We start from the raw sequence: 281,111 nt of genomic DNA, 5'->3' as shown, positions 1-281,111 counted from the left end.
TAATTAGACATATTAATAAATATTGCTTGAAAGGGACTGGAAGGACGCGAATTTATATAATCCCACCCCGTTATACTGTAACCATTTTATGACATGGTTTATCAATATCCGGTCCCTAGCTTTTATCAGACAGGATTAAGAATCTTGAAGTATCAATAAAGCACATGACAAATAAAATTACTTCAATTATTTTGTAAAAAATAACTTTTAAAAATCAACATGGCAATGAAGTATCCAAAATATATGCAAATTATGTTACTTATAAAAGTCATTGTTATGATGACAAAATAATACTATATCAGTAAAATAGACATAACACTGTTTCAGAAATTTCCATAGCAAAATTTGATCAAGTATCAAAAGTTAAAAATATGTGCAAAATTATGTTGCATTAGGAAAAATCATAACTCAACTTATCAATTTTTTTGGAGCAAGTTAAGTAGTATCATTAAAAGGAATCTGGAAGCAGTAAAGAGGGACAGTACATGAATCACTGCACCAAACAGAGGCATGAAGAACTAAATGATCAAGAACAGAGAAGAGAAGGAGGGTAGAAGTAGATGAGAAAAGAGGACAGAACCCCAGTGCACCATAGTTACCCCAGTTTCAACTTCTAGCAGCCTACTAAAAACAAATAGTTTTTGTTATTAAGTTTAATTTAAACACATTAAGTTAAATAATCTCTGAATACTAACTAGTCTGACAATAATCCTGTCCACAGAGGAATGTTTTCAGTCTAACTTTGAATGTAGAAACTGAGTCGGCCTCTCTTCCATGAGCTGGGAGTTTATTCCATAAAACAGGGGCTTGGTGGCTAAACGCTCTACCTCAAACCGTACTTTTACTAATTCTAGGAACCACAAGCAGTCCTGCATTTAGTGAGTGAAGTGTTCTCATTGGATGGTAAGGGACTATGAGGTCCTTAATATAGGACGGGGCCATTCCATGTAAGGCCTTATAGGTTAACAGGAGGATCTTGAACTTGATTCTAGAATCAACTGGGAGCCAATGGAGTGAAACCAACACAGGAGTGATGTGATCTCTTCTGCTGGTTCCTGCTAACAATCTAGCAGCTGCGTTCTGAACAAGCTGGAGACTTATTAAGGAACTCTTAGGACACGCTAACAAGGAGTTACAGTAATCCAGCCTCGATGTAACAAATGCATGGATGAGTTTTTCAACATCACTCTTAGAAAGTATATTTCTGATATTAGCAATATTCCGCAGGTGAAAAAAGGCAGTTCACCTGCGGAATATTGCTAAGATCAGAAATATACTTTATAAGAGTTTCCACTGAAGTTCAAGTAAAAAGACACAGCAAATTCCTACATTTTTTAATGTAATATATTCAAAATAAATTCTACCATGGCTACTATTATCATGCTTTTAATGCCAATAAGAGCAATTTTACACTGTGAGAAAAGGTTGCTTATTTTGCTGGTCAATTTTTTTAAACAAAAGGTTCTTTTTACTTTAAGATTCAGTTTTTACAGTTGATTGAAGGAAGAGCCGACAGATGGAATCGCCAAGTGAAGGTGTTTGTTTTAAAAGCGTGGAGCTTTGAATAAACTCTTTGCTATCACATCAATGTTCTGGGCAACATCAGAACATTCTCATGCAATTTCAAACCCAATGTTTGTGATCCAGATGCATTTATTCTAAAGATCAGTGCGCCATGTAGAGACTTTTTTTTTTGGAGTTGCATTCCACATCACTTGTTTGCTCCCCTTTTGCCCTTATTAAAGATTATATCAAGTATTTGCCCCCCTGGCATTTTGTCCCCCTAAAATCCCTCTCAGTTAGCAAACATCTCTCTGGCTGCATTAACCAACTGAGAGAGCTGAGCTTCTGACATCTCCAGGAGGCCTTAACATCCAGCCGAGCGGGATCAACTCATCATTCCCACAGGAGACTTCAGCGGTCACGTCATCCTCTTAGCAAATGTGGGCAAAAGCAAGTATGTTTTCTCCTTAAACATGACGTTTTTTGTATTTAAAGGACATTTAATCTATTTATATTGTGCTTTTTGAGCTCTTTATCTTGCTATAATATTAAGAATTTACAATCACTACAGCCTAAAGCTCCATCCAAACCTGCTTAATCCTCTTAGGGGGACACTATTATCCCAACTACTGCTGGATGAAGATGGGTACACCCTGGACAGGTTGCCAGTGTGTTACAGGGCAACACAATCACAAATTCAGACCTGAGGACAATTCAGATTCATCAGTTATCTAATGAAGCATGTTTTTGCACTGAGGGTGGAAAAAGGAGTGTCCAGAGAAAACCCATGTCTGCATGAGGAGAGCTTCCAAAGTCCACACAGAAAAGACTGGGATTTGAACCAGGGCATCTCTCTGTGAGGCAGGCGTGCTAACCACTACACTATTGTTCAGTCCCAGACTAAAATTGAGGTTTCTTTATTTTAACCCATGAAAAACTTGAGTCATTTTTGCAAAAGGGATGTAAAAGATACAGATGTGTTTTGAAAAAAATCAATCGAACACAGGAAGTAACAGTGATGTCGGATGAAAACCACCTTTACGAATGATGTTATGTTGGTATAGAGGTATAAAATTGAACGGGAAGTAAATAACTCTACTCTCTTTACCTTTTTATGTACATGTAGTGTAAACAGAAATTTAATAATGTGACCAGTATTCACTAAACATTTGATAAACAGCACTGCAAACAGTACCTGGATAAATTAAAATGACAATCGTTTTTAACCACAAAGAACAAAACAGTCTAAAAGACCAAAAACAGCAGGTTGAAATGTTTGAAGCTGTTGTTTCAGACATTTGGTTTTTGTTTCTTAAAATCAAAAGTGCCAGGAAGAAAAATAAGAGAGCACTTTTAATAGTCAAATGGATAATAAATTCCTAGATTGCATCAATTTAGGTACAATAATTGGACTGTATCGTGTCGCCACAGGTAAATCGCTTATGTATCGATTGGTGGACCGTCTATGGAAATACGCATCGAATCATGTGAGAAGGAAAGATTCAGTCTTACATGATGAAAACAAAGCAGAGCATTGAAACAGATGAGCGGGGGTGTGGTTGCTTGTTGTTGCAGGATTTTTCAATGACTGCAAAGGTATGTCCAAACCGAATCTGGCTCGTAGGCAGACCTGTAGTCATCTGAAAGGTATGTTTTTGCAGCTGAGATTCCAGCCCGATTTGGAGGGTCAAACTCCCGAACGCTTAACCAGACACCCGCTGTGCACACATCCACACACACGCACGCACGTTGACACACACAGGCTCAAACCCCCTTAGTGCGGACTGCATATTTTCATATCCAGGATTCCAAAGGGGGCATGTTGTAGCCTTGTTGTCTGGACATTCCTGACTTTTTCCAGTTTTCCAGGGGCTAAAGGATAATTTGTTCATTTTTAAATATTTTGAACCACAGGTACTTAAGTAGGCTTTTGTTGGCCTAACTGCATGTCCAAAGTAATATTTTCTTCCATTAGAGGTGACCGGCGCTTCTAGAGCTGCTCTGCCAGTGTACTCATTTTAAGTGTTTTTCCAAAGTTCAATATCTTCAAAACCTTTAGTCTAATCAGGTGTGATGGGTTTAATAAAATATATTGTGAGGCAAATTTATGTACTTGACTACAAAGGGGCCATACTGGGCGGATTTGCACATTTTTGCAAAGCTCTGCAAGAGCTTCTCAATTCCCGAAAAGTAGTAGAAGTGCCTCATGGAAACGCATCGAAGAGGCGTTTTTATGTGAAATTAAATGGAAAAACTGCATCAAAATGAACGTATTCCCCAAACTGCACCTTCTCTACACAGAACTAAACACAGAAATGTTTTTCTCAGCAGAAATTTGGCCAATCTAAGACAAAACTAACTTTATGATGAGTTTTGTTAATAACGATGTTCTCCATGTTAACAAATAAGTACGTTTTATTTACACAACTAGCAAACCTCCACAGCAGTGTCCTGTCTGGAGAAAACTAAACTGCATCCACTGCTGCTGACTACAAATACCCCAAAATCCCCAAAATTTCAGATTTATGTCTCGTAAAAATCACAGCAGTCACAACAATTACACAATTTCTGCCTGCTGCTTTACTGCCCCCTGTGGTCGACTGGGCAAATCACAGTTAGAGATTTCCAAAAATCAGAGGATCAATACGTCCTCGGAAGAAAAGTACTTCAACAAAAGGTTTGTCGGTGGGAGTGTAGAGCGACTGTTGCAGGGTCACTCAGAAAATGTAATCAGGAAAGCATTTGTTGTAAATTCATTACAAATATAGCAAAAAATGTAGTCCAAAGAAAAGGATGATTGATATTTTCTAATATCATGGCCAACATTCCTCTGTCCATTTTCTTTGTAAACATTTTCCTCCTGATAAAAAGCCTCACAGACGCAAAACCTTTTTGCGTCTGTGAGGCTTGGACTTTGATTGTTGGTATCAGTCCAACAGAAAAATATGAGGGAGGAAGAAAACACAAAATGTTGCTTCATCACTCTTGTTTGATAAATTTGAAATACAGCTGCTTGAAATCCTAAATCCTCATTAATCCCAACCAGCTGCTCAGATCTGCTCTGAAGTTTTTTCAACTTAAAATCACAACCTTTTTTTAATTACTTAAATGCTTCACATTTATGCTTATCTTTGAAATAATTCCTTAGAACTATTGTGAATAAACCAAAGAAATGGAGTTAAGTGGCACAATATCTAATTAGATTTGTTATTATTTTTGTTCAACTGCCGTTAAGTAACTTTTATTCCTGTTATCTTTCAAAAAGAGTCAAATTCTTCCAAGCACTTTGGTAAAACAAATGTTTTCCTGAAACAGTGGAGCTAAGTTGTTCTTAAGAGTAATTCTCTATTAAAAAGAAATCTCTGATGCCTTCTGGTGTCGACGTGTCGCGTTACTGTAAATGGACTGACAAAAAAGTATTTTTTACATGACAAAAGGTCAATAATTATCCAGAAACACACAACAGTAACATTTTTGACATGTATTCTAATAAGACTACTGAATCAATTAGGAGTCTGAATTTGACATTTGGTCAGTTAAAATGATGCTGGACTGAGTCAGATGGAGAGTAACTGGTGTTTTTTATTAGGTTTTTCATTTCAATTTTAATTTTTATTCTCTTACGATTAAATCATGACTGTCACCGACTGTCTCCCAAACACTGCATACTACTGAATTAACTCCTTGTGGTCTCTACAGATGACTTTTTAGACTTTTCGGTGATGTCAAATGTGAAGAGATGAACAAATTTCTGGTTTTAATACATTTAAATGGCTTTTATTTTGATCTAAAGACAAAGAAAAGCTGCTTTAAATCTTACTTTGGCCGTGTTTTCGAACATCTAAGACACTTGCTTAGCCAAAAATGTCACTTTTGCTTGGAGACTTTATAGCAGAAGCCTGGATTAGGAGCAAAAAAACAAGAACAAAAAGTCCAGCCTGGTAAACAAGAGACCAAAGAATGACTTTTTTTCACCAAAGAATATGAGGTTTGACAGCAACATTTGTCATTCTTTGACCAGAAAGTAATATTAAATCTGTCATTATCCAAAAATGCAATTCCTCATGTGTAAAACCACAGGTGGACTCTGCACACGCTCATTTGTAGCCTGCTAAAAACAGATTTGTTGTGCGTTTCTGCAGTCTACTTTGTATGCAGGGTTCTTACCAGGCAGGCACACTCTGATGCTCACACTCCAGCATAAATTTGGGTTGTGTGTGTGCAGAGTGGCATATGGTGGACTCTGCATTATATAATTAAGCGGGCTCTGGAAACTCTCCTGCTCCATCTGCTCCGCGGTTTTCCGTCTTAACATTAGTAGGTGCAGCACGAGGTGTCTGCTTCCACCTGAGCTGTTACCAGACACAAACAATCCTGGACATTCTCCAGAAAATATAAAGGGAGCAGGAAAGATGAAGCTCGGAGCGGTGCTGGTGAGCTGCTCAACTCTTAGGGGCTGCGTCACACAGCCACTACGTACATTTTGCACATATTGCACGGATGAAAATTGGTCATACGTGATTGTGCGTGGAAAAAGTGAGAAAAGTTGTGGTCTTCACGTGAAGTTTTCACAAATGCATGAGGAATGAACCATGTTAAAACCGCGGAAGAAGTACGAAATAAACCAAGTAAAGAACCCGTTGTCGTAGAGCATGAACCGTGCAATTCATTTGTGATTAGTGCATCCATTACATACTTTAAACATGATATTTGCTCCGTAAATGTGATATAAAAGTTATACATTGGTGCTTCATGCGTGTAAAGTCTGTTAAACGTACGTGGAACGGTCGTGGAAAGCCACAAATTTGTGTATGCATCTGACAAAAATGATGCACAACTGGGAAAGATTTAGGTAATAATTGCGTATAAACTATGTAACATACAGGTAAAGTGCGTAATCCTAAACCGAACAAAAATTCACAAAAGACCCGTCGGCCGAAACGCTCGACGCACATCTGCTTACAACGGCAAATGACAAACGCAAGAAATGCTTAAGAAGTACATATAGCACACATGTACCATGAAAGACCAAAATTTCATCCGTGGAAAATGTGCAAAAATGTAAGTAGTGCTTGTGTGACACAGCCTTAACTACATGTGCAGTAAAATCCAATACGGATAAGTGGAAGTTAACAAGTCCCCGCGGATCCAAGCAGAGGGAAGATGGTTTCATAAAGCGGGCCAGGGCGGCCCGTTCCCCCTGCTACGATTAATACGATACCGTATCAATAAGGATATGCTAAAAGTCTAGATTTTCTATTATTATTGTTATTCTTAGTAAAATTCACTGTATTTACCATGGTGCATACAACTTAATATTAACATGTTTGAATAAAATATTGAAAACAATAGAAATTAGTTATTAGGCTGCTAGAAGTTAGAAGCTGTGGAAAGTATGGTGCACTGGGGTTCTGCCCTCCATTCTACTTGTCCTCTATTCTACTTGTCCTCTATTCTTGATCATTTATTTATCATTTAGTTCTCCATGCCTCTGTTTGGTGCACTGTCCCTCTTCCCCACTGCCCTCCGGTGATTCCAGTTGGCTCGTCTCTGCTCTGTACCTGGCCGTGTACCTCACCTCTACTCCTCCACCTGGCTGTGGATCCTGTCTCTGGCTCGCCTGGCGCCCCCAGCTGCCCCCCGACTTCATCTGGATGAAGATCGTCTGCTGGATTTTAAATATGTAGTTGTAGAGTTAGATAAGCTAATCATTCTCTAAGAGTTCTAGTACATCGCCTGTCCGCCCTGGGGGAGGATCCCTCCTTCATATGGACACCCCTGAGGTTTCTTCTTTTTTTCTGGACTGCGTTTTTTTTTTAGGAGTTTTTCATCACTGAGAAGGAGGGTCTATAGGGGCAGGGATGACCAGCTTAGTTTAGTCTGTTTAGTTAGTTCAGGAATCAGCTATTGTATTTTATGACTGTATTTTATTTTCTGTATAATTTGTGAATCCAGTTGAAGCAACTATTGTTGTAATATTGGGCTATATAGATCAAACTGAATTGAATTAAATTGACTGGAACTGAATGAAACATTCTGAAACATACTGTACATACAATACAACATTTTCAGCTGCTGGCTTTCAGTCTGTGTTTTTAGCTACCACCAGTCATTTATTAATAAACGTCTCATCTTTTGATCTATTTTGAAAACGTTCCCAGAGGTCTTTTAAATATGACGATGCTGTTTCTTTCAGCCAAAATAAAAAGAAAACCTGTGTCGTTTTCTAGAGCATAAGTTCTGCAGGAAGGTTTAATAGAAACTCATTATTGAGGTTTGGGCGGGACTGTTGGCACAGAGTAAGCCTGCCTTCATTTCCCATCATTCTTTTGTTTACATCCTCTCCCGCTGGCTTACAGCCTCTCACATCTCCAACCTAAAATTACCGGTGCAACATAAACTGCAGCAATATCAGATCCATCCAGCCGTCCAGTTTAGATCCAGATTCCAGCTCAGACCAGGAAAACAAAGACGTTCGTGGATCCATTTGTCTGCAGGTGGATGCATCAGAATGGAGCGGAGCAGGAAGCTTGTGGCGCCCGCCGACTGTGGCACCTACAGCACTGCTACAGGCTTTTTTAAACTGCATGTTTTCATCTGCTCCAGATTCACGATACAAAAATACACAGATACGCAGTTTTATGTTTAATTTTCTTTATATATGTCCTACATCATCAGAAAAATGCTACAAGAACATGTTAAAAGCACCATTTTCATTGGTGTGGGTCTTTCTATTCATTTACATGAGGATAACTCAAAACGAATGTTTGTACCAAACAGCGCACAAAAGAAGCAGTACGAGAGATTTAAAAGTGGTTTTGAGGCTTGTCCCTTTTTCTGGTAAAATATGGAGCAGTCTTTTTTTCAAACAGTAGATGGTTTTTATGTTGTGCTAAATGCCAACTTTAAATGAATCTTCACGTTAAAATACACCGTTATTTTGTGTCCAACAACATTGAGACATTTCTTTGGCGTGCATGAGCGATGACCTGGATTTAAAGTTATTTAAAACCTATTCAAGGTGCATGAAATCATAAAACAGATTTAGTTTCAGCACCAATTAGCTGGACCAGTCTCAGGAATTTGTGCAAAAGCTTCAGAGAGATTACTTTTTCGGGGGAAATGCACAAGACGAAGTAGGAGGAATTCAAAGCCTCAAATAAAACAAATGGAGCTTGGCATCCCGAGTGAGGAAGACGAGAAGTGAGATAAAGATGTAAAAAAAAAAATACCAGAGGGAATGAGAGAGAGTGGGGTGTGATCATGGCAAAAGATGCAAAAACGGAGGGTGGGAGGGAAAGACGGTAAGACAGAAAAAAAAGAGGTGGTGAAAGTGAGACATAGGCAGGGAGGTATGAAGAGAGGGAGGGAGTAATATAAGAGAGCCAGGCACAGAGGGAGAGGTGACAGTGAAGATTATCCTCTCTTCTCTGCCACTCTCACCATGTTGGTCCTGCAGATGTTGACTGTTCTCTCCTTCACTGTTGTCTTCCTGGCATCTGTGGAAGGTAGGATGGAGCCACACGCTGACTGTGTGTTTGTTTTTTTGCAATCCCGGCATGCGCCCAGCAGCTGGACAGTGCAGCAGAGGAGGCGATGGCGAGGACAGAAAGAAAAAAAAGAGTGATGGGAGCAGCAGCGAGGATGTAAACAGAGGAGCAGAGCAGCAGGAAGAGCATCGCGCAGGCTCATGCCGAGGCATGGCAACTGCCAAGCCTGCGTTCGGTCCATTTTTAAATTTTGGTTGAGATGCTCTGCTTCCCAGCCCCGCTACCTCACACCTCACTTTCATTTGTTTGTGGGTTTTTGCTTTAAAACGAGGCGACATCATGGGAAAGCGTCTGCATGAAAACAACACTCCTCCTCTCCCCTCACTTCCTCTCATTTCACTGGCAGGGTCTATCAGCACAATAGGATGCCATTGTAAGCCCTAGATGTGCGTCCAGAGGGTCTTCCAGCCAGATAACGCTCCCCAACCATGAGAGCAAACCCCACCATGTTGCAAATCCAACCACTCCCACATTACTTCTGATTTTCTCTGAACTTTTGCCGTGAACGGATGAAACGACAACTTTCTTGAGACTCTATCTCTCCGCAGTGCTCTGACTCTCCCTGTGGTTCTGCCCTCCAGCCAAAGGCGTGCAGATGCAGAGGGATGTCCAGTGCTGCATGCTGTACTCCCAAGGCAAGGTGCGTACCAAAGATGTGCTGCGGTTTGAGGTGCAGACGGAGGGGCCCGACTGCAGTATACAAGCTATCATGCAAGTATTCCAACTATCCACTCAGTGGGCTTAAGAGCACGGAGCAATTTGCAGGCATGGAAAATATGCTTTTTCGTGAGAGGACGGGCAGAGAGCAGGCCTGAGAGGCATTGTCAGCTTTCCAGGTCAAGTTGTTATGGCTGCGTCTGGAGCCGTAATTGCCAAGGAAGTAAGAAAGGAAACATGTGGGAATAACGGGCCATAAGAAAGTACCTCGTTTCAGCTGCAGGCAGCCAGCCAACAGCCAAATGAGTCAGTCAGTCAGTCAGTTGTTAGAGCGAGGTTCAGCTATGAAAACTGGATTGTGAAATCTATTGTTTCCATCAGGCCAGGGAGATCTGATGTAGCCATGGAATGAGGAGCTCGCTTTCTCACATGGTCCAGTTAACACAAACATGGAATTTTTACCCTCCAGAAACAAGACGCCCTTTCAGTGTGGTGGGGTTTTTTTTTAGGGATTATCAACAATTACTACAAACTTTACCCATTTTTGATCCCTTTATGTCTTTACATTTACTCTTTAATCTCACAGTGCCTCTGAAGGGCCTCTTTCTTTGCGTCAATTTTCTGTTTGTGTGCAGCAGGCAGCTGTGCGTTCATATTTCATGTAAAATATTTCACAGTTTTTACACAAAGAAGGCGGTGAAATGTGCCGACCCCAGAGATCGCAAGGTGAAAAGGTTGTTGAGGAAACTCCAGCAGAGGCAAAGAACCAAAGCTCACCGAACCCCGTGGTTCTTCCGCCATGACAACCTGCCCGTCATGTCAGAGGTCAGATTTCAATCTTTTCATAAATACTTCTTCTGTACCTGTTCTTCTGAATGTTCAACGTGTGCAGATTTGTTTGCCCTAGAAAACATATGAGCCATGTTGGGTCACTCCTCCTTTATTTTCCCACTCTGATCATCTTATCTTTTTTTTTAAATTGTTCCCAGTGGTCTTTTCATTAGGAGTATGCAGTCTTTAGCCAAAATCAGGAAACCTGTATCGTATCCCAGCTTCTGCAGAGTGGCAGGGGTTCATTAGAAATTTGTATCCGAGCTGTTGGTGCAGAGCAGCCCCGCCCCCCTTCCCCTCTCTGTTGCTGACAGCTCGAAGCAGGGAGTTTGTGACCCTCCCAGCGTATTTCTGTCACAGATATGCTTTTTTTCAAATAGCATTTTTTCATCTGCTTCTGACTCACAGCAATTTGAATAAAAAAATACTCAGACAGGATATTTTATGCTTATTTTTTCTTTTTATACCTTCTCCATTATCAGAAAAAGCCCACAAGAACACGTTAAAAACACTGGAGTGGGCCTTTAAGGTCATGTGATTCCCCTGATATGAGTCTATCTTATGAAAGTTCAAACTCACTTTTAAATCTTTTGGAAAATTCCTTCCCATTCTCAGAATTATACAGTGAATCTCACAGTTCCTGATGAACTCTTGAATGGTTGAGCCTAAAACTCTTTTCTTCAAGCAACAATCTTTACATTGAAGTGTTCAGTCTGTAACTGCTTCCCTCAATTCTCCTATTTCCTGTTGGTTTTCATTTTTTTATGTTGTTTTGTATAGAAATGATCCTTAATTTTGCAGACCATATTTTACTTTGGGTTTTCTATTTGGTGCTCTTTCGCCTGAAGAACATGTATAACAAGTAACACTTAAACTGTTTTTACATTTCATTATACAATGCATAAAGTCTTTATTGTCAGACTTTCTGTTCTACTCTATTCTATTCCTAAATGGTCAATAATTGAAGTCATTTTCTTCTTTTGCAGAACTTGATTTTTTTGTATGTTTTTTTGTGGTATTGTCACTTTAAGATTTAAATAAAATATGTATTTAATAGGGCCAGTTGCTTAAAAAAATGAGAATTAAAAAAGTAGCAGCCACACGTGTCAGCCAGAACATGGAGAACCAGGGTCTCGTTCTTAAAGACATTGTCTCCTTCCCTTTGGATGATCAGGACAAGAAGGATAACTGGGCCATCCTGAACGTGGAGTGATGAGGCACGAGGTCCGCAGGAAAACCCGTAGTCATACGTAAGCGTCTGGAGAATAATGTGTTCCTCACATTGACTGTACATGAGAACTGGACTGAGTGACTCCTCCCCCCTGGCGTCCCAAACAGGAAGTACCTGCAGCCAAAAAGACAGAAAAAAACAGCGCTTACTCAGTCATTCTTATTTACTGAATAACCATTCTTGCGCTGATACTTTTTTTTTTTGTATTAAACTGACCAATCAGATGCTGATGCCTCTATAAAAGTAGGCGGGGCCTGCTGGCCCCCATGTCCAATGTACGAACCGTTTGATTGACAGATTTAAGTTGCCTTGCTTACAAGTGGCTGGGTGTGGCCTTCCAACAAGCTCACTCCTGATTTCTGACTCGGTCCAGTTCTCAGATCAACCTCTTATCCGAATCTGTGAAGGAAATGCTCATGTAAGGGTTAATGGCCCACGAAGTGTGCATTATCAGAAATGAATGCACGCCGTGGAAGCCTGAACCGTCCGGCACGAAGCGGAGTTTATACCATGGTCACTTACAAAAGAAATAAATATTCAACCAGTTTTTTGGCCTTTATTGTTGTTATTTTTCAGGTATGGATAGCATTTTTCACAAAAAACAGACTGTTTGTGCGTGGTGCGGCGATGTCATGGTAACGTGACAATGTGATGCACCTCTGCTGCAGTCAAGGTCCGGCTATATAAAGCAATATTTGTGCTGATGGTCACGATGTGTGAAACAAAGCATCGGGTCAGAGAGAAAGTTCTCCTCTTACCGCTTGTTTTTGTCCAGATGATGACGATAAAGTGTGTTTTAAAGAAGCCAGCGCAGTAATACAAAACATTTCAGCTATGTGACCGGAACTACTTTTTGAGGTGTGCGGTTATCACTGTGGATCATCATTTTTCAATGCACACCCAGCAGCCAATCAGAATCGAGTATTCAACCGGACCATGGTATAAAATATCTTAACAAGTTGGCAAATTTTATATTGAAAGTCTTTGCATTGTTTACCTTTTTTTTCCTGCAGGCCAAGTGAATGTTCAGCAGCTGGTTGTCTTGATTTGGAAACACTTGCTGACTCTCCAGTCGTCTTGTGTCTCTCTTTCCACTCCGTCTGTCCCTCTGGAACAAGACCTGGGCAGCAATACATCCTCGGCTTTATATCCTCCACCACGACCTGCGCTGAAAACATCCTGGAAATGTGTTGGAAACACTCATCGGGGTGTTGTTTGTCAGACTGATCCTTCCAAAAAATGGCTTATACTGTTATTTGTTATCGTCTGCCTGAAAGCGTCGCCTTCCTCGACAGTGTTACCATGGTGATTGATAGGAAATCGGTGAATTTGGTGTCCTGAAAAAAAGCAAAAAAAGAAAGCGTTGACATTCACGTAGTAGATCAGCAAGACTTTCTGTGCTTAATTGTGGCTTATATACCTTAACTATGTAATAAAACTTCACAGTACACTAAAGTACATTTGTCACACCTAGTTTGCAGAGCTTCTGGGGGAACCTCACACCTATTAAGCAGTTTTTCCCTTTTGATAGTGGTGTCAAGATTTTAAAAGTCTCGTTCGGGCTATATCTAACTGTATAATGGACCAGATCGAAGGTTTTTATTTGGGTTCACTCTAGCTTTTAAAACAGCAAACAAAGGTTTCTTATATATTATGTGTGTTGTCCGTACTAACTGTCTATACAACATTTTGATCTTTTTGAAATTTGACCGTTCAACGTGAATGCTTGATCTAAAAATCCATTTGCCGTTTGGATTTAACGCTTGTCCGTCACCAAACTATGCCAAAGTATTCATGAGTCCATCCTTCACATGACAAGGCTGTTATTCTTAGAGGGCTCTGGTGTGTTTCACGCACACGCATTGTATTGTAGAAGAATGCAATGTATTTCAAGTGAAATATTTTATAAATTTATCTAAAATATTGTTTTCTCTGTGTTTTTCTTTGGGTTCCTCCTAAAGACGATGTCCAAAAGCCACTACGTACGTTCTGCGCATGTTGCACACATGAAAATTGGTCATACGTGAATATACAAGGAAAAAGTGAGAAAAGTTGAGTTCGTTACATGAAATTTTACATACGCCATATAAAAGTTATACATCGGCATGCATGAAAAGTCTGTTAGACATACGTGGAACGGTCGCGGAAACCCACAAATTTGAGTATGTATGTGGCAAAAATCATGCAATCTTCTTACATAAGATTTGCGTAATAATTGCATATATAAACTATATAAAATACGCATTAACTGCATAATTCTCAACCGACAAAAAAATGTGAACAGCTCAAAGCCAAGTTTATGTGAAGACCCGTCGGCCGAAACCCTCAACTGACTTCTACACAACCGCAAAGAAGGACTTGTTAATTGCCGGTACTTATATCACGCCTGTATTACGAAATAACTAAATTTCATATGTAGACTATACGCAAAATATATGTGGTGACTGTATGACACTGCCTTAAAAGATAGCACAGCACAATCTAAACAAAAAATGTAGAAGCTAACATGTTTGCATTTCTTTATGCAGGACAATTACCATTTTAATAAGTTCATGAAAGAGTAACTAACAGAAAAAAACAGAAACCTAAGTTTGTGTTGTTTTATTACAAAATGCAGGAAATGCAGGTAAACATTATTTTAAAATCATTAAGAATTGTCAAAATAAGAGTCGGTGCTCCTTGTGTGTTTAAAACGCACATTCACAGAATTAAAACAAAAAGTTCATAAAACATGTATTTTTTGCAGATTAAATGCAAAGTTTTAGCTGCTCTGTCAAGATAAAAAAGCTGAAAAGCCCTGACAACAGGATTCAATCAGATAAAATGTCACATACTTCCAAATCTTCAAGTAAGCTACTAAATAAAACATCATTACATCACATTTCTCAAAACATTTTCTGACCTTCAATGCACTTCTTAAACACAACCATAAAAACTTTATGCCTCACGATAAATATTTAGAATTGGAAAATTACAAAGTAATCTGCTGAATAATATTAGGAATATGGAATATAACTGTGGCAAAAAAGTTGAATCAAACAAGTAAAATATATAAATTTAACTTGTTTGAGATTTTGGAAACTTGCCTGTTAATTAACATACTGTTTAAACACAACACCATCAAATGTATATTAAATCACAACAATGTAGAAAGCACAATGTAAAATTAAGTTGTCTTTTTTTTTAAGATTTCCTGCATTTAACACTCAAGTACATTCAATGTTAAACGATACATTCAGTAAGAAAACCTGACCAGCACATAGCAAAAAACAAAACATTATTTATTTACATTCTGATTTATTTGTTACTATGGAAACTCAAAAACCCAGAAGAGAATAGAAATAGTGGTTTGTAAGGTAAATATGAAATGCAAAAAATTGATTTGAAGAGTCACCAGATACTGATGACTTGGATTGGTATCTTATTTTGAAATAATGTTTCTCTGTTGCTAATAAGAAAATGTTGTAAAAATGATTCTGTAAAGTTGACTGATTAAGTTTATCTTTTATAAACGATGTTTTGCGCCTTAAAGAAGAGAAATTCCACCTGACAACCACAAACCACAACTTTTCTGTAAACCTGTGTCCCATAAGACAAACCCGCGTGACTCAGAAAATAGATGATAAGCTCTTCATTTCTTGCTATTTTCGTGTCTCAGGTCACGTTTTAAAATGTTGTCAGCCAGCCAGATCAGACACAGTACTTGGGATAAAGCCTTAGTCACATTCACCTGTATGGGGGGGTTAACCCCAATGAATGTTGCAGGTTTTTGGGTTGTCTAGGCCCGTAGACAGTCGTAGACAGGTGCGACTGCATCGTTAACGGAGCGCAGGTGTGCCACCTCAAGGGACGTCATGAAAATGGAACGTACCATTGTTGAGCGTGTGGTAAGTGTATCATTGTCTCATGATGTATTTGTATGTGCATGTGAGAACCGTGAACTCATCATGTTAACAGCACTAACGGGCTTTCTTGCACAGTGTGCTGGATTTGGGAGGGGTTTCAAAAATGAAAAATCCATACGACATGCCTGCATCTTACCTAGTTCACCTTTATGTCTTGAATAAGTGTTCACTCCTCTGTCTCAGCAAGCGGTTTTCAAATTGTACGTCCCCTGAACAGGATTGTACAGGGCGTCACCCATAAACGCAGCTATGCCTAACGATACGTACACACCAGGCACGTGTTCTTCGCGTTCTTGTGTGTATTTTTAGCCAATGGTGTTTACACTAGACTCCTGTTATCCAATACTAGTGCATGTCCACCACCTACAGTTGAAAGAGGCGTGGTGTGAAATGTCAAAGCGGTGCAAATCTCAAAAATTTTGCTCCAGGTTTTGTCTTTCACCGATTTATTTTGATATATATGAAAGACTTGGTGTCATAGAATTCTGGCCGGGCACAAACTACAATTATTAATTTCTCCTCCATGATCACGTCCGTGAATTAAAATGTCACTACCAAATCCAGGTCCCTGAGTGATCAAAGTTCAACTGGTTTAACTTTTGAAGCGTTTTTTTTATGTACCTATCTGAAAACAGGCATTTACATAGACTTTTCACAGGAAGTGGTCACTTGAATGCGCATTTCCGAGCCCGGTGTACATTAGCCTTAAGTAGGGTGCGTTGGTTGGTTGTATGAAATCCCATTGGAGATTTAGAGATTCTCACACCGCCATTCACAAGCCTTTTGGGTGAGATTGCGATCATGCAGCCCACATGCTGCATTTTATTTTGAAAATCTTGTGGATTCTATTGCGATCTCTGCCCTCAACTTAAAGATTTCCCTTCTGTTTGTTCATATTTATACACGTGATTCTGCTGTGCTAGAGCCCTATTTACAGATATTTGAGCCACACTCTCCATCACATCTGTGTCTGGTATGTCTTTAAATAAAATAAAAAAAGACAACATAAAATAAGATGCCCATGAGTTTTCCTCTAAGACCCTGATGTTTTTGCGAGGATTTTCCAACACATGGTCTTTAGGTTTACATAGTGGTTTCACTGTTGATGTGGTTGATCGTGTCGTTTTCCTGGCATATCAGCTGGTAGGGCTTCTCGCTCGCCTCAAGTACTGAGTCGTGCATTTCAGCATCTTGATTTTGCAGCTCTTCACGAGACAGGTGCTCCACGATGCCAGCCCCCAGCGAGTCGCCCAGCACGTTGGTGGTTGTGCGCAAACGATCTCTGAAGCCATGAGGGGAAAAATAAGATAAAGAAAGACTTAGAGAGAGAAAATACACCTTTTTTTGAGAGACTTCCTGTCTTAGTTACACCATCAACCTGTGTTGCTGTCCGACCTCTGACCTGACTGAAGACATGTAAACCAGCTCCATCCCAAACCAATCCCCATCAAGATGACATTTAACTCACAGGAACCAATCCACAGCGATTATCAGCGTTATGTCCTCGGTGGGCAGTCCTACTGATGTCAACACGATCACCATGGTAACCAGGCCAGCCTGAGGGATGCCTGCTGCTCCGATGCTGGCAGCAGTTGCTGTGATACTGAGTAGGCGGTGAAAAGGATGGAGAGGAATATGAAGACATTTAATAAAAGGAAACAAACAAACAGCATATGGGCCTCATAGTGGGAATAGTGGAGTAATGAAACTATGCAAGAAACCATCACTTTTACTTCAGTGCAGAAAGCCTACTGTTGCTGTTTCACAAATCAGAGACATACAATAATTTTATTTTAAAATACAAAGTTACTGAATTATGATTTCCAATGCTCAAAAATGAAGTTTTGGATTACCTGATAGTGAGAATCTGCCCAAAGTTAAGATCCATGTCATTGACTTGAGCAATAAAAATGGCCGCCACAGCCTCGTAGAGGGCGGTGCCATCCATGTTGATGGTGGCGCCCACAGGAAGGACAAAACGTGTCACTCGTTTGTCCACATGGTTGTTCTCCTCAAGACAGCGGAAAGTGATTGGCAGGGTAGCAGAACTAGACGACAATGGGACAAACAAGCACGCCTTCAAGCAAAGTTTTGTTTCATGGAAAAACAGAAGAATAAATCTGTGAGGAAAAACTGATGTTTGGGTGTGAAATTGCATTGGAATTAAATTAAGGCCCATGACATAGAATTAGGTCACCCCTGAGGGATCATCCTGAGCAGTTCTGTGTCTCGACACCAATGTTTTGGGAAGATGTTACAGTCTATAGACCCCAATAGAGCCCTGCACTGTCAAACACAAACTGAACATATATCTCTCCCCATTTTCTGGCCCCAAGGCACCAGTAAACACCACACAATACAATGATGGAAGGATTGGAATCGACCTCTAAGTTGCTAATTCTTATCCAGCCACTCTTCAGAGAGGCCAATGGGTGAGTGGCAAATGTGTTTCAAGAAAGACCAGAAGTCAAGATGCTATGACTCAACTTCAAGCCAGCGTCATCAACCATCCAGCTTGCACGAGCATTACAGCTGCCGTCCCTGTTAGGTATTTCCATTCTGTAACTTTGACCCTTCGGTGGTAGAAATGCGTTTCGTTGGAGTGGAAACAAGCTTCATTTGCTTATTTTAGCTTGGTATACTGGGTGTTTGTTCTGTTGTGCCACTGGTCCCTGGAGGACGCCTTATAGAAAGGGCTCAAAGAGTTACTTGTTCAGGCACGACCCAGTCCATGAACAAGAACAGGTGAAGCTAAATTGGCCGTCGTGAAACTGTGAAATTAACCGTACATCTGTACAGTTGTTAAAAGGGAATAAAAAGATATTACTGACCTAGAAGAAGTCCCCAGAGCAGTGATGAGAGCTTGCAGCAACCCCCCAATGAAGCTGTAGGGGTTCTTCCGGGTCACCAGGAAGAAGAGTAGAGGCAGGACAAAGAGACCGTGGATGAACAGACCCACAATGACCGAAACCGTGTACATTCCCAACTGGCCACCCACTTCTGCCAGATCCTTCATCTCTACTATCTTCCCTGCAATCAGGAACATTATACCCACTGGAGCGTACCTGTCAAGTAAGGTGATTCATGAAAAATATGACCGCGCCACAAGACAAGCACTTAACTTCTTTTTTAATTTATCTTTGTTTGAGGAAAACATGTTAGGGTGTTTTTCTTACCATATGATGATGGCCACCAACCTCATGATGGCTTCATTCAAGCAGTCAAAGAAGTTCCTCAGAGCCTGGCCCTGCTGTTTCATGTTACCAATGACCAGACCGAAGCACATGGAGAAGACTACCAGACCCAGAGCGTTCACTCCACCTGAGGAGCCAGCCACAGGAACGGTCTCCTCCACCGTCTCCTTTGCAGAAAATCAAAGCAGTACACAAGTACCCATGAGTTTAAGTGTTGAGCTCAGAGCTGAGCAATCAGCCAAACAAGCCATCAGTTTACCTGCATGGTGTGCAACACCCTGCTGAAGTTCGCCCGCAGGTCATACTCCGTCACATTGAGAGAGTCGGTGAAATTCAGAGTCACTGTCACGTTTCTGGTGTAGACAGTCTTCTTATACACAGTTTTATACTACAAAAAACACAGTTAAATCAACACATGATTCAGGTTTGGAGTAAAGAAAAACGAGGGGAAAACTGAATCTGTTTCAATCAAAAAATTAATCAAACTTTTACCTGCTTAAAGCAAGCTTCTACCAGATTGGGAGGAAACATGTTCCTGGATGTGAAAAAAACAATTAAATGACGAACCACGGCAGGTTAGGAATTTTCCAACACGTATGATAACAATTTTATCTTTTAAAAGTTACCAGTCTTTCTAAAACAGATCAATAATTCAATTTGCAAATGTTACTAAAGCCTTAGTCACATGCACCTGTATGGGGGGGGGCGACCCATACAGGTGATGCAGGTTTTTGGGTTGTGCAGGTCCACTGAGGGTTGTAGAGAAGAGCGGCTGCATCTTAAGGGGAGGGCAGGTGTGGCTTGAGACTCGTACAGCCATCTCAAGGGAGGTCATGAAAATTGAACGTACCATTGTGGTAAATGTTGTAAGTGTATCGTGAAGTATTTGTAGCAATAATGGAAGTTGCATGCATGCGGGTGATGTGTCCTCACGCCGTACTCTGGTTGTTGGTGAGGTGCGAGTACCGCGCACGGTACGTTGGATGGCAACATAAAATACACTCTGGCTGATTTCCTCATTTCTAACAGTCAGGCTGTGCGCATTTATCACGTCAACAGTGGTAACAGGTTCTTTGCACAGTCCGCAGGATAATTCCCCTTGAGTGTTGTGAAAGTGTTCATTTGGACATGTCGCCCGCAGAAAACGTTTAAGAACATTTTCTTTTCACAGGCTTACAGAGTGGTCTATAACCTCGATATCTTGTACGAGCCACTTGCATGCCCTGCACACCCGTCCCCATTTTTCACCCGTAGACAGCGCGTATCCACCCTTTTGGGCAGTTGTTACTGAGGTGTTTGTTTGATGAAAGTTATTGGGTTTTTACCTAATGAGATCCAGAAAAGCATCAGCAGCCTGAACTGGTTCAATGTGTCCGCTTTTAGTCACGGGACTGTCCCTGCTGCCTTTCCCAGGCCGAATGATCACAACGATCACGATCCCAATGAACACGGCAACCAGCGTGGTGACCATGTAGTAGGCCACGGCTCGCGCGCCCATCTTACCCGACGCCTTGCTGTCCAAAGAGGAGATACCTGAGCCAGAGAGCCATGTCTTAGTGTTGGCATCAAGTCTGTTGTTTGTTTGATCACACTTTTCTATCCGTGCTGGTGAGGAGCAAACCTGTAACCAAACTTGAGACGATGAGAGGGAGGACGAGCATCTGCAGCATTCTCATCAGGAGCTCTCCAGGAAAAGCAAAGTATTTGATCTCCTTCAGGGAAAGATCGTGAGGACGAAGAGAAAAACCAAGGATCGCACCTGCAAACGGAGACAAACACACAAAAATCAAAGAAGAGACACGAGAGAAAACCATCACACTTCCTGTCACACTCACCTAAAGCGACGGCAGCAACAGTGAACAGAACAAACAGGTTCCTCTGGAAGAAGCCTCTCAGGCTGCTCCTGCTGAAGGAGGTGACCCGGTCCCTCACGCTGCTGGCTCTCTTCTCCATGACCCTGCGTAGACACCTCCTCAGATCTCCTCTGTTGGGCAGTGGAAGCTTCTCTGCATCCTCGTTCAGGATGAGACTTGCACTGTTGGGAGGCTTCTCGCTTATAATAAGCTCCAGAGCCTGGTCGAGAAGGCAGGTCTCATGGGAAACTACAGAGAAAATACAGAATTGGGCCTTTGGATTTGTTTATTTTAGCTCAGAAAGTTGTGAACTCAAGTAAAAGTAAAAGCAAAAGATTTAAAAGTCAAGCTCACTTTGACACTGATCATTGCTTTCATGGTTTTCTTTATGGTCTTTAAAGCATAAATTAGGGGTACAACGATTAATCTACTTAATTGATTAAATGATTTTTATTTCAACAATCCAACCAGATCAAGCTGTCTGATGACAAAATGATAGTTATGTTGGAAAATACCATGTGGAATGATACACGGTAGGTATCTTAACGTAGAGACGACCAAGTGCTTCAGTGGAAAGCACACATGTGATGTCATCAAAACAGATCAGTCCATCATTCCAGTCCAATGTGTGGACAGACTTTGAATAAAGTCATGTGACCATCCAGTGTCTAGACCAGGGGTCGGGAACCTTTTTGGCCAAGAGAGCCATAAACGTCACATATTTTGAAATGCAATTTCGAAAGAGCCATACAATAATGTAGTGTCTCTTTCCCACACTGAGGCACGGAGACTTAACCTCTTTTAAGGTTCTTAATTCTGGTTACTGCAGACCGCAACAAACGCCGTTCAATTAATTCAGCAACTCCTTAATCTCTCCCGCTGAGACAAGAGCGCTTCTCCCAACTTTATATTCCCCTGCTCCCGCTGCAGCCCTCCCATTTCCCTTATTTGGCCCATGGCTGAACACCATTGGTCCAAATTATCTAACAACAGGCTGAGCGACAGAACTGAGGGCCAATCAGATGCGTTAGTCACATGCACCTTCATGTTAAACTGAAAGTGTCCTTCATCCAGCTTTCCAAGATGGCTGAAAAAAGATCCTATAGTGTATTAAAGCAACAAGACGCTGCATTTCTGAAGCACAGCAGCAAACAGTTTTTCTAAGTTTCAATAGAAGCTAAACTCCAGAGCTTTTCTCCTCTTACCGCATGTATGGGAGCACGTTGGAATGCACAAATATGCGATCCAATCAGCAATGATCAAAAACACGCATGTCTGTGTCACGTTTCATCTGAAAGAGTAAGAGTCAATCTGTGTTCAGGCTCCATCAAAAAACAGAAATAAAGTGAAGCTTCTGGGAGTAAATTTGCCTAAATACTGTCAAATTGTCATGAATCGCGCCTTGGTTTTGTTTTGTTCTGCTTTTCTTGTACTTTGTTCTTGCAGATTAGCTGTGACTTCTTCCTGGGTCGGTCACAGCTGCCTGTAATCACTGATGAGGGTGTCTGTGTCGTTCTGCTGTGAACATTCAGCGTTTGGGAACTATTCCCTATTTCCTGCATCTGGGTTTGACTCTATTTACCTAACCTTAACAAAGAGGTTTTTTGTTTTTAATGACTTAGCTGTATGTTGATAAAAATCACTATAAATTGGATCAAGTTTGTGTTTTCAAGTTCCTATTTGTTTAGCGGGATTCTCCACAATGCTGTAATTCAGATGGCAGCTCCATCAGTCATTTTTACTCTAAATTGTAAATACATTTATAGTTTAAATATATTCATCACATAATGACATTTCTGAAAAATCCCTTCTCCGATCAGGCGTGCCCACCATCTGTATGGGTTTCACCTGTTATTACTTAATTCCATATGATCATTGCTGGGAATAAAATACTTCGATGATCGCAAACATGTCAACAGAATTTAACAAAACGCGGAAAAACTAGGAGAAGCTGCATTTCCAGAAGAAAATGCAGGGTTCAATGCTACATTGCGTTATGAAAAAGTAACTTAAAGGGTAAGAATTGGCACAAAAAAATAAATAAAGAAAGAAATGATCAAATTTGACAGTAAAAAAAAGGAAAACAGCACAATAACAAAAAAATATGTTTCTGAAAAATGCCAGAGCCAGCAAGCTTCTGCACCAAGGATTCAGATGTATTTCAATGGAGGCAAACATCCTGGAATATCTTGAAAAGTTCCAGGATTTAAAGGACTAAAAGTCATAGCTGGAAAAAGCTGAAAGAGCTGAACATTTGAATAGTTGAACGGTTAAAATAGATGAAACATTGTAGAAGGAGTTAAGTGCAAAAAGTGGATGAAGATACAATAATAAAGAAAGAGAAACAGGAAAACAATGGGTTAAAGGCTTCAACCAATTAAAGCACAAAGTCAGAAACAAAACAGTAGGAGGAAAGCAGAGTTTCTGTCTGTTATAATGACACCTCAGACATCCAGAAAGGCTTCATTACTTCTGTGTTGCTTCATATCAAACAAATCACACACATCATTAGCTCTGATGCACGCATTCCAGTCCCCATAGATTTATAAGAACTGCTACACAAAACCCAGAACAGTTGTGTTTCTTACTCACCACTCATGTTGGTCAGTCTGTGTCAAACAGCTCAGGTAACACCACCTGTGCACTCTGGAGCTTTGGGACGCTGTGTGCATGAGCCCTCTGAGCTGAGTGACATGAAAAGGTCTCTCCTGGGGTCTGACCTTCTCACACCACAAACACACTCATCGACTCGCCCTCGCTCCACAACATGCAGCAGCTTTTGCTCCACAGTCACAGTTTGGTGGTTAAAAAACAAAAAAAAAGGCTCGCAGAATGTTTGGGCTCCAAAACCTGTACTAGTTCAAAGCTTTAACGGACTTTGCACCAAACATTTACATTGATTTAACACAAGGATCCATCATCAGATTTCAGTTTACTGTCTCAACAGTCACTCGGTGAAATCTCTAAGTGTGCCTGCTGTGCCGCTTTGAAAGAGCAGCACAATGGCTTTTAAGCTCAAAAGGTTTCCATTTTGCTGTAAAAGACTGCAAAGTTGTTTTCAAATAGTAATAACAGCAGAAAGCAGTGGATGCAGTTTATTTTTTCTCCAGGACAGATCGTTACAGTGCTGAGTGATGCAGGAAAGACGTTGGATACTTCAGATTGTATAAACAAAATTTTTGGTGCAAGTTTTTGTTTTACAAAAATTCTGAACATTTTTAGGAATAATTCTAAAGGAAGAAAATAATTGTTCCTTTAATACTTTAATTCATCCAAAAGTGTTTATTTTTTTCAAAACTGAAAATCTTTGGTGTCATCAAAGCAAATGAAATCCTCCAAATCTAATTTAGCTTTATTCTTGGCAAACCACTCAAGAAAAAAACAACAAATCAATATTTATTAAAACTGAATAGAAGCAAAATGTCGTTCAGCATCGTCTTTACATCCGTTATTCAAGTTGCAGCAATTATTAACTTTTGGTTGCAATTATGCTAATTCAATTATGTACATTTTGTGCATTTTCCACGCATGAAATGTCGGTCTTTCGTGATACATGCGTGATATACATGATTAATACATTTATCTTGCATTCATCATTCGTCGATGTGCGCAGATGTCCGTCCAGCGTTTCGGCTGACGGGGGTTTTACATGAATTCGAATAAAGTTCAATAAAAACTTTTGGTCGGTTGAGAATTACGCCATTTTGTTTGTATTTTACGTCGTTTATACGCAATTGTTACTTAACCATACGCAGTTGTGGTTGATTTTTGCAAATGGATACACAAATTTGTGTCTTTCCACGACCGTTCCACGTTTGTCTAACAGATTTTTCACGCATGAACCACCGATGTATAACTTTTGTGTGGCGTATTCGGCGCACATGTCACGTTAAAAGTACGTAATTGACGTACGAATCACTGATAAATTGCATATAAACAGCACAATAATCACGCACGATTCATGCATGATTGGCATGTTGTGTGGCTTTTGCGTTGATTTATGCGTTCTGTGGGTGTTTATTCATACTTCTTCCGTGGTTTTAACGTGGTTCATTCGTGATACATCTGTGAACATTTCACGTAAAAGGCCACAACTTTTCTCCCTTTTTCCACGTAAATTCACAAATGACCAATTTTCATCCGTGCAATAAGCGCAAAATGTACGTAGTGGCTGTGAGAGACGACCTCAACAACAGAATAAAGTGACAGGAGAACGTTGAGCAATGAAGACTTTCTGTTTTTATTACAACTGATGACTTTCAGCACACTAATAACAACCAATCCTGTTTCATCCACTTCTAGCTGGATTCTGGGGCAGATTTTCTTCTCTGCTCAACAAAAAAAATACCTTTATCCTGCATTTTGCTGCCAACTGTGAAATAATTGATGGAAGAAACATCCTGAACTGACACAGGCGACCAAAAGAGCAGCTACAGTTCTTGAACAGACACAAAGAAAAAGTACACAAAAGTGTCATAAACCGGTTTGAAGGAAGGAGGGTGAAGGAATCAGTTACCCTGGTTTGGTCTCCACAGAGGATTCTTCTGTTCCAACCTGTTGTTCTTCTGGAATCAGCTGCAAAACACAGAAGGACACGTCACCAACACATCTCCACAACTTCCTCATCCATCACACCTGAGGAAAACCCTGAGTTCAGACACAGAAGGACAACGCTCTCCGCCTTACGCTCTGTCCATTCTTTCTTCACCACTGTCCTTCAGGATCTCCGATCATCCTCATCCCGCTTTACGAGGCGCGATGAGCTTCGCTTCCTGTGAGGAGGAGCTCCTGGGAGCTGAGCGTGGGAGGAGGAGAGGTTAAGGATGCTTGGGGAGAGAGAATGATTATCAAGACAGCCCACCTGCTGCCCGTCTGCAGGAAAACTGGAGTAGAAAAACACGGATGACAGGATTTAATAACCAGGTAAACTATTGAATGACATCTATATTATTTTTTTAAAAAAACTCAATTTGACTGAACACGGTAAAGACTGATGTGATTCGGCTTAGATGAAAGCTGTGATACAAACCCAGAGCACTGATTGCTATGACAACGTGCTTCTGCTTGTTGTGGAGCGGTGGGAAGCTGGTAAATCTGTGACCCCGCTGGCATCCAGCTGCCCAGCTTCCACTCCGACGCCCACAAACGTGACGTTAACGTGCACGAACACGCGCATGAGTGAAGGTCCAACAGACCACGAGCTTACGAGCCAGCAGATCCTCAGTAAAAAAAAAGAAAAGAAACTTCTGCCAAACAAAGCAAATTCCAGGTTTCTCACATCAACCCAGAAAGGATCAAACAGATTTATTGAAGTTATGTTGGAAATTTGGTGATGTTTTTATGACAATAAACCTGAATGGCAGTCTCTGTTCTCTGAAGATTGAATTATTGTGTCATTTTTTTGTGTGTGGTTGCTTTCAAGACAATCTGTCAGGTGTCGGGGTCGCCCACCTGCCTGAGGATCGGGTCTCACGTACCTGTTCTGCATCCAAGCAGACAGCCTTCGTTAGTCCATCACGCCCTCCTGCCTTTGTCTGCTTCTCTTTGGAGGAATTCACCGATCGCTGCTGAAGCCAAGCCAAGCCAAGCCAAGCCAAGCCAAGCCAAGCCAAGCCTCATCAAGACACTTAACGCCAAGTCACTTCTGGCTACGCTAAACCATCTCTAGTCTCATCAAGCCAAGTCACATCAGATCTTCTGGCTTCTTCCCCTCTACGCCATCAAAGGACTTCTCTGGACCTTCTGCCCATCTCTTCACCGGATCTGCCATCCACATTTCTACGTTCAATAAACTGCTCTACTTCTAACTGAATCCCTGTCTGCTTTTGGGTCCAGCTAATTACAAACTTGACACAAAATCCCCCTTAATTTTATAACAATAAAAAGACACAGACTAAAGAAATTGCCACGACCATAAATCCGTTACGTTTTGCCGCTGCTTTCAGGAATCAATAAACTTTGCTGTTCCAGCTTCAGACCTGAACTGCTGAGGAAGTTGGAAAGCTCAACTCTTATTTCGTTGTTTTTTTCATGAAGCAAAGGATCTGTAGATTCAACACAGGATTCGTGTTGTGTTAAATTCAGCTCAAAACTGCATTTCTGAGTAGTTCTTTCTTCTAGTCGGTTTGAATCAGGAGCAGATGAAAAAATGCTGTTTGTAAAAGATCGTATTTGTGACATAAAAAATACGCTGGGCGGGGCCACCTTCTCCCTGCTCCGCTCCATTCTGATGCATCCACCGTCAGACAAGCGGATCCGTGAATGTCTTTGTTCACGGACGGCTGGATGGATCTGATATTGATCGTCATTTTTGTTGCACTGATAGCGATGTTGGGTTGGGGGTGTGAGGGGCTGTCAACTAGCGGGAGAGTTTGTGAACAGAGACCTCTCAGCCACGGGGAGGGGAAGAGGGGGCTGGATTGCTCTGTGCCAATGGTCAACAACCCAGAGTGGACTTTTTAATGAACTCCCGCCGCTCTGCAGAGAGTATGTCCTAGAAAACAACCGTTTTTTGAGGGGATTTGGGCTAAAAACGGCCTTGAAAAGAGATCAAAAGGTGATGGGAGTGGGACTTTTGCGTTTCCGTGTCTGTTTATGTTAGATGTCAGCCCTGTTGGACCTCCCTGACTGTCACGCTCTTCATTAGGAGGGACTTAAACGCAGCACAGAGGGCACAGCAGGTTCTTTGTGTTGACCATGGACTGGATGTGAGGCAAAGCTCCATCCTTTGGTTCCAGAGTCTGGTGTAGGACCAGAGTGCTGGGAACAGATTGCATCACCATGGAAACCCTGCCATAACGTGGGAGGCATGGATCATGTATGAAGAACACAGAACGTGCAATTATTCACCCGCCTCGGGAGGAAAGAACGTTTCTGTTGCTCTTTCGTGTGAAGAAATTGTGTTTGGGTTTTTTTTCCTCTCAGCAAACAGTTCTGGTGTGAGCCCCCACCCCACGTAAACGTATCACTGTATGCATAAATAAGCACCTATTAAACCGTTTTCATCATGTTCATGGCACTTTAGGGGTTCGGAGACCAACTTTAAGTTAACCAAACGGCCACACGCGGCGCATCTCCGTCCATTAGTCACCCAGCAACCTGCATGGTGGAGGTGATGCGGCATTGTTAAACGCAAACTCAAGTTTTGTTTGTGCAACCGCATTTTTGTCCAACAACATCATACTACAGAGTGCGGTTAAGTGGAATGGAGCGTGCTTCCCCTGTGCCACACGCACACACATGCACACACAAAGACGCACACATGCACACACAAAGACACACACATGCACACACCAAGACACACTCACACTCATCAATTATTCCTCAAAGGGGGGATTTTAGCTCAGCGTCGCTCTAAGTCAAGCCTCTCCCATGATGTGATTATTAAATGTTCGAAAGTGGATTTGGAGCTGCGGGTTTGGAGGCAGAAAGTGACTCTAAAGGACGTCGCCTTTTCTCAGAGCTCATCGAAATTAAACAAACCTGCAACATTATATTTGAAATCAATTAATTGGATCTTCCAGGCGTTTCATACGGTGTACAGCTTCTTCAGAGTTTGCGTTGAGGATGCGTGTTCAGAAGATGAAGGGATTTCCAAATCCCAGAAGGTCATGGAATAGATTATTCCCCTTTAAATGTCAGCTGATCATTTCATAACCGCCAGCATGAAGCAGAGAGGGAGAACCTGCAGAAATGACTCCACGGAATCACTTCTGCGGGAAGGAGCAGCTTTTTGGTGAGTTCGGTTCTCTGGAGGCACAAACATGAGACCCGACCCCTCCACCGCAGGTCGACGCGCTGCCCCCGAACACAACCCAACGACCTCTGAACCCAGCAAAAGGTCCAGAAACGAGTCTTGATTTTCAGCTCGGTTTATTTGAATAAATCCATATGACAAAGAAGAACAAGAATTGCAGAAAACAAATCAACCATTTGATTGTTTTTCTTGAAGCTTTTTTTACATTCAGATTTTATAGAAGTTTTCAAACAAAAAAAAAAATCGGATTTTTTTTTTAACAAAGTAGAACAGCAATGGCCACTCCTGAGACCTCACAGAACAAACAGAATATAACAACAGTTTTGTTTAAAGCTAAAAAATATGATTGATACAAAATTAGAAACATTATTTAGTAGTTTTACCCATAAAAAAGTAGTAAATATTGATGCCTTGAAGTAAAGTTTAACAGGAAAACACAGAAATGTTGTTCAGCCTTTGGTCAAATGTTTCAGATTCCTTCTCCGTTGCATTTTATTGCCAGCTTCTGCAATAAAACACTACATTATTATTATTACAGTGTTGATGAACCTGAAAAGTTTTCTTTGAAGTGTTTATCAAAAATTAGTGTTTCATAAACGGTTGATGTAGAAGATTATTCTGAAAAGGTTTGTTGGAGTTTGTTAGTTGAAGGTCATCTTTCTTTCATCCCATTTTTCCCCCGTTGAACAGAACTGAAAGAGCGTCTGATCTGACTGCGGTTTGGCTCCGTCACCACCAAGCGGCCGCAGCGCAGTCGTGTCTGCCGTACCAAACGGGCTCGGTGCTGGGCTCGGTCCGGGTCTGCTCATGGACTGCTTCACCGCCTCCTCCAGGGTCTTCCTGGTGACCAGCAGCCGGACCACGTGCTCGTTCTTCTTGGTCAGTTTTTTCCGAGCCTGGTCATGAGTCACGACGGTCATATCCCAACCGTTCACCTGCCAAAACAAAACCAGCCCTTCATCATCATCATCATCATCGGGGCCTGCTTGGCAGGACGGTGGTACACAGCGCCATCCTGTGGAAACAAACTGCAGACCTGCATGATTTTGTCGCCTATCTTTAAGCCCGCCACATCTGCCGGTCCTCCTGGTGAGACCCGGGTCACATAGATGCCCTGTGAACAACACAAAGAAAAACACTTTTAGTATTTTCTATCATTGAAGCTGAACGACAGACGTTTTCAGGACAACAACATGGTTTGTGTTCATCGTTTAGATCATCTCCTGTGGCTTTTATTTTTGAAAAGATGCTCCTGAAACCAGTGTAGAGAAGCGGCCGCCGTGCCGCTTAATGATCTTCCAAATCATATTCAGAGTTTTATTTCAACTTTCCTTTAACCAGATAACTCAATTGAAAATGGATTTGCATTTATTAAGACCTGAACATCATTAAAAAAAAAAATCTGTTATTTTCATTTCCTGCAGTGATGCTGCAGATTGTCGACTATAGCAGTGTTTTCAACCTGTGTGCTGCAGCACACTAGTGTGAGTGGGACATTGCCCTCATTCACTAATCTAAAAACATTTCCATCTCCAGGATATCAGTTCTGTGTTCATCCACACAGGCCCTGATAAAACACTGAGAAGTTAGGAATATGAAAGATCATAAAATACTTTTTCTGTTTATTTGATTCTATTAAAGACATTTTGATAAGAATGACGGTGCCGTGATTTAGCTGCAGCTAAAGCTCTGTTTTCTGAAAAGTCCCGCCCCTTTAACTGTCTCCACCAATCATTCTTGGAGGCTTAATCACATGTCATCAGTCTGACCAATCAGAAGTGGTTAAAGTCTTCACTTCCTTGTTCTGATTCTGCTCATAAAGTCTCTCAGTTCCAACAAAAATACCAGCTAAAGCTCGTCTTTAGCGGTGTAGCTTTCCACAGAATCCAGTGTCAGACCGTGGAACAAGTGAACAAAACAATGAAGCTCAGAGAAGAGAGTCTGTCTGCGTTCGGCGGCTGTTTGCACTACATCTCCCATGATGCATTGGGTTAAAGTGACAGCGTCTCAGCGCTACAATGAGTCTTCCTTTGACGTCCTGAAACCACAACAAACACACATCAAACAGTTTTTAAATCTTCTAACTTAACTTTTACTACATCTTTTAGAAAAAACAGCTGCAACTTCCAGCTTTTTCTGCCACAATTATCACAAAAATGCATGTGAGATTGTGAAGGAGCTGTAGATCAATACAGACTATGAGTTCATTTCTGGATGCTGGTGTGCCGCGGTATTTTTGTAAAAGTTGTTTTTTTTTTTTTTTTTTTTAACTTGTCCTGTCCAACAGCTGGGCAGACAGATGAGAGCTGAGGGCCTCTTGTGTTGGACATATTTTACTTTAACAAGAGGGGTTATTAATCTTCTTAATCTTTTGTAATTGAGGCCAAACTTTATTAATTTCAATCATGTCTGAAAATCTTTGGTGTTGGACCGGACGGAAAAGGAAAGAGGGGAAGAAGAGAGAGGGACGTTAGAGAGAGGGGGGGAGGGGGGTGGGTAAGAGGGTGATATTAGGAGGGGAAGGGGGGTAAGACCATGAAGCAGCATAAAGCAACAAGTTTACTGGTTGTTAATCATTATGGTAAGATTCAAATGCAGTAAAAAAAGGGCGGGGCCCGTCCACACACACACTCAAATGTTATAAACACACCTGCTAGCTGCAAAAATGTCCACCTGTCGACATGTACACAAAACAGATAGTGTTCACACACGCATACTTATGCCTTAAAACCAACTAGTGTTAAATATTTCAGTCATTCAATCATGCAAACTGTTAGTGCAAAGGTGAGCTAACACCAGTGCTCAGGTGAGTGTTTATGTTCTTCTAAAATGGATGGTGGAACGTGAAAAGAAGGAGGGAGAGTGCCCAGCCATCCCCACCCCAATACCCCCACCGCAGCAGCAGCGGCAGCCGGAATCCCCCCAACGCCACACGGGAACCGGCAGGGAACAACCGCCGCCCGGGCGACCAAGCCCGCCACCCAGGCCAGGGCCAGCAGGGCCGCCGCAAGGCCCCCAGAGCCAGAGAGCAGGGAGGCACGGAGGGAAAGAGAGCGCCGCCCCAGCCCAACCAGGAGAGCAGCCCCCCCGCCGCGCCGGGAGAACCCAACGCAGGGCCCCACCGGAGAAGGAGATTTTTGTAAAGGTTAGTGTGCCGTGGCTCAAAAAAGGTTTGAGAACACTGGACTAAAGTGACGATCAAATTTTTGGAGAAACAAAAAAAACTTGTAACTGTCCAAAAGTTACTTTAACACCTAAAGTGACGTTTTCTTCCAAAATAAGAGCACCTGCCATAAATAAGACCATCATTAGGGACTAAACTGTACTTTTTCTAAAGTTTTGCCTGTAAGACGATAACATCATTACATTTTTTAAACCAGTGAGGTCATAGTGGGATTATATTAGAATTAAGGAGTGTTGAAATATTTGGGATTACCTGTGCAGGCAGCCTGAGAGTTTGATCAGTTACAACAATTCCAGGCCTCGAGGGCCGGTGTGTCTGCATGATTTCCAGACAGTCTTGCTCTACTCATGGCTGATTACCTGGTTCAGGTGTGTCCAGCCAATCAGAACACGCCAGAGCAGGGTGTGTTGGGAAACATGCGACCCTCAGTGCCCACCTCTGAGTTACAACATGAGCGCGGCGACGAGCCGAGGCCCGTCTGTCATCGACGGCTCGCCACAGAAACATTCCTCTGGAAACTCCTCAGGAATTACATCAACTTTTTCACATCACGCCTGAATCTGCTATCAAGGATTCTTTTCATTCTACAGCAACAGAAGTCGGAAAAGGTCCCTTTTCCTGTAGATCCACTTTTCTTACTTTATCTGCTTTGTCATCAGAAAACGGGTTCTGTCCCGGATCCTGGTCGATTCCTCCTCCGATGCAGAAGCCAAGAACCAGGTTTGGTCCTTGAGACAACTTCTGGATCTCGATTCTTTCCTGTTTAAAGGAAACCGGGAATAGTTGGAAACTCATTCATCTCCATTTGGGTGAATGACTGACATTTAGAGCCAAAAGTTAAAGAAAAAAAAAAAAAAAAGATCTGTTTCCAGATTCAGAAAACAAAAACATCAACATATGTCACTAAAAAGCCTCTATCTTTAAAAATATTAATGAAACAAATAAAGGTTAAAAAATATTCTAAACTGAGTATTCAACAAAATTAGAATTCAAGAAACTTTATTTTATTTTTCTTCAACACACTTTCAAAATCAGAAATATATGAATCCTTGATTAAAACTTCGTTTTGGTTTTTAATTAAAATTGTGATTATATTTTTCAATAAAATCCACTGAGTTTCAAGGATCTTCCACCATTTTTCATCTGAATACCTGAAACTTTTTGTCCGTCTAGTAAAACAATAAATAGATTTTTATTTTATTTTATTAAATAATATTCCATATTTGGTCAGAAACAGACTGAAGATGATGATGAACAGACACTCGCCCTTTTTGCATTGTAATAAAATCTGCCCTGTTTTTTTTCGTATTAGAATTAATAGATTTCTGCTAAAGATAAAAGAAAAGAAAAAAAGGGTTTTTTTGCTGCTCTTTTCTAGTAAAATCTTCATCACGGCCCTGATGATGTCATTTTACCCAGTGGTGAATTTATATTTTTAAATCCTTGATAAAACGTTTTTCTTTGTTCTTTATTATTACTTTTGTTTCTTCACAAGATTGTAAACTCTGAATTTGATACTTAGACTAAAAGGTCGTCTTATTTTACAAACTAAGTGGACAATAAAGTTTTCCATATTTTGAAATCTGTCCCCGTAAAATCCACCGTGTCGTGAAACGTTCACGTACATCCAGGACATTCGCCTCTCCACCCCTTCATGACAGCTGGGACGTGATTTACAATAAATAAAAATAAAAATAAATCCTACGCACAGATGAAACTTCGGCTCAGTTCCCGCTTCCGCGAATTTTCCTGTTTTTGATGCGTTTTGGGAAAATGTATTTTTCACAAAACAAACAAAACAAACTTTTAGAATCCCCCATGAGGCATTTGCGGACCGGGAACACTGATTCACATTCCGTCCAGGTTAACGCCCTTTCTAAAGAAAATCAATCCGACTTCATATTTAAACTTATTTAGTTACTTTGGTAACTTACTTTTTATATATAAAATAAGAATCCATTAAATATTAGTTTTACTGTGCGCCACGTAATTTAAAAGTGACTAATTATTGAAACATAAACACCAGATTTCTTGGTCCAATTCTACTAGAAGGTCATATTTAGATGACTAAAACGGTTCTACGTGACATGACATTAGCTTAATGTACGCATCGGTATCCACTTTAGCGAAAGTCCCAAACAATAGAGAGGCGTTCAATGAATCAGTCCGTCTTCTCACCACAACAGCGGTCACAGGTTGTCCCGGGACGAACGACATCGTCAGTCTGTTGTTCACCAAAAGCAAAGGATGAAGCAGCAAATGCGGACGAAGAATCAAAAAAAAAAGCCGGTTTTCCTCCGCGGGACAACTTTTCTTGAAAGCTCCCTGCGTGAGTTTCTCGCAGGCCTCGACACGAAAACTAACGGCCTCCGTGATGAGGTCACTCCCACCACGAGCTGCCGGGGTTGTTCGTTTCTTTTACTTGGGGCTGCCAAGACGGGCGGGGTTTGATGGGCTGACCGTCGCGCTTTTGAATTTCCAATTTTTATTTATTTATTTATTAGTCTGTCCATTCTTTTCTATTGTGTTTATTTTTATTTATTTATTTTTTCAATAAACTTTATTGAAAATATACAGGATCATAACACAAATGAGTCAACTTTAAAATACACCGATAGAAAAATAAGTAACAAAAACAAAATAGGCCAGGGGAACATAAAGGCAAAAAAAAGAACAACAAAAAAACAAAAAAAACATTTTTTGTATTTTTGTATAAACAAGAGTAGTAAAAGCAGTAAGTTGCTATTCTGTACATTTAAAAAAATATCACAAGTTCTTCCAACTTTGGTGTTAAGAAGATTTTATAATTATTGGTTTAACCCAATCATAAAAAGCTTGAATAAGGACCTTTTGTAGAAAATTTTCACTTATAAATATGACATTTGACTAGAATTATTAAAATATTAATTAAGTAGTTTTCCTTTTCTAGTGAATTTTTAACCAAACAAAATATCTTTGTATACCAGATCACATTTTTTATACATTTAACATCGTATAAAGGAGGTGAAGTCTTTCCAAAAAGCTGCTGTTTGGGGGCATTTCCAGAATAGATGTATGATTGTTTCAGCGTCTAATTTACAAAAGGAGCCGCTTCTATCAATGTCTATGTGTAGTTAGGATTTGGCTGCAGCATCTGTGAAGAAGATTAAAGCAAAAGTCCCAAAGGTTTATTTGAAATAAAATATTTGGAGGACAAAGTCCAAACTTTCTTCCACTCAATGTCTGAGGCAAATTTTCTCCAATAGTGGGTCACATGTGGTGCAGTTGTAATATCCTTCTGAAACCGGGATCTTATTTTTTTATTTGTTGAAGGTCTCGTAGTAAAGCAGGAATTACAAAAATTGGTTTCAAACAAAGAAACTTAACGTGAGGGTAATACATGGGTGTACAAGACCTTTAAATAACATTTTAAGTCCTTCAGGAATAGCATCCATGACTCTTGCTAATTCTTTGGAGGTAACTGGAATATTATGAGCAGTTAAAAATTGATTGTAGGATATTAAACACCCTCTTGAGTCAAATAGTTGATTTACATATTGTTTATTATTTTTTAAACCAGTAAGGGAAGAATAAAGATGTATTTTTGTATAAAATATTAGTGTTATTCCAGAAATGAAAGCTGTGAGGAGAAAAGGCATGTTTATAGATTAGAGACCAGGCCAGAAGCATTTGCTTCAGAAAATGTGCTAATTTAATGGGAAACTTTTGAATGTTATAATTAGACTGGAGGAGAACAGGGAGGCCACCGAGTTTAGAAAAGAAATAGTTTGGAATAAAATTCCACAAGGAATCTGGGTTAGTAAGGAATTTTTGGATGCAGTTGATCTTAAAGGTGTCATCTAAGGTGGTGAGATCTAAGACGTCAAGCCTTGTTGTGTTCAAAACCACTTTATCTTTGATGTGGTGACTTTTATTTTCCCAGGTGAATTTGTGTTGACATTGAGAGCAAGTGCTGGATCTGTCAACCTGGAGATTCCTTCCGCTCTGGATAATAAAGTTCTTCCTCTTAAAGTGATGTGAAGAAGTGAACAATTTAACTTCATAAGCGTCGACTGAATCAGAAGAGGAGCATTTTCTGGGCCTGAGACGACATTACAACAAATTCATTTGACTTTCAGGCTTTTATTTTGACAGTTTTACACCCGGTATGCAAAAGGATGTCGGCCAGATGGATGATGTTAGAATAGTTTGTGTTTTCGTTTTGTAATTATTGTAGTATTTAGGTAAATGACAGAGTCTTGCGACAAGCTGGCAACCTGTTCAGGGTGTACCCCCCCCCCCCCCCCTTGCCCAGGTCAGACTCTGCGACCCCGTGACCCCGAAGGGGATACAGTAAGTAAACGGTTGGATGGATACGATTTGGGTTTCATACACATCTTGATAGTAATTGTATAGTTTTTCCCTCAATAAGCTAAAATTTTGCTGCCTTTTAAACATGTTTTGTGTTATAGTATTATGTAGTATTATATAGTGTTATGTTAGTAGTATTGTGTTTTATTATTGTTGTTTTTATTAACACACTATTGTTCTTTATAATTTTGCTTCCTGTTACAAACAAATTTAATTCAAAAAAGTCAAATCATGATTCACCCACCTCCGTGTTTGAAAGTTTGGGATTTTTTGCCATCAGGGATAAAAAAAAGCATCTATTCTTCTATCCTTCCCATAAATCTTTACCGTGCTTCATTGTTTTCTCTTGTACAGTCATGAACTTTAACTTTTAACAACCGAAATCCTCTTTGATGTGGTTCATTCTCTCTGATGAGGGCAAAGGTCAACATTTATGGGTGTATTGCATGTGTTTGATGGTGCAGAACTCCACTAATTCAACAATTAATAACCAAAATATTGAAAAGGAAAATACTTGAATACCAAGAGATGAAACTTTGGCAAAAATCAATTGACGTGTCAAGATTTAAATACATTTCACAGACACTTAACAGAGAATGCTTCCGTCAAAACAAGTCTGAGCAGACATCTGTCTGTTAGGATCACGGTTTGAGTATTATGGGATCAATCAGATTTCTAAACATGGGAACAGCTTTTTGACTTTTTAAAATAAAGTCACATAGTAGACATACACTTCCAGTACATGTGGGATAACATCAGTGAGCACATTTTCCCTTTAGAAATAGAAAAACAGTGTTTTACTTTGAGTCTCATGTCAGCTTTACTCAGTCATGATCCATTCAGCGCTTTCCCAAACCCCTACATTCACAACATATCTATGGTTTACTGCTGAACACACAGGGTTGGGGAAGAGCACCGAAAGGAAGGGAGCTTTGTGACAACATTCATTGGCTATAAATCTTTGTTTACCCGTTTCACCAGTTCCAGATTTGCACAGAGCATGCAGGGCTGAGTGTGAGGGATGCGTGAAGCAGCTGCTGCATGGACTTCTATTGTTAGCTTCTACGTGCCATTTGATGGCCGGTTTAGACGACAGCGGCCCAGAAAACTAAACGGGAGGCTTCCAGCTTGCTTTTCAGAGAAAAATGGACACAATCTGTGTTGGGGGGCATCTGGACCCCCAAGGATCAGAAACCTGGGGCAAAAGGTGGCGGTGAATTATATTCTGGAGGCAGCTCATCCTCTAATAAAGTCACTTCTGAGTAGAGATGTGCGTCTGCAATCTCCTGATACTCATGCGCGGCGTCCGGGTTTGCCTCTGCAGCCGGATTCCTCATTTTTTGGAATTTCTTCTTCAGGTTCTTCAGGTTGGTGACCACAGACAGCCTCACTTCGTGGTTCCTCCCAGAGTGGACGTTGGCGTGCGCTTGCTCCCAGGCCGGCGGCGTGCAGGAACTCTGAGGTGCAGAGACCGTCCGGACGCAGGGCTGGTTTTGAACGGGGGGGGGCTTCGCTGGAGGGGCATCGGCTACGAATCTCTTCCTGGTCTTTGGTCACAGAACATTTATGGGAACATGTTAAATGTCATTTCTGCAGCAAACCACATAGTGATCGTCACATCAGGAACAGCACAGGTTTATATAGAAAAGGAGTGTCACCTCATATTTAATGAGCATAACACAACATATACAACTTCCTTTTAAGAAAAGCCACAAAATCGACCAGGCTGTGTCCAAATTCCTGCCCTAACCCCTAACTACTAAAAAACTACATAGTGCAGCACAAAGTAGTGCCCTGAATTATAAAAGCAACACCACGCTCACTACGTCATCGATTTTACAAAGTTAAAATCTAATTGATATGAATGTTATGAGACGATTATTTATGAGTCCACTGTCTTCTGAAGATAAAAAAGTTGATGGTTTATTTTTAAAAAATACATTTAAATCCTTTTTTTGTTTTCCGACTATTGTGGTCTATATTTGCCAATCTAGTGAGCATCCATGCACACTGGATTTTCGCAGAGGCTTCTGGGAAATTTCTAGGTCACTGGTTTTTGGAAATTGCAGTCCCGGACGGCACTGCAACACAGCGAACGCCAGATATAGTGAGTAGTGAAGGAATTCGGACACAGCCCAGATCTCCAAAAATAAAACCTCAAAAGTTAGTTGGAGATTAAAAAAAGTTGATTTTAAAACCACAGCCAAAGTTTTATTGACCTCTGACCTCGGGTCTCCTTTAGTAAACTCCTCCTAAAAGTTTCCATCGGTCACCTCCTAACTCCCTGAGCATCAATGGGAAGATGCTGGGGTTTCAAAGTGTGTCAGAGTTTAGCTCACTAAAGTTGCGTTCCGCTTTTGCTCGAATATTTTTTCCGGAATATTGTGGAACTTTAATATGTCACATACAGCATGAACATATTAGGAATGGGGGGCGGGGTTAACAAAAAACCTCTGTTGCCAAGGAAATTCGAAAAGTTTACTTTTGCTGATTCTTCTAAAAATTACATAGATCTGTTTGTCACCCCCAGACGAAAAAAAAACATAATGGTTGCTATGGAGATACAACAACACATAAGCCGTCTTTTTTGAAAAACATTTTTTTTATATGTCACATGCAGCCCGAACCAGGGAGGCTGGGGTAGGCGGGGAGAGTGAGGGGTGTGTAGCAGCCTCTCAGCCAGTGAGGGCGGGTAAAAAGAGGGCGGTACGGGCAGATGAGGGTAGCGCCTGGGGGGCCATAACATGCCACTTGTGGCTTTAATTTTTGACATAGCAGTGGTTACATCCATGTCCCCAATGAAGGGCTCTACCATGAATCCTAAAACCGACAAATTATGATGCTGTAATAAAACAAATTAACAGAATTAGATCAAGTAGAAATTTTATCTCTTTAAATCAATAGAAACAGCTCCATGTTTGGGTTTCACAGCGTCAGTCTTTTGATAATTCCAAAAACAAACATAAAATATGATTATATTAAAATTCACAATAGAAATAATAGTGAATTTTACCGTTGTTGATGGTGGAGAGTGGACATCGGGAAGGCTCGTTTCCAGATTCGGGTAAAGCTTGTTGCCTGGGGCCACTGGGGGCCCAGAGCTGCTGGGAGTTTGAGTTCGATAAGGAAGAGCAGGGGGCCCCTCTTTCTTTAAATCCGGGGGACTCTGGGTGAAAAGGGGGTCACTCTTCTGGGGCACGGTGGGTTCAGGAACTCGGCCTTTCTGGGGAAACAGCAGTTCTGCGTAGTCTGTAGAGCTAGCTGAGGACTTGAGGAAGACAGAAAAGAAGGAGAATAACAGAAAAAAAAGAGTTGAAGTATTTGTTGTGGGTGTATGATCATCATCATCATCATCATCATCAATTATTTATGAATAAAGCACCTTCCAACACCAGCCAAGGAGACCCAAAGGGCTGTACACACGGAGAACAAAACATACAAGAATTTAAAGCATAAAACCAAATTAAACATCATAGAGACATAAACAGAAAAGAATAAAAACCATGAAACCAATTTAAAATAGATTAAAGCCAGGACAAAGAAGATGCTAAAGCGCTGAAATGGAGGAACAATTCTATTTAAAACTCTCCTTGTGCGTTATCCCTCTGATTGCCGGTGGCAACTGATTCCATAGGTTTGGAGCCGTCACAGCAAACGTACGTGCCCCCCCCCCCCCCCAACCTGCCAGGGACTTAAAAGAATTATTCAAAATTTTGGAAATATGAGACATTAAAATGGATGTTTTCCATTGACTGTAAATGAGAACTGGACAGAGTTCCTCGTGTTCCAACCAGGAAGTGAAAAACAAAATCCCATGACTTCTTTACAGAAATAAAGAGCTATTACTCAGTCCTTCTCCTTGTCAGAAAATCCATTCTTGCTCTGCTGCCATTTTTTTTAACATGTTCCAGATAATCCTTTGTTTTTATAAAGTTATTCTAGTTATAAACCAACCAGGTAGGTGCCTCCACAAAGGTAGGTGGTCTCACATTCAGAACATTTGACAGATTTGTGGAGCCCGCTTTCATTTGTGGTGGGTGGCCTTCCAACAAGCTCGCTCCTGGTTGCCATGGGAACTGGCCCAAATCCTCAGATATAGTCAGTGATGTTCTCATAAATGTGCTGGGACCATTTTGAAGGACAACCAGCTCAGCTCCTCACCTGTGCACAGGGAACAGTGAGGACCTGATCGAACGGCATGATGGGATGCCTACGATGGTAGTCCACGAGGTCCTGCAGGAGCCGATGACTCCTGTTCTCCCCCAAGATGATGTACTGTCCGTCCTCCAGCACGTCGATCATGAAATGACTGCAGCGGTCCACGACGCTGAGAAGCCGACACTGGAATGAGGCAGGCGGGCGGGACGTGGGGCCCGCCGCCCCGAAAGGAAGCGCACTCACCGAATAGACAGCGTGTAGCCGATCCTGCTCTCACTGACTCTGATGAGGAAGTAGCCCGCCGGCTTGGAGCTCAGCAGTTCCTCTGCCTTCCTGCACAAATCCCCACAGACAAAGGCCTCGGGTCACACATTGACCTTAACGAGCAAACGCCGGTTACTGCATCCGTTTTCTGTCACCGTAATCACACGGAAGCCAGACTTTGGAACTCAAAGAGACGAAATAGGAACAAGTCTGGACCATTTGGACTGACATTAACAATGACGACCCAGAAGTACATGAGCAATAAATACATAAACTAAGCACTTCATCTGACTAAAACTACAAATGTTTTGTTCACAAAACCAGGATGGAATCAAAAACTTTGAACGCGGAGGAGAGAAAAACAGTGTCAATGACTTGTTCTGCAAGGAATTGTGGGAGATATGTTAAAATTAGGAGCTACGGCAAACTTGAAGTTTAGCTGTTGTTCACTTAATAGCATCAGATGGGCAGAACTAATGTTCTGTTCCTTTAATCGCACAGAACTATGGGTAATAATTAAACTAAGGTTTTAATTCAGACATTATGCATGGATGTTTGTGTGTGGACGAGTAAAGACAAAAGTTGGGATTCAAAACTTTTTATACCATGGTCCGGGTGAATAGTCGATTCTGATTGGCTGCTGGGTGTGCGTTAAAAAGTGATAACGCACAGTGATAACCGCATGTCTAAAAAAGAAGTTCCGGTCACATAGCTTAAAATTTCTGTATCACTGCACCGGCTTCTTTAAAACAACCTTTACCTTCATCATCTGGACAAAAACAAGCGGTAAGAGGGAAACTGTCTCTCTGAACTGATGCTTTATTAAATACATCGTGATCATCGGCATAGATGTGTCGCTTTCCTTTGCCGCTGCACTCGAGGGCCGCACCACCGGACAAATACGTAGTCTGATTTGGTGAAAAAAGCGACCCAAACCGAAGAAATAACAAGAATAAAGGACGGAAAACTAGTTAAATATTTATTTCTTTTGTAAGTGACCGTGGTGTGAGCGGGTTCATGGCCGAGGAAGTGTGCATTATCAGAAATTAACTCAAAGCACGTTAATCTCTGATAATGCACACTTCCACAGCCATTAACCCTGACGTATACTTACTTCCTGGAAATGATCCCATGGAACCACTCCGGGACGACGCCGTCCCTGATCACACTCTGGAGCTGGTTCTTCATGAACCAGTTTGAAGCATCGTGCTGCTGGTTCCCCTCCATCGCCGTGGGAACGGCTCATTTGATCCTGGTTCAGAAGGACAAAAAAAAGATGCATGACGGACACCTGGGCGACTCACAGTCACGTTCAGCGTGGACTGTTCCTCTTCCAGGTGAGGTCCTCTTGCTGTGAAGTCTGGAGCTCACTCTTCCTCTGTTCCTTTTTTTTTGTTTCTTTTCTAGAAGCTTCTCAACAAAAGGTTTCACGTCTGAACCACAAAACTGTTGATTTCACATAAACCTTTTTTTGCAAAGACTCAACGTTTGACCTTATTTCTGCTACAGTTCTGTTTCACAGACGGACAGAAATTCCATCGGTTCAAATCCAGTTTTCTTAACTTTCATGGTCTGAACACCTGAATTCAATATCAGCGACAGTTTATGCTAAATTCATGTTTAAATCCAAACAGGCAAGAAGCAGAAGTTACTCACCTCGTCGGGCAGCTTGCTGATAAAATGACCCCACAGAGCACATTTACCTGACAACACCTGCCTGGAGGCGGAGCCTAAACTCTAAACTAAATTAAAGCAGGGACTGTAAAGTGACATATTATCACTTGAGGAAAACACATAAAGGTCAAGTGTTTTTCCACTTTATCAGCGCTTAGATAACGAAGCGGGGAAGTTTCATTTTTAACTTAGGAAAATCTCAGTGCTGGTATTGGATCCATTACAATCCAACAATGAAAATTCAGTCGTGACTCAAGAAAGATCCAATTTAAACCACTTAAAGGCTAAATTATTTGCTCAAGACAGATTTAAAAACTCCATTCTTACGTTTTTATATTTGTCCAGACATCCAATCCCGTTTGTTTTTTCCGCCTTTTGAAAGTTTAGTTTGGTTTTCTGAGAAAACGGAAGAAAAATCTAGTTGGTTGGACTGAATCCCTGCAAGTTTAGAGGAAGCCAAAGCTATTCATGCTGCATTTTTACCTGGAGTGACATCGGATAAATGCAGCACAGACTGTGTGAACGTCGTCAGTTCATTTGCAGAAGAGCGACTGATCCAAAACACATCCTCTTCCTCCGCTACATGCATTCTTAATATGGTTAGTTTTTCTGTATTTGTTGCATGTTTTATAAAATCAGGCGTAGGAAGTTTTTGCCTTTTGGATGAGGCCTAAAACTTGCACAAGAGTTCCCCAGAAACAAGAGCTTCGGCTGAGGGAAGTTCTCAGTCATTCTACTGCCAGGATGACATTTGCATTTCACAAAGCAGAACTGAAAGCACTCTGCAGAGCTGCACACTCCTTTGTAACTCAAAACTGCAGGAAATGCAGCAGGACGGATGAATCACATGCATTTAAGAAAAAAACAGCTGGACAATTTTGAATTTTTATTGATGTTTGCCACCAGTTAAAGACAAACCATGTGATCTATGATTGTGTTATAAAACTGGAAGGAAAAAAGCTCAGCATCCTTTTCCCACAGTTGAGCAAATTGATTATATGTCAATATATGTGGAAAAAAGTGAGAAAACTTTACTTGATGTAAAAAATTTCACAGATGTGTCAAAAATAAACCCCGTTAAAACCACAGAAATAGAATAAACTGCGTAAAGAACACGTAAATCAACGTAGAACATGAACCGTGATTTCTATGTAATTTATTACGATTATGCGTCAGTGACGTCATTTTACCATCTGTGCGCCGTATATGTGATCGGAAAGTTATACATCGGTGGTTCATGCGTGAAAAGTCCGTTAGTCATTCGTGGAAAGACACAAATGTGCGGATGCATCTCACAAAAACCAAGTGTCTAAGATTTATGCAATAATTGCGTATGAACTACATAAAACTGACCCAAAATTTTGAACAGCTCACAACTGAATTCCCATCAACGGACATCTGCGCTGATACGAACATAAGAAACACTTAATATAACACGCATGGATCACGAAAGACTGGAATTTCATCCGTGGAAAATGCACACAATGTACAAAGTGGCTGTGTGAGCTTTGTGTTCTGATCCACAAACAAGCTAAACCAGCTTCCTTCATGCAAATGAAACAAGGTTTCCTGGAGGTTAACAGAGCTAAAACGCTTCGTAAATGTGCCGTTTTCCACCAGCGAGGATGTAAACTAAAGTAGATTTTCATAAAAAGTCAAACCGACGACGATCCTGAAAACTGTAGCTCTGACTGGTAAAAAAAGAAACGGAGAAAAACAATCAGTAAGAATCTTTAATAAATCATCACTCATACATATCTACAAAAAGTGTAGATGTATAGATTTCAGAGGTTACAGTACAATATTTGTAGATCTTATTTACAATTGAAGCATTTCTTCCATCTGAAGTCCACTGCCTGAATACAAATCAAACGGTTTGGCTGAATAGACACCAAAGCTGCGAGTTAAGCAGAAAGAAGTTTGCTGGGATGTTTCTCTGCGGAAATCTGAGTCCAAGGGACAAAAATATTTCACCAGATTTAGAAAATGTCATTTAAGACTCTCTCCTCTTCAACCTGAGAGATGATTGGCTCCCAAAGAAACCAACGCGAGTTGTTTGAACCCCATTTCTTCTCCTCCTTTCCCTCTGAGCTGAGCTCAAGTCGCTCGTTTGGTCACATGTGCAAAAGCCTTTTTACCCAGAATGCATAGTTGGAGACAATCAGCTGCTGCAGTGCATCAAAACCATGGAAAAAATCTGGAAGGAGGCGACTGGGAGTCAATCTGTGACGGGGAATGTTGTGGAAGGATTTTGGGATGTTCACCAGAAGTCTCAGCGTTCCGATGTTTCCTGCAGGTCCATCAGTAATCTTTGAAACAAACCGTCAATAAATCAAAAGTAAACGAAAGAAGAAAAAGTGCATCAACAACGAGAACACAAAGGGCACTTTAAGCACAGCTCCGTCCTAAACGGTTGAGAACCTCATCTTCATCGCTGATTCCTTTATAGCGGACCCGTCCCCCCGGTTCTGGAGAACTGCTGCGTCCCGAATCGCTCTTCTCCTTCATCCTGATTTTTATGTCAAATCTTTGAAGCTTTTCAGTCCCACGCGGTTCTGCAAAAGCATGAATACTTGCAGAGAAAGGAAGAGACAAACCGCTTCAGCACCAGGAGAGAGAGGGAACATGTAAACCGTGGAAAGACGGGAACCACTGTTCATACGATGGTTTCACGCCACGCGAAAAACAAACCGTCAGTGCAAACCAGGTGGAAGATTGTTGATGAAAATAGAAATAAAGCCTCACCGAGTAGGAAAAGACAAGACAAACAAAGGCCTGAGGGTGCAGGTAGAAAACGTTTGATCGCTCTCCGCTCGCCACCAGAATAAAAACATCAAGATTCAAGTCGAGGCCGCGGGTCCGAAACCGAACCCACAGCGGGTAAAAATCCACAGGTGCTGAAGGACGAGAGGGAAAACACTGCTTTTTTCCTAAATAAGATCGGCGGGAGGAAGACGAGAAGTCAGAGAGCAATCAGAGCGTGCTCTGTCCAGTTCTGTCCAGCGGGGGGCGGAGTTAAGGCGGCGGTGGATGCTGGCGCTCCGGTCCGCTTACAGGAGGACGCAGCGAAAGAAACTGCTCTTCTTGGGCTGTTCTGTTATCTTCACCCCCTGGTTGCTGCCCTGCGGGTTGTTTCCCTCCTGTAAGACGTAGAAAGCCGGTTAACCCAGAAACCTTCATGTCAGTCCGCACACGCGTGTAGAAAAACTAGGGCCGTGTTCCAATTCCTTCTCTACTCACTATATGTTCACCATTTTCTAGTGCTGTCTGAATCCACAATTACAGAATCCAGAGCCCTAGAAGTTTCCCCCTGTGCATCGATGCTCGGCGAATATAGACCACAATGCATTGCGTCTGAACATTTTTTTTACCCAAAAAAATGTATTGAAATGCATTTTTTTAATAAACCATCAACGTTTTTCTCTTCAGAAGACAGTGGACTCATACAAAATCGTCGCAAAACATTCATATTAATTAGATTTTAATTTTGTGAAATTGATGTCATAAAAAAATATATGAAGTAGTGAGCGTGGCGTCTGAACTGCTTTTAAAATCCAGGGCTCTACATAGAGCTGCACAATATAGTTTTTTTGTATTTAGGGCGGGAATTCGGACACTGCCTGGGATTGTTCCCACAATCTGATTCTTTGAGTTTGACTATCTGCCAATACAGAAATGAACAACTTTGAGAAAAACAGATCCATGGTTTCCCCTATTTTTACTTTATTCACCTTATTTTATTATTTTAAGACCCACTGTGATGAAAATGGTGTTTCTAACGTTTCTCTCGTGATGGAGGACACAGATGAGACTAATGAAGATGCAAATGGCATTTCTGACTTTTTCTTTATTCAAATTGTGAATCGGGAGCAGACCAAAAATGTAAAAAAAAATGCTGTTTTCCTGACAGAAAATATGCTGGGCGGGGCTACAAGGTCCCTGCCCCGCCCCATTCTGATGCATCCACTGTCAGATAAACAGATCGAAGCTGTAGCTATGATATTGATGCCATTTTTGTTGTCCTGTAACGTTGGCTTGGGGGTGTGAGGGGCTGTGAGCTCGTGGGAGAGAGTGTAAACACAAATCTCTCAGCAATAGAGAGGGGAAAGGGGGGCGGGGTTGCTCCGCGCAAACACTTTGCCCACAACTCAGAGGTGAGTTTCTAACAAACTCCTGCTGCTCTGCAGAAACTATGTCCTAAATGAAGACATGTTTCTTTTAGGTTTTGACTAAAAACGGCACGAAAACAGAGGAAAAGTTTCCAACACTTGAGTGTGTGTGTGGACAGGCCCCGCCCCTTTCCTTTTGACTAACATCTACACCTGACAGCAATGATGACAAACTTCCAGCTTCCTGCTGTTTTGCGATTCTTCTGCCCAGTAAAACAAAACGAACACACAAAAAAATCAATACAAATGAAATTTAGCTTCAAATCCAAAAGGGGTTTATTCAAATATACACCTCGTGTGTCCTAAGAATCATAACCCCCCCTGTTGTAACGCTAAAATACGTCCAACACAAGAGGCCTTCAGCTCTGATCTGTTTGATCAGACAGGAGAAGTTCAAAAAGAAAAAGAAAACGGATCAGAAGATGATTGATGTGACACTTTAACAGACTTCTGTCAAGTAGCTGGAAAAAAAATAGAGTAAAAATAGTTTAACTATTAACCCGTAAACATGTGATAGTAAGTCGTGAGAAAATTTGGAGACTGAAGCTTTAGAATCATTTTATCTCCGTAAAAACTTTCCTGTCACAATGTTCATTGTAGCATGAATCGGATGACGCAGATTCATGACCAACTTGTATCTATGTGAACATTTGGGTTGAGAAATTACGGATGTCTTCTTTTGCACTTTGCAGACGGTCCCTTGGCAGCCGCCTCACTGTCGTCTCTCTGTTTAACTCTCATTAAAAAGAATTAAACATGTTTATTTTTGAAATACCTTTGCAGGTTGTTGTTTGCACCAAGACAAACCAACAGAGACAAATCTTGGACTTGTACTCTTTTGTGTGCCTCCTGCCGTGTTCTGCGGCGCTTCAGAGCGCTAAGACGTTGTGATCCCTTCATGGTGTAATAGGCTTGCTGATAATATTGTGGAGAGCAGAATAAATTTCCAATCCCTACATACAGCACTGGTTTTGGATCGAGTGGGAAACTGTGCCTGATTTCAGATCCGGACATCCCGAATACACTTATTTAGTCATCGTGTGTGATCGGGCTTCTTTTTCCTTACCAGTTTCTTGTCCATCTTTGCTTTGATGTCTCTGGCGAGGGTTAAGAACGCCTGCGGAGCAAAACGTAGAAATGCTTAGCGACAGCCAAGCTTCTCGGTTTCTCCACGAGACGTCTGTCCGTGACAAACAAAAGCACCGAAACCACAAGATCTTATTATTCTGCTGAGGAATGACGAGGCCAAAGAATCCGCCGTGGCTCTCCAAACCCAACCGTTTGGCCTCTCGGGTCGTCCTTAACTTTGTCTTGTCATTAAGAATGTGGTTATGAGTTTTAACGCTCAGTATTCTTGCAGCTCAACTAGTTTTTTTATTTCTCTGACCAGAAACTGCGCCTTCCCGTTTGAAGAAACATCTCTTCAAGTCATTATTTTTTTTAAAAAGCGCTGCTGTTTCTGTCTGTGGCTTTACGTAACTAGAAGAAAGAGGGAAAATGGAATTACGTGGATTTATTTGGGGATGACTTATAGGTATAAATAAACTGCAGCTCTAGAACACCGGCAGATCAAAAGTCAGATAAATATGAAAAACTGAAAAATAAAAAGCAATAAAACAAACAGAAAGACTCACGTTCTCCACGTTGATGTTGGCCTTTGCGCTCGTCTCCATGAATTTGATGCCGTACTCCAGCGCCAGCTGACGGCGTAAAAACACCGTAATGATTAGCGATCATGAAACACGCGACACCAGCTGCGTCTGCATCACACGTCTGCAGCGCTAAACTTTACTCTCCAAACGTTGGAAATACACAATTTGCCATCTGAGGACTGGAACTGTAATGATCCCGTTTTCACCTGCTCTCCTCTTTCTTTGGACACCTGTCTCCTGTCATTGACGTCACATTTGTTACCGAGGACCATTCTCTCCACGTCCGCTGAGGCGTGCTGCAGAAAAATACATGCTTGGATCAACAGGAAGTCACGATTTGTCGTCAACTTTTTCAATAATAAAAAAATAAAATAAAAAAAACACGAAAGGTGCTTCACCTCTTCTATATTCCGTATCCAGTTTTTGATATTCTCGAAGGACTTCTCGTTTGTTATGTCGTACACCAACATGATGCCCTGTGGATTTAGGCAGAAGCCGTTAGACCGGCAAAGCCGTTTCTCGCTAAAATACGGCACAATAACAGATTTGATTTGCAACTAGGAGGAGCTGCATTTCTGCTGTGTTGCTGAATGAAAATGACACTTCAAGGGTAATAATTGGGGGAAAAAGAGAGAAAGAAAGGATCAAAGTTGACCATCAATAAAGTGAAAACAGCACAACAACAAATAGCTGAAAACTTGTAGGAGTCAAGCAGCAAAAAATGGCGGAAGATCCTATAAAAAAGAAAGAAAACAGGAAAACAATGGTTGGATGCTTCATAGTCTTCAACCAATAACTTCTTTGGTCCGTCCTTCCCCATCAGTATTTTCAGAATAAGACACCTGGGGTGTGCTCGGCATTAACATCCTCAACAATGTGGGGTGGGGCTCAGGCAGGAATTCAGGCTTAGCTCCTCACAGCTGAGATGAAGGTGGACACTGAGTGTTTTTGGTTACCATGGCTCCTCTGTAGTAGGCTGTTGTGATGGTCCTGAAGCGCTCCTGTCCCGCCGTGTCCCTGTGGGACACAGATCCACACATAACATTTATTACAGCTCTTTCCACAGCTTTGCTTTGGTGTTGGGAGTGTTTTCACTAAAACAAATCAAATGTGAAGCTGTTTTTGCAGTGTAAATATAAAAATATATATATCAAAATATTGCTTGAACGAGTTTGCTGAGATTATAAACATTTTTTAATCAATTATCTGTCTATTGGTATCAGTGATTGATTGATTGATTGATTGATTGATTGATTGATTGATTCTGCAGGGGGCATCTCACCATATCTGTAGTTTGATCTTCTTGCCGTTTAAATCTATTGTTCTGATTTTGAAGTCTATGCCTGGGAGGGGAAAAAGAGTAAGCAAACAAAAACAAGTCATTTCTTGAAGATTATAAATATCTGAGAGGTTTTCAGACAAACTGAGGAGCTTTTTTAACACAACAGGATGGCAACTTTTGGGCTGTTTTAACTTATATCACGAATAATTCACACAACACATCGATTTGGAAACTTTTAAAGTGTTTAAGTTGCTTAATATGTCAGTTGTAGCGCTTCTAAGCCTCACTGTCCCCACCCGGCAGTTCATTTCCTGATCAGTCTCTAATTAGAATGAATGCTAGCCGTCAAAGTTAGCCACAACTTAGCCTGACAGGAACGTCTGCCTCCGCTTTTCAGGAAGAAAATAGTCCCTCGAACGCAAATTTCACCCACCTATAGTGGAAATAAACGTTGAGTTAAAGGCGTCATCAGCAAATCTGAAAAGCACGCAGGTCTTCCCGACGCCCGAGTCGCCGATTAGAAGTAGTTTAAACAGGTAATCGTAAGTCTTCGCCATGTTATTAAGCGACCAACTACCGCGGAAATCCCGCCTGTGGCGGATGCGCTGACGTCACCGATCCCGAGCCGCCGATTGGCTGACGCAACTGCCAATGTCCTCTGTCGTCGTGGCTGCGGAAGTCCAGCGCTCCCTCCGGGGTGTGTTCTTTTTGTACACCCGGGTCGCCCGACAGGAACTCCTAAAAGATTCGTTCATTTCAGAACCAACCCAGCTTGCTTTTGTTCAAACAACACGGTGGTGGCACTATCGTTATGTGGCTAAAAAAAAAGATTTTGACTACACAGCACGTTAATTACTCTTCCTCAGAGTCCCACCGGTGATTACCTCCCCTACTTTCATTAAATAAACGTTATACACCTGAATAAATTTAGGTGATGTGGAAAAAAATAATTACCACAATATGTTTTTCTATTTATTTCAACATTACAAACAAGCTAAAGCCACTTTTTTAACGTTAACTTTTTTTAAACAAAACTTAATTACAAAACTTACTATCTGCAGCTTTAGAAGAACAACCACATTGAGTAAATAGACCTTGTTGTTGTCAATTTCTGCAACAACAACAAAAAAGTCCCCAAATAATATGTTTATAGCAAAAAGAAAAATGGAAAATATGTTTTCCCAGCTAATTTAATTTAGTCCAAAACTGTGTGGTCTATAAACAAGTTCAAAATAAATGTGTAATGGTTTCCGGATGATTATTGTAACCTAAAATAAAGGTAAATTAACATAAATAAAGACAGTGTTTCCACAACATAAGAAAAACACATTTAAAACAACCTACTATTGTTGTATTTTAGTAATTAATTGTATCTCCTTTTTGCTGTATTAGTCAAGCAAAACATCTAATACAGCTATATTTAATAGACCTGGAGCTCCTGCACTATTTTATTGTAGGTCGAATAGTCCTGAGGATGCTTTTATAAAAACTTTGCGATTGATTTGTGATAATTTTTTAAACTAAATACAGGAATTCAACACGTTTAGTTTTTTAAATGACTGTGTTCAGCATTTAAAAGACTTTTTTTTGGTTAAGAATCCTATTTTTTCTAGATGAAGTTTCACATTTTATCCTGTTACATGTTTGGATTTGTTGATTTCCTTATTTCATTTCATCTGTTGCTCCTCCTTCAAACACAAAGACCTCCTCCTCATCCTCCTCCTCCTCCTCCTCCATCCTTGGTGCAGAACTTATTTGAGGAGAACTAGCAGGTGACTGGAGAAATCCTAATTTCACTTTTGCTTCACTTCAACTCATAAAAAGTCGTTGATGATCCGCGTAACTATGTCTGTAAGTACATTTATTTGTTTTCTGTATTTTTTAATGATGGACATGATGGTGTGACTTCTGACAGACAATTTTAGATAATGGAGATAAAATATTAGTTGTAAAAATAATGTTTTCTTTGGACATTAAATAAAATTTGAAATATTTGTTTAGCATAAAAGAAGCCAAAAGTAAAAACGTTTATACTGACTGAAGAAAGGCTTCTCCGACTTGTCTGGGCATGTTTGTGTTATCATTTTAACTGCAACCGCCAGGGGGCGCTCGAGTATTAATGTACCCAGCAACTTCAGTCAGAAATGGATTCTTTTTAACCCCAGCTGGCCAAAGATCTGATGCATCCCAGTCTAGCAGAGGAGATGAGGAGACACAAGAAGAAGAGGCTGGTGCAGAGTCCCAATTCCTTCTTCATGGATGTCAAATGTTTAGGTAGCTATAGAAGCACAGACGCCCCCCCCCCCCCCCCCCGTTTTAATTTTTTTTATCTTATAATCCTCACTTATTGTGGCTTCATCTTAGGCTGCTACAGGATCACCACCGTCTTCAGCCACGCTCAGACGGCGGTGGTTTGTCCCGGCTGCTCCGTCGTCCTCTGCAGCCCCAGTGGAGGCAAATGCAGAGTAACGTCAGGTACAGAAAAAAAGCTGCGTTTAACGTGTGTTTGCATTAAAATTACATCTATTTATGTCCTTTCAGGCTGCGCCTTCAGGAAGAAATGTGCCTAACATCTACAGGAAGGAGCAGGATACACGAGTTTTAAAGCACTTCTTTTCCATTTAAATCAATTAAACTTTAATCAGAATATAGTGGCACATCCAAACTTAAAAAAACAAAAATCAAACCAGTCCAGACTTCTGCAAAACATTTATTAAATCGACATGAAGGGGGAGTTGAATGAAACGTTTCATAGTCAGAATGACCATCACCAACAAAAATAAAATCTTTGAAGAGTCGTCCGTTTCTGTTCTTTGGTCTTTAGAGCTTCCCTGGCAGAAGGAAGTGTCTTTAAAATAAAAATTGAAAAAACCTCCACTTTCTAACATGGTTTTCTATTATGTACAATATTTATTGTGACTGATAAAAACTAGAGTGAGTCTTCTGGCGGGTCGGGGTTCTACTAGAATGACGGACGGAGGGGTGCGGGGTCCGTCTCACATGGCGGGTCGATGTAAACGTGCAGAGTCCCCTTCAAACGGACGGGACGTCTCACTCACGCCGCAGACGCCGTGCGACCCAGACGCTTCCGTCAGGACCGCCGAGCGTCTGACCCACCAGGGTTTGAGCTGATTTCAGGGGTTTTCCTGCTGCACCTTCGCTCAGAAATCCCCCAAAAACATCTCAGAGCGGAACAACGTGTGTGAATCAAAGCCATCGGTCGGGGCGATGATGACGTAGACGTAAAAAATGGAGCTGATTGGGGGGGGGGGGGGGGGGGGGGGGGTCTTTGGGCCGATTTATTGCTTTAGTCCCCTCCGGGTGACAAAGTGGAAAGAATCTAATCACAGCTGGATGTTAAAACAAAAAACAAACATGCCCCCATACTCTTAAAAACAAAAAGACATTAAGGGACGAGCATTAAGTTAAAAACCCCGCTTTCCGTGGGGAGCTTTACATATGTGGAATGGAGTCGAACATTTAAGGGAATGATGGCGACTGGCTCCTCCTCCTCCTCCTCGGGGGGTTTATAAGCTGTTCAGTTCCTGCAGGGTCTGGTCCAGGACTTTGTGCATGCTCACGTTTTCCTCTTTGGCGTGCGACAATTTCTCTGCAGAGACGAGAGAGAAACGTTAAGACGGCGAGCGTGGCGGCACAGACGTTTGCAGAAGCACGGGGGGGGGGGGGGGGTGTTGTACAGGAAACTGTGCCTTCCATGCATGAAGTGATGGTTAGAAAATCACCGGAACATCCTTCAGTTATTAGGAAAATAAAGTTTTTAAAAGGATCATCTGGATTTAGTAAAAAAAAACGCCTTAAACTTTAAATTCAGATGATCCTTTTTAAAACCTTTTGTGCTTTAGAATTATCCTAGATATTTAGTTAGAGGGTTTGTTGTATTCATCAACAGACGAGCTCACCTGGTCAAACTGATCTTCAGAAAATGTACACAGAAGGCCTCGTTTCATGTCAAACCACAACAATAAGTCTGCATTTATGTAAAGTAGGAAACAAACGTTTTATTCAAGTCCTTTCATACAGCCGGGTGGGCAGAAGGCGCATAAGCCACAGAGTGAATGACAGAGCGGCGCAGAGCGGCGAGGACCAGAGCAGGTCTACAGAGAGGTCATGTCATTGAGAGCATGGTCCAGCTCCTCACTAATGGCCTTGTACTTCAGCTTTTGAGCGTACAGCTCGTCTGGCGGCGTTCAAGGACGGCAGCGACAGACACGAGCCGAAAGCAGGATGAGGGACAGACGGAGGGCAGAGAGCGGCAAAGGAAAGAAAAGACAAAAAAAAGGAAATTAGGTCAGAGATGCTTGAAGGAAGAGTTCTGACGGTGTAGCTGTGTGCTGGAGGTGTCATAAAGCTGCAGCCATAACTCCATAAACTCCAGCTCCCCGTGCTTCATCAGCTGAATGACGCTGAAAACACGGGAGCACATCCTGTCCTCTGCAGAGGAGCCTTTCCAGATGCAACATGGAATTTAGAGTTTAGGAATTATGCTGCCCAGACACCACAAGCCTCACAGAAATGTAGTGAAGTCTGTCTTCACGTAGAAAGTTACAGAACAAAGGAGAAACTGGGTTTGTGTAGAAGGAAATGCACAGTTTCAGTTCTCGTACCTTCCAGATCATCGATGGACTTTTCCAGTTTGGTCACCGTCCGCTCGGCAAACTCTGCACGGGTTTCAGCCTGTCAGCAGTTCAGACGCACAATCAGAGCTCTACTACACAAGTTAGCTCAGACGCACAATCAGAGCTCTACTACACAAGTTAGCTCAGACGCACAATCAGAGCTCTACTACACAAATATAGCTCAGACGCACAAGCAGTGCTCTACTACACAAATATAGCACAGACGCACAATGAGAACTCTACTACACAGGTTAGCTCAGACGCACAATGAGAGCTCTACTACACAAGTATAGTTCAGACGTGGTTGTGTCCAAATTCTCCCTCCACTCACTCTTTGGTGCACTATATTTCTCAGAACAAAGCGGATTTATAAATCATCTTTGTAAAATGTTCGTTTTATAAAGTTATTAATTCTGCAAATGCATGACGAAATATTTAGCGTTTAAAAAAAGGATAGTTTCTGAATTGGATTGAAGTCCCACCTTGATTTTCTTTTGACCTTTTTTTAATGCGTTCCAAGTCGTCTTTTAAGAACCATTACGCCGTTTCCGGGCAAAATGAAACAATAGTTTCTTCAGAGTGGCAGAAGTCCCTTCAAAATTCACCTGTGAGTTGTGGGCGAGGCCGTTTTAAGTTTAATTTTCTTCATGAATGTCCTCCCTCTTAAGAATAAAAGCCACAGGAACGTGTTAAAAACACCATTTTCATTGGAGTATATCCAGGGAGCTGAATGCAGTATGTGGTTTCTGGGGAGGTTTGGAAGTACTGAGTGGATTTGGACACAGCCATAGATTCACATCTGAACCTGGGTTATTCACGCTAAAACTGCGAGGAAGACAAATAAAACACGAAGCTACTGTATTGCTACTTTGTAGTGTTTTTTAGAAACACAAATCATGACATCAGAATCTCACCTCCTTCAGTTTGTCAGTCAAAACTTTGATCTCCTCCTCGTACTTGTCCTCTTTTTCTGAGTACTGTTGACAGAAAAATAACGCCATCAGTTGCAGCAACAGACACATTTTCACATCTCCATCCACCAAACCAGTTTGGAAAAAAAAAGAAGCCGAATTGGCAACCATGTTTAAAAGTGAAACCACTGGAGGAAACGGAGCAGGCGTTGGCCCGTCCTGGGAACGGGTTCTGCTCCGATTGCCACCCAGGTCCCGTCAGGCCGAACAAAGGAGAAAGCATCATCACAGAGAAGGGAAAGTCCTGCTGCGATCACGCTGGCATGCTGCCGCGCTGCATGTCTGTGCCTGGAAAGAATGACGCAGCCCCAGAAGAATGCACCTCCTCTGCACTCCTCAAAGGAGGAGGACACACCTCACACAGCCATTAACCCAGCATGCAACGTCAGCTAGTCGTCCATGCAGAGGATTTAACGGACACCGCTCAGGAGGTTGGCGGTGGGACCCCCCCCCCACCTGTTTACACGTACACAACCTGCACAGTAACCCAAGGATCCCTGAGGAGCAACAGCAGCAAAGGTGACAGGAAGGTGGACGACGGCTAGAAGGCGATTCCTCATTCAAGCTGAGGCCCAAAGGCCGTAGGATCACATTTCTGCCTCGTCTCGCTGGTTAACAGGTTCATACGTGACGGTTAAAGCGGTTACCCATGTAGAATATGAGATATAAGCTGCTCATTTTGAGCCAAACCACTTGTGCAGCAAACTTGTCCAAAGTGTGTTCATTAACTCGATGTCCCCACCGTGTGTGGGAGGAGCTACCATCAAAAGTTTTTAGCTGTATGGAAGGAACGGTTGATGTTGAGAAATCAGGATGATTTATTTTGAAAGGTTACACAAAAGCGTTAGTTATCTCGTCTCCAAGTACTTTTATTACTTTTATTCTTTTGATTCCGTTTTTAGTGAGTGCGATTGGCACTTTTCTGATGTTTTTATGACCATTAATGACTTTTAAATATTTTTTATCCTTTTATGATCCTCATATTTTAATTTGTTGCGCATTTTTGGAGCAATTACGTAAATTCCCTCTGGATTAATAAAGTACTCCATCCATCCATCTATGTCTGGGTTCATGACATCATTGAGAGACTCTCCTGTTACGGCGAGCTTCACTCCTGCTGCAGGAGCTGCGTCTGAATGTTGGCGCTTTCGGCGGTACTTCCGTGTCTCTGTGACACAGTTTGACGACTTGCTGTCCCGCTTTAGTCCGAGGAAGGAAAAATTAAAATTAGAGGGACCTTTCTGACCAGATTCTCCTCAATGTTTGTTTTAGACTCCACCCCCTGATGACATCATCACGGGCCAAAGCTAACTTACAGTTTGGTTGATGTGATGCAAATCTTTTCTAAATTCTGATATTTGTACTGCAGAACCGCTCGAAAAATGCCGCCACCAAAGAATTGCGCAGCGCCCGCCGTTGACCTCAGATCACGTCTGTACACTGACTAAACACTGAACCCAGTTTACAAAACTACAAGAAAAAGTTGTATTAGGAACATTTTGCCCTGGCTTCCTGTTTCACCTTTTCAGCTTGGGCCTCTAAGGACTTGAGGTTGTTGGTCACGTTCTTGAGCTCCTCCTCCAGGTCGCTGGCTTTACTGCACACAAGCACAAAGGCAGGATTTACCTCACAAACAGCAGGCGGGAGCTGTGGTGCAGTTTTGCGTTCTTGTTTTGATGAATTTGTGCGCTTACCTTTCTGAGACCTCGGCCCGTTCCTCGGCCCTCTCCAAATCGCCCTCCAAAATCACCAGCTTACGGGCCACCTGAGGCAAAGAGCATCGCCGTTACAGCAGGTGAAGCGGGTGCAACCTGGCGCTCGCCAACGAAGGCTCACCTCCTCGTATTTTCGGTCGGCCTCCTCTGCGATGTGTTTGGCCTCCTTCAGCTGCATTTCCTGGATCTCCATCTTCTCCTCATCCTTCATGGCTCTGTTCTCTATCACCTTCATCCCTCTGCACAGTCAGAAGGAGCCGCATATCGATTTCAAAGCCTTCCACTTTCATTAATAACCGCGCTGAGAAGAAATGCTGACCTCTCGCTCTCGTCTGCAGCCTTCTCCGCCTCCTCCAGCTTCTGCAGCGCTGTGGCCAGCCTCTCCTGGGCGCGGTCCAACTCCTCTTCCACCAGCTGGATCCTACGGTTCAGAGCCGCTACATCCCCCTCAGCCTGGGAGGCAAAATGGAGGAAAGGAAGCAGACTTTAGTCAGTTTGCCTCTTCCCAGCAGTGAAACAGGACGGAAAAGACCCTAAAATGTTCAGGGGAGAGCAGGAAAGACTTAATGTGTCACTGAACGTCTCTCATATTTACCCGTTTGGAGTAAACCCTGCTAGCAGGTGTAAAAACTGGAAAGGCGACAAACTAAACGCACAATTAGAGAGCTCAAAGTGAACTTTGCAAAGCTTTCCACACTCATGACTAAACAAGTTTCCACAAACCGACCTCTGACCTTTCACAGCTTCAGTTAGGAAGTTAAAAAAAAAAAACATGATAATACAAACTAGTTAAGATTTGAATGCAGGGTCTTAAAGAATGGCACAGGTTTTCGTTTTGTGTCATCCTCTGATCTATTTTCAAAGAATCCACAGTGGTCTTTTACATTATAATTATGCTGTTTTTAGCCAAAATCAAAATACCCGTCTTGTTTTCTATGACATAGTTTCTGCAGAGTGCAGGACGTAGTCAGAAATTGGAGTAAGCCTGCCCTGACTTCCTGACATCCATCTGTTTACATGCTCTCCTGCTAGCTTACAGCCTCTCATCCAATACTGATCCATATTGGAGTTCTCCAGACGTACAGTTCAGATTCCAGCTCAGACGAGGAAAACTAGAGATGAACATGAATCCATTTGTCTACAAGTGGATGCGTTGGAATAGAGCGGAGCTGAGAGCTTGTGGCCTAATTCTAGCACCCACGTCACTGCTACGGGCTTTTTCCAACAGCATTTTTTCATCTGCTCCTGATTCACGACCACATAAATGAAAAAATACTCAGAAATGCAATTTTTGACTCGATTTTCTTAATACTAGTCCCCCATCATCCAAACAAACGCTGCAGGAACGTGTTCAAAAACACCCTTAACATTGGAGTGGGTCTATTAAAACTAAAGTTTCACATTACTTATTCAATCAACTTATCTTTGATAAATATGGGGGAAAAGAAACAGTTTTTCAAACACTTTACAGGGCTCTTATTCTGAAAATCTAAAAAAAAAAAAGTTTTTTTTTATATACAAGCACATTAACCTGTGGTGCTTTAGTTAAATGAAAATATTCTACTTTATCAGTTTTCTAATGAAACGTGAATTTACACATTAATAATCATAAATATCAGGAAGTGAAGTTTGAACGCCCATTCTCGTTCTCCAGGTGAGCAACAAATGAAAAGACGGCTGTAGGTCTCTGTGGAGACCTTCATATAAACGCAGAGCCCACCTGCATGAGACACATAAAACGCTGGCAAAGGTCATTTCCTGCAACGACCAAGCCGGCCCGCTCAGCGAGGACAAACGGAGGAAGATGAATCCAAACAGACAACAAGACAAGAATGTCCTCTGTTGGATGGAGACTTTGTTCAGGCTTCAAAACCATCCGCGACCGTCTAGCAGAGGGACTCTCAGGGAGAAATGAGGATTCTCAGACACACTACTCTGACGTCAGACAGTCAAGAGGTCAACCAACAAAAAGTAGGTCACTCAACTCAAGACATCGTTCTGCCAAGCTTTCTGCTGATGACGGACAAGCTTTTATTCTGATAAGCTGATCAGCTATCTTTTCTCCTGCAGTTTCCTCTTTTAGGAAATGTCTGACTATCCCTAGCACGTCCTACAGTGACTAATGCTAAGGGGGGGGGGGTGTATAAGTGTCCTTAAAACATGCTGGATTGTCATCAGCGCCACCGTCCACGGGTCAGCCCGTCGACGGTACATCTGCTCCATGAGAGGCGTCACGCAGGAATACAGGGGAGGCTGAAATAGCAGATACTGCCACATCCTGCGTCCTGAATGTTTGTGCTGCGGAGAATCCGGTCTGCACCCAAACAAGCGTGCTGCTCATGGGCTTCAGGGCAGCAGGCGGACCCACAAACACTTGGTAAAACAAGCCAACCTGTCCATCACAACGTCCCACAGGACTACCACCACCAGGTCACTTCTGTCCGCCAGGAGTTTACCGTCAAATGAAAGGAAAAGGAAAAGCTGTGCAGACAACGTGTGCGATCTTATCGCTCACCATCCTTGAGCACAGAGGGAGATCTCTTAAGCACTAACTTGTGTTAAAAAGCTGGAGGGTACAGAGAGCCTGTTCTCATGCCTGCAGCTTCCTGAGGCGTGACCAAAGAAGAGAGGAGCCCCGGAGTCCTGGGGGGGAGGGGGGGGGGCTGGATGTGCAGACTCTGCTGCTTCTCTTGATTATTTAACCAGATAGTGGGACAGGAGCGGCTCAGTTTCTTAAAAACAGTTCTGGAGTTGACGGGTAACAAGAATGAAAGTGTACTGCAAACCTGCAGTGCGGGGCGCCTAACTTTACAAATGGGGATCTTGAAATTGGTGACAGGAAGTCAGCCGACCAACGTCCTTTCATTTCCTCCCTGTGATTGTTCTCTTGCCTTCAAAGTGAGTATTCTCTCTTCAGGACATACCCTTCCTGTAGCACCCACTTCACATTCTCCAGCTGCCAGGGACACAAATGACCTTATATGGTGAAGCAACTATGGAAAATGTTTGCGTTGGAGGCAGAGTCTGACATTGAGCACAGATGTGTACAGACACGCACCCACGAGGCTCTTCTGTTATCATCACAACATGATCTGAATACCATTTCTCCCTTTTTAAAGAGGATTTTCCTTTGACGGCGTTTTACTCTCTGGACTGAAGATGCTTTAAGGGTTAAAGAGTCTATAAAATAGTTGGTCAAAGTTCATGTCAGAGGTTTGGCAGTCCTTATGCCTTTGAGCTAGACACCAAAACTTTCATTGCTCTGGGGTCTCAAAAGCAAATCCTTATGTCTGTCCATCTATTGGAAATATCTGCTTTGAACTAGTGGGGGTTGCTCGTTTTTGGGCAACACGCTGCCATTGAACACCCATTGAACGTTAAACCAGGTGAACTTAACCTGTCGGGGACTTCGATTTGTTAGCGTCATATGGGTGGCGTCCTTTTTGGTTTAACGGATGTGCCGACCATTTAAAAACTGACCATGAAGGAGAAATTAACGACTGTAGTTTGTGCGCAGCTGGAATTATGACATCATGTCTTTCTTACATCGGAATAGAAAAACCTTGAACCAAGATTTGCACTCTTGCGACATTTCACACAAAGCCTATTCGTGTATATGTATATACTACTAGTACATGCGCTAGTATCAGGTAGCAACAGTGTTCAAGCCCCTGCGTTCAGCATCACATGCCTGGTGTGTAAATACCATAAGGATGCAAGAAGAGGCCAAGGGCGAACAGAAAACCAATGCATGCTCATAAAGATCATCCAGAGCTTTCTACCAAAACAGATTTCAGTGCTGCCTTGGAACCAGACCCAAACTTGGTTCTTGATCTTTTTGAAGCTAAAGCACTCACTAACATCATGCAATGTTTTTTTAACTGGCAACAACTCCTTACTGGGTCATAAGAATAAGACTCCTTTTATGGTGGGCACATGGGGGGGCTTTGCACTTGGTCCACTCATACGCACAGCTTACTTTCTTGAGTGCATAAGCACAAAGGTTGGGTGCCCCCTCATTTACAACAACATTGCATGTAACTGCACAATTTTACACTGTCAATTTTCCCCCCTCCAAATTCTGTCCATGTGATACCGAGTCACTCAGCCAGTACATTCAACACCCCATGGGGTGTTTCATAGATAAAATTAACTTTCTCAGTGTTTGAAATGTTCGAGTACCAGTCACTAATGTACTGTCTTTACAATAAACAGTAGGTTATAATATGGGCTTTACCGTTTCTGAGCTGGGTAACCGGTTGAACCACTGTTGCAGCAGAGGCCGTTTAACCCCCCCCCCCAGCCCCACAATGCTTCCACATAGTTTACTAAATTACCAGCATAAAGTTATTTTGGTTTCATCATCAGCCTCACAATGACACCCCCCCCCCCCGGTCTTCTCCCTTTACTCTCTGAAATTCACATGAACACAAGCAGCTGAGCGTGTTTACATTGCTGTCAGATAAGGCAAATTCAGTATTTAAAACATCATAAACTAGACTTTTTCGAGCCTCAAACTGCATCCTCGGCCGCTTGATTCTCTTCTCTTTTTACGTTAACATCCTCTCTTTGTACTGCCAACAGCAGAAATGTCATCAATGTTGTACTGCTGTGCATTCACTGAGTGTTCTGTTATGAAAAGCTGTAGTCCTTCTCACCTGAACCCGTTTCTGTTTTTTTAAGAAGTAAAGAATATTCATTGGAGCAGAAAAACAGGTTTGTCCTGAAAAGGATTTAAATCCACTAACGACCACATTTACATAATAAAAGCCTCACCTTGACCTCACAAGGATTGAAGCAAATATTTCAATACGGGTGGCAGAGGTAGAGCGGTCAACCGCTGATTGGAAGATCTCACGTTCGTGCGCCGAAGTGTCATGTTTGGAACTTGCTGTGACCACTTCAATCTGTGTTTTAGAAGGATTAGCGGATGGAAAAAGGAATCAGAAGGGTTTGTTCAAGAGTTGGGTGTCTCTGAGTGGTGCCACAAGAGTCAGTGGTCTGCTCTGATTGCAGTAGTTTCTAATTGAAGCGTCCCAGAGTCTATGCAGTTAAGTAATTGGAGTGAAAACGTGCTCAAGTCTTCATATGTTCATGCTAGCTTGTGGAAACTAAAAAAAAAGTAACAATTTTTATTTTTATCTGCTGTCGTTACCCATTGGACACAGATATCTACTCAACTTACTCGACCACATTTGCAAGTATTGCACACAAACAGGAATATCTGGACCCGGCCAATAAGAAGTGGGTTTGCGCCTTCGACCATCTCTGGTTTAAACCAAGGTTTTTCCACAATGGTCTTCCAAAGCCCACTGTCTTTCATGTTTTCCACATTACCTTGCTTAAAAACAGCTGATTCGGCTCATTATCCAGCACTTCAGAGAAAACATCCAGGATAGTTTGCTCTGAGAACCCGGTTTGGGAAACACATGGTTAGACCATCATATGGGCTTTATGTGTGTCAGTAGTGGCACAGAAAGACTTTTTTCAGAGCTTCCAACAACTGAGCCTGCTGGCAAGAATTTATTTGTATTTCTTGTTCAATCGGTCGAACAATTGAGAATTTTGCCGCACTGGTAGCTCTAGAATACCGACCAGGCAGGTGGTTGATATCAAAGACCCTAAATAATGAGTAGACACTCCATCATGTTTACAGTTCAATCATATGATGGCGGTGTACTGACATGGCTCCATTTCTGTGCAAAACAGGTAGGTTGTGGAGAAGCAACCACGAACATACAAAGAACAAAGAACCAGCTAAGCAAAGACACCAACACATGCACTGGTTTTTTTTGGGGAGGAACCAATCCCACCCAGAATTTAAACCAACTATCCTCAACACCATCATGCAGCCCTTTCTGACTAATCTATATGTATGTGACTGTGTCAAAGCGGACCTCCAGGACAGATCCTACTCATAGCAGACAACTGGACCAGTACCATATGGGGTTGATTGCACACTGTTACTGGCTCCACTCAAACTCTACAGTGTCCAGGCATGGCCAGGACATATGTTTATATCGTAGGTCGGAATTTTGCGTAAAGGTTAAGTTATCTGCCAGAGCTTAAGGTCAAGGCATCACTATTACGTTCGTGTCCAGGGGGTGGGTGCCGTGGCAGACCTCTGCAAGGCGGGTCAGAAGCCATTGCCTGGGAACGGCATTCCCAGCTACCAATATATATCTACTTTGGAGTTAGAGATAACTCCAACTTGTGTGCGGTGAGTGCGTACAGTACAAAATATTCATAAAGCAAAGAAATTTAAACTCTACTGAGAGTAAAAGTTATAAATGTACAGTATGGAACTGTACTTCTCAAGAACTGTCTTTCCTATGGGCTGCGTGGTAGCTTAAGCAATAGATATAATTTTCACAAAGTTTCTGATGTCCTTTGATGGTAACGTGATGTTTGCTGGCACAAACGTAGAAGAAGAATATGTTACATTTTTTGATGAGACTGAGTTAGGGCTATACGATATGAGGAAAACTTGCGATATGCGATGTTAGAGATTAATATTGCAATAACTATATGATTTGCAGTATATAAACAAATAGAAAAATAACCAAAAACATCATTCCCATTTCATTGCAACAGTTTAAAAATTATACTCCAAATGACCCTCATCGACATAGGTGACAAACATCTAACTTATGAGGCCTCCATCTGATTGGTCAAAGCATAAAGGGATTTAGATAGATAGATAACTTTATTAATCCCACAATAGGGAAATTTCATTTATCTGTGGCAGCAACACGACATTCAGAAATAATCTATATAATATAACATCAATAAAGGACATCACAAATTACATTTATATTAGATAATTAAAAATATTAATAAAATTATTATCAAAAATTATTATCAAAAATGAGATTCTTATTAAATAAAGAAATAGCAAAAGTGTAAAAAAAAATAATAACATATATGTAATATATATATATATAATATTATATATATATATATATATATATATATATATATAATATTATATATATATATAATATATATATATTATATGATTCGTTAAATGCTTCAAGCTGCCATAAGATTGTTTTAACACATTTTGAATTTACGATTTATTGCGATATTCGCCGTCTTTTGTGATATGCATATTGCAGAGCTGGATATTGCGATAACGATAAATTTGCAGTATATTGTGCAGGCCTAGACATTTTACTGGTATAAAGCTCATTGAGACGACTACTGTTGTAATATTGGGCTATATAAATACAAATTGAATTGACATTATCAGATAAAAATAATGTAAGATATTATTATCACCAACATTTAGAATATTACATCCATGAAGACCCACATAAGAAAGCTCTCATAATAACCTTTTTACTTGAATACGATATAAGAATCGTCTTTTTGTTGTTGTTGTTGTAAACTCTGTACAGCCTCACTTTCAGATACAGCACAGTTCTGCTGGGAAGAATTCAGAAATACCAGAATGTACTACATGCACTATAGACATAATGGAGGACAAGTGAAGGAGGAATCTAATTATTGGCAGATTCCAGGGCAGTGGGCTAATGAGCTGCACAACGCTGTTGAGGGGTACATTATTCCTGACACAGATGGTACTTAGCATTAATGTAAATGCATGTGTTTAATCTAGTCCTATCTGTCTGTCATGAGGGATGATATGCAAAAGAAGGCAGTTGAACATCCAGGAAGACATTACATTGCCAACAGTTTTGATGGTAATTGTTAGCAATAGGACACCAGGTCCTTTTCTGACTACTATTGCATGTTTTTCCAGGCTAAATTATAAATAAATTCTTCTTACATCAAGGATTGTTGGCAGAACTCAAAGAAAAACCTGCAGGTCTATTTTTTACCACTATTACATCTGCTGTAAATGCTTTAAATAGGTTACAGTTTGTGATGCAAATACTGTAATCTCCAAAGCCCGTTTGGCTAAATTCAAATTAATGCCACACATCCTACAGCGACATATTCCTCTCTTTGCTGAGCCCACAACCTTGGCCTATATAATCAGCTAAGCCACGAACGTCAGGGTGTTCCTCAGATCACCACAAAAAGCCAGAAAGTATCCGCATGTGGCAGTTAAATTTGGAAAGTTGGGCTATTCCCCGGGAGATGGTCCAAAGAAAACGGTTAGACCAGGAAGTCATTCTTTCCAAAGATTTGTAGGAGACCGTTAGAGGCACAGCAGAAAACGCTCACACATTCTAAAAAGCGAAGGGGTTGCAGATGATTAAACAATACGGACGATAAGCAATTTAAATGTATTGTGACAGAATTTAAAGTAAAAAGTTTTTTGTGCGAAAAAACAAAACATTTCTATCCTAGAAACTGTGAGTAAAAGGGTTTTGATACAAGGGTTTTGGGAAGTGATAACTCAGAGGGACAAAACACAAGTTCATCAAAAATCAGACCAACTGATAGAAAAAAAAAAAACACGCTTCTCTTTCTGACTGGACCTGGTCCAAACGGTTCTGACAGGAAATCCACGGGTTTGGCACCACAACGTCAGGAAAGACGACTACAGCGAGCACGACGGAGAGCCTCACTTGCTGAAAGCGCTGCAGTACCTTGGAATTTGAATTTCCCAGAATACATCTGTTTATTTTGAGGAGGCGGTTCATGTTTTTCTACAGAAAGCCTGGGAAGCGTAGCTCCAGAATGAAGACTAAGGGTATAATAAGGTCAAGGCCAGCATCAGATAACTTCAGCTGAACATTGATAGTCCCTGATTCAATAAGTGCAGAACTACTTAATCCTGGCAGCTGAACGCGGTGGTGAAAAACCGCCGTCAGACAAAACGGTCTTTCTAGAGGGAAATTTGAATCAAACGCTGTTTTACTTATTTGGACCCAAAATGGAGCAAATCTTTACTGTTCCAAAAAAATAAAAAAAAGTAAGTACAGGTAAAAAGAAAACTGGCACACAACCACCGACTGGAATCCACACCCCAAAACACACCTCTTCCTGTTTATCAGGGCTGGAGCTCAGGGACAGGAAGTGCTGGGGGTAGAAGCGTAGGAAATACTGGAGAAGGAATTGCAAGGCAACATCCTTGGAGGGGCAGTCAGGGCGGGGTAAATACTAGTGAATGCTCAGAGCCCCACTTCCTTCTTGTTTTAAATACAATGTTGGAAAAAGAGACGATCCATGTCAAACTCGATTTCTGTACGGTGTTGTGTTCAAGCATTAACAGTCTATGACAACCGCATGCTATTTGCTGACAATAAAACCACAATAAACAAAGCAGACAAAAAAAAAAAGAGGAATTGCCCTTTTTAAACTCTTTGGAAGGGTGAAGAGGGATAAAATTAGAACTGTTTTAATTTGGATCCGCTGATCTCTTTAGACTAGAACGGTGCTCAAAGCAGAATAATGACCAGCTAGAAAAACCAAACAGCTCAATGAGAATAAAGCCGCTAATATACGTGTTTAATGAGCAAAACAAGACAATATCAGGCTTTTGTGATTCAGGAAAGCCCTCAAGTGCCTTATAGCGGTTAAGTAACATCATTAAAAGTGTCAAAACCACACAAGGAAAACCATGAAGCGGTTAGTTTTATCGTTCTGTGACAGATGTGGCTCAAGCGCTCATAGTTCCTTCACATTTTCACATTCATTGTACACAGCAAGGTTCCTGTTTTGATCCTCCTGTGCTGCAAAGAAAGCCTTCTTGTGCTCAGGAATGACTCCAGGTTGTCCTAATTATTCACATATGGAGGGAGCACAAGCGCAGAGCTGCATGTGGAGGGAAATGCAAGCAGCTCCCAATGACTTCTGCCTCCCAAACTCTATGCGAAAGGAACATGTTCAAAACAAACCAAAAATGAAACAAGCCAACAATCATGCTGAGGAAAAGTATGCATTTCCATGTAAGGCTGGGGGGGGGGGGGGGGGGGGTTGACACTATATTTCAAAATAAAATTGCTTTTAGCTACTCATTTCCTACATTTTCAGATTTACCAAACCCCGTCGAGCGTGGGGCAAACCCCTCAATATGATTGAAACTTCCCCCCTATGATAATCTTTTGATCTGTTTTCAAAGCGTTCCCAACTATTATACTGCTTTTAGCTAAAATAAAAAACCTGTTTTCCAGTGACAGACTGGCGACCTGTCCATGGTGCCCCCTGCCTTCGTCCTTAAGTGGCTGGGATAGGCTCCAGCAGCCCCGTGACCCCAAAGGGGATAAACTGAGGAAGATGAATGAATGAAAAAAACTGTTTTCTGGGACGTAGTTCCTGCAGTGCAACGGGAATTCATTAGAAATTCACCCTTAAGTTGTGGCCGGGATAGCTCCCCTCCCCAGTGCTGAGAGCTCTTTGTCTCCATTCTTTCCTGCTAGCTTACAGCCCCCATCTTCCCCAACCTAACATCATTAGTGCAACTAAAAAATATCGTAGCTATCCAGCCGTACGGTTCTGATCCAGATTCCAGCTCAGACGAGGAAAACAAAGAGGTTCCTGGATCCATTTCTCTGACAGTGGATGCATCAGAATGGAGCAGAGCAGAGAGACTGTGGTCCCCCCCAGTGTATTTTCTACGTCACAATTAAGCTTTTAGAAACCACTTTTTTGTCTGCTCCTGATTTAAAACCATTTGACTAAAAGATAAACCCAGAAATGCAATTTTAAGCTTAATTTTCTCAATACATGTCCTCCTTTGTTAGAAAAATACCACAAAAAAAACAACACAATTTTCAAAGTTTTAAAATGTAAAGTGAAATACTATCCAACAGATATACAGATAAGAGTGTTACTGCAAAACAAGCTCGCAAGGAGTTTTAACATCCATCAGTTTCCTTCCATCTGTGTTTAATGGAGTTTTAACAGCGTCTGATCAGACACTCGGTGCCATTGATGCATCCACAGCAGAAATAAAGACTAAACAGTCTAAAGGTGAAATCAGAAAGCTGCTCCATTAACCATTGAAAGGTCCAACAAAAAGAGTTGTAGAACACAGCAGCTCCTTTCATCAGCTCAGCTGCAATACCTGTGCGGCCACACCTTCCCCTCCCACTCCCAGCCTGTCCTGTAATTACAGCAGCTTCTCTGCAGAAGATATGGCTCCATAAAGCAGCTCCTGAATCTGGTCAAGACGCTTACTCAACTCTTGCCACTAAGCATATTCTTCTTAACCTTCAGCCTCAAACCTTTTTTTTTCCTTTTTCTTGGAGCCATAAAACTAGGATGTGAGTCAAGAGGCAGCCAGGTGACCAACAAACACAGATGAGTCACAATGTAGAGAACGTCCACTAATGCTGACACAAGTTCTCCTTTCCAGGGAGCCTGTCCCACATTAAGGCTCCACTTGAATGCCTACAAAAAGTGATTTATAAACTTCTTCATCAAGCCCCAATAAGTCCCATTTAGAAAGATGGGTCTATAGTCTGTCTGAGAAGGTTACACCTTTCAACTGCTGCAGGAAACCGTCCAAAAGTGTTGAAAAGTTCTAACCTCCAACTTTATTGACAAAGCCAGACGTGAACATAACGTTAACATGACTTTAAAGCCAACTGGTCAGACGGTTTTTATCTTTTGGGACTGTAACGTCTACGTGGTGGTGTGGTCATCACTGGGCATGCGCAACAGCCTTCGCAATACTTTTTTTTTTTTTTCTACACGGGACCAACGCCTTGTCTTGTGGCACAATCACGCCCGCAGGAGAATCAATGACACTAAATGAGACGACTTCTTTAACACGCAGGCTCGCGCGCCTTGCAGTCGAGGCACGAGGACCCGGGAAAAGGAAAGAAAGAAAAAAAACAGAGAGAGAGGAGGAGAAAATGAAAAAAGAAATCTCACTTTCTCTCGGAGCTCCCGTTCATTGTCCAACTCTTTCTGTAGAGACTCCGCTCGGTCCTCCGCTTCGTCGGCTTGCTGCTGCAAACACTGAATCTTCCTCTTCACGGCGTCCAGAGAGTTCATGCCTGCCATTTTAACGCTTTTATTTAAAAAAAAAATCCTACAAATAAGACTATAATTCTTGGTTGTGCAAAGAAAAAGTGCGCAGCTGCTAAATGGGTGAAGTGATGACGGGAAAACTGCGATAAAAAAAAAAGAAAATCACGTGAAGTGTTCCAAGAAGAAGAAGTTCCGAAGTTTCTGGAATGTGAAGAAAGTGACTCAAGAGCAGCAAAAAGAGAGCAGACGTGGAGGTGTGAGGGTCCAGGTGATCTCCGGGTCTGACGGGAGACCGATGGAACGAAACCTCCGGAGTTTGGTCCTGGTTTTGAGGAGCACTGAGGCGCTGTGAGCACCGGAGAGAGCTATGAGCGCCAGACCGAGCCGGAAGTGGAGCGACAGGACTGGTGGGGTGACGTCAGATAGGGCGGGGACTGTGTGTGAGCGCGTGCGCGCCTGTCTGATCGGCACCAAACTTGGGGAAAATGAAGCAAAAATTGTGTTGTTGTTTTTTTTGTTTTTTTTTAGTATTTAACTATTTTGATCACTTAAAATGTGTAAAACCATTCATGGAAAATACCATTTTTTTAACCAGATTAGTGAAACTGTACAACACAGTTATGAGAGACGGGAAGAGGGCAGGGGGTTGCTTCACACCAATGGTCCCGCCCACATCACCAAAGCCAAATCTGCAACAAACTCCTGCTGCTGGGATTAAAATAGATCGAAAGATGGTCGTAGTGGGACTTTAAGTGGAGTCATGAATCAAATGGTACATTGCAATTAGCACATCATCAGCATAAAGCCTGAAGAGGTTACGTGTACATGTTTCTCTTTAAAAGCACAAAAACAATGTGACCAATTGCTAGTGTTATTTACAGTTCACAGCTGAAAAATCAGCTTTTGTAAGTTTTACTCTGCCTGCTTATTCCCACCCTGCTTGTTTTCCCTCTTTCCCTGCTCTGGTAGTGGTGGATTACCTCATTCAGGTGTGTTCAGACATTCAAATCCTGAAAGAAAATTCAGTCTGATCCAGGTAATTGGCAAGAGTAAAGTGATAGATTTGAAGGATCATGGTGAGGCAGCTCTGACAGAGAGCATCTTGATGAAACGATCACCTCCTGGATGTTGAATATCGCATCCCATTTATGGTCATATGCACAGCTTTCACTGAAATTCGACATATAGGGTGTGGTACCACCGCCGAACTTCTGAATTGATTAGAACCATGTATACAGGATTATCTTTTTTTTTAAGTTCAAATCTAAAATTCATTTGGTTTGGGTCAGAATCTTTGTAAAATTTGAGAAATAGCTTGAAAGGACAATTGATTCATGGAGCAATTCATGCTGAATTTTCTAACTTACTGGATTGTTTTTTTAACCCCTCCCTCTGTCACATCAAAGTTTATTTCCTTGGAAAGTCTAGTTTGTTTACCAAGTGTGAAAGTTTTCTGAACTCTGCTGTGGACCAAACTCTGTCCCAGTTGAATGAAAGGGTCTTGGAAGTGACACCGATCTGCAATAGTGTGAACTCAAATGACCTTAGTGGACCAATTGAAAGAAGTACATCAAAGTAAGCTAGTTTTGAAGTCTAATGCATTTCAAGGAGGAAAAAATAAACAGCCTAAAGCGCGAGTCCAAAGAAGTGTGAAAAAGCGGTGAAAACGGTATGGTAAATGTGGTGTAACCACAGGGGTGTAACGAAGGGTTGGTTATCTCGAAGACTATTAGTACCGGCTAGAGTTCTTCTGGTCCATGTGTTGTTTTGGAGCAGGACGTTTGTCCTCTCTTTGGGAAGAGTGCAGATTTTGAAAGCAAATGTGACACTTCTTTGCACTTCCACCCAATCCAAACCTGACTTAAAAGGGGGCGATGATGAACTATCAACAGAGCCAGAAGTACACCTTCAAAACCAGAGGAGAAAGACGCCCCAGACGCAGTCGCCCTCTCTGCTGCAGTCATGAAGATGCTATCTGCTGAGGCCAATACAGATGGAGATAAAGAGAGTAATGAGCCTCTGAATTTCTTCCCTCAGAGGTTTTGCTGTTAATGAGAGCCACGCCCACCCTAAACCAAAACACACTCATTCACGTTTAACAGAGGTCAAGACGACCTCCTGGGGTTCATGAGAACTCCAGCCTCCTCTTCTCCGCCCGCAGGAGCTTCGGCGTCCTCCATGTGTGGAGGAGAACCAGCTTCTTCCAGATCCCCTCAACTTAAAGAGCAACTCCTTTGAGTTGCTGTTGCCTTTCTTTCATCTTAAACCAGTCTGGCCTTCCTCTGACTTGTGACATCAACAAGGCAACTTCAATGAAAAACAGTGTTGCTCACTGGATTTCCGCTCTCTTTAGACCCCAGAAATGTTCATCTGGAAGCAGCCTTAGTCACCTCAAACCTCTGTGGTTCCCGGTCTGGTTGTTGGTTTGGACCGATTTGGAGAATTTCTCGCGTGTTGCCATGCGGTAGATTTAACATGAGGCTGAAAAGACGTCGCAAAAGGTGGTGAGCGTATTTGGAACAATTCGGAACTACATATTCAAATGATACTGCAAATACATACTTTCAATTTAACTTTAAGGCTTCAGATGATCCGTCTACCCTTTGGGTCTCTGATTATTTGAATCCTCTTCCAACATTTTTACCAGTGATGTGCATTGTATCTGTAAATCCCACTTCAGCCTAACCCAGACCCCTGCTTGTGTTTTGCTAATTCTCTCCTGTTCATGAGATCAGCCTGAAGACAAAGATGGGGGGGTTGCTGTTAAGTCGACTGCCACACCTCAAGCTGGCTCATATCTACTTAAATCCAGTTCTGGTGCTTCCAGCATAAACGTAAATCTCCCCTGATCGTCTTATGGAGCCGCTCTCTTATTTTTCTTCTTGCCCCGGAAAGGACTGAAGCATTGATTTCATTAGACACAGGCGTGTGGGGCTTTCTGTTTGCCTTAGCTGCATTCCTCACATACCAGTAACATACCACCCCCCCCCACCACCACCCCCACACATTCACACACCCGCACCCCACCCTCCAGATCTCGTCTGCCCCATCCAACCGCTGCCTGGCCAGCTTTTCTTCTGCCGAAACCAAGACGACGCTGTCACTTTTTTCACTGCATGGGGGCTGTGATCCTCTGAAGGCAGCATCTCTTTGCCTGCCTGGGTTAATAATAAACATTTATGACCTAAATATTACCAGCCCTGGATTTTTTTTTTGTTTTTGATGAAACTTGGCTGCTTCCCCACTGGAGATGTACACTCCAGCTCTGTAGTCTTCTGTGTGAATTCACATGTGTAATGACTTGACTTCTGCCTCTAATAAAGGACATGCGATGTGGAATTCATGGGAGTGGAGCACAATGGCTTTGCGGCTTGTGCCTTTGCTGTCGCTGTGTGGCCTCATTACAGTTAAAGCAAATAAACGTCAATGTGAGCATGTATTTAAACAAAAACTGGCATTGCTTTAATTCTCCCGGTGAAACTACACTTAATGATGCAAACCCCACTTGACCCACTTTGACTTGTGAGTTTTTTTGCATTTAGAAATGATGCGAGTTTGTTTATTCATTGTGTAAGAGTCGTCCAGCAGGCCCCAGACTTTAACTTTGTGCTTGTTTGGTAATACTTTCCTTCAGTCTTTTCCTCTTTTTTCCATGAAATTCAGTCACGAGGCTCAAACTAATTTGGGGCAAACTATTTTTATTTCACTTTTGTTCTTGTGGTTCACTAACATTTAAAGAGTAATTTGCTGCATCTTACTATTTAAAAAATGCCCTTTCACTGAGTGACAGGAAGAGTAGACGGGACATCGGCATGTCAGTCACCTGTGAACTCTGGGGGGGCCTAAAGAGGAGCCCGCTTTGAAACCATGCAGTTCTCAGTTCTGTCTCTCGCAGATCCTTTTCTCCTCAATTTAACCCAACTAGTTCCACAACATCTGCTCTTTCAATTTGATCACTTGTTTATTCTAAAATATGATCTATTTCTAAATGATTCATGAAGATCAGATTAAATTGGGCAAGACCCCTCGCTATGTAGCCACAAGGGGGCTCTCCCTGTGCCGGTCCCCAGCCCGGATACATTTCAGGGTTGTGTCGGGACGGGCATCCAGCGTAAAAAACGATCTGCTGCGGCGACCTCTGACAGGATGTGCCGAAAGGTGAACAGCAGCATCTGTTTTAAAAAAGGCAGGGAATTTCAAAATAAAACAAACAGGCCCCGTTGGATTGAGGAGTCAACTGAAGTCGCTAGTTCTGACTCATGTCTTTGTGCTCCTGTCAGACACTGCATTGCACTCTGGGAAATGTGTGCATCATATTCAGAAAGAAGAAGATAAGTAGTAGGTCTATTTTAACGGAATATTTTTAACTTAATGAAGGGGAATTTTCTCAAAAGAGGAACAAATGGTTCTATTTTGCGGAAATGACTTTAAAATCTTTAAGATTAGACGTTTTTCTTTTGTCTAGTTCAGTTTTTCTTAGGTGACTCGAATCTCAGAAATTCAGCTTTTTCTGTGTTTTATAAGAAACAATTGCAGACTTTCAAAGTGTGTCATTGTGTTTCTTTGAATTCCTTAAAAACACTAGTGTATTTTGAGACTGTGACCCAATGACAGAGTTTTCTGTTTTCTTGTTGACAGTAAAAGCATGATGTGAGTGTGAGAACTCCAATCTAAAACGAAATACCACTGGTGACACTTCATGCTGTGGTATTTCATAGACTAAGAAGATTATAATAAAGGTTTTAAGAAGTGCTTCTCTCTGCTCTGCTAATTTAGTCTTTCAGACAGACTTGGATGACTGGAATGTGTTTTTCTTTTGTTCCTGTGTTTTCGGTTGTCAAATTTACAGTTTGGCCATTCTTCAGGAGTGGCTGCACAGGAATGCAGCGATCTCAGAGATGCCTCAAACCTCTCGCGGCGGTTCAAAGTGGAGCCACAGCTGGTGCTGGCTCTGAATCCAGCAGTGGAGTTTTTGGAGATCGTCCCTCATTGTGTGGATAAAGTCACGTGAAGGAAGTAACCTTAAAGCGGCCTTCTGTGCGAGTTTCTGCTGACGTTGAGCGGTGACGATACTCACGTCTGCAGCTTTCTTCTCTGCCAGCTCCAGTTTCTCCTGCGCATCTTTAAGGCCCTCAGAGAATTTGTCCAGCTCGTCCTCCGTCTGCTTCAACTTCTTCTGAAGGTCCAGCAGCTCCTCCTCCAGCTGTAACAGAACAGACGTTTAGCTCTGCTTTTCGTTGGATAATGCAGCACAGGAATTCCTGAAAACAACATCTCCATGCTTCTTTTCAAAACCGCCAGCATCTTCTGAGGCTTGAGATTGATGACGTTGCATAAAGCAGACTCTCTAACCACTGGCTATGGTTGCACACTTGGGTCAGCCGGTTGGTTTTATGGAATTCAACCATATCTGCACGAAAAGGTTAACTCTCGCCCTCATACGATAAGAGGAGTTGCTGTGGTCAAAGTTGCCCTGACACACTCATGCACAACTATGCACGCACACACACACACACACACACAGTCCAAGTGTTTTATTTGCAGTGAGTGTGACAATCGCGTTGAGTCCCACACTCACACCTTCCCTCCTCATGTCTATAAATACAGTATTTATCTGTGAGGACAGATGCCTGGACTGTGCTGTGTGTGTGTGCGCGCTTTGTGTGTGTGTTTAATCTTACATTTGTCTGTGCACACTGCATTTGCATCGATACACAGAGCAGCGTTTAAAGTTTAATACTCATCTGTCCACACATTCAGTCCCTTTTTTAACTACAGTTTAAACCCCTCCACGTCTGACTTTATTTCCATTTAAAAATAAATCTTTATTTTCAGTGTTTTTTTCATTTTAATATGATGCTAAATTAAGCAGAGTCCTGGATTAAAGGGAAATAAAGGCAGGATATGGTATAAAGGGGTGAAGTGACCCAGGTGGAAAAAGGACCATTTATTTCCGCTTAGGTGATCAAATCCAGGAACCAGACTGGTAGGAATTGGATTACTTCAAGCAATCAAAACAAAAGACATACAGTATTGATCTATATATAGATTTATCCAATTTATAGGGTGATTAGTCATGACGCAGTTGGAATTTTTTTTTAATGAAGATACGCATCCATATACCTCCACATAGACATGTATATGATGCCATTATAACTACTCTTAATCATAAATAGACATATTTTTAGTTAAAAATATGGTATGACACATTGAATACATTAAATGTTAGGTTTGTCAAAAAGAGTAATTGAAATTAAAAGAATAAATGCTTGAATGGGAGTGGGATAGGAGCAAAATTACATAATCCCCACCCCTTTTAAGCATTACTCCTTTTTTTTTTTACATACACTTACTTCTGTTGAGATTTTACTTATATTTATATTATACCAGTCCAAGTGCAGATACTTTATAAGTATTGATCTATGAATTAAGAAAGATGAAGCCTTATTTGGGTTTGGTTTCAGCTTTTTAAAACCTTAAAACCGCCTGAACTTCAGCTTTAGGGCCGATCCTCTTCTGGTGTTGATCCTCTTCTCTTCAGGGTCTAGTTGAAATGTTTTTTTTTTAGCTGGCACCAGGACACCGGTGCTGATGGGGATTCGGCACAAAAAAGCAAACACTATGTGCTGATTTGCAGCTGTGATGATAAAACAGATGTTTGCGGCTCGAAAACTTGATCTTCCTGCTTTATAACAACAGAAGCTGCATTTTAAGACTTCCTTAGTGGTTGAAACGTTTTAGTGCAGAATACAATCATCTGATTCAAACCTCTGTTTTTCTTTGGTCACGGTTTTGTTTCAGTTCAACTTGCAAAATGTGTTTTACAAACCAAACTTTTTGTTTTAGAGAAAATTAAGCATGGTATAGTGTCATAACACCATAAACAATAAATCCTTCAGAAAATGTTTAACACATCCATTTGAACTGTAAAGACACTGGTCTGCAGTAGGGAGTAATAATGCATTAAGACAATCCCATCCATAAAAGTTTGTGTCCTTGGAAGTATGTTTGGTCTGAAATTCATGTTGTGATTGACCTCAAACCCAAGCAGAGAAAGGAATGAACTTGGACAATTTAAAGCCTTTCTACATAAACATCTTTTTATAATAAAGACTTTTATGGTACACTTCTTTCTTCAATTAAAGTTAATAAAACAATAGTTTTGGCATTTTTATTCATTATGGTTTTTCAGCTTGATGAACAGCTCCCACGTAAGCAGGCCTCACTTCTGATCATCTGCGCCTCCCTCACCTGTTTGCATTTGTCCTCTGCTGCCTTTTTGTCCGTCTCTGCTTGTTCTGCGCGGTCGATGGCGTTCTCCTTGTCCAGTTTCAGCATCTGCATCTTCTTCTTGATGGCCTCCATGATGTCAGCGTAGTTTGGTCGACCACTCGTTTGCCTCCTGAGGTGCTGAGAAGTGGAAGTTGGTGCTGCAGGAGTGAGTTTGGGTCCAGCAAAGCTGCACAGAGGCAGTGGAAGAGAAGGAGACAGAAAGGCAGAAACAGAGAGAAGGAGACAGCGGGAGAAGTGAAAAGAGATGGAGAGTCCACCCCTATATGGATTGGTTTTTGAAGCAGAACCTGCCTCCAGTCTCTGACCACCCTCTCCTCCTCCTCCTCCCTTTCCGTCATCTCTTTCTCCGTCCATTCCTTTTTTTTCATCCCTCCAATCACCACTCTACATCCACTCCATCCCGACACCCGGACTATCACGGTCCTGGACACTCCACCCTATCAAAGCCGGCTCCTAGCCTGGCCGCTGCTCTCCATTCTCATGGCTGATGTCCTTATTTGGACGACTGTGTTTCCACAAAGTCAGAGAGATAACGCAAACAGGTTCTGTTTCCACATTTAACCGGCTGTCAAAGGCTGCGTCTCAGGACTTGAGTCCTTCGGTCCTGAGTGCCTCACATCCAGCAATCAAGCATTTGCACCCATTTAATCTCCTGCACTCTACTACTGCATAGCTGTCCATCATTTGTTATGATTTTGTAATTAAATGCGTCTCTTTTCATCTGTTTACAATATACAAAGATGAATATTTTGTGTAACTTTCAAATCAAATCAAATCAAATCAACCTTTATTTATATAGCACTTTTTCAACAACATGTCACTCAAAGTGCTGTGCATAAAAACAATAAAATTTAAAAACAAGATGACAAGACAAACCGTGCGACAACCCCCCCCCCTCCCCGCAAAAACACACACACACACACATCAATAAATAAATAAATAAATGAATAAATAAATAAAAAAGTGATAAAATGATAGAATGTAGAGACCAGGCTTTGTCCTGACGTGGGGAAACGATATTTTGGGGACATGTCCACACCAGCGACCCCCCAACCCAAGTTCACGGAGAACACTACCACAGAACCCCCCAGATCCAATCAAAAGAGTCAGACCCAGGAGATCCCACTTTACATTTTCACATATAAAACAGATTACTTGAGTGTATGTGTATTTTAGGGACAGAGGCGGAGCCAAACTCCTTGCCCCCTCCCATTTGCCCCCCTAAGTTTTGAGCCAATACTAATATTAATATTGCCCCCCCACCCCCATCCCTTAATGCTGAGTGTCAAGCAGGGAGGCATTGGGTCCCATTTCTGGAGTCTTTGGTATGATCTGGCCGGGATTTGAACTCACGACCTTCCAGTCACAGGGCGGACACTCTACCATGAGGCTGCTGAAATCTTCATGCAGATCAGTTATCTAAAATATGTGCAGATTATTGTTTTATTAGAAAAAATCGTGAATCAATTTTTGGGGCAAGTGAAGTGATATAATTAGAGATCAATCACTTTAACCCTCTTTAATAATTGATTAAGAAATTTCATCATTATTATTATTAATAATAACTATTATTATTACAAGTGTGCCGCGGGACACTACACACTGGTTGAAAAACACTGGTCTAAACTAATCAAATATCTGATTTTATTATTTAATCGTTTGTTTACAAAGAAAGACGTTCATCCTGCAGCGATCTTTAGCTCCTTTTCATGTTTGTTAAAGAACGTTGCGGTTCTCCGATGTCTCGGTATTCAAGCCTGTCATTTTGGCTCCACCTGAAATTATGCCTTTATATGGCTCCTCAGCCACAGAAATCCTGAATGTGAGCCAAAAACAAGATGACAAGCAGCTGATAAGATGAGATACTAATATTTCGGTGCATATGAATGAAGTATTTGTTTATTAGAAATGATTGTGTTGGAAAACTTTCAGCAGCTGGGGTGTTTTTGATGCTTTTATCTTTACTTCAAACAATAAAATGGGATTAAAAATCCTTTTTGAGTTTTCACCACTCCTGCAACGCTTTACATCCAACAAGTCCGACTCGGACCGGACGCCACCTGGACCCTCGCTGACATAAACCCTCAGACTGAGTCAGACGCTGGTGTTCAGGCAGAAACACATGTTTCCTGAATGACGCCACGCTGATGTGCCGTCTGCAGGAACGTCACGACCCCTGCAGCCATCGCACTCACGCCCAGCCACTCCCCGGCACTCGACAAACCTCTGGGTTCCAAGCAGCTGGGAGGGGATTGACTCAAAAACATGTTCTCAGCACAAACCGGAACAGTAACTGGTGTTCAAGTGAAGGACAGAAGCCTGTTTAGCCTCACAGAGACCAAAAAACAGTCAGGATAAAATCTGTGTCCATGTCAAACGTGCACTTCCTCAAACCCGCCTATGACTTTCACCATTAGGTAATGAATTCCTCCGAGAAAGAACATTCCAGATGAATGTGTGTTTGACAAGTACCTGCAGAACCGAAGGGGTCGGCTGAGGAAACAGAGTGACTGATTCCAGAGGAAGGTCTTAGCTGAGTCTTAGAATTAGACTTAAAAAAATGTGTATTTCTTTAAATATAAGCACAGACTAACATCTTGAGAAGTTTGTTTATAACGTTTTTGAGCTCTGCAAGACTCAAGAGAATCAAAACATTAAAGCTGTATTTGTGGCACCCTTTAAAGCACATGTGTCAAACTCAAGGCCATTTATTTTTCATTAAATGCTATCTGGCCCTTTGAGGACAGACACTATGCTGATGTGGCCCTCGGTGAAAATGAGTTTGACACCCCTGCTTTAAAGTGTTGTTTTTTTTGTCCTCTTTGTGTATTTGTTGCGTTCACATAAAACTTTTCATTTTCCCGCCTCTGGAATACAGAGCATTGGAATTGTACACTTAATTAACAAGGCAGACCAATGGACCTTTTTCTGAATACTTTATGGTCAACAAACATCTTAATAATATAGTAATGATGCAAATGTGAGGAAAAGCCTTTTTCTTGTTGCCAGCGTTAGGACATGCAGAAATGATTTGAGGCACTTTGATCTTCTGTTTTGTAAATATAAATAAAAATAATAAAAAAAAAACACGGAAGGCACGCTTTTTCTAAAATTAAAGAAAAAGTAAATTCAATTGTTATTTGCTAGGAAATGTCATGTTTATTTCCAAAATGTGCTAATTGATTTTCTTTTAAATGAATATTTTAGGTTTGTTTGACGAAAGACTTCATCTTCAAAGCTGCCCTCAGTCTCAGGGTCATCACTCCCAAGGCTGTGACACACGGACACTCTATGCGTGTTGCACAGATGAAAATTGGTCATATGTGAATATATGTAGAAAAGGTGAGAAAAGTTGTGGTCTTCCCGTGAAATGTTTACAGATGACCCACGCTAAAACCACCGAAAAAGTACGAATAAACGGCGCAAAGAAAACACGTAAATAGAACATGAACGGGCGTGATTGCTGAGCTGTTTGTATGCCATTCATTCGTGATTCCTGCCTCAAGAGCAGCTGGAGTTCACTAGATATCCACCTCTGAGTCGTGGACCGTTGGTATGCCATAACCCCACCCCCTCTTCCCGTCACCGTTGCTGAGAGCTATGAGCGGGGAGCTCGTCACCCGCTACAAATACGACCTTTTTCCAACGGCATTTTGTCATCTGCTCCCGATTCACAACAATGTGAATGAAGAAATAGTCAGAAATGCAAAATCCCTTTGTACACCGTTTTCACAGCAATTTGTGATGCTTTCAAATCAGGGGGCTTTTGATACCCTTAACTCTGAAACATCTAAGAAGTCTCCCAAAAACAAGTGTTTCTGTCAAAAAACAACAATGGAACTGCATCAAATTTAAACAAACGTCTGAACGTTGAGGTTCACCTTGAAGTGAATTCTCATTGAGCTCACTATCTGATAGTCATGACGGAGTGCATGACACCATCGGCAGGCCCTGCTCCGCCGACCTTATAAGGACCACGACCTTTTGACTCATCTGCTATCTGACAGACTGACTGACAGTCTGAGTGCCAGCTCAGAGGGAGGATGTTGGTGAGAGGTGACGGCTCAGCAGTCATTATCACAGCTCCACACGTCTTCCCATGCTTTTCGTGCCTCTCATTTGTTTCCTCCCTCTACATCCCTCCCAACTTTTCAAGCCTTTCTTTGCTACTTCCTCGTCGTCGCAGGTTTTTCCCTTTTTTTTCCTCCTCCCTTTAAGGGAACGCACCAACAGCCACACATCTGGTCGGAGCAGGATTTCACCGATTCGCTTGGAGTCTTAAAAAAATGAAGGTGTGTCATTGTGTGCGTAAGGGGGAGTGACTGGCAGGGGGGGGGGGGGGGGCCTCCGGAGCAAAAGAGGAAAACCCTCCCACAGGAAACCAGCACTCCACTCCACATGGCCTTTTAAGGAAGAAACTCCCCCAAAGTGCACTCGCTTGGGAATCAGGCTGAGCGCCGGCCCAACCTGAAGCTCCACAAAGGGTTGTGAGTTTGGACAGACTTCATGAGAAGTTAACCAAGCTAAACTCTCACATTTGAAGCAAAACTTTGGTCGGGGAGCTTTTCCTTTTGTTCAAACAAAACGTGCAATAAAGTGAGCTGTCACACATTTTCATAAAATTTCCCTGTCGAGGCATTTATGAGATGAGTGCGGCCTCTGACCGCATCTGCGATGAGAACGCCGGCTGTCTGTGGTCTGAGTCAGACAGAGTATGGGAAATGAATCCCATGCACTGCTTCCGGAAACACTGCTAAATTATTTGTGATGTGAATAAACTGTACACAAAACTCAAGAAGTGAGCAGTCACACGAATCCGAGCCTCCTGGATGTTTCTCCCTCTTGTGACTGCAGGATGGCTCAGAAATCTTTTAGAAAAGCAAACAGAAACATCCTGCATTATAATAATAGTGCTTCCTTTTACAGTACAGTACTTACAGAGTATTTAAGTGGTATTTATATTGTACTTTTGTTGTACATACTGAGTACTACAAGGTACATGCTGTGTATTAATGTGGTACTATATTTCTGTGTTACCTACTTGGTATATGCTGCACACACTAGGTTCTTACATGGTACTTACTGGGTATTTATGTGTTGTGTAAATGTGTTTTTTGTATAAATACCACTAGAACCACATTAGCACACACTCTTGAGTTATTTCTGTAACCCAATTCCTGAATTATTCATGTTGGGGTGCATTTTTTGGAATTTCATTTCATAACCCAATTTACGTTTTTGTCTGAGTTAAAGTAACCCTAAAAAATCAGTTCCTTTTTAACCTCAAAGGTTATGGTTATCTATGGAGATTTAACTGTGGAACTAGTACCCCAGAAATACAAAGCAAGTACCATGAAATTACCCAGTAGGTACAACAAAAGTACCATATAAGTACCACTTAAATACCCTGTAAGTACTGAACTGTGCCTAATGTTTCTGGAGTAGTTCAGTTTCGCTCTGACTTTCAGCTGCAGATGTTCAGAATGCAGAGAACGACAGACAACTGGCTGAGCCTGTTGTTAGACCCTTAGCGGCAACATTTGTAAATGTTTGATAAGAATGGAATGTAGGAGTTTGAAGCACGACAATGTGAATGTTTGTGGTCAGAGTCCTGAAAGCGGATGCAAATGTCTTTACAAGTGTTTGTTTTTGCCAAACTCCAGTCATCACAAGCTCATGACGACACGTTTTTCTCCTTCTCGGTGCCTTCCGCCAGCCGCTCGTGCACGTCGCCGGGTTCTGCCCCGTCCTGCCCCTCCGTGGTTATCTGGAGCCCACATTTGCCTCCTTAGCGTTGTCTACAGAGGTCGTATAAATACAGATCTGCAGCAGAATGCTCGTCTCAGGCCAGTTATTCAGAGTTTTATCTCCTCATCACGCTCATTCATGAGAAGAGGGGCCACAGGCTGGAGAACAGAGCTGGTTTTGTGCGCTGCCATACACAGACTCTGATGCAAGGCAGAGTGTTGCAAACATGTTTAAACACATGTGTCAACAAAGCATGCTGCCCTGAAATTGTCATGAATGGCTGTGGATTCTCCCTTGAGCTAAAGAGCCCCTCCAATGACAACGGTGTTTCTAACACGTCCTATAGTGGCAGTTCTTCTGATGATGGAGGAGAGGAGCTCCACGTTGCATTTCCGAGTATTTCTTTCTTCAAATCGCTGTGAATCAGAAAAAAAGCTTATTTATGACATAGAAAATATGCTGGGCTGCCAAAAAAGCTCCCTACTCTGCATCCATCCACTGTCAGACATATGCAGTGCCCCCCCCCCCCACCCCCCATGTGATGGGCTGCAGAAATCCACACTCAACCAAAGAGATAAAATCTACAAAAAGAACCCACAAAAACACATAAAAACAAGCATTCTTTAATAATATTATAAAAGACAAAAAGCGTCCGGATGGACTGACAAACAAACGGACAAATAAACTCACCGGCAGAAAGAAAAAAAAAGGTTAAACGGGGCAAAATCTAGTGTTCTGCTGCCCGGTAAACGCAGAGCGAATTGTCCAGAAGAGCATTTAACATAAAATTTACAAGACCTCGCAAATAGATCAGAGGAGAAGATAGATGGATGAATGGATATGATATGTGATGATAATGTGGCTTTCTGTGCATTTTATGGGAAATGAAACCCCAAATTCTCAGCACCCCCCCCCCCCCCCCCTTCAGGAACTTTACCCACACCCTATAGTGGGGCTGGATAAATCCAGGCTCTGTTCTAGAAAATGACAGGTTTTATTTTTATTTTGGCCAAAAAGCGCTTTAATCATAATTAAAACACCACAGGGAACCCATTGAAAACAGATCAAAAGATGATGCAACAATTAGGACCCAAATGGCATCTGAAAGTATTGTAGTTGTTGCTATAAAAATATCACAAATTCTGTGTTTAACTTTTATAAAATCATTTACTGTATTATTAATAAGTTCTCTTGAAATTTCCGTGCAGTTTTTTTGATATTTCCGTCAGTTCTGCAGTTTAACTTCCTGTAATTTTCTGTGGCAAACATGTTTAATAATTTAAATCAAATGAGTAAGGATTATAAAATTAGATAGAGGAACAAGCCCATTGTTGTTTTTTTATTTTGTGCCAGTGAAGCGTGCAGCCTGAAGTATCCCCCTCATCCAAGCCGTTTGACGGCGGTTATCTTCTGCCACTCTCGAGAAGCTGGGTAAAAAGAATGCACGACGCTATCGCACAGCCATACTGCTGATAGGCGGCTTTCAACTTTTAGCTCCATTTGCAGAGGATCTGCCATCGCAAACCCATGAGTTCAAAGGTCACTGTATGAGCCAGCTACACCCTTCAGGAATGAAAGCAATGATGTGGAGTTAACTTTGCTTTTGCCAAGACGGCAGCAGAATTTCACTTTCCCTCTGCAGCTCCTTGAGGCTTTCCCTGTGATTGACACTTTTGGTTCCTTTGACTGACAGACAGCCTCATGTGAAAACTATTGTGTCTAAAATCAGCTCTCCGTCCAGTTTGGACTCAGTTTGGACTGCTGCCAGAGGGCTCCTCCTTCCTTTCATTGCTTTTCTCCACCCTGCCAGGCCAGAAATGTAGCCTCTTCCACTTTCCCAGGGCGTCTAATTACTTTAAAACCGTGGATTTGGTCATTTTTAAATTGATTCTTAAAATGGTTTCTTTGCATTATATTCTCCTTTTAAATTCATAAATTGCCGTGTTGCTGTCCTCCTCCATTTTGTGCCCCTGTCTGACTTGTTTTCTGCCTTGTTGAGCAGCGTGTGAGTTAGTATGGACTTTGAGACGCAGAACATATGGTTTCACTTTAAAGCAGAGAATCATTAATCATGGGAGGCCGTGGACTCAGATTATCATCGAAAATTTCTGCGCTCTTTCGACATCAGTCATGAGATTATAACTCAGACATGACTCTTTATATTTTTCTGCCACAAAGAATGACAAGAACCTACAACTGTCTTCCTTTGCTGAGCCACGCCCATTTTCCCTCTGCTGTTATGGAGAAACATTTTCACAGGAGGAGAACTGTCAGAGGAGCTCCCCCTAGTGTCCACTTACAGTGGTACACATGTTTTGACACACCAGCTGTGTGCGTGCGCGCGTGTTTGTGTGTGTGTGCACTTGTGTGCGTGTGTACTGGGGTTGTAAAACTAAGTTATACTTCTAGATGTTTTGTTTTGCCATTCTAAATAAAGATTCTTACAAACTGTAAATATCAAGTGAAATGTTTTTTTATTATGTCTTACTGTTATATTTTATTACTTTCCCTTCTCTACTTCTGTGCCGGTTCCAAGCCCGGTTGCTTTGAGAAGGTTGCGTCAGGAAGGGCATCCGGCGTAAAACATTGCCAAATTTACCATGCGACTTGTTCGCTGTGGCGACCCCTGATGGGAAAAAGCCGAAAGAGAAACAACAACTGTTATATTTTATTACTATTTTCTACATTATATGTATTTAAATATATAAACTGAAACAAAAGCTTATAAATATATATCTATCTCAAGTGAGGGAACAGTTGCTGCGTTGCTGATTCCCGGAGGCAGAATGAACAATTAATGCAAAGCAATGGTAATGGAGCAATTACCACAACAATGGGGAGCAATTAACATCTCCCATTGAGGGTCCTTGGGCAAGACCCCTAATGGGTTCTGCCTCGTCCTCATAACATGAGAGACAATGAACCACATGTCATGCCGGTCCAGACGCTGCCCGGCCAAACAAGGTCTGCGTCAGGTGCTGGGGGACCAGAGCACCCTGATGGAAAGTGGGCTACTGGAACAAGATGGAAATGGACTAGATGTGAGAACAAGGTTCTGTTAGAATGCTACTACTCAAGTAATCCCACCCAGAGGGGCTACATGCAGAGAATGTGGAATCAATGGATGCTTCGAAACCCACAATCAAGGCTAACTGCAAACAATTGGTAGCCCAATGTTCTAACATCCACAAACGACAACTCCTATCACAACTTGAGATTGAAGCGGTTCAACGCAATTGTCAGAGAGGAGGCTATACCACACTCTCACCCTGAGCTTGGGTACACAGCCCCAACAACCACAGATACGCTGAGCGAGGCAGCAACTGACCTGAAAGACAAGATCATGTCTAGAATGAACACTAGGCAACCCCTACACCAGCTACAACGGTTAAGTGATGTACCGCCTGAGAGTCTTCTGGAAAGTGTGAATGAAGCATTGAGGGCAATTCCTACCACAACCATCACAGATACCAATGAACTGGTTTACACTTCAGCAGCAGTGATCCTCGAGATGCTTGGCTATAAGAGCAACCACGGGAGAAAACAATACCCACCATGGAAGCAACGGTTAGAGGCCAAAATCAAGGCAACTCGGAAGGATGTAAAGTAAGCTGACAGAGGTTCAAAGAGATACAATGAAAAAGCAAGTATCTAAAAGATACAGCCAGATGCCCATACCTGAAGCACTGGAAACTGCCAAACAAAGGCTCCTAGCCTTGAGCAGCCGCCTAAAGAGGTACACAAGAGACAATGAAGCCAGACGAATAAACAGGCTGTTCGCAACTCAGCCTCCGAAAGTGTACGCTCAGTGGCAGGGTCAAAACAGCCGAGCAGACCCACCAAGTCTGGAAACTGAACAGTACTGGAAAAGTATATGGGAGAAGAAGACAGCACATAACAGCAATGCTCAGTGGCTGGTCTCTCTGAGAAAAGAACATAGCAACCTCCCTGAACAGAATCCAGTAACCATCACGAGTATGAAGAACTGGACAGCACCGGGCCCTGACATGATACATGCCTACTGGTTAAAGAAACTCTCTGCACTCCACGAGCGCCTGGCAGCACAAATTAACCAGCTGCTAAGAGATGGGTCTCACCCCGAATGGTTAACGGAAGGGCGAATGATCCTGATCCAGAAGGATCCCTCAAAGAGTGCAGTCCCATCCAACTACCGGCCAATAACCTGTCTCTCCCCAACATGGAAGCTCATGTCAGGCATCATTGCAACCAAGATAAATAGGCACATGGATCAATATAAGCAACACACAGAAGGGCATTGGTAAAGACTCCAGAGGAGCCAAACACCAACTCCTGGTTGACAGAACAGTCGCTCAAGACTGCAGGTCACGACACACCAACCTGTGCACAGCCTGGATTGATTACAAAAAAGCCTATGACTCAATGCCACACACGTGGATCACTGAATGTTTGGAGCTGTACAACATCAACAGGACTCTAAGAGCCTTCATAGGAAACTCAATGAAGCTGTGGAAAACCACCCTTGAAGCCAATGGGAAGCCACTTGCACAAGTATCCATCAAATGTGGGATACACCAAGGTGATGCTCTGTCCCCACTGCTGTTCTGCATAGGTCTGAACCCCCTCAGCCAAATAATCAACAAGACTGGCTATGGATACCGACTCAGAAATGGGGCCAACATCAGTCACCTCCTCTACATGGATAAGATTAAGCTATATGCTAAGAGCGAGCGTGACATTGACTCCCTGATCCACACTACCAGATCTACAGTACTGACATTGTGATGTCATTCGGGCTCGAGAAATGCAACCGGATGGTGACAAAGAGAGGCAAAGTAGTCCACACAGGAGGGGTCTCACTCCCAGAAGGAACAATAGCAGACATCGAGGACAGTTACAAGTACCTTGGAATTCTGCAGGCAAATGTCAACCTGGAGCAGGCAACAAGGAAAGCTGCAACAGCTAAATACCTCCAACGAGTAAGGCGAGTCCTGAGAAGCCAGCTCAATGGCAAGAATAAGACCAAAGGAAGAGATACAGACCACGGATGTTAAAACACGAGAGCTCCTCACCATGCATGGAGGGTTCCATCCCAAATCCAGCACCTTGAGACTGTATGCTAGCCGCAAGGAAGGAGGCTAGCATACAGCGTAGAAGCCACAATCCAGGATGAAACATCCAAGATGCATGAGTACATCAAGTTCAAGGCCCCAACTGACAATGTGCTCAGTGAATGTCTCAGACAATGGAGAGCAGAGGATACAGTGCTGGAGGACAGATCCTCATGGGAGGACAAACCCCTGCATGGGATGTACCACCGGACCATAACTAAGTGGCTGATATCAAGAAGTCCTACCAATGGCTAGAAAGGGCTGGCCTAAAGGACAGTACTGAAGTGCTCATTCTGGCAGCTCTGGAACAAGCCCTGAGCACCAGAGCGATGGAGGGTCAGATCTACCACACCAGACAAGACCCAAGGTGTAGATCTACCACACCAGACAAGACCCAAGGTGTAGATCTACCACACCAGACAAGACCCAAGGTGTAGGCTGTGCAAAGAGGCTCCTGAAACAATCCAGCACATAACTGGAGGGTGTAAGATGCTGGCAGGTAAAGCATACATGGAGCGCCACAATCAAGTGGCTGGAATAATACACAGGAACATGTGTGCAGAATATGGACTGGAAACCCCAAGGTCAAAATGGGAAACACCTCCGAAGGTGGTAGAGAATGAGAGGGCAAAGATCCTGTGGGACTTCCAGTTCCAGACTGATAGGATGGTAATAGCGAACCAACCAGACATTGTAGTGGTGGATAAAGAACAGAGGAAAGCCGTTGTGGTGGATGTGGCAGTACCAAGCGATGGGAACATCAACAACATCAACATCAACAAAAAAAACCACGGCGAGGCCTCGTTTAGACACTACGGACCTCGTCTGTGGAACAGCCTGCCTGAGGATGTGAGGACCTCATCCTCTGTTGAGGTTTTTAAAAAGAAACTAAAGACTCATCTATTTAACTTAGCTTTTAATTAGATTTTATATGTGGTATTTTTACTCTTATATTTTATATGCTATATTTTCAAATATTTATTTGTTTAATGTCTTTTAGTCTTTTTATATTCTAACTTATTCTAATTTATATTTTAGACTTTTTTAGGCACTAAATCATCTTATCTTATTTTAATTAATATTTGCATATTTTACCTGTTTTTACATTTTAACTTTCTTATTGTATTACTTTTACATTTTAGACTGTTTATGAGTGTTTTCTCACCCTTGGCTGGGGGGTTAGTGTTCGGGCTCCCAGAGATCTGGCCATGCTTTTCCTCTGGCATCTCTTGTTCTGGCTCCTCCGGGCTGCCGGGCCTGGTGCGCCCACGTTTGGTGCTCTGGGCCTGGGGTTTGGGGGTCTCTGGGGTTGGGGGTGCTGGGGATGAGTTGTGCTTGTGTTGCTTGGATGCTGACACCCTGGCCAACAGGAGGACAGGGCGGACGGCGCCTTCTGGGTTCTCTTTTCTTTAGCTCTGATATTTCTCTTTTACTTGTGCTTGTTTTTGTGTGTTTTATTATGAGGGGCTTATTTAATAATTTTACTTCATGTGTGGGGTTTGTTTTTATTGTATTCTTGTTTGTTTTTTATGGAAAGCACCTTGAGCTGTCTGTGTGACATGAAAGGTGCTTTATAAATAAAATTAATTTGAATTTGAATTTGAACATCAGGAAGAAGGAACATGAGAAACTGGAGAAATACCAGGGACTCAGAGAAGAACTGGAGAAAGCCTGGAAAGTAAAGGTGACAGTGGTGCCTGTGGTAATTGGAGCACTCGGGGCAGTAACCCCCAAGCTGGAGGAGTGGCTACAACAGATACCTGGAAAGACCTCAGACCTCTCAGTCCAGAAAAGCGCAGTGCTAGGAACACCTAAGATACTGCAGGACCCTCAAACTCCCAGGCTTCTGGTAGGGGACCCCAGCTTAGAGGACAAACCACCTGTGGAGGGTGAGAGGGGCTAATGTGTATATAGAAAAAAAATGTAAAAAACGCCTTCGGAGGAGTTTCCCATTTTGACCTTGGGGTTTCCAGTTCATATTCTGCACACATGTTCCTGTATATTATTCCAGCCACTTGATTGTGGCGCTCCATGTATGCTTTTCCTGCCAGCATCTCACATCCTGCAGTTATGTGCTGGATTGTTTCAGGCGTGCTACTGGAACAAGACGGAAATGGACTATATATATATATATATATATATATATATATATATATATATATATATATATATATATATATATATATATATATATATATATATATATATATAATAATTTCTTTTTGAACTTTGTCCTGATATGACAGTTATTTTCTCCGTGAAACTATGTTTTCTTTCCACATACCTCTTTTTGAAGTACAGTTTAAGATTTTAATTATCTGTCTTGCCTAGATAAATAATGTGAAAGAAATATATAAAATAAAGCTTGTTCATTTCTGAAAATACAATTTGTATTTTTAATTAATGTCTTCATGTTTAAATTACAGCGTAGGACATAACATTTTCTGAGATGTTGTTTTTAACCGTGAAAGGAAACTTGTTTTAATAGATTTTTTTTACTTGTAGCCCTTTGTTTTAAATTCACAGCAGTTAGAAGTCCTGGTGCTGTACACTTGTACACTTTTGACTGTTTTTGCTTTTCTTACTAAAATGTTTTCAGTTTTCTATTTTATGCTGGAATCTACACTTTCGCTTTTCCTAAATGTGCATTTAGACCTTGGTGTCCCAAATGGAGACAAAATAAAATAAAATTTAAACTCAGTCCGTTATTTCATTTTTTATTTTAAAGTAAATATGAAATAAGTGGTCAAAAAAGAGTCAAGGTTAAACTGTTTTTTTGGTTGATTAAATATTGCAGGTTTTTACATATTGAAAAATGGATGTTTTTTCTATTTTAAAACATTCCCATCACTTCACAGCATACAGTCGTTTTTCAAAGTCACCAGCTAATTGCTGCCATCAGTGGTTCTGATGCAGATGACAGAAACTATTCATGTTTGGGAGTCAAAGTCATTATATTTGTGGAAATTCTTTCTTGTTGTCAGTTTAAATTCAAATTATTTCAAATTAATTTGATTTTTTAAGAGCTCTCGGAGGTTCATAAGCTAAAAGCAAGTGTGATATAAAAGAAGGACCAAGACCATGGACACTCTTATAAACTAGTAAAAGAATCTTCGACCAGGGGTTTGCAACCTTCAACCATTAAAGAGCCATCCGGGTGGATTTCTCACTGCCCAAAACCCAGTGGGAGCCACAAAGTTATATGACACAGATTAGCATTTTTGTTTTTCTGTTGCTAATCTAATAAATACAAGTGAAATACAGTTTTTTTAGCATAAATAAAACACAAAAACAAGGAGAAAACTGACTTTTAGTTTATAAACTTTTGACATGACTTCCTTTCAAAATAAAAGACTCCTGTGTCACATGGAATCATTTTAATCCAGTAAATGTAGTAGCAGGTCGTGTAAAGTCAGTATTGCTAAAGAAATATACCATTTACTACTTGCTTGTTTTTTGACTTTACATTTGTGTTTTACTCCCTTGTTACTTTACATAACAAGGGAGCCATAGGGGAAGAGCAAAAGAGCCTCATGTGGCTCCGGAGCCTCCGGGTTCAAACCGTTGGTTTAGATAAAAAGTGCTGCACAATGATGTTAATCACTTTTTGATTAAAAAAAAACAAATCAAACTGTTTGTCTGTTTTTAAAACATTTTATTGTTTCACTGAAGCAGTCAGAATCTGCATTTGTGTGTACTCATCATTTTTTTTTGGGGGGGGGGGGGGGGGGGGGGGGTTCTTGTTTCATTTTCAGTATAACTTTAACACAAAATGCTTTTTATTTACTTTTGTAGAATCTATTAAGGTCATGGGGTTGTTTTTTTCTTTCTGAGTTGTAACACACAGACATATCAAATGCACTTTATCGTTCTGCCAGAGTCATGCATCTTTCTCAGGGAGACCTTGTCTAACTGTTTGTTTTGGGTTACTGAGAGTTTTTGACCTCAACTGTTTTTGGAGAAAGAAACAAAATCTGATTTTCTTAGCTTAGCTATTTTACTTTGGTCTTTTCTTTGACTAACTAAATGTTTAAAAAAGACTTTGAACTGAAGCAGCTATCTTCATTTTGCCACCTTTAAAAAAACGAATCATTTTAATGCATATAAAGCTGCTTTTTCTGCAAGATGGTCATATTCTTGTGCCAATCTGCAGCAGTAAATATAAAACATTTATTTTTCCTGCATTATATTTTCTAACAAAGTTCTTTCGTTTTCATTTGGACTAAACCTTTTGTTTTAACATTTGTCAAACTTCTTCCGGTCGAAGCTTCTGTGTTTGTTTGTGTCTCCATGGAGATGATCAGGAAAAATCATGTAATCCATTTTATAATTCAATTATTATGGGATATTGATAAATGTAACAAATTTAAGTAGTTTTTATTTTGCCAAATGAAAATAAAATGTGATTCATTTGTGAACGTTTTTGCAGTTTCATGGGTGCTCTATAGGGGGCAGCATTGCATCACAGGAAAAACTTTTTCTTTTTTTTTATCCTCAATTTACACCTTTGAGAAAAGAAAATTTATAACCATCCCTTTGCTTGGTTTGTTAGCACAAAAAAAGAAATAGATGTGAATTTATGCAGACTATAATCCTCCTGAATGCGCGTTTCAATTTACATACAGCAGCATTTTTTTCCCTTTTTTTCCGGAATCCACTATGGCAGCCGGTTACGAGATTTAAAAAAAATCAAATGAAATAAAGATACTGTTAAAACAAAGTGCTGAAATTCACACTTTTATCCATCAGAATGCAAGCAGTGATGGGAGGAGACACCTCCAGCACAATGCACTCATTCTCATAGTTTCACATGATGGAGGTTGTATGGAGTCCACTTACAGCGAGCGGGAAAGACGGGACCGCCTGTGAAAGCATCAGGACAGGGTCAACTGTTAGATTTGATCATTCCTGCAGAGCTTGAACCCCCCAAAATACAGCTCAGACGCCAGCAGTTGCACGATTAATCCCGTGATCTCTGGTCTGCTTTAAAATTCCAGACATTTGAGAGAGAGAGGGGGGGGGGGGGTGGCAGATTGAAAACCACGTGAACTATTGCTTTCTATAGGCCAAAGGCTCGCCAGGAAACATGAATTTAAACATTTTCCTGAAAAAAACTAGAGCTGCTTACTGGAATGTGGCCCCACACAGCCAATAGGTGTTTGCTGTCATCAAAACTGGAATAAAACCCAAGAATGTGTAAAATATTGAAAAGTTGAGTACAAGTGTCTTCTCTGCAAAGACAGAATATTTTAAGTCTTTAATTCCTGAGAGTTTGACCTCAGAAAATAAGTTTGTGATGGCGTTTCCTCTGTCTGAAGTCAGTGTCCTGCAGTGATCGGGACACACTTTGATGTGAAGGCTCCATAGAGTTTTCAGTTGTTCAGAACAGTTTTAATTGAAAGTCTTTCATTTAGTTTAATTGAAGGTTTCAGTCCAACAGAAAACATGTGAGGCTGCTGGGCTGCACTTCCTCTGATTGAAATGCATTTTCAAACAGGATCTGCGTGTGTGTGTGTGTGTGTGTGTGTGGGTGGGTGTGTGTGAGTCTGTGGGTGTTCCTGTGGGCCTGATGTCATCCGGGTGATCCCTCCTGAGCCAATCGGAGTGAAGCAGGACTTGGGTCTCCTGGTGGTGGGGGGGGAGGGGGGAGTCAGGGAATGATTACAGGTTATGGCAGGTTAAGGTCTAAACTGCAACACACTGACCCGGTGGAGTCAGCGGTGTAGTATTTTTCCTGTGTTTGTGTCTCAAAACTGAAGCTGTAAAAAAGTCGTCGGGTGTCACTGAGGCCATCAGGACGGCGGAGGAAAATATTCCATGTCAACACGGCTGGAGAGTACTTAAAACGTACCTCTGATATGTAGAAGAAGTCGCGCTTCGTTCGAGTTAATCCCAGCTTTAGTCAGAGTTCTGTGGATTTAAATGGTTGCTTCCTATTGACGGAGCATTAAAAAAGGTTCTAAACCAAATTCCTAAAATTACATACCTATTGATTCAACAATTGCTGCGCTTCCATCCCACATATACTTGATCAAAATTATGGAATACTCAGAAACACAAAGTGTTTTCAATAAATCGTAATTATGTAAATAAACACAAACCAACTCACGCGATAAGTCATTCAGAAACACGGTGACGGATGTGATCAATACTCTGATTGACAGCAGAAACATTCACATTTCTGCCACGGCGCTAGCGCTCATCATCATCCATCAAAGGAGACATCGGCGTCTTCTTCAGTCCATGTGGGAGGAGCTATGGATGAAGCCATTTTGGAAAATGGTGGTTGGTGATTTTAGCTGTGGATCCAACAATTCCAGATGACACGCTCAACCTTTGGTGATCGGTGTGACGCTCTGGGACCTCTGGTGGCGCCCGCTGTGCAGCGCCAGTTCCTACCAAGAAGAGCATCGCCATCCGGTTGTCGGTCATGTGACTCATTTAATTCGAAGGAAAGGGCTTCTTCTTTCTTTTTTTTTTTGGTACCGTTTACGACTGAACGTTCACCACCTACAGTTGGTGGGAAATGTTGAAGCGGTGCAAATCTTGCCCCAGGTTTTTTTTTTTTCACAGCTTTATTCCGATATATTAAAGACTTGGGCTGAATCCGAATTCCTTCTCTACGCCTACATGTAGTCCTCCAAGCGGAGAATTCTGGAAAAATCCGGGTGTTACTACCGCTCGATGAGGTCATAAATTGTGGTCGGTCGTCAAGGTTAGCTAGCATGTAGCTGCCAGAGCTCGGAAAATACATAACAATGTCGGTTTTATAACTTGAAAAATTCATGCTGAAACTAAAAGTCATTCCTTACATTTAAGTGTAAGCTTCTTTGCTTCAGACCACATGAAGAAATGTGTTTCTCCTCTGCCCCAGATCACCCTACCGGAGGCAGCTCCAAGTGCGGACACCACTACAGCTCCAAATGCCCCTACTATTGGAGCAGTAGGGAGGAGTCAGAGGGGCAGGGAAGGAATTCGGCCTCAGTGTTGTATATTTCAGGCCGGACACAAACTGCAAATGTGAATTTCTCCTTCATGGTAGATTATCAAACGGTTTTGAAAAGGACGCTACGCAAACGTCACTCCCAAATCCCTGATTGGTCGAGGCGCAGCATGGCTTAATTTGCACTGTGCCATTCAATGGCTGCGCTTGGCGTACGTAGACTTGTGTAGCGATGTGCGAGGCTTGAACGCACGTTGCAGAGGGGGGTGTGAACGCAGCTTGAGAGTTTAACAAAAATACGTTTAACAAACTTAATTGTCAAACAGAGGAGCCTGGAAAAGCTCCTTTTTGCAGAAGCAGACTCCGCGAATGAAGAAATCAAAAAAGAAGAGCATTCTGCAGAGCAAACAAAAGACGGATCTGACCGCATCACAGCTGAACGCGGGGGAGGGGTTTTTCTAAATCCCCTCAACTACAAGCATCTCTGGCAGCTTGAGCAATCATGACACGAGTCATTAACTTTTGGATGGACCCACTTGTTGACAGAGAAACTGAGTAAAAGCAGCATCAGTCTTGAAACGCACTCGATGACATCAGTTTTCCTGGATCTCCCCTTCATCAAATATCCCCCGAAACCCGAAACTTTGACTTCTCTTTTAGAGTCTTACGTGAACAACTCACACATTTTACCGCCTCTTTTGCTTCTGGGCCTCTGAGCTTCAACAAACACCAAACCGGCAGTAGGACGTCAGCATCAGCCTGTAAGCCTTGTGCTATCCTAGGCACTTTACCATTGGGAGTTGGGTCATCTAGACCCACTAGACAGTGCTCTGAACCTTTTTTCTTCAATGATTTGTGATCTTCACTGGTGTCCTTGGATTACATGAAATCTTTCCACCTTTATCCACCTTTGTCATGGTAGGGAGAACACGTCAATGGAAGGATCGGGTCATCTGGACCCCATATTAAAGAGGAGTGAGTTTCATGTAGCGGAGATGCTTCTTCCCTTCCACCTCAAACATCAAATGTTTCCTGATTCAAACTATGAATTTATCACAGTGAAACCCGAGAGAAAGTTATTCGTTGTCAGGGATTTGTCGGGTTATGTAAGTTGAATTTGACAGAAATACTTTGTTTAAACTTCCAAATATTAGGATGTGGGAACGTTGCGACATAATTAATGTTGTCCAATGATAATCAGCGAGAATAGATTTGTTAGTTGACATGTGATGTGTAAAAATGTTTACTGAAATGATGTTTTCTGTGGATAATCAACAAGCTATCCATTTTGTTACTTCATAAATAATTTGTATTTGATCTGATTATGACTGGATTATTTAAATTCAAATGAAACTTTATTTAAATAGCACTTTTAATGCTAAAAAGCGCCTCAAAGCGCTTTACATAATCACTGCGTTATGGCAACTGAGCAAAAATATTTGCAAAATGAAATACTATAACAGAAATACCTCACTTATTTTTACTTTATAAGCCTTTGTGGCTCTCTGGTTAATATTTTTCCAAAAGCAACATCTTTTTCAGAATGAAACAAAACAGGTGAGCCAAACTTCATTGAACTTTTTCACAAACAGTTGACACACATGACACAGCCCCGCTTCCTGACTACAGTACCCATCAGGCTCCAGCAAGCCATCAAGCAGTGCGGCCTTGTACTTTACCAAAATGCAACATTTTGACAGATGTTTGAGCTCAATGTGAGGTCAGGAAGCATAACCAGAATTCCTACTGAAGGCGCGCTGCATCTATAGTTAAAAATAACCCGTGTTGATTTTGACCCAACGTTAAAAAGGGACTTTTTTCTGGGTTCTTTTAACCCATGAAAAAAAAAAATCCTGAAAGAAATACATGAATTGAGTTAAAATGAAACCACTATAACCCAAAAAATTAGCATTGCTTTAAAAAGTAACCCAAAATCATATCCCAATACGAGAATTGGATTGCAGAAATAATCAAAGTGTTTTAAGAGTGTGGTCACAATAACAAGGTGAGGGGCTGTTTTCACTTTACTTTAAAAGATTTACTCATTTCTGACTGTGATGAACCAACAATAATAATACAAACTGTATAGTTTTTTTTATCACTAAGTATAGCAAGTATACTTGAAGTTTACTTTTGTACACTTAAAATGTTCCAATTTAGTCTGAAGAAGTATTCATTAAGTATGGTATAGTCTATATTCTTGTACTCAAGTATACTTAGTAAAATAGACGTAAAGTGTTCTGTTTTGCTGAGATATTACACTATTATTACTTTTGCTGCATTCAGATGATCCCATGTGTGGTGCAGTCTCTTTTATTTTGAAAGAAACCTCAGTTAAAATCAAAAAACTATTTCACATTTTAAAAGGAATTTATTTTTCATTTGTTGAATTTATTTATCCAAAAATAAAAAAAGACAAATACAGAAAGCAGTACAATAATACAAGAAATGGTTAAAGTTTCAGTTTTTTTTCTGTACGTCCTGTTGAAGGAAAGGCCTTCCTGGTGTGCTATTATGACGCCACAAAAGCAGTGAAAACACAGAAATGTCTAACATGAGAAGGAAGTAATCATCTGCATGATTCATGGAGTGTGAGAGGTATATTCTGATTATAGATTGGGGGACTGAGGAAGTGAGAACTGTGACACCAGCGGAGCTGCGAATGATGCTATCTGAGACAAAGGTTTAAATCCTTAAAATAAAAGCCGCCTCCTTCGCGCTGCATGAAAAACATTGCATTTTATTTGGAGCAAGTTGCAAAAAAAGAGGAAATATTTCAGATTAGATTGATGACACACAGGTGAAAAGGTACAGAAATATCAGTCTGAGGGTTTTACGTGCAGATCACTCATTTCAACATGTGAGCAGTGCCAAAGGCCAAAGAAGGTAAATCTGCTTCATTACGTGGAAACTGGTTTATTTCAAGAAATTCTAACAACATAAAAATTCCCTAAAGTTAGAAATGTAACATTACATTTAAATAAAAATGTAAACCAGTCCCACAAAACTATTTTGTTTAAACTTGAGAAATTGTGGATGACTAAAATGTAACAAACTATCTTGAATAAGTACTGCAGTACGCAGTTATAGTAAGTTTACATAGTTCTATTATTTAAAATGTAGTCAACATTCTGGCATTTAATTTATTAATCATTATGTTGAATTTACTTAACATTGTTACGTAAACTTTATAAATCTTTATATTGGGTTTGCTCAACATTATTGCGTTGCATTTATTAATCATTATGTTGAATTTACTCATTATTCTGTTAAATTTAGTATGTTGAATTTAAAAACAATATTGTGTTGATTCTTTTTTTAATTCATTCATCTTCTAATCCATTTTTCCCTTTCGGGGTCACGGGGCTGCTGGAGCCTATCCCGGCCACTTGTGGGCGAAGGCAGGGACATCAGGTTGCCAGTCTATCGCAGGGCCACAATCTCACACCTAGGGACAATTTACAGTAATCAATGAACCTATGAAGCATGTTTTTGGACGGTGGTAGGAAGCGGAGTCCCCGGAGAAAACCCACGCATGCACGGTGGAGAACATGCAAACATCATTGCATGGATGTTCTGGTTCAGGCCCCCAGCCGGGACTCGTACCGGGGGCCTTCTTGCAGTGAGGCTAAAGCGCTAACCACTGATTGAATTTATGAATCATGTTGAACACCATGGAACACCTTTTGTTCTAATTACTAAATTCCCCTAAAGGTAACAAAACTAAACAATGGAATTCTAAAATTCTTGCTGAATCTTATTGCGTAATGCCTCAGATGAACGGAAAGCTTGTTGGCACAAATGTCTTACTTTAAATAGACTGTGTTAACTACATTTTGTTAAACATTTTTAAATATTACCGAAATCGTTATTGTTATTTAAATATAACGTAACCCTCTTGTTTTTTTTACTGAAAGTGAAATAATTTAATATTTTTAACATAAATACTTTACATAAAAAATACTACCGCTCTTTCTTTGAGTGTACATTGAGAAGAGGATTAAGAAAATTAAAAACTAAAAGATTTATAATTATGCACATATTTAGATTAGATTAGATTTATTATCGTCATTGTCTGAAGTACAACGGCATTAAAAATTCTCTCTGGTTAGTCCATCAGTCATTCAGTCTCTAAAATCTAAAATGTATTAAAATGTTTTGCAGACTTAAACTCTGTCCTAAGAGTCAAAGTCTTCACCAAATCTTTTGGATTTCACTTCAAAAAATCAGCAGTTCAGGTGAATGTTACTTAAAGAGGAGAAGTTTGTTCCAACGCGTGACTCAGATTTGGTTTTAGGAAAGAAAAAAAGTCAAGTTTGATTGGATTTATTGCAAGCATTAAAAACATTGAACGCCACAAAACAAAACAAATGCAGAAATATTAACCCAATTTTAGATATCAGGAAATACCGGCTTTTGTTTTAAGGATTTAAACCTTTGTCTCAGTTAGCATCATTCGCAGCTCCGCTGGTGTCACAGTTCTCACTTCCTCAGTCCCCCAATCTATAATCAGAATATGCCTCTCTCACTCCATGAATCATGGAGATGATTACTTTCTTCTCATGTTAGACATTTCTGTGTTTTCACTGCTTTTGTGGCGTCATTATAGCACACCAGGAGGGCCTTTCCTTCAACAGGACGTACAGAAAAAAAACTGAAACTTTAACAATTTCTTATATTTGTTATGGTGCCTCTGTCAGACTCCCCCCCCCCCCCCCCAGCTCTGGGGGGGGGACTACTCACCTCATCAAGACACCTGCTTCTTAAGGAGACCCAGCTCCAGCATTCTTCGCCAGTTCGTTAACCCCGATGGTGCCTAGTCTCTCTGAGCTCCACGTCTGGCTCCCCTTGTCTCGTGCCTATCTAACCCTGTCTTGTCTTCTGTGCCTCAGGTTTATCTCATGCCACAAGAGTCACCTGAGTCTTATACCACCTCGAGCAGCAGCTTCATTCCACTCACACTGACGCCTTCCAGCTTCAAGAACCTCAGCTCCTGTGCTCCACAAGATCTCCAGCCACGCTCCTCGTCAAGAGCGCCAGCCACCCGCTTACTTACCCACAGCCTTGCCTGGATCCGTTAAAGTAAATCTACTTACCAACCACTTGCCTGTTTCCTCCTTCCGGGTTCCAGCATCTGGGTCCATCTCGTGTTCTGATCATGACAATATTATTGTACTGCTTTCTGTATTTGTCTTTTTTTATTTTTGGATAAATAAATTCAACAAATGAAAAAGAAATTCCTTTAAAATGTGAAATAGTTATTTGATTTTAACCGAGGTTTCTTTCAAAATAAAAGAGACTGCACCACACATGGGATCATCTGAATGCAGCAAAAGTAATAGAAGTGTAATATCTCAGCAAAAATAGAACACTTTACATCCAGGTATACTTGAGTACAAGAATATAGACTATACCATACTTAATGAATACTTCTTCAGACTAAATTGGAACATTTTAAGTTTACAAAAGTAAACTTCAAGTATACTTCCTATACTTAGTGATAAAAAAAACTATACAGTTTGTATTCTTGTTGTTGGTTCATCACAGCCAGAAATGAGTAAATCTAACAAAGTAAAGTGAAAACAGCCCCTCACCTTGTTATTGTGACCACAGTCTTAAAACACTTGGATTATTTCTGCAATCCAATTCTTGTATTGGGATATGATTTTGGGTTACTTTTTAAAGCAATGCTAATTTTTTGGGTTATAGTGGTTTCATTTTAACTCAATTCATGTATTTCTTTCAGGATTTTTTTTTTTCATGGGTTAAAAGAACCCAGAAAAAAGTCCCTTTTTAACGTTGGGTCAAAATCAACACGGGTTATTTTTAACTATAGATGCAGCGCGCCTTCAGTAGGAATTCTGGTTATGCTTCCTGACCTCACATTGAGCTCAAACATCTGTCAAAATGTTGCATTTTGGTAAAGTACAAGGCCGCACTGCTTGATGGCTTGCTGGAGCCTGATGGGTATTGTAGTCAGGAAGCGGGGCTGTGTCATGTGTGTCAACTGTTTGTGAAAAAGTTCAATAAAGTTTGGCTCACCGGTTTTGTTTTATTCTGAAAAAGATGTTGCTTTTGGAAAATTATTAACCAGAGAGACACAAAGGAGGGGTGAAAGGCCTGCGAGTGACTCCGGGGCCTCGGGTTGCAGACCCCTGGTCTTAAAACATCCGGCCTGAACAGCCAAAGTTTGGTTATTTCTGCTTAAATGTTCTAAGAATTTTGTGGCGTGAAGGATGACGTTGGTTTGTTTACACGAACATCATTTCTTCTTAAAGTTCTCTTTACATGCTCACATTTTGCTTTATTGTGACCTTATTTGACACTTTTTTTTGACTCTTTGGTTCCTAAACCGTCAGCAGGTTTGTAACCGTCCTTTACAATCCTACACATCCTGCACCAAAGGGTTCAAAAGGTCATGATGGCAACAAACAATGAAGCTAGGATCGTGCTGGAAAAGCTGAAAGCACTTTTCCCCTCATCGTTGGATTTCATTTGTGAGTTTGGAATCATTTTTTCCATCACATCTGTGAAATGTTTTTACTCCTTTAATCTTCATCTGAAACAGCTTCAGGAATGAGCAGCCTCACAGGATTTCTGCACCAGCAAGTCTGAATGTGTCGGTGCTCGTTCCTGACATCAGGCTCGAATCTTCACACAGTCGCATTCCAGGATGGGAAGACGGCGAATACGGGACCCATGACCCGGAGAGGACAAGAGGGGGGAGAAAGAGAGACACAAAGACGGGAGACCTGACATCAGACAGGACCATGGTGGTTCCACGCTGTTGTGTGATGCTGCTGCTTCTCCACGCTCAGGCATGGACGGCGGGTAAGGAAGCAGCATAGCTGTTGTTATGGGGGCGCTGGCTCCCCCTGAATGAGGGAGTTGTTTGCAGAAGCCGTGAGCTGCGGTCACTTGAGCCGCTTTGCCTTTGACATTTCAGTTTGGAAATCTGTTTTTCTTTTTTGACTGGGCCTCAACCTGTCCTCTCAGGAATGCAGCAAAAGAAGCCCACGTGAACAACCTGCAACAATGCACTGAATGTGTTCTCCACACTAAGTTGTGACTCAATTCCCCACTTGTGTCGAGATTAGTTAAGTAAGGTTCTTTCAGGAGAGGTTCCACCAGAACCGGGTTATTTTGACTCGCTCCCAGAAAAGGTTTTGGGGCGGGTGAACTTTGGTTTGGAGGGTGGAAAAGCAACATCTCTTGCCATTTCTGGCATGTGAGTCTTTAATGGAGCAAAAAGGAAAAGGTTTCCAGTTTCAAAAGGCATTTTTCTGTTTGAGTGGATTAAGTTATTATGTCCAAATGTCAGACAGGACTTAAAGGAAATAGTTCCTTTCAGTGAGGACTCCAGTTTGGGTATTTGTGATATTTCTGTGGCTCTTGATCTGTTTTCTGAGTGTCAGTCACATCCGGTTCAGGCTGTCAATCATCCGTTGCTGCATGTCTTGATTTGTGCTAATGATCTTCAGTGTGTTTAAGTTTCTCAATATCAGGTCATCTGCTTTGTTGTAGGTTTCTGCATTCAAACATGGTCTCCTGCTTGTTGGGACTTTTCTGACACGTTCGTCTTTGCATCTGGCAGCAGCTGATAGCCTCCAAGTCTTTTATTTTGAAATCTTAAAACAGATGAACGTTTAAAATGGCATTCATCATCAGTTTGAACAGGCCTGTATATTCCGCTTTCAGTTTTGCATTTTATTAAAAATGTACCAAAATGTTTTATTATTACTTTTATTCTGAAATGGACATCTGGTGATAATTTCTTAACTTGTTTTAATCTGAATAAATTTTCCCCAAATTTACTGTGTAACTATTAGATACACTTTTAAGATAAAAAGAAGTTTTATCGGAATCTTTGTCCTTTTTTATCCCCCCCAAAGAAGCAACATCCTTTTATACATTTTGATAACTAATCTAATCTAATCCAACCTCTAATCTGACCTAACCTTTACTGCTCTTAGGCCTGTACTCTGTCAGACAATCATGCAATACATTTAACTACATATTATCCTGTGTATATGCATGTATTTGACAAATTAAAAGGAAAATTTGAATTTCTTATTTTTTATTTCTGAAAAAGTACCATCTGGTTTCCTGCAAATGAAATATACCCATAAACTTTACTTTGATGTAATCAGATTAATGTCACAGTCTTTGGTATTGAAAACCAAAAATGTTGGGATGTTCTATCAATGATCAAATTCCAGTTTCTTCTTGCTTGAAAACCTACTTAAACATCAATTTGATCTCATCTGCTACACTGCAAAAGTTGGATCTTAAGTAAGAAGAGCGTTCTGTTTAAGGAACAACTGTCGTAATATTTTTAAGAAAGTTTTTCAATAACAAAATAAGTTTGGTGAGACATTTTTTTTCTTACCCCACTGGCAGATTTCTTTTTGCTTTTTTAAAGAAAATCTTTCAAATTTGACGAATTTCTAGACGTACTGAATCCAAGCACCCGTACCGTCCTGTAAGCAGGAGTTGAGACTGAAAGACGTGAAGAGCGTTGCTTCTGTCTTCACCAGGTGCTGTCAGCTTCATCAGTCCGTACATTAAACATTACGAGGTGTTGTCCTACGACACGGAGGATCTTCACAGGAAGCATCTGAGAGCTCGGAGAGCGACGCAGCCCGAGGACGGCACCCTGCACCTGAACTTCACCGCTTTTCAGCGGTAACACCTTTGCATTTGTGTTACATGAATTCCAAATATTCAAGGATCGGCCTCACAGGTCGAAGAAATAACCATTTTATCGCTGAGTATCTATGGAAGCATTTCTGTAGCATAATTTTAAAAAAAATTCAATATTAGAAATACTTTTTCATGTTCAAAACGAAGCTGCGTTCCTTGACTCAAAAATAAAATGTTCGTTTTTGTCTTTAACTCCGCTCATGCTGTCACTGAATTGAAGTGATAAAAAATGGTATTTGACATGTGATTTTCAAAAAGTTCTCTAGCCTGTTTAGCAACATTTAATCAGAAATATTTAATTTGACAATTAAAATGGATTAACAAAAATGATTCTTCATTTCACAATGAAGCTGCATCAATTGACTTTATTTTTAATTATGCCACAGAAATGCTTCCATAAGTAACCTCCTCTGACTCTAAAGCAGAAACCCGCGAAAAACAAGGAGTATTGTCATCAGTCCAGATTTGTTAGCTTGCGATTAAACTGTAAACTTTCCCGGGAAGAAAACATCTGCCAACAGTTTCCGTTTGTTTCTGTCAGGACGTTTCATCTGATTCTGAAGCGAGATGCTTCCGTGTTTTCGGAGGATTTTTCTGTGGAAAGTGGAAACGGCTCTGCATCCGTCGACCTCTCACACTTATATTCAGGATCATTAAAGGGTGAGCATCTTTACTCCAGGTATTCCATTGAAAAAGAAGATTTTATCTACTGTGTTGAATGAGTTTCGTCATGGGATTTGATAATGAAGCTCCTCACATTTCCAAGAAAGTCATTAGGATGAAAAAATGATAAGCATCCTGAAGAACGTCAATATTTTTTTAAAAAGTTTTTACATTTGTCATGCTTTTATTTAATTTTTAAAATCTCTTTCTTGAGGTTTCTCAGTGTGAATTCTGTTCGTTTATTATTTGTTTATTATTTTCTCCTAACTCCACTTTGGTTCTCTGAAGATCTGTGTACATTTTCAAATATAATATAAAAAGGAAATGGAAAATCTTATTTTGAAAATAAGAAAATATCTTGAAGTTAAACAAAATTATTGAAAAAAAAAATTCTTAGATCAAATTAATCCAACTTTAGCTTCTGTTAAAACAAACAAAGGGGTTTCCTTCTTATAGGCTTACCTGAGATAACTGCAATCTCAACAGGTATTATGTGGAATAATCACACCTGATGATGATTTTAAAGATCCTCTATTACAGCGATGCCCCACCCTGTCCTTAAAATCCTCCATCCTGCCTGTGCCACAGTTCTCTCTGCTTTCTGCTGACTCAGGTGTCTCCGTATTTTGAATGACTCGACACACCTGATCCAGGTAATCAGCAGGAAGACGTGCAGGGAAAGCTGGAAAACAGGCAGGATGGCAGCGTTTGGCAGCTCTGCTTTATCTGACCTGTAGTTTGTTTGAGCGTTTTCCTTCTCTGGCGGTTCATAAATGTATATTTTGCAGACTGAACATTTCTTGTTTATGTTTTTTTTAATAAATAAACCAGCGGAATGGAAATGTTTTTGCAGTTCAGTCCTTTAACAAACCACATATGGACAGCTTTCTTTGCACAGAGAAGAACAAATACGCTAAAATGCATCTGATTTACTCCGCCTTGCACATGGATTCTGGTTCATCTATCAGATTGATCCCAGGTGTGATGGGTCGTGTAACAACACAATAATCATGAGCACAGCAGGAAATACACAACAGAATGGCAGAGAAAGAAAACAATCTGCAAAGGTGCTGTTAGTCCTCAACCTGACTGTAAACCCGTGGGTGGAAATCTAGCAAAGCATTGCAGAAATATTGTGAATCTCAATGATTCATGTGTCATAAAGAGCATTGTTGCTCCACATGAGTGATGTGTAGGTGAATCTGAAGCAGAAACTGATGAGTTTATTGATGTTTTTGTTGAGATTGCACTTTTTAACTGAGTAATTTTTTCGTTTGATCACTTGTGTCCCATGTCCCGGTGTTGCAGGTGAGCGTGGCTCGGCCTGCTACGGCTCAGTGTTGCAGGGACAGTTTGAGGGAACCATCCAGACAGGAAACAGAACCTACCACATAGAGTCGGTCCACAGATCCACCGGCAGCCCGACAGATCGCCTGTCCATAATCTACCGCAAGGACGACATGGGTAAGATGTGCTGAGCTTCCTCTGCGGAAGCTGAGAAAACAAAGACATGACTGATACAGGAGAGTCGAGATGACACCCCGCAGCCACAGCTGGCTTCTCCAGATGATGGGACAGAGCAGAAAGAGAAATTCCTCCATCAGTGTGATGATCTACCACCGTCTTGGCCGAACCAAAGGCGATCCAGATCTGTTGTGCTGAACAGCTTCAGCACAAGTTCAGACCTCGTCAGGGGTCAACAACCTTTTGGGGAGACACGAACGAGTTAGAGGATGAAGAGGTTGATGATGAGGCTTTCCCGCCATCGGCTGGGGGGGTGAGGGGGGGTAAGGGGGATGGCGTGACTATTGAAAGAGGAGGAGTGAGTGAAATGTGAAATACGAGGGTGAATCAGAAGATAGAGGCGAAAGGGCTGCAGTGTAGCAAGAGAAGGAAACGATAAGGAGGAGGAAAGACAGGAGGAGCAGCATTAAGGGATTGAGCGCGCTCGGAAGGAAACTCAGAAAAGGAGGAAATGTTGGCGTTTTTATAGATTCTCCCAGATGGAAATCATCAGAAAATTTCCAAATGTGGATGTGCACTTTTATTTTCTGGCTGCTTGTAATTCCCCGTCTGCCTGCGCATGTTTGCATTTGTATTACATAAATTCCAAGAAGGCATTTTACTCAGAATATAGTGCAGACCGTGCCAGAACACCCACACCTCTCCCAACACTCCAGATCTTTGTCTGTAACCGTCTGCCTTCTCCTGTAGCTTCTCTAGCATTTTTGCAGGAAGCTGGTAAAGCGTGTGCTGTTACAGCAAACAGCGAAAAAACACTCCTGCAAAAAGCGGTCCATTAAGGCGGTGACGTGTGGTGTGTGCGTTTCACTTCCTCTGCTTGCCGTGTGGAGGCCACAGCTTTTGGGCGTGGTGCTCCAGCTCCCATGAGGTAACGGACGGGAGGTCCCCTCAGTTCTGGGACAAAGGGCACACTCAAGGTGGTCACCGGGACATTCAGGCCGGATTGTTGTGTAATTACAGTGTCAACACGACAAATCGAGTAAAAGCCAGACAGCATAGAGCCCAGAGTCTGCAGCCACCGAAGAGCTGCTTCAGTTTGAACTTCTGACCATCGGCGCTAAAGTCAGATCTTTCTGCTCAGTGAGAAAATCTACAGGGACTATGGATGCAAATTAGCATCATCGCTATAATCCAGCATGTTTACGCCTATCATTGTTTGATAGATGTTCATTAATGTGCACTGTCCCTGTTAGAAAAAGCTTAAAAAAAACATGTTTTCATGATTTACCTTGACGTATTTCTTCATTTTAGCCAACAGGCCAATATAAGGGCTTTGGGGTCAACTTGCGTTTCTCTTCAGACTCCTTTGAAATGATCTGAAGACAAGACCAAGACCCAGCTGATCCAACAGGCTGAAAAAGATAGTAGGGTGTCGAGGATGAGGTGTTGATACGTTTGGCAGATGAGGATCCTTCATGAGAGTAATTGGTAATGTTTTACTTTTTTTGGGTTAAGTTTTAAAATCCATCTTGAGGACCATCTGCAGAGGTTGTTAAAGTCATGTGATGAGGGGATGGTCCGGTGAAGCTTAACATCATCCGCATACAGGACTCAACTTTACTTCTACAGTACTTTTCATTCAGTTTGAAGCTCAAAGTGCTCTCCAGAAGATCCAACCAGGACCTGTTTTCAAAGCGTTTCCAAAAACCTGTGTCGTTTTCTAGGACATCGTTTCTGCAGAGCAGCAGGAGTTTATCAGAAATTCACCACTGAGTTGTGGGCGTGGAGTAAGCCCACCCCCCATTGCCGTCACCCGTTGTTTACACGCTTGCCTGCTACCTTACAGCCCCTCAAATCCCAACCAAACATTACTGCTACAATAAAAATGGCGAGCAATGTCCCATCTATCCAGCCGTACAGTTCTGATCCAGATTCCAGCTCCGACGGGGAAAACAAAGACGATCACGGGTCTTTTTTGTCTGCAAAGGGGATCCATCAGAATGGAGCGGAGCAGGGAGCTTGTAGCCCACCCTGCGTATTCTCTATGTCACAAATAAAATATTTTTCAAACGGTATTTTCTCAAGAGATGTGAAGCTAAATTACAAAACTTAAATCAATTTGTGCTGCAAACGTAATTGTTTTCTGAGAAATCTCTTTGTGAAAAGGTGTTCAAAATGTCTCTGACAAAGACTAAGCTGCTGGAGCTCCAGCAGCATGAAATGTTACCAAGTTTCTGATCCTTCTCTGAATTCTGAATCCATCATATAAAGACATATGAAGCCCTGGGAGAAACTCTTTCACAATAAGCGTCACATCAACAGTGTTTTCTTGCAGCTGCTGGACATTTTTGGCTGAAATGTTGAAAAGAAGAAGAAACATCTTTTCTTTTTGCTCTGGATGAGCAGCTGTCGTGATGCTGACAGATGCACTGCAGCCTGGCAGCCAAGCAGATCCCATGACAAACGCAGAGTCAAAGTATGTGCATGAAGAGAAGTCTGTAAATAACTCTGCAGTGGGTGACGCCAAGTATTCAGGTCCATATGTCCACTTAACTCCCGCTCCGACTAGACGTTTGTGATTGAAGGACTTTGTGATTCCATCATAGGTTTGCTGCTATGGTGCTGGCTTAACATCATCCGTGCATTCACCTTACATACCTACTCTGATGGAAAATGGTGTCTTTGGTGTTTTTAATATCTTATTGCAGTGTCTTTTCTGATGACGGAAAACATAAATATATAAATAAGCTAAAACTGTCGGATAATTTCTTATTTAAATCATGAATCAGGAGCAGATGAAGTTTGAAAAATATCGTATCTGTGCACATTTTGAAAAAACAAACTTGACGATTAAAAGCAGTTTTAAAAAAACGTGAAAAATTTGCTTGATATCTGCCCTTCAAATTATGTTTCAGTATGTAGATTCTTGTTGTTTTAAGTGGTTTAACTTTAAATATTTAATTTTAGATTTGATAGATTCTATACGAAGACTCACCGTGGACCTAGTGAACCTTTAAATATCTTTCAACTTCTCTACCTTTTTTATTTTTTTTAAGTGATTTTCTTTTTCTTTTAGAGAAACTTCATTTCCAAATCAGATTCAAAAATGAGGAAACCGTCTCTAAGGTATTGCAAACTGCAGAAACTTGTTGTTTTAGTGAAATCCAACCAGCAGTTTTTGCAGCATTCTTGCTGGCGGATCTGCTGCGACTGAGATTTCCAAACGTGGACATTTATGAAATGGACTTAGCTTCCTCACATATAACATACATCCATCAGCTTCTCCGATAGCTAATATTTTATCAAGCAGAAGCTTTTTTTAAATGTCTTTTTAAACAAAGGGTTTTCATGAACCCTTGTGCTATCTTGGATGACCCCCCCCTTCCATTGACGTGTTCTCCCTACCATGACAAAGGTGGATAAAGGTGGAAAGATTTCATGTAATCCATGGACACCAGTGAAGATCACAAATCATTGAAGAAAAAAGGTTCAGAGCACTGTCTAGTGGGTCTAGATGACCCAACTCCCAATGGTAAAGAGCCTTGCTTTTTTTATTTGTTCCAAGTTTGGATAATTTTTCCTCCAAAAAACTTTATTATAAAAATAAAAATAATAAAGACTAAATCAACACAAAGTTAAATGTGCATGTCAATAAAATTGCACATCATGTAAAAACTGTTTTAAAAAAACGTGAAGAATTTGGATGTTCACGTCTGCGTGATATGAATTGAATTCTGTTTTTCTTTCTGGTTTGTAGATTATTTGTCTTTTTTGTCATTTAGAGTGGTTTAACTCTAAATATTTAGTTGTAGTTTTGTCTACTTGTAAATTAAGGTTCACCATAGACCTAATGAACTTTGGTGAAATATCTTCTCCTTTTTCTATTATTAAAAACCTGGACTAAAAAACCATGAACCAAAACTTTTACCAAATAAACATGGCATCCCTTTTGTTTTTTAAAATGTGTTTAATATTGAAATAATTCTTTTTCCAAATTGAAAAGCTGGTTTTAAGCTGATCCTGATTTCACTTTTTGTTGTTGTCGTTTTTGACTTGAGTGACCTGAAATTTTCACGTTTGAACCCAAACATGTGTTTGCTTTGCAGTCCTTCCACAAAGGATGCCTCCCTCTGACGGATTCTGTGCGGCGCAGCATCTCAACATCCTCGGCCTCAGGCCCGTTGAGGTACGCAGGCGTGAGCACGCCACGCTGAATGTTCTCCTTTGTGACTGAAATGGAAGGCGAAGAACTCCTCAATCCTAAAGAGGAAATGCACTGGGGTTTGCCACAATGGCCCCAGTTTGACATCATTCCTTCATTTGTTTGAAGAGGCTGCATTTCTTAAGGACAAACGGCAGATTATTGGTGTGGAGGGACGTTGTGTAACGGACAGAGCGGTGTGTGAGTGTGTCTCCCTCCAGTCAATCTTGAGTGTGTTGTTTTATGTTAAAAACAGCTTTTCTCAACATCCGCCGCATGTATCAGGTTGATCTCCCCCTTGAGTATCCTCATTATTGTCAACCTTTGACCGAGTGGGTTGTGGTCCCGACGCCCATTGTGATCTGTGGATGTGGGGACGTCGCTGCAGCTCCATTTTTAACAACATGCCTGCCAGTGGAGATCATTTCCAGCCTCTGAAATGACCTGAGCAGATGTTTTTTTTTTTTCTCGTAGCTGCATTTCTGTGGAGGCATACCCCCACTCCCAGGGGGACACCCAAGCAAAACACGCTCACCTCCGTGAAGGCCAGGGTTCTCACACTGCTTTACATTTTTTAAAACTTGTTCTTTAAATGGCAAAAATCATGTGAGCATCTTTTTTTTTTTTACAGTCTCTTATTTCCTGAATTTTGTCTGACAGGAAGCAACGTTGAGCCGTCCTAGTGTCTGACAGTCATAACCACATCGGCCCATTAAACTATTGAATCTGGCTCGCAAAACTGGAATAAATTACATTGACGATCCTTAAATCTTTCAGTGTAAACTATATCCAAATATGTGATAATTTTACATTTGACACACTAGTGAACAAATCACTGTTTATGAAATATGAGTTGTTTTTGCAGACTCGATCTCTGAGGCCCCGCCTTTCTTTTAAGCGGCATGTCTGCGTTTCGCGCACGAAAACAAACAACATCTGAACTTTTGCAAAGATGAATGTGCACAGCAGAAATCACGTGAGCATCATTTTCTTTTTCATATTTAGAACTGTCACCTGTCTTTTTTCCCCTGAATTTTGTCTGACAGGAGGCAACGGTGAGCCGTCCTAGAAGAACAATCGATGAGTCGAAGACCAGCTGCCTGCTCCACCTCCATGTCGATCATCTCTACTACAACAAGTTCAAATCTGTTGAAGCTGTTGTGGCTCAGGTGAATTATTCCAAAGAAAAAAAGGGATGATTAACTATCTGATCAAATCAGAACATTTGTTCCCGTAAATAAACCTCATTAGACACAGATTGTGTTTTTTAGAGCACATCTTGTTCAGTCAGAGTTCGCTGTGCTCCAAACAAGACCTTTTTATCCTTCAAACCGCGCTAAAAGTGAGGGTTTGTGTATGCGTTTCACTATGACCCCCTGAACGGCAGAGCAATGACTTTGGTGTTTTTTTTAATGCTGTTCTCATCCTGAATGTAAGAACCCTTCACGTTGCAGGTTCCTACCCAGCGTCCCTCTGTTCTTGACGTCTGTGTTTGTGCTGTGGGTCAGCGGTAAAAACCTGCAGAGGAGTTGTTACTCCACATCATGAATGTGGACCGCTGCATGTCCTGAACGGGGCAACAGCTGCGGATGCCAAGAACACGATGGAGCTTAGACGTTAGATCAATAGATGATTCATCAAAACAAAATCTAGGCGCCCGTGTGGAACAGTTTGTGTCCTCTGTGTCTTTGAACTCCAAGGAAGCTGAAAATGTTCAGTAAACATCCGTTTTTTATGATTTTGTGAAACATTTGCAGCAAAATCCCTAACATTACAAGTTGAATGTTTGTTTTTATCGTTTGGGAGGGAAACCAGGATCAATCCCATGAAAGAGTTTGACCCTGACTTGAGGTTTTTGCTCATACTTCCAGTGTCTGACATAATCTGAGCCAGGGGTGGGAAAACCGCAAATACCATTCAATCTAGCTCGCAAAACTGGAATAAACTATACGAATACGCCCTTAAACCTTTCAGAGTGAACCATATCCATCTATGTGATAATACATTACCTTCGGCACACGAAAGAATGATTTTTTAAAATGAAATATTAGTTATTTTCACAGCTTGCTTTCCTATCCAGAAGTCAGACGACTCGATCTCTGAGGCTCCGCCTTTCGCTCCGTGTGCGTGCCGCCCATTTAGCAGCACGTCTGCGTTTCGCCCACAAAAACAAACAACATCTGAACTTTTGCAAAGATGAACGTGCATGTTGTGCAGAGAAAAGGAAAGCGTTTCTTTTGCATTCTTGTGGTGTAGGAAAATTTGTTTTTTTGTCAAATTTTCTAATTGAATTTTGATAAACATTTACTAGAGAATAAAAAAAAATGTAAAATGCCGTTGTCTTTATCATTTTAATTAAGTGACAGAATGAGCGAAAAAGAAAAAGCCGTTTGGCGGATTGCTTTTTCAATGAATGCAGCTTTCTTTTGAAAATGAAAAAGCATTCCTGTTATTGACTTTTATTTTTAATGACGCAACAGAAATGCTTCCATACACGTGAGTTTTCCGAGTCAGACAAGCATTTTCCGATCATTCCAACACCACCCGAAGGCAGCATTTCTTTAAAGTTTTTGTTTTTCTCTGAGGGACATTAACCCATAGGTGCAATTGTCATTAAAATGAGAACAAAAGCCACAGATTTGAAACAAAAACTCCAAACTGTTCTGATTTAAAATATGTTTATATTGATTTTCAATCAAAATAAAATCATGTTTTCGTCCAGATGTTATTTCTTTGTCTAACGAGGTGAACTACCAAAAAATTCCAGCATCTGCACCCGGTCCAGCCTTTTTGTCAAATTTTAGAACCCTTTCTGGCCCAGGAATCACAAAGTTCGGCCACCACTAAACTAAACTAAATCTTTTTGAGGACTAAATCAGAATCATGCAGCCGTTCATGTCTTCTTGCGTTGCTTCATGAGGCCACACCACGCCTCCATCCTTTCGTCGCCTCCTCAGATTCTTTCCACTTGAAAAACAAAACGTTGTTATCGCTGGACCCAAGCCAGACTTCTGTTGTGCCGGGTAAAAAGGGATCATGTAAGTCACGCTGAGATGAGATCTATAAGTTTAAATAACCAAATGTTGGCCTAGTTCTCAGCGTCCCCTTTGTCTGAAGTATCAATATTTATGTTCTCAGACTTTTCTCCGGGAACTCCTCTGTTCTTTTTTATTTATCTTATTAAACACATTCAGACTCGCACAGGGGAGTGGCTTGCACTAGAAAGACTGACAATCTGTCTGGCCACCAACAGAAGATGCTTTTACTCTTGTTTTTTAAGCCTTCTGACAGGTTTCTCAATGACTGTTTTCTTCAAATGAAATGTGTCCTTTTACACAAATGTCTTTTTGAATTTAACTGAAAGAATTCTGTTGTTGTTGCCTTCGTCTGTTGACCAAAGGGTGTAAGAAAAGCAAATTTAAACATGTTACAGGGCACATTGCTTAAAACTTTTATTATTTTTTATTGTAAAGAATCTTGAATTTTCTTGAAAAACTACCTTTTTGTCATCAATGTTCCATATGACCAGCAAACTGGTGTAAGAGGATGCAATTTTGTGTGACATTTGTTGATGTTTCTCTGTATTCTTATAGGTTGCCTTCTATATACGAGCCGTTAACGACATCTTCGACAAAGCCGACTTTGAAGGGATCAACTTGATCAACTTCAGAGTTAAATCTCTTCATGTAAGTAGAATCCTTAAAGTCACAGATTGACTTTCATTTCCTGAAGTATGATCAGATCATCTTGTCATTTAGCCAACAAAGCTTTTGACTGAGATTTTTAAAGGTCTTAGTCACACGTGACCGTACAGAGGGGGGGGGCGTATGGGTGCCGCAGGTTTTTGGGTTGTCCGAACCCGTAGAGGGTCACAGAGAGGGGCAGCCGAACTGTTAGGCAGCCGTGTCTTACAGTTACCCATTAACCTTAAGAGATAAAACTAAAAACACCATGTTCTTGTGCGTGCAGTAAGTGTATCTTGAAGTATACGTAAGGCCAATGGAACACTTATGAGGTAGAGGCAGTGCGATACGCTGTCCTTACAACGTACTCAAGTCACTTGTGACCTTGTGACCACACAAGTGCTGCACACAAAGGTGCACATGATACTTAAGTGCCAGTAGGATGTCCACACAACCTGCACTTTGTAAAATTTCCTCATTTCTCACAGTCAGACTGCACACAAAGAGTGTCTCCCTTCAATCCCCTTGCGTGTTGCATAAGGGGCCGCTGTGGCCTGTGGCCTGCAAGCACACCTGTAGAAAGAAATGTGCACCAACATTTTGGCTCTACAGGTTCGCCGAACGGTCTACGACCTTGAAACCTAGTTGGGCTACCAGTGTGCCCCGTAAAAGTTTGATCATTTTACACCTGCAGACAGTCCATTATACACCTGTTAGGGCAGTTGGGACTAATGCTACGTTTAACATATGGTGCTACTCAAAACTAGCGCATGTAGCTGCAGTGGTAAGATACCCAACCAGCAAGGCCAAGTGGGCCCAATATGGTTTAAAAGTGGGGCCTGAACGGGTTTGTCCGCAGTTTCCGTGGTGGCCTTGCTGGCTGGGTATCTTACCACCACATGCGCTAGCATCAAGTAGCACCATATGCTAAACACGTCACATGCCTGGCCGAAACAGTTCCAATCTCGTGGATTTGGCTCCAGGCTTTTTCATTCACAGCTCCAGTGGAGTTTATAAGAGACTTGATGTCACATAATTCCTTCCAGGCTCAGACGTGAATTATTAATTTCTTCTCCATGATATTTTTCAGATGGGTGGCACTTTCGTGAATCAAAGGGGCACCATACATATGTCACTACCAAATCTGAGTCCCTGATTGGTCAAAGTTCAACTGGTTGGGTTTTTCTTGTTGTTCTTCTTGTGCAATAAAATGTTTTGTCTCCATCCAGGTGATGACCGAGGAGGATGAAAGCGATCCTCTGAACCCATTGTACATCGGGCCTGAGAAGTTGTTGAGTCTGTTCTCCGAGAACAACTGGGGCAACTTCTGTCTGTCGTACCTGCTGACTAACCGGGACTATAGCGGAGTCTTGGGGCTTGCCTGGGAAGGCAAAGCTGGTGAGCCACACAAGAAACATACAGCAGTCGGTAGTTTGACATTTCATCATCTCACTCCCAGTGGGAAGTATTTTTTTCTCAGGGTGTTTTTCTTGCTGGTAGATTACTTTTAACAAATTTATTACAGCCTGGACATGTGAAAGCACAATGTAGAAATCTGGAAGAAACTAATTAGCCAAGAAAAACCATTTCTGAGGAGCGCTCTGTTTATTTTAAAGCTGCCACTCCAGAGGCTCCTTCACGAGGCATTCCTGTGTCGAAAATGAACGCTAGCAGACGCGCGCAGACAAGAAAGTCACAACTCTGACCGGGTGATTGACAGGGGAACATGGGGCTTCAACACCTGATGCAGTACCACAGCCTTTGGTGGGAAGACAGAGAGAGCTGCAACGGCTCACAGAGAAAAAAAACTTAAATCTGGGCCACAACAGAAACTGGTGCTGTTAAAACATTTCAAAGGTTTATAATTAATCTCTCTGTTGCTAAAAATGCTTTTTATTATATCTATCTATCTATATATGTAGATAGATGTTAGAAGCTCGCATGCCAAAAAAGTGTGGGCACCCCTGGTCTGGATTGAGTGTAGCTCACATCTCATGTTGCTTATCAATCAATCAGCAATCAGAAAATCAATTAATTCATCAAATCAGTTTTTATTCAATTATAGAATAATGCAACACAGAAAATCCAAATTATACTTATGACTTTTTTCTCTCTTCAGCAAAGCACCAACATAATTATAAACTGTTTAGAAAGTTTATAAATAACGTTTTAAATACTTTTTTCTCTGATACTTGATGCATCACTTTGGAGCGGAGCAGGGAGCTTGTGGACTGCCGCTTGAAATTTTGCTTAACTGCATGCTTTTTTGCCTTTTTTTAATCAAATTGAATAAAAAAACATACTCAGAAGTGTAGTTTTAATCTGAATTTTCTTTCTATATATCCTCCATCAAAAAAAAAATATGCTAACGCCATTTTTATCGGAGCGGGTTAGATCCAGATCCAGATTAAAGATAAAACATTAAAGTTAAATGATAAAAAACGTAATTTCCTTAACATCTGCACAACACAGATTGAATATATCCCAGGAGTTTGGAATATTTTTGTATACATAACCTTATCAGATCCACAGAGCTGTGTGATCCCGTCTCTTCATGTGTGGGACTCTTTGTGGTTTGTTTTGGTCAGAAGCTTCTACCTGCTGCTTTCATTGACACTTTGCCTCCCAGAGCGCTGATTGGCTGAAGTGGAGGGGTGTGAGAGCAGACCACCACACCGACACGTGACCGGGGTGAACATTTTGGAACAAGAACACACCAAGGACACACAAACGGCTACGTCTTGCGAGGGATTGAAGTCTGCATTCCACAGCACGGTTGCCATGGTGACATGTCACATGAGGGACGTGCCCTGCAGATTCACAGAGTTGGAGGGGTGCGAGCTTTCAGTCTCGTGTGATGGATAATGTTTTACCCCCATGCAAACAGATACACTCGGCCCCCGTGTGTTTATGCACTGCAGCTTAGTAGTAGTCTTGGGCAATGAAAGGGGTCTAATTGCAGGACATAAACCCAAAGACCTTCATTCAGAAAGCACACAAACAGACACTCACCACCCCCATCCACTACTCTGAACTCCTCCTCTACTCCGTCAAAGTTGTGTGTTAACACATGAGTCCAAGGTGGGGGGTTGGGGCCCAAAGCTTTTTTTCTCAACACAAACCAGTAAAATTTCATCCACCTCGGAGAGTCCTCCACCACGGTAATTTTCCGCACTACATTTCACGTGCCAAGGGATCCCTTATTGTTATGGTCACAAAGGTCTGCAGTAAAGTAAAGGCAGCAACAGAAAAAACCAAGACAATCAATCATCAATGAAACCACCAAAAAAAAACAAGACTTTGTCACAAATGTCACAAATTAAACTGACATCTGAATGATGAGACAAGACTCCAAAACAGACACATCTTATTAGAAACGAGGGAAAATGTTGATATTGGTGAGCAAAACCATCAAAAACACGATATCAACCCAAAACCATCAGTTGTCTTGATGGATGAGTGTCCCACACAGCGGATTTGACACACATTTATCCTAATTAGTCATAGAATTAACAAACCGCAATGATTGATTTCTCCTCCATGATCAATTTTCAAACAGTTGACACTTCTATGAAATTAAATGGAAGGCATCCATACGTCACGACCAAATCCGAGTCCCTGATTGGACAATATTCAACCTGGTTTGACTGGGTAAATGGCGTACATGGCGTATACTTATAAAGCGCTTTTCTACCTACAAGGCCCAAAGCGCTTCACAGTCACACACACATATTCACACACTGATGGCGGCTCCGCTGCCGAACACAGGCGCCAACCTCCCACCAGAGGCAAGGTGGGGTTCAGTGTCTTGCCCAAGGACACTTTGACACACGGGTCTGCAAGGCGTGAATCGAACCTGCAATCTTACGATCATGGGTGGACCGCCCTACCGCTGCACCACAGTCGCCCAAACTGGCGACGCGCCTTCAATGGCGACGCGTACGTTTTTTACGTCGAGCCCAAAAGCAGTCATCGAAACGTTCATAGTTACGCATGAGCCTAAGACGTTTGAATGCAGAAGCCAGAGACATGCTTTCACGCACATTTATATTGACGTTTCATTGGAAGTGGCCGTTTGAACACACATTAATGAGGGCGTTGTATCTAAAGATTCCTCCTCACCTGGAGTCTTCTCCCCTCCATTTCTTCTCTTCCATACCTCTTTTTCATCATTTATCCACTGCTTTCCCATGCCCAAAAAGCACACCACAACCATTCTTCTTGTTTTCCTCCATCCAAACTTCACCATAATCCCCTAACCGTAATCTCTGCATCCATCCATTCATTTCTGGTACCCCGAAGTCGTCATTTATTCATTCCTCACTCCTTAACCCCTCATTCATTCGTTTTTATCTTGCTTGTCCTCTTTTCTAACCCTTTTATTCCTTTTTTTCTTACATAAATTCTCATCCCTTCTTAGCACTTGTGCTCTCTCTTCATTATTCCTCTTCTTCTCCAACCATCCATTCATCTCTTACCCTTCTCATCTCCTCATCAATTCCTTTCATCCATCGTCTGTATCCAGCCATTCCTTCTTCCCTTTCTTTGTCTTTGCAATTATTAGACTTTCCAGAGGCTCCAGTCAATGCAAGGAGCCTCAGTGTTGGTCTCCAATATTTCTACTCACTCAAAGAAACTTCGACCATGTGGTTAATTTCATAAATCTCCTTCAAAAAACAAAATGGATTACATTAAACGTAAACTTTTCTGTTCTTGCTGCAACATTTTAAAATTTCTGTCCAAGTTCAAATTCAAATTAATTTTATTTATAAAGCACCTTTCATGTCAAACAGACAGCTCAAGGTGCTTTCCATTAAAAACAAACAATAATACAATAAAACCAATCCCTACACATGTAATGAAATAATTAAATAATCCCCTCATAATAACATACACAAAAAACAAGCACAAATAAAAGAGAAATGACAGAGCTAAAGAAAAGACAACCCAGAAGGCGCCGTCCGCCCTGTCCTCCTGTTGGCCGGGGTGTCACCATCTAAGCAGCACAAGCACAACTCATCCCCAGCACCCCCCGCCCCAGAGACCCCCAACCCCCAGGTCCAGTGCGCCCAACATGGGCGCACCAGGCCCGGCAGCCCGGAGGAGCCGGAACAAGAGATGCCAGAGGAAAAGCATGGCCAGATCTCTGGGAGTCCGAACACTAACCCCTCAGCCAAGGGTGAGAAAACACTCATAAACAGTCTAAAATGTAAAAGTAATAAAATAAGAAAGTTAAAATATAAAAACAGGTAAAATATGAAAATATTAATTAAAATAAGATAAGATGAGTTAGTGCATAAAAAAGTCTGGAATATAAATTGGAATAAGTTAAGACATAAAATGACTAAAAGGCATTAAACAAATAAAAATGTGATAAAATAGCATTTAAAATATGAGAGTAAAAATCCCCCATATGAGATCTAATTAAAAGCTGAGTTAAATAGATGAGTCTTTAGTTTCTTTTTAAAAACCTCAACAGAGGATGAGACCCTCACATCCTCAGGCAGGCTGTTCCACAGACGAGGTCCGTAGTGTCTGAACGAGGCCTCGCCATGGATTTTTGTCCTGACCCTCAGCAGGCCCGTGCCTGAGGATCTAAGGGCTCTTGGAGGTTCATAAGCTAAAAGAAAGTCTGATTTGAAAGAAGGACCAAGGCCATGGACACTCTTAAAAACTATTAAAAAAATCTTAAAATCAATCCTGAAGCTGACAGGGAGCCAGTGCAGAGATTTTAAGATTGGTGTAATGTGCTTTCTTTTTTTCTTTTTCCTGATTCATGTTAAAAGAGTTCTGGTCTAGCTGCACACGATTAAGAGTGGTTTTCTTTACACCAGAAAGGAGGGCATTACAATAATCTAATCTTGATGTAATAAAAGCATGAATTAAGATTTCAGCACCGAGAAAGGGTCTCACTCGGGCGATATTTCTCAGATGGTAAAATGAAGTCTTAGTTACTAATTCACGTGTTGGTCAAAGCTAAGATCTGCATCTAGATTAACACAGAGGTTCCTTACTGTATCACATATGTTCATAAATTGGGTTGACAGATAAAATTGGAACTTATTTCTCTCAGCTTCAGAACCAATAACCAAGACTTCAGTTTTGTCCTGATTGAGCTGCAAAAAGTTCTCTCCCATCCACATTTTAATATCTAAAATACAGTTTAAAAGGCTATTCTGGGGTCCAGTGTCATCAGGAGACACAGCTACATATAGTTGAGTGTCATCAGCATAGCTATGAAAGTTAATGCCGTGTCTCCTGATGACATCACCAAGTCGAAGCATGTAAAGATTAAAAAGTGTGGGACCCAGGATGGAGCCTTGAGGCTCTCCATAAGTCAGTTTGTGCCTTCCAGATGAGAAATAGTTTAAATTAACAATGAAATCTCTGTTTGTGAGCTAGGATTAAAAGCAATTAGCAATTTAAAAGCTGTCCCGGTAATTCCAACCATGTGGTGAAGTCTGTTTAAAAGGATAGAGTGGTCAACTGTGTCAAAGGCTGCACACAGGTCCAGTAAGACTAAAACAGATACTTTCTTCATGTCAGCATTGGACCTGAGATCATTTAAGACCCTGACAAGTGCCATCTCTGTTGAGTGATGAGATCTAAAACCAGAGTGAAACTTTTCTAAAATGTTATTTTCATTTATAAAATCATTCAGTTGAGTAAAAACAAGCTTTTCTAAAATTTTACTTAAAAATGACAGGTTGGATACCGACCGGTGGTGGTTTAGATCGGATACATCTAAACCACTCTTCTTCAGAATGGGTCTCACTATAGCTGTCTTTAGGGTTGCAGGGAAGACTCCAGTCTGAAGAGAGCAGTTCAAGATGTTTAGTAATTCCTCCTCACACGATGTGAAAACTGACTTAAAAAGTGAGGTGGGGATGGGATCAAGAGAACAAGATTTGGGTTTCATTTGGGACATCACTTGTCGTAGCGCTGCAGCATCAATCAAGACAAAACTGTCGAGTGTTCTTTAACTGATAGGAGAACATGCAATAGAAAGGTCAACACGGGGTCGTTGATTCCTCCCTGTAGGATAGATGATCTAATGTCATCTATTTTGGCGGTAAAGTGGACTGCAGACTCCTCACAGGTTTTACTGTCAAATGCGGACGGTGGGCCAGAGGTTGGGATGATTATTTTATCAATTGTGGCAAAGAGGATTTTTGGCTTTGACCGATTTTCTGCTCTGAACTTCGAAAACTAGTCTTGCCTTGCCTTTTTAATAGAGTTATTGTAATGTATTAGAGTATTTTTGAAAATTTGGTAATGTATTGTGAGTTTTGTTTTTCGCCAATGCCGTTCTGCCCTTCTTTTCATTCTTTTAAGTTTCTTAAAATCTTCCGTTCTCCAATGAGGTGGAGCTTTCTCTTTAACAGTTTGTAGTTTAAATGGGGCGACTTGGCATGTTGGTTGCATCGTTGGGTCGTAGAAAGTCTAGAAAAACTGCAGTTTACAGTTTTTCTAGATTGTTAAGATACTTTTCTTTAAAGCTGCTCCCCTTTTCTCTAAACTGTGAACACAAAACCCAATTTTCAAGCTACAGTCACAAAATATCAGACTCTTCTTGCAAAACCAAACTTTCACCCTCAAAACAGTTCAATCTGTGCTCAAAACTGAACTTTGTTGTGAAATCGTGCCCCGAGCCAGTTAAAACTAAAAGCCATTGAACAGTCACTAAACACCAAGTAGAGAAATAGAAAACACGATGCTCAGGACATGAAGCTGGAGACATACAAGTTCATTGTTGACTGTAAGCTAAATGCATGTTGCAGAAATACTGTGCATTTAGGACTTGTACAAAAATAAATAAACAGGAATCTTGTGTATTTACACATAGCACTTGTCAGTTGTGTACAAGTACAAATAAAATACAAAAATATACAAATAAGTGCATTACTCAGCCACAACATCATCTCTCCAAACTGGGTCAGGCCACAGGACTTCATCCACATCACAGGCCACATTTTGTCTGGCCAGGCAACGGGGGGGGGTGTGGAAGGCAAAGATTAATAAAACATTGGTTCATATTGAACCACTCTCTCACCTGGAGGGATCTGTAAAAACACAGATTGTCCAAAACAACAACTTAGATGGGATGCTCATTCCGCTGCCCTAACAGAGCATCTCACATGTGATTAAGGAAATTGAGGAGCTGGTGAGTGTTGTAGGGCCCCAGGTTGGCATGATGGTGGACAGTCCCATAATTCCTGATGGCAGCATTTAATGTGACATTGGCACCACGCTGCCCAGGAACACTAACAATGGCCCGATGGCCAATCACATTACGGCCTGTCCTTTTTCCTTTTGGTGAGATTAAACCCACCTTCTTCCATGTAGATGCAATTATGGGGTCTTTCCATTGCATCCAGTTGAAAAACCCTCTCTAGAAATAAATATCGTTTTGTGAGTGATACAGAAAAAGTGATCTTGGCCACTACAGTTAATCACTTCTGGAATCTTTGCCCTTTGACTGTCTGAGTTGCGATCACAGGGCACGCTGTATGCTATTTCATGTGTAGTCTGTGGCGCATGAGGACACGATCAACAGTAGAGAGGCTGACACTGTTGACACCCTCAAAGTTTAGATGGTCCTCAGGATTGTTTGATTCAATCAGTGGGTTCAGGCAACTGAGCATTTGGTTCAGACAATAGGGTTAGGTGTTTTAGCAATTGAGAAAAACAGTGATTGCGCGGCATGTTCACACAATACTTAAGTGTCTAGAGGATGCTTACACAAACTACGCTGTAATTGTCTAATTTCCTCAACAGTCAGGCTGTAAGCAAGGAGTGCGTACTTATCACATAAATGGTGATAACAAGCTCCTTGTGCAGTCCGCAGGATTTGAGGGGTTTGAAAAAAGGAAATATCCTTACGACAAGCCTGCGTCTTACCTGCTACACTCTTACTTACCCTTGTCTGTTGTGAGAGTGTTCGCTACAACCTGTCGCTTGCAGTAGGCATGTAGAAAAAAATCTGGATGAACATTTTCTGTCTACGGGTTTAAAACAGGTTTTCTGTTGTTTCTTTTTACACTCTACAGTACACTATAGAAAGTATAGTGTAGAAGTATAGAAGCCAAGTTTAGAACTGGAAGCTACTGAGGTGTGTAATCGCAGATTGACCTGGTTGACTCTCAAAGCTCCGTAAACTGTCGTTTTCCTGCACAACGGGAAATGAAGTCTTTGCATTCCGATCCAAGTTGCTGACAATTTTTGATTTTTACATAATTGAGAACGGAATTCACCTTAATTTTTCCGTTTCTTATCGCAACAGCTGTCGAAAACCTTTTGCTCTTCTGGTAGAAACACCACTGTCTGAGGTCAGCTAATCAACCTATTTATGGTTGACAGCAAAAATAACATAGCAACACCCAAAGGACAAATCACTCAATATGGCTCCCACACAAAGTCCAAGAGATCCACCATCCTGCTTGTGTTCCAAACATCGATTCCTACCTTCAGCTAATTATCTGTGTCAGGTGTGCTAAGTCATCAAAACTTTGAATCAGCATTGAGTTGGGGTGGGATAGATTTGTGGTAGATATTTAGGACCAGCATGAAAGACCACTGCAGTACAGTGTTGTAGACTTCTTTATGTAATGCCCAAAACAGTTAAATCATAGAACACAAATCTATTTAATTCCATAAGACCACGGCAGCTGAGATTTAAAAAATTACCCAAAGAATAAGAACCTTTGAGTAAAACCATCAGCACATTCCAGGCAGATTAAGCTACTTGTTTCCATCACTGGAAAGGTCATGTTGGCCTAATAATACAACGAATAAATCCCATTCTTAGGTTTCTTCTGAAGGTCAATGAACTCCGCCGAAAAAGGGAGGGCTTTCTGCAAAGCTACTGGACGCACTTATAGTATTTACAGTCTGTTCTGTCGGCTTCCAGAGCCGCTCTGCTGTGAGAACACCGGGTACGATGTTGTTGTTTTTTTCAAATCGGTCAAAGTGCCTGCTGTGTCTGTTTTCATACTTGAAGGTTTTATTTGAACTTCCCCCATATATGAGGAAAGACTTCCATTGTTAGTGTCTGTGTGTGTGTGTGTGTGTGTGTGTGTGTGCGCTTTTGTTCCTGTGTTTTTTTTTTGAGTGTTACTGTAAGTTCAAAAACCTTATTCAGTCTGTACCTGTACTGTATGTTAAGTATACATTTACCCTGACCCCCCCCCCCCATTATTAGGAAACAGTTTGTGTTTATCTGAAGAGGCTTTTGAGGAAGAGACCCTCTCTGTGAGGAGGATGAAAAGCCGGTTCCAAAAAGGCAGCATGGGTCCAGTTCTGTTCTTTCTAGGAAACCTAGCTATTTGAATCGTCCGTGAGGGGGAGTGTTTTCAATTGAAACCAGACGATGTGGGATAAACGTAGTTTTATTTCTTGACCAAGGGAGTATTCCATAAAAAATTGGCAGGAACCACACAACACTGTGCTTTTTCTCCTTTGAGTTTCTTCGAAATCATAAATTTCTGAGTGAGCTTCAAGAATGTTTCAAATGTTAGCAGATCCCAGCTTCGTTCACGGGAAAATAAGACGCTAACAGCTGATGAGTGGGGACCCCAGTGCAGCAGCCTTAGAACTGATTTTAGCCTCTCCTTTTTTTTGGCTCTGATCAGTCCTGGACGTCTACTGTGAAACATAAACACACAGAGGGCCCACGAGTGGTTCCCACAGTCCCCCGTCACACCTGATGAACTCCAAAATCTCAAAAACAAGCCCACCCCCCACCCACCAACAGGGCAGATGATAATATTGCGTAAGAGTGGTTATGTAAATGTCACACGAATGTTGCTGGGAGGGGGGGCATGGAAACCATATCAAAAGTGGACAAAGTTTGACTTTCCATGCTCCAGGAAAGACCCTGAGACCTGACACACATTCATCAAGCACCTTCATAGGTGTGCAGTTTCACCAACAGGAAGGCTGCAGTCCAGCATTTGGCCCGGCGGCTGCGAGGTGACGTCAGATCCGAGCAATCCATGAGAACATGACCATCTGTTTGCTACAGTGGACTTTCAGGGACATTACGTAAAGCCCCCAGACAAAGGAGAGCCAATGGCCCTTTGATGTTAAACTTGGGTCAACCATTCAATCTGTTAACACCTTCCTGATTCAGATGATGATGATAGGATTGTTGTTTATTATATTTCCAGGAAGTCATTTATGCAACAAGTCTGGAAGAAGGGCCAACAGGTTCACCTTTAAGCTTTTTTTTTTTTTTATCTGGTCGAATACAATCAACAGCAAACACTTCTCTTTTCTTGGATTCAGGTAACTGGGGAGGAATTTGTTCACAGTACACCACCCTCCATAACGGCCCCATGTCCACCCTCAACACGGGGCTCATAACCATTCAGAACTACGGGGAGATCCTGCCCCCTCGTCTGGTCGCGCTGACCGTGGCTCATGAACTGGGCCACAGCCTGGGATCTCCGGTTAGTTACCACTCATCGTATATATCCAAAGTAAAACTCTCGTGTCATCTGGATTGAACCTGAGTGGGAAAACGAACAAAAAAATGGTTTTGGAATCTGTATCTCTGTGCATCTCTGGGAATCAAAAAACAGACTTTAGTCGGAGCTTTTCGTGCATGAATGTTTGCACTGCACAGAACAATTTGTGAATAATTCACTGAAGTGGACATCAGAGACCTTGATCTCCATCAACAGATCTGTTTTATTGGGATCCGTGCCATCACGTCACCAGAAAGTCAAAGATAAGTTAGTGAACAGCACTCACATGTGCTGCTTAGATTTAAACGGGAGCTCTGATACCTTCCTCTGATACATGCCAACAACAACTAATGACTTCTTTATTGTTCACAGGAATGGATACACTCTACGTTGTGGTTACCGAACACTAAAACACAACTTTATTTAAGAAAACAACAACATTTTAAGTCTGTGTTTTTCCACTTTCACACCATTTATTTCTGGAGGTTTGCGCTAAAGATTTCTCCACAAATGAGCTGTGAACGATAAGTCTAACAAAAAGTTGACTTGAATGAGCTGTTTTAACAGAATAGAGTTTTTAGATCCAAACTGCAATATGTGTTTGCACTGGGGATCCTGGTAAAACCCCGGAATCAATGTTGGTTTAGTATTTGATTCATTTTCTTTGTCTTAAAAACCAAATAAACCAAATAAATTGTGATATAATTTGAACAAAAGTGAAACTTTTATTCTTGAAATTGAAGTTTTACTTTGAAGTTTTGTGTTTTAATCATTTATTTATTAAATTTAGTTTTTATTATATTTAGCTTTAATTTCCAGCACTTTTTTTTTCAATATTAATTTGATTTTTTAAGCTTTCCAGGGTAAACTATATCCATATAAATGATAATATATTACCTTTGGGACAGTAAAGAACACATTTTTTTCATTAAATAGGAGTTATTTTTCAGCTCATTTTGCTACCAACTCGATCTTTGAGGCTCCGCCCTCCTCGTGGGTGCCGCCCATTTCATGACATCATCCTAGAGTCGGCCTCTGCAGCGTTTCTGCGCCCACGAAAACAAAAAACATCTAAACTTTTGCAAAGGTGGATGTTCATATTGTGGATTTAAAAGGAAAGCGTTTAGCTGATCACCGCTAGCTCCGCAGATAAAGTGGGCGTGTTTGTTAGCCTGAGGGCGGAGCTGGAAGCGCAGACTCTTCCTGGAAGGGGTGGTTCCTCACTTTGTGATGTCACAATGTGAGAACCCGCTTGTTTTCATGGATTGGGAGGGACTGGTACTCAGAGAGCAGGTTTTTAGAGGAATACTTTATAGGAAATGTGAGAATGGATCCAAATTCCGCTTTGAGGTGGTTTTTGTTAGGAATTAACAATATAATACACTTAAAAGCTCAAAAAAGTTGATGTGGCATGATATAAGCTTTATAAATACAGACAATGAATTTTCACTGTAGAAATGATCAGAAAAACAAATAAATATGAGAAATTGCTTTAAAAGAAAATTGATTCATGTCACTTTTCTAAGTAAATTGAAAATGTTCTTTATTATTCAGAACATTTTCCACCTTTGGAGTATGTATTATAGGTAAAGCCCTCATTGAGAAAATCTTTTATTTTATTTTATTTAAGATCTTTTTTTTAATAAAAGGTTTTCTTTCAGACTCCACTCTGTTTTTCTCTCTTGCAATGTGGATTTGTTGTTGCATTTATCGGATGTGTGGCAAAACCCAAATATTACATTTGACGGCTCGTTTTTCTTGTAAGTGAAGTTATATACAGCCATATTTTGTTTGTTTGTTTGTTTGTTTGTTTGCTGTATATAAGAAACTGCAGCACATCACACAAAGGACTGTTTTGTTTTTCTCTGTCATCATTTTCATGATTTTGGGATGTTAGCAGATCAATAAAGAGACAGTATGCCCTTGAGAGATAAAAACAGATGTAATGGAGACAACAAAACTGTCTCATCACATCCATCATGCTAAACAGTAAAATGTGTGGAGATGCCCACATCAAGGCACAAGTCCGTGTTCTTGTGAAATCCTCACTTTGGGCTCTGACAGATGAGAAACGAGGTTTAGCTCACGTTGCATACAGCAGATGGTGCGGTCCTCTGTTGTGTCCGCAGTTCCTCTCATTTGTCTTTCTGTCTGATTGCAGACAAATCTTCTATTTACTTCAGGTCGTGGTTCTGAAAAATACCTGGAAAGAGTCTTTTGTTTTGATCCAGAGATGCTCACAATCCAAGTCTTGAAGTAAAAGGAATTTGTTTTTTGCACAAACATGTCGTTAATCATCTACACAAGAGCAGGAAGTCTTTAACTAGTTCAAGTCCTCATCTCAGTGATGATCAGCAGTGTTGAAAAATGTCTTCAGCTCCGTTTGAATCCCCCTGCTGTTTCTGTCAGCAGCTAAATGAAGACGTTCACACTAAGATGAGCCCTCACGTCTGCTGGTTTGCTTCCTTCAGCACGACGAGGGCTTGAACTGCGGGGACCTGGGGTCCAGCGGGGGCAAAGGTCGCTACCTGATGTTTCCTCAAGCCACGGATGAGGTGCGGGAAAACAGCGACAAGTTCTCGCCGTGCAGCATCAAACACATCAGCAGCATCCTTAAGCTGAAGAAGGACGACTGCTTTGAAGGCGAGAGGCAAACGACGCGAGACCGCGACCTCTAGGGCGTTCATTTAGTTTCTCATGTTTGTCTACCTGTGTCTTTCAGTCAGTCATCAGCCCATCTGTGGAAACCACATAGTGGAGGACGGCGAGGAGTGTGATGTTGGTCAGAACGACACAGACCTCTGCTGCTACAGCGCCAAGGAGCCTGTGGGAGTCCAGTGTCAACTCAAACCGCTGAAAGCTTGCAGGTACTGCAAATGTGCATTAAAGGACCTATATCGTGCTTATCTCAAGCGTTTTAGAGTAAACTATGTCTCTGATAATATATAACCTTTGATACACTAACGATTTTTATTGAAATAGGAGCTATTTTTGCAGTTCATTTTACTGCTTGGTAGTAAGATGACACGATCTCTGAGGATCCGCCTTTCTCTCCTTTTGGATGTCGCCCATTTCATGACGTCAACCTCGGCAGCGTGAATGGATCATAATATCACTTTGGGGTTTTCTTTAGTAAGGAATCAACATTATGACACAAAAAGTTGGGTTTGCATGATATAGGCCCTTTAAAATCCACTTTCTGGGCTTCACTAATCAAAACAGAATTGATCTTTATTCAGAAATGAAATAGAATTTAATCAAATCCATCAGTTCATGGTCCTTTTTAAGTAATTGTCTTGTTTTTGGAGCCAAAAACAGCTTTTAGCTCATTTTTTGTGACTTTACTAAAGAGAGTTTTACCTTTTTTCAGTTTATACCAGTAGTAATGTGAAAAAACACGTTTCAGTAAATAAACTATAAAATTGGGTCTGACTTGAAAAATTATGGGTGTTAGATTAAATTGTGAACTTGTGATTTATTAATCTGAAATGATTCTGCTTCCTAACAATCAATGTCAAGCCCTGTTACTGATCTTCAATCTGAGCCATTTCGTTTTGGGTCAGCATGAACGTTTGTGTCGTTTCTTCAAAGCTTTCATTAACATTCGTCTGTCTGCGTGTGAATGTCTCTACTTTTCAGTCCAAGCCAGGGTCTGTGTTGTCGTCCGGACTGCCAGTTCAAGCCCGCCACTCATTTGTGTGACGAGGAGACGGACTGTCAGGAGGCCAGCTTCTGTTCAGGCCTCTCGTCCATCTGCTCCACACCAGCGGCGAAGGAGAACTTCACCGTCTGCAGCCAGGGCACACGCATCTGTCTGAACGGGGTGAGACGCTCAAAAGCACTTCAGCAGAATGGTGGCAATCCGTCAATGCAAGACGAGGTTACACTGTAGAAGAATAAAGTCTTTTTGGATTTCAGTTCCAGAGGAAGTCAAAGGAAAAGAAAGTTCAGGAGATTTTAATGCATTTTAGATCAAAACAGGACAGGGATTTATTTATGTCAATTTAAAGAATATTTAAAATAAAATTGTCTGTTAAATGTTGAGTTATAAAAATGTCTTTATGCAAATTGGGGCTGAAGGGAAATACAATATTTACCAAAAAAATTGTAGTTTAGAGAAACCAAGAACAACGACATGACTAGAGCCCCACTCTGATCATATTTTGATCTATCGTCAAACCGTTCCTGCCTCATCAGGAAAAGGGTAAATACTAAATACTTATTGAGTGCTTCACTGCGTCCTTGGAAAGTGCTTTGCAGTTACAATCGGCTGCCAAACACTGGCACCAACAATAACCAGCAGGAGTAATGTGGGGTTCAGTGTCTTGTCCCAGGACACTTCAACACATGGGAGCGAGGAATCGATCCTGTGACCTTCTGATCAGAGGTTCCCTCTGCACCACAGACATCTGCAGAGCATAAGAACATGATACCAAAAGCAGCATTTTCATCAGAATGGGTCTTAAAATGTCTTTTTTCTTCCAAATGATACGAAATTAAAAAAATAAATAAAAAACTAATACAAAGGTTAAAATCTAAACACTAAAATAACTTTTGTTAATGATTTTTAGGTGTTATTTTACAAATTTTAGCAATTGAAAAAAGAAAGTAACGAGAGTTTTTTTTGGTGTTTTTTTTGGTAATTCTGATCTCTGGTCAGTTTATTTAATTTTTATGTTTCTCAAAGGAAAATTGAAAAAACGTCTCAAGAAGAAATTTATTTTAACCCTGAAGAACCCAACAACTATTTTCTTCAGGCTTTTTAAAATGAATTAAACACATTTGCTTATTGTTAGTTCATAGGAATTAAGGAAGCAGCAAATAACAGCAACCAAGAAATAAAAATAAAAATGTTAAAATAGAAAGAAAAAAACATAAACCAAACAATAAAAACAAGGGCTGAACTTGGCTCCGCTGGTTCTCCAGGGTTAAAACAAAAAAAGAATTGCCGTCTGTTTGGATCAACCTTTTTTTTAACTATGTCTTAGATTCAATGAACTTCTACACTTGTTGGGTTCTAAAATTCAGAAATAACTTATTTAAAAGTGATTTTTGTAATCATCACTTTGCCCTGATTTCCCTTTCAAACTAATATGATTTAATCATCTGTGTGTTTCGTGAGTCACCTCAGATCTCTTAATGTGTTTCCTGAATCCTTATTTACTCTCAGAAATGCTTTTCTAATCTGATCTGCTGGTAAAAACATTCCAGCACATCAGCTGGGAACTTCCACCATCAACAGAAACATGAAGCCACTTTTCTTTGTGCATTAATTTGTGTTTATTTAGAAGCAGCATTCGTGTGAAATGAACTGAATCAATCCTAAAGCACGGTAGGGTTGTTGTTGTTGTTGTTGTTGTTGTTGTTTTTCTTCTTCTTCTTGTATCAGATCAGCCATTTTCCCCCGGCAGAAAACAAACTGTGCTTTTGAACAGAGAAGAAGGAATTATTTCCAGCTGGGAATGTTTCTTGGATCCTTGTTATTGTCCAGTAAGAAAAAGATGTTAAATCTGACAAAAGGTTTCATAACATAAAATTAAACCAGAGAGTTTAAATGAGGCCAAAAGAACAGAGATCCATAGATGAAGGTGGAGTTTGACCTAAAATAAATCAAATCTTTCATCGTCTGTCTTTTGCAGATATAAGTCAACAAGAAAAAATGTTTTCTTTTATTTTACAAAGAACGGATTAGTGTGAGGAACCAGCATAGGACCTCAACATCCAGGGAATCTAAAACTTTGATAAATAAACTCATCCAAAAACTGTGAAAAACCTGAAGTAAGAACCAGAAACGTGTCTGCAGACAGCTGTGGATGATGATCACATGGAATCAGGTAAGACTGACAGCAGGAAACCAAGAAAACGTAAAGAGATCAAAGAAACCAAACTAAACGGTGGAGTCCTTCTCCAAACCAGACCAAAATGAGTTTGATCTTCTGGGAAAGCCTGCGTGATTATCTGCAGCTCTTCCTGATTAGAGGGAACGATGATCACTCAGGAAAGAGGCTGGAGTTTGTCCAAAACTGGACCTGAAAACAGATTTTCTTCTTTGTAACCAAGTGTTGTGCAAACAGCCAACATTTTCAGGAGAACGTCTGGAAACTGAACAACAGGTCTGCCCAAACGTGGTCCTGGAGATACCATGCAAAATCCATTTTTTGAGCTTGTAGGTGTATTATAACAAAAACAACCCCAAAGTGCTATTTTGATCCGTTCTCACATTTCTCAGTATTCCCCCAAGAACCTACTATCTGAGCACCAGCCCCTCCCAATCCATGAAAACGGGCAGGTTCTCACATTGTGACATCACAAAGTGAGGAACCGCCCCCTCCAGGAAGAGTCTGTGTTCCCAGCACCGCCCCCAGACTAACACACACGCCCACTTTCTCTGCAGTGATCGGCAAAAATGCTTCCTTTTATATGCGCAATACACACATCAATTTTTGCAAAAGTTACCTGTCTCTGATCGGCCCCCCCACATCCAGGGGGAGTGGTTTGTCCTGCCACCCCTGTGTTGAGTGGTTCGTCCCGCTCTCCTTGCTCATCTAAAACTTCAGCAATCAGGCCCCATGCCTTATTCCTGCCTCACTGAGTCCTTTTCAAATTCCTGTTTTGTCTCATGAATGAGGTTGTGTTGCAGACATGACGGAGGCGACGGAAACATTCCGACTGATTAACAAACATATTATTTTTTTGTGTCAACGCAACCGAGGCAGACGGCAAACGGACCAGTGGAAATCTGCCTTCACATTGTTGTAAAATACTATTTTTAGACATTTAACAGATTTGGTGTACCCCACTTTCAAGCGGTAGGGGTGTGGCCTTCCAAAAAGCTCATTCCTGATTGGTGCCATAGAAACGCCGACTCAATCTCGACATGGACCGATCACTGCTTACTGAAGACATCTGGCGGGATCCGTTTTCTGAAAAAGACTTCGGTTGGAGCCAGAAGTTTATCAATTTTCTATGGATGACGTCACACTCACTCCAGTTCTCACATACAGTCCGTGGGGCCAACAGGCGTCACCTACTGTCATTGAGGCATCCGATTGGTTAATTGCAGTACAGAAAAAAAGACAGCCAGCGGATATTTCCTATGTGGAACGCCAGGAGGAGCAGGGTCACTCAGTCCAGTTGGGTGACACCTGAGTCTGCTTAACAGGAGATAACGGGGAGAACTATAGAATAGGCAGGGGGGTGGATCTCCAGGACCGGGATTGGACACCCCTGCCGTTCAACGAGTGGATATGCACACACATTCACATACATTTGGTCTGTTTCTGCAGGTCTGTGCCCAGTCTGTGTGTGTGAAGCACGGCCTGCAGCAGTGTGGGTGTCCAGGAGACTCCATGAGGGAGAAGTGTCACTTGTGCTGCCAGCAGCCCGGTAACCACAGGCCCATGAGTCATGCTCCGCTGAAGAATGTGTTTACAGTTTGTTTCCCAACAAATCAGCCTTTACTAGCTTGGATGGAGGTTAGCTCTCTCAAGTGGTTGGAGTTTAAGAGGCTGGATTTATGGCCCCTTGCTGGGTATTGATGTGTGGTTAATGTTCCCCTCAGGGAGTTTTTAGAATGTCTGACAAGCACAGTGTGAAATGTTTTAGGTAGTTTGGGTGCTGCAAGCATGAAGGAACCCAGCTTCACACAATAAACCAAGCAGTGTCACTTGTGTTCATCTGTTTCAGACGAGCCCGGGACGTGTGTCAGCTCCACCTCCCCAACGCTGTCCGCATATTTTCCGAACAGATCGTTGCCCCTCGTGGGCGGAGCTCCGTGTTCGCAGAATCAAGGTTACTGCGACAAATTCCAAGTTTGTCGCCTGCTTGACGCAGACGGGCCCATCGCCAGACTGAAGAACTCCTTCCTCCATTTGGACGACTTTGATGACATGGCTGAGTGGATGAAGGTTGTTTGTTCATTATAATCTTACATTAAAATGGGATTAAAGACGTAGACAAATACATAAAAAAGGTTTAGTCCCCAAATCTCCTAAAGTTTCTGCATCATCCTACAGTTTTCAAATGACTTAATGTTAAGTTTGGACTCAATCTTCACAGATCAAAAGACCGTTTTGCAGCTAATCTGTGGTTTTCCTCAACAATTTGACACATTTTTCGCAGATGAAAACCATCTGCTTGCTTTTTCTTGGTACTTTAACACATGCAGGCAAAGCAATGAAACTTTAAGTTTAGATTAAAGAAAACCTGCAGCGGACTAATAACTTTTGGAGCAGAAGTAGTTTGATGCAAGTTTGCGTAAAATAATGAGGCTAAAGTGTTGCTTCCTAAACTCCAACGGACGCTTTTAATGGAGGAATCTAATCAGAAAAATTGTATTTTCTAGTTTATTTCGTTAGTTTTTGAAGATGAAAGAAGTATTTTTGAGTTTGAATTCAGAATGTTATCAAACTGTCACGATGCAGAAACAGAAAGACTGAGCCCACAAAAAAGCGTAAAAAAGACACCACTCAGGTTTGATTTCTCCGTTTTTTTCTCTGCCATGAAGGACTGTTATGCGTTTACATGCCGACTCTTTAGAGTGAAGTTCCCTCAATTTTCCACCAGCACAACAATCTGATTTGTAATATTTAAAAACCAAAAAACTTGTCAACATTTCTGATTTGTTTGAAGACCCACTGTGTTTTTAACAGGTTCTTGGGGTATTTTTCTCATTAAGATTAAGCTCAAATTGCATTTCTGAATATTTATTCCTTCAACACATAGTGAATCAGGAGCAGATGAAAAAAACAAGACGTTTAAAAAAGATCCTATTTGTGGCGTAGAAAATACGCTGGGCGCGCCACAAACTCCCTGCCCTTAGCTTTCAGCATTTTACATGTGAATTTCTGATGAACTCCTGTCGCTCTGCAGAAACTACGTCTTAAATAAAGCCACACAGATTTTTTTTTATTTTGGCTAAAAAATAACATAATTCTAATGAAAATTCCACTGAGAATGCTTTGAAAATAGTTCCAAAGATGATCCAAGTATACAAAAAATAAACTAAAATTAAATAAATATACCAAAAAAGCAAGTTAGCACATTATTATTGAACATTTAGACACAATGTTTGTGTTATTAAACTGTAATCGTCCCTGCTGGATGTTCTTCAAACATCCTTCATTTCTTATCCACACCTGTTCTTTGTAAATTGAGTCCTGGGGGGTTTCAGGAGTCTAAGTCCTAGCAGGGTCTGAGTTGTGGGTTCAAGCACAGAGACAGACAATCTCACAGACCTTAGAAAGCAATTTAGGGTCGACGAAACCTATTAGGCATGTATGTCTGACAGGAAAATTCTGCTTAAGAAACTCCAAACAAGACCTCTATCAAAATAAAATCAATATTTCCAGACTACAAGTGAGGCTGATGTGGTTCAGCTGACCTGAGCAAACAGGGGTTTGGACGAGTCTTTCATCTTCAGCGTTTCAGCTGTTCTCGCTCCCATCTGACCTTTTCTTCCACACTTTGTGTCTTTAGACTTGTGATTAGAAAATGAAGCACCTCAGAGAGGAAAGCGCTTCAGCAAAGACCTCCATCGTGTTCATTCGAGCTCTTTCATGTCGCACTGTTCATCAAATAAAAGAAAGAAATCAGTCTTGATCAGAAATCAAAGAAAAACGTTAGAAGGAAGCAGGTTTCTCCCTCATCTGAGCGTGATTTGTCTCGTCGGTCAGCTGCCCTCTGCTGCTTTTGGGGTTCGGCTCCTCACTAAAGCATGGAGAATCAGGAATGGCCATTTGAGTTGAAAGAGTGCAGCTTTTTGTCAGGCAGACGTGAGCGATCGCTTCCTGAAGTCTCCCTTCCTCTTCTTTAAGGCCGTGTCCCACAGCCACAACCTACATTTGGTGCAAATCGTACAGATGAAAATTGGTCATGAGTGAATAAATGTAGAAGAAGTGAGAGAAGTTGTGGTCTGCACGCGGAATTTTCACGAATGAACCACGTTAAAACCACGGAAGAAGTAAGAGTACAACACGCAAAGAACACGTAACTCAATGTGGAAGGTGAACCGTGTGTGATTATTGTGACGTTTATATGCAGTTCATTACTGATTTGTTCATCGATTACAGAATTTCAAAGTGATGTGTGTGTCGTAGACGAGATATAACATTTATACATTGGTGGTTCATGCGTGAAAAGTCCTTTAGACATATATGGTCACGAAAAGCCACAAATTTGCGTATGCGTCTCGCCAAAAATCACGCACAATAGCATAAGATTTACATAACAATTGTGTTTAAACAGCGTAATTCTCATCCGACCCAAAATTTTGAACAGCCAAAACCAAATACACGTAAAGACAAGTCCGACGAAACCCTCGGTGGACATCTGTGCACAACAACGAACGCAAGGAACGCTTCTGAATGACGTTTATCACACATGTATCATGAAAGACGCAGATGTAGTGGCTGTTTGACACGACCTTTATCTGCATCACCAGCTCATGCTCAAAACCTTCACGGATTTATGACAATAGTACTGCAAAAAGGAAATCAGCTTGGATAATTCCAAACCATTTTCCTGGTTTATCGACAAAAGTGTTTGTGTAAACTCATCTGATTTGAAGTTGGGAGCATGTTAACCTTTCAAAGGGCTAAAAGCTTTGCTGTTACGCTTTTAATGCAACACGGGTCTGAATAGATGAGTTGAAATTGAAATACGGCAGATTTTTGCACAAAACAAAAGCATAAATTGGTTGATGTAGCACCAATTTATCTCTTTAAAGCCAATCAAAATGTTTATCTCGTCATTTTGTCAATGTAAGACGGTACAAAGACACTAAGAACGTTTTAACCAAAAACACTAAAACACTGTATCTGGTTTAGGTTTCTGAGTTCAATATCTAACTAATTATGTTTGTTTAAACGTCTTCTCTCATAAATGATTTAGTCTTAGGGATTTTTCTCCCCGCAGGCACATTGGTGGGCCATCCTGCTGGTCATCCTGACGCTGTGTGCTGTGATGGGCGGCACCGTCTGCTTGTGTAGCCAAACCCTCAACACCCGCGACCTGGACTGACCCTTAACCTCTGACCCCTGCCACCGTTTGAAGCATGCCTCGCTGTTCACCAACTAACCAGTTTAGTCAACACGCTCTGCAGTTTAAAAGGACCTGGATGGAGTCCTTCGTCAGTTTGGGGTCTCCAGATGACCTCTGATGACATCCAGCACCTGCTCAGCGTCTCTCATGCCGGCGTGTCACCGGATATCTCTGGTGTGCCACCGAGCGTCTGCGCCTCCTCCCGCCTGGGGAACGTCTCCCATCAGCATTCAGGAGTGCTCCTGTCGTGCATGGACTGTGGAAAATGTGGCTGCCAACTGTGGGAAGGGTCAGACCGGCTTCTCTCAGAGGGATCTGCATTGTGAAGGGCGGCGGCTCGCCGTCAGCAACAGCGACGCAAATAAACCGTTTCTGCTTCGGTGAAACATAAACTAATGCAGGAGGTTTTTCTGGCTCCACTTCTATTGATGTGTGTGACGTTTTTAGATCGTGGGAGGAAACTCTTTGACTTTTACCATTGATTTCAGAGGTTTGTCTCCCATCATGCATCAGCACACCTGTGCAGAAACAAACTGCAATAAAAGTAGCCTAAAAATATCTAAATTAACAATAAACTTAAGAATAAATCACTAAAAAGCAGTAAAATGATCTTTGTATGCAACCAGTTAAAACCTCTGATAAGATATCGAAATCTAGAAACACGAGCGTTCAAAAAGTGAAAAATAATCTAAAAAAAAAGATAGAATTACCTCAAGTTTAATTTTTCACAACCCAATTATAATTTTTTCTTTTGTTAGTTCAAAGCAAATGGTTTGTATTTTTTGGTTTTCGTGAATCTAAATTGTAGTTTATTTGATTCGAGTGACAAAAGACTAAAGCAAAGGATTCATCTTGGCCCACAGCCTGAAGTCCACATCACTCCACACACAAAACATGGAACCAACCGTTTCCGGTTAAAAACAAAACAAAAAAAACATTTTGGAAAGTAAAAGTAATTTACAGAAACCAAAAGGACATTTTAAAACACGAAGCACAATAAGAACCAGGAAAAGATGTGGATCATAATGTTTGTCTATTATTCCAACCGAATGTTATTTGACATGAAGCTGACATGAACATACATTTTCTTATCGGGTCTTTTTTCAAATGTTTCAATTTGCTTTCCAAAATGTTTCTTTTGTTCTCGTTTTTTTATGTTTTGGTTTCTAAAAATGTAAAGCTTTTTTTTTTAAATATTTTTTTCTTTTATTGTAGTTGGGATCAAAGCAATGTTTTGGCTTTGAGTAGATTGAAGTGTTTTGAACTTCAGGGCCACCGTAGAAAATTACAAGCTGGCCCATCTCAGTGAATCCTCGTAAATTTTTAAACTAGCACTTTTCCTTTTTTTCTTTCCAAAATAACAATGAATGGCAGTCAACATTTTCTGAACTTTAAAAGAAAATAAATTAAAAGTGAACCGAGTATTAGAGGTTTCTTTTGAGTCACAGAGTATTTGTCAAGAGTTTGGAGCAAAAGGATTTTGACTAAGTTCAATAATAATTTCCTTATTTTTAGATCCTAGCTCTTAATGAGACAAACAATTATGGATTGTGTTGATTTTGAAAAAGCTTGGAAAGCAAAGAGAAGTTAAAAAACTTCAAAGCTGATCAAACATCCTGAACGTCTAAGAACAAAGTTTTACATTTTGAAAGGATTAAATAGTTTGCAGAGTCAACTTGTCAATAAGATAAGAGGAAGCAAACAGAATCAAGACAAATGGCTGGAACAGGAGGGAAACTTTTGAAGTTTTGGGATTTTTGTTGAGTGACCTGTTGGTTCAATTCTTGTCATTCAGCTGCATGTTCTTCTAATCTACTAGAATATTTAGAATTTTCTTGCAATGTGAATGGTTAGAAACGCTGACTCACTGTAAAGATTAGTGGGTTCACTTTTGTTCTGTTTTAAATTCGACAAACACCTGCTGGACGCTCGCACAAGTGTCCTAATTTGATTTCTCTCTGGGTCACCTTGACACCGTCGAGCAAACGCACTGGCGTCACAACTGTTAGGACAAGGAGACACGGCATGTTCTGTTTTGGTTTAGTGTGGAGCTTGCTGATACCAGAAACGGATCAGGCCGCTGTTCTTCAGATCCAGCACACATTCAGCTGGGATGATAAGTGAACAGATGAACTGTGGTGACCTCTCCAAGACGGAAAAATGTCCATTTTTGACACAAAAGTTCAAGCAGACGTCTCAGATGTCAGAGGTTTATTACAGAAATGACCACACAGACTTATTTACAAGTATGTACAAATGCAGAAATAAACTTTTACAATGTTTAAAATTAAAATGTTTAGCCACGCCCTCTTATTATCGGTAGTTTTATTTACATAAACAGTACAGGCACCACCATTATCAGTTTCTTTCTCTGCTTTCAGTGCAACAAAGTTAAACATTCCCTTTTTGAAAAGTCACAATAACAATAGTGATGTCTGAAGAGGTGAGGTTTGCACGCCACCCAAAGAGCTGGAAATGTATTCATTGACCAAAAATGACTGACATGAACACTCCACCTCACTCACACAGTAAATAGTTTTAGGTCCCACAGAGGGGAAAGCCAGAGTGAAGGCAGAGCAGCTTTTAAGGCACGAGGATGGAGGTGCAAACACAATGGGGGCTTCAGTGGCGACTGTGCAGGTAAATTGATGGTACCTTTGGTCTTAAAGCATCACAACATCCTCTCTGGATTTTGAGGGGAACTAGCAGAACAGCTACTCCTGATGCTTCTAAAAGAACACTTTCCGTTTGTTTTGTACCTCCTGGACACAACTCATCAGAAGAAGCATCTGAGCTTTCCCAGATAAACTACAGCTCCTCATGTCTGAGTCAATACATGAAATCTGCACTTCAGGAGCAGGAAGGAAGCATCGTATTAGGATTGTTCTGTTTCAAACATCTTTAAAAAATAATACACACATTTGTGGCCCGACTTTATTTCATCTATGTTTAGACATAAATCGGATGTTTGGTGTCAGTATAGCACCAGCAATGGGACATTAAAAACGCTTTAAATATTGTACAGTATTCACAAATTTTTTTAAATAAAATAGATATTTCTGTAGACATGTACAAGGAGGCAAAGGTTTAATATGTCATAGAAGTTTTACAAGTGCTTCAGTTGTGCATAAATCATCTGCTAAGTGCTGAAGTGGTTAGAAAATTGGTGTTTCTTCACGGTGAGCGGATCTCCACGGTTCCTCTGCAGAAACAAACAAGCGTTGTTATTTCTAACAGTGTTGGGATGGTGGCAAAACTGAAACAGAAGCTGGCGCACCTCTCCGTTTTTTTCCGGTTCATCCTCCAGGCGTCTTTACATTTGACAAAGGTGACCTCCTGAGAAAAACCCTGAGGCTCTTTTACACAGAACACCATCCTGCAGGAGACGGAGAGGCAAGGAATCTCTTCAGTTCGTTTAATCAACAAGATCAAACTGGGCTTTAAGTGGAAAAAACTGAATTAATGTGAATGTAAATCTAAAATAGATCTCCTAAACATTGGACCAGATGGAGGATTGACTGCTTTTCCATAAAGGTTTGACGAGCTGAACCTGCTGCTCCAGATTCACCAGATGCAAACAGAAAACTGCTCAGCAGAAATGTCTGTTAGTGAAACGGTCGGTTGTTTGCATCATCACCACCTTCTCACAACAGAGCATGAAACTTGATTGACCGCATTTTCCACAAAAAAAAGCAAAGTCAAAAAACTTTTTTTTTTAAACTAAAGAGTGCCTTATAATCCAAAACGCCTCACACATGGATTTATTGTGGCTGAATGTTGAAGCGATTTGAGAGACGCCGCTCCGTCAAAACGTCTTTTTTATGAGCTGCGAGCAAGGATGGGTTGTTTTTGTGACAACGCCAACGTGTAGCGGTGTCACAATACCAGCTACAAATATGAACGAACCTTGTGAAGACGTCCAGAAAACGTTTGACTGCTGTCATTGCCAACAAAGAGGATGTGAAAACGTTTTGAGTTGAACTTTTGTTATTGACTAAATACTTATTTTCCACCATAATTTACAAAGAAATTCTTTAAAAATCAGACAAAGTGATTTTCTGGATGTTTTTTTTTTCTCTCATCGCGTCTGTCATAGTTGAGGTTTACCTATGATGAAAAGGACAGGCCTCTCTCATCTTTTCAAATGGGAAAACTTGCACAGTTGGTGGCTGACTGAATACTTTTTGCCCCCACTGTATGACACCCGTTTGAGCAAAAGCCATTCGTTCACCTGGAAAAAATGGTAAACGTAAGGAGAAAACCTAAGTTTACCTTTTTAGGCTTTTAGATCTGGACAAGTGTCTCATGGAAGAAAGAAAAAGATTTTTGTAATCAATCATACAGAGTAAACAACTTTAAAGTTCCAAAAGCAGCAATTCATCAAATGACCACTGGGGGCTGGCGTCAGAAAGTAGCAACTCCAACACTGTAAAGTCCAACTTTACGCCTAAAGAGAGCATGTCTCTTAACATATTTTTCAATGTCTATTGCTTTATTTTTTAATTACAACAATTAGCGCTTTGACCCATTAACACATGTCACCGGTGACATTTAAGTCACAAACATAAATCAGCTGATTCTGATGTGGAGAAGAGTAGCTTTCTGATGCAGAAATGTTTTTAAAGTGTCATTAAAATCAGTTTCTCTCGAGGCTTCAATGAAGAAATCATGACAGCTTGGGTATCTGCTTCAGCAAAGTGCTTCAACCAGCAAACACCTCATTCATTCACATCTAGCCTACCTTTTCTGCGTCTCGCCGGCTCGGATTCGAATTTTGTGGACCTCCATGCCACCGTTTGAGTCCCCGGACCACCACGAAGAAACCATCTTCAGTAGGCTGGAAGCAGTCCAGGTGCTTGGCTCCTCCCACTTAAACTTCAGCATCAGCAGGTCGCCGATGTCTTTTTCTGTCACCAGCAGAAAGGAGTGAGTCTTGTTTGTCAGCAGTCTCTCCTCTCTGCAGGAGATGAAGACGAAGTGCACGTGTGACGCCGACACGACCTCACAAAGTAAAGGCTTTCTAATCACGTGTGCGCTCCGTTAAAGCCACGCCATGCTCGTCAGTGCTGTAAAAAGATCAGAAGACAGACAGTCTTCACTCACAGCCTCAGCTCCAGGTCCTCAGCATCTCCTTTGGTTCCATACAGCGACACGGACAGAGAAGGCTGCACATCGGAAGTATTCACCTTACTGGAGAAGTGGATCTTCAGCTGGTAATGATAAACTAGAGACAAAAAACGCATCATCCGTTAGTTTACTTTAGATTATGACGAGATTTTGGAAAAAACAGGGAAGAAAATCTTCCAGATATTCTCGGAAAAATGCCGTTAAGAACATCGGTGGTCTGACCTCTGAAAGGCATGGAGCTCCGTGTCTTGGTGTACATCTGCACGCTTCGCGCCCTGCGGACCTTGCTGACCCCGTAGCCCACCGTGTTGCACCGGTTCTTGCGGCAGTTGAGACACATGCCGCGGTCGAAGGTGTCGCTGCTGCCGCACCTGTAGGCCGTGACGGCGTCCTGCTCGTTCAGAAGGGAGTCGATGAACAGATGGATGGAGCGCTCGTGTTCACACTTCACCGCATCGGTGACGGCTGAGCGGGAAGCAGAAGAACACACAAAGGTCACAACAAGAACTGCAGGAATAAAACACACAAAATGTTTTCACAGTTCTGAAAAACTAATTATTTACAAACCAAGAAAGTGGGATTGCAAGAAAAATATCTCCTCAAAGGTTAGTTCAAGAGGAGGTGTTAAAATCAGAGATGCTAAAGGTTCTTTGACATCAAAGTAATTGCAGTACCAAGAATCCCAAAGTTAGCTATTTTCTCCAGAGCCCCCCTGAGGTTGCAGCCCGGCTGGAAGTGGCCGCCATTTGGGTAAATGTCCACATGGCCGACAGGCTGCTGGATCCCGATGCTGAACCCCAGAGAACCTCGTGTGAAAGTGTGGAGGACATCCACAAAGTGAGCGTCGTCCGGAGACAGCCGCCTGTGAGCGTGTTCGCCCTCAAAGTCGGGTCCGGCTGGATCGAGCCCTTCAGGTGGAGGAAAGCAGCAACAGCAAAAAGGAAAATCAATAATAGTAACAAAAAGATTTGTCTTTAAAATGAAAACCACTCCTCACCGGTTATTCTCCCAACTTTATTGGCAGCATGGCTGCCGGCAAATCCGGCCACGTGAGCGCCGAGGCTGTAGCCGATCAGGTGGATGTTGTCTAAAGGAATGTTGGTGGTTTCCTGTTACATTCAATACAAAAATACAGGAGAAAAGATCGAAGAGGAAATAACTGAAACTATTGTGAATCTGAACTAAAAACAACAGAAAACCGTGAACATGCATCAGTCATTTCAGAAGACTTTCCTTTTTTATTAGATCTTAAAACGTATCAACGCAGACACCATTATTCCAGACATCATGCACATCTGGTTTGTTTTGGGTTTTTTTATTATCCACTTATGTAATTTAACATTTATTCTACATTTTCTTTATTCAGCCGTAAAATGTTTTTTTGTGATATGGGTTGTTTTTGTTTGGAAACTTCTTCTAATTTCACAACAGAACAGAAGTTCTCCAAATTGAACTCAAGTTTTACACGTCTAAATCTGGCATTACTTGTTTTTTCATTCACATTTTTGTATATTCTACAGTCTGACCTTTAAGTGACCTCCAGGAGTTAATGTTCTTCCAGTTTTTTAGACCAATACTAGATTCTGGAAATGTTCCTACATCCCTGCTCTGACTGAAGAGCATCAACAAGCCTGCCACCGATTACTGGATCATTCATAATCAACTCAAAGGGGTTGCTGCTCTGTCAACAGGGGAATTTTCCTTCAAACTTTTTGTAAAGATGTGTGTTTTTGCTCAGACTGACCTCGATCCAGTCGATGAATCGAGCGATCTCCTGTCCCACCGCTTTGGTGTTCTGTGCCGCCACGGCGTAGTGGTTCTGAGCCAAGCTGAGCCAGTCCACCACGATGACGTTGGCGCTCTGCTCTTTCTCAAACAGAGCGGAGACCAGCTTCGGCATCCAGCTTCCATACATTCCACTCAGCTGTTGGAAAAGGAGCCAAAACATTACAAAAGCTAAGGAACGGGATTTTTCTAAGGACATTTTATCAAAAAAGGTTGTCTCAGAAGAAAGAAAAGTTATTTTTGTGTGGCAAAACTATTATTTGGATCTGCTTACTGTCCATCCGTGGATCAAAAGGAAGGTCTTGGAAGTTCTGTTGAAGGTGCAGGCCGTCAGGGACTCCGGTTGGCCAGGAATGATGAAGCAGAGGTCATCGTCGGGGTGGGAGGGTTTACGGAGGGAGAATCTGGCAATTGTCGAGTTTTTGTCATCCTCAGGTTCAAACAAGTCTTTCAGAGGGTCAAGAAAGTTACCTGGTGAGGGAAACACCTGCATGTTATCTCCATTGTCTTCATGGAGTGTTCTAGATGACAGCTCCTGGTTTAGTGCGACACAGAAGTGTTTTCCCGTCTGCTTTACACACTCATGAACTCTAAGGATATCCATTCTAAGATGTTCTCCAATGAGCTCCAACAGCTTCTGGAAGTTTCTCCACATCTTTCAGGGTTTACAGGAATGTTTGACCATTCTTCCAGAAGCTCTGACACCGACGTTGAGTTAGGGTCGGAACTCTCTTCCACATCATCCAGTTCTTCTTAGTCTTTGTGGTCCTTCTTTGGGCTCTCTTGGTCAGCCATGTTGGAACAGGAAGGGTCCCATCCTGAAACTGTTCCTACAGAGTTGGAAGCATGGAATAGTCCAAAATCTCTTTGTCAGCGGAAGCATCCAGAGCTCCTCTCACTGGAACTAAGAGGCAAAGTGCAGCCCAAGAAAAAAACAGTCCTACACCATAATCCTCCCTCAACCAAACCTCAAAAATGGTGCGGTGCAATCAGAGAACCACTTCTTCCTGGAAACCATCTTAACCAGATTCATCTCCTCCTGATGAATATTTTTGACAAAATACCTGATTAGTTTGGTGATCAGAAGTAGTCTTAATCCTGTCATTTCACCAGTACCGGTCAGTGAGCCTGACAGTCAGCTGACACAAACTCCCTATAGTTTTGAGGGAGGGGCTGCGTGCTGGGGGTCTGGGCTCCAGCTTCAACAAGCTTCACAGGCTTATCTGAGTTTATGACATGTAATAAATGCACATATTTACACTAGAAGAGTTCAGCTCCCGCAGATTTACCAACGTCACAGCTTATACAACACATCGCCTCACTTTTCTAACCCTTTTGCTCACTTTTATTCCTGCAGGAAAATCTGGATGCGCAGCCGCGCAAAAGTGACTGAATGAACTAGTGAAAACTCACCAAACGTGGAATCTGCGAGCTCCTCTCCTTCCAAGGACATCACATGCTGCACAGCTGCGTTTGACACCACGACGAACAAGAAGCCAAGCTGCCACGCTCTCATTTCTTTCCCAGCCTTTTCCTTTTGAAGAACGAGTCTTTGCAGAAACCTGTGTGTGTGTGTGTGTGTCACCCTCAGCAGCAGCGCGTAAATCCGGAGCGTACTTGCGTGGTTGCGCACGGCGCTGTCATCTGAGCCACCTTCAACTGACTCCTTCTTAAATAGCGCCTCCGACCAACCATTGGGCGGGGAGAGGAGGAAGGCTGAGCGCAAACTTGTGAACCTTTGGGTTGTTTCATGGGCAGTTAACGAGGCTGCGGCTGGCGCGAGGGCCCCTCGTTAAATCTGATGACCGCGCGCACAATTACAAAGCAATGTTTCAGTCACCGCAGGCCCAGCAGGAGGAATTCATCAGAGCTGCAGGCTATTTATATCTGTTTTTACCAAAGATACTAGTTATTTAAAACTTTTTCTATGTAAAAACTATGTAAATGAGGGCCAAAAATTAAGTTTTATTTTAATCTGTTGTTGCACATTTGCTACAAAACCAGGCAAATATGACAATAAATATACAATATATTTTGCTCTTGTGCATTCTCCTATGACATTTTTGTCTTTGCATTTCTATATATTAGATTCTTTGTCGGTGTTTTATCTAAGAGCCCATTGTTCCATCGTTTCTTTTATGTCCTAAACCAAAGACAATTTTCTGCTTCACTGATCATCTACAAATAAATGACTTTACAGCTCTGCTGCTGTCAGATGAGTCTTTACAGGTCAGCTCAGCTGATCACAGAGAAAACAGGAAGGAAATAAAGTGGAAAAGCTGCCAACATGATGTGTTGAAATCGGCCATCATGCAGTTTTTTTTATATTTCTTATTGTTTTTACCCGTTATTTAAATGTCCCATTGAGATTAAGAATCTCTTTTTCAAGGGAGTCCTGGTTAGGGGGAAACAATAAATTACATTAACAAAAGTGTGAACATTTAAAACGTAAAATAAAAATAATGAGAGCTTATGTAAAACAGTTAAAAGTTCATGTCAAGTTCATCTGGTAAGAGTTGAGGAGACATTATGGAGCAAGCCCATCTGGAGCCGTCCTAAAGGCGCAAGGCCACACAACTGCAATGAAACCTTTGAGCCAAATAACAGATCCCAGAGTCCAATTATTTAATCAACAAAGTCTGATGAATGCCTTACTTTTATTATATTATCTCACAAACCATTTAAAAGCAAATGTTTACAGCCCAGATTCTTTTACCAAATGAATTCTTTCAATATATTCATTAATGTACATTGAAATGTACTTGCATAATAAGTTTTGATCTTTTCATTTTCAGTCAAATTTGGGTGGAAGGGTCTCATTTTTTTGGCTGCTTTTGCACGTCTGTCCTCCCCCTGAATTCTGCACTTCTTTAAGAAATGTCCAGACGGTCTGCAGAGGCTCGGTTTGAAAACAAGCACACGCAAAAACAAGTGAAGCTGTTGCAGAAAAATATTAGTATAATAGAAAGTTTTTTTCAATTGGTCTTGGGAAAAAAAGTTATTTTTTTAAGTTTGTGTAATTCAACTGACTCAAAGCCATTTGCTCAGATTGGAAAGAGCATCAGTGGTTCTGCTGGAGAAGAATGAGGTGGTTTGACAAATGCAAACAGGTTTGAAGCACAAGCAAAATGTTAATCTTGTGTTTTATATTTGGAGATCCGTCTCTTTGAATCTTTCACAGTAAAGTCTGCAGCAGTTTTGGTTTAATGTGAAAAAAGTTTTCACACCAAAGCAAAAGTTTGGATGTAGGATTGTTGATAATCTCAATAGGAAGCCAAAGGCAGACATGAAACAAGCTAAACTATTGAAATGTATAAACTTAACAAAAACATTTATAGTTTTATGACCCAAGCAGTGAGGAAATAGACCAGGACCAAAGTACCTCAATAACACTAAAGGAACACAAATAAAACTGAAAAATAAAAAGGCAACAACAGAGATCTTCGCAGATGAAGAGACTCATTTGTTTGGCTCAGATCAATAAAATTATTTGTATTGGTTGTTAAAATGTTTTATATGAATTAAATCTTTGTTGTTTTGGTTAATTTGTTTTAATTCCTTGTCAGATAACTGAGCAAAGGTTTACTCTACTCTCAGAATCGTTCACTTTTAAAATAAAGAACTTGTTTTTATCTTTAGTGGACATCAGTGTCTAGTTGCTGTTCAGAGGCAAACTTCTTAAAGTATAGAATTGTATTACCATGCATAAAAATAAAACAAAATGGATTCACACCAATCTTATGTTTCTTTTTGATAGTAAACGCAGAAAAAAGATGACAGGGCAGCACAGACGTAATGACAGGAAAGGCTTTGTCTGCCTTGGCTTTCTTACAATTTATGTAAACAGGACTTTTTTAAAAGGAACTTCTATGTCCTGCTATTAAATATTAAATAGAAGAGAAATTGTGTCAATATTTAAAAGCTCCACTTTATAAATAAGGGGTTTAATAGTCACAACAGCATAAATAGAATATTTTTTCTGAACATTGAGGTAGGACTTTGCAGCTCTTTCTGGGTTTGATCAGTAAAAAAAAAAACTGGATCACGTGACTGTTTCAGTGTTAAATGTTGCAGACCCCACATTTAATTAGAAGGGGGTGTTCCCATACACCTTAGTCATGTTGTGCTTAAGCAGTGGACTATTTTTTTATTTACTGACGTGATTATATTCGTGTCATGAAGCACAATCATCTTGAAGTTGGGATCAATGAAGTGGTACAACGTTCATCCATCTATGTAGCTGTAAATATTCATTTTTCAATCAGTAAATATGTTTTTGGAACTGAATAGTGTTTATATGGTTCTACTTCGGAGTGGAAGTTCAGAGAAGGAAGCTGCACTGATGTACCCAAAACATTGACGACACTGAAAACCATCCCACTTCTTGGATTTTTTACTCCATGAAAGTGTCAACATTTTCCTCGAAAAATACTGACCGCATTTGTTTTTCTTCTCTTGCCGCTGCTGGATCCTCTACTTTGCGGGGGAAATATTTGGAACAACGTGAGCAGAGATGGAAGCAGATGCCAGATCCACAGCAGAGAGGAACAGACTCCAAGAGGAAAAGTCAACACAGTCGTAATTCTTCCATCAAGTTTGCAGCTCGTAAAATCCTGTCCGTTATATGTGCTTCCAAACATTTAGCTTATATCTAGGAATGATATGCAACCGCGTACGAACACTTTTGACGGAAGTGATAAACAAAATTTAAAGTTGGTAAATGGACTGCAGGCTGGATTAGATTTGCAAACTTGTAAATCTCTTTTCTTTACCACAACTTTTGAAAGGGTGAGCGTTCGTTAGCTTAAAAAGAGCTAAATACCACAAAAACTGTGGTCAGAGCAGAGCCAGACCACACATCAGCAGCTGAAGCAAACCAAACTGGCCTGTTTGGTTCTTGGTCATTTCCTTTAATTTTCTGCTTTGTCTGTCCAATGACTGCACAGTGAGGCAAAAAAGTATTTAGTCAACCACTAATTGTGGAAGTTCTCCCACTTAAAAAGATGAGAGAGGCCTGTAATTTTCATCATAGAGGGAGTTGAAAGTCTGTTGAAAGCCTGTGTTGCCCTGCAACAGCCCCCCCCCCCCCCCCCCAAAAAAAAAATCACTGCTCTAGAGGAGATGCGCATGGAGGAATGGGCCAAAATACCAGCAACAATTGGTGAAAACCTTGCGAAGACTTATAGACAACGTTTAGCTGTTGCAGCTTTCCTTGTTGCCTGCTCCAGGTTGACATTTGCCTGCAGAATTCCAAGGTACTTGTAACTGTCCTCGATGTCTGCTATTGTTCCTTCTGGGAGTGAGACCCCTCCTGTGTGGACTACTTTGCCTCTCTGTCACCATCCGGTTGCAGGTCTCGAGCCCGAATGACATCCCAATGTCAGTACTGTAGATCCTGGTGGTGTGGATCAGGGAGTCAATGTCACGCTCGCTCTTAGCATATAGCTTAATGTTATCCATGTAGAGGAGGTGACTGATGTTGGCCCCATTTCTGAGTCGGTAACCATAGCCAGTCTTGTTGATTATTTGGCTGAGGGGGTTCAGACCTATGCAGAACAGCAGTGGGGACAGAGCATCACCTTGGTATATCCCACATTTGATGGATACTTGTGCAAGTGGCTTCCCATTGGCTTCAAGGGTGGTTTTCCACAGCTTCATTGAGTTTCCTATGAAGGCTCTTAGAGTCCTGTTGATGTTGTACAGCTCCAAGCATTCAGTGATCCACGTGTGTGGCATTGAGTCATAGGCTTTCTTGTAATCAATCCAGGCTGTGCACAGGTTGGTGTGTCGTGACCTGCAGTCTTGAGCGACTGTTCTGTCAACCAGGAGTTGGTGTTTGGCTCCTCTGGAGTCTTTACCAATGCTCTTCTGTGTGTTGCTCATGTATTGATCCATGTGCCTATTCTTCAACCTTCTTTAGCCAGTAGGCATGTATCATAATAATAATAAAGGATTTTATTTATCTGCGCTTTTCCAGACACTGAAAGCGCTTACAATGTGTCCATTATTCATTTACTCTTCATTCACACTTGGTGATGGGAGAGGGGTCTCTTTGACCATCACCTGGGTCATTCATGCACATTCATGCTGGTAGGCAGTAGCGTTAAGGGTCTTGTCCAAGGGCCCTCACTGGGTTAACTGCTCACCAGTTCAATTGCTTGCTTGTTCATTCCCGGGAATCGAAACCTGGATTCCTGCATGTCAGTCCTTCACCTTACCAACCAAGCTACCCGGCCGCAACTCATCATGTAAGGATCTCCTGGACAAAATTAGTCCAAATATACAGTGACTGCACTGAAAGACAGGTTCATGTCTGGAATGTCTCCTGGAAACTGTTAATATACAACATGATTTTTGACCTTCAGAAGTTTAAATCAAGTCATGTTCGGGATAAGGTTGGTAATCATCTCAGATGTTTTAATTTCTGTTAATTACCCTTCAGGGTATTTAAGTGTCTGGTTTTCAGCTGTTAGGTCATCTGCTTTGTCACTTTTTTGTTTTTTTTACATGGATTTTTTCATGTTCTAGTGAATTAAATGTTTACGTTTCTGCCACCAAGCCTGGTCTCCTGCATTTTGGATCCTACACAAACTGTTCCTACTATCAAACTGTTTAAAGTGACTTTAGTTTTGTGTCTGAAACAAAATAGGATTATCTGATCCTAGCAGGTTTTCTCCACACTTCTTTTGTTGTTGTGATGAGGCCATTCAACGTCATGTCTCTGTTTCCTGTTTTTATCTGAAGGAAAATGCCAACGGAAACAGCACAGCAGGGAATCAGCACATCACAAAGGAGTTGTAAAGCACACAAACTCCACAGTTAAAGCCAGGTTAAGTCATTTAACATCTTGATGACAAGAGAATATAAATAAATCTAAAAAAAATTGTATTACAAAATTTTAAAGATTCAGAGATGTAAAAACGCAGAAACATTAAGGCATGTTTTCACAGAACAAGTAGGGAAAGTATTTCAAGATTTCTCCGACCCCCCACCCCAATTTACGAAGAATTCTTTGAAAAAACAAGCCAAGTGAGAATTCTTTGCTCGAGTTCCTATCAGTTAAGAAGCAGCTGTCAGGTGTGCGTCAGATCGACCTCTGAGGTTTCAAAGCTCTGACTGAATCCTAAACAAACAGGCCTGCAGCATGAGCTGCTCATCAGCTTTCACCTCATTAATCCAGATCCCGACTGTTGCTCTATGCTTTTCCGACTTTTCCCCACGTCGTGTGGGAATTTCCTGGAGAAAAAAACCCCAGAAAATCCGACATGTTATTGTTTCAGGCTTCAGTGTTGCATCATTTACTGCCAACAACAACGTCTCCTGATCATGTTCAGCTCAAGAGGGGATCTGGGCTGCAGACGTGAAAACAACTGGAGTGACGGCTCCTCTGGTGCTGCATCTGTTTACTTTGATCTGCAGATGTGGTCCAAAGACATAGTAATGTTGTCCAGGAGATCCTGACAAGTGGTACTCAAAAGATTTCCAAAACAAATTCAAGTGCCTTTAAAGCTCAGCAACTACACCTCAGCTGCTCCACATGGAGGTTGACTCTCACCTGATCCTCTAGGTACTGTCCTTCCTGACAGAGAGACTTCAACGGTCAGAGTAAACGGCCGCCTCCATCAAGACTGTCTCCACAGGAGCCCCACAAGGATCTGTCATTTCCCCACTTCTATTTACTCTTTTTTGGTAGAAACTCAACCCTGGGAATGACATATCAAACACTCGGGAGATGCAGTCATATGGACATCAATACAGATGTGCTACAGCATGAACTGGGGACTCTTTTGGACATAAATGTGTTAAAAACAAACAAAGTGATTATCTGGTTCCACCGCGGACAATCCATTGTGGCCAAACTGTCGTTTAAACTTTGAAACAAGTCAAAATGAGGCTTGGTAGTGGGTGCGGCCTCGATGTGATCACATGACGGCCCTGCAACGTCTGGATATGCTTCTGATGACGGTCTCCTGGGGGATTTCCTCCCACAAATGGACCAAAGCATCTGCCACGTCCTGGACACTCTATGGTGTAACCTGGCGTTGGTGGATGAACCGAGATATGGTGTCCCAGATGTGCTCAATTGGATTAAGGTTTGGGGAAATGGGGAGGGGGGCAGTCCATTTCCTACATTCCTTCAACCAACACAGGCGTCTCCAACCCTGTTCCTCATGAGCGACTTGCCCTGCTTGTTTTGCAGTTCACCCTGCTTCAGTAATTACTGATCAGCTGGATCAACTGAGCCAAGTAACTGACTGATTGAACTCACCTGATCCAGGTAAACAGTACTTACTGAAGTGGGATTAGCTGCAAAACAAGCAGCTCACGAGGAAAAGGGTTGGAGGCCTCTGGTTCTAGCAGAAACTGCCGACACACTCCAGCCACATGAGGTCCAGCATTGTCTTGCATTATGAGGAACGCAGGGCCAATCGTATCAGCATGTGGTCTCACAAGGGGTCTCAGGATCTCATCTGGGTACCTAGAGACAGTCAGGCTACGTCTGGTGAGGACATGGAGAGCTGTACGGCCCTCCAAAGAAATGCCCCAAACCACTGCCTAACCAGTCATGTTGGATGATGTTGCAGCAGCTGAACGTTCTCCACGGCGTCTCCAGACTCCGTCACGTCTGTCACATGTGCTCAGTCAGAACCTGCTTTCATCTGTGAAGAGCACAGGGCACAAGTGGCCCATTTGCCAATCCTGGCGTTCTCTAGCAAATGCCAAATATCTTCCACGGTGTTGGGCTGTGAGCACAACTTCAACCTCTGGACGTTGGTCCCTCATTCCCCCCTCATGGAGTCTGTTTCTAACAGTTTGAGCAGACACCTGCACGTTTGTGGCCTGCTGGAGGTGACTTTGCAGGGCTCTGGCAGTGCTCCTCCTGTTCCTCCTTGCACAGAAAAAGAGGTGGTGGTCCTCATGCAGGGTTGTTGCCCTCCTACAGCCTCCTCCACATCTTCTGATGTTCTGGCCTGTCTCCTGGTGGTGCCTCCATGCTCTGGACACTACGCTGACCTTCTTGCCAAAGCTCGCCTTGATGTGCCGTCCTGGGATCTTTTTCATACTCACTTCCCTCTTTGTAAACTTCAGTTCACAAAAGAAACCAAGTCACCTACTAACCTTTTGACCTTTCATTGCTTTGCAGTGACACGCCTGATGGGAGGGGTCACTCAGTCCAGTTTTCATTTACAGTCAATAGATCGCATCTTTCTGTCTACATTTTCCAGTTTTGAGTGAGAGGATTAGTGATACACCATGAAGCACAATTTTTAGAACAAAAATCTAAATATTTTATGCCATTTAATTAATTGATCTTTTACGCACACAAATACAAGAGCTTACAGGACAACAACAAAGTGTCCCATGTTACAAATCTTTAATCAAGCATCTATCAAATGTTGTCAAATCAATTGTGTTAATTGATATAAAGTTTAGCCTAAAATCCAAAAAGGGGTTTATACAAATATACACCCTGTGTGTCCAAAGATTCATATCAGTCTATTGTAACATCTGTCCAACACAAGAAGCCTTTAGCTCTCATCCGTGTGCTCAGCTGCTGGAGAGGACTACTTTAAAAATCAATGAAATATCTGTCAAGAGTTAATCTGGAATCTAAACTAAATTACATTTATAGTTGTTTTTTTAACATCAGTGAACAGACCTGTTTGTGAAACCTAAATTGTTGATTTAATCTGCAGGATCCCTGACTAACGTTGGATTCTTGATTTTCCAATTATTTTATGGCGTAGATCGGATGGTGTGTAAAAATACCCCAAGCATATGTTCATGCATGTTCTTCCACATACAGAGTTCTTCATTTTATAGAAGTTTGGCTTCAAATCATTTTGAGAACTGATGATTATCTTGAGTAGTATCGTTTTTTATTTTTTTTATTTAATTTGAACAGCTTCTGGGCTTTTTCCTTTAACATTGAGATCCAAATGGATCATTTCTCCCCGCATCTCATCTGTGAAAAAATACAAAACGCTTTAAATATGGAAACACAGACAGCAATAATACGCCCAAAATAAAACTTTATATACAGATGTATAAATGTACAAAAAATACGTTTTGTTTTTTGTTGTTTTTTTTTATTTATTAAGCAGCTTTGTCAGATTTTTACTTTTAGTTCTAAGGCTGGGGTTATTTGAAGCGCCTCCGCTCTGGTGAATTATGGGTAATAAATCATCCGAACATGAAGAATTTGTCATTTCTAAATTATGAAGAAAAAACTGGCTGCAGTTTATCTTAATAAAACAAAGCAAAATCTCTAAAGGAGAGAATTTTGAAAACATCTTGACATCTAAATGGCTGCAGTTATAAAGTGACTAGTGACACAAAAACCAATACAGGCACACAAAAAAAGAAAAAATAAAGGCGTCTAGAGACAAGGTATGAACACATAAGTCGTATTTTAAAAAATAATGATACAGATGAATGTATTTACAGGTAATGCTGTCATTTTTTTGTTCAGTAGATAGCAAATGTCTCTTTGGTCCCTGTCGATTGTTGGTAACTAGTGGTTAATACAAACAAAAGGACAAAAACACAACAAAACAGATTTCTCTCAATCATGCCTGTCACTAGGAATCATTTATCTGTTACAAATAATCCAAGTTCACATAGGCACGAGAGTTCAATGGCTCAAACACATCAGGCTATGAACAGTACAGGTGGGATATAAAAGCAGAAACATCGATTACAAAGAGGCCAAAGATGCTGAAAAAAGGAAACTTTCAACTTTTTCAGCAGCAGAATTTTCAGAAAGACGGGAAAAATCACGACTTGTTTCCATCGCTACGGATGAGGTTGTGTTGGTTGATGTGGGAGTTTGGAAAAAAAACAGGAAAAAAAAAACAAAAAAACGATGCTTTCAAGAGGTGAAGAGTTCACTTCAGTAGGCTTGTCAGGCGTCGCCGTGTCCTTTCTTTCTTTGGACATGTGAAGGTGGTTGATGGTTCAGGCTTCGCTCTTTCCAAAAAGACTGCCCTCAGTTTTGAGTCTGTGCATCCTGGTGAGAACAAAGACACCAAACCAAGAAGGAGGTCCTTTAAAAACTACCGATCAGATTTGGTGTTTGGATGGCAGCTCACAGGAGTGGCAGTAACTTACCGCCTTTCTTTGCGGCTGATGTTGTCTTCTTTTGACTTGACAAAGACGGCATCTTCTCCTCCCCTGACGAGATCAGCAAACTCTCCTTCCTTGGCATTGAAGATCACCCTGAAATGATCGTCAGCATTTATCTGTTTTGCTTCTTTTTTTTTTTTTTTTAAAGTGAACTTCCCGCCTTGTGGAAACCGCAAACTCACTTGGACTGAGTCTCTCCAGATTTGATGCGAAGCTTTCGGATGTGGAACTTGCTGCTGCCCCACCAGTCGGACCAACTGAGGATGGCGTCCTTCTCCCAGCGCAGCTTGACGATCATCAGCTCGCCGATGTCCACGTCGGTGGTGATGAGGAAGGACACGGTGTTGTTGCAGCTCAGTTCTGGCCTGCAGAGATGAGCGGGGAGAGACGGAGGTCACGGCCTCTGGCTCGGTGGATGGTTTTCAGCGTGTTTGAAATGTGAAGGAAAGCTCGCCGTTCTTACAGGACGAAGGCGATGTCCTCTGTCTCCCCGTGAGTTCCAAACAGTGAAATCTTCATTGGCTGCTCTGTGAAGCTCTGCTCACTCTTGCTGAAGAAGTGTGCCTTCACCTGATAGTGAAAAACTACAAGAAGAAAGCAAATAGCATCAAATCCCAGTTGATTACAGAAAGACATAAGTGGGTTTAGTAAAAAAAAATAATAATTTCATTAGCTTGATTTCTCTCCCTGCACTAAGTTCAATCCATGATGAAACTGTTCCAGCCGAGCTGTTTCATTACTTTTGCATACCAGCCACCAAAATACCCATGACCCCCTCTTCTTATGGCCTCCTCTGAGCCGGCTGCTGGTTGTAATCCTGCATTAACTCCTCCAAATGAGTGTGTGGCTTGTTGATTAACCTCACTAATATATATCACTGCTGGCTGTAGGCAGTCACATTTACAATAAGTATATTAACCAACTGCAGCTTATGCACCAAGAAAGAATTTCCATTATGCAAAGAATACAACTAATTCCTTTTTAAGTGCATGAATCCAAATGGACTTAAAGACCCACTCAGATGAAAACTGTGTCTTTGACATGCTCTTGTAGATTTTTCTGATGATGGGGACATCTGTATGTGTATATTATATATATATATATATATATATATATATATAAAGAAAATTAAGCTTAAATCTTCATTTCTGAGTGTTTCTTTATTTAAACCGCTGTGAATTAGAAGCAGACGAGAAAATGCCGTCCAAGACGACGGATTTTTTTCTTTTATTTTGTCTAAAAACTGCATAAAGACCACTGGGAACACTTAAAATACACCAAAAAGATGATCAGTGTGGGCCTATACATTCAATGTTTACACACACCGTCACCTTTGCAGGTGTATTTTATGTCTTCTGATCAAGTAGCAGGTGAAGAAAAAAGCAGAAGACGTTGCTCCTGAGATAAAAACTAAACGAGTCCAGTCGACCACTTTTGTACCCACTATGACAGAATCTACCTGGCTGAACGAGAGCCCACACAGGCGGGTCTGCCCCCTGATATTCACCTTTGTAGGGCATCATGCCGCGCGTCTTGAGGTACATCTTGGTGCTCCGAGCCGTGCGGACCTTGTTGATGTTGTAGCCCAGCTTGTTGCAGCGGTTCTTTCTGCAGCTCAGGCACACTCCCTTGTTGAAGGCCTCCTTGGAGTTGCAGCGGTAGGCCATGCTCTGGTGCTGGGTGTTGACCAGAGAGTCGATGAACAGGTGGATGGAGCGCTCGTGGGAGCACTTGACCAGCTGGTCCATGTCTGCCACACAGGGAGGAGGAGCACAGGAGAGATTTTGGTGAAACATCACATCTCCTGATGGGGTCACTGATGCCGACATGATGGGCATTTCTGATTTAGTTCTGTAAAAGCCCTGCAGCTAAATGTAAAGAAGCATCCAATCAAATGGTTGTTTTAGTCTCTTTAGCAGGAGAAAATGTTTATTTTAGAGTTACAAACGATTACTTTGACTGTAGTCTATCTGTTGACACCAATGATGGTTTTCTGATTGCAGGAGAGACTTCTACATGTCTCCACTTAACGTACTCTGGAGGCCCTTGATCCCCGCTGATGCGATCCCCAGCAGGGTGTTCTGGATGTCGCAACCCGGCTGGAAGGTGCCTCCGTTGGGATAGATGTCGATGTGGCCCACGGGCCTCTGGATGCCGATGCTGCGGTCAGGAGAGCCCCTCGTGTTGGTGTGCAGGACGTCCACGAACTGGCCGTCGTCTCGGGACAGGGTGCTCTGGTCGTCTGCGTGCTCGAAGGAGGGGCCGGCGGGATCTAAACCTGGGGGGGGGGGCAGCACAATGGGAAAAACATGTGAGAACTGATTTCTATTTGAGGCTACAGAGGCATGCGTTTCCTTTGGCCTCAATGTAAATGGGGGCCCTGACAGGCAGCTGACCCGAGTACAGTAAACAAACCATTCTACTAAGCAGGTCAAAGAGATTTCAGAGCCGGATAAGCTTTCTGATGGTAAATGGGGGGGGGTTGAACATGCAGACTGTAAGCTCAGACAATGCAGGTTGGTGATGTAAACACTGATGTTTGTGAGACTGTTATTTATTATGATTCTGCATCGTCATCGGAGCGTTTCCAACCAATGATTTCCTTTACCTGTGATCCTGCTGATCTTGTTATCGGTGAGGTGTCCCGCCACTCCAGCCACATGCGCCCCCAGACTGTAACCCAGCACGTGAATCCTGTCCCAGGGCAGCTGCAGCTCGTTCTGACGGATGACAGACAGGTGAAGTGAAAAAGCGCGTCACATGCAGTCGCACAGTCCAAAGGCTGCCGGAGGGGTTTTTTTGGGAGCCGTTCCAAATCAACGATCGGTTTGTGCAATTCGTTGCCAGAACTTTGTGAGGACTTTTAACTGGAAAGTTATGCAAGAAGAGGGGGAAAGCCGAACGCGTGCTCCTGCAAAACGAGCACAGCTGCACCCCACTCCGCGTTGGGAAACCGCAGACACGGCTATGAAACGCTTTGATGGCCGTTTCAAATCAAAACCAGTAGGAAAATGAATCCACTGCACATGTGGGAATATAAAAAAACGCCAAAAAAACTGCACTTCCATCTGCAAAACGACTAGCACATGCACGGAGGAGCACTCACCTGTAACCAGGTAACAAACTTGGCCACGTCCCGGCCCACCAGTTTGGTGTAGGAGGCAGAGGTGGGGTAGTGCTGGCTGGCTCGGGTTAACCAGTCCACCACGATGACGTTGGCATTCGGCACGCGCTCGTACAGCGCAGACACCAGCTTGGGCACCCAGCTCTCAAACATCCCCGTTACCTGCAGCGGGACGCACAGACATCATCAAAAATGGACCTGCGTGTTTTTATGAAACCGCTCGCAGACAAAACACCCGACTGAGCTCCTACTTTCACCCCAAATAAGGAACTCTTTAAGAAACTTTGGCAAAAAAATCTCATTCTTCTGAGAATTGTGAGCTGCGTGGTTGGAGTCGTGCTCAATTTCAACCCGGCAAACATGCGGGTGACCTTGCGTTGGCGGTCAGACACCTCTGAGGTCAGCTGCAGTATGGCGTGATCCCCGCTGGCCTTAACCCTCCCTGCTGGAGAGCAGCCAAGCCATCACTGGGTTCAGATTTGGCTGCATGACTCGCCTTAAATCGCATTAGCGCAGAGGATGCGTGAACTGTTCCTCTGCTGTTCCTGCCGGATTTACTCCAACTGACATCTTCACGGAACAGCATCAGTGAGGAATTGGTCAGCGCTCACGATTTGGGTTTCCTGCTTCAAAGTTCCTGATGACGAGTATTTTCTTTTGGTATTTTCAAGCTGAGAAACGAATGAAAAGTGCGGCGAGTACCGTCCAGCCGTGTATGACGATGAAGGTCTGAGCTTCTGCGTTGAACTGACAGTCCTTGATGGTTTCTGGATGGCCGGCTTGGATGTAGCACATGTCCTCATCGGGGATGTCTGCGGTGCGCAGGGAGAACTTGGACAGGATGTCGGCGTAATCCGTCATCCACTCCGTGGTGGTTGGCAGCGGAGCAGCCGTGGTCGTGCTGTTCACTGTTTCAACGACACAAAGGGACACAGTGTGGAAAACGTCATCAGGTTGTTGTTGTGGCGCCACAGGAATCCAAAAAAAAAGCCGCAGGGAGCCGGATCGGGTGCCGTACGAGTTTCAGTCAGGAACATCCAAGATTCCCAGCATCCGTGACATTTTCAGACAAATATTACACTCTTTTTTTCAGACATGCGACAGTCAGTCTGAGCAGGGTTCAAGAGGCAGGACAGTGTCGCCCCCTACTGTTTCTGCTGTATTCCTACCAGCAGGTATTCAGGAAAAACTCACTATTCCAGCATCTACATTAGAGGAAAAACACTCGGATTTCATTCAGATTGAATCTTTTAATACGAAATCTCATCAAATACTCCCAAAATACTTAAAAATAAGTAAACGTGAAGACTTGAATTTACCCTTCATGCACACATGTTGATAAAAAAAACTGATTTTTCTCTTATTTAGAAAACAAACATGTTTCCGGTCATTAACCCTCCTTCCTGCTGTATTTCCTGCAACAGCTGTTCATCTCTAAACTTTAAATTGCACTAAACAAATGACTTTTCATGAAAAGGATGCCTTCACATACCAAACAGAGATGTGGTGTTGGATTCAAGATCAGAAGAAAAAGTTGCAGAAATGTTTCCCAAAGTTATCCAAAGGGTGAAAAAGCAGAGGAGTTCCTTTCCCATGTTCCTGTTGGAGCTGCTGTTTTCTCTGCTGGGGGAGCCGATCCGGATCTGGATGATTTGAAGTTAACCCGCGTGAATCCGCAGCACCGGTGACAAAGAGGTGCGTGGATGGATGCGGTCTAGGGGTGAAGCGTCCTGCGGTCTGTCAGCGCGGCGGCGGCGCCGCATCTTTATATGCGGCTCATCTGAATACCCGCCGGTGATTGGCTGGGGCGTTTATGGGCGGGCACTCAGACCAGGGGGGGGGCATGGTTTGCAGGGAGGGGGGAACCCCCCCAGGATGGAGCCATTCTCCAGGAAGAATTCCGGCGATGAAGTTGATCAACTTTTAAACCATTTTACGCTTTCAAAGGTTGAGTTAAAGCAGAAACATTTTAATATGAGTTCAGCTTAGACATTTTTTTAGACATTTATTCTAAATATTAGTATCTGAAGCCTAAATAGTTGTTTATTTTATCCCTGGAGAACCCACAGGGTTACATTTGGCTGCTTGGAAGAACCAGAAATGAAAACAAACTTACCTTTTGTTTCTATAAATGAGTGATAAAATAAGTTATTCACATTTTTTTGCTACCATCTGCTCAGTTTATCTTTATTTTATTAGTTTTGTTTTTGTTTCTCTCAGTTTTTTTTTACCTCTCTAATCACTCAGATTTGTTCTGGTTGTATTTATGATGTCAAGCAAAGTAAAGTTCAGTTTTGTTCCATGTTTTGTCCTCTTCCATTTCTTCAGTAAAAACATGGGATGCATGTTAGTTTTTCCTATTGTCTATTTATTTGATGCATTTCTTAATTTCTATTTATTTTCTAGGCTGCTGCTAAATGTTGCAATTAGAAAAAAAAATTGAACCATTGCACAAGTTGTTCTATTGTTTCCATTTGCTCATATTTCACCACTTAAATCGGTCATTTTGGTTTTTCGTCTTGCAGTCCTCCTATTGGCTCCTTTTTTACCGTCCACTCCTGCATTTTAAGTCTGGTCTTTTAACACATACAGGCTATCAAATGTTTGTAAAGCACTGAAATAATGCACCTCTGTTTTATCGTAATTTACGAATGTATATGAAAATGTGAGGCCTTTTTGTGTTTCTAGTGCCTTCATTTTTCCCATAATGCACTTCGGCCTGTTGGCAGACCTGTATAAACAAACATGTCATCAAGTAGGTAAATAACTAAATATGGTTTTGGGGTTTTCCGGGGTTAAACTGCACGCCTTCAATGCTACGGCCACCAGGGGTGCACAGTGGTGTAGTGGTCAGCGCTTTAGCCTCACAGTGAGAACGTCCCAGTTCAAATCCTGGATGCGGCCGTTCCGTGTGGAGTTTGCATGTTCTTCCTGTGCATGTGTGGGTTTTCTCTGGGCTCTCCGGTTTCCTCCCAAAGTCCAAAAACACAGGTTAAAGGTCAACTGGTGGGCTGGACAATTAATCAGTTTAATTGATACATTTGTTGTGTAGATTTAATTTGGGGATTTTCTTAGGCTTCCGTTGATCGGCTAAGGTCAGCTAAAGAGGAGCTCGCTCCCAAAAGAAGCTTTTTCTTTTCTACGGTTTTCTGACTTCAGGCTTGAAGCAACAAAACACAAACTAATCTGAAGGCTTTTGCTTCCAAAAGTGGAAGTACGACGAATTTGCTTCAGCAGCAGAGACAGAGGTAGGTCCACTCTGTCCCATAGTTTTTCTTTACGAGCTGGCAGCAGCTCAAAAAACATCACAGTTTGTGTTCAGGCCAACTTCCAAAGGAAACGTTAAAATAAGGGTTTTTGCTGAATGTATTTGGTCATTTGAATTTTTTTTTTTGTTAAAGAAAGTAAAAGGAGGGAGAAAGAAATCAATTAATATCGTAAAATGACGAGTGTGCGTCCCTGCAACAGACTGGTGACCTGTGTGAACAGGAACAGCAGGTTCTGACCAATGGATGGATCAGGACACCGTGAATATTAAAAGTCCTATTTTTACTGAAAAAACAAAGTTTATCAACTAATCTGGAGCATTCCAGACACTGAAGGCCTCATGTTTAGTTTCACGTAAAAACAAAAGTGTCTTCGTTTTGGTGGTTCCGATAAAATATCTGCAGAGTCCGAATGTAGCTTCTGTGATAAGACGGATAAAGAGAAGCAAGAATCTCATGACACTGACGCAAAAGAGGCATGCTGACAACGTAGAAATGCAAACAAACAAAACAAAGAAAACTGATTCTTTGTCCTTCTCGACTCGGCCCCCAAACCTTCGTTCACTTGTGGCCTCTGCTGTCTTCTAACCAACTGAGAAATCTGTTAAAACCTAAAAAAAACAATGACAAAAATCTAGAATGCACCAAAAATAATGCTAAAGACACAGATCTCGGTGGAAAGCAGCACTTCTTCCCCTTTGCTGGAACAAACTGCGACTTTTACAGGACCAAACATTGCAGCAACCGTGACTCTTTGAGAAATATGAACTAAAGAGAAAAGAATTGAACAAAAACATCAGGAGACCAAAACTACAAATCATTTTTTCCAGCCTTGAAGTGATGTTGAAGCAGCTGCTGCAACCGTGTAGGCAAAACATCCACTTTAACCAAACTAGAGGGGAGAGAAAGTGCTGGGCTGAACTATAAATGTGACCGATCGTTAGGAAGGTGATGCATGCGGTCCGACCGGCAGACCAACCCGGTGATTAGACGGGAGCAGCGCCTCCTCCTCCCCTCTGATCTCCGTCAGACTCTGCTCCTGCCCTGGTTCCAGCGGTGATGAATAACCAGGACAAGTGAGTGTCGTTCAGGAGACACGCCCAGTTCCAGAGAGGAGGTTCAAACCCTTGAAGAGACACAAAAGAAGGAAGAGAGGCTGAAGAGACGGGCAGCGGACGACATCAAAAAACCACTAAAATAACCAAGTATCAAACTTAAAAAAAAAAGACTAAAACTACTGCTGACTTTAAAAAACGTAAAAGTGCTGTACCTTTCATTGGGGACAGTTGAGATGATTTTGTTATCTGAAGCATTACGACGATAAATAAAACCATAGATAAAATGTCTTGAAGCGTGGAGAGTTTTAGCTCCTGCACCAACAAACAAAGTGCTCGCGCTGCACCACCGAGGCGGTTTGAATAAAATCCTTAAGGCATCATTATAGACGACCTGCAGCCTCCTCATGCTGGATGCCCCATGATTGTCCACAGGTGGGCAGTAAGTGTTAAATAGTAGGATTTTAAGATTGGTCAGAACATGAATAAATCCTGCATGTAAGCATCATCATCATCAGTTATCTGACATATTTCATCTCCTTAAAAAACAGTTTTGAGCCGTGAAATTTCCTACTTTCTCACAGGAAACCCTGTGATCCCCACGTCTGCAGGTTTGCTTCACATTCTTGTCACGCACAGCTGCTTTCACGAAGCTGTTTAGGATGTGTGCTGCCGCTTCAAAACTAGCAAATATTTAAAACCCTGATAAATACTTTCCATCTGCTTCCTCATCGGCCATGTTTTCTGCTCATCCCGGTGTTTACGTGTGTTTGTGTCACCGAGGAAGGGTTTAACGACTGCTTCTGCTCTGGATCTGCATCTTGAAAAATCTTTAAAAGTTTACTCCACATCTTGTGTTGTCTCCATAGATTTTAATGTGACCCTAAAGTAAGGCGTTAGGATTTGAATCTAAAGTCAATGAGGCCCCAAATCTAGCGTCTGCAGTCTAAACCTTTAGGATTCATGCAGACGGGATCATCTCCACCTTCCTGTGAGGAAGGGTTGAATTCATGCGTGTTCTGCATGTGGTTTCCTCTCTGAAGAGTCCATTTCTTCCAGCCTGGACTGCCATTTCCTGGAATTAACTTTTATTCTGAAAGATTTCGATTTCCCGTATTTGCACTTCAGATCCTCCTCATGCCGTCTGCAGGCTGAACTGCGCAGCTGTCGGTCGTTGGGAGGAGCGGCAGACGTGACCACAAGCCATGACTGCAGCAGTCGTCTTTGCTGCAGTCAATAGTGTGAAGCATTTCTGATTGAGTCATTTTTGACCTCATATGGTCACCATAACAAACGTTCAAGTTTTAGTCACCGACAGAAAAAAATACCTCAGAGTGAATCTTTTTGCTCGTCTCCAGACACTTGAAGGTTTGTCAAATTTGATCAAAACGGTTTCATAAATGCTTTTAGGTTCACCACAGCCAATCATGCGCCTCCAGATACAAACACTTTCACCTCCCTTCTGTTGACTTCACAAGCAGCTCTTGTTTTTTTACGCAGAGCCAGTCTGGGTTTTTAAACCTCAGGTCTCTCGTCTTGAGCCGGATTGGTCGTTTGGCCTCCATGTTGACTTTATAGTCAAACTGGATGAAGGGACGGGTCGGTCCTCCAATCAAACGTCACGTACGAGAAGGAGAGAATAAAACTTACAGGAATAAGATAAAAATAGTAAAGCTCACACACGTTTGTCTGAAATAAATGTTTCCAAACTCCACATTTGTGGTTATTCCTCCATATTCTCTTAACGTCAAATGTTCTGCTACATGTTTTCTGCTCCGATCATCTTTTGATCCATTTTAAACAAGTTCTCTGTGGTCTCTACAATTCTGATTATGCTGTTTTTTACCAATATCATTTTTTTTTAAAGTGCCGTTTTCTAGGACAGTTTCTGCAGAGAAGCAGGAGTTGATTAGAAATTCACCTCCGAGTTGAGGGGCGGACCGTTGGGGTGGAGTAAGCCTGCTGCCCCCACTTCCCATCATCCACCTTTTTACACTCTCTACAGCTAGCTAACAGCCCCTCACACCCCCGACCTAACATTACCCGAGCAACAAAAAAGGTGAGCAACATCGTATCCATCCAGCCGTACAGTTTAGATCCAGATTATACAGAGGAACCATTGAGAGCATCCTCTCTGGCTGCATTAATGTGTGTGTGGGGGGGGGGGGGGGGGGGGGACAGCTGCACAAACAGCAGGAGTGCCCTGCAGCGCATAGTCAACACGGCCAGCAGAATGATTGGAGCGCCACTCCCCTCCCTGCAGGACTTATACATCACCCATCTCACCCGCAACGCTCTAACAATTGTCAAGGACGCACACCACCCTGCCCACAACCTGTTCAGCCTTCTGCCCTCGGGGGGGGGGGGGGGGGGGGGGGTACAGGAGCACCACCAGCTCAGAAACAGCTTCACACACCAGGCCAACAGGATGCTGAACACCCTCTCCACCACCCATCTCCCCTCATGAACAGTGCTCAAGCACTTTTCTCTTGAACATGAAAGAGTAAAACGGAATTTCGATTCATTGGTTTTGATGCAGATGTGAAGAATCTACAATAACGTTGATTTTGATTCTTTGATTCCAGCTCAGACCAGGAAAACAGAGACGTTCACGGATTTATGCTTATGACGGTGGATGATCAGAATGGAGCAGAGCCCGGCGTACTTCCTACATCAAAAATACAAAGTGAAGTTTTTCCATCTGCTCCTGATTCACAGCAATCTGAAGAAATACACATGCTGAATTTTCTTTGCATATGTCCCCATCAGAAAATGCCACAAGTGGTTACAACAAAAATATTTTCCAAATTTTGTGAGACGCATTATATTGTGTAGCTTACTAGCCTTTCTTGTGTCTGATAGCTCAGCTGCTTTTTTTTTTATTATTAATATTAGATTTAAATTTTAAACAATTTTTTTCTCATTTCCAATTTAAAACAGTTGATTGAACATAAAAGTTAAATGTTCATTTTCTTGTCAATCCAGATTTTAGGTCAGTTTATTCTTTTGGGGTTTTTTAAGCGAAAATGAAGTCCGGCCGGCTGCTGAGAGCTTGTGACCCCCCCAGCGCATTTTCCATGTCACACCTACAAGATTTTTTTTTTTACTGCATTTTTTCGTCTGCTCCCGATTCACAGCAATTTGAAAAACTCATAATTGCCATTTTAAGCTCCATTTTTATTTATACATGTCCTCTATCATTCGAGAAAAATGCCACAAGAACATGTTAAAACACCAAAAACAGCATTTTCCTGCTTTGAGGAAAGCATTTAAAAAGTCACACTGGAGTCCTGTATGAGAGGCTGAGAAGCTAGACTTGCACAACGGTGGCAGTGATCTCTTGGTGGAAGGTGAAGCCGCTTGGTAAAAATGTTTTAGCCGCTTTCTCAAGTGTGATCCCAAAGACAAGGGTCACGGTGTGTGCAGAGCATCACGCCTCCTCTAAAGTCCTGATGTGCATCGGTACCACTGACGTGTTCCTGCAGAGGAACGGCTTCGTGTTAAACATGTCCTACATGAATCGACGCAACGGTCGCGGGACGCTGCTGTACATCTGTGGGCATTGTGTGAGCCTCTGCAGAGCTCCCACCGCCTTTTACGCACCGTGACCAGTACCACAAACGCATGCCATGCATCCTGCACGGCCGTGTGATGCAGTATGTTCTCTTCATGGGGCTTAAAGAATGCTTAGGCAGTTGCACAAATGCGACTGGTTTCTCTTTGCTGGAGGAATGCAGCGAAAGCCGGAATGAGGCCCTGTTTCATCCATGACTGAAGCCGGTCATGCTGGTCCTCAGCCAGCTGCAGGGAGACTCTGGGGAGGGGGGCTGTGCATGCAGTCTGGCCTGACTGGAATTTCTTAAGCAGGAAGATGAACCAACTTTGAAGGCAGAGGTTTCAGAACAGATGAATTTCAGCTGCTGCAGAGGGTGCCAGCTCTCCCTTCCTGCTGGAAAAAGGACAGATGATGTTCGAGAGGCTGCCTGGGGGAGCAAAACACGCTTTGCATCATCCCTGTTGGGCCACAGATGTCTGTGTCCTCAGCTCAAAGGACCCTGGAGCTTGTTGCAACAGCGAGCAAATGAGGAATTATTGTTGCTTACTTTTGAAAACCGTCTGTTTTTGCTCAAACCTTCCTTTTTGATGAGGAATCTTTGATCAAATAAAGCTAGAAAAGCCGTTTGCATCACAGCTGCATCTCAAATGCTGCGTGTAAACGTCTCCAGAAGAACTAAACTCATTTAAAGTCCCACTCAGATCATCTTTTTGATCCATTTCCAAAGTGTTCCCAGTGGTATGATGCCGTTTTTAACCAAAATCAAAAACCTTTGTCGTTTAAGGACAGCTTCTGCAGCGCGGCAGGAGTTTATTAGTAAACAACTCCATTTCCCATCATCCACCTGTTTGCACGCTCTACCACTAGCTTACAGCCCCAACCAATGAGTTGTACTGCTAAAGATGCTACGCTAGCCTGTTAGCATCGTTTAAGACTGAGCGACGCCACATTGGGCATGTCCGTAAACAATCAGACACAGCTTTGCAGATGCAGTAAAATGACCGTAAAACTCTCATGTTTGGACCAATTTTGAAAGAAAAAAAAACTGATTATCACAAAAACAAGACCCAGGTCGTGGTATTAATGTTTTTGTACAAAGTGCAACAGATGAACAGCATTTCAAACTTAAAACAAAGACTTTCATGGATCTAAATGACAGTGAATGCATCAGAATGGAGCGGAGCAGGGAGTCTGTGGCCCCACCCATTTCATGTGCTTTAAGTTTTTCAAAACTGCATCTTTTTCCTCTGTCTGCTCCTGATTCACAACAATACGAATAAAGAAATACCCAAAAATGCAATTTGAGGCTCCATTTTCTGTATACATGTCTACCGTCATCAGAAAAATGCCACAAGAACAAGTTAAAACCCCAAAAACAACTTAAATTTAGATAAAAACCTAAATCCTGGGATTGGAACTAAAGCCGGCTCAGCTTCTTGAGCAGCATCTGCATCTTCAACGGGAACAGATCCCGAGCAGCATGACACTGCATTGCATTGTGGGTAAATGCAAGTAGAAGGCTTTTACATAGAACATGAAAAAAGACGACATTTCTATTTTTCCTGCAGTGACTAAGCATTTAAATACACATCTATACGTACGTATCCACAGGGCTCAAACCAGAGGAGTTACTTTAAAAACTTTAGAAGCGCCTGTTTTCCTGCTAAAAAGGAGGCAGACTTCCTTCCAAACTGCTGTCCTGCACCAGCGTCTCACACAAACCAGATTGAGATGAAAGACTGGACTGTGGTGCAAAAACACAGCAGAAGCCCGCTGTGGAAGATCATGAGCTGCTCTGTTTTCTCACATGTGAGGCTCCGGCACCAGCAGGAGACTTTAGTTTACCTTCTACAGCTCACCGTGGAGCAAAAGATCCAGGAACTTTATTACAAATGGGCCCTAAATAAAAACACATGTTGGAGAAGAATGCAAGATCAAACCGTACATATGAATGAAGAGGGGGGAAGTGTCCCATGAGGTAAAAATATCAATTACGGAATTTATTCTCTGCATAAACTGAGGATTCATTTTTCCAAAGTTCATTTAAATCTGCATTAAGTTAATCAGAGTTGCATGCTTACAGATGACAAACTGCTGGAAAAGGAGTGCAAAGTCCCAAAGTTACAGGAACCTTTCAGAGAAGACTTCAAAGAAAATGAATAAATCACCCAAAGAGGCCAGAAAGGGTGGAAGATTTCACCCAGCGGAGGGGAGACCCCCCGGATTAGTGGGGTACATGTGGGTGAATTCCTGTTGCAGGATGACCTCATTCCATCTGAGTTTCTGCACAACAGTCTCTGTTCGGCTGGTGTTTTCCCTCCATCCAGAGGTGGACGTCATGTGGATCAGTGTTTCTGCTGCTGCATCTGCTGACCTTTCACCGAGGAGTGGCTTGTTTTCTACACTTAAACATTTGTTTTTTATCTTTTCTGCCGCTTTTCTCAAAAAGCCAATTCTTAAATGTTCATTCTTAAATGATCATGTTATGTAACTTATTTTGGCTGTTTTTAGCTTCAAATTTGAGGGGGGGGGGGCTTGTCAGATTTGATTAGTGACTCGAGGACGCCCTCTAGTGGAGGAAAGAAAAAACAGTTACAACTTTAGGAGGAATTTTTGACCATTGGAAGGTTTGGACGACAAGAAAAAAAAAACTTGAAATTGCCTACGTTTGAGGATTTTCTTAATTACTATATAATACTGTACTTATATTATCCTATGAACGTTAAGATTTTAAACGAGTAAAAATGTCCATGACTGAGAGAAGTATACAAAGGGTGTAGTCAGGAGTTTTACTTTAGTGTTTTATACATTATGTTTTCAGTTTTAAAACATAATACAAACAAATTCAAAACCCAGTCCCCCACCCTCTGCTGCTATCAGTGACGTATACACCAATATCAATTTTAGTAAAGAAAATATTAGGAAATAAATGGTAAAAGTTATTAGCAGAGAGAAACATGAATATATAAAATCAATCACAGTATAGGTGAAATAGCATATAAAAAAAACAATAAGTAAAGTGCAAATATATCAAAAGAAAAGAAAGAAAAAATGGGGCATCGTTCTGTCACACTTGTAGATGGTAGACTAAAAAAGTTGATGGTCTCCATACCTTATAAAATTTATGCTCTGATCGTCTCACAGTAGATCTTATTTTTTCAAGTTTAAGATGGTAAAGCACATCTCGAGTCCAATGTGATAAAGTGGGTGGGGCAGCATCCTTCCACTTAAGAAGAATGAGGCGTCGAGCTAGCAAAGTTGATAAAGTAATGATCCTCTGACCACCTGCAGGCGATGTGGGAGCCTTACTGTTTATTCCCAACAGAAACACATGTGGGTTTAAAGTCAGTTTGACTCCCAAGATGCATCTGTGCCTCACAGATATTTCCAAAAAAGCACTGTATTTTAGGGCAGTACCAAAAAGTGTGGATCAATGTGGCCTCTGATGATTTGCATCTGTTACACAGTGGATGAATTTGTGGATACATCTGAGCTAATCTGGCTTTACAGAGGTGAGCACGATGCACAACCTTAAACTGTGGTGGACCGTGTTTTGCACACATTGAGGATGAGTTAATATTCCTCACAGTATTTTCCCCAATCTGTTTCACTAATTATTTCACCAAGATTCTGCTCCCAAGATGTGTTAATGGTTAGCATCGAGGGAGACTCTACGGCTGAGATCATGCTAATCAATTTAGATATGGATTTCTTCCAGGTGGGATTGAATATCAAAATGTTATCCAGAGTATTTTGAGGAGATTTAATAAGGAACCCTGTGATGGAGGTCATGATGAAATGACAAACCTGAAAATATCTAAAAAAAAAAATCTGAGCTAGGAACATTATATTTGTCGACCAGTTGCTGAAAAGAGGCAAATGGATTATCAGTAGTCGTTAAAGGTCTTCAAACCTTGTCCCCGCCACCTCTGAAATGCAGCATCCAACAATGAAGGTTGGAAAAATGTATTGGATGCGAATGGAACTTGCAAACTCATCCCTAAGTAACCAAAATGCTTCCTGAATTGATGGCAGATTTTAATTGAGTTATGTACTACAGGATTATCAATAGTCAGAGGTTTAGCCAGTGGAAGTGTTGCACCAACGACTGATGGGAACAGACCAGACCCAGCAGAAGGTTTCTCCATCTCCACCCACGGCGGTCTAACATCATTAGAGTCATGTGGCCAGTATGTCACACAGTATGTCACAGCAACACAATAATAATAGCGTAGGTTTGGAAGTGAAAAACCGCCATGCTGTTTTGCTTTCTGCAGATGTCTCTTGTGCAGCCGTGGTTTTTTGCCGTTCCATTTAAACGCTGAGATAATAGTCAAGTTTTTTAAAGTAAATATTTGGGATATATACGGGGATGCTCTGAAATACAGATATCTGGGTAGTACAGACATCTTAACCACGTTCACTCTACCAACTAGCGAGAGGTAAAAGGGAGACCATTTAGCCAGGTCCTGTTGTCACCTGCAGTTTTTCAAAGTTTTCTTTAAACCGATCACAGGGTTTGTGCGTTAGTTATTCCTAAATAAACAAAGCTAGCTCTTGTCATCTTAAATGGGAGAGTAATTTCCTTCATGGCTGAATCAGATATGTTGACAATAACTCACTTTTCTGCAGATTTATTTTGTAACTGCAAATGGTTCCAAACTTACCAAGAAGTTCTAAAATATGAGGGATAGCGTCTTTAGCCTTAGACATACACAGCAGGAAGTCATCCGCATAAAGGGATAACTTATGTTCTGTACCCCATCTGGAGTTTTACCTTCATAAAAATTAAAAATTAAATTTTTTAATTATATTTCACCCATCAGGGGTGATTTTTAAAATGCAATCCCCGTGATAAATGAGGACCCGTGTACATAAAACTACTGGGTTGTTCCAGAAGGAGGACGTTTCACGTCCCAACCATTAAATTTGACCTGTTCCACATATTAAATACCAGAAAGTCTCAGTTTAGGTCTGAATTCCTGAAACTAGTAAAATAAACAGTACCCGTCCAAAATGCCCCCCCTCCCCCCGAATGTCACACCCCCTTATGGCAAAAATTGAAAAGGGAAAAAAAAAACAAAAAAAAAACCTCAATTACATTTAAGATTGATTTGTTTTATCTGTCTTTTGCAACTGTGAGTCATTTAATAGCTTTAAATACTTCATGGAACATCAAAACAGTTTTTTTTTTAAATCAGAAGTATTAGCAAAGAATCACTTAATTGGCGGGACTTTACATCTGTTTTCCAATAAAATGGGTAAAGGATAGGGATCGTTCTTCTGCTTCAGATATTTTTACAATACTCTGCCCCATGAAAGCCCCGTCTTGCATGGGATCAGACCATTTTACTTTTTTTACGATGAATTTTGTCATCTTGGTCATCAGAACCTGCTAGACAACAGTCTTCTACTCTTGAGACGGGTGACCATTAACGGCAGACAGAACGTCTGCAGTATTTAAACCTGCAGACATGAAGACTAATGATTTTCAATTTTGAGGAAAGTTTCAGATGCAACACGATCACAGATGTTCTCTCTCCCATAATGCATTGTTTTATTAGTCAATAGTGGGATACAAGAAGCCAGTCATGGTGAAACATGGCGGCTGAGATCTGGAAGGCAGGGATAGAAGATCCAGGTCTGGCGTTTCCGTCACCAGCATCAAAGCTTCGGTTCTGATCTTGAAAGACAAAATTAGATTTTTACATGTTTAAAATAAACAAGCAAGAACTCCCATCAACCCCTCCAGATAATGCCATTTTCTTTTACATGTCTGTAATATTCTCATGATAGAGCCACTCCAGTGAAAATCCTGTTTTTGGTGTCAACGTGTTCTCCTCACTTTTCCTAATGGAGGAAATTTTATGAAAATTTAGATTAATAGCATTTGAGGGTTTCTTTAGCACAGACAGTCCCGACCACAACCCGATGAATTTCTAATGAACTCCTGCGGAACTAAGTTCTAGAAAAACGACAAGTTTGGATTTTGGCTAAAAAAAAAAAAAAAAACCCTGCATTCAAAAGTTTATACTTAAAACTTCCACTGGTAACCGTTTTTTCCAGCTACAGTCCGTCCTTCTGGTGGGACGATGGTTTTGCTAAAGTCCTCTGTGTTGGACTGAACCTGCAGGCAGAGAGACTTAGTTTTCCAAGAGCTTTTAAATTCAGTGACCAAGTACTTTAAAGAATTTCACGTTCTGCATACGACCAGTATTTGGATGCAGTCAAGTTTAATTTGATTTAAGTTGCTCAGAGACCACAGAGTTACCGTTTGATTTGGTTGTTTTACGCCGGATGTCCACCCGACAACCCTCTGCATTTACCCGGACTTGGGACAGGCACATGAAAGCACTGGACGGTGCTCCTTGTGGTTGCATTACCCTAACCAAATCTAATTTGTTTAAAATCTGTGGTTTACCTTCTAGTAACAATTTAGTATTACTGGAAATTTTTAAATCCATTACCTTCTCACATTTCATTAGATTGGGATGAAATCTGCTTATTTGTAAATTGGTTTTTATTTACATTTTAAAACATTTGTTGCCAGACTACTTTTAGTCAGATGAAAATATAATAAACAACGCCTTACTTTTTTTTTTAAACCAAGTTTAAACTGTATTAGTTGAACACCTAACTAAAGACATTTAAGACCATCCGTATTTGACATAAGTATCGTGAGTTTTACCTTTTAATACTTCTCCCACTGCCGATACATTAGGAGGTAGATCAGTTCTTGAACTCAAACTTCCGAACAGGTTTTCCTTAAACTATTTCCTCTGCTCATGCAGACAGACAGAACGGTAACCGCATCGCCGCAGTGCTTTAGATCCCACTGCCACATGGAGGCTCCATCTTTTGTGAAGCTCAGCGTTCCAGGAAGTCCAAAGTAGTGAGACTGAAGAAGTATCCCGTTTCCAGGTCTGCTCAGAGTTTGAACAGTTTTTTTGGCAATACTTTTTTTTTTTTTTTTTTTTCAAATGAGCTTCAGTTTCAGACGGAGAGAAGAAACCTTTAAGGTCCAGCTGGATCACATGAAACCGTCTCAAACGTGCCACAGATCTTGCAGCTGCAAAAGGAAACAGAGGAACCAGCTTCACACCATCCAATATGTTGTCACTAATGTTGAACCTCATTTAACTCCTTAATTCATGGCCATACATTAATCTCCATCTTCTAAGGTTAGTAGAATGAGTCCCAAACCGCCTGTTCCCATGACTTTGGGCTCCAGCTTTCTTTGCAGTTCAACAGTTTCCACAATCATGTCAAGACTTTTGAAAATGTCTGTTCGACAGATTCCTTTTGTCTTGAGCTCAGACGGACTTCAACGTTACGTTTTGATGCAGTCATGTTCCCCTTACAGTTCAAGTATCTTGTGCAGAAGTTGAAGAAATCCAAACTTTAAGAATCAAACTTGTGGTAAAAGATCAAAAGTTCAACATCTTATGATCCTGAAATGTTGAAGGCTCTCATTTCTCCAGGTGAAGGAGTCCACGAGTTTATTATGAATGAAAACCCATCCACCAATACCATCCTGATCCCATTCAAAGCATTTTAGAATCCAAAAATACCTTGACGTCAATATTCTGCCATCTAGGAGTCAGTTTGGTTAACAAATTGACAAATCCTCAGTAAGTTGGTGACAATCAGGTCTTTTTAAAGAAACCAGTGCTATAGCAGGCATTTAGTGGAGGTTTCCCCTTTACCAGCACAACCTTCATACTTTGCATGAATAAAAACAGTGAAAATATGATAAAAATTGTTGCACCTCGACCAGAAACATTGAATCTGCAATATTCAAGTCAACCCAGCTTGAATATTGAAACAGTTGCAGGGTGTTATTCTACACCAACAGAACCTCCTGTTGGAAACGTGAGGATGCAGACGTTTTAAAGTTCAGATGGGTTCCTCAAAGCAGTTCCAACAAATGGGACCAAAAACCTCAAACACAACACAATCCAGTGAGATAAACCTGCAAAAAGGTCAATTTTATAAAGAAAACCATTAAAAACATAAACAACATGGTCAGTTAAGTCAAAATAAAGTCAGACACTTCCTTCCTTTAGGGGATACAGTAATCCTGTAATCGGTTAGAACTCCCAGTAAAAATCAGAGGCAGCTTATTCTGCCTCCAAAACAGACGTGTCCGTTCAGAGTCAGGAGATTTGGCAAAGACCAGAAAGGCCTCAATAGAAGCCAAACACAGGACGGCGTCAACAGGCAGTCAATAAATGTTCAACCGCCATTTAGAGAGGCATGAAGCTTTACACCACAGTCACTGTGGATAAAGAGCATCACTGAACCAACAATGATTGGCAGCACAAATTATGCTTGATGATCCACATTCAAGCTTACAAAATATTTGAGCCTGCAAGAAAGTTTCAGGGTTTTGTTGAAACATTTTAGTCAACAAGTGACGACATCACAGAGAGGGTTAGGGTTAATACAGAGAGACCAAGCCATCCCTCCTGAACACATTCTGACTGATGCACCGACATTACAATGCATCTCAGTCCTGTGGAGCATTTGAGTAAAACTGACAGAACAGTTTTTTTAAACCTAACAAAGTAAAGTCTTTGTTGTAATCCGCTCCAGGGCGGAGCTTCCTGTGAACAAATCCTCAAACCAACCAATACAATACCAGACATGTTGGGGGGGGGGGGGGGGGGGGGGGGGGTAAAAGCAGTTAGGATCAAATGCATTTACACCAAACATTTATAATGAAGTCATTCAGATAAAAGAGGCTGTAAGGAAATGTTCAATTATAAAGAGGCAGTTTATTCTGCCTCCAGGAAGAAAACATGACAAAGTGTAGACCATCCATGCTATTCATGTACAGTCAACCTGAAAGTGCAATGTTAGGCTTTAAGGGCAGAAGAACATTATGCATTTTTATAGAGGAAATTAAACAATGTATAGAGATTAATGCAAAAATACAGACTTCTTTCAATATGGGAGAAAGAAAAAAAAAGTTAAAATCCAACTTCCACTCATCAGTACCAGTTTGTCAGTTTAGCCTGAACTCAGAACAAAACCCAAACAGAACCATGAACGCATCACATGGTGTTTTCTCCAGAGTCCAGAGCTTTGCTTTTGAAATTCAACCTGAAAACCAAAACACTACCTTCAGTTTTAAATGACTCCTGTATCATTTACAGACCATGTAGATTCAAACCATAACATGGTTTTTTCCCAAAACACCATTGTTTAACTCATTTTGGTGGAGCGCCTGAACGCAAATCCAATCCTCTTTGGACTGATTGATTTAAATTTACCCAGAAAAGTAAAAAGTCCCATGGTGCTCTCTGAACACTTTAGGTTGTTAATGTCAAGAACTGCTTCTCTTCTAGGTCCAGTTCCCAAGAAACCATTTCCTTCAGACGTTTGGCTCCAGTCCACATTTTTTGTTCTGTAGCGTCTTGTGTACATCTACAGTCACAACTCCATTGTTTTCAGTAGGAAGACTGTTCCATTGAGATTCTCTGTAAGTAAATAGTGTAACGTTGAGTACTTGTACCCTTTCTCCAAGCAGCTTTTGCCAAAAATTCTTGCAACGCATCTAATCTGATCAACAATTTCACATGTGGTAAACATCTTGAGCTTGGCATCATGTTAGGATTCTTAGACACAATTCAATGTTGTACTTTAGAACCAAAGTCAATGGTCTGCTCCAGTTTGATGCTGTAGAACCCTTCTAGGTGTATAAAGCAAGATAAATGAATTCCATTTAGTGTTTGAGTGAGTTCCGCTCTGTACATCATGTCCATCAGGAACAAAAACCTTTTCCTTTGGCTGTACACTTTAGTAACAATAGGTTGTCCATTGGAGTTTGAAGAAACGTTTGCCCATGTGATTGGACTTTCACAGTGCAGATTATTCACTCTTTGGTTTTTGAAATCAAGTGTCAAGCCTTTGGTGGAATTGCTCCATAGCCACTGATCCAGTTCCACATTGTGATCTGCTGATAGTGATCTGTCCAACAGTTCTCAGTAACATTCAAAGCTTTTCCCCCCCTTTGTATTTGTGTCCATTTGTTGCACATTTTCTCATGGAGCAAGCGTTGTCTGAGTAAAATGAGGCTTCGATCCACGTCCATTGTCCTTTTATCGTCTCCACAGTGGGTCATACGTCCGTTAACATCAAGTCGCTGAAGCTTTGAGCATTCTGGAGGGACAGTTCACTAGCCGGAGGAATCTTCAACATCCAAAGAGAGCTTCAGACACTGAACATCCATCCCAGATCGCTGAGTCTTGCAGAACAAACATCCTGGTTTCAGCTTCAGCTCAAGCAGGAAGTTCCCTGTAAGCTGTTGCTGCATGAATCCTCTGCAGGGAGGCCTCCCTTCACGTGAGTATAGTAAAAAAATAATATTAAAATTAGAAATTGAACCTGAACCAGAGAAAAAGGCATTTTGGGAGAAGACCAAATGTTTTGGAGCATGAAAATTTTTTCCTTCATATTTAATATTGCAGCTGTTTTGTGAAATTATTTTGTTTTATTTTAACACCAAAGTTTGCACTTTTAAAATTTATTGAAAAGATTTAAGATATTTAAGATTAAGTTTAAAATTTTTAAGTTTTAGAGACCCAGAGAGGCCTGGAAAAGGGAAAGACAGCATTAAAGAGGTTAGATTAGGATTTAAGAGAGAAGCAACCGGTAAGATGGTTTAGAGGAACATCTGAGAAAAAGGAACAAGCAGACCAAATACCTGGACGGAAAGGCAAGACGGCTCCAGAAGAGTAACGGTACATGCAGACGGACAAGAGGATCCAGAGTGAAGAGGGAAAAAAAAAAAAAAGTCACAGGATCTGAAAGAGTAGATGCAGCCAGAGAATAAAAAAACCCCGTAGAGAAAAGACAATTTAGAACAAAGGAAACCCCAGACTACTGCAAAGGACCAGAGAAGCACCAAGAACGTTCTGATCCAGAAGGAGTGAGAGATCAGTGGATCTAAATGACATCTGAGACAGAAGTGGAGTTCAAATGTGAACTGACAGGAAGAAAGTGAACCATCCAGAGAAGAACCCCCAAACTGTTCAGACATGCATCACCAACACAGGTGGGTGTGGCAGGCGGGGCATGCAGTCCTCCCTGATCTACAGCTCCCTGGTTGTGGGCTGGGCTTTCACATTCATGAACCAACCAAATCCATATTCAACAACTCAAACCAGAGACCATTTTTCAAAGAGTCCCAACCAGACTGGACCATCACAGAGACATGATCTTCTAAATCAGCACAGTGAAACAGGCTCATCCACGGCGGGAAGGCCAAGCGCACGGAAGCAGTCAATAAAGAAAAATGGGTCTTACCTTTCGTAGCACCACCTGGAAAAAAAAAAAACCTGCACAAACTGTCACAAGCACAGCAGAAGCAGACCAAGAAAAGGATTCTTTCCCTCTCCAAGTCAAACCAATAACTCCACTGATTCAGCTCCAGCCCAACAACCACAACCTGTAAGACGCTCCAACAGCCATCAAACTACAGACCGGACCAGACTGGACGCTTCCACACCTCCATGTTCCAATGAGGGCGAACACTAAAGCCTGGCTGCTCAGCTTTTCCCTGACAGAGAAGAAGCATTGAAGGTGACTTCACCACAGATGAGGCTGAACTTACTGAAACAGGCTCAGACTAAAATGGACAAATCATTTTCAGGGTGAAAAACTAAAAACTTGCAGTTCACACAAGCTTCAACAGAATAAATAGGCACGGCGGCCAACAAAAAGAAGAGAAAGACATGGCACGGCGGCCACAAGGTGGTATAGTGTGGCGGCACGGCGCCCAGGAAGGAACAGCAGAGAGCTGGACATCACATACCTTTGAGGACTCCATGACGAAATGCTCCACGCAAATGAAATGTGGGTGTGTGCATTAAAAGGGAAAATTGTCTCACGTACCTTTGAAGATCAGCACGCAAATAAAATCTCCCAAAAAATGGCGGAAAATGTGAAATGACGGAAGCGCAAATCGATGAGGCCGGTCCAGTTTACTAAAACTACAGTGTTTTCTGTTTCCATCTGTTCCTGTCTGACCTCCTAGAGGTCTTAGAGGTCAGACAGGAAGGACAGAAGCTAGAAGTTTCAGCTGCATCTACTGATCTAGAAGACCTGCAGGAGGAAGGTTTAGTGCACCAGATGACATTTTAGCTGAGAAGGCCCTGAAACAATAAGTTCAAACCTCATTGTGACCAAGACAAACCAGGCAGAGAGCTCCCTGCTGCCCTGAACATTAAATAAAGGAAGTCACCTTCAATGCAAGCTTAGAGAAAGAGGGAAAGATGGGCACAGCGGCCACACTTAAAAAAATAAAAACCAAGAACTTACTGGTTGAAGATCTTCCTGAGAAGAAAAGAAAAAAATAAGTTCTTTAGAAGTTTATTCATAGAAACAGAAGTGTCTTTAGCCTCCACCATTACAGAACATTTCTAGTCGAAGCGCTTATGGCGCCACCATCCTGCTGATGGCAGAACAGCGTCACATGAGGGCTCTGGGTTCTCCACAGCCTCCATGGTCAGCCATCCTTCAGTGTTTGAAATGTTTACCTCTTTGATTCTTTGTGTGCTTGAGGTCCACTTTTCTTTTTCCGGGACAGCAAGGAATCCTGGGAAACAGGTCAGAGTACAGCCACAGTCAACGCTCTGCTTCAGCCAGAAAACTCATTTCCAATGCTCTTCTGTTTTTAAACATGGCTGACAGACATCTCAGCATTTAAATTCCTCTTGATCCATTTTTAAAGCGTCTTTTTAGTTATGATTGTCTGTTTTAGCAAAAAAAAAAAAAAAAAAAAAAATGTTTTCAAGGACAGTTTTTGCTTAACGGCAGGAGTCGATTACAAATTCACCTCTAAATTGTGCACGTGACCATAGTCTATTCCCCCCCACTAGCTTACAGCCCTTCACGACCTTTACCGGCAACAAAATGGCGAGCAAAATCAGCTGTCCAGTTTAGAGTCAGACCTCTATGGATCTAATGTCTGACAGTGGAGGAAAAAAACAATTAAATTGGAATTTCTCATAGAAACTCGTGTTCCAGGTGTTTTAAACATGCTCCGTCATGCATTATGATGAGGACATCTGTAGAAAATTAAGCTCCCTGCTGAGCTCTCAGTACCGGGGATGGGAAAAGGGGCGGGGTTGCACTACACCATTGGTCCTACCCACAACCCTTGAGGAGAGTTTCTAACAAACTACGGTCACTGTCCTGGAAAAACGATTCTTTTTGGGCTAAAAACAGAATATACATAATTAAAAGATCACAGCAGGCTTTGAAAATAGATTTTTTTAATTACTAAAGTTGAACTTTAAAATTAAAAAACATTACAAAAAACATTAAAAGCAAAAAGTCACCATTTTTAAAGATTCACAAGTGACTGAAGTTGGACAAATTACTTAAAGTAAAGCAAATATTTTTAGTATTGAGATTTTGTTCTCAAGGTCAATTTTATATTTAGTTTTTCTGATTATGTTTAGGATCAATAAGCTATATTTCTACAGGGAACAAGTTTAACCCCAATTAAAGTCTATTAACCTTAAAGAACAGCAAGTGATGCAACCGCAGGAAGCAAAAAGCAGCTGCTGTTCCCCAAATCATGAAGAAAAACTGAATATATTCATGAATTTATTTAGCTTACATTTATGTTTTACTTTTGGATCAGTTTACTATAATTGTTGATCATTGATTTGAGAACGGGGGGGGGGGGGGGGTAAAAACATAAGCAAAAAGTTTTCTACAAAAAGGAACTAAACCTTTTCCTGTGACTCACATTCTCTGTGCTGGAACATCTAAATTCTCAGGCCTGAGGAGCAGCTCCCACAAAAACCTCACGCGTGACTCTAGAGTTCAGGTTCGAGAACCAGAACTTCACAAACAGACCGGAGAACCACTGACCTGACCAGCTCCGCAGAACTCCATCCCGGACATCTGAACCACTCTGCCAAAGCTGGAGCCAATCACCCTAATGAGCTCCCTGCAGCAGGTGCCGCTGCGCTCCTCCGGGATTACGACCAATCCCTGTGAAGCTCAGGCAGTGACGTCATCATGCTGGAACTAAAGCCCGCCAAAGGGGGTTTTGTTTTTGGTGCACGCGACATCCAAACTGCTGAATCAAGAAACCTCTGTGACAAACCACGTGACTTGTTTTAGGTGACATTTAAAGGCTCCATAGACTTTTCGTACCTGTCATTTACTTTTCTTAAAACTTTACTATTTGATCCTAATTTTATTCGATCCTTGTAATTGTTATTTAAATTATTTTAATGTTACAACTATACTTTAATTTTTTTAAATGATCTGACTGCATGACTTTATGGTAATTTTCTTATTTTACAACTTTCCTTTAATTTTTAAAAATAATTATCTGACTTTGCATGACTTAATTCTAATTAATAGACTTTTTCCTATGAAAAAAGAGATGAAAGTTGTGCTAAAGCATGAACTCACTCCAAAATCCTGGAAAACCTTTTATTTTTGTTTCATCGTGTGGATTTTACAAGATGTCGACTGTTCTGAATCAAGTTTAGTATTAAAAGAACCATCCATAATCAGTGGAACTAAAACGCCTTTGACTTTTTACACGCGACGTCTCAGTCTTCGATGGAAGATCTAACAAGCAACACTTAAAACAGAAAAAAGGATGTAATTAAAAGAAACCAAAAAGGCCGTGTCAGCAAAAACTGAAGCATCTTTATTCTAAAAAAAACAACAAAAAACAGATCAAGCTGAACGGAGACACGAGGCGTTTGGTGAGGTCAGGTCCGTCAGTCCAGGTAAACATTTCTTACAGCTTTGAAGACGTTCTCCTTCACACCGTCAGTGTTTGCACGGCGTCACAGTGGCGCCCAAAGCAGGAAGTGGGAGGAATCCATCAAAAATGGATTTAAAGTATGACATAAACACGCGTAATGTACAAAAGCAGGATGGCCACATCCACGAGAAATGACCGTCTGACAAAGTCCGTGTTTCAGCAGATCAATAACGCCGCCCGAACGCTCCTCCCTGCAGTCCGCCAGCACCGCCGCCGCCGCCCGGCATCATGGGATTTGTTCTGTTCAGGGGTCCGGACAGCGACTGAGAGGCTCCTGCGTTCATGTAGCCTCCACGCCTGAGGGGCAGAAAACCAACACATCATTCTAACAGGCTGTAAATGAGGGGGAGGGCGCTTTTACCGGAAACTAGACAAAAACTCACCCCGCCATTCCTCCACGAGCCATGTGGCTCTGGCCCGGCACGGCGCCGTCACGACCTGGAAGCGTAGAAAAGTTGGAGCTCAGACATGTTGCCTAAAGGAACTACGGCAGCTCAAACATGAACGGGTTCTGCTTGGATCTGCAAACCTTGCCAAGGCCGGTCTCCATCCATCTTCCGACCAGAATCCCAGTCACGGCCGCCATCCCTTCAAAACAAGACAATCGTTTTTAGACGTTCCTGCATCTGAACGAGGCTTCATACAGGCCCCACCAGCAGGGGGGGGCGGGACACTCACCTGGGGTTCATGCGCTTGTCATAGCCCCCACCCCAAGACTCCCTGCTGTGTCTGTCTGAAAAGTGCTGAAAGCAGAAAGCAGCTCTCGTGACTTTCACACACAAACAGCCAGAAGACGCAGATGAGTTCAGAAGATTCGGTTTCTTACCTGTCCGTCTCTGTCGGGGCCCATCCCCCGAGGATTGTCTGCGAATCGGCCCCGGTCTCTGTGGTCAAAATCCTGGTAGCGATCCTGGCGGCCGAAGTCGGAACGGCCGTAACGGTCGTCCATGGCCATGCGCTTGTCAGGCCACTCCTCCTTCCTGCAGAGAATGCCGCATCTTCAGCATTTCTGGCGACGACGGCGAGGCCCACCGACCCGTCTCGCCACCAGACCCCGACCTCCGCGTCTCAGCTTACCTGCCCTCCATGTCGTACGGCCTTTTGAAGGGGCGGCGGTCCTGTTCGTAGCGAAGCTGCTCCTGCTGCCGCCTCAGCTCGTCGCGTTCCCTGAGAATCCTCTCCTGCTCGCGCCTCCTCTCGTACTCGATCCGCATCCGTTCGCGCTCCAGGAACTGCCGCTCCATGCGGTCGGCTTCAAGGCGCTCCCTCTCAGTCTGACAGAGATCAACAGGTGTTGACATGAAGAAAGTCAAGTCGACTCTAAACGTTCTCACCAACTAAAGAACAACCAACAAGTGGCCGCATTTTACCTCCAGCCAGTGTCTCTTCCGCAGCAGGTGCTTCTTTTCCTCTCTCTCACGGAACAGACGGATCCGCTCGCGCTCGCGGTCCGGACGGTTGTCCCGATCGCTGAAAGAGAAAGCATCGAACACAGAGGATCAGGAATCTAATGGATTGTGTGTAGCAATGGTGTCAGTGGAAAGGACGCCATCACTCATCGACTAGAAATGAGTATTGGAGTGTGGCTGACGGGAGGTTCTTACGTAAATCGGCGGCGTTCCCACTCCCTGAGCTCCCTGTCGAACTGCCTCTGCCGCTCCAGCTCCCTCTGCTTCTTGATCTGATCGAATGTCAGGATGTCTTTCCTTTCTTTACTGGAGGACTTACGATCGCGGCTCTTTGTGCTCTGCAGGAGTTAAAAAAAAAAAAACATTCAAGCCATGAGCATCGGTGGATGACTTTGAAACACCTGAACAGCTGAGAGTTTTTGTTGACCACGTCCTAATATGATCAATATTGCATTTTATATGGTGTCGATCAGCTTCACCCAAGGATTTGTGTATTTAATGTTCACAACAGGGAAACGCAACTCTTGTGAGTTCGCCCCGCTATCACTGTTTAAAATCTGCAAATTCTAAATCCAAGATTTCCCCCACAAATTGCTTCCTGGTGATGCTCGAGGAGTTAGGAGGCGATAGATTTAAATCCCTGGGAGGGGTTTAAATATGTAGCTTTTTTTGGGTGGGGGGCATTTAAGATGGCAGCCTCTTCCCAAGTTCAAAGGTCAACAATGCTTTGGTTGCGATTGTAGATTTAACTTGTGAAGGATGCTCCAAAGAAAGAAGCTTTTTTCCTCTCATTCTGTGCAGAAATGGTCCACTTTTCACTCGTTGCCACAACATGGCCGTCAAGTCGTAGGTCCTGTGGAACTATCCCATAATAATTTCAAAGCTTCCTTTGGATGTTCCGGATGTACGCGTTTTGGTTTCGTCAGAGGATTTTTTTTTTTAAAGCCACATTCAATTTTGGCCCCAGTTCCTAGAACTGCATCTAGAACCCCACCGGGTTCTAGGCGCGTGCACATTTTGTCAAATCTCCGCTCAAAGGCGCAGTCAGAAGGGCTGCAAAACGACAACAATAACTGCAGCCCCGTGTAAAAAAAGAAAAAGCTAAAACGTTGATGGGGGGGCTTTCCTGCAGAGAAATGTCATAAATTGAGAGTTGAATTGTGAGGGAATCATTTTAAATTTGGACGGCAGTGCTCACCCTGTCCCGGCTCTTGCTTTTGGTCTTGACGCTGATAACCGGTTCTCCTTTGGACTTGTCCATAACCACAGTCCTCTCGTTTCGCCCTGGAAGGTCAGAAGGAGACGCCTGTTCAAAAATGTTCAATAACTTATCACAGGCCTTTGCTTTTAAAGTGAGGCGAACCTTTGCCGTCTCCTTCTCCCTCAGACTTTTCTTCCTTTCCATCAGACCTGAAATTAAACAGGGGGGGGGGGGGGGCCGCATTAAAACAAACAGAAAATCTTTCCCGCCTTCTTCAAAATACCAGATAAAAGATCTAAAGCTGGGTTCCTGCGTACTTGGAGTCGGTGGACTGTCTTCTCTCTGTGCCGGACTTCTCTGCAGGCTTTTTCCCCGCCGGCTCATTTTTAGCCTAAAAATAGGTTTTTAAATTAATTTTTAGAACATTTGCCTTCAAAGTACAATCAGTTTTTTTTTTGTTTGTTTTAATTTGACTTAAATGAACAATTTCGCCCGCAAGTGGCCAGGACAGGCTCCAGCAGCCCCGTGACCCCAAAAGGGAGAAAACGGATTAGAAAATGAATAAATGAATGACTAAAATGAGTTTGATTTTTAGTCGTTATAGTCGCATTTAAATGAATCTGTCGAGGTTTATAAATATATTAGTCTGAAGTCTTTCATACACAACCAGGCGCTCCAGACGATAAATCTTCAGCAGGAAATCACTTCAGAGATGTCTTTATTTTTCTTGGATATGAATGCGTATCAATTGAAGTGATCATTTTATGAATCTGTACATGAATCCCACAGAAGAACAGAAGCGTGTGACGGCAGTCAAAGCTCTCACCCGCTCCACAGAGATCATCTTCCCGTGAAGCTCGGTCCTGTGCAGCTGGCCGATGCATTTGGTGGCCTCTTCAGAGGACGACATGGTGACGAAGCCATAGCAGCGAGCGCCGGGACTCTTGGCGTTGGTCACCACCTTTGCTCCGACCACCTGCAGAAGATGTACGTCTCCCTTTAGCGAGCGACGCCTGAGGGGATCTTAAGCTGGTGCCGATGAGACCAACCTTTCCGTATTTGCTGAACAGACTTTTCAGATCAGTCGCTCTGGTGGTGGAGGACAAACCACTGACCCACAGATTCCTGCTACTCGCGGCAGCACCACCTCCAGCGGCTGCACACGCAGACAACTTCACTGAGCAACAAAAGACAAACAACTGGAACCACCCCAGAGAAGAAAGCAGCTCACCCTTTTCATCCTTTGACTCGGCCTTTCCATCTTTGTCCTCGGAGCTAGAGAGAAGGACAGCGAGCTGTTAGCATCTGAACGCCCCCCAGACACGTCTGCACTCCTGTTTCTGAGCCACATACTTCACTTTCAGCAACCATTCACATTCCAAAAGTGCAGTGGACTAAGCAGAATATGAAGAACTTTACCATACTCGAGTAGAAATACATTACTCATTAAAGAAAGTAAAGTAGGAGAGCGTTAGGAATGACATGAACACACGCATGTGAAGAGCATCTTTACCTCCAAAAAGCATCCACATTTTGCTAACACAAAGGGGCCAAAGCAATAGAGATAAACCATTGTGGTTTCTAGTATACAGAAAACGACAAACCTCTTCTTCTGATCGTCGCCCTCAACAGAGGACGACTCTTTCAGGGCTGAGTCCGCAGCAGCGCTCTCTTCCGTCTTCTCATCCTCACCCTTCTTAGACCCCATTTCTGAACCAACAGTTTCCCCTGTGCCGCCCTGTTTGCTTACACTAACAGCCTGCGAGCTTTCGTTTTCAGCGACAAATGTCTCTTCGGGGACTTTGCGTGCGTCCCCAACCTCTTTGGCTCCAGTCTCCACATTATCCTGGTCGCTTCCCACATCTCCACGGGCGGCGGCGTCAGCCTTGGACACACTGTCCTCCCCTCCAGCGGTGGCAGCTTGCTCTTCTTCGGGGCCCGACTCGTGGCTCTGGTGGGGCTCTTCTTTAAGCGGCTCAGATAAACAAGACCCGGCTACTTTGTCATTTTCTACGGATTTAACAGGAATAGAATGGCACATAGTTTAATCACTTCGGAAACACATCAATGGGTAAAGGAGGAACTGGCAAGGCCTGGATTAGGAGCGCCATGACCACTGGCCTGTGCTCCGAAAGTTTTAAGAACAAGACCCTAACGAAGAGACTGGAAGAAAACCCAAAAGCTGGAGGACAACCGAGCAACTAGGAGGACTGACGCTTTCGGTCATCTTCCAAGGTGAGCCGTGTCACTCAGTTCACCTGTCTGTCCCAAAGCAGACAAAGAGTTCAGTGCAGAAAAGAGCCACATGGCAGACAGTGCGGCGGTCCGTCTTCTTTCAGCCTTTGACTTTTCCAGAGTCCTTTGTTTTGACCAAAACGTCGGCTTAAGTCCAGGGGCTTCGTGTCCTTAAAAAGTTGTAATGCTTTATAAATCTTTGGGGGTCTTCTTTGCTCTTCGTCTCCAGTAGCAACTTAAAAAGACTACAATCACCTTGAACAGCTGCAACCTGCCTGACCATAAGATGTTATTGCTGCCCTTGTGAATCGAACCGTCACCCACTGTCATGTTGGCACAAAAAACAAAACAGCAGGAAAAGTTTCCAGTGTTTTCAAGAGATCCGATCAATAATGGTTAACCAATCGTCAACACAAAGCCAGCAATTCCCTTTGGGCTTCCAGTCTCTCCCCTTGTTTTTTAACCAAGTCAAGTGTTTGCATTCCAAGTCCAACACCACGAAAAGCACCTCTGCCAAACTTTTCCCCCCCATAGTACCTGTTTGTTCTCCAGGCCCATCTCCGCCTCCATCCTTACCAAAGAAAAGAGAAAAAAAGTCAATTAGGATGACGAAAAACACACTTTGACTTCCTCTGCAAGCTTCAGCTACACGTGTCAGAAGACATACCATATTAGAGGATAAATATTGTCCATCTTCATCCTTGTCCAACAGCTCACAGTGGTCCAGCTGTTAAAACACACACAAAACATGCAGTTACTTTACTGTTTTCCAGTCCAGATACTCATTTCAAGCTCTAGTCTCACCTCTAAACCTCTTGCTTCTTCTGACTCAAAGTCGTGTTCTTCGTCCAACCCGGCAGCATATTCCCTGTCAAAATTCTCGGCACCATCCAGATGATCCTCGGCTAGTATGCCGCTGTCGTTCTCCGTATCATCTAGAATATTCATGTCAAGGATGTCCATGTCTTGCATGTTCTCTGGATCATCCAGAAGCTCCTCCTGATGGGGAACGTTTTCAACCCGTTAGTCTGTTAGCCACCATGACAGCGGCGTGTAAACTCAGAGGAGACGACATCCAAACGTACGTGTTCGCCACGAGAATCCTCCTCCACAGACCCGTCTTCTGTTTCATTGTTTTCAAGCGTGATACCTAAAAACAATAAAGGTTTTTAAACATTATGTCTCTGTCAAACTCACAACGAAAGAGCATATTTCTAACCTTAATTACAACAACTTTCACTGGAATAGAAGTGAATTTCAAAGAGAAATAGTGTAGAATTTAGCTGGAGCTGAGAAACACCTGAATTTATTTAAATTACATAATTATTTATAAGAATCTTTTCGAGTAACAAGAGGTAAATGAAGGCGTAAATGTGTCGTTGCTTACAGAAAACACAAACAGCAAAGTGCCTTTCTGTCACTAGAAGTGGCTTTCCAGGAAATTCACACCAAGAGTTTTATGATTTCAAACTGAACTTTTCACACAATGGTATATTTGAATAAAGATTATGTTTACCACAGTCATTAAGTTTAAACATTTTTTATATTATTCAGTAAATAAAATTAAAAACATTTATTTTTAAAAGAACACACATTTCTAAATCTGAACACATCTAAAACCCTGCAGGCGACTGAATGCATTCATGTTGGTTTCTACAAATGAGATTTGGTGTTTCTTAATAATATCAAATGTGAAAGAGTGCGGCTCTGAGAATTGTAGTTTTCTGTGGATTATAAACAACTTGCAGATTTATCGTTATCGTGATATCAGGCTGTGCAATATGCATATAGCAAAAGACGACGAACGTTGCAGTAAATATTTACCTTAGATGTGCTAAAAAAAATCTTGGAAGTGTTTTAACAAATCACATCAATCCGTTTATGCATTTGACCAATCGGATGGAGCCCTTTAATGTTAGATGGTGCCTCCTATGTAGAGTGTAATTTAAGTTATGTTGACTTTTATTCAAAATAAACGGTTGCAGTCATTTGATATTATTAAGAAACACCAAATCTCATTTGTAGAAACCAACATGAATGCATTCAGTCGCCTGCAGGGTTTTAGATGTATTCAGATTTAGAAATGTGTCTTCTTTTTAAAAAAGATTTTTTTTAATTTTATTTACTGAATAATATACAAACTGTTTAAACGCAATGACTGTGGTAAACATAATCTTTATTCAAATATACCAGGGGTCGGGAACCTTTTTGGCCGAGAGAGCCATAAACGCCACATATTTTTAAATCTAATTTCAAAAGAGCCATACAATAATGTAGTGTCCCTTTCCCAACTGAGGCACGGAGACTTAACCTCTTTTAAAGTTCTTTATTCTGGTTACTGCAGACCACAACAAACGCCGTACAATTAAATCAGCAACTCCTGAATCTCTCCCGCCGAGACAAGAGAGAGCGCTTCTCCCAACTTTATATTCCCCTGCTCCCGCTCCAGCCCTCCCATTTCCCTTATTTGGCCCATAGCTGAACCCCATTGGTCCAAACTACCTAACAACAGGCTGAGTGACAGAACTGAAAGCCAATCAGATCTCTGCATGATGCGTTTAGTGAACTCCAGAACTTTTAACGCGGCCCAACAGCCACCCAGTTAAACTCTGTCCGCGACAATATGTTTAAAACTAAATATACAAATAAATGTTTGATGTAATTTCAACAATTTTAAAGTACAATAAGTCTGTGGATTATTTTGAATAACATTGTTATGCTGTTGCTAATAAATGATGAGTATTTCTCGTGGTAGTTTTGCTGATTGTCTAGTCTGGTTATGTGGTGAGTTTCTGCTTCATGCAGGCGTTGAGACTTTAAACGTGATCGTAGGTCTGAAAGTTCTGTAGATGTGAGACAGACTGATCACATGCAGACGCGGAGCCAAACACACACTCACACGCTGCAGTGAGTGACGGGCAGCGGGTTTTACGTTTTTACAATCCCTGTGCGATTCACCTGCTGTGCCCCCCCCCCCACACACACACACACACACTCTCTGCTTTCTTCCTCACACATCCCGTCCCCGCTAATGCGCGCTCATTCTCAGAGACGGGAGCGCGCAGTTTTAGGCACGACAATTCACAGGTTTCCGGCTGGTGCAAACTCTGTGAAATAATAGATAATAGTAAACTGATAGTTTTCTCTCCAAGCACCGATACTACTCCGCGCCTCTGGCATCGCATCGCGCCCGAGAAGGACTGGACTAATGAAAAAAAAAGTATAATTAAAGATTTGTCTGCGAGCCACATGTGACCATCAAAAGAGCCATATGTGGCTCGCGAGCCATAGGTTCCCGACCCCTGAAATATACCATTGTGTGAAAAGTTCAGTATGAAATCATAAAACTCTTGGTGTGAATTTCCTAGAAAGCCACTTCTAGTGACAGAAAGGCACTTTGCTGTTTGTGTTTTCTGTAAGCAACGACACATTTACGCCTTTATTTACCTCTTGATACGCGAAAAGATTCTTATAAATAATTATGTAATTTAAATAAATTCAGGTGTTTCTCAGCTCCAGCTAAATTCTACACTATTTCTCTTTGACATGAAAATGATGTCTTTAGTTGTTTTGCTATTTGTTCATGTATCACAGGTTATATCATCATCGGCGGAATATTGATTACTAAAATCGCAAACCGTGCAGCCCTTCTGGACAAAACCTTTTCTCTCCACTACTCAAGACAGTATATAGCCTTCCTATTTTTGATCTTTCAATTCTAGAAACGATAAACACGTGGATATTTTTTTTTATTCTTTAGCGGTTGCTTTTTCTGTGTATTTTTTACTTAAATATTTTGTTTAAATTTTATTTTCTTTGTCATAGAGTATCTATGACGTTATTTATCTATAATGTTGTTGTTCTGAAGGTGACTTTATCCTCTTTGAATGCCACTTTTTTTGCTGTTTGTATTTCTGAATGTCTTTCTTGCTGCTAAAGAATTTCCCCATGATTGTGGGATGACTATAAAGTTGATCTAATCTAATCTAATCTTTAGGAACAGCAAACTCCAGGAAGAAGGCGTCTTAATGGTTTAACAAAGATCATGTTCCTTCACATCCTGCTTGACCAGAACACTAAACATGTTTACCTTCATTCTGAACCTGAGATTCACGCGTATGAATCACGGGGAGCCAATTGGGAGTCGCTTCCGTTAACTCTGCTCGTTACAACATAAAAGGTTACGAAAAACAAGTGGATTCACGGCTAATGAAAACTGAAACGGCTGCTGGCTGGAAACCTGTCTGGACTATGGAAGAGCCAGGCTGCCCCGAGAATGGATTGGAGGAGCCTTACCTTTGGGAGCTCGTTTGGGTGTAGCGTTTGCTCTTTTGGGGGTCGACTCTGGGACAACAACAATCTCGTCTGGATTGCCACCTTCTTCCTCAATAGCCTGTTTGTGCAGAAATGTAAAACCCGAAGAGTTGAGATTTTGCACAAACAAAAAAACGAGTTGCAGCCACTAATCAAATCAGTAAGGCTGCCACTAGCTTAGCTAACATGATGCAGCTGAGCTCGAGGCCGCTAAGTTAGCCCAACAACTAGCTTCATGCTTCGGCGTCTGTACACACCATTAAGACGAATGTCGACCTTAATTAAAACTTCATACATTAGTCAGATTTATTTAAATGCAAGGCAAAAAAAGGTATCTGACCTTTTTAAGACGCTCAGACAGCACGCTCTTGACCCCAGTCGTGTCCAGGTTTCGTTTCTTCAACTCGGCCTTCAAATCGATTACCCTCAGGTCCGTTAATTTTCGGACTTCGGCGTTCTCTGGAAGTTCCGCGTCTGCTGACGGGTTCGACATGATTTGGCCCGCTTATCTGATCCAAACCCCGGTGTCGTGGCAAACGGTAGACGTCCTTATTCTGCAGCACCGACGTTAGAGATACAAGCTAGCGCGAGTGCAAAATGGCGGACGCCGCGAAACAAGCTGCTGATACGGCGCATGCGCCACCTAGCTTCAGTGCAGTATTGACACAAACATGACACCAAACTGTGGAAGTAATTCTGTAGCATAATTAAAAATAGAAGTCAAAACGTGAAATGCTTTTTCATTTTCAAAATGAAGCTGCATTTTTTGACTCAAAATTAAAATGAAAAAGCTATCCACCAAAAAATGTTTTTTTTCATTTTCTTCTTCAACACTGCTTCTTCTGTCACTTAATTAAAATGATAAAGAAAATGGTATTTGACATTTCATTTTCAAAAAGTTCTCTGGTAAATGTGTAGCAAAATTCATTTAGAAATGTTTAATTTGACAATTGAAATGGATTAACCGAAGTGTTTTTTCATTTTCAAAATGTAACTGCATCAAATGACTCAAAATTAAAATTAAAAAGCAATCCTTCAAAATGCTTGTTAGATGTAAATATGTAGGAATTACATTAGCCTTTATTTTGTTCTGGACACCACTGAAAACACAAATTCATAAGATGGTTTAGAGTTTGTCAGATCTGCGTAGCAGCACTTTCGTCTTCGGCAGTCTGGAGCTTCGGATCGCAGGGCTTCGCGCTCCGCTATGCGAAGGCAGCTGCCCATCTGAAGACAAAGCTTGTCCAAGGGTTCAACGAACCGCGGTGCATCTGAAGGACGACCGCAGAAGGCGGGAATGCTGCTACGTAGTCCTGAGAAGCTGTGTACAATCGTCAGAAGTTCACAACCATCAGAAAGCCCTCTTCTCTGCCGCCAACACAAAGCTACACTGCTCCTAGCATGTCTGTGTCTGTTAGCAGCCGGACACACGGAGAAAGCACTGACGTCATCGCCCCGCCTCCCCTTTGGAAATGCTTATTGGAATTGAATAATGCGACAATGTTCGCAGGGTGGATGTTAAAATGAAAATACAATCCCCTCTTTGCATTTTCCTTTTAATTATGACACATAATAAGCCGTTTTTAATCAGAAAATGAAAAAGCATTTTGGTGGATTGCTTGTTCATTTTAATTTTGAGTCAAAAAAATGCAGCTTCATTTTGAAAATGAAAAAGCATTTCTGGTTTTGACTTTTATTTTTAATTATGCTACAGAATCAGTTCCATACCAAACCTGTCTAGAACTTTATCAGCAGTTTTAGCAGTTTGGAAACAGCTTTTCTTGTCTTTGCAGAAGTTAATGCATAGAACCCTGAAAAGCTGCAGTCCTAAAAAGTTTGAAGCTGAATTAAGGAAAACTGTAGTCAATATTTATTCATTTATGCTAGAGGTGAAACCATTCATTTTATCGATACGTATCATAATTTGTAGTTGGCGATATGATTCATAGTTGATTTGGTTCATTTTGAACAATCCGATTCACTAAGATGGATCCAGGACATCTTTAGGCCAAACTTCAACCAGTGAGACTCTGAGATAAAAAGCAGGTGAAGCTTTCCACATTTCTTCTATTTCTTACAAGATCATCAAGTGTAAATGAAATATGTGTCTAAACAAACAAGTAAACTAGAATGAATGTCAAATCCATTCACATGTTAGTTTCCTAAAGTTCACCACTGTTGTTTTTCCACATCCAAAGAATCCAAAGGGAACATTCTCAGAACATTCTAGACACTGGATGGTCACATGACTTTATTCAAAGTCTGTCCACACATTGGACTGGAATGATGGTTGATCAGTTTCTGCTGCATAACGTGTGCTGTCCACTGAAGCACTTGGTCGTTTTTATGTTTCAGTAAATAAACCTAACCCATGTATCATTCCACATGGTATTTTCCGATATCAATCACAATCAATTTATTTTATTTTGAAATGATTTGATTGAATTGATTCGATTCTGACTCAGACAGATCGATCTGGTTGGATCGTAAAAATAAAAAAATTAACCGGTTAGTCGTTTGTCAGAAGTCCGAGCTCTCTCCCTCTGATCACCAGCAGGAACCATCTCCTGAGTTCTGAATGCACTGCATCTCCCAGCAGCCCCAGTGTGCACTTCCTGGATGCCGCACACCTGACTCTCATTCATTTAATCAAGCAGAGCATACTTAAGCAGCACTGAGCCTCACTCAGTGTGAAGTATTGTTTGTGCCACTCTGCTGTCAGTACTGAGCGTTTGTTTCGGATGCCGGTTTCCTACCCCGACTCTCTCCTGCATCCTGACCATCCTGTCTGTCCTCTGATGATCTTATGCCTGTTATTGACTCCTGACCCTGATTTAGCTTTGTGGACTTTAAGCTGAGCTCATAAAACTGCTGCATTTGGATCCAGCCATCTGCCTGTTCTTGAGACATCATTTAAAATATTATATAAATGTACATATGTTTTCTGCATTTAATGTAACTTTACCTTTTTTAGTGGAATAAACTCTAAAGCAAAAATATTTACTTTTTTCATACCTTCAGGGAAAACATCTCAAAGTTAAATATAACAAGAGTTTATTTTTTACTATGAACAGAATTTTATTTTACACATAAATTCATGACAAGATTTTACAACAGTAAAAAAACTTTTGAACAAAAAAACCCTTATCTTAACACTCAAACTAAAGTTAACCTAAATTCTTTTATGGAGGTTAATGCTATATCTCTTTGCACCTCGACTGATTTTTCAATTTCTCATTTAAATCACAAAAGTACATGTATGTTTTTTTTTTTACTGCTTTTGTGTTTCTGTATATTTGGCTTATTTTTAATGATTAAAAAGCTTTAAGTTATTTTTTATTAATTCATTTAAATTAGAATGTTTATAGATGAATTATAGATGATTATCAAAAATTTTTACAGCTCAAGATATTTAAATAATTTCAAAGTAAATCAATCTTTTAAAATGACACTTTTAGAAAGAAATAATTGCAGTTTCATCAGCAGAGATGGTGCAGAAAAGGCTGTAATGTAATGCAGTTTATAAAGAATGGAAATTGCACATGTCACTGAATCTGTAGCTTGTCTCGTTTACTTGAGTGTGGGGTAAACTCTTGCTGGAGACCAGCAGTTCAGTGGTGTGGAAGAACTCTGGACAGTCCGTCTCTTCTGGTACATTGTCACTTCTGAGTTTCGCCGGAGAGTCGGCTCTGCTCGTCTCTTTGGGAAATGACGAGGCGTTGGACATGGATCCAGAAAGCGCCGGTCCTTCAGCGAAGGCGAAGGAAGAACACTCAGAGAAACCTAAGGAGTCCAGGCTGATGTTCGTGGAGAAGCTGCGGGTGGGTCGACGTTCGTGCAGATTGAGTTTGGAGACCAGAGGTTTGCCCACCAACACGGGTAACCGTTCTTGTATCTCTTCGTCCATGTTGGAGTAGGTGTAGTGGAGGCAGACGGTGAACGTTAGCTCCTTCTGCACGGACAGGAAATATTAGAGTGACAAATCCAATCAGTCTGGCACAAAAAAAAGGGATCCGACCTTAAGTCTCTGCAGGTTGCAGATGCGAGTGTAAAGACTGGGAACGTCAGGAGAAGGAAGTTCTTCTTCAATGAGGCCCAGACTTCCTGCCTCAATTAGACAATCCTGATTGCTCTTCTTCAAATCAACGTCCACATCCTGTCAGTGAAAAAGCAGACATCTTGACACGCCAACTATAACAGACTGCTTGGAGGGAAAGTAAATCTTAGACGACCAGCCGAATCAAATTTGACCACAATTTTATTTATTCCAATCAATCGTTTTCCTGTTTCTCTTTCTTTATTCTAGTATCTTCCCCTGTTTTATGCCACTTAACTCCTTCTACAATTATTCACCTATTTTATCCATTCAACTGTTCAAATGTTCAGCTCTTTCAGCTTTTTCCAGTTATGACTTTTGGTCCTTCAAATCCTTGAACTTTTCCAGATATTCCAGGATTTCTGCCTCCATTGAAATCCATGGGGAATCCTTGGTGCAGAAGCGGCCTGGTTGGATACCCAGCTCTGGCATTTTTCACAAACATATCTTTTTTGTTAATGGGCTGTTTTCACTTTGTCTATGGTCAACTTTGATAATTTCTTGCTTTTTTTGTGCCAATTATAACCCTTTAAGTTTCATTTTCCTTCAGCAATAGAGCATTGTACCCTGAATTTTCCTCTGAAAATCAATTAAGTTTCAAGCCCAGAAGAAAGTAGCTGTGGGGTTTTCCAGGGTTAAGGAAAACTTCAAGTACAACGATGGGAACGTACCATTTTTGATTTACATTGTTTAAAGGTTTTCATTGGAGTACATTCGCTGCAATGAGACAATCCTCTGTAAAACAGGTTTTTTTTTAAAAGGGACTTATATGACTGTTTATTAAAAACCCTACAAATCTTGGTTTTTGTTTTAAACAGGACCAGGACATTTTTTAGCCCAGCAGACCAACCCTCTGCTCTGTCATCCGCTCAGCGTATCAGATGGAAGCAAAACGCTGATATATGTGGGAAGATGGCCAGATTTAAACGTCTTCAGCAGAGCTGCAGTCGTGATCTTGACTGAAACACCAGTAAATTTGTGCAGAAGGATTCTCCTCAGAGATGATGACATATCACTGTTGAAGCATCATCGTAACCCAGTTGGATGCAGTGACTGGATTTATTGCGACTGTCAAGAGCTACTTTAAAATCGTGATTCACTCCAAACTGTCATGAAAGCAGCGAACACACCTCTGCAAAGTCTGTGAGCTGAGCAGAGCAGGAAACTACTTCTTCAGGTTTCACGAGTATCCGAGTGTAGATGACCATGACGTTGGAGAATTCAGCTGCAAACCCGAGCTGAACCTGCACTCCACAGTCGAAGTGAAGGCACTGGCTCTTAGGTAAATCTGGGAAAAAAGAGGCCTTTGAATTCACAGAAATCTGCAAATTGTGTTGGAATTCCAGGTTTAAATACCGTGAGCAACGGCCCACTGATGGTTTCGTGCGGACTGGGAAGCAGAGCCGTCAGAAGTCTGGATTGGGTCCGTGAGAGAGCGCCTCTCGGACAGGTTGCTGCGCAGCTCCAGAGCCTGCCTTCCCCGTGTGATCGCACAGCGGCCCATGTCTGCGAAGAGTCCAAGTGCGTGTACAGAAATACACATGTGGACGAAAACACGGCAGCGACCCAGCTCTGCAGTTCACTGACCTTCGCCGACTCTGTCCAGCATGACGGTGACCTTCTCATTTTCACACACTCGCTGTTTGAGGAAGCTGATGAAGATGCCATTGGACGTGTCCTCTCTCTTCACCTCATACGCCTCAGCATCAACACACCTGAGCCAAACGGGTAACACACACGCACATCATGAGACGGAAGGAAAACCAAACGCATCAGGGTACATCAGACTGACTCACGTGGCGTAGCCAAACACGATGTTTGCCGTCACTCGGAGCGGTCCCGGGTGGACTATGACATCATCGTTGAAGTTTCTTTGCCGACACATGTCCAACAAGAACACGTTGAGTCCGGTCTGCTTCTCCTGCATCCTGCTGAGGATGCTCTGTACGCACAAGCAGTGATCCGATGTGTAGGAGGCCGGTGCATCAATAGGAACCATGAAGCTGTTGCCATAGTTCTCATAGCCGTGACCAGCAAAGTACAGCAGTCCTGGAGAGGAGATAGAAACCTTCGTCCCTCAAGACCGCCTGCTTTCATCGTGCAACCTTTGTCCGGCCAGCAGAACTGACCGTACACGCCTTTGTCCAGCAGCATCAAGAACTCGGCGACGGCGTTCTGCATCTCCTGCCAGCTGAGATCCAGCAGAGAAACCACCTTGAAGTCCATTTGCCTAAGGAGGTTGGTGAGCTCGTGGACGTCGCAGATCGGCGCGCACAGGGGGGTGTGGTGGAGGTAATTCATGTTGCCGATCAGGAGCGCCACTTTGTCTGTGGCTGTGTGAGGGACGGAGCCGCTGCCGTCACGAACCAAAGAGTCTGTCTGACCAAAAATGAGTTCCATGAAGACTCACCGTAGAAATTCTTGGCTGATGAAGACTCCTCAGAGGTCTGTTGTGGAGGATGGGATCTGCTGTCGTCCTCTGAGTCTGGACACATTAGTAATAAAATATTATATTAACATTTGCTATGTTCCTTCACAACAAACAGAATCTTCATGAGATCAACTGCAGCGTTTAAATGAAAAACAAACTAAATCCAGCGCAGCCGTCTCATTCATGAATCTATCAAATCGAGCAGCTTTTTAAAACGTTTTTTATTAAAGATCCACTTCGATGGCCTTTGGGGTTTTTAACATGTTTTTTCTGATGAAGGAAGACATCTATAAAGAACAGGAAGCTTCAAATTGCATTTCTGAGTAATTCTTCATTCAAATTGGAGGCTGAGGACGTTTGGCATGTGACGTTCGGCATGTCCCCAAAGATCCACAGCAACCCCTCCAGCTGCGTTGTTGAGTCCATCCTGACCATCTGCATCACAGTGTGGCACGGCAGCTCTACCGCCACGGACCGCAAACGCCCGCAGAGAGCGGTGAAGACTGCGTCACAGACCACCGGGACTCCTCTGCCCTCACTGCAGAGCCTCTACAAGCACAGTGTCCCCAGGAGAGCTGCCTCCATCATCAAGGACCCCACCCACCCGCAGCCAGGTCTGGTCACTCTCCTCCCCCCGGGTCGGAGGTACAGGAGCGTGAAGGGCAGGACCACCAGACTCCCTCTGCCATCAGACTCCTTAACAGCTGACGGGAGTCTGGAACAACAAACAGCACCTTTGCACAGACTTATTGTTTATTATCACTGCTTTTACACCTTAATATTCAGCAACATCACACTGTTTAGCTCATGAAAGTCTCTTTTGTTCTCGGCTGAACCGCTGATTTGTATATAGATTTAGTAATTTACTGATGCACAGATATATTTCATATTGGGTGTGAATGTTTCAGATATGTAGTAAATATCCTACCCTATCCTTATCTTATTTTATTTATCCTTTAAGCTTTTGGCATTTTGAGCAAACAGCAAATTAAGTGTCTCTTTTCCTTATTGTGCAAATGACAAAAGCCCCTTTGAAACTTTTGTGAATCAGAAAAACAACATATTTGTGGCGTCCATTCTGTCAGACAAATAGATCCATGAACGTCTTTTTTTTCCTTGTCTGAGCTGGAATCTAGATCAGCACCGTACGGCTGGATAGCTACCATATTGCTCGCCATTTTTGTAGCTCACGTAATGTGAGGTTGGGCGTGTGATGGGCTGTAAGCTAGCAGGAGAGCATAAACAAAGAGCTCTCAGTTATGGGTGATGGGAAGGGAGGCGGGGTTGTTCCGCACCAAAAGTCCCGCCCATAACTCAGAGGTGAATTTCTAATGAACTCCCGCCACTCTGCAGAAACTACGTCCTAGAAAACGACACAGGATTTTGGCTAAAAACTGCATCATTGTACATGAAAGACCACTGTGTGTTTGATCCAAAGATGATCGGATCTCGATTCATCTAGGTCACAAAAAGTATCTTAGAACTTTCTGGAATCTATTCACTGCTATTTCATTAGCTAATAGATCAAGATGAAGGCTGGTCTCTGATGACCAGTACATTCTGGATCTTGGGAATTTGACGGAACCGCATTCATACCAAGAAATATTTTGAGCTTCTCTGAGGTCGATGCCAGCTTGTCCTTTCAGGAGCGCGTAAAGTAGGGTGCTAGAAAGGGTTAAATGACCTCATTCTACAGAATATGAACCGAGCTGCAAGAACACGGGTCTCACAGAAAGACCACATACCGAAATCCTCTTCAACTTCGACCCAGGAGGCACCTGGGACTGAGCTTGGTTCTGCAGAAGGGAAACAGGGGCGGTCAGTGGATGTGCACGTCTGTTTATCGCTCAAAAATGATGCCAAACGGCGCGGCTGTTGGCATTACTTAAGAGCAAAGTTACGGGTGTTTTTGCGGGTTAAAAGAAACCTCACCAATGTTGACTGCTGCTGCGTCGGTCCAAACCTCATGGTACAAATTATAGACTTTACAGCTGTACTCTCCTCTGTGCTCTGTGGTCACACAGGGGATCTGCAAGACACCACAAACAGAGCGAAACCTCAAAACCCGACGCCGTCATCGGTCATTTGAGGAGAAGAAAACGTTTGGTCTGTGTCACAGCGACGTGTCGGAGTTCATAACCGTGAGCCGTCTAGAGGTCATTTGAGAGTCTGAATGGTCCTCCCACATCAGTGATCTGTGACAGTTCAGAGGACCCTCAGTGTGACGTCAAGAAATGATTTTACAGCGCGGAACCCAAATTCTTCATCAGCAAGTTGAACTTAAGAAGATACTAGAATGAGCAGAGAAACATCTTCTAGATCTGCAGCCTGAGGCTCTGGAGCCACATCCATCCGTTCTCCCTTCATTCCAGCTGCTTGGCTTTGAAGAAAAATGTAACGATAAGAATAAATGCAAATAAATGAGCTTCTTCCTACTCCTTCTCAAGCAATAAATCAAAACCTACTGGACGTTAGTTTATTTGTACTATTTTTAATGAATAAAAGTGTGTTTTGTGTCTAATTATGATTACATTAGATGAATGTTTCTTTGTTTTTATTCAATGCTTTTCTTTATTTCTGAATTTGATTTATCTGTGTAATTTTTTGTTACATTCTCTACAATTAATGTTTGAAATAAATCAAATCAAATCAATAAATAATTATGTTTTAATACGGCTTTATTATGTATTTTATGTTAGGATTTTTAAATGTCAAATAACTGAGCAAAATAATAAAGACTTAATCTCCTGTCAGTTTGTTGTTATTCCAAAACTTTTAAAGCAGGTATTATTTTCATCTGATGCACAACTGCAATCTTTGCTTCGCATGTAAAGTTCTTAAAGGACCTCTCCCATGAAAATTGCATTTTTGGTGTTTTTAACGTGTTCTTGTGACATTTTTCTGATTATGGAGGACGTACATAGAGAAAATTATGCTTATAAATGATTCAGGAGTAGAAAAACTCCCTGCTGCGCTCTATTCTAATGATGCGCTGTCAGACAAATAGATCCATGACTGTCTTTGTTTTCCCCGTCTGAGCTGGAATCTGGATCTAAAGATCTGATAATGCTGCCATTCTTGTTGCACCGATAATGTTGGATTCCTCTTTTTTCTCCGGACTCCGTTTTTCCTTACTGAGAAGGAGGGTCTAGGGGCAGGGATGCCCAGTTTAGTCTGCTTAGTTAGTGGAGTTTAGAATTTTCCTATTGAATTCTATGTATTCATGATCTTTAAGATTTTATGTTTACTTTACAATTACCGGTACGAAGCCCATTGACACGACTGTTGTTGTGATTTTGGGCTACAGAAATAAAATTGAATTGAATTCTATGCAGAAATCTCAATAAACTAAAGGAATTCAAATATTTTGAAAAGATTCTTGAACTTCTTTACGTTTTTTAGTGTAAATAAAGGACGTATGCAGGCGAAGGCGCTCCGTACCTCAAGTACAGGAGTCTTCTTCTGAGGAAGAGGTTTGTTGTTGTGGTACCACTGGACCTGGGCGGGGGGGTTGGCCTTTGCTTGGCACTCCAGGCGCAGTTTGGCGCCTTCAGACACCACCTGGGACTGGGGCTGCAGCACGACCTGCAGTCCACTCACCGAGCCCGGAAACAAACTGCTGCTGCAGCCTGTCGGGACAAACACACGCACGGCGTCTACATCACTTCCTGTGGGGAGAAGGGAAACTAAGGCAAGGGGGCGAGGAGACAGACCTGGACTTGAACCCGCAGAGCAGACCAGGCCAACGTGAGCCCACTGGGAGAAGACGTACCTCTCCCCATAGCTGACCCGGCAGATGTAGTGACCCTGATGGGCTGGACTTAAAGGAAACAGAACAAGTTGTGGCGAGCCTCCCGTCTGATCCAAAATCTGAAGAAATGTTGAAATATATTATAATATAGCAGTGTAAAAACACTGTTTTCAGGAAATGATGACCATCACATACAAAATCGACTATTTTCAAAATAATACTTTTGAGCTAAATTAATAAAATGTGAAAATGAAAACACCTAAACCTAACTTTCCAGAACCCCACATCTCCAGAGCGCTGCACTGACCTCTTCGTTGCCTTTAAACCACTGATAGGTGAGTCCAGGCGGCCCTGAGGCCCCGCAGGTCAACAGCACCCGGCTTCCAGGCCTGGAGTGCTGCGACTGCGGCTGAGCCGTGATTCTGATCAGCTCTGCCACTGCGGCACAGGGAAGAAGGAAGCAAACTAATTTGATGTCAAGACAACAGAAAACAGATGTTAAGAATAAAAGTTCAGCATGAATGAATTTATTCATGCATGTCTGATTGGAAAGATGATTGGAGTGGGTCTTTAAAGGCTAAAACTTAATCTACTAGTACATACTTTTAATGCAAGTAAATGTGGTGCAGCAGGAGGTGTATTTTATTTTGAAAGGATTTTGTGCGGAATTTTTATTTTGTGCAGCTCTCAGATGTAAAAAAATATAGAAAATATAGTATATAGTTATAATTCAGTTTTTGTAAATACTTAAAAGCTTCAAATGAAGTGCTTAATTGTCATGGAAACGTAATGACGTGTATTTTTCTCAACACTGGCCGCTGTTGCATGTGCTAAATATCTTTGATCGGATCAGAGTTTAACTGATTCCATTAAAAACTTTATCCGATTATGACAAACGTTTACATGCGCCACCTTTCGGTCGGAACAAATCATTGGTTGTGCAAAACTCTCGAAAATACCGGAAATGACAGTAGAAGAAGAAATAATGAGTTCCATTGTAAACAAACAAGCTGCAGCATAGATAGAGCGAGATGATCTTCTTCTAAACGTGATTTTATGTTGTGATAATCATCACATTTTTTTTTCAATTATATTAACATTTTTTTTCTTTGTTTTTACACTACATAAACCAAATAAATAATGTTATTGTTCCATAACAAATGCAGGTTTTCCTCATTGTGCTCTACTACTTGTGGTGCTGATGAGCTGCGCGGCCTCGCGGTGGTCTATCTCCGTCAGGCAGCGGCTGAGGAAGTCCAGCGGGCAGCGGCGGTCTGCCAGGTGCGCGAGGAAGCAGCGCGCGGGGCTGCCGGCCGCGTTCAGCACGTGGAGGGAGCAGGCGGTCATCTCCTTCTCACTGAAGGAGGGAAGAGGAGTCAGAGGGTGGAAACTGCAGCAATATTTCAGATTAATTCCTGCTTCAAAAAATATAAAATCTTAAAAACCGATTAACATCTGTAAATCTCGTGGATTAGTGTCATAAATTAACTCTCGCATTTCTATTTTTTTATTATTTTCTCTTTTCCATTTTTAGTTACATATTCATTTCCTTCTGTGATTGCTTTATTTGGTTATTATTGAACACCAGTTTGTTTTAAAAATGTTTTAATATTACTTATAATTTTGTTCTAATAGTTAAGATTTTTTAAAAAGGTCAAAACAAAATTGTTTTTTATTCAGAACTATGATTTTTCTTTTGTATTGTATTTTACAAACGTTTAATAAAAAAGAAGAGTCAAGGGGAAGAAAACTCTCCCACAAAAAAAAAAAAAGAAATAAAAAGAAAGTTAATTTCCGAGGAGGGTTGCGAGGAAGGGTGATGTACGGTGGCCGAGAGGTGCGAGACACGTTTACATTTAGAGATACAACAACAAATCCCAGTACAAATGAACAAATACTGAAACACAACAGGTAATCGCTTACTGGGTTTTGTTGCTGTTCTATCTGAAACGTAAACGTGTCTTGCACCTCTCGGCCACCGTAGTGATGACTTCACGGACTCACCTGCATTGGAATCTGGGGTGTTTCGCCGCGGCAGTGGCCAGCTGCCTCCACCCGCAGGTAGAATTATCCAACATTTGGGACAACTTGGCCAACACGTCTTCTTTCAAAGCATCGATGCACATGTGGCACCCATCCATCTTTGTTTTCTTATAAATAAACAAACAAAAATGCGTTTTGTGGGGACAAGCAAACATGGGAACACTCTTGCTGTATTTAAACGCCGCAGGGACTTGGTTTTGGGTAGCTTCCACACAGCAGTGCGGTGATCGTCAGTCGCTTTTCCAGGCAGGTTCACCGGGTTCACTACAGGTAGTAAACAGCACGCGGGGATTCCCCGCGGCCGAGCTGCGCACGCGGCACAGAAATTCAGCACTTAAGACGAAAAACTAAAGCAAACGCGTGACATGTATTTCAGAACAAGCCTCACATCTGGGTGTCGACATGCCGCCAGGCTGCTCCTTCCGCCTTGAACAGGCGTGTAAACTTTTTTATCCCTTAAAACTCAGCTTACCTTCAGAGTCACGTGCAGGTCGGAGCTTGAATCTCAGACACGCGGCACCGGAATGAAGCGGCCGCCGTCACCGATGCTCGTTACACCGGATCGTTCTTCCAGTGTTGCATGATTTCGTCCCCCCGATGCTCTGCTTCTCATTTCGGTTCCTCATTTCGCCCGTGAACGCATATTTGCATGGGGGCGTTGTCATGGCAACGCCATTCATAAAAGGTAATACTAAGACGATGGCAGTTCCTCAATCTGTGGTCGCGCAATAAATCAGGAATATTGCCGCAAATTCAACTTTTTATTGATTTAAAGGGAGAAAAAAACCCAAACACTTGTGATCCAAGTTTCTTTATGTTAAAAGATGATCAAACTATTTCAAAGGCAGCGAGAACCTTTTTTATCATGTATTTAATTCTCTTTATTTCTTAAAATTTGGATTGATCACCTCACAAACATTATGGAGGACAAAAACAGGAACCAAAAAGTCAGAACCTGAAACACAAATGTGTCATTGGCAGTAAAGTTTGTTGCATCCGTCCCCAGACTTAAAAACAGACATTTTTCATGAAGCCTTTATTATTTTCAGTCATTCAGGCTCTGAGCTAAAAGCTCTTCCCTTTATGCAGCTTGTTGTAACGCCAAATGTTTTCTTTCCGTAGGCGACTCCAATAATCCCAGCTGTCTGGTTCCAGTTCGTGGAGCCTTTTGACGTCTCCCAAGTTCAACTGGAACAACCTGAATATGAAATACAAGGAGAGACGAGTCAAAACGCATAAAAACTGTAAATCCCATTTCACCTTCTGTGTGCCTCAAGTGGACTTCAATATAACTTTAACACAATTAAAAGATACAGCAATATATGTATGACAGTACTAGGGATTTACACTGAACCCACTCATCTGTGTCTGCGTACTGCATGAGTCATTTCTACATAAAAAAACTATGAGTGACCCTAAACGCACCATAAAGTGTCACGCGTGTCATCAGTGAGTGACACGCATTGAATAGTTTTGTTTCATCTCCACTTTATAAGAATAGAAAGAGCGTAACGTACGGTGGCCCTGAAGACCAACTCACACCAATAAATCCCTTAAAGATCACACGGTGATCAGCGACGTCCCATAGTACCTACTTATTCTGCTTTACGTAAAAAGAAATTCAATAAAACAAAAGCAATTTCCAGGAATGTCAAAAACAAAAAGAGAAACCGGATAAATGATGGGAAACAGCTGATGTAAAGTTATTTGACATTAAGGATAGATATAATCATGATTCAATCAGCTGTGTTCGGTTTTAACATTTCATCCTGATTTCTAGAAATTAATCTACGAAATGTTTCATTTTTATTTCGCTTCATTTTTGGAATTGTATTTGTTCTTTTCTGTAATTTAGTTTTGATTTTTCAAATGTAATGTTGATTTTCTTTTTCAATAGTTGTACTGATCTTTGCGTTGAGCGATTTGATGATGTGAGTTGCACCTTAAGGACCGTATCCTGCTTTTCTTCAGCCTTTTATAGTAACCTATATCCATTTATATGATCACATACTGCCATTGACACACTAAGGAACTATTTTTAAATGAAATATGAGTTATTTCCAGAGTTCATTTTCATATCCAGAAGTACACACACCGGAGTTGACCCCTCTTGATGAGAGACTGGCGGCAATAATTGGGGAATCCCTTTTAAGTGGAGTGGTGACTGAGGCGCAGGGGGACACGACGCGCCAGATGCACGGGGTGACACCCCCCCAAAAGCCTGCAGAGGTCCAACAGGACGGCTGGAGGAAGTCAGAACCGGCTCATAAGCCACTCGTCTTCGTTTGCCAGCAAGTCGTCTTGCTGTCTAAAGTTGCGTTCACTCCGAATTCTTCCATTTGCCACATCTTCTAGAGCGTAAGATCAGCCATTGTGCGTCATTACGCATTGTGATGGGGCATTTTATTTCCATCTATTTAATTACATCTGACAAGCTACAGATGTCGGTAATAATCCACGTGGAAATGGGAAATTGTTCAGCAAATGTAATTTCTTGTTGCTTTCTGAATGGTTGAGACATACGCCATACATGGTTTTATCAAAAATAAAACAAACTAAAGGCATATGCATGAATACCATAATTCTGTAGCTTATGAAGAAATGTTTTACTAAGAAAACAACTTTCCCCAGTGGACAATTAATGCATCTCTCTCTATCTATCCATCTGTCTGTCTGCACCTATATCTGCTCCGCCAGACGGACACACTGACGAGAATATCAGTTTTGTACATTATTTCGTTCTGTTAACTATATTATTTATGAGGATGAATTGCACAACATGCCAATATTGCAGAACATATTTCACTTTTCTTTTTGGAAATATGTGTTCATTTGAATTTCTGTTGTAATTTTTGTTTGATTTTTTTTGTTTGTTTCACTGCTGATCGATCACACGGGTGTTCGTGTAGCTGTTAATTGTCAGACTTGCTTTGTGAAGTCTTCATGTTATTTCTGAGAGGCAGGATTGTCATTTTCACTTTCACGTGTTTCTTCCATCTGCCGACGGTGTCGCCGTTTCTCATTTCACCCGTTTTTGTGCGTACGCCTGGGTCAGAGCTTGCGTGAAGGACCGCACATTTTCCCGTCAAGTTTGCTTTTTATAAATCTCAACTTTTGCGTAGAGAGTGGCGTACGCCGTCTTTTGTGCGTACGCAACGTTTATAAATGAGGCCCCAGATCTTTCGAGGAATACTCAGAAATGTGTTAACTGATCAAAAAACCACTTTGGGGTTGTTTTTTGTGGAGAATTTACATTATAATGAACTTATAAGTTCAAAAAAGATGATGTTGCTTGATGTAAGGCCTTTTCAAAATGTAACATTTCATCCTGATTTCTGGAAATTACTTCACATTTCTAAAGTTTTTCATTTGTATTTCCCTCCCTTTTTTGGAATTATAATTTCTGAATTCTGTTACAATTCTTTGTTTATTATTGGTATTTGTTTTGCTTTTTACTGGCCGTAGTGATTTTTAAAGTAATGGCGCATTAGTTGATGTGATTTGAACACAACTTTGAAATAAACCTTTTTTTAATGCACAGAATTCCACAGGAAAGAGGGAAGGTCACAAAAATGACAAACATTTTTATCCAAATATATTAAATGACAGTTGAATAGATATTTTACCACGAAGAAGAGATCTACTCACCACTCGGGGTATTCCTCTGCAGGTTTTAGTTTGGGATCTTCTCCTTGCTTGAGGATGTTGGCTCCAACTGCATATGACGTCAGTCTGAGCGGGTCTCTGCACACCTCTGGACCCTTCAGGTCCTCCTTGGCCATACCTTTGCCTTTGCCTTTAGCCGCTGGAAAGGAAAACAAGTCATTTAAATACTATAGAGATCGATCGTATCCGCGTGCAGTATTGACATAAGTGAAAAAACAACCAAATACTGTTTAGCAGTTGAGTCTGCGGGATGTGTTTACAGAATCAAATCATTCATGTGAAGCAAGAAGAATCCCATGATTAACTCACCGACTTTCTTGGCATATCCACAGGACTGCGTTAAGTGTAACGCGTTTGTTCTACTCAGAAGCGTAGTGCCTTTTCGTGCGATCCCCTTAGAATGGGCTGCGAGCCAAAAAACGCTAGGAGCAAACATTTTTACTGTGGTTTTCTAACGAACACAGGCAGCATGCTCCTGTTTGACATTCATAACTCTCCAGACTTCCGGTTTGATCCTCGCTCCGTCACATTGAATTACCGCCCTCGTGTGGATGGCATCATGTACTGCAGCTTTTCTCTCTGTTGTTGTTGTTCCCCTTTTGACCGACAGGTGGCGGAACTGGTGACTGACTCAACATGTTTGAGTTCCGCCGTTGAGCAACAGAAGAAGACGGGGGAGGAAAAATTCTAGAAAATGTCCGAATACGTGACGATCCAGAAAAGCGCCTTGAAATTAAAGGGAGTAGGAGTTGTTTCGGAGGGAAAAAAGTAAGTCAACTAATATGCTATTTAAAGTAGATTCTAGGGACGTTCAAATAAAACGATACGTTTAAACGTAACGTTACCATTTGAAGTAACGACGTTAGCTTGGCATCGAACCCGTTTGTGTCGTGTTTAAGTAATACATTTATGAATATTTTAGATAAAAGATACTTTAACCTTTCTGTAGTCAAAAAGCAGTGTCCGTCTTGTTTCTTTGTTCGATTTTCGGCTCTCTTGAACGTCAGTTAACTTCAGCCGCACCAAAACAACAGCAGCCCCTCACGTAAGTCACGTGACGGCTGGTTACACAAAATGACACAATGGCTAAAACTACCCTTACTACCATTGCAGTGTTAGGTAACACTGACGATACTAAAATAGTACATTTACTCACAAAAAGGAAGTAAAGAAATGTGTGTTTGTTGGATTATATTTTTTGATAAATAAATGTTGAAAATTTTCAATGTTTCTTTAAATAACACAAGCTTGATTGGCAAAGATGATATTTAGAACACAGTAACAAGACATAACACTTATAAAATAACACAAAAGGGCCACACGAAGAAAGCAATTTAAAAAAAAATATTTCTATTTTTGGAGCATCATAGTTGAAGTATGTCTATCTATGCCTAACAGATATTGCTGAAGTTCTGATCTTTTATTCTCTTGAATAGTTAATCATACTAAGTCTAAGGCAAAACAAGTAGTTTTGGTAGAGACAATTTTTACCCTTTTTTTTGTAATTTACCCACCTATGCTGCTCATCCTATCAGGACATTGTTTTTGGTACAAAATACTGGTTGAATGCATGTGTTTCCTGAATTTGAGTGTTGCCAATAGTTTGGTTGAACCACGAAGCTCCTGGGCATCAAATTGGACGGTCAGCTCTAATGGACAGAGGATCAATCATAAAGTACCAAAGATAAGCATGGGGATTGCCTTGGCGCCATATTGTCCACCTTCAGTCTCTGGTTTCGTCACATCTTGACTATTGCCCGGTCATTTGGTGCAGTGCTGCTCAGGGGCATCTAAAAAAAAAAGACTACCTGCCCAAAATTGAGCTGCCAGGGCAGTTTTTGGCTGCTCTTACTGGACTAATGCCAATGAAATGCACACCGGCTTTAGGTTGGTAAAACACAAAACACTCAGTCTTCTATGTCTTAATGCATGTAGTATCATACAGTGGGTATTGTCTTCACTATCAGACTCGTCAGCTCGTGTCTTGTGATTGTTCCTGTTCTGAGATCTAATTGTACGAGAAGACCAGTGCTATTTACATCTTCTGTTGTATGGAATCCACTCCCAGGGAGGACGAAGCTTATTGATAATAAAAATCACTAAGATATACGGACGATTTACAATATTTACAATAACTCTGACGTATGCTTTGTTTTCCTATGAAATGTATGTGTTGTTGGTATGATGGGTACAAATGAGAATTTGTTTTGAACCTATTTTAACGTGTGAAGCTTTCAAGGTAGAAGACCAGCAACCACTCAGTGGAAGCTAATGGGCTTCCAAATGAACAAATGCGGACGCCTTAAGGATGTTTCGCCACCTTAAAGGGAAATAAACAGATTATACTGTGATATCTGCTATGGGGAATTGCTTCAGCACAGGAATTCATGAAACGCCAGTTTCTTTCCTGTTTACTGTGATGTTTATGTGATATAATGTCATTGAAGGGAAGGCGTTTTGATGTGACATGAAAAAATGTCTGTTTCAGTGAAGATGAACTGGAAGTGAAGATAAAGCCTCGAGGTACATTTACTGTCATGAATGAGAAATCTTGTTTCTGTTTTGTTCGTTTCAGAAAGAAGAAGAAGAATAAAGAGAGCAAGCATCGCCTGGAGCAGGTTGCCACCAGCCAGAACGACGAAGAAACAAAAGCTAAGAAAGCGTACGTGGACAAAAGGACGCCAGCACAAATTGCATTTGATAAGATGCAAGAGAAAAGAGTAAGTTTGATGTTTTTGTTTAAGTGCATGAAACCCAACTTTTATAGAAAAAATCTAATATCTAGACTGTTTGGATTTGTGCAGAAATGCAAAATAGAATCATGTATTTTATCATTTTGTCACCTTTTTGAATTGAAGTATGTAGTAGTAACATTAAAGTGTTTAATTTTCACCAATAATGTATTTTTTACGTATTTGTTGGGACTTAAATAAGAATTAAAGGGATGGCAGGTGTGTCACTGATGTAAGTTTTGTTGTGTTTTTGTCTTTGTGCAGCAAATGGAGCGCATTTTGAAGAAAGCATCAAAGACGCACAAGCACAGAGTTGAGGTGAGACGCCGCGGAGCAGGAAGTTCCGCCCCCTAAAACCATGATCTGCTGCTGAAGGCGGAGCCTGTCACTTCATTTGTTCCACGTTTGTATTGTTAGGCGATTTGTTGTTTGTGACACATTGTGGAAAACAAAAACTAAACTCAAAACCTGATCAACAAGGTTTTTTTTTGCAGGAAGATCCTTAATACATTTCATTGGATTCAAATAATGTCTTTGACTTTTTCCAGAAAAAAACGTTTCCAGGATGCGCTCTGCCAGGAAGCCATGTTTGGTCGTAAATCTCTGCTAGCTTGTTAGTGCAGTAAAATGGGTTGAATTTAGGGATTACCTGTCTGTGATGGTTAAACTGGTTAGTGGAAACCCTGGATGGTTTCCTGAAAGACGTGAACTTAACACAGTTGGTGGAGCAAAAAGCATCTGACTGGCGTTTGATGTTCTACATCCAGCCTTAAATTGAGATTTGAGGTGTTTAAAATCCTTAAATGTAACTTTTGTAAATCAGTAGACGGCGTGTTTTAGTTTGACAATCTCTAATGTGTTGCATTGTTTTCTAATCATATTCATGTTTTCCCCTGACAGTTGCTAACTAACCCACATGTTGTGTCACCTGCAGGACTTTAACCGCCACCTGGACGCTCTGACGGAGCACTACGACATTCCCAAAGTCAGCTGGACTAAGTAGAAGAACCGTGTGTTTGAGTACCTCTACATCTTTGGTTCCTCCTTGACATTCGGGATGGTTGGATCGATTTATTTACTATAAAATTGTCTTGTTTTTTTTTTTTTGTAAATCCTTGTGTTCAATAAAGCAGCAAAATAAACTGTTTTATCTTGAATTTTTTTCTAAGCCGTGCAGAAACGAACATAAACCGCAGTTTGTTTGTTTTTTTAATTAGTTTCAGATTTAATGAACTTCTGGAGAAACATCAGAAAATTGTAAACCTGGACTGACAGTGAAGACAGCAGGGATGGTACAGCGAACACGTGGGACCTTTGGCTGTGCTCAGATGCCACAAAGTGCAAACTTGTAGTGTTACGATGCTGTGACTGCGGAGGTCTCAGAGAAACTCCGTAAAAACATGGCAGGAGTTCAGATGCTGAAGTCGTTTATTTGGACACTTTAACGGCATGTATAACTTCTCTGTAGTGTTCTTGGGCTGTCGGCGCCTCACTTTGGCCCCAGCATCTCGCTCGGCTTCACCCACTGGTCGAACTGTTCCTCGCTCAGGTAGCCCAGCTCCACGGCCACGGCCTTCAGGGTGGAGCCCTTCTTGTGGGCGGTCTTGGCGATGGCGGCGGCTTTGTCGTATCCGATGTGAGGGTTGAGAGCGGTGACCAGCATGAGGGACTCGCTCATGAGCTTGTTGATCCTGTCGGTGTTGGCCTGGATGCCCACCACGCAGTTGTCGGTGAAGGAGACGGCGGCGTCGCCCAGGAGCTGGGCAGAGTTCAGCACGTTCTTCACGATCATGGGCTTGAAGACGTTGAGCTCGAAGTGGCCGTTGCTGCCTCCGACCGTCACCGCCACGTGGTTGCCCATCACCTGGGCTGCCACCATGGTCATGGCCTCGCACTGGGTGGGGTTCACTTTGCCCGGCATGATGCTGCTTCCAGGCTCGTTCTCTGGTAGGACGAGCTCCCCCAGGCCAGAGCGAGGTCCTGACCCCAGGAAACGGATGTCGTTGGCAATCTTCATCATGCTGACAGCCACGGTGTTGAGCGCTCCACTCAGCTCCACCAGAGCGTCGTGGGCCGCCAGGGCCTCAAACTTGTTGGGGGCCGTGACGAACGGCAGGCCTGTGAGCGAGGCGACCACCGAGGCCACCTTCTCAGCAAAGCCGATGCGGGTGTTGAGCCCCGTCCCCACGGCTGTGCCTCCCGCGGCCAGCTCGTAGACTCTGGGCATGGCGGCCTTCACCCTCTCTATGCTGTACTTCACCTGCTGGACATAACCGCTGAACTCCTGCCCCAGCGACAGGGGCACAGCGTCCTGAGTGTGGGTGCGGCCGATCTTTATGATGTCTTTGAACTCCTCTGCTTTGGCAGACAGGGCGCTGTGCAGAGTCTGCAGCCCGGGCAGCAGAACCTGGTGGACCTCTGTGGCCACAGCGATGTGCATGGCGGTGGGGAAGGTGTCGTTGGAGCTCTGGCTCTTGTTGACATGATCATTGGGGTGGACCGGATCCTTGGAGCCCAGAGTCCCTCCCAGGATCTCGATAGCCCTGTTGCTGATGACTTCATTGACGTTCATGTTGGTTTGGGTTCCAGATCCAGTCTGCCACACCACCAGAGGGAAATGATCGTCCAGCTTCCCGGCAGAAACCTCCTCTGCAGCCTGGATGATGGCTGCTGCCAGCTTGGGGTCGAGCCCGAACTCCTTGTTCACCTCGGCGGCAGCTTTCTTCAGGATGCCGAAGGCCTTGATGACCTGAATCGGCATCCTCTCGCTCGGCCCCCCGATCTTAAAGTTCATGGTGGACCTGACAGTCTGGGCGCCGTAGTACTTGTCAGCTGGGACCTTGAGCTCGCCGAACGTGTCCCGTTCGATCCTGTACCCGGAAGCGGCCATTCCGGACGTGCAGAACAGGAGTTTGGGCTTCGCCTGGACTTTCTGTAAATTTAGGAAGTTGCAGTTTAACTGCTGGACGCTTCTAAAAGACCGAAACATGGCTTCGCGTTTGCATTAGAGGTGAATGAGGGGGGAGGTCAGCGCTGCTTTCCACATTGTGCCCTGCTATTGGACAAATCTGTAACTTGTTTACAGATCGGCCAATCAGGAGGCAGGAAAGGCGGGACTTCCGCTGAGACTGTCATTCGAGAAGACTTCTCCCCAAAAAGTTAGGATTTTCAAAATAATGACATCCTGCTTCGTCAGTGATGTAATGTAAACTTAAAGACTTTAACTTTTATCCAAAATAAGTTTTAAACTATTGTCTTTTTGTATTAAGAGACATATTTCCCAATGTTTGTCAAAAAAAATGTTGCTGCATCCATAAAACTGGCATAAGTTCATATTTACTGACTGTTCCTATACAATTCGTGTCTGGACTAACTTGAGAAAGATATTATCCTCAGTTGTTTTGGTTTCTCTCATCAAAGCTAAGGAAAGACTTTCAAATACTTTGTATGTATGTTTATATGTGTATGTAAAATATTTTTTACAGTAATGTTGCCATTTTTGTTATAGAAACATTTAGTAAAGATGAACTGATGCTAGTTTTTTTTCATGCAGAAACGTTATTTACAAAGTTTGCAGAATCTGTCTCTAAAAACAAATACTGACTTTATGGTTTAAAGTCTTTGGATAAAAACTGAAGTACAACTGAAGTACTTAAGTAAAGAAAATTGGTGTAACGTTTAGGTTATAAATCAACACTTTACATTAGAAATATATGTATGGTCCTTTTTAATAAAAACACTTTTCTAAATCAACACATACTATACCCAAAAAATACAATTCAAAAAAAAGAATTACAATATGTACATCCTGGAAATTTGTGGTTATATGATTATTGGATTTGATTATTCTTTCTTTGTTTGCAAGACTTTCGGAAAAGCGCAGAGACCACAAACCTTTTGTGTCTTCAGGACAGTCTTTTATTTTGAAGCCCTGGTTTGATGCCTGAGCGGAAGCAGTCGGCGTGTTCCGTTAGTATTCACGTTGATGGGTCACTCTCGCGGTAACGTCAGTATCGTTAGTATGCAGCTAGCCTGTTAGCTAACTCCATCGTTTCCAGGTTTCGTGTCGACCTGAAAACATCAGACCAAGCGAGACACAGAAGCACCGCGCGTCTGAACCCAATTTTTTTTAACCTCGAAGCTGCTTTCGGAACCGGAACGATGCCGCACAGCTTCATGCCTGGAGACCTGGTCTTTGCTAAAATGAAGGGATACCCCCACTGGCCAGCTAGGGTAAGCAGGCAAACGTTGAAAGAAACCGGAGGGGCGGAGGAGGGGGTGGGTTGCTCTGAAGGTTTTCTGGTTATTAAGCATCATCATCCTATGGATGCTTTATTCAATGGTTGGCTAGCGACGTGGTGGGCTAGCCGGGTTTTAGCGGTACATTTGCTTGAGATGCTGCTGCTGGCCTCATTTGAATGCATGAACAGAGAGAGGCTCGCGCTTGGCATTCCTCAAAAATAACCCAAATAACCATAAACACGTCCGTGTACGGGTAATGCATTGGCGTCTTCTATGGGTGTATTGTGCGCATTTGCACTAAAATCGTTTAGAAAATGCAACCCAATGAATATGGCATTATTAATGTCTGTAGCACTTTTTTTTTTAGAGGATTGTTTGTTGCCTAAAGTTTTCTTTAGATCCAGAACATGTGTATATTGTGTCAGACTTTAAAGACAGCAAACATATAAACAACCAGGAAATAATCGGTCTTTCATTTACATTTTAGTATTTTTAAGGCTGCACGAAAAATTGTGATATTAGTGATCAGTATTGCAATGACCATATAACTGGGATGCATGAACAAATACACCAAAACAAGCAAAACATCAATTCCACTTAACTGCAACAGCTTAATTTAAATAAAGAGTCAACCCTCGTGTACATAGGAGGCGAACATCGGACATAAAAGGACGCCATCCCATTGGTCAACAACGTTAGGGCGTCCATCCGATCAGTCAAGAAGTGCATAAATTGATTTATTTGATTTGTTAAATATTTCAAGCTGCCATAAGATTGTTTTAGCACATTTAAGGTAGCCATTCATTCGCAATTTTACCCTATCTTTTGCGATATGCATATTGCACAGCTTGATATCGCGATAACGATAAATTTGCAATTTATTTTTCTGGCGTAATTATTTTTCATCTCCTAAATGTGCTTTAGTTGGACCACAGTCTAGGCTTTCTGTCATATTTCATGTGTTTTGACCTCTTGAGGGGAAAATCTTGTTTACAGATTGAGGATGTTGCTGATGGAGCAGTGAAGCCCCCGCCCAATAAAATCCCAATTTTCTTTTTTGGGACGCATGAAACGTAAGTGCAGCAGTCCTCAGGCGACTGTAATCTTGATTTTATTAGATTGTTTGTCGATTTATTTGTTGCTGTTGCTGGTATTCAGACATTCTTTTATAGATCCGATCATCTATTGATCTATTTTCAAAGCGTTTCCAGTGGTCTTTTAATTATTATGATGATGTTTTTAGCCAAAAAAAAAAAAAAAAAAAAACACATTTGCTTTCTTCAACATATTTTCTGCAAAACGACAGGAGGTCATTAGAAATTCACCTCTGAGTTGTGTTGCTGAGAGCTCTCTGTTTACACGCTCTCCCGAACCTAACACAAACGCCATTTTTATCGAGAAGCTTTGACGTGTTTTACTAAATAGCACCAGTCTTTATAATCTTAAGCACAGAGTAAATCTTCCTACAACGTAGGAAGATCCTGCAGCTAAGTGAAGACGATCTCTGCTGTTGACCTTATTAACGTCACGCTCTTCTTTACAGCGCATTCCTTGCAGCAAAAGATCTTTTTCCTTATGAAAAGTACAGAGAACGCTATGGAAAGCCCAACAAAAGGAAGGGATTCAATGAGGGTTTATGGGAGATCCAGAACAATCCTCACGCCTCTTACAGCGCTCCGCCTGTGGTAAGTCTGTTTCTTGGTCTTGTTTGGTTTGTGATGCGTTTTTTTGGTGTGTTTATTATAAGGCAGCTGGTGATTAATTGCGTAAAGGGAGGTGAGATTGAGGGCAACGTTATCTGATCTGTGATTGACGTGTGATTGGAGAGGATTACTTTCATACTGATTCTATATTTGGTTCCATCACGCGAGTGTGTCAGGTCCTTTTTTTTTGTTGCTGTTTCTGTAGTTTTCATAGATTTTTTTTGTTTCATTTTTCCCTTTGCTGGGTTCAAAGCAGGCATGTCCAAAGTCCGGCCCAAGGGCCAAATGTGGCCCGCATTTAAATTTCTGCAGGCTCCTGTCTTAAAATCAATTATTTTTGATGATTAAATATGAAATTCACAGTAATTTTAGTTTAAAAAAAGGATATATTTCTGAAGAAATGAGAAATATCTCATTTTAATAAAACATTCAAGTAAATAGACATATGTATTTTGTTTATTTTTATTTTTTTATTCAGGGTTCAAAAAATGCGGCCCCTCACACATTTTTACCTCCCCAAATCCTGGTTTAATGCATTTCAAAGCGACGTGTCGCATCTCTTTGTCCCTTTAAAATTCTGCTCAGTTTTTCTCAATTTAGACCTGAATTGGGGCTAACCGAGACTTATTTAGACCAATCCGGACTCGTGTAGCATCTTTTCTTTACTGTTTATGACCCATTATAAGGAACAGCGCAAACAGGATGCTGTCAGTCCACCTTTAGGACGAAATAATCTTCCTCTTTGTAATCAAATTCAGCCGCCAAGCTCGTCTGACAGTGAAGGCAGCAACCCCGGAGAACGAACGGACGAGGATGGTGAGGAGGAAGAGGAGGAGGAGGACAACGCCAAGGTGCCTCAGAGAGCCGCCTCTGCTTCTGAAGAAGATTCCGATTCTGGTAGTGAAGACGGAGGAAGAGGAGGAGTGAAGCGGAAACCGCAGGCTCCAAAGGTGAGCGGTTTCACAGAGACGTTTGATTGCGTGTCACATGCAAAAACGGAGAAGCAAATGTATTTGGTTGGAGCTTTTTGCAGAAGAAGAGACGCTCCTGATGCGACTGCAGCGCCCATGTTCAGCTATTTCACTGCATATTGACCGCTTAGCTGCAACAGGAAGCAGCAAAACTCTCTTCTGATCAGAAGATTTACAGAATTCCAACTTGAACGTTTGGTTTTTCAGCGGCCTCCTCCTCCAAAAAAGGCTCGCGGCTCCTCCAGTGACCGAGGTGAAGAGAGCGGATCTCCTTCCGAATCCGATCCTACTCCTTCAGAGTCCGACTCTGGGAAAAACAGCGACCAGGTTCCCACAGAAACATACGAACCATTGCAACAAAAACGCAATGTTTTACAGCAAACAGCCTGAAAATGATCCATGTTTGAACTTCACAGGACTTCACTCCAGAGAAGAAATCTGGAGGACGAGCTGGAAAGAAAGTTGGAGGCAGGGGGAAGAAAAAGGTGAAGCTCGAAAACTAAATCACTTTCAGCATTTTTATGTACAGTATAGACCAAAAGTATGTATGGGTCCATACATCTTATTCAATTGAATGAGAGGGTATGTCCAAACTTTTGGTCTATACTGTAATAACACAAACATTTTTTCTTTTTCTTTTGCCCTCTTTTGTATGGAACGGTGCAGAAAACCTCATCAAACTCAGATTCAGACTCGGGATCCGGATCGGAAAAGAAGGCGATGGACAGCGACTCGGAGGATGAGAAGCCCCGGCCGGCTTTGTCTGGCTCAGAATCCCAGTCTGGATCAAAGTCTGACTCGGATTCTGACCCACCTCCTCGGAAGGGCCCCCAGCCCCGCAAGAAAGGTGCAGCTTCATTTTTGTTCTGTTTTTTTTTAAAGAATCGCTTCTTTTTCTCATTTACTTTGATCCCTTTCCCCACAGAAAAACCGGCACCAAAGCCTCGTGCGCGGAAGCCCAAACCCGCCCCGGCCAAACAAACGGCTTCATCGTCCTCCGACAGCGACAGGTCCGGCTAACCCTCTGCTTTACCTTCATAAACAGTCCCAAGTCTTTGGAGCCTTTCTTTATATTCATGTGGTGAGGACATTTGTTCGCAGCGACAGTGAACCCGACCGCATCAGCGAATGGAAGAAACGCGACGAGGAGCGCAGACGAGAGCTGGAGGAGCGGCGAAAACGAGAGGAGGCTGAGGAGCTCCGTCGGTTACGCGAGAGGGAGAAGGAGGAAGACGAGAAAAAGAAAAAGGACAAGGACAGGGGCAAAAAAGAGAGCGACAGCGATGGCAGCAGCAGCTCAGATGAAGGGATAGATGATCACCCACTGAAGAAGTCCAAGAAACCTCCTCCTCCTCCGATCCCTGCTCCTTCAGACTCCGATTCTCCCGTGGAGGTAAGTCTCAAAGTCCAGTTTATATTAAATAACAACACTGCAGATTATTTATAAAACTGTTTTTTTTCCCCTTCAGAAAGCAAAGAAGCCTCCCAAGAAGATGGAAAACCAGAAGAAGGCAAAAGTAAAGAAAGAGAAAGACAGGAAAGAAAGAAAGGAGAAGGAGCTGAAAGAGAAGAAAGCCAGGCGGTTAGAGGAGAAGTCCAGATCAAGGTGAGGATACAAAAGGAGCCGACAGCGGACCTTCATCTAATATTAAAGGACACGGATCAGAGTTTCCCGTCTTTTAGGTCAAAAGCGGAAAATTCCAAACGCAGACCAGAGCGGCAGCGCGAGAAGAAAGCAGAGAAGAAGAAGGGTTAGTGCGGTTTCACCTCAGCTGATCGCTAATCTCCATGAATCGTTCCTACTAGAGTTTTGTAATGAAACTCGGTACTTCTTTGCTTTTTATCCAGAGCAATCCCCAGAGGAAAAGTTACAGAAACTCCACACAGACATCAAGTTTGCACTGAAAGTGGATAACCCTGTAAGTCCCTGTAGATAGACTTTACCCCCCTGTTCTTCTTGTTTTTTTACTGGAATTCGATTTTCCAAACCCACTTTGTTCTTTCTAGGATATTGAACGATGTCTACAAGCCCTGGAGGAGCTGGAAGCCGTCCCTGTGACCAGCCACATCCTTCAGAAAAACGCTGAGGTCATCGCCACGCTAAAAAAGGTACATTTCTGCGTCATATCCTACGAAATCACTTTAAAGACTTGTAGTTAGGGAAGTGGGCGGGGCTTTTGACTGAATTAAGGACTGTTTTCTTAGCATTAAAAGTGTTTTAAGAAAAGCCCTTTTTCTTTTTTTAGTGCACTTTAACCCTATATAATCATATTTTATCTGATACACACATTTATAAAACTCTCTTTAGTGTGAGCTAAACTTTCATTAAAGTCCCACTCTGATCATCCTATGATCTATTTTTAAAGCGTTCCCAGTGGTCTTTTAATTATGATTATGTCAATTTTAACCAAAATCCCAAAACTGTATTGCAGGGTCTTTTCTAGGATATACAGTCAGGACCATAAATATTTGGACAGAGACACATTCATTCTAATTTAGTTTCTGTACATTACCACTGTGAATTGTAAATAAAACAACTCAGATGCCATTGAAGTGCAGACTTTCAGCTTTTATTCCATGGGTTGAACAAAAAGATTGCATAAAAATGTGCAAAACTAAAGCATTCTTTAAACACAGTCCCTTCATTTCATGGGCTCAGAAGCAGGGGTGAAAGTAGAATTTTTCTTTTGCCGGTACTATGACAAATTATTTCCAAATATATATTTTTTAAAGCAGTTAAAGGAAATAAATGCACTTGATATCAAATTTTATACATAAATAACGTGTGTAGACAAGGTGTTTTTGTGAAAACAATCTTTAATTGAACATTGTGAATTTTTCAGAACATGAAAAATGTGAACATCCGAATTGATCAGAACTTGAGTCATCCTTAATTAGCTGAACTAAGTCATAATGTCCCAAAGAGGCTGGTAATATTCCTCATCAGTTTTATGGGATCTGCGGGCCATGCCACTTGTTGTGTGCGCTGGTCTTCTGCCTTTTCCTAGCCAGGTTTTGACGTATGGCATTGGATCCCACTTCATGCAGGGAGGTCCAAATGAGCTGATGAACAGGAGGTTTGAGACATTTTTTGTCGTCATGGTGTCTCTGAGGTCAGTCATTATGTTATTCATGGTACTAAACCCTCTTTCACAATCTGCATTACTGGCTGAGAGTGTGTCCACTGCCAGAAGTAATTTTTTTAATGGAGGAGGAATGCTTCTCCCTCCACTAGCCTTGAACTCAAGATGGGCCTCTTGCTCATTGATGTTGAGACGTTCACACAAAGTTCTGACTTCCTCTTCTCCAAATCGAGGATTGTCTTGATCCTAGTTTTCTGGGTGAAGGACTGCCATCTGATTGATAAGGCTGTTGTAAGCCTCCTTGCGGTCAGCTGTCACGCTACTTTGTGCTTTGTTTGCTGTTGTTGTAAACAGTCTTTCCTTCATGCTCTCCACCACTGCAGTTATGAAGAGAGCAGAGTCAATGGTGGGAGACCTGCCCACCTTTAACTGATGTTCATTAAATTCCATCTTCTGCTCGGCCTGCTCTGCTTCAACAGTGTGTTTTCCTGGGTAGGTTTTCAGGCTCTCAATGCGCTTCAGCCAGGGTCCTGAAGACCCTGGCAGTTGTCTCAAAGGCAAAATCTTGACTCTTGGTATTCATGTTTACAAGAGTGTCTTTTTTCGCTGTCTCTTGAATTTTCACAACTTCTTTGTGAGCTGCTGAGTTTTTGTGCTCATGTATTTTTTTTCTCAATGACAACAGCTGAACATCTCTTGTGTGTCCAGATGGGCATATCTTTCCTGCTACCCAGTTAGGTGCAATATTTACCCCCCGAGATGAGGCAACACCGAGATCTTTTACAGTGTGGCATTTTTGGCAGCCAAGCATTCCGTTTTTGGCAAATATCCATTCATTTTTCTCTTTAAACTGTTCATACTGTTCTTTTGTCCAGATTGAAGGATACTCTGGCAATACAAAAGGGTCACCTGAGCTTGATGGCCCTGGTGTCTCAGTGGGTTCTTCAATGCAATTTGCATTTCGACTTTTCACTTTTTCATCCTCTCCTTCAGAAGTGTTTGTCTGCACATCTTCATCCTCACTTTGGAATTTCCTCTTAAATATCTGATTTATTTTTCTCTGCATGCTCTTCTTTTTTTGCTTTTTCTTTTAAATGACGTGCTGCGTTATTTTTCCATATCAAGATTTCCTTTGTCTATCGTGAACTAAATTTATATTGAATTTAAACTGACCAATCACATTAGTGACGTGAAGTTTGATTCATTTATTGTTTTTCGCGTCCCGTTGCTCCTCCGTGTGGCATAAACATTAATGCTCAGTTGGCTGATCGAATTGAATGTCCCCCAACAAAAAATCAAACGTACCACGTTTCCACGCATGCGCATTAGGCTTGTTTACGGAAGCGAGAGCGAAAGCTACGAGGCAGACCGGGAAAGAGATCCAGAGCATTTTATCGGTCGATACCCCAAATAAAAAAATGCTTCTGTCATGTGTTATGAAGTGAAAACAGGAACACAGCGGATCTCCTCCCAACTAGAACGGCCTCGAAATCTTTTAACGGAACGCCGCTCCGGACCGTTCCGGCTTACTTTCACCTCTGCTCAGAAGTAATTGGACCATTGACTTCCATACTATTGCATGGGCAGGTGTGGACAATTCCCTTGTTATGTCATTATGAGTGAAGCAGATAAAAGGCCTGGAGTTGATTTGAGGACTCATGCAAGAAAGTCCCAAAAATTGAGCCCACTGTCCCTCTTTGATCAAACAATGCAGCTCTTTGTAAAACGAAGATTTTTATTAAAGTTAATTTCTGCCCGTAAATTTTTTTCTTAAGGGAAATGTTATCGGTTTGCTTTTTCTCAGTGTCACTAATGTGTTATTTTCCCAGATTCGGCGCTATAAAGCCAGTACAGCAGTCATGGAGAAAGCCACTGAAGTTTATAATAAGTTAAAGCTACGTTTTGTGGGTAAATCGGAGGTTCCTGTTAAAACTAAGATGGAGGCGAAGGATGACACTGCTGACGATGAGGAAGCACAAAATACTGGTAAATACATCATCTTATCTTGTTTTTTATGCTGTGCTTACATCATTTTGGGCATATATTGAGTTTGAAATGATCCCTTCCAGTTAATGGAGAATCAAAAGAGAAGAAAAATGATGCAGAGGTGGAGGAGAAACCCGAACCCCCTGCAGAGGAGGACAACCAGGACGCATCTTCCAGTCCGAACAGGTGAGGTGATGCGTTGCGTTGCTTCTGTTCCCCTGTTGTGTGTTTGAACAGCCTCTAAGGTAGAACTGTAACGAGTATCTGAAGACTCCAACTTTCATGATCTTTTCCCCAAAATAAGTACGAACATTTGCGACGTTCTTGATCGCTGATTTGCGATATTTATAAATCTAATGGAGTTAAGTAAAAGTACACTTCAGGCAATCTAATTATTGCAACTGTCTCCAGAAGTAAACGACTTCAAAATAAAGTGTCTGTGAAGATTTTCATTTTCGAAGTAAGACCCTTAACGCTACTGCCTTCTTCATAACCCATGAGAGACAATGAAACTCATGTCATGCCGGCACAGACGTCGCCTGGCCAGGTGCTGGGGGACCAGAACACCCTGATGGAACTAGAACAAGAAGGAAATGGACTAGATGCGAGAACAAGGTTCTGTTGAAATGCTACTACTTAACCCCTACTCAGAGGGGTTACATGCAGAGAATGTGTAATGAATGGATGGTTTGAAACCCACAATCAAGGCTATCTGCCAAACAACTGGTAGCCCAGTGCTTGAACATCCACAAACGACACATCCTATCACAACTTGAGATTGAAGTGGTACAATACAATTGCAATACCACGGGAGAGCCAGAACAGCAGGTCAGAGTGGACGCTATACCACACTCCCAGCCTGAGATTGGGTACACAGCCCCAACAACCACAGATATGCTGAGCAAGGCTGCAACTGACCTGAAAGACAAGATCATGTCTAGAATGACCACTAGGCAGGGCAGGGATGCCTACCAGTATTTTAGCTTAGTGTGTTTAATTCTGTTTAGTTATTAACCTATTGAATTATATGACTTCATGTTCTCCATGATTTCATGTCTATTAAAAAGCCCATTGAGACGACTATTGTTGTGATTATTGGGATATAAATAAAATTGAATTGAATTGGGATTCGTGCATTGCTCAGGTTTGTAGGACATCCTACTTCATTTCCCCGTCTTTGTTAAGAAAATGCACCGCGAACGTCACGTAGGACTCTGGCCCTGGAGGTCCAGCCGTCACACATGAGCCCCACTCTTGCTGCCGTTTCCATCTCAACCATAGCTCTGGTCTGGGCGTACAGTGCAGGAATCATTTTTTCAGTATTACTGAGAGGGAATGTCAAAGCGTGGCTCTAATGCATTCAATAAAATCCGAAACCCCTCGTTCTCCACGTCGCTGCGGGACGGAGCCACATTTAGGAATCCTGTTTGTTGTTGCCTCTGCTCTCGCAGAAGATGGTGGTAGCTTCGCCTGGAAAAAGGTATCCACGCCGGGCTGTGGGTGGGTGATGCAGCTTCAATGCTGCCGGCACGTCTTTTAACTTGCTGCTCTCGCTATTCTCCTTGTTTTTCCCCTCTGCAATTTTTGTTTGAATGTGTATTCTTCTTTGTCCGCGACAGCCAATCTCGCAATGAGCGCCCCCTATCGACCCTCCGAAGAATCGTCTTACCAATGGATGATTAATATACCGTTTTACAGGGTCTTCAAACGTAAATGAAAGGTCGATACTTGATGAAGACGCATCCAGAATCAATCGCGGGACTAAATATCGCGATATATCACCATATCGATATTTTGGTACACCCCTAATTGCAACCAAGATAAATAGGACCTTGGATCAATTCATGAGTAACACACAGACGGGCATTGGTAGAGACTCCAGAGGAGCCAAACACCAACTCCTGGTTGACAGAACAGTCGCTCAAGACTGCAGGTCACAACACACCAACCTGTGCACAGCCTGGATTGATTACAAAAAATCCTGAGTCAATGCCACACACGTGGATCACTGAATGTTTGGAGCTGTATAACATCAACAGGACTCTAAGAGCCTTCATAGGAAACTCAATGGAGCTGTGGAAAACCACCCTTGAAGCCAATGGGAAGCCACTTGCACAAGTGTCCATCAAATGTGGGATATACCAAGGTGATGCTCTGTCCCCACTGCTATTCTGCATAGGTCTGAACCCCCTCAGCCAAATAAACACCAAGACTGGCTATCAATTACATCCTCTACATCAGCGGTCCCCAACCCTTTTAATGCATAACATTAATAATAACACATAACATAACGCATGACATTGTACATAGGAAAGGTGTCATCCTCCTCTCCCCTTCCCACACTCATGGTGCAAAAAAGAAGTACTGTCTATTAAATGTAGCTTTCTTTTCTTTTTTTGGAAGTCAAAGGCTCCTCTTCTGTCTCCTGGCTGGGCGTTTTCCCCTTGGCAAAGAAACTTTCCAAAGACGTTTGTTTTTACTCAGTTTGCTAGCTCCTGGGTTTTATTTTAGCGGTACTTATCACGTGATGGAGAAGAGCGCCTTGGCTGCGTCAAGAGTGACAAAGACGGATGAAACAGAGAATCTGGCCATTTTTCAAAATAAAAAAATTTTTCAGATTCCGAAACAAATAAAACGGAAGTCATGTAAGTTATTTATTCTTTCTGTGCGGCCCAGTACCAAATGACCCATGGACTGGTACCGGTCCCCGGCCCGGGGGTTGGGGACCGCTGCTCTACATGAATGAAATCAAGCTTTATGCTAAGAGCGAGCATGGACTTTAACTCCCTGATCAACACCACCAGGATCTACAGTACTGACAGTACTGAGTGGGACAGGCTGGTGCTCAGAGAGCAGGTTTTTAGAGGAATACGGATCAAAATACCACTTTGGGGTTTCAGTTTGTGAGGAATGGACATTATAATGCACTAAAAACATCAAAAAAGTTAAATTTAGCATAACCTAGACCCTTTAAATGATCCAAAACATGTTTGTTTTATGTATTGCAGAAGTTAACCCGACCGTTTAAAGTAATAAATGGCATTTCTTTCTTTCTGAAACTTTATTTTTTTCCCTGGTCTCCTGTTCTAAATGAAAGTAGAAATGATGGTGATTAAATGAACATATTTTATGTTTTATACATCCAGTAAAAAGACATATAGAAACCATTAATATGTATTTAGAGTGAACCGTAAGAATCGTGTTTTGATGTGTGAATCGTTTATCTGGATTTGTGAATGGAATCGCAGGCTTAGTGGCGATCTGCTGTCCTGCTCTAAGGTGTGTTTTTTTATTTTTTGCAGGCACAGCCCGGACAGCCCAGCTGAGCAACAGACAGGCCCCTATGAAGAGGCTGCCGCAGAGCAGCCTGCTGTAGAAAGCTAAAGGACTCTGTGCCCCCCCTCCCACGTGCAGTGGACCAAGTGCTAAATGATGGTGGCCTCCTCTTGACGTCGGACTCCCAGCCCCAAAACACTTCAGAACACACCATTCGTTACATCAGCGTAGACGTTTTTGGCATTTTGTGGTACAGCGAAACCAAAAAGCTTCTAAACTCGTGGCGTTTCTTCTGTTGTTTCTCAACGGCTTCTGTACAGCATGCTAGAAACCCCCTTTTTTATGTCATGAAGTGTACTTCTTCTGCACAACACTGTCTCAGATCCTCACCTGCAGCTTCCGATCCCGGCTTCTTTCTGTAAATGATGAACGTTACTTTGATATTTCACGCCACGCGTACATTAAATTATCGTGTTTTTAAGCTCTCCAGGAGTCTAACCAAGGTGGTATGAGATGAAACCTGAGTTCAAACTGAAAAAGGAGTCAGACTGTCGTGTTCTTCAGCTGCTTTAGGATTTTCTTACATCACTTTGCTTGATTTTATAAAGCCTGCCAAACATCACTAAGGCCTCCTGTCTGTCTGGATGGAAACGTAAGATTGATGAAGTCATATTTGTGAGTTTGATTTTTTTTTTAAGGTAAATATATTTTTTAAATTATCTAGTCTAGATCCTGGTAACACAACATGATGTATAACGAGAAGCTTCCACCGTTTTCCATCTGTGATCCACCTGCTCTTCTGCAAGATTCCAGTTCTGTCCAAGGCGAGCATCCATGTGGAGCCAAACACCAGAAACGTTCCTCTGTGCTGTTCGCTTTCAGTAGCCTGCATACGACCCGAGAGGCAGAACGGACTGAAAACGGCCCGTTTGAGCTCATCCGGACATCGTTCTGTCCTGTGAATAAAACACGTCTTTTTAGTGCTATGTAAAGTGGTAAAGTATTTCTATCACTTAGCTGAGACTTGAATAAAGATCCCATCCTGACCTGGTTTACTTTCATCTTCTAAACGGAAAAACGTTCCGACAGAAACGACCCGAACGACCCTTTTTTACATTTAACAACTGGATTCCTTACAAAACCTCAGCTAGCCTTCAGAGCTGCGTGTCCTCAGTCACGGCAGCCGGTTCTGGGTGTGAAACGGACCTTTACCTCAATTCAGGAATAGGTTCTACGGGATCCTGTTCTGTCTGACAGAATCTGATCCGTCCGCGGACAGGAAGAGCTTCAGGGAAATAAGATATACTAAATGAAAGAAACTTGAACTGAATTCAGGATGTTTTTTTTAATTTGAATGTAAATCCTTAACCAAAATAAGGTTTGCCTGGAAACCTGTCACAAAGATACTACACATAGGTCTACTTGTCTGATTAAAGGCAGAGAGAGTGTAATGATTCATTGATTTGGTCAAATCGATTTCTATTCCAGCTATTCATTCGGATTGATCTGAGGAAAGGTGTTAATCAAATCGCCTACACCATAAAAAATCAATTCTAAATGAAAGAAATCAAATCAAATGAATCGGACGAAATAAATATCGATATTGGGAAAAACCCTATGGATTGAGGCATGGTAGTTTTATTTTACTGTAACGTAAAAACAAATAAATTTCATCACAGCGGACAACCAACTCTTTGGATTCTTTGGATTTAAAAAAACAACAACAGTTGGCTTAACTTCAGTGAATGGATTTGAAATTCATTCTTGTTTACTTGTTTGTTTGGACACATTGATTTTACACTTGATGATCTAGAAAACCTAACCTGCAGTGTTCAGTTCCAGCTATTTCTGAGTCACACTGGTTAAAGCTTTGGATAAAGATCCTGGATACATTTTAGTGAATCGGATCGATCAAAATTACCCGATATAGACTATGAATCATACAGAATACAAATAATATGAATCGAATTGTTGTTAAATTGACTCGATACACCCCTAAATGTTAAGCATTTTACATTTTTTTATTAGATTTATTTTTACTCGAATTTTAAAATGAGTTGAAAATATTAATAAAAAGGAAAACATCGGTTTTCCTAATGTGGAAAGAAAGAGTTTACATTTTTATTCTAGTTCAAGTTTTCTGTAAACTTCAATCAGACTTGTTAGTATAACTTTGGGGTATTTTTGATTATTTTTTGTGCGTGGTCACTCAGATCACTTCACACTGTTAACCAGTCTCAAAAGTTTAATTTCGATTCATTTTAACAACGACTCAGTTTGTATCATAATTTGTGGTCGACGATCCGATTCATTTTGAACGATCCGATTCCCTGACCCAAAATCGATTCGGGACATCTTTAGCCGATAGTTCCTCCAGTGTGACTCAGAGAAATACCGGGTATTGAACAGAACATCCAAAGGGAACATTCTTAGAACATTCTAGCACACAGTATGGTCACATGTATGGTTTTATGTTTAAAGTTAAAAAACAATGTGTGCCTGCCAAAATACTGAGTTTGTTTGAAATTAAAGTTAATAATTAGGATTTTTGGGGTAAAGATATGTTTAAAAACAAAGTGGTCAGAACTAATGCACTAAGGAATAGTATTTTTGTTCAGGGGGTCAACATGTGGAATTAAGTATCTGAAGAATGCAAACTCCATACTTCAGTTTAAGAAAATGTTTAATTTAAAATATAGCAAAAATACCTTCTGGACTGAGACTCTGGTGGTTGTGATGTCATTTTGAGAAGTGTTTGTTTCTTCCTGTTTTCTTATTTAAGGTTCTAACAATTTGTATGTAGATGTGATGTTTGTAATCAGGGTTGAGGAAATAAGCCTTGGCTTCACACGACACCTTTTTCGATTAAATTTGTTCAATGTTTATGTTTTTTTCAATGTTTATGTTGACATTGTTCAGTGTTAATGCTTATGTTGATGTTTTTAAGTTTGTGTTTAACATAACCGAAATAAATGTCTCTAAAAAACTAAAAAGAACATGTTTTTGCGAAATTCAAAGTGTTTCCATACATTGAACTGGAATTTCTACTTTCATCACGTGTGTGTTGTCCACTGGGATTGGTCATTTCTATATTCAGACACATCCATCTGATTGGAATGTAGAAATATAAACCATTTACACCCCTAATCTATTTGTTTGATTATAACACGGCATTTAAAGCTTTATTTTTTACACTTTAAAATCAAATCAAACTGAGTTATGGCTATTAAAAAGAGCAGGAAAGTAGAATCAAAGATTATATTCGAATGTATTTTTCTAAGAAATTAAATTTAACTTTTCTTTTTCTTTTAATTGCGGGGTATAAGTTGTTTGTGTGTGATCAGGTCACTTCATACAGATTTATCTTTGCGTTATTTTAATTCTATATTTTCTGTAACATTTAAATGCGTGGAATTAAAACACGAGCACGTTTAAGAAAGAAAAAAAACCTCGATATGAAGAGTAAAAGTATTAAATTCTTTTTTTGGGGGGGGGGGGGGGTTTGCACACGTGCGGTTCGAGGGAACAGTGGACCTTTAATTCCTCTCATCCCCTCATGAGTCGCTTCTCCCTCCAGTCAGCTGACTCCGGTCGCCATTTTGTCAGCCATTTCCTCCACTGATCCATTGCCAGCGTCTCCGCTCCGCTCGGGACGCCCGTCTGGCCTCAGCAGCTTCACCCGGCCGGTGCTCTCTAAACGGCACGGGACCCCGCTCACACGGTACCCGGGTGGACGAGAAGCGGCCCAGCGGGTCGGTCGGCCTCCCACTACACCTCTGCAGCACCTGGCCCCGCGGGACACACGTCCGAGTCCGTCATGGCTCTGAAGATTGTCAAAGGGAGCATCGATCGGATGTTCGATAAGAACCTCCAGGATTTAGTACGTGGCATTCGGAACCACAAGGATGACGAGGTATAAAGGAGCTCACGCTGTGGCGAAACGTCACCGTTTACGTCGTTTCGGAGCCGGTTCGGGCTGACATCACCGTTATGTTCGGACTAGCTAACAAACGGTAACGGCTGCGGCTGGAAGTTAGCTGGTTCGGTCCAGCCGCCAGCGGGCAGCTCTGCCGCCGGACTCGGTCACTGCTAGCGGTTCGTTACGGCGGTGAACCGAACTCCAGCCGGTTAAACTCACTGAAACAGTTCGGTGTCAGCGGATCAAGCTGGGTCGGAACCTAAGCTAGCCGATAGACAGAGGAAGGACATCGTGTCGAATCACAGAGTTAAGCAGGAAGCCGTAGATGTCAGGAAAAATATTTCCCTCCAAAATATTGTCAAATATGCTTTAAATAAAGTTTTTTTAACCTTTATTTTCTTTCTGCACGTACACAAACCAAACTAAAGTTACAAATCAAGAATGAAAAATTGCATTACGAAGAAAAACTGTCATATGTTTAACATTCGTATGATCTTTGAATGTAATATACATTATATATGACTTTAATAAATATTTGTATAAATATTTCAGGACCATAGAAAGGTGTTAAAAGTTTTTAAAAATCAAATTTCAAAGTAAAAGACGTTAAATTTATGATAATGAGGTCACCAAACAAAAACATTTTTTTAATTAAAACGACTGAAAAAATTACATCCATTTTTTAAAGATTGTAAATAAATCCAGCTAGTAAAAATTGTTTATTTGCATTAATTCTATGCCATATCTGCTCATAAGCGTGTATTCACACACAGTTCAGAGTTATGTACAAAAACGATTACAATTATTGATTAAAACTGTATGTTTAACGTGTGTCATACGTGTCCCATACCCTCCGGGTCGTTCATGTTCATGTTTACCGTGAGTCTGTGACACCTTTGATGTGAGCCGGGCCGTGTTTCGGTTCAGCCTCACAGCGGTTCCACTTTGGGAGAAAACCACTGATCCAGATGGAGAGCTGGCAGGGAGCTTTGGGATGAAAGCCCTGCTCTTCATACCTGCCGCAGGGAGTGAGCCAGGTGTGAAATGTTGAGGGAATGTGTGTAATGCTCAGGATAACGACGGGAGTGGAGTTTTCCAGCTCTTTTTGTGTTGTTGTTGAAAGATTAGTATTTTAGGAGGTATGTTTGGGACTGAAGAGCACTTTGCCGTTTAAAGCCATCTGTGCCTGAGTTCTTGATTGGGTGTATGGTTCTGCGCTGTGCGTCGGGGGTAACCTAAGCTGCTTAGATGAGCCGATGGTTGCCTGGTCAACAGTGGACAGTTTACTGAAATATTAATGCTGTTTTTGCCACATTTCCTCGAACTCTCTGTCTGTTTTTCACGTTTGGGTCTCATTTCTTGCGCCTCTGTTGGACCAGGAGGCGTGTTGAAGTGTTGGTACACGTGCAGCACAATCCAAAGGAAAGTTTTAGTCCAGCTGTTGAAGGATGCTAAGTCATTAAATTAGCTGTGTGCTGCACACGCTCCACCCTCCAGTGGAGGCTTGATTCACTTCTCCGCAGGTCTGGTGAATAAAACGTGAAGCCTCTCCTGCCTCCTTTAAGCCGGCCAGAAGGGTCCCGGCACCCCCACCCCACCCGTCCTGTCAATGAGATGTCTCATGACTCCACACACATGACCTGCTTGCTCTCCAGCTCTGCTTGGATAGATGCGACTGCGTTTTCTTGGCGAGGTTCTTGGCTATGGTGGACTGATCGTATCCCCAGCCGTTGATAAGTGTCTTGTGTTTGATAAACGCCGTGCTCATGAGGTCATGCGTTTATCGTGTACCTCTAGGCGTCCTGCACATGCTAACATGGTTTTTATGCACAGAAGCTTTCAGCTCACGCACCTATGTCCCTTTGTTTTCCTTGCCGCCTTTCAGATTGATTTGACAACAGTGGATCTGGATTTCTGCATGTTTGTGCAACCAATATTTGCCATTAGAACCGTGGGAGTGCTGGTTGATGGAAGGAAGGAAGGACTGAAAATGTTCGGCCTGTTTTCTCTGCTGCAGCAGCTCAGGATTGGACTCTGCCTTAATTTGATCTCGTCTGTGGTTTTGTCCTCTCCTCTTTCTGCCTGCAGGCCAAGTACATCTCTACGTGCATCGATGAGATCAAACAGGAGCTCAAGCAAGACAACATCGCCGTCAAAGCCAACGCTGTGTGCAAGCTCACCTATGTAAGGCCCCTCACAGTTTTTCTGTCAGACTTGATCAGTTTCTCACAATCTAGATATTTTTAGCCATTTGAAGAAGAAGCTTTATTACAGACTCAAGGTCGCTTTGCCACAATATACACAGAACATATAAAAGACTTAACGATAAAAATAAAACACTCAAACAAGTATAAGAACGATGACATGAAAAGTACAAGAACAGTAAGTATCATGAACTTAATAAAAAGACTAAAACTGCTGACTTAAAAAAAACATAACATTTTAATTTGGTGAAATGATACGCATTTATAAGCAAATATAAACATTTAAGGTTAATGTCAAATTTGATTAGGTGAAATTGATCAAACTAGTTCTTCTGTTTAGTGGAGCGTCTGTGGCTTTAAGGGCTGTAACTGAGTAATACCTGTATGTAACAAATACTTCATCTAACAGTTTGCATTCTGCACAAAGACTGTTTTAACTATAGCCTCAACGCAACAGGAGGTCCTCCCTGTTCTAGTGTTGCTCATAAATTTGAACTTTTTAGCTCATATTTACTCTATATTGGTTCTTGTTGACACAAGGTACATCCTAGATCCCCTTGTCTGCCATGACGGCGTATGAACTGCAGCTCATCGCTCTGCTGCGAGCCGCCGCCCTGACTCAACTCTGCTCAGTCATGATGGAAAAGCTCGATTCCCCGTGAAAGCCTGTGTCTGTGCCGACCCCTGTTCACCTCCGTCCAACCTGTGTTTGCTCAACAGCTTCAGATGCTGGGTTACGATGTCAGCTGGGCTGCTTTCAACATAGTGGAAGTGATGAGTTCTTCAAAATTCACATATAAGGTACACCTTTATGATATATAATGAATGGATGGATGTTATAGTTGGGGTTAGTTCCTCTGCAGGCTGTTGCAGAACCACTGCGATGGAAAATTGTGTTTTCAACATGTTTTTGTGGTATTTTCCTGCTGATGGATTGCAAATTTAAAGAAAATATAGCTTAAAATGGCATTTTTGGGTATTTTTTTATTCAAATCATTTTGAATTAGACGCAGATGACAAATGCCGTTTGAAAAAGATCATATTTGGGACATAAAAAATATGATGGGTGGGGCCACAAGCTCCCTGCTCCGCTCTATTCTGATGATCCGCCTGCAGACAAATAGATCCATGAACGTCTTAGTTTCACTCGTCAGATCTGGAATCTGGATCTAAACTGTACGGCTGGATGGCTCCGATATTGCTCGCCATTTTTCTGTAAGCTAGTGGGAGAGAATCAACAAAGAGCTGAATTTGGAATGAACTTCTGTCGCTCTGGAAAAACTATTATCTAGAAACGACACAGGTGTTTTGACTTCGGCTAAAAACGGCATCATCATTAAAAGACCACTGGGAACGCTTTGAAACCAGATCAAAAGATGACCGGAGGGGGTCTTTGAGGACTTTTTGGATCTTTTTTAATTCCTCTTGCATCTCTTTGACAGAGAATTGGGTATTTAGCCGCCTCGCAGTGTTTCCATGAAAGCACCGACGTCATCATGCTGACGACAAACCAGATCAGAAAGGTGAAGGACTCTCCGACTCCGTCCTTTTGTGTGTTTTTGTTGCTCTCGTTGAACCTTTTGTGGCTTTCCTTTCAGGATCTCAGCAGTCCCAACCAGTATGACACAGGTGTGGCCCTCACAGGCCTCTCTTGTTTTGTAACTCCTGACCTGGCTCGAGACCTGGCCAATGACATTATGACACTGGTGAGTCACGCAGAAAATGTCAAGAGGTTTCCTTGCAGGGGTCGTTGTTCTGATGCTTTGTTGCAACAGTTCTCCCTGCAGAGGGCTGCTTTTCTCCTGCAAAAATGCTGCTGTTGAATAGTCTGCTTTTGTTGAACCGTCTTTCCGATGTTTGCTTTTCTTCTTGGATCATAGATGTCCCACACTAAACCATATATCAGGAAGAAGGCCGTGCTGATCATGTATAAGGTCTTCTTGAAGTATCCAGAGTCTCTGCGTCCTGCTTTTCCCAGACTCAAGGAGAAGCTGGAGGATCCAGACCCAGGTAACAAACCAGCTTCTCTCTTTGCTTTAGATTCATTAAATGAAAAGGCTTTTCTTTTCTCATCGTACTTTAACGGCTGAACACTGCTGTCTGTTTGTTTGTTTTGTTTGTTTCTCCATATTTGAATTAACCAGCAAAGACAACATCAATTAAATATTATCTACAAAGATTCAATCGCTCAGGATTTTTTTCATAGTTTCATGCTATGAACCAAAACTGCTCCTAACTATTGATAGTAAAATATATGAATTTGGTAATCCAAATCAGGACGGGATTCCTTCAGATTTGTTCTGAGAGTAGATGTGAGGCAGATCTGATGGAGAAAAGGTGGCTGCCTGACACATCCACCTGTGCCTAAACGGCCCATATCATGAAAAATCAACCTTTTTGAGCTTTTAAGTGTATAAAACTGTTAATTCCTCACAATAAACAACCTCAAACCTCCCCAAAAACCTGCTGCCTGAGCACCAGCCCCTGCCAATCCACGGACACGAGTTGGTTCTCATGAACTGATGTAGACCAGTGAGGAACCACCCCTTCCAGAAAGAGTCTGCACGGCCAGCCACGCCCCCAGGCTAACAGACACGCCCACTTTCTCAGTGGCGCTAGCGGAGATCGACGAAACGCTTTGCTCAGACACGTTGCTGAGACTGACTCTAGGATGACATCATGAAATGGGCGGCACCCACAAGGAGAGCAAGGCGGAGCCTCAGAGATTGAGTCGTCTTACGTCCGTGTAGCAAAATGAGCTACAAAAATGACTCGTATTTAATAAAAAAGTTCTCAAGTGTGCCAAAGTAAATGATCATATATATGGATATGATTTACTCTGAAAGGCTTAAGAAAAGCAGGATAGGGGCTCACCAAACACATTTGAGGTTGGTTGAAAGGAAAGAAGAATCACTTTCTTTACCAAACGGCCCAAAAAAATGATTTTCTTCATCTTTTGCTTTTTGTTGAGCCTTTTTCCTGAAGGGATCAGCACCGCTGCCTCCATCTAATCCCCCCCAAACACATTAAAATTAGTGCAAGGCATAAAGATTTTCATTTTGGGTGGTAATAATTTATCTTCTAAATATAAACCTGAAACCTTTCCTTGAAATAAAAGTGCGATTGGTCTATTTCAAGGTGCTTGACATCGACTTGAAACTGAACTGTTCTCACTTCTGTAGTCGATGCTTTGCTGGGGGGGGGGGGGGGGTCATGAATTATTTAGTCTGTGAGAAGAGACTGTGCAGTATTAGTATGATTACAAACATTCATTTGCTCTGTTTTCTTGTCAATTTCCTATTATTTTCTATTAGGGGTCCAGTCAGCTGCTGTTAATGTCATCTGTGAGCTGGCCCGTAGAAATCCCAAGAACTACCTTTCACTGGCCCCTCTTTTCTTCAAACTCATGACGTCTTCTACTAATAACTGGGTTCTCATTAAGATCATCAAGCTGGTAAGTTTTCCTCATGGGGAAATCTGCCTTTATAAGCTGAAAACTGGTCAAAAGTTTTCTGTTAGCTGCCGTTAGCTTCACAAAGAACTCTGGGTTATCAGAAATTAAGCATTTAGACACACAGGCAGGGAAAGTCTGCAGGAATTTGCATCCTTTTTTAGTTCAACAGAACGTTTATGTTGTCCAAAGACTTAGAGATTTCAAGTAATATCAGCCTAAAGTTTTCTTTAAAGTCCCACTCTGATCATATGTTGATCTTCTGTGAAAGTGTTTCCTTTTAGGCAAAATAGAAAACTTGTGTCGTTTTCTAGGACATAGTGACATAGTTCCTGCAGAGCGGCTGAAGTTCTTTTAGAAAGTCACCCGACTTGTGGGTGGGAATGTTGGCGAGGAGCAATTTTCGTCTGATTCACAACAATTTGAATATAGAAATACTCTCTATGAATATATAAATGCAGTTTTAAGATTAATTTTCTTTATTCAGTGGGGCCAAAAGTATTTATTCAGCCACCAATTGTGCAAGTTCTCCCACTTAAAAAAGATGAGAGAGGCCTGTAAGTTTTATCATAGGTAGACCTCAACTATGAGAGACTAAATCAGGGGGAAAATCACATTGTCTGATTTTTATTTATTTTATTTTTTTTTAAAGAATTTGTTTGAATATTATCGTTGAAAAATTAATTTGGTCAATAAAAAAAGTTCAACTCACTACTTTGTTATAACCCTTTGTTGACAATAACAGCAGTCAAGCGATTTGGACGTCTTCACAAACGGTGGCTGGTATTTTGGTCCATTCCTCCATGCAGATCTCCTCTACAGCAGTGATGTTTTGCGGCTGTTGCTGGGCAACACGGACTTTTAACTCCAGTGGGGTTGAGATCTGGAGACTGGCTAGGCCACTCCAGGACCTTGAAATGCTTCTTATGAAGCCACTCCTTGGTTACCCGGGCAACGTGTGTTTGGGATTGTTGTCATGCTGAAAGACTTAGCCATGGTTCATCTTCAATACTGATGGAAGGAGGTTTTCACTCAAAATCTGACCATACATGGCTTCATTCATTCTTCCCTTTACACGGATCAGTCGTCCTTGTCTCTTTGCTGAAAAACAGCCCAAAGCATGATGTTTCCACCCCCATGCTTTATAGTAGGTATGGTGTTCTTTGGATGCAACTCAGCATTCTTTCTCCTCCAAACAGTAGAGTTCTTACCAATAAGTTCTATTGTGGTTTCATCTGACCATAGGACATTCTCCCAATCCTCTTCTGGATCATCCAAATGCTCTCTAGCAGACTGTAGACGGTTCTGCACATGTACCAGGGGTTGACATAGCCCAGAAATTTGCACTGGCCCACAGGGCCAGTAGTTTTTGAAAGTTACTGGCCCGACACCGCGCACAGCGAGACCCGCCGCTCCGCAGGTGCTTGCAACTTTAGGGGGGTCTGGGGGCATGCCCCCCCGGAAAATTTTAATATGGTGCAATTTGGTGCATTCTGGTGACATCTAGCACTTATTTATACACTTTTCAATGACTAAAAATAGAGCATATCAAACTTAAATCTGCTCTAGTCTGTTTCAGATGTTTTGAAGAGAGCACTGCAGTGTAGTAGTTAACACTAGTTAAGAAGTTTTCATGCTGCTTCTAATCACTGCTATTTCACATTTGTTCCTAATCAATAGTTAAGAAGTTTTATTGACTTTTTTGCCCTGACTGCCTTAAGGTTCTGCTTTTTGTTACTGTTGCAAAGTTACATTTACTTTTTAGTTACTTTAGTTACCTAATTAAATTAAATAATTGAAAAATTAAATACAATTAAATTACTGAGATCATTCAGCTAACTAGAAATACTTACAGTGTTGTAAAGAAAAACAAAATTAAGTAGTTTGACCTTATACTCCATTTGAGTCTGAGATTCAGGTATTTTTAGTTGCCTTTGATTCTTTGACATTCAGCTTCAAGCTTAGTGCATACAGTTTCATCTTCAATGCATTCATTAAATATCTTGCTGTCCATAGCACTAATTCCACCCGTCACTCCATCTAACATATTCCTATCTATTCCTGCCATGTCTTCCGTCTCTCTTCAGTGACGGTGTTGGATTTATGATCATTGCGGTGAAAAACCACCAGGGGGCGCGCTGATATGTGTGTCAGTTTAAATATATCTGCCTAAAATGTAATATAACCCACTGGCTTGTTCCTTCGTTGTTGCTGTTTAACATTGTTTAGTATTGAATTGTTACATTCAATAAAGTTTGAAAAAAAAATTGAGTGAGCGCGTGCCGCGTGGTGCTCAGCAGTGACAGCCGCGCGCCCAGGGGGAGAGGAGGAGAAGAGTGATAAAAGGTTTCCCATAGAAACCCTTGAAGTCTGAACACAGGACTAGCAGAAAAAGTGAATTATAAAGACGAGGTAAATCTACACGTTTTCGCAAAATATACTTTATTGTAAAAGGTGAAAAATGTATTAATTGTTAGATATTTTAGTGGCCCGAGCGGACAAGTAAAAAATAAAGTCTTGTGGTCCGTACTGCTCGAAAAACAGGACCGGGCCAGCGGACAAATGGCTATGTCGAGCCCTGTGTACTGGCTTTAGCAGGGAGACACGTCTGGCCCTGCAGGGTTTGAGTCCCTGGTGGTGTAGTGATGTTTGTTACGTTGGTCCCAGCTCTCTGCAGGTCATTCACTAGGTCCCCCGTGGGGTTCTGGGATCTTTGCTCACCGTTCTTGTGATCATTTTGACCCCACGGGGTGAGAACTTGCAGAGAGATGGAGGGAGATTCTCAGTGGTCTCGTATGTCTTCCATTTAATAAAAATTGCTCCCACAGGTGATTTCTTCACACCAAGCTGCTCACCTGTTGAAGATTCAGTTTTCCCAGCCTGGTGCAGGTCAACAATTTGGTTTCTGGTGTCCTTAGACAGCTCTTTGGTCTTGGTCATAGTGGAGTGTGACTGTGTGAGGATATGGACAGGTGTCTTTCTATAGATAACCAGCTCAAACAGGAGTCATTAATACAGGTAACCAGTGGAGGACAGAGGATCCTCTACAGAAGAAGTTACAGGTCTGTGAGAGACAGAAATCTTGCTTGTTTGATGGAAAAAATACTTATTTTCCACAATAATTTACAAATAAATTCTTTACAAATCAGACAATGTGATTTTCTGGATTTTCTTTTCTCGTTTTGTCTCCCAAAGTTGAGGGTTACCTATGATTAAAATGACAGGGCTCTGTCATCTTTTTAAATGGGAAACTTACACAATTGGTGGCTGACTGAATATTTTTCCCCATTGTATATGTCCTCGATCATCAGAAAAAGGCGACAAGAACATGTAAAAAAAACACAATTTATATGGGAGTGGGTCTTCAAAAATGTTCAAGTTGAACCTGTTTTTTTGTTACCTGCACTCAGCTTCTTGAAGAAAGTCAGGGTCATCAGAGTGGAGTGGGAAATCTGCATTAATTAGTATAATTTTTTAGCACAGCAGAACATTTCTGTTGCTTCAAAGCCTTAGAATGATAGCAGAATGAAGGTAATTGATCACTATAATCATTGCAGTTTGGCGCGCTCACTCCGCTGGAGCCTCGGCTGGGGAAGAAGCTCATCGAACCTCTGACCAACCTGATCCACAGGTGAGCTCAAAGCATCAAAGCAATCCAGCAAAATGTATAGAAAGAGGTGTAATAATTAACCCTCCTGTCCCTTTTGCCTCCTTCCAGTACCTCCGCCATGTCTTTGCTGTATGAATGTGTTAACACCGTTATTGCAGGTCAGTACTGAGAACCATTTAGTAAATCATCCAGTCAGATTTTTATGTTTTATTGTTAAAAATGTTATTTGTTTACTTGCTTTTTTAATCAAAGTTTTCATAAACATTTATTTAGTCAAAAATAGATATATTTTTTAGGCTATTTACGCTTGAAGCCTCTTTTTTTTTCTGTCCTAAAACATGATTTCTTGTTGAAACTGTGACGCTTTTTGTGTTGCAGTGTTGATTTCTTTGTCCTCCGGGATGCCCAACCACAGTGCTAGTATCCAGGTAGGTTCCCCACGTTCTCGGCCATCATCAGATCATAACCCTTCCACTCCAGTCACTTTCTGCCGATGACGCTCCTTTAAACATCTAAACACCACAGAGAACTTTTCACTATTTGGTTCAGCCGGTTTTGTCGAACAGAAGAGCCGCTGGTGTGGAAAGGTTGACGGGGATGTTAATGCCTCTGGTTTTGTCTTCTGCTCTGCTTTCCTCCCACAGCTCTGTGTGCAGAAGCTGCGAATCCTTATCGAAGACTCGGACCAGAACTGTGAGCCCTCTGTCAATGCCTGCAGTGTGTCATTTTCTCATTGTCTGCGTGTTTCTGTCTATGGAACAGTCCACCCCTTTAGACGACATGGAATTAGATCCCCTGACCCCGGATAACTCGAACATTACCTCTTTTCTTCACGTAATCAGGAGACCTGCTGGAAAGCCATCATACTTACAGAGCATCTGCAAACATCCCACAGCAGTATGCTGGAGAAAAGGAAGACCTTTCATTTTAATTTGACGTTTCAGCAGCTTCCCAAATGTCTTAATCCAATGTCAGGTCTGGCTCTAAAAGTCCCAAAGACTTTTCTGTTTTCAGTCATTCGAGTTATCTGGACCTCCATGGTAGATGTGTGTGGAGTAGACTGCAGACGTCTGGTGTTGGTAGAGCAGATTAGAGACTTGTAGTTTCAAGCTTAGTTTGACTTGTAATCCTGTTTTTTGAGCTTCTGTTAGACATTTTTCTGCCCGTTTAATGCAAACCCAGTTTTGTACGGGTCTCGATTTAGTAACTTCAACTGAAGCAGGAATCTCACTGAACCTGTGAACACTAGCCGACTGCCTGGTGAGCGTCTGGTCACTAATGGGCAGTTTATCCACGGGTTAGAGGGCGAGCAAGATCCAAACCAGTTTTCCGTCTTTTAGTAAATAGAAATGATCAGACTGTAACTGGAAAACATGCAAATTTCAGAAATCCTGAGCACAAATCGTTGACTTTGGAAAGAGATCCAGTTGATGTGAGGGCAGCATTCTGCTTTAGCTGCTAACAAAAAGAAGAAACGGACTCAACTTTCTAAGGGATCGACACCTGAAGTATACTACCTTACATTTCTCTAAAGAAGAAAAACAAATGGATGGAAGTGGGAAGAATATCTGTAAAATGCTTTTTGGTAAAGTCAGGAGTTTTCTTTCCAAATATCTTGCAGTAAACATCTTTGCTATTTTAAGCCTGAGAGATGGCGCCTCTTGGAGGTGATCATCAGCTGCTCCAGCAGACGACGGACAGAACTTTGTATTTTTAAGAATCCGTTTGAAAAGGGGATCCCCGGAAAAAACCCAAAGATCAGGAAAGATGAAACCCCCCTGTCCCGTGTGTGTTTGTGTGTGTTCACTCCTTTGTCTCGTGCGTTTTGTGTTTCTTCCTTTTTCCATTCCTCCTTTTTCACTTTTATGACTTTATTGTGAAAGTTTATTTGTATTACTTTGAAAACAAAGAACCAATGAGCTCTTTAGATGGAAAAAATATGCAGACATTTACAGCTGGAAGCGGTGAAAACGGATTTCTAACAGCAGATTCAAGTAACATCAGTCAGATTAGCGTTTATAGAAGTGGTTCAACTTTTAACAAAATACCGTGGGGAATAGTGATGAAGTTCAGACGACTACTCTTGTATTAAGTAGACTGAGGCCATATCTGTGTTGACCTTTGATGCAGTGAAGTATCTGGGTCTGCTGGCGATGTCAAAGATCCTGAAGACCCACCCCAAATCGGTCCAGTCCCATAAGGACCTCATCCTCCAGTGTCTGGATGACAAAGACGAGTCCATTCGCCTCAGAGCTCTGGACCTGCTTTACGGCATGGTAGGATCAGAAGATTCTTCTGCTGCAATTGTTTAAACAATCGTTTCTGGAAACCTGGTTGATCTTTTAGTTCTGAAGTTACACCAGAAAGGTTTTTTTCGTCTTAATAATTGCACCGTAAAGTTTTCACAAAGCAGCCTCTTTTGTTTTTGTCGCTCCGTCCAGGTGTCCAAGAAGAACCTGATGGAAATTGTAAAGAAGCTGATGCTGCATGTGGACAAAGCAGAGGGAACCACCTACAGAGACGAGCTTCTCACAAAGATCATCGACATCTGCAGCCAGAGCAACTATCAGTACATCACCAACTTTGAATGGTCCGCTGGATTCCTCCCCTTCCACCTCCTGCTCCGCCCCCTCTGAGTTCTGAACTGTGGCGTCTGCCTGACAGGTACATCAGCATCCTGGTGGAGCTGACCAGACTGGAGGGCACGCGCCACGGCCATCTCATCGCCTCTCAGATGCTGGACGTGGCCATTCGGGTCAAAGCCATCCGGGCCTTTGCTGTTGCCCAGATGGCGACTCTGCTGGACAACGCTCACCTGCTGACGGGAAACACGCAGCGAAACGGCATCTGTGAGGTTCTGTATGCGGCAGCCTGGATCTGTGGCGAGTTCTCTGAGTGAGTCCAATTCCAAAATGAAGATGCTCTGATCAGGAACTGATTCTGAAGCCATTGGGTTTTTGGTTTTGAGGTGAAAGGGAGGCAAAAGGTGAAGTTATTGTCACATTTCCAGTCTTGATCAGCTTTTGACGCTGGATGTAGACAGAACCGAGGAGGGTCAAAAGTTCTCAAAGGATTGTAAAGTAGAAAAACCTATCTTTGAAATTAAATTGATCTTTTTTTTTAAACTACAATATTGATTCATTTAATTTAATGAACCTTCAAATAAAAAACTAATGTAATTTTTAAGGGAATAAACACATTTGTTTGTTTTTAATGTAAGAATTCCTAATTTATTAATAAAAAAATCAATTTCTCAATCAATGATGCATAAAAACAAAAAACTGTCGATTTTTTGGTTTCTAAAATAAAAATTACAAGCACTCGGTAAATCATTTATCCATCAAACCAGAAATACAAATCTAGTTGCTTATGTTTACACTTTTTACTCACTTTAAACGTTCATTTAGTACAAGAGAATCAAGTGTAAACTGGGTCAATTACCGTAATTTCCGGACTATAAGCCGCTACTTTTTTCCTGCGCTTACAGCCTTGCGGCTTATTCAGTGACGCGGCTAATTTATGGATTTAATTAGCGGCCGCCATGTAACTCAGTGAATAGTTTGAATTCTCTATCTAACACCAAGCACGAGGCATTTTTATTCAACACACCTCTTAGCAGCCAAACAGCATGGACTTGACTTCAGGTCTTAGACACTTCAGTCATGGTTCAACAAAACGAAACACGCATGCCCGGCCGCATCCCAGAATCCTTTGGGGCCATTAGACCCAACGTGCACGTGATCGCCGCTACATTATGATGAAGCTTTCAAGTTAAAAGCAATCGTTAAAAGCAGCGTAAAAAAGTCCACCGTCACCAACGGGTTTGGAAAAGCCGGTTTGCTGCGTGACGGAGAGAACAGCGCATGGAGTGAATTTACACTCCATTTACGGTTTCTAAGGAAACCGTAAAAGCGGAATTTTGCTTTGAAAAACTCACAGCCTCCGTGTGAGCTGGAGACATCTTCTCTTGCTGATTGAGCTGCGGGGCCGATGGCAGTCTGAAGGCTCCCACACGTAACAACGCATCCACCCCTCATACACAAAACGTACAGTATTAAGTCCGATTGCTTTGCACAGAAACCATTTGCTCCATCCATCGGCTTAACGGGGACGAAGTGATCCTCCTTGAAGCCGCCCTGGCCAGAGGTGTCGGAGTAGATAGGAAGGGGAGACAAGGAGCGCAGAGGCGTCCGCGGAGTGCAGAGGCTTCTGAATTCTGACGCACGCGCCGCACTGAGGCGCGCGTATCGCGCTGAGGCGCCCGCTTTTCAGTCGCCGCTGCTTTATTTTACCGTTGTGTTTTCTAACCAGTCCTGTTAGTACCATAACGCTGCTGCGACACAAGCGGAAGGAGAGCTTTTCCCGTTCACCCCTCCATGCACTGCTGCTACTTGCTAATTCTTAAACACGTACAACAGAATGGCGAGCCGGGCGTTGGCCCCGCCTTTAGCCCCTAAGACTCATGGGAAATGTGGAATCGCGGATGTAAATTTCCTCATTATAACTGAGGGATGTAATGTTGATTATATGGTTACTGTTTGTAATTTTATGTTAGATACCTAGATTGTCAATAAGTAAAAAAAAAATGAAATAAAAACACCATAACTGAGGAACTAGTGAACAGAATAGAGGTCCATGCTGTTTGACAGATGTCGATACACTCAAATTCATGAGCCAGAGGCAAAACTGGCACCACCCACAATGTGCTAATACATTGCATTCACTCTGGGATGCTGGGCGTGATCCGTCAGGATGACAATATCGGCTAACACATGCGCGGCTTGTACTCTGACGCGGCTTGTGTATGTATAAAATCAGTCAAACACGTGAATATGGGTGGGTGCGGCTTGTAATCGGTGCGCATTGTAGTCCGGAATTTACGGTACTCGCACGCTTTGGAGTAAACAACAAATCCAGACATAAAACCCCAAGGCTGTCGTTTCTTTCCAAATTATTCCCCTTTTTCATGTGCGCTTTGTCACAATACAGAAGGAACGATGATCCAGTCTGCTTTGTACTTAGGGACCTTCAACATCTCATGATGTCAAATTACACTTCACAAACTCTGTCATGAATTTACAGGTCTAAACTGGTCTAAAGCAGCTCTTTCCCTCCTAATCTTCTTCCTCCTCTCCGACTGATGTAACGTCTACCCTGAAGGCGTGACAGAAATCCATCCTCCTCCTCTCCGTAGGCATCTGGAGAACCCAGTGCAGACGCTGGAGGCCATGCTCCGGCCCAAGGTGGCCACCCTTCCGGGTCACATCCAGGCTGTGTACGTGCAGAACACGGCCAAGCTCTTTGCCACCATCCTGAAGAGCCAGGAGGGGAACAGCGACAGCACCACGTCCGAGGAAACCACCCAGCTGCTGATCGACCGCTTGCCTGTGTTTGTCCAGAGCGCAAACCTTGAAGTGCAGGAGAGGGTAAGATTTTCCAAACTCCCAGTTTATGACATTAAAGGCATCCAACACAGCTTCATCTTGTGTCCTCAGGCATCTTGCATACTGCAGCTCGTCAAATACATCCAGAAACTGCAGCAGAAGGATGTAGAGGTAGCAGAAGAAGTCAGTGCACTGTTTGCTGGAGAGCTCAACCCTGTAGCGCCCAAGGCACAGAAGAAAGTACCTGTCCCTGAAGGGTGAGTGGGTCCAGAATGTAGCGGAACCGTTGCTCTTTGTCTTCTTTTGCTCCACCATCGAGCTCCACCTGCAACGCTGTGCTGCGTCTCTGTCAGAAACGTGTCTTTCAAAGTCCTTTCCCCCTCATTTTCAGCCTGGACCTGGACGCCTGGATCAACGAGCCGCCGTCTGAAAGCGAGTCTGAGGATGAGCAGCCCAAGGCCATTTTCACGAAGGAGGAGCCGAAGCACGCTCGGCCCCGGCACACAGAGGTGGATGAGAAGGAGCTGGCAAAGGTACGCGCACCTGAAGCCAGCGGAGCTCTGGAGCTGCACGATAACGTCTGCTTAGTTAAAGTAGAAGGGTTTAATGTCATTTCATGCCTTAGAAAACTGGAAACAAAAACAAAATGCTGCCATTTATTGATTCATTTCCTCCTCAGCGGAGAGAAGCCAGAAAGCAGGAGCAGGCCAACAACCCGTTCTACATCAAAGCCTCTCCGTCCTCCCAGAAGGTACGAGCAGCAATCTCAGCTGCCGCTTAGTGACTTTTATTCCTACGTCCACCAGTTCTTTGATGCGTTTTTGTGCTGGCGATTTGTTTCTCTCTTTAAATGAGTAAAAGCACGCTCTTTTTCTGTACAGGTGTATCAGGACGCCTCTGGAGTGGAGCACATCCCAGTCGTACAGATTGACCTCAGCGTGCCTCTCAAAGTCCCAGGTGTGACGCACACTTCCTTTCCTAAAACCCAGAAAACGTCCCAAACAAGAATTCTAGCGGGAAAACCTCGCAGACATCAGGAAACGTACATTTTCCCGATGTGGGATTTTCGAGCCGTGTGGTGTTTCCCTCAGGTCTGCCCATGTCTGACCAGTACGTGAAGCTGGAGGAGGAGCGTCGGCAGAAAGAGAGGGCAGAAAAGAAGAAGAAAGAGAAGAAGAAGAGGAAAGAGAAGCGCAGCGGTCGAGGAAAGAAACACGACTCTGGTCCAGAGAGCGAGGAGGACATCACACCTGCGCACATGGTGGACATCGTTACAGAGGAGATGCCAGAGGTGAGCTCAGTCCTCCGGAAAAAAAGGCCTTCTCAATGCAAGTTAAAAATGTTTTTTCCATTATTAGAGACAAAATCTACCAATGGAACTAGTTCTTTCTTAAAACACAGTGTGATGTCCTGCCTTTTTAAGACAATTTAAACTGTGAAATTAGCTGTAAGGACTCATATTTAAGCATATAGCTCTGGTAATTGGAAGTGTTTTGTCTTAAATAAGTGTGTACTAAGAAAAATGTATCAGATCTAAACACCTTTACCCCCCTAATTATATCCTGTTGTAAGCACTGCCACAGTCCAATAATCCTTATGTCTGGACTATAATAGGGATGGGTATCGTTACAGTTTTAACGGTACCACTACTCGCATTGATACTGCTTATCGATCCGGTATTTTAACGATACTCTTATCGATACTTTTTGAGGACGAAAAATAAATAAATAAATAAACAAATAAAGTAAGAACATAAAGTGTTTTATTTCCTCACTATGCACCAACATAGTTTTTTTAACAAAACATTTTACTTTGTACATTTTTCCAACTTGAAAAGTAAAATACATGAAAAAATAAGTTATTTAAAGAAAAATAAACAGCATTGTTAAATAAAATACAGTTGCATAGGGCAACATGCAGGTAGAATGCAGAAAGCCGCACTTTCCTCTTTTGTTTTTTGTTGTTTGTTTTGAAAGTTCTGCATACGGTGCGTGATTTGAACTATAATAAACACATTCATCTTTGCCAATAATTTGACCTAAAACGTAAATGTAAACATGTTTACTTACAAACTTCAACCCGGCTGTTTGAATTTTTACTGACTTTGGAGTCAAATCAAACAAGTCTGTTTCTGGAAATAAGGCAATTCACTATTTAGGAATACAACAACCCAATTTCCCAAGCTGGGATCAATAAAGTGTCTTTATCTTTATCTTATCTTACAACAGGGGGGAAAAACGATATCGCGTAAAATAAGATGTTTTCATGATCTAATGACTCAGCAAGTTATTCAAGATTTATTGTCTTAAAATAACTTGTCACTGGGAATTTGGTTTTGTCTTGAATCAAGGGTAATAGGACATTTATACGAGGCAAAAATATTTGATGAGTTTGGGTGTTTTTTGCAGGGAATTCGGGTTTTTTTATGAAGCCTGTTAAAAGTATTTCTACTCTCATTCATCAGAGGCACCGTGTCAAGTTTCTGTTTAGACTACAAACAGAAAATTAGGAATCAACCCCCTTGAATCTTTTCTGGGTACTATATTTTTGCAGCGAAGTGCCCTATAACCCCGTCTGTCCATCTTTAGAATGCCTTACCCAGTGATGAGGATGACAAAGACCCCAATGACCCCCACAAAGCCCTGGACATCGACCTGGACAAGTAAGTCCACACTTTTGACTTCAAATCTGAAACGTCATGCTTTATTTTTAGCTTTACAGCAGCTGAAATGTCTGCAAAACATGAAAAGAGGTTGAAACTTTAATTTTTAACGTTTTTCTTACAATTAAAGGCCAGTTTTAAAGTTTGAGTGTGAAGTGTCTGTACAGATCTTAAATGTTTCTGATCTTTTTAAGCTTTCTGAGCACATTCTTGTTTCTGTTTTTCCCCTTTGAGTTTGAATTATTATAGCTATTATCTTTGTTCTCTGTCATTTTTTTGAGATGTTTCTGATTCATGAAATAACTGATTTAGATGAGTTTCACTATTTTAAAAAAGTTTTTTTTTCTGCTGGCGGATCAATGTTGAGCAAAGAAAATTGAAAAATCAATAAAACACAAACTAATCTATTGAAGTGTCTTGCATTCAGGAAAAAACAAATCTGGTGTTTCTTGAGACATTTTCTGAATTTAATTTTTAATTATTTTGAATTATAACCAAGAATTTCGACACTTTTTAAAACTATTTTTTTTAATCGAATGGAATAGGCTTTCATTATGAATCAGATTTTAATTTCTTTAATTGGAGGAGGCTTTTTTATTTTATTTTTTGGTGTTTTGGGGAGGGGGGGGTCCTGAACTCTCTGCTTTCATCACTGCAAACTGTGGCCTCAGCCGCCCCTCCTGCATTTCTTCTCATGGCATCCGACTCTGTTTCCTGTGTTTCTGCGTGCACACATCCATCACTGCCTTGTCTGTGGGGGCAGTTTGGAATTGACCGGGCGCAGGTGAGTAGCCCCCCCACACCCCCACGCCTGTACAAAGATGGCTTCTCTGCCTGGACAGGCTGCTTTTTGTCACTTTGTTCTTAAACTGTCGGCTTCCTGCTTCTCGTTTTTTTTCCTCCTGAAATCGTATCCCCTTGAGCTAGTTTGGTCTGTTTTCTAAAACTTGAATTTGTCTGCACTTGTGGTTAGTTTTGTGATTTATTTGACTTTACTAAGACTTTTCTCTAAACATGTAAGGAAACAGGAAGCTTTTTTTGACTCCCTGCTGCTGAGTTTTGCCCTCTTTGCTCTACAGACGACTGCATTTGTACCGATCAGATAATCAATACGCTTACTTAACAGAAAAAGTCTTGTTTTTGTTACCCTTAGGTAACCCTGAAGGCCCTTCATTGTCTCAGTATTAACTTCATCTTAGCAGCTTTTTTTTTTTTAGCAGCTTCTCTGTAACTTCCAGGAAAACAGTTAAAGATCCCTTCCAGTAAAATTTGTTTTTTTGGTGTTTTTTAACATGTTCTTGTGGTATTTTTCTGAAGATGGAGATGTATTAAGAAAATTAAGCCAACAATTGCATTTCTAAAAATGCCAAACTGTTGTGAAACCGGAGCAGATGCAGAAATGCCGTTTGAAAAACATTGTTAGTTACGTAGAAAGACCATTGGGAATGCTTTGAAAATGGATCAATAGATGATCGGAGAGGGACTTTAAGCTGGAACTTACAGAGGAAATTGCTGTATAAGTGAACTAATTCTGAATCTGGCTTGTTGAAATAATTTAAAACAAAAACTTAAATTTGGTCTTTGAGCTAAGAAATAAAATGCTGTTGAGTCCTCTATTTCTCTATTTTGGCTGTGAAAGCATTTGGGGTAAAAATACATTTCGTTTCTAATGCACTTTACATTTCAGAAAAAATGTAACGTTGTACTGAATTTAAAATTGTCTAGTATTTAAAACAAGACATCAAGAAATATAACATGCAAATATAAAAAACATTAGCTAGAAAACCAAAGAAAACTAGAAGGAGCCGCATTTCCAGAAGAAAATTCAGGGCTGAATGCTGTATTAATGAATGAAAATGACACTTTAAGGATTATAATTGGCACAAAAAAAGAAAGAAATGATCAAAGTTGACCATAAATAAAGTGAAAACAGCACAATAACAAAAAAGATATGTTTGTGAAAAATGTCAGAGCCGGGTATCGAACCAGCGAGCTTCTGCTCCAAGGATTCCCCATTTATTTCAATGGAGGCAGAAATCCTGATAATCCTGGAATATCTGGAAAAGTTCAAGGACTTGAAGGACCAAACATCATAGCTGGAAAAATCTGAAAGAGCTGAACAATTTTAACAGTTGAATGGTTAAAATAGAGGAAAAATTGTAGAAGGAGTTCAGCGCTAAAAAATGGTGGAAGATACTAGAATAAAGAGAAACAGGAAAACAAATAAAAACTGCCTTAAAAATGTCCAGAAGGGAGGACTCTGGCGATGGTGTCTCCCGATTGACCCAACGGGGTGTGGCCTGCAGGAGGCCGCGGTGCATGCTCAGCGCCGTGAGGAGCAGGCGGCGCAGCTCGTGGCTTCAGTGCGCAGGAATGTTTCAGAGCTTGTTCCCGGCTGCCTGTGAATGTCCGCGTGTCCGAGCTCCTCCTCCGAACAACGGCACATTCTCTGCTGTACATGAACTCGAGCTGCTTCATGGAGGCAACAAAAAAAAAACTGCTTGAAAATGCTGGTCTGCTGCACCCAACATGCCTGACCTGCCTTTTTGGGAACGTGTCGGTCATTTTTAGACTGGTCTGCCGCTGTGCGTTTGTCCAGGCCGCTTGCAGACAGCGAGAAACTGCCAGTGAGGGCGCACCGGGCAGCAGAGGCCCTCAAGAGCCCAGTGGAGGATGCAGAGGCGGACAATGCTGGCCCGCAGGAATCCAGAAAGAAGAGCGGCAAGGAGAAGAAGAAGGATAAGGACCGGGACAGGAAGGTGGAAGCTGTGGAAACCTCATCACGTCTAGGGAATGGGATGCACTTGGTTTGTCACACTGACGGGCTTTGTTTCTGCTTTTGTTTTTGTAGAAGAGCAAAGAAGAGAAAAAGAAGAGAAAACACAAACATGAAGGAAAGGAGGAGGACCTCCTGGGAGGAGACGCCAATGAGCCTGTGGCGCAGTCAGAAGAACCGAGTGAAGCGGCAGAACCGCCTGCTTCTGCCACTGCTGAGGTACGCCTCCAAAGCTGTTTGTTAGCCAGGACTTGGTTTTAAATACCACAAACCAGAACTCTACAATCAGATAATTGAAGATAAAAGCACTGTCCCATATAATTCAGTATAACGTCTGCCATGTAAAAGGATACATGGATGGTCTGCACTGACTCAGCACTTCCACTTCCAGCCTCTCTTTCAATCCACTCTAGTGATCACGTATCAGCTTCTTCACAGCTGACAGTGCAGACTGGTTTATTCATGAAAGCTGCTCTGTACCCCCCTTGAAGTGTGACTGGTGAAGGAGAGCACTTGAATGCGCCTTAGACGCTTATACTTTATTCTTCATCGGGAACTCCTGATCCGATCGGGAATCGGGCCTGATCATGTTGTTTCAGACTTGATCGGAATCGGATCTTGTATTCTGACCAGGGATCGTGAATAATTATCACCTATTTGACGAGTTTATAGTTAAATATTTTTCTGGTTTTCTAGTTGCATAATATTTATTAGATTGCACAAACTACTTCACAGAAGTGAACTGTTTAAGTGTTTACAGGAGGTTAATAAAATAAAAAGGGGGAAAGCCTGGATCTGGTCATTTTGCATTTGTTTGTTTTTTTAAAGTTTCGGATCGGGACTCTGTATCGGCAGATTCTCCAAATCAGTTGTCTATGAATCTGGGCCATAAGCTCCAGATTCGGACATCCACAATTCTTCCTGACAGTCTGTACTGCCTCTCCATGTAAACCCGTATTTCCCGGCTCATCGCCAGCAGGAGCGTCTTTCTCCGGAAGCTAACCTTTGCACTGCACGCGTCACTATTATCCAAGCTTCTCCTGTGAAGCTCAGCCAAACCTTTGCTCGCTTCGCCATTGGAATTTTTGACGGAAGCTCCTCCCACGTTCACAACCCCACCCAGTCTTGTATGAGCCCGCCCGCTATCGGTGGAAAAGTAAAACGATTGGCTAGAATCGTACAGCTAAAACTGAGTAGAGTTCAAATGATTGACGCGTCCGAAACGAAGCGCCGTAATCTGCGTTTTGGCGCGGCTCCAATAATACCAAATATGTTGGTACTGGTACCAACTTGGCACTGAGTTTGTTTACCCATCCATAGTGCTGAGATGCTGAACCTGCTCGGCCCTCACCTCCTGCCACTCCTCTCCCTCCATTCCTCTTTCAGGTTTCGGATCTGGATTTCTGGCTCTCAAACGCTCCAGTCTCCTCTAGAACCCAGGTTGAGTTGCCCCCCCCTGTGTCTTACCCTCATCTGCTCCTCTTCCCATAATCCCACGCTTCATGAATCTTCCTCATGAATTGGATTTGCTGCACAGCTGGTGTCACCGGCCTTTCCGTGTGCATCTGCTTCTTCTTTCTCCTCCTCATGTGATATCATTTCCTCCACAGGTCGCACAACGCTGTTCTCTCATTCTCAAGCCTGTGTCTGTCCTCTAGCATGTGTGTGTGTGTGTGTGTGTGTGCACACACGCAGAGCGTGTGTCAGTCGTCAAACAGCAGCTGTTGTGTTTCCTGTTGGCGTCTCAACGTCGATGGGCGCTGTTGTTGTTGTGTTGGGGGTGGAAATGCTGAAGCCGGGCCTGATCGTTGTCGGTGTGGTTTTTGGCGTCTTCACTGCATCACGGTGGTCTTCTCCAGCGCTCAAACTGAAAAACCAAAATGCTGATATGAGGCTGAACCAGGATCAGCTTAAAGTGAATGAAAACTCAGATTGTAAATTTAAAGAAAAAATAAATAAAACATGAAAAAATGCAGGAAAGAAATGAAAACAAAGAAAGTTTTTTTGTTTCTCTCCCTCTTTGCTTCCAGTCGCCGCTTCACAGTTTTAATTCAGACTTAAAGTTTTTTATGTGGAGGTGTGGCTTTGAGCCCATCGGCTGTCAGGTGGCGATCATTGAGGTTCTGGTGACGTCATTTCCGCTCTAGAACAGCGTCTGTTTTTGGCACAGCCTTTCGTCCCTCCTCTGATGTACCAAACTTTGGAATGGTGGAAATGAAATCAGTACGGGTGTTGGGAAAAAAAAGATTCGGCGATATATCGCGATAGATCATTTGGTGATACTTGTATCGATTCAAAATGCTGTCAGGACGATATTTATTGAATTATTTCTGAGCGTCCTTCAGTTGTTTTCCACTTAAACCTCTAGTTGGCAGCAGAGAACACGGAGCCTCTATGAGCAGCTCTACTCTGCACAAAACAGGAAGACCTCAGCCAGAGGCAGCTTTATTTTGAGACATGAACTACTTAGTTTTTACTTGGGATGGGTACCCAACTAAAACTCTGAGCCGTGTTGCTGCCAAAAACATATAAAAATATCGATTGCAGGGCTTTTTAGCTCAGATAAGGACGGGTGAAACACTGCAGCTTCACAGCGGCTATAGGCTAAAAATGCACTTAGCATCAACCAAATGCTAACGGCAAAGTGGGCCAAAGTTCTGCAGAACCTCCCAGCAATAGATTCTAGTTGAGCGACCTGATGGATCAGAGTGATGCGTACGGCGCTCTGAAAAAGGGCCGACATCGTGGTGATGACCGTTACTAGTTTACTGCAGAGCAGACTGTGATGCAAACAAAGCATCTTAGCCACATTAAAGGAACTGTCCTTCATCCTGTCATGCTGCCTCATCATCACACTTTTTTTATTGTTGAAGTACTATTCAGGCTCCTGGACCGTTTAAAAGTACTGGAGAAGCTACATTCAGCAATATTTAAAAAAAAACAGAACTTTATTTATTCAGTCATACTTCTACAACCTTGTTGGTTAAGACACATTCATTCTTTGTGTTTTCTTAAATTGAAATATATTTTGTTGTGGAATTCAGACTGTTGACTGTTCCCCTGCTATATTTGTAGTTACCAAAATAAAAGCACTACAAATTTGCCTGGGTAAAAGCAACTTACATAGGAGATACAGTTGCAGTGCTTAACACTGTGATCATTAAATAAACTGAATTTGACAATTTTATTTCAATGAAAGACGTATTGAAATTCAGGTAGGTTTTTTTGTAAGTCATACTAAAAAAAATAAAGAAAGAAAATGTGTTGAGGTACAACATCAGGATACAAATCGTATCACCAAAACACACCCCTAGAAATCAGTATAACTCTTGCCATCCTATGTCAATCATGTCCTGCTAACCAATCAGCTTAAAGCCCCACCCCCAAGTTAAATTAATACGTACCTCGAAATCAAGAAGTCTAAACTGAAACTGTGCATTGAGGACAGAGAGAAACAAATAAACAACATTGAAAATAAAAAAGAGCAGCTATTACAGATACATATTTTTCATTTTTTACAGATTAAGGCTTAGTTTTATAATTTCAGTTTTCAGGATTTCTTCACAATTTTTTTCCAAAATTTCAATATTTGCTTTGTCATATGTGTTTTTTAGTTTCACTTTTTTGTTTTACATATACAGTCTTTTTTTTTCTTCAATTTTACAATCTGGGTTTTTAATCAGTTTGCGCTTATTTGACTCCATACGTTGACATTTTTAAGGGCTTATATCATGCAAAAATTTTTTGAGCTTTAAATATATTTCATTAATTCCCACGTTAATGTCGGCGTTCGGGCGGCGCCCACAAAGAGGGAAAGGCGGTGCTTCAGAAATCGAGACGTTTTACTTCCAGGTAGGAGAAAAAATATAACTCCTATTTCATAAAGAATGTGTTCCCATGGTGATACATATGTGTTTACTCTGAAAGGCCTAAGAAAAGCACGATATAGACCCTTTAAGCACTTCTCACTGTAGAACGACTCTTTTCATTTCCTTCATGTTGATCCATGCAGGAAACTTTGTGAAACACTGAATCCAGGTCAGGTTTGGGGGCGGAAAGCTGCTAAAAATATCTAGAATTTTAAATTGACCAGGAAGATATTTACAACGTGAAATAAGTCAACTCTCCTTTACATAAATAAATTTAAAAAGAAAACTCTGTCCATGTAGCATTTCAACTCCTGGTCTTGGAAATTTTGGGCGTTTTTTCTTTTTCTGTCTGCACTCGGCGTGTTTTTGCATTTTAGCCTAACCGTTCAAGAAAAAGTCCCCTGAATGAAGGAGAACCTAGCAGGACGGGTCTTTCAGTGATGCAGAAGGCCGTTAGTGCCGTGGATCCACAGTCCCAAAGCTTCTTGCTGAACATGGACGTCATCACCACCTTGTTGGTTTGTCTGGGCTCCGTTTGGATGTTTTTTGTTGTAGTTAGTCCTCTTGCATGTTCACACTCTTCACTTTGATAAATCCACTCTGGTTCTATCACCGATATCTGAGCTGTTTTCTTTTTTTTTTTCTGGTCACTAAGTGATCTTTTCTAATCTCTGTCCCTCTTCCTCACAGAGGAGGCGCTCCTCCCTACTGCTTGTCCTCCATAAACTAACACGTGCATTTTGGTTGTGTCTTTATGTCTGAGCAGGAAGCAACAACCGTGGCGGCAGCGGCCGCAGCGGCCCCTACCACACCCACAGCACCCTCCATCACGGCGCCAGTGTCAGAGCCAGATGAGCCCCAAGATGCAGAGATGGAGGAAACGGTGAGTCCCCTCTGCTTTTGGGGGTCTCAGGACGACGTTCCACAGACCTGCCGTCACTTTCTCCTTTTTTTCCTCACTGCCATTGATTGATTGTGCCTGAATTTGTGTATATCTTACATTTTAGAAGTCCTCCAAGCACAAGAAGAAGAAGCAGAAAAAGGAGAAGGAGGAGAAAAAAAAGAAAAAGAAGCATCACCACCATCACCACCGCCACAGCGATGGAGGTGTGGAGGAGTCTGTGCAGAACGGTACTGTTGAGGAGGACGAGCCTCTCCCGGTTAGTGTCCAGACGTTTACCCACTCTGTTTCAGGCGCTCTGTTGTACTTTCAACTTCCTGTGCCATCCCTCTCTCTACGGCTGTGTCTGAATTCGAGGGCGGCGTCCTTCCTGTGGTGCATTTGTAGGCCGCTTACATGACAGCGGCGCGACAAGTGCTGTCCAAATTAAACGACTCCTTCAAATGCGTCCAACAAGTACGGCCTTCTTTTTGCCGAATTGGATTGGTCTAGTGTGTCTGTCTATGCTGTACATATCCCAAAATGCATTGCGGCCGGAGATTTTCTGACAACAATGGCGGACTGTGAAGCTAGAAATAATTTCACCTTTTTATTAAGATTAAAAAGTTGGATCAAATAAGTCAGGAAAATTTCGAGCTCCATGCCTGGTTCACTACTCATCTCCGTTCGGGACTCAGGGTTGCTAGGCAACAGGAGATTTGCAGATGTAATGGTTGGAATTATCTAAAGGCCAGACTCGTCCAAATTCAGTTGTGTACATCCGCTCGACGAAGGACCCGCCCAAGGTCGCCAGGGAAGGCCGCGGCCATTGAAGGATGCAGCCCTCGAATTTGGAGACGGTCCCGAAGCCTCGTCCTCGGTAAAATGTCTGCAGCTGCTTATTCGTACTCTAGATTTCATGTAGGAACCACTAAAAGGTGAAAAAGATCCTCCTTTAACCCATAACTGGCTAAGAAATTGGACAACAACTTCAGCCTCGTTCGACTTTTAAGGTGGGATGGATAAACCCGAAAAATAAAAAAAACTGTCACTTTAACTGATATTTTCAAAATATAACCACGATTCTACAATTTATGCAACTTTATTAGATACTCGTAACATTAGACAGCCGGTTGCTGAATAATCTGCATTATTATGATGGTTTGTGGGAAAAGCTGTCACAATAAATCCATATTCGAAGTAAAGATAAATGCAGATTTCTTTTATTTTGAAGTGTTTCCTCTCTGACTCTTTTCTGCCAAAAAAAAAAAAAGTCCTAATAAGTTTGTTTTTTTAGTTAACTTTATTCGCTTGGGGGTTTAGCGGGCGGCGTTAGTCGCTTAAGAAATGAACAGATAGATTTTTTTTCTAAAATAAAGCTATTATAACCAGAATATCAAATGAAACAGAAAAAATGTAGGTCGTGTCTGTTTCTCTGTGGCGTGGTAGCAACGGTCCCACCGACCGGTACCAGTCAGTGGCAGGGGGTGGGGGGACCACTGCTACATGTTATAAAAGTCTGTTGGCGCCCTCATGATGAACTGATTGATGGAGAATGCCTCTGCTGACCGGAGTCTTCCTCTGCTTGCAGCCCATGTCCAATTACTGCCTGCTGGCGGAGAACGCCTACATCAAGATGGTGAGTGATGGAGACGGGAGTTTAATCTTGATTTTGCTCCATCCGGTTTTTCCTGTTTTTGTTTCATTGTGGAGGAAGAAGCAGGTCGGCTCAGCTTGACCGTCTCTGTTCTGAAAAACGTTTTCATTTACTGCAAAATCCCAAAAGTCCTGTTAGACTAAACTGTATTTTTCCTGCAGAACACTCCAGATCTGTTTTCATGCATAAAAGACACTTTGAAAAAGCAGCGTAGACAGAAAGACTTGTGTGTTAAAGGCTTTATTTTAATGCGTGTCTTTTAATGACAGAAGGATTCAATTTACAGTGTGACCACTGCCCCAGTGCTCCTCTGGAGCTTCTGCTCTGCATGTTCTAGACTCACCATGTTCCAGCTAATCAGCAGCGACTGAAGCAGTGTTAACAGGAAACGGGGCAGAGCTGCAGTCCACTGCTGTAGCCCTAATAAATTCTTCTTTTTTTCTTCACTTGATGGGATGAGAAGCTCCTGACCGCTTCTCTGCAGCTCTGAGGCTACAGCATGGCCTCAAAGGTTCTTTGGTTCTTTCCTGTTCTGGGTTAATCCCAGTTTGCACCAACTCTGGTCTCCCATGATGCCTTCTCAACGCCACACATGTCTGTCTGTCGCTTTAAGATCTTTACAAGATCCCACCTGAAGATGTAATTTACTGTGGTTAGAACCTTCTCAGGTCCCATAAAACCCTTAATTTAGCTGTTATGAGAATTAAATGTTGAATTTGTTTGGTGTTTTCTGGTTAACAACAGCAAAAACCTAAATTATTCTCCTTTTCTCACATTCCTGGAAGATGGGGGAAGATGCCGATCAGGTACCGTTCTAAAGTTCCGTCTTTGACTGGACTTTGTAGAATAATTCCTCCTAGATGTGTTCCGTGGTTTCCTCTTTCCAGACCCCCCTTCAGCCTGATGGCGGGAATTCTGCTGTGATGAAACTGTGTTGCTGTGTGACAACAATTCTGACTTTGTGCTGTTTTCTGATTGATTCTGTGAAACAATGGGTCTTTTCTTGGGGGTCACTGTGCTTCATTGGGATTCCTGAGTGCCTCTCCTGACCATGCAGTAATTAAACAGATTTTTTTTTAAATAGATTTTTCTTTCACCTTGATTTTCTTCCTTTTACAGGTGTGTGACATCCAGGGCAACCTGCAGGATGGCAGTCAGGTGGTGGTGTCCGTTATATTCGAGAACAAATGTAGCAGCTTCCTGAAATCTATGGAGTTCAATGTCCTGGACTCTCTGAACTCAAAGCTGCAGCGGCCGGAGGGCTCAGGTCCTCACGACGGCCTCACCGTGCCCTTCCAGCTGCCCCCCGGTCAGTGTCTAAATATTCCCATTACTGGATCCGTTTTTCACTCTTGTAAAAGTGACTGTAAACTCCTAATTTTACTCATAAATTTAACACAGTGGTCCCGTGTTTATCGCATTGGCTGCTTTCTAAAAATAACCCTTGATAGACAAACTCTACAAAGTCGTCTGCTCTATTTTATTTTATTTTTTTACAATAATTTCTGATGTTTTATAGCTGTCAAACTCCACTAAACACTTTCAGACTTTTCTCTCTTGTTTAAACTCACCAAGTTCAAACCTTTGCAGAAAAATAAGTCCGGTATTATAGAATGAAAACAAAGATTTGGAAAAACTGAACACATTCTGTACAGGAGACACAGAGAAGGTTGATGGTCTACAGTCCATCAGGATGCAGAACATAATGCGTTGTTCAAAAACGGATGGAAAATTGCACAAAACAAATCGGCCGGACCGCGAAAGGTGAACTGCGACATAGTGAGGGACCACTGCAGTGACGTTATTGCAGATTTTGTGGCCGTTTGTGCATATTAACGAAGTGTCATGTGTATCGATGTCACCTCGGAGGAAAAGTTTGTTTTCAAAAAGGTCAAACATCTGAAACCTCCTCTGCTGCTGCAGGAGTGTCCAATGAGGCCCGGTTTGTCTTCACGGTGCAGAGCATAGTGATGCCACAGAAGCTGAAGGGGACTCTCACTTTCATTGTGAAGGTTGGTTGGAAAACACAAACACAAGGCGGTCGTTGGAACGCGTTGCATGTTGGGGTTTTAACTAACTCTGCGAGAACACATTTGCTCTGTTTTAGCCTCAAAACACCGCCGGCCTGCACATTTTTAGGATTAGTTTCTCTGCTGAAAAGCAGGAAGAAGCTTGGACGGGACGACTTTGCCGCTGTCGACCCAAAAATATTCAATTTTCAATTTTCAATTCAATTTTATTTGTATAGCCCAAAATCACGACAACAGTCGTCTCGATGGGCTTCGAAGTAAAACATGAAATCATGAAATATGCTAACGGTTGCCTCTGCTTGTTGGCAGCTGTTTTCAAGACGTTTGGTTCTGAGCAAAAAGTAGTAGAAAACTGGTTTCATTGGTGTTTTGTTAAATTTAACATGTTTTATCGGTCACCTTTCTCAAGGTTAACCTTAAAAACCCACTTTGATCATCTTTAGATCTGTTTTCAAAGTGGCATAATTAAGATGATGCTGTTTTTAGCCAAAATGTAAATTTAAAAAAAGGTGTTTTTTCTGCAGAGCGGCAGTAGTTTATTGGAAATTCAACCCGAGTTGAAACACCCCCTCCCCTCCCTTCTGCTGAGAGTTCTCTGTTTAAAATCTCTCCCGTTAGCTAACAGCCCCCACACCCCCGATCTAACAGTACAGATACAGCAATATTGGAGCGTATTTTCTACGTCACAGATGTAATCTTTTTCAGGCATTTTTCGTCTGCTCCTGCTTCCCAACAATTTGAATACAGAAATCCCCATAAATGTAATTTTAATCTCATTTTTTCTTAATATAATGTCCTCTAGCATCAGAAAAATGCATTAAAATCACCCAAAACACCATTTTCATCAGAGTGGGTCTTTAAGGACTGAACAGGCAGAACCGTAGAGGATTTCTAATCCACAGTTTAGCCTAAATGATGATCGGAAGTTCCAGCTGCTACATGCAAAAACTGTTTTTGAAAATAAAGGCTGTAATGTTAACTTATAGCAATGTAAACAGTCTTTATTCATTCATTCGGCTTATTGTTTTTACCAACGTTGTTTCCACAGAATGAAGACTCTTCTACTCATGAGAAACTGGACTTCAAACTGCACTTTACCTGCACCTCCTACCTAATCACTACTCCTTGTTACAGGTCATTGATTTTACTGTTCAAATCCCTCAAAGCACAGCAATGAAAACATACTAGAATTGTATATTTATTGGGGATGTTTGGAATAAAACCTGCACTAAATTAGAGAGAGAAATGAAATGTAAAAAGTTTTAAGTTTTTTTTTTTATTATTTAATATAAAGAGAAGAAAAATCCGGAAATGTGAAGCTTTTTTGCATAAAAATCTATTTTTTTGTGTGCGTTCAGTGATGCTTTTGCAAAGCTGCTGGAGTCGGGGGACCTGAAGAGCAGCTCCATCCGACTGGAGGGAATCAACATGCCCTTCCATCATCTACTGGCCAGGATCTGCTTCCACCACCACTTTTCTGGTACAACATCTCGCTATAGTCCTCCAGTATTAAAGTAGACTGCTGCCAAAGATGGACTCTTGTCTGTTCGCCTCAGTTGTGGAGAGGATCGACTCCTGCGCCTCCATGTACAGCAGGTCTATCCAGGGTCACCATGTCTGTCTGCTGGTCAAAACTGTGAGTCTGGGCGGATCTTTTTGGAGACTAATGCAGTCAATAATTATAAAAAACTGCTTACTTGACACTTTGCTTTCACCTCCACAGTCTGGTCAGACGGTCTCCATCGACGCAAAATGCGATGAGCCGACGCTGCTTGGGAATGTGCTGGACGAGATCAAGCAAACCTTCTCTCTGTGCTGATTGTGTCTGCCGGCCCCACAGCGCCCCCGACTCCGCCAACGCCACCCTTTCTCTCCCTGCAACACAATCCAAAAAAACACTGCTGCTGGCGCGTCCAGCATCATCCTATTTATTTCCAGTCCTGAGATTTCCAATACTGCTGTCCTCTTTGTGTTGTTCCTCCTCTGAACTCCCTTCTGGCCTCACTGTCGTCCGGCCTTTTTTATTTTTTTTTATTTTCCGCATTTCCCGCATCACCGTAACCCCCTTTACTCTATCGGCTTTTTCTTTTTTTTTACTCTGTTTCTCTCATGTAGTTTAATTTTACGTTGTGAACTGGACTTTTGCTGTTGATGGTTGAATCGTATTGTTTTACGTTTTCATGTTTTGGTTTCTTGTCTGAAGCCTGCCTGCGCCTTCATCTCTGTACCTTGTTTTGTTCTGATTACTAAAGGATCAGTGCTGCTTGTGGAAAATAAACGATGGTAGTCGCTCTGTTTTAGACCGGATTGGAGCTGAATTAAAAACAAAAACCTGTTTGCCCCAAAGTGCTCACCTATTTACTGGCCTGATGCCTGGAGAAGATCAGACTCTGGGCATTTGCATTGACTGAAGAGGATGAACGGATGCAGTTTGATGGTTTTTAGCGGGCTGTTGCTCTGCTCTCCTTTTGGCAGCGTTCAGGGCAGAGTCCTTGTTGGTTCGGGGGTTTTGATCTGTGCCTTAGTCCGTTGAGTCTGACCTGCTCCAGCATGATTGATGTAATGTAGAGCTTGACTTCTCTCCTGAACATATCTGCTTCCTGATCTAATCATGTGGACCTTTCAAGACTTGAAACGCATCATTCCTTCCATCAATAAAGGACAGGAATGTTCCACCAAAAAACAACTATTCTTCAGCCCATTTGTGTTGCCGATATTAGTTAAATGCTGTGGTGCAGGAGGTTGTCGTCCAGTTGTGACTTCTCAAAGAAAAAGGTCTGTTTGTGTCTAGTTGGACTAAACGAGCCTCCAACTGCTCCATCTTTCAGTTAATCTTTGAATGAAAAATCTCTGAATTCTGCTTTGTTCTCCTTGAGTTACCAGATTCCACCAAAACCCTTCTGAGTTATTTTTTTTTCTTTTTAATTTCCTTTCACTAGAAACACTGCATCGTCTCTGGCATCCATGTCTCCTAGCATGAACTTTTCCCCGAAGCATCACGGCTCTTCTACTTTGTAATGAAGTCTCTTCATCTTTGTCCATCTGCTCTTGTAGATAACCGTGGTAACGACGTCTGTGACCAGAAGACTGGGTTAGACATTCCATTAGAGCTTCGGTCGGGTAGTGAGGTGCAAAAACGGAGGCAACCAGTTGTGTTTCAGGAACATCCGTAGATAATACGTTGGAAAAATCCCAGCAAGGACTGACCTGATCGTGCATTTTCCTTATTGATCATTGTGTGCATATTTTTAGATTAAAATGTGTATATTGCATGATTAGGAATGTACACTTTTTATTTCCCTGTTTGTTCATGTTTACACAAACAGAAACAAGTCATTCCATACTGTCCTTTTTTTCTTTACTTTTATTAAATTAAGTTTACTTGATCTTTCTCTTTTTGATCATATTGTGTTTTTATCAATTATAAGTTCTGGCTATTAAAGTTATGTAATTGAATGTTTTACATTACTGAGCACAGGGAAAAGAAAGGGCTTCTGTTTGGTGTCATTACTCCCACGGGTGTGGGGCTAAAAAAGTGATGTTGAATAGAGGAGGTCACATGAAGAAGCGTACTGAGAAACATCCCAAAACTCTGAAGTTTCGTTGTAGTTGCGTATTTCACAAAGTCGGGCTTGTAACATTGAATTATACTCTTAAAAGGACAGATATGCAGTGGTCATGTCTTTTTTTTCTCCATGTTCAGCTACAAAGTTCACAATGTACAATGCCATGATTGAAAAGGGGACAGCATAAAACACTCCTTTTAAAGAAAGTCCACTGAAAATTGGAAATAAAGACTGTATGAAGCTGCTGTAGTCTTTAATTTTTTTTGTAAAAACAAAAGGATAGATATTCGTCTTGCATGTTCATTATCTACATTACATACTTTAAGGATGAAATTGGAAGGAGGTTTTATTGTTATAATGCTGAAATATCGCACATTTATTGTGATTTACAGCTGCTGTCAGATGATATGAACTCCATTACCCAGAAGACATCTGAACTGTATAAGTAATCGACACTTCTGGTGACTGACAGCGAGCAGCTGTGTCGAGAAACGTTTAGAATTTATGCGCACTTAGTCTTTCCTTATTTGTTTAGATTAGCACAACTTTATCTAAATGACTTTTATAACTTTGAAACGCAAATGAGGATCCGCGCTAGCATTGGGCTGCATTTGTAGCAGGCTAACTATATTCAATTTGTTTCCGGTTTGGACTTTCAAAATAAAGCCTTGTCAACAGATGTAGGCCAATATTTTTGTTTCACGATTTATTAAAAATTTTTTATTATAATTAACGGAAAAATGGAAATATTAAAAACGATCGGAAATTTTATTTAACTATATTATCATTTGAAATGAAATGTAAATAAACAACGGAAAACAACACTCCTTTAATGAAAAAGAGTTTAAGGTATCCAAACAAGGCAACAGGCACACTATATTAAAGGCTGTTTTCATGATCTAAAAAATGCGGACATACTAATATGCCCATTTACATAGATATTGAAAATATTATGGAAACTTTATGTAATAAAAAACGATCTAAGACTAAAACGAGTTGTATTTTGAAAGTTTGAAACCAGAAGTGAGGCTCAGACTCCTGCCTCTGACAGGAACTCGGGAGGTTTCGATGATCGGCACAAACTGTGTTCTACGTGATTGTTCGGACCAGCGCTGCCCAAATAAAGTCCAGTCGATGCGACCCGAGGTCCCGTTTTCAGGGCGAACCCGCGGAAACGACCTCCAGTGCGTTCTTAAGCGAGGGACTTCATGTTTTTTTTTCAACGAGTAGCTGATATTTACCGACCTAGCTTTGTCCTTCGCAGTCACAGCTGTATTGGATCGCCGTCACATAATACTAAACGTTGTGGAGTATGGCTCAGCATGGACAAAATGTAGCCAGCTCTCAAAAAGCACTCATGCTGGAGATGAAAAATCTCCAAGAGGAGCCGGTGGAAGGATTCAAGATAACTTTGGTGGACGAGTCGGACTTGTACAACTGGGAAGTGGCGATATTTGGACCCCCAAACACGCACTACGAGGGCGGTTATTTTAAGGTAACAAGCTTGCTAATGTTAGCTAGCAGTGCATCTTTTGTTCTTCCGCTGGTTAATTTGGTCAACATTTAAGCAGCCTCGCGCTTAAACTTTAAATCTTCTGTTCATCTCTTTTCCTCATAAACAACTAAAGGTTAATAAAAATCCGGATAATCGGTGGTGGTTCCCCTTTTTGACCTCGTTGAGATGAACTCTTTATTTAAATAAAGTTTTTTTTAACATTAAAACTTTATTTAAACTCATCTATCTAAACAGCAGAAGCTTGTTTTCGGGGGTTTATATTTGATCTATTAATGTTAAAAGATAAAGCTTTGATCTCATTACCTGCTTCTTATTATTTTAATTTTTGACATAAACAATACAGAGCTTGTTATTATCACTGGGCTTAAGCTGAGTTTGAATAAAAATGTGTTTTAAAGGTTAAAATGAAGCTTCCTGAAGAAAAACAAATAACATCAACCAGCTAAATAAATCAGGTTATGTACTTTAAAATTGAAAATCCAAAAACTATAAATTCTTAAATCTTCACTAACGCACAGCAGAATTGCTTTGAAAGGTATTTGTTTGTTTGTTTTCTGACTAATTTTGAGCTATTTAGGTTTTTTTTTTTTTAGTTCACTTCCTCCCTGAGGGTACAGAAGTGTTTGTTTCACAGGAACAGTTCCTGTTTTAACAGTCATAATTCATACAAAAAGAGCCACTATTTTCACTTTAGTTTGCCACTGACCTGATTCTTAACATCTTTTGGTGATTTAAACAAGCCTCTGCCTGTGAACGCCTCGGCGTTTTTGCTTTTTAATCCCAGAAACTACGGCGTCTGACTCACTTTCGAAGCTGCACACCTCCACTGTGAGACACAATACCTTTGCATTTGTTGCCATGGGTGACTGTATACTGTTTGTTCCAGTTAGTTGAGACTCTGAGCATCAGCTCTAAATGTTGCATAACACGATGAAGAGTTGTGTGATTTGAGTCACTTTGATGGACACAGGCCAGTGTTATTGACCCAAATCTGGTAATCCCATAAATATTTCAAGTTACTGCCTCCACAAGAAGATTGTTATTTTTTATCTTATCAAATACTTCATAAGATCTGAATGTCAGTAAAGTCTAGGATAGCTTCCTGTTCCATAAACTTAATGGCCACTTATTTCTGTTCGTCTTTTATTGTCACAATGCGTCTTTAACTTTTAGATTTTCTCATGTACGGCATAGGCGGCGATGCTTCGTTTGCCTTTGAAGCCTCACAGGCAGAACAGGCCCGTTTGGGCCCCGGTTCAGCCTCTGTGGATGCTGTTCAGTGCGTCAGCGTGTCAGATTCCTTTGTTGGGGCAGGAATGCACATCACAGCGTGCTTGTGACGTGGTTTCCATCCAACCCGTTTGAACGGAAAGCTGGGGAAACTGCTTCAGCCGGGTTAGCCCAACGGCCGTGGAAACGTGCAGGAAACTTGGCAGATGCTGCCGTCTGAAGACGTTTGAATGATTAAGGGAGAAAAATATATTTCATGAGACCTATGAATCGCAGTTAGCTGACTGTACATCACCTGGACACGGTCTGGTAGGTTTTTTAATGTTAGGTCCAGGAACGACCCCAAAAATGTCACGTTTCAATTAGGGCTGCACGATATGAGGAAAACTCGCGATATGCGATATTGGTGATTAATATTGCGATAACAATATAATTTGCGGTATATAAACAAATATCAAACCAACCAAAAACATAATTTCCATTTCAATGCAACAGTATAAAAATTATACTCCAAATGACCCTCGTCGACATAGGAGGCAAACATCAAACATAAAAGGGCTCATCTGATTGATCAACAACGTAAACGGGTCCTTCCGATTGGTTAAATGCATAAAGGGATTTATTTCATTTATTCAATATTTCAAGCTGCCATGAGATTGTTTTAGCACATTTAACCCTTGTGCTATCTTAGATGACCCCCCCCCCCCCCCCTTACAGTGACGTGTTCTCCCTACCATGACAAAGGTGGATAAAGGTGGAAAGATTTCATGTAATCCATGGACATCAGTGAAGATCACAAATCATTGAAGAAAAAAGGTTCAGAGCACTGTCTAGTGGGTCTAGATGACCCAACTCCCAATGGCAAAGTGCCTAGGATAGCACAAGGGTCAAGGTAACCATTTATTGCGATTTTCGCCGTCTTTTGCGGTATGCGTATTGCACAGCTTGATGTCGCGATAACGATAAATTTGCGGTATATTGTGCAGGCCTAGTTTCAATCAAATTTTGGGATAAAGCCATTATTTTGTCCTAAAAATTTAGTTGTAGCTTTTTGGGGTGTTTTTGCTTTTAATTCAGTATTTATTTATCAGTTTGTAAGGTTCTTGTTCAGAATGAACAGAATAAAAGGCCAGAATGGACCACATCCTTGCTGTCTCCTGATCTACAGCTTTCCTGTGCAGAACCCTGAACTCCAGTTGAACACGTCATGAATGTTGCTTCTTCAGGCCCAGTAAAGCGGCTCAGTTGATGTGTTAAGGGTGGATTATGAGTTTCTTTCAGAGAAAGGAGGCAGCATTTTGCGTTCCACATTTTTTTTTAATTTTTTTTTTAGATGAACGTCGATTCTCTCTGAGAAAAATGATTTTTTTTTTTAAAGGAAGGAGCACAAGTAGATGTGCTTTAACAGAGGCTATACGTCAACTAAATGGAGTAATCTCCTCTGGACAGATGAGGTTTCTCTCAGCTTAGGACTTGCAGGGACTTGCAGTCTTTTAGTTTGGGACTCGGCACTCCCGGCGCTTTTTAGCTTTTGACATCCAGTCAACAGATGCTCTTTTCTGTTGAGCACTTGTGTGGCTTCCTTTCAGTGCTAGCCTGCAGTGATGGTGGTGTTGAGACGGAAAGAGCTGAACAGGGCTCGGTTTAGCTGGGGGGGGGGGCATGTTACTCCCCTCTAGCTGTGGAACAGAAACAAGAGTCAAGGGAAAGAAGAAAAAGCCCCATGCAGAAACAGGAAAGTCAAGAGCCCTTCCTCGTCTGTGCTCACGCCGGCCCAGGCAGGGCTGCCTTTCTTCTCCTGCCTGGGCCGGCGTGGCGTCACACCCCAGGAACACGGCTCTCGGCGCCGTCTGTGTGAAACCTTGGCGTGACGGCGTTCTAATCACTGTGACACTCAGCCTCACTCTTTGGTCTTCTGCTGGTCCGGCTCGTGGAGCTGATAGCTGGAGGCGGGAGGCTCGTTTTATCATCTCTGGTGTGCGTGCTTTGCTCGTCCGTGACGTAAGCCCAGGAATTCTCCCAAGGTTCTTCAGGAAAGCCGCTGGTTGGACCTGTGTGACCAGAGTCATGTCAGGAGCAGAACAGGATGGCTCGTTCCTTTTCAGGGCCTTTTCTCTGACCTGGTTTGTTTCGTCTCGCTGTCGTCGTGCGCAGGGCGGGCGTGTTCCCTCTCAGTCCTATTCTGTGTGGAAGGAATTTTTTTAGGTCACCGTCCAAGAAAGATTTTCAAGGAATGAGGAAGCTGAACTGGTGTTCTGTGTTATCCGAAAGGCATTTTGGTTTCACCTGGCTGTCCTCATGCGTGCGGCTCACACGTTCAGAGTGAGAATATTGATTTGCAGAATCAATGGTCAGAAATGACGAATATAATCTGGTGCGCTTTATATTCCGTATCACTGGAACTGGATGTCTGGTACAGTTTAATGCAATGGACATGTTTGAAGAACAGGAACACAAACACGGTATATTGTTTTACAATTTTGATCTGTATTAAAACTAAATCAAAACTAGATTTCCCTGCCTTTTTTTAGAGGAACTGCATCCTATGCAGTGGCCCACAACTCGGAGGGGAATTTCTAATAAACTCCTGCCGCTCTGCAGAAACTGTCCTAGAAAACGACACGGTTTTTGGATTATCAGGCTTTGAAAATAGATCAGAAAAATGATGGGAGTGGGACCTTTAAGGAGTTTGCAGACAAATACGACAATCTAACATGTTTTAAGGAGCTTGATGAGTTTAAGCGCTCTCCATTTATGTTGGTTTCAATCAGGCCCTGATTTAGCCAGCCCCACAGTGGGGTGGAGGAAGAATATCAAGGGGGCGAGTCTGGACGCACTGAGAGTTTGGGGTGGAGTGTCCCTCCAAGGCCGTAATGTGCTTAGAAAAACCACGTTCTCATCATATCAGTTCATCTATGGCTTTTAGATTTTGGCTAAAAGCGACAACCCTAATGAAAGACCACTGGGAACACCTTGAAAAGTGATTGAAAGATGATCAGAGTGGTTCTTTAGAACGAGCCCTGAGGTCCGGGTCGTCGCCGCCGTGGTGGCGGCAGCGTGCGCCTTACATCTTGCATTATTGCAAAGAAGAGGCGGATGAAGTAGAAGACGTCAAAACTAGTGTAAATTCATATAATCAGATTCACAGATGAGGATGATGAGATCTCTTCAACCTCTTCGGCGGATGTGGGATCAGGTCTTCGTTGGCATAAATGCTCCAGTTAGCAATAGAAAAAGAAGAAGAACCCCTCCCTGCTGGTCCAGTGTGAACACCAGGGGCCAGACACAGGGCTCAACCAGGACTGGGTCGTGGGGGCAGCAGTCTAAGAAGAGATGCCCAGACTTCCCTCTCCCCACCACTTCCTCCAGTTCCTCTGGGGGGGGCCCTGAGGCATTCCCGGGCCAGCTGAGAGACGTAGTCTCTCCAGCGTATACTGGGTCTTCCCCGGGGCCCCTGCCCAGTGGGACAAGCCCGGAACACCTCCCCAGGGAGGCATCCGGGCCAAATGCCCGGGCCACCTCAACTTGCTCCTCTGATGATTATAGAGATTGATCTTCTTTAATCTTTTATTTTTTAGCATGACACATACAGACTTTTTTTCTTCTTGAAACCACTCATCCAAGTGGTGGAGCGTTTCAAGACGGAAGATATTAGGACATCACTACTTTAGGACATCCCTACTTTAGGACACCCCTACTGTCTGTCTTTCAAAGCTTCTTTAAATGTTGAAGTTAAAACTGGGGTCAACGGTTCTGGAAGAATATGTTCTTTACGGATCCCTCCTCCTTCAACTTTTTATTCTCATGCAGATGCTTCTCCACAACAAAGATCAGCTGCTGTTCTCACATGTGCTGAAATCCTGGTCTTCTAAGGGATCAGCTGGTCTCCGTGTCATCAGCCTGTGCTCTTCTACGCCGATCGTTGCGGTAGAGAGGGTGGAGGAAGTCGGTCTGTGCGCCGTTAGAATAATGTTTTGACTGGTGTCTCCATACCACCAGCTCTTTTTAGCCCGAGCTCTCCCATCCTCCACACATATTACATTTCCCCGGCTGCGGTGTCCTCGGAAAGGTTCGTCCTGACTTCACAGCCGCTATTTATAGCCTATTTTTTTATCGCTATTAGAGCCGATCAGCATTATGGTAGAGATTCATTCGGCAGCTGCTGCTAAACTAGAACAACAAGCGTTCAGCGTGTGGCCTGTCTGCTGCTGAGACGTCTGGGTTGTCTTTGCGTTTTATGACCAAGAATACCATGGTCTGAGCCAATACTGGATTCCGATTGGCTGCAGGGTGTTCATTAAGTGAGCGGTGATTGACACCTAAAAAAGTAGTTCCAGTCAAATGCTGGATTTTTCTATATTGTTGCTATTTAAATAAAATAACAAGTTTAGAGTACTAATAATTGATAAATATTCTGTCTTCAAGGGAAAATCAGGATAATGCCCCTAGAGGTGTCCATCACTAATGAATGGATGTTTTTCTCAAAAGCAAGCGCTCACGCCTCAACAGTGGCTTTAATCTCTGATGATGGAGACCTTGTTGGGCATCATCCCTTAATCCACACCAAAAAAAACCACCATCAAATCCACGACAATCCAAACAAACCCAACAGGAAGTGCTTCGGATGTAAACAAACGTCCTACCTGGTGTTCAGCATTCGTCCTCTTTCTCTTTCAGGCTCGGATCAAATTTCCCGTCGACTATCCTTACTCCCCTCCTGCTTTCCGCTTCCTCACCAAAATGTGGCACCCCAACATCTACGAGGTAACCACGAAGTTAGCGTGTTACACGGATCTGCGTGTCTGCATTTGTCCAGCCGTCGTCTCTGAGCGCTGTGACCATTTCGTACTCTCAGAACGGAGACGTGTGCATCTCCATCCTGCATCCGCCCGTGGACGACCCGCAGAGCGGAGAACTGCCCTCAGAGAGGTGGAACCCCACGCAGAACGTCAGGTGAGGAGCAGAGCGTGGAAAATCTGAGCAAACCTTCGTCGACCAGGGATCCGTTTTCAAGGCACATGAAAGATCAGCTTCACCAACATTCCTATAATAACCCAGATGATTGTGGGATTGAAAAGACTGGAACTTTCTGTTCATTCATGCAGCATCTGCTTGTTCAATTTTAGCAGGAAATCAGGTTTAAAAAATGAAACCCAGCTACCCGAAGCAGAAAAGTGCTTTATTTGAAATAAATTTAAAAACACTGCATCAATGCATTTATTTTATTTACAATTTCAGTTTTATTCATGTGTCAGTAAACATCTGTGAAGAGTTTTTAATCATTTGATTTGTACTTGTTTTGAAGCACTTTGTGTTGCTGCTGTAGGGAAAGTGCTTTATAGATAAATTTTGAATTTAAATTGAGAAAATAGAATTGATGATCTTAAAATATAACTGCATTAATTAAAAACCCAAATAAAGGAACAGATTCCCTCTGTCCTTTTAATAAATGGTTTTTTATTTTATGAAAACCAAGCTTCCCGTCGTTTTCAGCACATTCTTTGTTTAGCTGTGAATCCCCCGGTAAGCCCCAGTAAATTGGTTTAGATAATGTGCGCCGGTGTTGGGGGGTGTCGTCTCTAATGACGAGCCTCCAGGGGTAAAATCCAATGTTGACGTGATACAAAGAGACTTGGACTCCCTTTTTGTGTGGGAGACACCCCGCCCCCACTATCTCTTCTTCCCTTTTGTCTCCTTTCTTACCTCCATCTTTGTGTCTTTTATCCTCTTCTTCAGTGTGTTTTTGTTTTTTCGTCCTTGTCATTTTCCCTCCTCTGTCGGTTCTTCTCCCCCCCCCCCCCCCCCCACCAGGACGATCCTGCTGAGCGTCATCTCCCTCCTGAACGAGCCCAATACCTTTTCTCCGGCCAACGTGGACGCGTCCGTCATGTACCGCAAGTGGAGGGACAGCAAGGGCAAGGACAGAGAGTACATCGAGATAATCAGGTACCAACCAGGGGGGGGGGGGGGGGCGATGCTCAACACGAGAGCGTTCATCTGTGTGTGTCGTGGTCCAGAGGATGTTTCTGCAGAAAAGCTGTAAGAAAGTCTTCAGGCATGAAGTTGTTGGCGCCTTAAAATTAAATCACTAACCGTAAAAGAGTAAAGGTTTCAGACCAGAATCTTTTCACTGTCCGTCTTCCCCTCTAGTGATGACATCACTGCGTGCGAAAACATTAAAAAAAATTAGGTGGGGCTGAAAATGTACTTTTTTTTTCAAAATCCACTGACAAAAGCAAACCCCACACGTCAGGGATATCCAAATGCACTTTGAAAGCTATTATGGGATGGACCTACAGCAAAGTGTGAAATTTGACTACATACAATCACCACCAAAGTTTGGTGCTTTGGGAAGGGGCCACCAACTTGAATTTTCCAAAAACCGCAGATTAAATGTCATCCTAGGGATTATTTTTCTATTTATCCCTTCCTATAATAATCATAATAATCATTGGGAAACTTGATTAAAAAACAAAAGGATTTTGAACGGCGTTAGTGTGGCGAGCTCACAGAAGGGGCGTCTCCCTGTGGCTCAAACATTCGGGAAAATTGAATCCTAGAATCGCTGGGTCAAGCTGGAAGAAACGATATAACACACAACAGGAACGGGCGGTTGGCGTCTGTGGACCATCCAAGGCTTCTTGCTGTTTTATTTAATCTTTTTTTTAACATTTATGTGGTTCTTATTTGGCTTTGAGAAGTCGATTTGTGAAATTAAATATTTTGAAATTCAGAGAAGCTAAATTTCAACTTTATTTCCAAATTGTCCAGATTAACGGTTTAAAATCGGATTGTTATTGCAATCAGTTCGTGCGCACGAGTCACCTGACCACCTGCTTAGACGTGGCGTCCGACATTCTCGCGGGCGGCGACACAAACGTCTCTCTCTTTTTGTGTGTTTGCGTGACAGGAAACAGGTTCAGGCCACCAAAGCCGAGGCGGAGCGGGACGGCGTCAAAGTCCCCGTGACCCTGGACGAGTACTGCGTCCGCACCCGGGTCACCACCACGGACGACGGATCCAACCTTTTATACGACGACTACTACGACGACGAGGAGCTGGAGGAGGACGACGAGGACGAGAACGAGGACTTCTGCTACGACGAGGACGACTCCGGCACTGAGGACTCCTGACCGACCTTTCCTGAGCGGTCGGCCCCCCCCCCCACGATCCCTAACCGGTTTTTGTTACCAAGGCTCCCTACACTCTTTTGGACTGAACTCTAACCCCGCCCCCTTCTTCTTGAGTCCTCGCTGAGCACGCCCCCCCCAGTCTGAGGCACTGAAAGGAGGAAGGGCTTTAGTTTCCACGTGTTCCTTCGTTTGTTTCGTCTTTGTAGAGGTTCCAGACAGCAGGACGAGCTGAAGTTTGAGCTTTCCTTCTGTTCCTGTTCTCATCTGCACTGTTACCCCATAGTTGGATCTTCTACCCCCCCACCGCCCCCGTCTACATGTCCCGGGCGGAGCAGCGGTCACTCCTGAACGTGCTCAGCAGTCAGGAATGTAACATCTCAGATCGCTGTGAAACCACGCCAGAGGGTTGCAAAGTTGAAATTGAATTTCCTTCGGATGCTCCGTCATCGCCATCGCTACGCGTGATGTCACACCTCTGACCTTTAAAGCTGCAGGGCTTACGCTGCTCAGCACCAACTGTTCTCACGGCGCTGCTCTCACTCCTTTGTGCCTTCCTTTATTTTATGTTTTCTGAAGCGGTCCACCGGATCGGAGAGGTTTGGTCCGCCGAGGTGGCAGAGGGCGACGTTCAGGCAGCAGCAGCACCTGTCGGCAGGTGGAGGGAGGGACCACGCGTCCCCCCGTTTGCCGCCTTCATCCTTTAAGCGTGTCAGGTCGGTCGCGATGCGCCGAGAAACTCCTGCTCCGATACCGACAGGACATCAGCGTACTGTTCTAAAATATCTATGCAGTCAGTGTCCGCCGAAGACGCTTTAAAGGTGGCGGTAAAGAGGAGGAGTCTTGTCTGATCAATCATGTGGTTGTGGTTCTCTCCTGAAGAGCTCGCCCCCTTCTGGCCGCTGCGTGTAGAAGCGTTTTCTTTTCTTTGCAACCTGAGAGCGGGAGGATGTTGGGGCACCTCCACCGGGGAACTCGATCCGGTCGCAGCGAGTGACTCAGAAGTATGGAGGAGGGCGCCCTGCTTTGGCTGGGAGGAGTTCTCCTCACCGTTCTTCTGAACGCCACGCTGACCTTGCGTCTGCTGCGTTCACGGATCATCGGAAAGAAAAGCCGAAATGCAGCCTGGGAATCTTGGACTGAAAGGAGCTCGTGGTTTCCAAAAGTCCACCACGGTTTTGTGGTTTTAGATCTTTGAGGTTGAAGCTTATTAAATGATGTTTTTTTTGGTTTTATTTTGAAAGCGGCTGCATTGTGGCGAGGTCAAAGCTGACTTTAGTCGTCTCCGCGTTTTGGTGTGAACTGCTTTGCTGCTTTTGTTCAGCTGCTTCACAAAGAACCAAACGGACAGAGCACACGGACTGGGAAGAACGTCGGCTGGCGTTCTACGTGCTCCATCACTCATCTGGTCTTTGAATGCCCCCCCCACACACACACACACACACACACATGCTTTTATGTTGGTTTGACCTCCTCTCTGAAGGTCGTTTGATTGTCCTACCTTGTTCCTGTCGGCAAGATCACTGATCCGTGCAGAAAGACCCAGCAGGTCCAAAATCCTCAGGAAAAAACAAAACGACTAAGAAATTCTTTCCCGGCCGAGTCGAACCGGTCCTGAGGAGAAACGGCTTCAAAGGACTGTTTACAAGCTCTACCTTGATATGCACATGTGGATACTTTGACTATCACGTATTTGTTCTTTTCTTTGTATTTCCTTTTTTTTCTTATGGTTTGTAAATCTATTTAAATCTGAATAAAGCTCTTTATTAAGTACAGGCTGACGCTCTGGTTCTGGTTCTGTGTGTGTGTGGGGGGGGGGCTCTGCCGCAGACGCTAACACGAGAAGACGGTTAGACAGGTAAGACTTTCCTCTCTGCGGTGCTGCTCAGAAATGCATTTGGAGTCCTGAAAGTGGCGATGAGACGCGGACCTGCGCTCGCCCTGAGGGCGGTGGAGACGGAGAGGATTTTCTGAAGCTTTCCGGTCTTCAGGTTTCACCGCTGAGCCTCTGGGAGCAGATCTCTGAATGTTTCCTTCTTCCCTCATGGAGATCTGAATCTCTGATGAAACAGGTTTGTAAAGTTTCCCGTTGCTTTGACAGATTTCAAGTTTGATCTTTTCTTTGGTAAATTGTGTAGTCGCACACACATTCACACACATTCACACACTGACGACTGCTACTTTAACATAAGTTATATGGAAGCAGCTTTGAGTTTTGTGTACATTACAGATTATAGCTTTTGTGACGTTTAAACCATCTTTTCCCTTTAAAGTAGCCAAATCAAATGTCTGCTTTTTAGTTTGATGGGATGAAGAGTTGTTTAAGATGAACGTCGGTTTAGGAACTTTTATTTTTTATAAGACTTGAAGGTAAAATGTGATTAAAAGGGGCTTTTATTTTTGCAGAATCGTCACATCACTGATGCTTTTTCTAGAAATAACATCTTCTTAAACCCCTTCTTAGTCCAGCTTTCACACATTTCAGTTACGTTTAGGAATGTCTAACTGCTTGTTGATTGTGTACCCAATAAAGCCCATAAATGTTTGATGCGACGTGTTATTTTTCTCTTTCAGCTGCACTAAACGGCAGGAAAACAGAGGTAAGAAATTTTTTTAAATTTTTTGGTAGAAGGCATAATCAAATACCCCAAAAACTAATATTGCCCCTCAATGACGTGTTTCTTTTCTTTACTGAAACCATATGGTTGTAAGCAAACCTCAATTCAGCAACAAATGATAAGCCCTTTTGATGTTTTTTTAGGAAGCGTTTATTATAAAATCACTTTTCTCACCAAATGTTTAGTTTATTATTTTAGTTATTTATTCAGTTTTTAAGATACTTTAATACGCCTTCATACTACTTTTATTTTAACCTGTTTGGTTCTCTTGCAGCATTTCCTTTTTTTTTCTACAAAATAAAAGCATTGTATTAATATTTGTGGCCTCTAGGGGGCAGCAATAGTTTGTTCTTATTCTGAATTTCTTTTTCCTCAATTGAGCCAACAAAAAATGTCAGATTTTCTAAAAAATGTTCTTTTTAATTTACTGTTTGCAAAATATAAATTTGTTCTCGTTTTGTTTTTTCTGCTTTCAACTACAGTTTTTCCTATTTTGTTGGCTTCCATCTTTTCTCTGGAAGGCTGAGATGGGATGAATATGGACTTTATGAACAACCGTCCAATAACGTGTCAACCCAAAGCTCTTTGGATGAACGGCCAGTTTGTCCCGAGCTGCTGAAACTTGGTTATGTCATTATCTCCATATTCTTATTTCTCTTGACACCATCTGTGGCGGTTCCAAAATGAAAGTCATTAATCTGCAATCTGCCACAAAGACGGTTTCATCCAACAAAATCTTCTATTTTGGTGCTTCGGGCAGACTTTGAAAGCACCAAGCAGCCTCCTGTTCCTCCTCCAATAAGCTGCCGTCCCAGCGGCCTCACAGGATTAGCCCACCTTTTCTGTGGAGTCCATCAAATTTGCGTCCTGCGGTGACAGGGCTGACCTTTTGCCCCGCGTGTGTCCGCTCCAAATGCCAGTTCAGGGAAGCAGAAACTAAGAGCCAGCCTCTCCAATGGCGCTGCTGGCATTTGCGGAATTGCTTCTCCCTCTGCGGCTTCGCTGGTGCTGTGCTCAGAGCGGAAAACGCTCTGCTTTCAAATCCAGTTCACAGACCAGCAGCTGGACTGAAGACAGATGTTTCAGGCCGCATCCATCTCCCTGGGGGGGGGTGCTCGGTCTGTGATCGCGAGCCACGTGTGTCACGGCGGCCCTTCACTCCACCTGCAGAGATCTCCAGCCCCATGGTGAGAAATTTGGCCCCCGCAAAAACAGAAAGGTGAAGGGAACAAAAATGAGGTGGGGGAAGCCACCCCAGATGGGAGTGGGGTCCAGATGACCCCACTCCCATCTGGACCCCACAAGGTATCCAAGGCAACGAAGGTTGAAGGGTGGAAAGTGGTTGGCTGACACAAAAAAGAGACACAACACCCCCAACTTTGTTGCTGACCAGCAGACTGGAACGGAGCTGAAGAAACCTGGAGCTCCTCCACAGCTTTGTCTCCTCCTCCTCCTTCCTGTCTTCCTGGAATCCTCCACCTTCATGTGATAATCCAACCGGGCCTCACGCTTCTGCCGCCGAGGGGGGCCACGCGACCGGAGCAACCTCTGTCAGAGAAGAAGTCGGTTCATGTTGGCTGACTGTTCAGACGCTTCCGAGCGGACAGAGATGTAGCGCTTCCCCCCTAATGGGAGCAGGACAGACACATTAACCTTTTCTCAGAAGGTTCTCTGAAGCCTGGGAATCGATCTCATTAGGAAGCTGTGAGTCGCAGGAACCTGGAGTTCTGCTCCCACTGATGCAACGCTCACTTCTGCTTGATCCTTCTGTGGGCGTGGTGACGAAACGTCCAGTTTTAGATCAATGGATGAACAGTTTTTAAGTGAGATTGTTTAAAGTTTCAGTTTGGACTTTGAAAGCACAGAAGTTGTAAAAGAAAAACCTTATGAACAAGACATTTGAAAAGAAATCTTGTTTTTCATTGTGGCATTAATTCGTGCTAAATAACTGAAGTAACTGTAATCATTGTCTCTACGTTGTGAGGAGTCTTTTCCATTCACCGCGTCAAACTTGAAAAGGTGCCAAGTAAACATGGGAGGATGAACGTGGTCTTAGATCTGGAACTGTACCGTTCATCGTTGGTTTTTATCCCACCTCTCAACACAAAAAGGCAAACACGATCTTTTCCATCTACATATTATGAACACGTAAACAGAAAGGACTGAAACCAACATACATGGAGAGCACTTAAACTCATCAAGCTCCTTAAAACATGTTAGACTGTCGTATTTGTCTGAAAACTCCTGAAAAGTCCCACTCCCGTCATTTTTCTGATCTATTTTCAAAGCCTTCCCAGTGGTCTGATAAGTATGACTATGCTATTTTTTTAGCCAAAATCCAAAAATCTGTGTCGTTTTCTAGAACATAGTTCCTGCAGAGCGGCAGGAGATAATTAGAAATTCCCCTCTGAGTTTGTTGGCACAGAGTAAGCCTGCCCTCATTTCCCATCATCCATCTGTTTACACATACTCCTTCTAGCTTACAGCCCCTCACAACCCCAACGTGTATCATCACTCTTTGTCTGCACGTGGATGCATCAGAATGGAGCGGAGCAGGGAGCTTGTAGCTCGCCGACTGAAATTTGTACGCAGCAACTGCGATCTTTATAAACCGTTTTCTTTCGTCTGCTCCTGATTAAGAAATACTCAGAAATGTAATTTTAAGCTTACTTTTCTTTATGTATGTCTTCTATCATCAGGGGGGAAAAAGCCACAAGAAGATGTTAAAAACGCCAAAAACATAATTTCATTGGAGTGGGCCTTTAACCTGTTGAGATTGGCCAAGAAAAATATCCATATTTGTTGTGAATCTCTCTGGAGCTGAAACTATCATAAACAGATCACGTTAAAACTCCTCCATCTCTTTAAAATGTGCTACATGAAATAATAATTGACATGTTGAGATGAAAGCTCTCCATTCACAGCTTGAGCTCTTAAGTCTTGAATCAGGGCAAATTGTTTTTTTTTTCTTCTCCTCGTCCTGCAGATCAATGGAGTCATGTGCCCATCCTATTTTAGACAGATGTATTCGTTGCCATAGCAAAGTTTCCAGGGAAACCGATCAGCCGGTTTAAACCCGCAGAAAGATGTAAAAGAGGAGGAACAAAGAAAGAAAGAAAGAGAGGACGAATTCTGTGGAAAAGTCACACATGAGCGACGCGGGTTGGTCTGACTGATGATCTGCTGCGCGTTGCTGATCCAAATCAGCTGACTTTGTCTTTCGGCTCAGAGGAGCATCCGTGTTTTAAAAAGCAAAGTCTGTAACCTCTGTTTTGATTAACTGCCTTATTTCCCAAGAGAGAAATCAGCTTTGATTCATTTATTTGTTTGAAAAAAGCGTGAAGGAGAGGACTTTTACGCAAAGGCGGAAACTCCGTTTGAACCGTCGCAACTTCAGCTGCAGCGGCCGCGTTTGGAGCAGCGGCTCCTGCTGCCAGACGGGGATGGCGGAGTTTGATCTTATTGGTCAGCTGCAGCTGTGCGCCGTCGATAAAACGCACGACTGGAGCTCCGGAGCGGAGAGCGTCTGATGCGCAGAGCAGCGGCGCCGCGGAGCGCACGGACACATCCGAGGAGGAGCTGGAGGAGGCGGAGGGCACCTGCTGCTGCTGCTGCTGCTGCTGCTGCTGCTGCTGCTGCTGCTGAAGGAGCAAATGCAAAGCTAAAGAGAACACCTCCTCCTTTCCACCTGTGTGAGTACCTTTCTCCATTAGGCTGCCAGACACGCAGGTTCTGGTTCTGGGGAGGAAACTCGGGCGCAAACTGGAAGCCTACTGGCACCTGTTGAACGCATCTTGGTTTGTAACTTTCTGGAAGACGAAGGTGAACCTACTGACTTACTAAAGAACAATAATTCGTTTCAGATTAAAGCAAATAGAATTAAGAAAGGCATAAAGCCACTTTTGTCTCCGCCGTGCCTGAGAGCAACAATCGAGGTTCTGCAGAGAGAAAACTGCTGTTTTGGGAGATTCATATCAAAGATCATTAAACCAACCAAGAATATCAATTAAAAACGTTCGTTTTATTGTTTTTTTAACCTGAAGCCACTTATTGAAGAACGCTCTGCACAGTAAAGGAGAAACGAGATTTCCAAACGCATCAATTGAAGATTTGATGCGTTTTTGGTGGATTTTGTGACGTTTCATCAGAGAAATTGATCTTGCTGAAGCTGAAACTTCTTTCACTCTGATGGATTCGGCTTCGTTAGGGGCAGCTTCACATTCGTGTTTAATGTTTGTGTTTTTCCCGTTTGTTGTGATTTTTCCCACTTTGCTTCACACTTTTTTGTGTGTCAGCATTTGCGGGGTTCTCTCCTGTTGGAAGGTTTGCGTCTGACCATTTATCCCTTCCTCCGTGTTTGCTGCTCCTTCCAGACGCACCTGACCAAACCGAACCGAACCATGTGGGTCCTGGATAAGATCCGCGGGTCAGTGGAGACCGGCGTGATGCGACAGGGGGAAGCCGGGGACAAGAAAGGCGCAGCCCCCTACAGCAACGTGCTCACTCCTGACAAGATCCCGGACTTTTTCATTCCTCCAAAGCTGGTCAGCTGCCCCCCTGAGCCCGAGCCCCCCAAGTCCAAAGAGGGACTGCAGCCGTCCACGTCAGAGCAAACCATTGCGGGTGGGAGGAAGATCAGCAGCCCGAGGAGCCCCCGCTTTGTGGCTAAGATCGCAGGAGACACAAAGAACTTGTTAAGAGCAGCAAACCGCCACATCATCCAGATTGAGAGCGCAGATGATGTTGTAGCTGGAGACACCAACGCGGACCCCCAGTCTCAGACGGCCATGTCTCTGCCGTACGTCCCCAAGACGCAGACCTCTTATGGCTTTGCGACCCTGAAAGAGAGCCCCCACACCCGCCGTAAAGAGTCTCTGTTCCACTGCGAGCTCACCAGTCCCATCACCTCCCCAAACGCGCAGAGGAAGGCTGCGGGCAAAAGCGGCGACGCGGGGAACCATCTGAACCCCGCAGACCTGAACACCTCCCACATGAACCCCTACAGGTATTTCAGCGGAGGGGAGAGTGACACCTGCTCCTCAGCGGAGTCCTCCCCCTTCAGCTCCCCGCTGCTCTCGCGCTCCGCGTCCTTGCTCAAGATCTTTACGCACGAGACGCAGGCCAAAGTGGTGAAAGCCAAGCGCACCTTAGCGCGCCACAGCTCCCTGTCCACCGACGAGTGCAGCTCCGCCGAGCCCAGCCCGAACGTCCAGCGGCGGCTGCACGTGCCCTCCCTCCACGGAGGGGCGGCGGCGCCCGACCACGGCCTCCAGCGGGAGCACACCATCAACCTGCACAAGGGGGGGTCGCTGAGGATCTGCGCCAACTACGACTCCAGCACCTCCCGCCTGCTCATCCGCGCGCTGGCGGCCGAGAGCCTGTACGACAAGCACGTGGACATCAAGAGCATCCACTGCTGCGTGTCCGTGTACCTGAACCCCGGGAAGCTGCAGAAGCAGAGGAGCAACATCATCAAGAACAGCCGCAACCCCGTCTTCAACGAGGACTTCTTCTTTGACTCCATCAGCTCCACCCAGGTGAAGAGCCTCTCGGTCAAGTTCAAAGTGGTGAACAAAGGCACCAGCCTGAAGAGGGACACGCTGCTGGGGGAGAGGGAGGTGCCTCTGACAAAGCTGCTCTCAGGGCTCTGAGGAGGAGAGCATGAAAGTCCAACACAGCAAGTTGCGCATGTTTCTAAGCGGTTTATTCAACCTAAAGCCGAAAATGTTCCCCAAAAGTGTAAGGATGTCAGAAAGAAAAAAAAAAGACTCAATCTCATAAGAAGAGTAGCCTCCTTCACGCAGAGGAGGTCTCATGCTGGTCAGGGCCGTCCCAGCCCCTTCATCCATCTGTCAAACCTTTGAGCGCGCACATCCACTCACACATGACAGCATTTCAACCCGAACACGCACTTTTCGAGCCAGATCCGGTTCTAAGGTTCGGCGTCCCTCCCAGGCGGTCGGTCGGTCGGCCGGCCGGCGCGTGCTCGTCGCGCGCAGCGGGATCTGCTTATTGAAATGCCGCTGGAGCGCATGGCCGCGGTGGATCAGCTGCACCGCCAGCCTCACCCAGACGCTTGCGCGTGCCCTGAAGAGGCCCTGATGTGCAAATGAGGCTTTGATCTGCACGATTTAATATGCACATCAAAAATAGAAATACGCTATGATTAAGTAAGCAGCGTGACTGCCAATGTAAACGCGGCTTAATGACTCGACGCTGCCCAGCAGCTGTCAGCTTTACAGGCCCAAAACTCTGAGCTCACCAAAAATCAAAGATTCTTATGATCAGTGATCCACATTTACCAGTTCAAAGGTTAAACTGGAGAACTGAGAAGATCTTTTCTGGAACAATAGACATCACTTTTCTGTCCCTCTCTGGCATCTTTCCTCCAAAATTTGGCAGCTTTTATTATTTTGGTGAAGTTTTGGAAAGGCAGAAATTAAAATACGGGCGACTTTGGTTTATAAGCAATATCGTTGTTAAAGTTAAATGTAACCTTTTTATGTCACTTATTAAAAAAAAAAGGCTTTGTATTGCTTTTCTTCAAGCAGTAACATTAAAGTCCCACTCCGATCCTCTTTTGATCTGTTTTCAAAGCGTCCCTGGAGGTCATTTAACTATTATTCTAATGTTTTTAGTCTGAGTTGTGGGCGGGACCATTAGCGAGTAGTAAGCCCGACCCCTCTTCCCATCATCCATCTGTTAACACTTTCTCAATCTATTTTACAGCCCCTCACAACGCCAGCCTAACATTTCCTGAGCAACAAAAATGCCAGCATATCAGATTTACCCACCCGTCCAGTTCTGATCCAGATTTTAGCTCAGACCGGGAAAACAAAGACGATCATGGATCTATCGGTCTGCAGGTGGATGATCAGAATGGAGCAGAGCAAGGATCATGTAGCCCACACAGCACATTTTCTATGTCACAAATAAACCTTCTTCAAACTGTATATTTGTTCATCTGCTCCTCTTTCACAACAATTTGAATAAATTAATACTCTTTTATTATGTTCTTCCTCCATCATTAGGAAAATGCCACACGAACATGTTAAAAAACACAATGTTCATCGGAGTGGGTCTTTAAGTTAAACAGTACTTGTCGTAAGCACCTTAGAAAAAAAACAGGACAACTTTAAAACAAAACAAGAAAAAGCACAAATCTGCAAAAGTATAAAATGAACTGATTTGAAATCTTTATTGTTCCTTCATCTGCAGCAGAAACTGTTTTCTCTGCAAGAACCTTAGACTCTAGAGGTCATCGAGGTTTCTAGAGGGTCTTCAGTCATGAGGATGAACGAATGGATAAAAAAATCTTCTGCCGACTCAACTTTAAGCTGCTTGTAGTTTACATGCATAGCTTGGATGCTAGCAAACCCAAATGTGTAGCTAAACACCTGATTTCCACCTTCAGACTGCAGTGACTTCCATCATTTCAAAACTTTCTGACCGACACAAAATAACTTTTTCCCCCTGTGATTTTAGTGCAACATTAAAGAAAACGAAACTTTTGAACGATTAGAACTATTTTTTTAGCTAAAAAAAAGTCTGACAGCACGATGAGAACACAGTTCAGGCGTTTAAACAAAAGATTTGAAACGAGTTCAGAGTTTAAAGGATGAGAAAGTGACTCTGGTGACGAGGAAGTGTCAAATGGAAAGCTCATCCTGCTTGATGAACTGCTGTGAGCCGCGCGGACGTTCCGGCTGCAGACTTGCTTCCTCCAGGTTTGGGCAACTTGATTCCATCTTGTGCGTCTGATCCGTGCCCAGCTGTTGTCAGTCTGCTGCCGGGCGGGTTAGATTTAGCTGCAGGACGACAATACCTGCAACAATAAAGCCGTTTTGGACCTAAAGTTCTGGTATTTATGAGAAAGAGTCCCATAAAACCCATTTTAGTTTGTGTGTCTGCTGGCAGCAGGACATGATGTAACAGAAGCGCGTTTTTAAAAGAGTTCAGTCGTCAATATGCAACCACGCTTCAGCCTTAGTCACTGTGTTGGTGGTAGATGCAACCGTGTGCATGTAACTCTGTTCAACGTGCCGTTTGAGGAGATTCCTGCTGCAGTGAGTTCCAGCTGCGTGGCTGGAACGTGTCACTGATGTTTGCATGACACGCTCAAAGCTTCACCAAACCCCAAAGCCTTAAAGTGTGAGACTTTCTGATCAGCATGATTGTGTCCAGAGATTTTATATGTGCAAAACGGATCAGGACGAGTGTTGGTTTTTTAAAAGACTCTCTACACATCTGTTGGATTTGTACTGTTTTTATATTTTTCAATGACGGTTATTTATGCACCTGTGAGTGAGAAACACCGATGAGTGAAAGTTCAGCTCCTGCTTTTTTTTTTTGAAGCAAAAAATAATTTTAAAAAAAGGAAAAAAGACAAGATGGAAGTGAAGGAACAGTTGATGCTTTTATTTTTCTCCACTTTTGGTTGGAAACATCAGAGAAACCTTTGCAGCTTAGAACAGTTTTGGGAAAAATGTAAGCAAGCCGGATGTTGTGGGTGTCGGGTCAGATTTTGGGTGAGGGTCTCCCTCACCTGGAGGATGTGGCCTCGGTTGCAGCTCTGCAGGTGGGGTTCCCTGTAGATCCTGAAGATTCTGAATAATGCAGAATCTTATTGATTCATTTAAACCATTGCATTTAAAGGAGGATTGGCCCCTTCAGATAAAACATCTAATCTACAACAACAGATAGAAAAATAAATTGAAAAACTGGGGGAAAAAAATCAACAAACGATCATGTTTTGTACATTTTTTTTACGTTTCTTTCTTCTTTTTTTTTATTAATTTGAGGTGGTTTACATATTATTAATATGTGAAAATAATTCATTTGGGCCCCAGGAACCCCTTAAATATGTCATCTAGATGTTTCAGGTGATGCATTCTGGGTAGTCCGAGGCTTTTCTTTCACTGTCTTAAATGATATCTTTATTGCCAAAATGCTGGTCGTCTTGTTTCTGTGATATTTTTGAAACAGCAAACTAAATTCTGAGCATCTGAACTGCGTCTCAAATGAATGCATTTGCAGAAATTTAGATTTTCTTCTGAGGATAAATTGATTTTTTCTCACATCTGTTTATTTCTGGTTGAGAAGCAAATTATTTGTTGTTTACCATTTGGCACATACCGTCAGGGGTCGCCGCAGCAAATCAGCTTTCACCGATTCGCACAGGCGGTCTGGCCAAGATCTTTGTGCCGGACGCCCTTCCTGACACAAACCTGTATTTGATCCGGGCTGGGGACCGGCACAGGGAGATCCAGACTTAGGTCAGTGACCCTTCATTTGGGTGTTGCTGACAAAAGTGGGACAGAGACTCCTTCCCCAGCATCATTCATGCAATGGCTGATGCTGTGTTCATCCACATCATCCATCCAGACTTGGAGAACTCGTGGAGTTTGTGAACCTGCTGAGGAACCGCGTCAGCATCCAGGCTGGTGGTGACGTGAAAACCCGCTCTGGTGTCATTGGCTGTTTGGCTATCGGGCTTTGAATGGTTTTGAATGGAAAAAAAGAAACATGACGGACGTGTGTGAGGGCAGGAGAGCTGTTCAGTTGAATATTGTATTTTATTTTCCAACCTCTTGATAACTCTGTAAATGTTTGCTGTTGTTCCTCCTGTTTTTGATGATGATGATGATGAAAAACGCCAACCTGGTAACTTGACTCTTTGATCCTCTCCTTCGTGCGTAGAGAAACCACGGCTGCCGGTTTCTGCTTGCAGTTCTTCTCGTTGTGGTCTGTGCGGGTTTTAATCTGTGATAACTGCTGAGAATTATCTGTAATGGACTGTGAAGTACTTTGATTAAAACTTTGTGGAACCTTCTCTCTGGCTGCTAAATTAATTTTTATAGTGTCATTTCAAAATATGCACACATTTGCGTGTAATTTACTTCACATCAGAGTATCTTCAAGCTCTTTTGCCGACATGGTAATGCAGGCCTGTCCCAACAACAAACATTTATGATTTTTTGCTTGTTTTTTTTTTACTGAAGTGAGTCTGTCCCATGACATGTTTATCTTTGGTTAATTTTGACAATTTTGATCTGATACGTTTTTTTAAAACAAGTTCTAGATTGTCCTCAAATTTCTTTTATTATATTTTTTCTTTATTGCAAGTTATTCAAGTTATAAACGGACCAATCAGATGCTTCAATTAAAAGTAGGTGGAGCCTGCTGGCCCCCACATCCAACGTTCAAAACGTTTAACAGGTTTGGGCTGTGTCCGAATTCCCACCCTAAGCCCTAACTCCTAGAAAACTATACAGTGCAGGACTATATAATGGCCTGAATTTTAAAAAGCAATTTGCACACCACGCTTACTACTTTTTAAATTATTTTTCTTAAATTTCATCGATTTCATAAAGTTAAAATCTAATTGATATGAGCGTTTTGTGATGACCATTTATGAGTCCACTGTCTTCTGATGATAAAAACGTTGATGGTTTATTAAAAATACATTTAAATAAAAAAATTTGACAAAAATTGTTCAGACGCAATGCATTGTGGTCTATATTCACTAATCTAGTGAGCATCAATCCACACTGGTTTTTCGCAGGAAATTTCTAGGGCACTGGATTTTGAAATTGTATATTCTGATAGCACTGCAAAATGGTGAACACACTGTGTAGTACACTATGTAGTGAGTAGTGAAGGAATTCGGACACAACCTTGGTGTATTCCGCCTTTAGTGGGTGTGGCCTTCCATCAAGCTCACTGCTGATTGGTGGGAGTTACCATAGAAACGTTAAACTCAGACTCACTTGGACCAATCACTGATTGCAGACGTCTGGCTCCAACATGGCGGCATCCGTATAATGAAAGAAATGTGACTTCATGTCGTTGGAGACGGAATTAAACCGGTTCAGTCCAGTCCAGTTCTCATTTGCAGTCAACG

General features: G+C 42.0%; 19 protein-coding genes and 3 long non-coding RNA genes across 32 annotated transcripts; 9 read left to right on the top strand and 13 right to left on the bottom strand.

Moving 5' to 3' along the window:
• The first annotated feature begins 8,848 nt into the window (after nt 1-8,848).
• On the top strand, nt 8,849-13,696 carry LOC101161792 (C-C motif chemokine 17). The gene is made up of 5 exons (XM_004068362.4): nt 8,849-9,011; nt 9,635-9,764; nt 10,388-10,535; nt 11,716-11,791; nt 12,786-13,696. Exons 1-4 carry the CDS (start codon nt 8,948-8,950, stop codon nt 11,752-11,754), a joined length of 381 nt encoding a protein of 126 aa, XP_004068410.1. The 5' UTR covers nt 8,849-8,947; the 3' UTR covers nt 11,755-11,791; nt 12,786-13,696.
• Nucleotides 13,697-14,358: 662 nt separating this feature from the next.
• LOC101159662 (excitatory amino acid transporter 1) lies at nt 14,359-25,953 on the bottom strand. Of its 4 annotated transcripts, XM_020702738.2 has the most exons (13): nt 25,411-25,953; nt 25,241-25,299; nt 20,707-20,973; nt 20,493-20,630; nt 20,197-20,404; nt 19,364-19,406; nt 19,131-19,259; nt 18,854-19,038; nt 18,676-18,742; nt 18,509-18,573; nt 17,531-17,725; nt 17,146-17,280; nt 14,359-16,959 (listed from the first exon to the last, which is right to left on the bottom strand). In XM_020702738.2, the coding sequence occupies exons 3-13, from the start codon at nt 20,822-20,824 to the stop codon at nt 16,761-16,763; spliced, it is 1,482 nt and encodes a 493-aa protein (XP_020558397.1). In that variant the 5' UTR covers nt 20,825-20,973; nt 25,241-25,299; nt 25,411-25,953; the 3' UTR covers nt 14,359-16,760. The 4 variants fall into 4 exon arrangements, with proteins under 4 accessions (XP_020558397.1, XP_020558396.1, XP_011472837.1 ...); XM_020702737.2 differs by having other exon boundaries at nt 18,509-18,742; nt 18,854-19,035; nt 25,411-25,952; XM_011474535.3 differs by having other exon boundaries at nt 18,509-18,742; nt 25,411-25,950.
• Nucleotides 25,954-28,579: 2,626 nt separating this feature from the next.
• Nucleotides 28,580-34,043, bottom strand: tax1bp3 (Tax1 binding protein 3). The gene is made up of 4 exons (XM_004068361.3): nt 33,843-34,043; nt 32,304-32,423; nt 29,517-29,594; nt 28,580-29,415 (listed from the first exon to the last, which is right to left on the bottom strand). The coding sequence occupies exons 1-4, from the start codon at nt 33,879-33,881 to the stop codon at nt 29,122-29,124; spliced, it is 531 nt and encodes a 176-aa protein (XP_004068409.1). The 5' UTR covers nt 33,882-34,043; the 3' UTR covers nt 28,580-29,121.
• A 2,383-nt stretch (nt 34,044-36,426) lies between these two features.
• LOC101159428 (hematopoietic SH2 domain-containing protein homolog) lies at nt 36,427-42,150 on the bottom strand. Its single transcript, XM_004068434.3, has 6 exons — nt 42,093-42,150; nt 41,551-41,688; nt 40,416-40,505; nt 40,176-40,341; nt 39,028-39,282; nt 36,427-37,561 (listed from the first exon to the last, which is right to left on the bottom strand). The coding sequence occupies exons 2-6, from the start codon at nt 41,661-41,663 to the stop codon at nt 37,202-37,204; spliced, it is 984 nt and encodes a 327-aa protein (XP_004068482.2). The 5' UTR covers nt 41,664-41,688; nt 42,093-42,150; the 3' UTR covers nt 36,427-37,201.
• Nucleotides 42,151-43,828: 1,678 nt separating this feature from the next.
• Nucleotides 43,829-49,841, bottom strand: rab8a (RAB8A, member RAS oncogene family). The gene is made up of 8 exons (XM_004068360.4): nt 49,647-49,841; nt 49,214-49,274; nt 48,888-48,948; nt 48,330-48,407; nt 48,138-48,227; nt 47,914-47,979; nt 47,346-47,396; nt 43,829-45,250 (listed from the first exon to the last, which is right to left on the bottom strand). Exons 1-8 carry the CDS (start codon nt 49,768-49,770, stop codon nt 45,161-45,163), a joined length of 621 nt encoding a protein of 206 aa, XP_004068408.1. The 5' UTR covers nt 49,771-49,841; the 3' UTR covers nt 43,829-45,160.
• Nucleotides 49,842-50,927: 1,086 nt separating this feature from the next.
• Nucleotides 50,928-52,011, top strand: LOC101161046 (40S ribosomal protein S27-like). Its single transcript, XM_004068359.4, has 4 exons — nt 50,928-51,064; nt 51,379-51,487; nt 51,578-51,688; nt 51,755-52,011. The coding sequence occupies exons 1-4, from the start codon at nt 51,044-51,046 to the stop codon at nt 51,781-51,783; spliced, it is 270 nt and encodes an 89-aa protein (XP_004068407.1). The 5' UTR covers nt 50,928-51,043; the 3' UTR covers nt 51,784-52,011.
• tpm4 (tropomyosin 4) lies at nt 51,906-75,987 on the bottom strand. 4 transcript variants are annotated; one of them, XM_023954570.1, is made up of 9 exons: nt 75,680-75,987; nt 73,506-73,631; nt 56,856-56,989; nt 56,658-56,775; nt 56,516-56,586; nt 56,343-56,418; nt 54,765-54,827; nt 53,839-53,908; nt 51,906-52,823 (listed from the first exon to the last, which is right to left on the bottom strand). In XM_023954570.1, exons 1-9 carry the CDS (start codon nt 75,791-75,793, stop codon nt 52,741-52,743), a joined length of 855 nt encoding a protein of 284 aa, XP_023810338.1. In that variant the 5' UTR covers nt 75,794-75,987; the 3' UTR covers nt 51,906-52,740. The 4 variants fall into 4 exon arrangements, with proteins under 4 accessions (XP_023810338.1, XP_023810340.1, XP_004068406.1 ...); XM_004068358.4 differs by lacking the exon at nt 51,906-52,823 and adding an exon at nt 53,213-53,411 and having other exon boundaries at nt 75,680-75,984; XM_023954572.1 differs by lacking the exons at nt 73,506-73,631; nt 75,680-75,987 and adding an exon at nt 68,330-68,801.
• A 24,014-nt stretch (nt 75,988-100,001) lies between these two features.
• LOC101159183 (disintegrin and metalloproteinase domain-containing protein 10) lies at nt 100,002-136,145 on the top strand. 2 transcript variants are annotated; one of them, XM_004068433.4, is made up of 15 exons: nt 100,002-100,333; nt 102,040-102,187; nt 102,747-102,865; nt 104,177-104,332; nt 108,439-108,518; nt 109,580-109,702; nt 112,127-112,219; nt 113,446-113,614; nt 123,503-123,666; nt 126,156-126,327; nt 126,407-126,551; nt 127,324-127,507; nt 130,971-131,070; nt 131,371-131,591; nt 134,599-136,145. In XM_004068433.4, the coding sequence occupies exons 1-15, from the start codon at nt 100,273-100,275 to the stop codon at nt 134,701-134,703; spliced, it is 2,040 nt and encodes a 679-aa protein (XP_004068481.1). In that variant the 5' UTR covers nt 100,002-100,272; the 3' UTR covers nt 134,704-136,145. The 2 variants fall into 2 exon arrangements, with proteins under 2 accessions (XP_004068481.1, XP_011472836.1); XM_011474534.3 differs by lacking the exon at nt 102,040-102,187 and having other exon boundaries at nt 100,004-100,333.
• A 775-nt stretch (nt 136,146-136,920) lies between these two features.
• On the bottom strand, nt 136,921-143,380 carry LOC101160547 (lipoprotein lipase). Its single transcript, XM_004068357.4, has 10 exons — nt 143,050-143,380; nt 141,911-142,107; nt 141,596-141,775; nt 140,849-140,960; nt 140,526-140,759; nt 140,074-140,316; nt 139,828-139,948; nt 139,466-139,681; nt 138,002-138,100; nt 136,921-137,926 (listed from the first exon to the last, which is right to left on the bottom strand). The coding sequence occupies exons 1-10, from the start codon at nt 143,150-143,152 to the stop codon at nt 137,899-137,901; spliced, it is 1,533 nt and encodes a 510-aa protein (XP_004068405.1). The 5' UTR covers nt 143,153-143,380; the 3' UTR covers nt 136,921-137,898.
• An 8,651-nt stretch (nt 143,381-152,031) lies between these two features.
• On the bottom strand, nt 152,032-157,626 carry lpl (lipoprotein lipase). The gene is given in 10 exon segments (NM_001308995.1): nt 152,032-152,647; nt 152,749-152,856; nt 152,946-153,128; nt 153,227-153,347; nt 154,271-154,513; nt 154,799-155,041; nt 155,372-155,483; nt 155,870-156,049; nt 156,590-156,795; nt 157,380-157,626. Coding segments are annotated over 10 exon segments (1,551 nt in total). The 5' UTR covers nt 157,483-157,626; the 3' UTR covers nt 152,032-152,595.
• Nucleotides 157,627-178,210: 20,584 nt separating this feature from the next.
• LOC101158935 (scaffold attachment factor B2) lies at nt 178,211-188,356 on the bottom strand. The gene is made up of 21 exons (XM_011474532.3): nt 188,067-188,356; nt 187,709-187,805; nt 184,498-184,562; nt 184,217-184,411; nt 184,080-184,139; nt 183,950-183,983; nt 182,782-183,187; nt 182,409-182,452; nt 182,227-182,333; nt 182,004-182,153; nt 181,495-181,568; nt 181,340-181,386; nt 181,175-181,260; nt 180,172-180,314; nt 179,938-180,037; nt 179,645-179,841; nt 179,394-179,547; nt 179,246-179,310; nt 179,097-179,155; nt 178,951-179,005; nt 178,211-178,864 (listed from the first exon to the last, which is right to left on the bottom strand). The coding sequence occupies exons 1-21, from the start codon at nt 188,217-188,219 to the stop codon at nt 178,732-178,734; spliced, it is 2,424 nt and encodes an 807-aa protein (XP_011472834.1). The 5' UTR covers nt 188,220-188,356; the 3' UTR covers nt 178,211-178,731.
• Nucleotides 188,357-191,073: 2,717 nt separating this feature from the next.
• LOC101158686 (mucosa-associated lymphoid tissue lymphoma translocation protein 1-like) lies at nt 191,074-200,725 on the bottom strand. Of its 2 annotated transcripts, XM_020702733.2 has the most exons (16): nt 200,520-200,725; nt 200,009-200,154; nt 199,195-199,361; nt 198,312-198,442; nt 197,967-198,123; nt 197,695-197,882; nt 196,186-196,282; nt 195,999-196,049; nt 194,233-194,307; nt 193,952-194,155; nt 193,619-193,871; nt 193,410-193,537; nt 193,179-193,328; nt 192,953-193,110; nt 191,745-191,882; nt 191,074-191,678 (listed from the first exon to the last, which is right to left on the bottom strand). In XM_020702733.2, the coding sequence occupies exons 2-16, from the start codon at nt 200,143-200,145 to the stop codon at nt 191,247-191,249; spliced, it is 2,466 nt and encodes an 821-aa protein (XP_020558392.1). In that variant the 5' UTR covers nt 200,146-200,154; nt 200,520-200,725; the 3' UTR covers nt 191,074-191,246. The 2 variants fall into 2 exon arrangements, with proteins under 2 accessions (XP_020558392.1, XP_020558393.1); XM_020702734.2 differs by lacking the exon at nt 194,233-194,307.
• A 184-nt stretch (nt 200,726-200,909) lies between these two features.
• On the bottom strand, nt 200,910-204,231 carry mrpl54 (mitochondrial ribosomal protein L54). Its single transcript, XM_004068356.3, has 3 exons — nt 204,023-204,231; nt 203,696-203,852; nt 200,910-201,245 (listed from the first exon to the last, which is right to left on the bottom strand). The coding sequence occupies exons 1-3, from the start codon at nt 204,147-204,149 to the stop codon at nt 201,113-201,115; spliced, it is 417 nt and encodes a 138-aa protein (XP_004068404.1). The 5' UTR covers nt 204,150-204,231; the 3' UTR covers nt 200,910-201,112.
• A 40-nt stretch (nt 204,232-204,271) lies between these two features.
• fam32a (family with sequence similarity 32 member A) lies at nt 204,272-207,592 on the top strand. Its single transcript, XM_004068355.3, has 4 exons — nt 204,272-204,481; nt 206,289-206,433; nt 206,710-206,763; nt 207,380-207,592. The coding sequence occupies exons 1-4, from the start codon at nt 204,408-204,410 to the stop codon at nt 207,446-207,448; spliced, it is 342 nt and encodes a 113-aa protein (XP_004068403.1). The 5' UTR covers nt 204,272-204,407; the 3' UTR covers nt 207,449-207,592.
• Nucleotides 207,593-207,850: 258 nt separating this feature from the next.
• On the bottom strand, nt 207,851-209,503 carry fh (fumarate hydratase). Its single transcript, XM_004068354.4, has one exon. It carries the CDS (start codon nt 209,432-209,434, stop codon nt 207,935-207,937), a length of 1,500 nt encoding a protein of 499 aa, XP_004068402.1. The 5' UTR covers nt 209,435-209,503; the 3' UTR covers nt 207,851-207,934.
• Nucleotides 209,504-210,407: 904 nt separating this feature from the next.
• On the top strand, nt 210,408-222,752 carry hdgfl2 (HDGF like 2). Its single transcript, XM_011474529.3, has 16 exons — nt 210,408-210,678; nt 211,684-211,760; nt 212,231-212,372; nt 213,149-213,340; nt 213,569-213,688; nt 213,778-213,846; nt 214,028-214,208; nt 214,287-214,371; nt 214,463-214,754; nt 214,831-214,967; nt 215,045-215,112; nt 215,210-215,280; nt 215,369-215,470; nt 218,274-218,430; nt 218,514-218,616; nt 221,733-222,752. The coding sequence occupies exons 1-16, from the start codon at nt 210,607-210,609 to the stop codon at nt 221,812-221,814; spliced, it is 1,950 nt and encodes a 649-aa protein (XP_011472831.1). The 5' UTR covers nt 210,408-210,606; the 3' UTR covers nt 221,815-222,752.
• Nucleotides 222,260-225,320, bottom strand: LOC110014995. Its single transcript, XR_002290050.1, has 2 exons — nt 225,217-225,320; nt 222,260-222,662 (listed from the first exon to the last, which is right to left on the bottom strand). It is a non-coding gene; the product is annotated as an uncharacterized LOC110014995 (long non-coding RNA).
• A 47-nt stretch (nt 225,321-225,367) lies between these two features.
• ap3d1 (adaptor related protein complex 3 delta 1 subunit) lies at nt 225,368-257,959 on the top strand. 2 transcript variants are annotated; one of them, XM_011474527.3, is made up of 33 exons: nt 225,368-225,619; nt 227,714-227,809; nt 228,550-228,630; nt 229,272-229,352; nt 229,428-229,535; nt 229,710-229,839; nt 231,144-231,283; nt 234,838-234,911; nt 234,999-235,048; nt 235,269-235,318; nt 235,535-235,583; nt 237,021-237,166; nt 237,332-237,480; nt 237,555-237,785; nt 240,085-240,316; nt 240,386-240,531; nt 240,666-240,807; nt 240,954-241,025; nt 241,156-241,231; nt 241,366-241,565; nt 242,863-242,936; nt 245,536-245,695; nt 245,788-245,931; nt 247,099-247,152; nt 250,348-250,464; nt 250,589-250,741; nt 252,053-252,100; nt 253,238-253,427; nt 254,042-254,130; nt 255,197-255,282; nt 255,507-255,628; nt 255,705-255,784; nt 255,872-257,959. In XM_011474527.3, exons 1-33 carry the CDS (start codon nt 225,524-225,526, stop codon nt 255,965-255,967), a joined length of 3,762 nt encoding a protein of 1,253 aa, XP_011472829.1. In that variant the 5' UTR covers nt 225,368-225,523; the 3' UTR covers nt 255,968-257,959. The 2 variants fall into 2 exon arrangements, with proteins under 2 accessions (XP_011472829.1, XP_020558390.1); XM_020702731.2 differs by lacking the exon at nt 247,099-247,152.
• A 784-nt stretch (nt 257,960-258,743) lies between these two features.
• Nucleotides 258,744-269,368, top strand: LOC101158187 (ubiquitin-conjugating enzyme E2 R2-like). Of its 2 annotated transcripts, XM_023954569.1 has the most exons (5): nt 258,749-259,209; nt 265,138-265,224; nt 265,316-265,413; nt 266,272-266,406; nt 267,371-269,368. In XM_023954569.1, exons 1-5 carry the CDS (start codon nt 259,027-259,029, stop codon nt 267,591-267,593), a joined length of 726 nt encoding a protein of 241 aa, XP_023810337.1. In that variant the 5' UTR covers nt 258,749-259,026; the 3' UTR covers nt 267,594-269,368. The 2 variants fall into 2 exon arrangements, with proteins under 2 accessions (XP_023810336.1, XP_023810337.1); XM_023954568.1 differs by having other exon boundaries at nt 258,744-259,209; nt 265,138-265,413.
• Nucleotides 261,373-265,138, bottom strand: LOC105354017. Its single transcript, XR_908715.3, has 4 exons — nt 264,308-265,138; nt 262,581-262,642; nt 262,365-262,511; nt 261,373-262,139 (listed from the first exon to the last, which is right to left on the bottom strand). It is a non-coding gene; the product is annotated as an uncharacterized LOC105354017 (long non-coding RNA).
• Nucleotides 269,369-269,402: 34 nt separating the features above from the next.
• LOC110014994 lies at nt 269,403-270,892 on the top strand. Its single transcript, XR_002290049.2, has 3 exons — nt 269,403-269,662; nt 270,165-270,190; nt 270,691-270,892. It is a non-coding gene; the product is annotated as an uncharacterized LOC110014994 (long non-coding RNA).
• Nucleotides 270,893-272,943: 2,051 nt separating this feature from the next.
• Nucleotides 272,944-280,040, top strand: c2cd4c (C2 calcium dependent domain containing 4C). Its single transcript, XM_011474524.3, has 2 exons — nt 272,944-273,900; nt 274,582-280,040. Exon 2 carries the CDS (start codon nt 274,609-274,611, stop codon nt 275,857-275,859), a length of 1,251 nt encoding a protein of 416 aa, XP_011472826.1. The 5' UTR covers nt 272,944-273,900; nt 274,582-274,608; the 3' UTR covers nt 275,860-280,040.
• The last annotated feature ends 1,071 nt before the right edge of the window (nt 280,041-281,111 follow it).

Source organism: Oryzias latipes, chromosome 4 (genome assembly GCF_002234675.1).
Source record: "Oryzias latipes chromosome 4, ASM223467v1".
NCBI lineage: Eukaryota > Metazoa > Chordata > Actinopteri > Beloniformes > Adrianichthyidae > Oryzias > Oryzias latipes.
This window is presented reverse-complemented; position numbering and strand designations above follow the sequence as displayed.

Bases quoted from the DNA above. Each gene is read 5' to 3' on its own strand.
- LOC101161792 (XM_004068362.4), top strand. From the start codon at position 8,948: ATGTTGGTCCTGCAGATGTTGACTGTTCTCTCCTTCACTGTTGTCTTC. The intron at 9,012-9,634 runs GTAGGATGGAGC...TCTGCCCTCCAG, and splicing joins CTTCCTGGCATCTGTGGAAG to CCAAAGGCGTGCAGATGCAG. The intron at 10,536-11,715 runs GTCAGATTTCAA...TTGGATGATCAG, and splicing joins ACCTGCCCGTCATGTCAGAG to GACAAGAAGGATAACTGGGC.
- LOC101159662 (XM_023954573.1), bottom strand. From the start codon at position 20,824: ATGGAGAAGAGAGCCAGCAGCGTGAGGGACCGGGTCACCTCCTTCAGC. The intron at 20,405-20,492 runs GTTTGCTCCTCA...TCTCTGGCTCAG, and splicing joins CGTCTCAAGTTTGGTTACAG to GTATCTCCTCTTTGGACAGC. The intron at 18,743-18,853 runs GTAAGAAAAACA...CTTACTTGACAG, and splicing joins TTGGTGGCCATCATCATATG to GTACGCTCCAGTGGGTATAA.
- tax1bp3 (XM_004068361.3), bottom strand. From the start codon at position 33,881: ATGTCGTTCGTCCCGGGACAACCTGTGACCGCTGTTGTG. The intron at 32,424-33,842 runs GTGAGAAGACGG...TCCTTTAAACAG, and splicing joins AACCTGTGACCGCTGTTGTG to GAAAGAATCGAGATCCAGAA. The intron at 29,416-29,516 runs GTCTGCAGTTTG...TTGTTTTGGCAG, and splicing joins TAGGCGACAAAATCATGCAG to GTGAACGGTTGGGATATGAC.
- LOC101159428 (XM_004068434.3), bottom strand. From the start codon at position 41,663: ATGGAGGGGAACCAGCAGCACGATGCTTCAAACTGGTTCATGAAGAAC. The intron at 40,342-40,415 runs GTGAGTGCGCTT...TCGGCTTCTCAG, and splicing joins GGCTACACGCTGTCTATTCG to CGTCGTGGACCGCTGCAGTC. The intron at 39,283-40,175 runs GTGAGGAGCTGA...GTCTTCCTCAAG, and splicing joins TCACTGTTCCCTGTGCACAG to TCCTCAGCTAGCTCTACAGA.
- rab8a (XM_004068360.4), bottom strand. From the start codon at position 49,770: ATGGCGAAGACTTACGATTACCTGTTTAAACTACTTCTAATCGGCGAC. The intron at 48,408-48,887 runs GTAACCAAAAAC...CTAAATCCACAG, and splicing joins CCTACTACAGAGGAGCCATG to GGCATCATGTTGGTGTACGA. The intron at 45,251-47,345 runs GTAAGGAAAAAG...TACGTCTTACAG, and splicing joins CAAAGATGGACAAGAAACTG to GAGGGAAACAACCCGCAGGG.
- LOC101161046 (XM_004068359.4), top strand. From the start codon at position 51,044: ATGATCCGCGTAACTATGTCT. The intron at 51,065-51,378 runs GTAAGTACATTT...TTTTAACCCCAG, and splicing joins TGATCCGCGTAACTATGTCT to CTGGCCAAAGATCTGATGCA. The intron at 51,488-51,577 runs GTAGCTATAGAA...GCTTCATCTTAG, and splicing joins CATGGATGTCAAATGTTTAG to GCTGCTACAGGATCACCACC.
- tpm4 (XM_023954570.1), bottom strand. From the start codon at position 75,793: ATGGAGGCCATCAAGAAGAAGATGCAGATGCTGAAACTGGACAAGGAG. The intron at 56,990-73,505 runs GTGAGTATCGTC...TTTGCCTCCCAG, and splicing joins CAGAGAAGAAAGCTGCAGAC to GCTGAGGGGGATGTAGCGGC. The intron at 54,828-56,342 runs GTGAAACAGGAA...TTCTGTCAACAG, and splicing joins TAGAGGCCCAAGCTGAAAAG to TACTCAGAAAAAGAGGACAA.
- LOC101159183 (XM_004068433.4), top strand. From the start codon at position 100,273: ATGGTGGTTCCACGCTGTTGTGTGATGCTGCTGCTTCTCCACGCTCAG. The intron at 102,188-102,746 runs GTAACACCTTTG...TGTTTCTGTCAG, and splicing joins AACTTCACCGCTTTTCAGCG to GACGTTTCATCTGATTCTGA. The intron at 123,667-126,155 runs GTTAGTTACCAC...TGCTTCCTTCAG, and splicing joins GCCACAGCCTGGGATCTCCG to CACGACGAGGGCTTGAACTG.
- LOC101160547 (XM_004068357.4), bottom strand. From the start codon at position 143,152: ATGAGAGCGTGGCAGCTTGGCTTCTTGTTCGTCGTGGTGTCAAACGCA. The intron at 140,961-141,595 runs GTCAGTCTGAGC...TGAATGTAACAG, and splicing joins GATTCATCGACTGGATCGAG to GAAACCACCAACATTCCTTT. The intron at 140,317-140,525 runs GTACTGCAATTA...CTTCCCGCTCAG, and splicing joins AGCTAACTTTGGGATTCTTG to CCGTCACCGATGCGGTGAAG.
- LOC101158935 (XM_011474532.3), bottom strand. From the start codon at position 188,219: ATGTCGAACCCGTCAGCAGACGCGGAACTTCCAGAGAACGCCGAAGTC. The intron at 183,188-183,949 runs GTACTATGGGGG...TTAAATCCGTAG, and splicing joins TGGGCCTGGAGAACAAACAG to AAAATGACAAAGTAGCCGGG. The intron at 180,038-180,171 runs GTAAGAACCTCC...TTTCTCTTTCAG, and splicing joins TGGGAACGCCGCCGATTTAC to CGATCGGGACAACCGTCCGG.
- LOC101158686 (XM_020702733.2), bottom strand. From the start codon at position 200,145: ATGGATGGGTGCCACATGTGCATCGATGCTTTGAAAGAAGACGTGTTG. The intron at 193,111-193,178 runs GTATTTAAACCT...CTTTTTTCCCAG, and splicing joins TCAGTGGGCCGTTGCTCACG to ATTTACCTAAGAGCCAGTGC. The intron at 191,883-192,952 runs GTGTGTTCGCTG...TTTCACTGACAG, and splicing joins AGCTCACAGACTTTGCAGAG to GATGTGGACGTTGATTTGAA.
- mrpl54 (XM_004068356.3), bottom strand. From the start codon at position 204,149: ATGTTTGCTCCTAGCGTTTTTTGGCTCGCAGCCCATTCTAAGGGGATC. The intron at 203,853-204,022 runs GTGAGTTAATCA...TTTCCTTTCCAG, and splicing joins TGGATATGCCAAGAAAGTCG to CGGCTAAAGGCAAAGGCAAA. The intron at 201,246-203,695 runs GTGAGTAGATCT...TTTCATATTCAG, and splicing joins GCAGAGGAATACCCCGAGTG to GTTGTTCCAGTTGAACTTGG.
- fam32a (XM_004068355.3), top strand. From the start codon at position 204,408: ATGTCCGAATACGTGACGATCCAGAAAAGCGCCTTGAAATTAAAGGGA. The intron at 204,482-206,288 runs GTAAGTCAACTA...TGTTCGTTTCAG, and splicing joins GTTGTTTCGGAGGGAAAAAA to AAAGAAGAAGAAGAATAAAG. The intron at 206,764-207,379 runs GTGAGACGCCGC...TGTCACCTGCAG, and splicing joins CGCACAAGCACAGAGTTGAG to GACTTTAACCGCCACCTGGA.
- fh (XM_004068354.4), bottom strand. From the start codon at position 209,434: ATGTTTCGGTCTTTTAGAAGCGTCCAGCAGTTAAACTGCAACTTCCTA.
- hdgfl2 (XM_011474529.3), top strand. From the start codon at position 210,607: ATGCCGCACAGCTTCATGCCTGGAGACCTGGTCTTTGCTAAAATGAAG. The intron at 214,209-214,286 runs GTGCAGCTTCAT...CTTTCCCCACAG, and splicing joins CCCCCAGCCCCGCAAGAAAG to AAAAACCGGCACCAAAGCCT. The intron at 214,372-214,462 runs GTCCGGCTAACC...ATTTGTTCGCAG, and splicing joins TCGTCCTCCGACAGCGACAG to CGACAGTGAACCCGACCGCA.
- ap3d1 (XM_011474527.3), top strand. From the start codon at position 225,524: ATGGCTCTGAAGATTGTCAAAGGGAGCATCGATCGGATGTTCGATAAG. The intron at 253,428-254,041 runs GTCAGTGTCTAA...CTGCTGCTGCAG, and splicing joins GCCCTTCCAGCTGCCCCCCG to GAGTGTCCAATGAGGCCCGG. The intron at 255,785-255,871 runs GTGAGTCTGGGC...TCACCTCCACAG, and splicing joins TCTGTCTGCTGGTCAAAACT to TCTGGTCAGACGGTCTCCAT.
- LOC101158187 (XM_023954568.1), top strand. From the start codon at position 259,027: ATGGCTCAGCATGGACAAAATGTAGCCAGCTCTCAAAAAGCACTCATG. The intron at 265,414-266,271 runs GTGAGGAGCAGA...CCCCCCCACCAG, and splicing joins AACCCCACGCAGAACGTCAG to GACGATCCTGCTGAGCGTCA. The intron at 266,407-267,370 runs GTACCAACCAGG...TTTGCGTGACAG, and splicing joins GAGTACATCGAGATAATCAG to GAAACAGGTTCAGGCCACCA.
- c2cd4c (XM_011474524.3), top strand. From the start codon at position 274,609: ATGTGGGTCCTGGATAAGATCCGCGGGTCAGTGGAGACCGGCGTGATG.